The following is a 280664-nucleotide window of genomic DNA, read 5'->3' as shown; positions in this document are numbered from 1 at the left end:
TTCTATATGTCATATCCAAAATTCAAAAAAAAGTTACAAGAGAAAACAAATCATGAGATAAAATAATTAACAAAACCAGGCACACAATATCAGACAGGAAATTTAAAATAACTATGAAAAGAAATTCAGATACTGTCAGTCACCAAAACAAAAAACTGGCCATCAATGAATAGCTCTGACAGAATGCTAATTCAGCGATTCAAGCATGGATGGAAGTTGGAAAAAAATAATGAATTAGTGTAACAAAGTTTTAGGACACAGAGTCAATACAGAAAAATCAGATTTATTTCTATATAATAATAGTAAACAATTAGAAGTAGAATTTTTTAAATGTACCATGCATAGTAGTATTAAAAACATGAAATACTTAGCCATAAATCTAATAAAATATATGGAATATTTGCATACTGAAAACTAAAAATCATTGGTGAAAGTAACCAAAGAAGACTTAAGTAAATGGAGAGATGTGCTGTGCTCATAGATTCAAAGACTCAATGTTGCTACTAATTCTCCACAAATTAATCTAATGATTCAACTTAAATCAAAATCACAACAGGATATTTTACAGAAACAGACAAGTTGATTCTAAAATGTATATGGAAAAGCCAAGAAAGTAGAATAGCCAAAACAATTTTGAAAAAGGACAAAGTTGTAAGGTCTTACATTACTTGATTTTTAAGACTTCCTATAAAACAACATTAATCTAAACTATGTTATATTAGTAAAAGGAGAGAATATTGGAACAGAAGAGAGAGTCCAGAAATAGAGCCACATACACATGGTCAATTGATTGTAATTGACCATAGTAATTTCATAAAGAAAGAATGAGGCATGGACTGGGAAAAATTGCTATAAAATACATGTCTGATGAAATGTTTATACCTAGAATTTACAAAAAATCTTCAAACCTCAATAATAAGAAAACAAAGCACCCAATTTATTTTAATACTTAAGTATTTATTTTAAATACTTCACCAGAGATATATGGGTGGCATATAAGCACATGAAAAGATATGCAACACTATTAGTCAGTAGGGTAAAGCAATTTAAAGGCAAATGAAAACCTCAATGAGATATCACTATGTATTCTTGTTTTATATGTGTGTGTCTATGTGTGTATATACATATATATGTGTGTACGATTTATATATATATAGAGAGAGAGAGATATATATATATAGAGAGAGAGAGAGGTTCTTGTTATGTTTGTTTCCCAGGCTGGTCTCAAACTCCTGGCCTCAAGCAATCCTCCTGCCTCAGCCTAAAAATGCTGGGATTATAGGTGTGAGCCACCATGGCCAGCCCCTACTACACAGTCTTTAGAATTGCTTTTTAAAAACCCGACAGTGTCAAATACTGATGAGGATGTGGATCAACTGAAAATTTCATACCTGATTGGTGGGAATGCAATGTGGTATCGCCACTTTAAAAATCATTTGTCAGTTTCTTATAAAGTTAAACATACACTTACCTCATATTTCCGCAATTTCATTCCTAGTTATTTACCCAAGAGAAATGAAGACTTACGTTCACACAAAAATTAGTATGCATATGTTTATAGTGGTTGTACTCATAAATACCAAAAATAAAAAACAGCTCAAGTGTCTTTGAACTAGCATATGGATTTTTTAAAAACAACTGTGGTATAGTCCTACAATAAAATACTATTCAGCAATAAGAATGAACAAACCAGCGGCTGGGCGTGGTGGCTCATGCCTGTAATCCCAGCACTTTGGGAGGCTGAGGCAGGTGGATCACAAGGTCAGGAGATTGAGACCATCCTGGCTAACACGGTGAAACCCCATCTCTACTAAAAAAATACAAAAAATTAGCCGGGCGTGGTGGCGGGCGCCTACGGTCCCAGCTGCTCGGGAGGCTGAGGCAGGAGAATGGCGTGAACCCGGGAGGCGGAGCTTGCAGTGAGTCGAGATCACACCACTGCACTCCAGCCTGGGCCACAGAGCAAGACTCTGTCTCAAAGAAAAAAAAAAAGAAAAAGAATGAACAAACCACCAATGCGGGCAACACAACAGGAGTCTCAAATTCATTATGCTTAGGAAATAAAGCTATGTAATATATGATTCCTTGTTAACTCCTTCTTTATGAGTTAAAAATAATGTTTTTATTAAATTCTCAAAAGGGCAAATAGTAGGGATGGAAAACAGATCGGGGTGGCCAAGGGCTGAGGATAAGATAAGGGCTGCTAGGAAGGAGCACAAGAGAATTTGAGGGGGGTGGCAGGAACGGTGACAGAAATATTCTATGTCTTGATTGCAGTGATGGTTATTCAAATGGAGCATTTGTCAAAATTCATAAAGCTGCTGTACACTAAAAAGTGAATTTTAACCATATATAAATTACTCTTCAATATACCTGACTTTAAAAAGAAAGAGTGGGAGAGGGACAGAGAGAGAGAGAGAGGAAGAGACAGAGAGAGAGAGGAAGAAAAAGAAGAGGAGGAAGAGGACAATGATGACACAGGTAATCCGGGACTTTGAGGAGATTAGATGTTCTCCATAAAGAAATGACTAAGAAATTTTAAGACAATAATGACTAAATTTCATTTCCATCCCTGGTTACCCTAATCCTTTAAAAAAAAAAAAAAATTAGAAAGTGGCTTTTACCCCAGAGATCATAGTGGAAAATCCAGGATCTGAATGAATTTCTTTTTTTTTTTTTTTTTTTGTTTGAGACAGAGTCTTGCTCTGTTGCCCAGGCTGGAGTGCAATGGTGCGATCTCAGCTCACTGCAACCTGTACCTCCTGGGTTCAAGCAATTCTCCTGCCTCAGCCTCCTGAGTACCTGGGACCACAGGCACCCACCACCTCGCCTGGCTAATTTTTTTGTATTTTTAGTAGAGACGGGGTTTTGCCATGTTGGTCAGGCTGCTCTTCAACTCCTGACCTCAGTTGATCTGCCCGCCTCGGCCTCCCAAAGCGTTGGGATTACAGGCGTGAGCCATCACGCCTGGCCTAAGGATCTGAATGAAATTGAACATGGCAGCCTTTCCTGTATTGCCACTCTGCTGAGGATGGCAATAATAGCTGCATGCTATTCAGGAAGGATACCGGAATCTACGGGGGTCCCAGGACTCAGGTGAGTGGGGGTATGAGTAAGAGGCAAACCCAGGCGACACCAGAGAAGTGGGCAGGTTTGGACTGACCCTGGGGTAGAAATGGGACAAGCTCCCCTTCTTTTCAAAGCTACCAGAGATGATAATCCTTTGATAGACATAGGCAAACACTTGGATTATCATTCCCAAAAAACAATCCAGAAACTCAGATGTTCCTCTACTGCATACTATCAAGTTGTAATTAATCAACCTTTCATGATAGAATATAGAAGCATAAACATAGCCCTAATTCAAGAATTATCTCATTGTTTTACAGCTTTGCGAATTATCAGCACTACAGCAGGTACATTAAGCATTTGTCCTACTTAGTTACAAGAATATAAAAATCCATCTTTGCATAGATTGCTAATTGCATAGATTGCTAACAAATACGTCACTGCTCTTAGCTCATTTTATGTAAAATGAATGACGTCTTTGATTGTATTTTTTTAAATGATGTAAGATTCAACTCAGACAAGAGTTCTAACGCTGCTCTTTAGAAATGCTTTCTTATAAATTAGTTAGGTTCAGGATTTTATTTGATTTAGGTCAACTTTTCATAAACAGATACCCTAAGAATAACTTGTTCTACTTGTAAGCTTGAAAAAAGAGAGAAGCAGCTTGACAAATAAATCAGTTTGGAAAATGTGGCACAGCATTTCCCCTTGGTATTTACAATTCACATCAGTATATTAGATACTCTCAGGAATCTTGCAGTAAGGAAGCTTGTTTAGCTGTGTTCTAGTAGACTGTGAGCCTCATGTGGACTGGGACTAGCTATATTTTGTTCAGTGCCCTGCAAAGCTCCTGAGACAAGGGGGCACTCTGTAACACTTTCTCAAACAAAGCCAGTATTTCCCACACTTTATTTGACCAGAGAATTTTTTCTTGCTATAACATCTGTTTAACAGCCTGCATGTCATATCAGGGTTCTTGGGAATTGCTGACTTCGCTATTCAAAAACATAAAAATCAATGCACAATTTAAAAGGAAAATTTGCATTGCCCAAAAAGAAGGAAAGAGGGAAATTTTTATTTAAAAAGCAAAAAGTGATGTTCCAACTGTCAGATGTAGTTGTATCCTTCCTCAACCATTTAGAGTTCAGCCGAATCTGGGGGCTTTTTTCCCTTGGGCATTGGGAAGTTCATTCAAATGATATTCTAACTTTTTACCACTGTCAGTTCATGTTTTTAAATGATGTGTGTGGGGGTGTGGGGTGGAAAATAATGTGAGAAGCTACAAATCATATATTTTATAGGGGTTAAAAAAGTTCAGTTAATCATAATCCTTTCAAGATTGATTTTCACAACTAATCTGGTCCCAGAAGGGACTGGAAATAGGAACCGTCAAAATAGATTAAGGAAGCCAGTCTTCAGCTCTGCAGATCAATTAGACAAAAAGGTGCCAAAAATCTTATGGTACAGTTCAGTTCTTTTGTGGGAGGTGAGGAGTGGGAGAGGACTTCGGATGGAAGGCCATTGCAAAGGCTTAGGAAAGGTTTGGGATGACAGAAGCATTGTCCTGGTGGGCAGGCCCGCTAGAATACACCGCTCTCAGGTTTTCCCCAGCCCTTTTGCTGTCAGAGTCGGAAACATTCTTTGTTCACCTGAGGAATCTTGCAGGGAGGTGCTGACAACACATATTGCCTGCACATAGAGAGAAGACTTCCTCGTTCCTCCTTTGACACATCGGTTTCGTATGAATTGCCAAATTCAGGGAGAGGCAAGTGAATTGGGCTGCCCCGGGCTCGCTATTCCTGGAGATCCAGCATGAATCATCAGGGGTCACTTAGGGGAGCAGAGTCACTACACCAAAGTGCTGTAGGATAAAGGACTTCTTAAAGGAATTAGGCCTTTCACACCTGTGAGAGGAACTGAGCAAGTACCGGTGTGTAAGGGCGAGTTGGAGAATGAGGGAGTCACGAACCAGTCACAAGGAGGAGTTAGTCACATTCCAGTGACTAAAGTAGGACGGTGAAGCGGGGATTCATGGTGAGGTCTAAAATCACTGTATCAGCAGCTCCCAGTCTGCCACTAGATGCTGGCTTACAGTATCTAGTGGTACAGCCCAGTATCTAGTGGCAGGCTTGGAGCTGCTATTGTTCAGCAGGGCCAGGAGTCTGGAAGAACTGGACGCAGAGCGGAATTTGGACAAGTTTTGTCTGTCACCACATATGACCCTGAAAAGATTTTCAGAAAGTAATAGCCACTGGCTCTCTTCTGCCTTTCAAATCTCATGCAAATTCCATTCTGACCATCTCTAACCTGACTCCCTCAAGGAAGAGGACTTTGGAAAACAGTCCCCAGCTTAGATACTTTGACAGCACAATCTTCCACACAGAGTACTTGGCAGACTGAAAACATGAAATATGTGTGGAGCCCCTCTGGCCAGCATGACCAGTCAAGCCTAAGCTCTGTACAGCTCCGCAGGCTCCTCAGCTCACTGATCTTTGATCTCCTGTTTTTATCCAAAATGCCATGAAGACATTGTCTTTCCCAATAGCTATGGTTATCAGAATGCGGCAAACCTCAAAAGGAGTGTGAATACAGTGTCATTCACAAAAGAATATTCTGTCCTCTCCAATTACTCTACTTCAGACTACCAGAAGGCCCATGGAGACACCCTTATGGCTTCCATGGCAAAAACGCTGGACTCAGAAACACAGTCCAGGCCTTAATTGGCAAATTATGTAAAATCAGGTGTTACCTGGTCTCTCTGCCTCAGTTTCCCTATGTACAAGTTGAGAAGATGGAGGAGATGATTTCTAGGGAACTTTCTAGTTTGAACATTACATAATTCTACATCTGTGGCAACTTTATGTCTGGGGAGGCGAGTCTGCCATTTCATGCAGAAAATGAAACTCCACCAAAGAAAACCTCTGGTATGTGGAAAAGAAAAGGCATAGTCATCTTTTCTCATTAGCAGCACCAGATTCTGCTACCTCAGCTGGATGCTGTTCAGTCATCTGCAGTAATAACCTCCATTCCCAGCTCCAAGCTGCTGCCTGGGCCTAGACTGAATTCTTTGTGGTTATGAGTCACAAGCCCATTAAAGCCAGGAATTGACACGAGACCTTGAAAGGCAATTTGCCTTCCATACCTGGCTTCCTAGGAACTGGTTTCTTCCCAAAGAGAAAGTAGTATATGTGGTTTATGAAATATCAAATAATATTTCCTCATAAGCTCATGGCTCTAGAAATGAATTCCTAATTCTCCAATTGGAAACGCCTAGATTTTTGATTTTAGCTATTATTATCAGTTGTTGGATCCACAGCTCCTCATGGGATGTTAAGTCTAGTGAATGCAGTGCTGAACAGAATACAGTCATTGATACAATCTGCTTTTATCTGGGAAGTCTGCTGAAGCTACTCGTCCTTTTGGCATTTTCCCTTTGCTAAATGTTAAGGTATGGGTTCAAAGCAAGGCTTTGCAATATCAGCAAACCTCTAAGGGCAGTCCTTCATCCCCACAGGTATGCTCACCTTAGCTCCTTGCTGGACTACTAGATGTCTAATAGATATTCACTGATAGTCCCCTCCCTGCTGCTACCACATGATAAATCAGGAAGGCGGTGGTGCCAGCCCTACTTTCAAAGTACTACAACCAGGTCAGCCTACACTCCCTAATTTCAAAGCCTGAGAAGAAGCAACACAATTTGCAGACTATAAAAAGAGCTTTGGGGATTGGATAGAAATGGAAACCCAAGTGGTATCTTCTGCGGAGCAAGCACAATGGGCCCCGGGGAATGGAGGGAAGTGGCTGCATGGACAGTGTTATTACTAAAATTTGGCCAAGGGAGATAAAGGGCAAGGCTGAGGGTGGGAGCATGATCCTGGGAATCCAAAATTAGTGCCTGAGAGGATAGAAGCACCAAAAAGAATGAGAGTGAGGGCGAAAGAGAAGTGAGGAAGCCCACAAGGATGCTGTATGGAATTTAAATACACAGCAAGATGTTAAAGATGTCTTCATCTAAGACGTCCCAAGGGAAATGGAGAGGAGTGGGAAGGTTTTCTCAGAGTATCCATTTTCCTTCCAATTTCCCAGGAGAGGTGACCTTTGTGCTGGTGTTAAGGACTGAGTTGGTGTGAGTTAGTGATACTACACAGGCTATGAAGCCAGAGTCTGGGACCAAGCAGGGCCCTACTCTTTACTAGTTGCATCATTTTAGGCCAACTGTGCCTCAGTTTCTTTATCTGTAAAGTTCATTCATTTGAAAAATCTTTGCTGACCATTACAATATACCACACAGCATTATGGTGAATAAAACAGATAAAAATTCCTTTTTCCTGTAGCTTGCTTTCTAATGGATGAGAATACTACTATTACTACTAGTAATACCCATCTCATAATGTTGTCATGAAGATTAATCAGTGCATACACATCAAGCACAGAAAACTGTGACAGCCCATAATTAATGCTCAATAAATGCTAGCTATTATTATCACTACAAGGTGGGCAAGCAAGCTGAGGCCATTTCAATAAGAGATGCAAAAGGATGTAGTAAGTGTGGAAATAGCAAGAGGTTAATTATGGTCATGTGGTGGGCACTTGAGGTAAAGATAAATTTGGACAGTTGATTTGGGGGCAACTGTTCCCTGGCCCTTGAGCCATTTCTTTTTTATCTTGAGGGCAGAAGGATTCAGGCTCTGGGGAGTGAATCTTAGCTCAATTACTCACTAACTTACATCACAGGTGACTCTAGATAAGTAACTGGAGCTTTTTTTGCCTGTTTCCTTATTGGTAAAATGTTGAGATCTACTTCACAAAATCAAAGGGAAGATTAAGTGAGTTAATATTTGTGAAGCTCTTAGAACCCTGATGTCATAATTCAGGAAACATTTGATAAATCTAAGCTGCAATTAATTACCCTCATTAGTAGTATTTCTATCATCTTCCTCCACTCTCTAGTTTGGCAACATGTACTATCATAATGTGTTATTCTTGTTCTTTGCCTTTCCTGCTATTCCCAAAATAAGTTGCCAGGAAGTTCTGCTTCTTCCTTGCACTGAGTCTTTCCAATACTTCCTTTCTCTCCTAGGGCTCCTTTGCTAATCTAGGCCCTTACTCTTTGTTCTAAGGATACAGCAACAGTTTCCCAGTTGGCCTTTTTTCATAAGCCATCCTTAACCCAGTCTGTTTTTCACAAAGCTGCCAGAATAATCTTTCTCAAAGAGTGTTGTCCACATGTGCATCAATCTGTCTTACCTATTGTACATCTTAGTCTTATTCTGGCATTCAAAATCATTTTATTAGCTCTACCATCCCCAACCATCACCACCACTATTCTACAACCTCCCTCTACCACTCCCAGGATGGCTAGTTCAAGTGCGAAGCAGAAAAAGGCACCTTGTCCTCAAGATATTTGACTGCCATCTGCAGCAGAATTGTTGCTACCAGCCAGGGTCTCATCAGGAAACAGATGGTGTGTTCAAATTGGGTAACTTAAGGACTGTTTAATAAAAGAACTACTTACAAAGCTATGGGCAGGATTTAGAGAAAGAAATAATGGGGAGTATAGTACCTCAGGACTTGTAACAGTTGGAAACCATTATCACCCACTAGGGATTAAGGTTCAAGGTCAGGGCACAGTCACCACAATCCAGAGAAAGGTAACTCTAAGAAAAGGACTATTTGACAAGAACTATGACGTTAAGTAGAGGGATGTGGCCAAACCATGGTGACCCAGCAAGGAGAAAATTAGGGGGAGAAATACTCCCACTTCAAATTTTTTTTGCCCTCTGATCTTCTCTGAATCCAACCAGAAGTCAGAGAGCAAGACAGCCCATGGAGACAGTTCATACAAGGGCAACTTCTTGAGAAACAAAGAAGGGCAGAAAAGTGTAGAAGCGGATCAGGAGGAGTAAACAGGAGACATTCAGCATAATTGTAATAATAAATATAAATCTATGATGACCCTATAGTTTCACAACTGCACAACCAAACATAGCAGCCCTACCACTGACCTACGGCCATGCCTACCTCCACCTCCAACCAGTGTTACATTCCCATCCCCCTAACCTTCACCACAAGGTCCAAGACTTGACCCAAGGGAGGTTTTGTGCAATAGAAAAAGACAGGCCTTTCCTCAAGATACCTGACTTTCATTTGATGGAAAATTATTGGAACATACTTTGTTTGTTAGAATAAGCCATCTTACAGCCATCTACCATAAAGCATTTATAATTATCAACATACAAATCTACTTTGCCTACAATGTGAATGTGGCCCATGACTTCAGTATGGCAGCATGAGGAGTGCCATAGACTCAGTCCCCAAAGAAACAAGCAAAATTGGAAGGACCTATTTAAAAACAACAACATTTAAAGTCTCTGGAAGTTGTCCTATAAGCATATAGCAAATGAAGAAATATTTAGGAAAACCTACCACAATTTAAATTCAAGAACATAGAGATGCTATGACGTTTTGTAGTAGCTTTGCTAATGCCCCACAATGTTTCAGTTTTGTTGTTTGAAGTAGGAACCAGAGTTCTTTGTCTCATGACCAAGAAAATTAAGGAGTGAGGACGCAAGGGTGAGATTGGAGCTAAAGTTTAATAAAGCAAAAGGAGAAAACTCTCCACAGCGAAGAGGGGGCCAAAACGAGAGTTGCTGTTCTACAGTCAAATACAAGGGCTTTTATAAATAGGATTATAGGGCAAGATATTTCATTTACATAAGGTGCAAAAACCTGGTTAGGACTAGTGTTTCATTTACATCAGGCACAAATTCCTGAAAGCTCCTCCGTGTCCTTTTAGTGCACATGTGGACTCTTATTAGGTTACTCCATTACTGCACATGTGTAAGGGGGTAGAATTCTCCATTGCAGACATGCCTGGTTCTGTGTTACTCCTCTTAGTCATGTTTCAAGCAAACCTCCCTGCACGCCTGTGCAAACTCCCTTATCTAAGTATATCCAAAAAAGGAAAGGAATGGGCTCACTGAAGCCTACCATATATACGTGACCCTTGCTGGTTACACAGAAGGCATCTTTATGGTAGACCTTGCCTCCATATCTATGCTTGCAACCTGATCTTTCAGGCTGTTCCTATCTTAGAAAAAAATGAGTTCTACCACGGACTTGTCCTAGCTATCTGCCTAACTGGTTCCTTTCTCTCTTTTCCCTCAATTTGAAGCATAGCTAACTCCCTCTCACAACCAGCATTATACTCCCTCTCCCCATCTTTCCCCTTGTAGCTCAGTTGATGAAAGCTTTCCTCTGGAAGGTGTGGCCAAGAAGATGGAGCTCCCTCTCCCCTCAGTTCCCCATCAGAGCTGCCATATATCACCAGAAGAGGAAGGTCACCTGCATTTCTTATCTCTTCTTACCCTGGATTAAAGAAACTAAATTCCTGATGAGTGCAGCTGAGACACTGGGGACTGTTTTCTGTCAGTCACAGGACAGAGGCTCTATCTCAAGCATGGAAGGCCAGGAATACTGAGACCTGATTACTCTCAATTCAGCTCACTCATAGGGAACATGGGTGTTCTATCCTGGAACATGCAAGCCAGGAAGATCAGAGGCTGTTGCCCCACTCAGCACCCAGAATATTTGCTTAGAGATTTTGACCAGGGGAAGAGGAAGTCCATAAAAAAAATGGGGTCTATCACTCTTCCCAAAGAACTGGACTTTAAATTAAACAAAATGTAACAAGTTTAAGTCTAAGGGTTCTCTTGAAAACAATAGCTCTTTTCAATATAGAGCAACAAGCTAAACAATAGACCACCTAGCTCACCAAGGAAAGAGACAGCTAAGGAGAGCCTTCTTGGGATCATTTAAAAAAACTTAAAACTATTCCTGCCAAAGAGCCTGAATTTAATTGAATCAGACTGCTGAGCAATTTATGCTCCAAAGGACTGTCATAAAAAAATAACACAATCAGCCAGTAATTAATGTAACCTAACAGTTGAATGTGACACCAATTAAGGCAGACAGGTTAACAGAAAGATCAGGAAAAGAGACAAAGAAGGTCCTGCTAGAACCACTGTCATCCCAAGGTGATTGTGTACACATCCAAGCCTGCACCATCTGAGGAACATCACCAAAGGCTTCACACTCTGGGGGAAATAGACTACCCTAAAACAATCTAGCCAAGTCACTAAACAAATAAACAAGCAAACAACAAAAGCAAGCTCCAGAGATGAGTGAGGGGAATCAACACCCAGAGTTGTTACAGTTTATTACCTAAAATAATTTTCAACAAAAAATTACAAGATAGGCAAAGAAAGAGGAAAGAGTGACTCATACAAAGGAAAAAAAAAAAAAAAAAGCAGGCAATAGGAACTTCCTGTGATAGGGCCCAGATGTTGGACTTAACAGATGAAGACTTCAAAGCAACCACTATAAAGACATTCAAAGAACTAAAGGAAGCCATGCTTAAAGAAGTGAAGGAAGATACGATGACAATGTCTCATCAAATCGAGACTATCAAAAAGTGATATAAATCATTTAAAAAGAACTAAACGAAAATTCTGGAGTTGAAAAGTACAATAAGTAAAGCAAAACATTGACGAGAGACGGTTAGCAGTAGATTTGAGCTAGTAGAAGAAATAATCATCACACTAGATGGATAGCAACTGTATAATATGAAGAACAGAGATTGAATAAAGAGAAATGAACAGAGCACCGACATATGTATAATGGGTGTGCCAGAAATAGAAGAGAAAGAAAAGAGCAGAAAATTATATTCTAAGAAATAATGAGGCTGGGCACAGTGGCTCATGCTTGTAATCTCAACACTTTAGGAGGTTGAGGTGGAGAATCACTTGAGGCAATGAGTTCAAGATCAGCCTGGGCAACATAGCAAGGTCCCATCTCTTCAAAACATACCAAAATTAGCCAGGCATAGAGGTACATGACTGTAGTCCCAGCTACTCAGGAGGCCGAGACAGGAGGATTGCGTGATCCCAGGAGTTAGAGGCTGCAGCGAGCTATGATTACCACTGCATTCCAGCCTGGGTGACAGAGTGAGATCCTGTCTCATTAAAAAGGAAGAAAAAGAAACAATGGCTGAAGACTTTCCAATGTCAATGACACCACTTTCTATGTTAAGCTTTTTGTGTAGCAAGAAGCATCAACACACAACGTATACAGCTGTACATGGCAGTCTTGAGTTCACCAAAACAACCACCACCATCACCATCCATGAATCTTTTTTCTTTTTCAAAAGAGCAGTTGTGCTCTAGCCAGGTCAGTCTTCATACTGTCACCTAAACTTGCCTTAGTCATTCTAGTCTACATGTCTTTCCTTTGACATATTTTACTTCTGGATTACCCTTTTGGTTTCTTTTTATCAGCACAAACCCATCATTTTCCCCAAGCCTCCCTAGTCCCTGTATTTTTATCTAATTGCTCATATTGCTCATATGTTTTTTGGTGGTTGTTCTGTCATTTTCTTTAAATATCCAAACAATACTTATTGAATGTGTATTACATTTCAGGCATTGTACTGGGAATTAGCACAGAACAAGACAGAGACTCTGCCCTAATTATTCTACACACAAGCAAATGAATAAGTAGCATAATTTTAGATAGCAATGGGTGCTCTGTAGAATGTAAAGCAGGATGACCGAAATTACATGGAAGAAGAGCGCTACTTTAGATAGTGACCAGCGCAGGCTGTACTGATACGAAAGCAGAGACTGTATGAGAACAAGGAGCCAGCCAGGTGAGAATATGGAGAAAGGACTTCGCAGGCAGAGAAGGGACTTTCCAGGCAGAGGAAACAGCACAGGTGAAGGCCTTGAGGCAGGAACATTCACAGAGGGTCTAGAGAAGAGCAAATAGGACAATGTGATTGCAGAGTAGTAAGCCAGTAGGAAAAGGGTGGGAGAGTTTGAGAGGTGGTGGGGGCCTCTATCATGTAAGGCCATATTGATGTCCCTTGTTTCTCCCTGAGATGTCAGTCTGGGAGTGCCAGGCACTGGTCATTTCCTGAAATACCCAAATCCTACCTTCTTCCCTACCCAGGGTCTATCTGCCCAGGGAAAGAAAGGCAATTTCCATACCCAGGGCTCAGAGTCCTTGTTCTTAACACTGAGCACTCGTAGAGTCAAGATTGAGTATCAGATTCACCAGGGGAGCAGGGAGAATGTTAGCTACGGGATAGAGACCAGCAATGGATAATGGAGAATGACAGGACCCCAGTAAGACAACAGCATACATTTATTGTAATATTATTTACTACACCCTTAATCTGTGTCAAGTCCTTTCTATACACAATGCCATTTAAATTTGACCACGTTCCTGTGAAGGCAAGGCAGGGGAAAGCAAGGGAGGGGATGAAATGGGAAGTCCCCTCAGGGTGCTGAGAATTCCCCAAACTGCAGAATCTTAACTGAAGTGCATCTGACAGGAAAGCCCAAACATGTCTAGAGTCTTGAACCCCCTGATCAGAGGCGTTTCTGAAAACTGCCCCTCCCTCTGGCTGCCCAACGTGTGGCGAGTTGAGAAGCCTTATTAAAGGCCTTTCTAAAAGGCTCCAGTTGAAGAGCATCTGCTCCTGGTGTGTGAAAGATTACACAATGAGTGATCTTGGCCAGGGAGAACTAGCCAGCTCCAGGCTCCGCTGGGAAGACAAGACTTCAAAAGGCAGCCGCTCAATTAGGGAAACAGCCTTTCCTGGCTGTGCCTCTGAATTTCATTTCCAGCACAGGCTCCTCTGGTTAATGATAAGAAGCCCGAGATAAGAGCCTGCCTGTCGCCTGAATGGCTTCCTTCCTGAGGGAGGGGAAAAAAGGAAAGAAAAAGATTAGCACAAGCATCAGAGTCCTGATTTAGCTTTCCTTCTGAAATAATAAGTAAACAACAAAGAGCTTTTTACCATCAGAGGCTGTGTGGATTTCTCTTCTTGCACTGCCCCATTCAGGTTGTGTTTTATTTTCTAAGGTTGACCCTCTGCATTGTGGGGCATTGTGTTCTCTTTCTATAGGAGGCACTTAATGGATTAAATTTGCAAAGAGTCAATGGCAATCAGCCATCCATTAGAGAGGTCTATTTACATGCAGTCACTCCTGTAGTTTTTGAAGAGCGCAGAATTAAAAGAAAAAAATTGCTGGAAAATACAATTACTAGAATCTTTTGTCCCTCTTGGCTCCACCTGTTTATAACCTTCCATCTGCTAAGGGGGAAGGGAAGGCGCTGTGTAATGATGTAGGGACAGATGCTTGAAGGCTGGGCGTGGCTTCTGGGGTAAAAAGGAGAATCAGTATCGGTGCAGGTGCAGCGTATGAGCCTCCTGGTTCTTAGAGTTTTCTGTTCAGCTGCCGGTGTTATCCTTGTGAGTGCATGGAAACTGTTTCACGTGTCTGTGTGAAGAGACCCCCCCCCCCCAACAGGCTTTGTGTGAGCATCATGGCTGTTTATTTCACCTGGGTGCAGGCGGGCTGAGTCCGAAAAGAGAGTCAGCAAAGGGTGGTGGGATTATCATTAGTTCCTATAGGTTTTGGGATAGGTGGTGGAGTTAAAAGCAATGTTTTGGAGGGAGGGGGTGGATCTCACAAAGTACATTCTCAAGGGTGGGGGAGATTATAAAGAACCTTCTTAAGGGTGGGGGAGATTACAAAGTACATTGATCAGTTAGGGTGGGGAAGAAACAAATGTCATCAGTTAAGGCTATTTTCACTTTTGTGGATCTTCAGTTGCTTCAGGCCATCTGGATGTATACCTGCAGGTCACTGGGGATATGATGGCTTAGCTTGAGCTCAGAGGCCTGACAGAAACCACCCTGAACAATCCAATTTAGAACAGCTTTTAGAATTCTTCACAAAAACCAAGATGGTCTCAATTAAAATTTGAGATTCAAGCCTGTCAGCGTGGTCACACTTTCCGAGTGGTTCAGGGAATTTTACATCTCCTATTCCATGTAGGATTTGCACTGGTGAAACTTTCAATGAAATGACCATGTTATTATTTGTAATGTTTGAAAATCTGCACATTGAAGATTCTGTTTTTTGCTTTTAGTGTGCTTTGTGACCTTTATATTTAACACTGTTATTAGCAGGACATAACTTATTAATGGAGAAAGCTGGTGGCAAACCTCAGGTCAATGCCTTTTCTAGGTCACATTCCTTATGGTACAGAAATAGGATACTTGATTTGTGGAAATCACACAGCTGAGAGGGAATGCTGAATCAAGGTTCTTAAACCACTTTTTAGAGTAGAAAGATTTAAGTATTATAAAATATTAAATTAATACAAATTCAGAAAGCTTTTCTAAAGTTGTATTGACAGCCCAAAGCAAAATGAAAATCTATTCAATTCAACAAATATTTATTGACTATGCTAGATACTTCTGAGAATATTAAGATAAATTTTACACGAACAAGTATCAGGTCTTTCATTTAGGTTCAATCAATTGCATAAACTTACAATGAAGCGGCTATGTTGTCTGGGGTATATACCTTGGGCTTTGTCTTTGCGTGCCAGGAAAATTTAGGACACGGACACACACAAGGAGTGGGTTTAGAAGCAGGAAGTTTAATAGATAAAGAAGAAGAGAGAGAGAAAGAAAGCTTACACATGCTGAGAAAGCAAGTTGCCCCAGAGAGGTCTCCAAGTGGAAAGGGCCTGCTGATGGCGAATGTCCCGAGTTTTATAGTCCAGTTTGAGCAGGCAGTGTCTGATTTTCATAGGGCTCGTAGATTAGTTTGATTAGGTATGACGTTTACACAGCACGGGGGGAAGGCTAGTTGCTCCACCCTAATCTTCCTATGCAAGTTGATCAGTGCCATCTTGTCTGCTCCTTACAGCATACCGGACTGGCAGAGAAGGGAAGGTGGAGCCGCCATCTTGAAAATGTCTGCTCCTGGCCGAGCACGGTGGTTCACGCCTGTATCCCAGCACTTTGGGAGGCCGAGGCAGGCGCATCAGGAGACCAGGAGATCGAGACCGGCCTGGCTAACATGATGAAACCCCGTCTCAACTAAAAATACAAAAAAAAAAAAAAAAAAAAAAAAATTAGCCGGGCATGGTGGCAGGCACCTGTAGTCCCAGCTACTCAGGAGACTGAGGCAGGAGAATGGTGTGAACTCGGGAGGGGGAGCTTGCAGTGAGCGGAGATCACGCCACTGCACTCCAGCCTGGGTGACAGAGCAAGACTCCATCTCAAAAAAAAAAAAAAAAAAAGAGGAGAAAAAGAAAGAAAATGTCTAGTCCTTAGTTGCTGCCAGCATTCGTCCATGCAAGCTCCAGCTTGCAGGCTGTTCTTTGTTAAAAATGATTTGGGGCTGCATTTCATTAAAAAGAAAAGACTTACTGAGGACTCACATGCCCTTGCAACCTGCCTAAGTAATTCCTTCTTAGATCCTATGTATAAACAATACATAGGATAGATTAATTAACAATACATGGATAGATTAATTAAGAGTTCATGCAAACAAGGCCTTGAACCTATGGTGTGACTGGAAAACAACTCATGAAGCCTTGTGCTGCACCAATTGAAGTACAATATCTAGGTAAAGGATATTGCCTCAGAGTCTCCCCTCTGGTGGGAGCATGTCTGGAGCATTACATTCATTCTGGGTATCACAGTGCTCTATGCTATGTTTTGAAGTGCACGTTGACAAAGTAGAATCCACGCAACGGAAGGCACATGGGTGGTACATAATCTTGGAAAACATCGTATGAGGAATAGTTGAGGGAGTGGAGACTAACCTTCAGAGGATCACATTTAGGGAAGACCTAGCATTACAGAATTGAAGAGTGAGAATAACCTACTCTACATCTCTTACTTAACCTCTGTCTTTTACAGATGAGAAAACAGGCCCAGAAAAGGGCAATGCCATGCTGGTCTCCATCTACAGTCTTGCTTAAGCCTGGTGGTTTTATTCCTGTAGTACCAGTATTCACTACACAGCTCAGTTTATGCTCTGGTCAGCTGTTGATTCCAGTTATCAGAAGGATGGACCTTTTCTGCCCTCAAAACGATCTGAGTGTTGGAAAGAAGAGCAGGCCAAGAGTCTAGTTCTTTTTTCTTTATCTATTGCCTGGCAAATCCCTGCTTATCCTTCAAGGCAGCTCAAATGTCACCTCATCCCTGAGCCCTCTGTAAAAAGTGAAGTAGAGGTTTCTCTTCAAAGAGACTTTCCTCCCCATCTAATTAAGAACAAATGTGCCGGGCGCGGTGGCTCAAGCCTGTAATCCCAGCACTTTGGGAGGCCGAGACGGGCGGATCACAAGGTCAGGAGTTCGAGACCATCCTGGCTAACACAGTGAAACCCCGTCTCTACTAAAAAATACAAAAAACTAGCCGGGCGAGGTGGCGGGCGCCTGTAGTCCCGGCTACTCGGGAGGCTGAGGCAGGAGAATGGCGTAAAAACCCGGGAGGCAGAGCTTGCAGTGAGCTGAGATCCGGCCACTGCACTCCAGCCTGGGCGACACAGCGAGACTCCGTCTCAAAAAAAAAAAAAACAAAAAAAAACAAATGTAACTTCTCTTAGAAGCAAAATTTATTCAAAGACCTGTGCTAACATTCTTAAATATCTGCTAGCCGTAATAAAGAAATCAATATACTTTGCGTTCTCAGCTCCCACAATTTAGCCTAAATATTTGCCCTGGCATGCTTATACTGGTCCAAGCAAGCCTTAGGTCATAGCCTGTTCCTCTTCCTTATTTGGAGGTGTTTTTACCTTCTACACCTCACAGTCCTCTTTGAAAATTAATTACATTCTCCCATCATTTCCCACAACTTTCTGGAAACATCTCATTGTAGCATCTATCACTTGAATTGTAATTGTTTACTTATACATCCATCTTTCCACTAGATTTTGAGCACGTGGTCCAGCATGGCTAAAGACTAGGCCTGGCTGATACTATGACTGGGCATCCACATATGACCTCTCCATTTGACAACGGCTTCCTCACAGCATGGCTGCCTCAGGGTAGTCAGGACCTATGAACAAGTGTTTCTGTGCACAAGGCAGATGCTGCATGGCCCCTTATGGCATTTCTTTGGAAGTCACATATTGTCATTCCTACCACGCTGCCAAGATTCAAGCAAAGGGGCCATAGAAGCTACCTCTCCACGAAAGAATTGTCGAAGGATCTGCAGTCATGCTTTAAAACTGCCACCAGTTGACTGAAAACAAACTAACAAATACATAAAATACTACATGTAATATGTTTAGTGGTGATTCACGTTATAAAGAAGAATAAAGTAATACTGGAAATAGAAAGGACTGTGACTTGGGTAACTAGGGTTGTGATTCTAAATAGGATAGTCAGAGAAGGCTTTATTGACAAACTGGTGTTTGGGCAAAAGTTGAAGGAAGTGAATGGACTATGCTGATCCCTGGGCATGACCACACCAGTGAGAAGGAACAGCAGTGCAGTGGCTCTGGAGCAGCCCTGAGCCTGGCATGTTCACAAAATACCAAGAGGGCCAGTGGGGTAGGGGCAGAAGAAAGCAGCAGTTGAGGGATGGAAGGTGATAAAGCGGGAGACTCAGATCCTGTCGGGCCTTATAGGCCACTAAAAGGACTCTGGGCTTGACCTTGGGTGACATGGAAGCCACTGGAAGGTTCTGAGCAGAGGATTGAGTGTATGCCAGCTGTTAACAACATCACCAGATCAGATATAGCTGAAGGGTAAAGCGAGGAGACTTTAGAAGGCCAGTGTGATGTTCACAAGAGAGTTCATGGTGGCTAGGGGGATGTTGTAGAGGGAGTGAGGGAAAAAAGGCCAGATTCTGCATGTATTTTAAAAATAGAGCCTGTAGGATTATACTGCTGGAATGGATATAGGTTTAAGAGAAAAATACAACTCAAAGATAACTCCAAAGCTTTTGGTCTGAGCAACTGTTTGAAGTTATGTTAACTGAGCTGAGGAAAGTTTTAGGGAAAAGATGAGGAATGTAGTTTAGGATATACAGTCAGTTCTGCTATAATATGTGCTCCTAAATATTACCACAAAATTACACAATAAAAATCACCAGGCTGATGAAGCAAAAAAATGGTATTGAGGGCATAATACTCAAAAATGTCCTCAGTGATGCATTTAAAAAAGAAAGAAACCTAATGCAAATAGAAATACAGTTTTACACATACTAAATGGTTAAGATATGCATAAATACTACAATCAGTGAGTAAGGTACATCACCTTATAAAGATCTGAAGTTTGTGTGTGGAAGTAGGCTGCAGGGATGTTATTGTGAAGTGGTGAAATAGGGTTATCTGAAAAATAATAGGAAGTTTTTTTCAGTAACACCACATGTGGATGGGTGTGGCCTCTTAGTCCTTTGTTCAAATTGGCATTGAACATCACAGTTAAGTGAGCTCTCTCAGGCTGGAATCCTGGTACAAGTTGTTCTTCCTTTGAGATGTAGGTCCTCAAATGTATGCATTTATAATAGTTACCTGTTTCATCAAAATTGCAAATTTGGTCCAACTTATAACTATCTACTTTAACTTCTGCGTTGCTGGAAATTTTTCTGCAAATTCCTCATATGCCTGATAGCTGGAGGCTTTGGAAACGGCAGCAATGTCTGAAATCTTACAACCAGGCATCAATAGCGTGAAAAGACGTCACTTCTGCAGGATTTGAGGATTGGAGATTTCCTTTCGAGTCTTTTGTGTATAGACAGTGCCTTGTCATGAGAAATATTTTTCCTGTACTTTTAACTATTTGGTCTTTATACATTCAATTATCTTTCCATTTATTTTGTATTTCTAGTCTTTGTTCTTACTGTCAAAGTTGTCCTAAGCATGGATTTTTTTAAATTTCATTTTTGTGGCATTGTCTGTCATTGTCTACAATGTGAATTCCCTTATGCCTATTGCTCAGGAGATATCACATAGAGCCAGTCCTGCATGACGCTGTTCTGCATGATGCTGTGTTAACAGAAACATGTATCAGAACTTTGTTCATACTGATTTGTCAGCTACAAAGGGAGCACATCATTCCTTCCAATCTGCATGGGTTTCAATGAACGTGGTGCTGTGCAAAACCAAGATTGCTTATATCCTCCCAATTTTTTTTTAAACCCCACATTGCTTTTTCAAGCATCTCCTTGATACTTTATTTCTCCAGGCTGGGTGTGGTGGCTCACGCCTGTAATCTCAGCACTTTGGGAGGCTGAGGTGGGCGGATCACTCGAGGTCAGGAATTTGAGACCAGCCTGGCCAACATGGTGAAACCCTATGTCTACTAAAAATACAAAAATTCACCAGGCATGGTGGCGCATGCCTGTAATCCCGGCTACTCAGGAGGCTGAGGCAGGAGAATCACTTGAACCCGGGAGGTTGGGAGAAAGAGTCTGCAGTGAGCTGAGATCGTGCCATTGCATTCCAGCCTGGGTGACAGAGTAAGACACCACCTCAAAAAAAAAAAAAATTCTCCTTTTGTATGCACTGCTTGGTGTTTTTGAGCCAGGACACTTAGATCTATGTTTGGGATATTGAATGAGAGTTTTGTTTTTGTTTTTGTTTTTACATAGAAAAGTTCATGAAGGCGAAAGAATAGCCAGACATAACTTAGTGGGATAACACAATTTGAGGTGAGGTGGCTGATGGGTGGTGCATGCGTGTGTGCATTTGGTGTATTCCTATGTGGCTCAGCTGGATGTAGTTTTCTGCATTCACCTAGCATTTCTGACAGACAAAATTGCACATAAGCAAAGGTGAAATTGGTGTTACGCTCAAATTATACCCTAGTGTATCAATCACGTTGGAAGAAATTAACAATTTTAAAATGTTAGAGCAGAACTAGCTGTGTTGAGCTTGAGATGCTTATTGTCATGCAAATGGAGATAATGAATAGACTTTTGTCTAGAATTCAAGGAAGGAATCAAAACTGGAGATATAAATGAAGGCACCATCAGTTTAAATATATATTTAAATCTATGAAATCATCCAGTGATTGAGTATGGATAGAGAAGTGATGCAGACTGAGGTCTTCTAACTTCTAAGGATTAGAGAGAGAAGGAGTAACTGGCAAAGGAACCTAAGAAAGAACAGATGGTGATGAAGGAGCAAAACTGAAGATGGTTCTAGACACAAAGAGATCAATGTGTTTTAAGGAGGAAGGAATGACTAGCATTGTTAAATGCCGCTGGTAAGTCAAACAAGACGAGGACAGAGAATTGACAGCTGGATTTAGTCATGCAAAGTTTATTGGCTACCTTGAAAATAAAGGTTATGGTGGAGTAATGGGAGAGAAAGCCCAGTTACAGAGGGTTTGAGAGAGAAAGGAAGGAAAGGAAAGAAACTGAAGGGTATGAATGACTCCATCAAGAAGAGCCAAGAATTGGGAAAAAAATTGGTATGGGATATGGGCTCCAAAAAAATTTTTTTTAGGGTTTTAAAAACATTTTGATATAGTAAAATGTATAGCAGATGTGTATGCTGATGGAAATGGTAAGAAGAAAGGGGAAAAAATGATGATGCTCTGAGGAGAGGAAATAATTGTAGGAGGTCAGTCTTTCAGCATGTGGCAGGGAAGGATGGGATCCAGAACCCAAGTAGAGGAGCTGGCCACAGACAGGGGTGCAGGCAGTTGGTTCACGGAAGCAAGAGGGAAGTCAGAGAACAGAGGTACAGGTACGGGTAGGTATGTACACCAGGTGACAGGAGCTCTTCTCATAGCTGTGTTTTCCTCAGTGAAACAGGAAGCAAGTTCATCAGCATAAGGACTTGGGGGGTAGGGAGATTGAGGAGAGGTATAAAGTTACGAAACAGTTTTCCAGGAAATAGGAATAAACTAGGAAACTGTAGTAAGGTGGCTGGGCGGCGGTAAGGGGCCCAGCGGAAACTAGTGTTCATGAGAGGATAATGGAGGGGTAATCCTGTAAAGGACTTGGAACAGTGCCTGGCACATCATAATAGCTCGATCATTGATAGCCATATATTATTATCATTATACCACACTCTTCACTCTTAAGGAATTTTTTTTTTTTTTTTTTTTTTTTTTTTAGACGGAGTCTAGCTGGAGTGCAGTGGTGCCATCTCGGCTCACTGCAAGCTCCGCCTCCCAGGTTCACACCATTCTCCTGCCTCAGTCTCCCCAGTAGCTGGGACTGCAGGCGCTGGCCCCCACGCCCGGCTAATTTTTTGTATTTTTTTAGTAGAGATGGGGTTTCACCGTGTTAGCCAGGATGGTCTCAATCTCTTGACCTTGTGATCCACCCGCCTTGGCCTCCCAAAGTGCTCGGATTACAGGCATAAGCCACCGCGCCTGGCCACTCTTAAGAAATTTTAAGCAATCTTGAAAGGGGGGAAGGAAATTTAATACTGAACGAATGTAGCATGTTACAAGAATTTTTCATTACCATTTCCCACTACAAGCCCCTGCTTTTAACTAGATCAGAGCGTGTATACTGCTTGAAAGACATACTCTAGGGCTACTATGCAGACTGAACAAGCTGTGTTGTGTACAACTCTGGGGGTGCCATTCACAGTGTGGCCCACGTTGAGCTTCCATAGCACCCTGTATCCCTGGTAACAGGGGTCAATCTTATGATAGACATATGGGCCAATCAGATTATTTTGGTTCATTGGTGTAAAGAGCTGGGAGAGAGAGTTTTCTTTCTCTTTGGTTGCTGAAGCTGGGAGATGCTGTATACCATTGTCCCGCAGATGGTTTCAACTGAGTTTCGACACACGTCCAACTGATGCTCTCCATTCCTTCTTTAGAACATACTACATGATGCTAACAGTACCTGGAATATTTGCTCACTGCTTCTAGTCTACTCTCTTGTTTTGCTACGTCTGCTCTTAGTGGTTATGTCCTACGGAGAATTAGTTGCATTTATTCCCAAACCTGTTTATGATTCTGTTCTTTACTATAATTTTATAGTATAATGTATGCTGTATAAATCAATAAAAGTTACATGAATATGTAACTAACTTTTATTTTCCGGGTAGCCAATAACCTCTTCATGGCTAAATCCAATTATAATTGCTCTGTCCTTGTCTTGTTCGACTTATCCTCAGAGTTGTACCTGTGAAAATTAAGTCAAATGCTTTGGAAATACTTGATGAAGGCAAAGTATTGCACAAAATAAAGTTGTGATCAATTTAAGTATGGACAAGAAAACTTTACAAGATTGAAAAAATCATAAAAATTCAGATTTAAAAGCATCTGTAAGTTCTCCCTCCACTGTAAAGAAACCAAAACTAAAAATTATAGACAATGCACTATGGAGTGGTTTATGCAAGAAAGATAACTCAGAACTATAATCAGAGAGAACTTGGTCTTTCATCAAACAATTGGTGAATAAATGTACATTAAAATGTTTTTAAGTAAAATAAAATGTTTAAGATATGTACATATCATTTTTATAATTTTGTGCTTTAATCAACTTTTTTTTCTTCTTTGAGACAGAGTCTTGCTCTGTTGCCCAGGCTGGAGTGCAGTAGTGCAATCTTGGCTCACTGCAACCTCCACCTCCTGGATTCAAGCAATTCTCTTGCCTTACCCTTCTGCGTAGCTGGGATTACATGCATACACCACCATGCCCTGCTAACTCTTTGTATTTTTAGTAAAGGCAGGGTTTCACCATGTTGGTCAGGCTGGTCTTGAACTCCAGACCTCAGGTGATCTGCCCACCTTGTGGTGGGATTACAGTCATGAGCCACCATGCCCGACCTAACTTTATAATTTATCTACCAACTCCCAGTCCTGACCTCATAGGATAAGAATGATTTTACAGCAGCTCTTAATAGTTGTATGTTCCAAATTCACTAGGAGGCAAGATATGGACAGTAGAAGGTCCCATAAATGTCACACCAGGGCAGGCATTGAATGGGAAGGTGAGGCTTAAGTCAAGGTCTGACCAGGAGTGTAGTTTATATTGTTGATGGAGAGTGTTCCTTGATGCTTCTGTAGATCTAAAGTGGAAAGAAAAATATTGAGGACTTTTAACTAAAACAGGAGGGTTGGTGTTTCCAGGCACAGTATGTAGATATGGGAGGTAAGACAGGCAAATAATTCTAAAGTTAGAATTCACTAGTCACACAGACAAACAGCCACAGGTGACCACTGATCCTGGGGGAAAGACTTTCTGCTGTCTGCCTCATTTCATGCTGCTAATAAGGCCTGAGTAGCCTCAGGCTCTAAGCTGCTACCCAGAGGCAGAAGTATATAAAAAGGCCTCAAGGTGAATCTTGACCCAATTCCAGAAAGCACGAGAGATGCTGAGATTAGTTCACATTGTGAAAGATTATAACATTAATTTTTAGCGTGTAGCTTAGTCTTGTTGAACAAAATTATTTGAAAGTAGGAAAGCAAAATACTCTCTATTTTAGAAAAATTATTTCAGGCCTGATTCATGACCTAGATTTTTCTGTATTCAAAACGAAGTCCATGTATACTCAACGCCAGCAGGCCTAGGAAAGGGTTTTCATTCCTATTCAAGTGCCACATGAAAAAAGCAAACCTTACACACCCACCTTGCACTTAATCATTGTATGACCATAGTCTTTAAAGTCCTCATCAGTTTTACTAAATATCAGAGGCCTATTTTATGTATTTTGAGAATTATGCCATAAAGCTAGTTTGATCACTGATACAATAGAAGTCTAACTTGAATTCTTTGCTATATTCAGGATTAACTCTCCAGAGTTTTATGAGTTTTCTCAGGCAATTTGACTACTACTTAGGTATAATTATACTTGGCAATCAACTGTTACTTTTCTAAAGACATCCACTTGCTATGCAGCAGAATTAAATAGTACCCATGGAATCTGAATATCTTTTATTTCAACAAGAAATTTTGCAATCACATATGTTCCATTTGCTTGGACAGATACTAACCTGCTAGGCATCCCATGTTATTAACACCTATTTAGAGCAATGGCTAATATTTGTTTAAGGCTCTATGAAATCATTGCTCCATTTACAGAAGAAAGTGATTGTAATAAATATATAGAAGGAACTGGAGGTGTAACAGACTAAGTTCCTCCAAACATTTGGGGGATTTGCTCCTCAGTGGGAATCTGACTACACAGCTCCAAGGACAAGCAAGAAGTTCAATCAAGGAAGCTTCCTAATGATTTTAAAATTGCAAGTGAACATTTTCAGAACAGTTAAGTTATAACCTTTCATTTGTTTATTAGTTTTCTTTCTTCAACATCAAACATATTTGAAGGTTTTCTGAGGCAAGTGTAAAGATAAGATAGGACATGCTTATATGGAACTTAGAACGAGAGTTCAATTACACTTAAAAAGAAGCAGGCCGGCAGCCGGGTGTGGTGGCTCACGCCTGTAATCCCAGCACTTTGGGAGGCTGAGGCGGGTGGATCACGAGGTCAAGAGATTGAGACCATCCTACCATCCTGGCCAACATGGTGAAACCCGGTCTCCAGTAAAAATACAAAAATTAGCTGGGTGTGGTGGCGCACACCTGTATTCCCAGCTACTCGGGAGGCTGAGACAGAATTGCTTGAACCCAGGAGGTGGAGTTTGCAGTGAGCCAAGATCATGTCACTGCACTCCAGCCTGGTGACAGAACAAGACTCCGTCTCAAAAAAAAAAAAAAAAAAAAAAAAACACAAAAAAAACCCAGCAGGCTGGGCCCAGTGGCTCATGCCTATAATCCCAGCACTTTGGGAGGCCGAGGCAAGAGGATCACAAGGTCAGGAGTTCAAGACCAGCCTGCCCAACATGGTGAAACCCCGTCTCTAGTAAAAATACAAAAATTAGCTGGGTGTGGTGGCGCGCGCCTGTGTTCCCAGCTACTCGGGAGGCTGAGACAGGAAAATCGCTCGAACCCATGAGGTGGAAGTTGTGGTGAACCAAGATTGTGCCACTGCACTGCAGCCTGGGCAACAGAGTGAGACTCTGTCTCAAAAAAAAAAACTAACTAAATAAATAAATAAAATAAAAAAATTAAAAAGCAACAAGGCAGTCCAATTCTAATTGCTGGTTGAGAGGTGCCCGACAGTAAGTGTCATGAATTACAGGGAGGAATGAATCTTCCTAAGTTACTGTGCAGGACGGCATCCAGGAAAAGCTAGGACTTCAGCGGGGTCCTGAAGGGAACACTAGAATAACCTAGGTAAAATGCATAGGATGAATGAGGAAAAGGAGAGAACAAGACAAGGGGATGGAAATGACGATGCTTGTTTAGAGAGCATTGACTCATCCAGGCTGCCTGTGACAGAGGGCTTGAGAAAGGAAGTTAATGACTAAATTGGTTTGCATGTGGTTGGTACTTAATATGTTTTTGTTTAATTTAACTGAAGGCACGCACACTGGAGGAGAGTCTTGAATACTAGCCTTCAGGTGATGGAAAGTCTTTGAAGTCTATGGAGCAGGGGCCTGGCAAAATGAAATGACATCAGGAATTCCTGCTGTAGTTCAGGAATAACATAACAAAGGCCTAGATTGGGCCAGTCAGTGCATTAGCCACAGAGATTGGTTCAGGAAAGTAGAAATATGTATCAAATGTACCCATGCAGAGTAAATCCCTAGATTTTTGTGAGATGTTTAGGAGGAAAAAGATTGGCCTCCGTGTGACAAAATTCTGGGCAATGAGATATTAATTTGAAGTTTTAGAGTGGGACTTCCAGGAAAACTCCTTTAAAAAGTTAAGCTCCACAGGTATGCACCATTTTTGCTCTTTTTGCTTTTTCCCTCATTCCTGAAAAGTGGAAGTGCTGACTGGAGCCATGAAAGAAGGGCCAGGAGACTTACCAAGACCTTGGTCTTGATGCTGAGCCACCCAACCAATACTAGCAAATATCTTCCCGCCTCTTACTTACTACATGAGAAAAACTAATGCCTATCTTATTAAAGCCACTGTTATTTGGATTTTCAGTTACAGATAGCAAATCAGCTTCTGCTCACTTCTTGACCTTAATTTTCCAGTCTCTTCTCCCTCATTCCATTCCCTTATCCTTCATTTACACTTTCTGCTGTAGCAACAGCAAACTACTTTCAGTCCCACCAAGAGCCATGTCTTCTTGCTTAGAGGCCTTTTATTAACTATATGCTATTCCCTGAGCTCCCCTCTCAATTCACACATTCTCCTGGCTAATTGCTATTCAACCTCTAGGTCTCACTCAAGATGGCACTTCTTCCTTAGAGATGTCACCTGTCCCATTTGTGGGGAGAAAAAGCAGAATGTGAGACAGAGAGGTGGAAACAGAGTTGAGGTCTGAGAGGGTGAGAACCAGGAGCAGAGGGCACCAGTGCAGCCCTTTCCAGAAGGCCAAGGGAAAATAGCTGCATAGTGCATCTGGGGAAGGGACTACATGCTTCTGAGCAAACATTTCACGTGCGCACATGAGGCATGGAAACAGCAGAGAGGCGGTCTTTACACAGACAAGCAAGATGGATGTCACCATGGTGACGTGTATGAACAAGCAGAAGTTGTTCTTCTGCTCTCCCACCACCCCGTCTTGAGGTCTGGGAACTTCTGGAACAGAGTTCAATGTCCAAGAACTCTGGCACCTACACTGGGAGGAAGGGGGAGAAGCCCAGGGAAGATCAGCGTTGTCAGGGTGACTGACATCACCCTGTGTTGTGTTGTTTGTGTCCTACACAAAAGTGCCTGGCCAAGGGATGGGGGTAGAGGGTGGGTAAAATCCAGTGTACTCTGCAGCCCAAGCACTGCACCTAGAGGAAGAGGCTTTGTAATTTGCCCGCCCAAGGTGTGTTTTGTGATTCTACTATCTGGAAGAGGTGCTTTCTGGAAAGTATGTGCTTGTGGAGCCCTGAAAGTTAACTACTCCCACCCACCCAGAGTCAGAAATTAATGTAAGTTATAGAGAAGTTCCATTTTCCACTCTTGAATTGTGAGTTCCATATTTACCATATAATGTTTGCCAGGCCTACATAATGAATTGCTGAGAAAATCAAATGAGATAACATATGTGAAGAAATTGTTTTAAAACTGATGAAATGGGCCGGGCGCGGTGGCTCAAGCCTGTAATCCCAGCACTTTGGGAGGCCGAGGCGGGCGGATCACAAGGTCAGGAGATCGAGACCACAGTGAAACCCCGTCTCTACTAAAAATACAAAAAATTAGCCGGGCGCGGTGGCGGGCGCCTGTAGTCCCAGCTACTCAGGAGGCTGAGGCAGGAGAATGGCGGGAACCCGGGAGGCGGAGCTTGCAGTGAGCCGAGATCGCGCCACTGCACTCCAGCCTGGGCAACAGCGTGAGACTCCGTCTCAAAAAAAAAAAAAAAAAAAAAAAAAAAAACAAAAAAAACTGATGAAATGCACACAAATTTAAAGCATTATCATCAACAGCTTTGAGCTTTGGGGCCAGAACACTTCCTTTTGGTTCATGTTATCAATATAAAACATTAAATTTTTATTTGTACTTTACTTGGAAGTGGGAAGGACTCTGCCTACAAAATTGCACATGCACTTTATTTATGTCATTGCAATTTGCTATGGAATTGTCATTCTAGGCCCTTAGATCATTTATTTATTTAACAAGCACAACACATGTTCTATGTACTATTAAATGAACACTGATGACACTAAAATTAAAAAATATAAAGTGCCATGAAACTATTATATTGTTCTCAAAGGAATCAGAAAAGCAAACTGTCACAATGCCAAAATAATTTCCTCTTTTGGAACATCAGAACAAGTTTAAAAGGAAAATATTGTTTGTACATAAAACTAACTGGTTTTGCCCTACATTGCCACAATAAGTTGAATCATATCCATAGAGCTGTACACAGGAACTCTATTTTTGGAATGGAATCCAATAAAACTTCTATTTTGGCTTTATAAAGGTCTTTCTCTCTTTTCCATTCCTAGCTCATTTTATTTTTTAAGCTCTAACTAAAATGACTTAGTAAATTATTTTTCGAGATGTGAATTCATTTAAAAAGTTGGTCTGCTGTAAAATATCTTTTTGCCATCAAAGTCGAATGAGCTTCCTCATATTCTTTTGTTTAAAGATGATGGAAACTGGTAGGAGAGAGAACTTGGTGGGGGGAATGTTCAGAGCCTTCAGTACAGCCTGTGACAGGAAGTCCCAATGGAGCAATCCACAGTTACAGGAAGTGAGGAGCCTTTCTTCCCAGAGTCTTCTGCAGCTGTGTGGATCGAGGAGGCCACATTCTTGATTTGACCTCCACTTAATTACTCTGACTAACAAGGCCTCAAACTTTGTCCCAAAGTTGTAAGACTATTAAGTAATTAATTAATTGATTTTTTTTTTTCCAGACAGTCTAGCTCTATCACCCAGGCTGGAGTGCCGTGGCACAATCTCAGCTCACTGCAACCTCCGCCTCATGGATTCAAGCAATTCCTCTGCTTTGGCCTCCCAAGATACTGGGATTACAGGCACATGCCACCACACCCAGCTAAGTTTTTTGTATTTTTGGTAGAGACAGGGTTTCACCGTGTTGGCCAGGCTGGTCTGGAACTCCTGACCTCAAGTGATCTGCCTGTGTGGGCCTTCCAAAGTGCTGGGATTCCAGGCCTATTTTTTGATTTAAAGAAAAGTTTTAACCTGGGCATGGTGGCTCATGCCTGTAATAAAATATCATATAATACATGTTAATATCATATATGTTATATATTATAATATCATATATGTTGTATATTATATAATTTTTATTTATAATTTTATAAATGTAAAATTTTATGAATTTTATAAATAATTTAAATGTAATAAATATTATAATTTAAAATTTTATAAAATCATATATAGTTATATATTTTATATATATAATGACTTTTCTAATACCCAGGGTGGGATAAAATGTCCCAACAAGATACATTTACTTTTGACCTTCAGAGGAAAAAAAAAGGGATTTCAAGCCTTTTAAAATAGAGGTACCTTTAAACAAAAGGAAACATATTAAAGTTGAGAGAAAAATTTTCAGTGATAGAAATGAGATGTTCTGAAATGATTGCCTTTGTTTCCAACATCACAGTGCTCAACTGCCAAATAAATTAGGACCTTTGGGGAAACCATAAAAGCTCATAATTTAAATGTACATTAATTCTTCTAGATCCCTGGGTGTCATTAAGTAAATTACCATCCCAAGACACCTTAGGGTGTCTTTGGGGCCTGAAAATATATATGCTTATATGCTTTTCTCAAAGAAGGACCAGACCCCAGGATGGTTGGCCTGCCTGCCCTTCTCCCTGGGAATGTCAAACTCAATCTATTTTAAACTCACGTTTAATTCTAGGAGGCTGCTGTATATCAGTGCCAGGAACCAGCTTTTGCTGAATTGTAATTGTGTGCTTTATAAAGGTTTGATACGATTGACTCTTCACCCTGAAAGTTTCCTAACACTAGACCAGTGTTTCTCAACATTATAAATTATTGTTCTGATAAGGAGTCCCTGTAGACATTTATTTTTCCAATTGCCACTGATAAGGACAGAAGGCAGGGAAATATGGGTAGAAGAGGGTGGTTCCCTGGGAAAGGCCCCACCCACAGCCCTAAATGAAAACTTCATATCCCTGTTTTCCTGCCTGAATGTTGCTTTTTTCAAAACCACCCTGGCCTGCCACACCCCCCATCCTGTACCCATAAAAACCCTAAACTCCTCTGGCAGAGGAACAGAGTGGGATGGCAGAGAGAGACAGAAGAGAAGAAGTATCTGAATGTAGAAGAGGGAGCAGGATGGTCAGAGCAGAGTTTGACTGGGGACAGCCGAATTCCAGGGGAAGATTATCTTCCCATTCCATCCCCTTTTCAGCTCTGCATTCCACTGAGAGCCACCATCATCACTCAGTAAAACCTCCGCATTCACCCTCCTTCAAGTCCGTGTGTCCTGATTCTTCCTGGATGCTGGACAAGGACCCAGGTACCAAGAGGGCAGGGTGTAAAAGGCTGTCACCTTAACTCTCCACTGAGCTGTTAATACTTAGCTGTCCGTGGACAGCAATTGCTAAAATAGCATTAATTGTAACACACCCCTAGACACTACCGTGGGGCTGGAGCCCCAAAGCACTCACCCTGGCCTCAGCACCCATTCACTTGTGTGCTCCCCTTCTCATAAGTGCTGCGGCCGAGTAGGTGAGCCACACACCTGTCACAAGTCCCATAAGGGGTCCAGGGAACTCTCCCATCTCACCACCCATCTCCAGAAAATAAATACTGGAAAATAAGACTGTGTCAGGTAGGTGGAGCCATATTTAAGTTACTATCCCTGTTGAGAATATATGCATGAGAGCAGGATTTCTCAATCTTGTCACTTATCGACATCTGGGGCCAGATAATTCTTTGTTGTAGGGGCTGACCCACGTATAGTAAGATGTTCATAGTAGGATGCTTAGAGCATCCTTGGCCTTTGCCCACTAGATGCCAGTAGTACCCTCTCCCTACAAGTTGTGACAAACAAAAATATCTCCAGACATTGCCAAATGTCCCCTAAGAGACAAAGCTACTCCCACACTGTATCATATATGTAAAAAGAAGAAGGTACATAAAAGTATAAGAAAAGTCAGAACTGCATTTTTTGGCAAAGTGCAGACAAAACTATTTTTTAAATGTGAACTAAGGAAAAGGCTAGGTAAGAGAAGGTGAAAGGCACAAGACAATACTATAGCAAGAAAAGTGAAGTGGGAAAGGCAAGGCTGTGTGGGGACAGGGGTGAGAGAATGGTTGGGAAACCAGATCATTTATTATTTGTCCTGGAGGGCAGGCAGCTGACCTCACTCTGCTCACCTATCCTGCCCGCTCTGTCCTCAGGGCTCCCAACACATTAAGGGCCTGATGGCAGTTTGTTTGCTTATGTTTTATTTATAACTCTGTGGATTGGTTTCTTGACTTTTAATCATTAGCTCTGCCTTTTTTTACTGAAAGATTCTTAGGGAAATATTGGCAGGGTTTGTCCTGACTGGGTTGAGTTGCCAGGCAACCAGGCCTCAGGTATAGCTGGAGTTATCCAAGTGAATGAGAACTTTGACTTCCTTGCCAATCCCTTTTCGTAATCAGTAGCACTCATCCCTTCCTAACTGATTCTCAACAAGTTAAGAGATGATCTAGACCAGTCTTTTGCAAAGAGCTCCACCTCCACAACACACAGAGTAAAATTTTGCTTTAATCTGTTTGGTGCATATCTGTAAGATTTTATTTGAAAAAAGAATTCCTCCATTTAAAATAAAAACATTGATCTTTTAGGGACTGTTAATGACATCCTAGGCCCTCACTTTGCATGCAGTGCTGATAAAAGGGCTAAAAGTATTACAGCAAACACACATAAAATAAGCTACACGTACCTTACTACATCTTATCGCAAGGAATCCTGTGAATCTGAGGGGCCTCATTTGAAACCAGCAATCAAAATTGTTTCGTTAGGAAATCCCTATGCTGATGACAGGCCCACCCAAGAATGGACATCAGTAGCTTAGCATCATCAGTAACAGCCCTACTTAGATTGGTATGAGCAGATTTAATCTCTACCTGTAAGAGTTGGATAATACTAAGGACATTTAGGAAAAGTATAGCAGAAATGTGTAAAAGGTAGGAACCAGAAGAAAAGGATTAAATGATGTTAGTTTGTTTTCTTGAAAGGGAAAGGCCAAGAGATAATTTAATACACAAAAGGGAGAAAGATGGTTATTAGTTTACATGTTTTTAGATGTCATGAATCTTACATTTAATCTTTACAGTAAACTAGAGTGGAAGGTTACCATTTGGCCCCTAATAGTCATTCTTCCCTTTCTTGCATGGTAATAAAATTTTCAGCTGCCCTGATGGCCATGCAAAACAAACACTAACTTTTCCAGCCACCATGTATGTGGCTGTTTATCTAAGTTCTGGTTGTTAGATGTATGTATTGTGATAGACTTTGAGACCCTTTATTCTGTTTCTTTCCTCCTGGCTGCTGGCTGGAGAGTAAGCATAGTAGCTCAACCAGAAGCAACCATATTGGACTTTGGGGGACTTTGGAATTGAGGGCCACTAAGGGCAGAATCACAAGATGAAAGGAGCCACAGTCCCTAAAGGCATGGAGTGCTATACTGACTCTGGACCAGCCTCCAGACATACAGATAAGTGTCTATCTTGTTTGAACCACTGTTATTTGGGATTTTTCTGTCACTCCTAACTTAACCTAATCTTTTTTTTTTTTTTTTAAGACGGACTCTGGCTCTGTTGCCCAGGCTGGAGTGCAGTGGCCGGATCTCAGCTCACTGCAAGCTCCGCCTCCCGGGTTTACGCCATTCTCCTGCCTCAGCCTCCCGAGTAGCTGGGACTACAGACGCCTGCCACCTCGCCGGCTAGTTTTTTGTATTTTTTAGTAGAGACGGGGTTTCACCATGTTAGCCAGGATGGTCTCGATCTCCTGACCTAGTGATCCACCCGTGTCGGCCTCCCAAAGTGCTGGGATTACAGGCTTGAGCCACTGCGCCCGGCCAACTTAACCTAATCTTAACTCATAAACCTGGATAATGGCCATTAACCTCCTCTCCAGATAAGGAAATAGAGGCTCAGAGTTGTTAAATAACTCAAAGCCATGCAGCTAATAAAGTTCAGAGTGCTTTGTACTACACTGTGTTTAAATTATTGTATAAATTTAGAGCTAGATGGTAGAATGAAGCTTATTATTGCTGTTCGCTATATCTGGGACAAACAGGACATAGGTTTATCTTACAGTAAGAATTTGGTAAACCTGTCTTATCACCCAGTCCCCAATTAGGAGAAATCAATCTCCATTAGTAAATTTGTATCTATGGTTTAAATGTAGACCTGCCTAACAAAGAGGGGTGATCCAAATTTAGTAAATTTTCTTTGCACAAATGTTCAATGAGTATCTTCTAACTGCAAGGCACTGTTCTGGAACTGGAGATACAAAAATGAACAAAATAGAAATAACTCTTGCCCTTACACAGCTCTTTTTTTTTTCAGTAAAAGTAAACATATGATACATAAAATAATAGTCAACTGATAATATTTTAGGCGGTGATAAGTGTTGTGAAAAAAACTAAAGCATGGAAGGGAGATAAGGAATGTCATTTTTAGTAGTGATGGTAGTGGGGTGTGTTTGTGGAGGGATGGGGGAATGCATTTTAAAAAGAATATTTAGGGAAGGCCTCACTGAGGTGACGTTTGAACCAAGACACAATTTTGGTAAAAGAGTGAACAAGGTGACTATCTGTAGAAAGAGCATTTTAGGCAGGTGAAACAGTCAGGACTAACGCTCTGAGGTAGGAGCATGTGTTATGTGTTAGCATCGCAAGGAAGCAGAGTATGAAATATGAGATATGGTCAGAGAGATGATTGCAAAGAGCCTTGCGGGTCGTTGCAAATAATTTGACTTTTACTCTGAATGGGGTGAGAAATAAATAGAGGGATCTGATCAGAAGAGTTAATGATTGTGCTTGAATATTAAAAGGAGACTGCCATGTAGAAAATTGACTAAAGAGGCAAGAGAGGCAGCAGGAAGAACAACAGGAGGCTACAAGAGTACTCTAGGTGAGAAATGATGGCAGATTCTGGTTCCAGGAATGGCAGAATAACAAGTATCAGATTAAACCTCTCACAGATAACAAGTATAAACTCTGAAAAATTTTTTAATTTTAAGGCATATAAAATGACTCGACCAGGCAGAAATGGCAGTGAAGTCAACCCTTAAAAGAAGGGAACCATGCTAAGTGAAATTGTGGATTTTCACTGGGCAGCAGGGTGTAATCTATATGACACCCAGCACTCACTCAGAAAGCATAGTCTTACTGACTTAGGGAGACAGAAGACAGAGTTTAGGGGTTGTAAAAGCAACTGAAACATGAGCAGATAAATGTCAGAAAAAAAAAGACAATACAGAGTAGAGGACCTAAAAATCTGCATATAAATTCCATGCAAGTCTTTGGATGATCTCTGAACTGCAGCAGGTGGACCCCATGGAAAACAATAGATTTAAAAACATAAAAACTGACTAGAGATTTTAACTAATTTGAAGTTTAAGTTCAGGTAAGTTAATTGCCTACTAAAATAACTGTATAACAGAATCCAAGAATCTCTGTAACATATCATTCACAATGTCTAGCACACAATCCAAATTACTAGACATGTAAAGAAACAGAAAAATGTGATTCAGTTTAGAAAAAAGTAATCCATAGAAACTAATCCTAAGATGACCAGATATTAAAATTAACAGACAAGAACTTTAAAGCAGCTATTAGAAATATGCTCAGGGACTTAAAGGAAAATGTAGTCATAATTATTGTGAATCTCAGCAGTGAAATGGAAATGATAAAAAAGTGAAAGTTTTAGAATTGAAAAGTATCTCTCAAATGAAAAATTCACTAAGATGGGGTTAACAGTAAACTGGAGACAAAAGCAGAAAATTCAGTGACATTCAAGATAGATCAATAGAAATAATCTAATCCATGGAACAGATAGAAAAAAAAAACATGAAAAAAGTTTTGCTTTTTTTTTAATTACTAGAGTTTAAGTGACATATGGGAACAATATCAAACAGTGCAATATCTATGTAGTTAAAGCTACAGAAGAAGAGAGTACGGACCTGCACTACTGAAATAACAAGAGAAGACTTTCTTTCAAACTGAAGGGAAGTAACACCAGATAAAACCATAGATTTTCAGGAAAGAATGAAAAGCACTAAAATGGTAAACATGTGAGTAAAAGCATTTTAAAAATCTTTTTTATTTATTTAAAAATTTTCTCACTTTTTAAAGCAAATATTATTGTATTATTAAATTATGGAGTTTATAACATACATAAATAGAAAATACATGTGATGGATGACACAAAGATAGCAGAAGGTAAATATTGGAAGGCTCTTACATTTTACCTAAAGTTGAATAATATATACATATTTCTAAATTAACCAATAAGTTAAGGATACATATTGTAATCACCAGAGTAACCTCTAAAAAACAATTGCAAAGACGTGTAACCAAAGAGCCAATAGGAGTATTAAATGGGAATACTAAAATACATCTGATTAACCACTCTCCTCCCTCCAAAAATGACAGGAATACTAGAAATGGGGGGTGGGGGTGAATAAGAGACATAGATTACAAAAAAAAAACAACTAGCAAAAATGGTAGTCCTAAATTCAACTGTATCAATAAATACATTAAATGTAAAAAGGTATAAACACTCCAATAAAAGGGCAGATATAATCAGACTGGAAAAAAAGTAAAGACTGCACTATATGTTGTCTACGAGAGATACATATTAACTATAAAGACACAGATAAGTTGAAAGTAGAAGGGTAGGCGGGGCACAGTGGCTCACGCTTGTAATCCCAGAACTTTGGGAGGCCGAGGCGGGTGAATCACGAGGTCAGGACATCGAGATCATCCTAGCTAACACAGTGAAACCCCGTGTCTACTAAAAATACAGAAAAATTAGCTGGGTGTGGTAGCAGGCGCCTGTAGTCCCAGCTAGTTGGGAGGCTGAGGCAGGAGAATGGCCTGAACCCGGGAGGTGGAGCTTGCAGTGAGCCGAGATCGCGCCACTGCACTCCAGCCTGAGAGACAGAGCAAGACTGCTTCTCAAAAAAAAAAGAAAAGAAAAGAAAAGAAAAGAAAAAAAACCCCCAGAAAGTAGAAGGGTAGAAAAAGGCATACTATGCAAGCTGCAAGGCTAAGAAAATCGGAGTGGCTGTATTAATATAACACATTGTGGTCTTCTAGACAAGAACTATTACCAGAGATGAAGACTTTTCATAAAGACAAAACAAAGTCATCAGGATGACATAATCATAAATGAGGATGAGTATGCACTTAATAATGGAGCTCCAAAATGCATGAAGCAAAAACGTACAGAACTAAAGGAAGAAATAGAAAAATCTTCAGAGTTGGGAATTTTTAACACTCCCTTTCCAGTAATTGCAGAGCAGATAAACTAAAAGAAAATTAATAAGGGTATAGAAGACCTGAACAACCCTATCAACCACCTAAGCTCATTGATATTTATAGAACACTACATCTAACAATTCTAGAATACACATTTTTCTCAAATCTACATGGAACACTCAACAAGACAGACCTTATGCTGGGCCATAAGATAAATCTCAGTATACTTCACAGCACTTAGATCTTATAAAGTATATTTTCTGATCACATGTAGCTAAATTAGAAATCAATAACAATAAGATACTTAGAAAAATTCCAAATATTTGGAATATTTAATATTACATATAATAATATTCAACATAAATTCCATATAATAAACATGAGTCTTACAAGATATTACAAGGGAAATTAGAACATTTCAAACTGAGTGATAAGAAAATACATCATATTTATGACATACAGCTAAGTCAGTTCTTAAAGGGAAATTTATCACTACAAATGCTTATATTTAAAAAAAATAAAAGATGGCCAGGGGCGGTGGCTGCCACCTGTAATTCCAGCACTTTGGGAGGCTGAGGCAGGTGGATAATGAGGTCAGGGGTTCGAGACCAGCCTGACCAACATGGTGAAACCCTATCTCTACTAAAAATACAAAAATTAGCCAGGTGTGGTGACGCGTGCCTATAATCCCAGCTACTCAGGAGGCTGAGGCAGGAGAATGGCTTAAACCTGAAGCGGAGGTTGCAGTGAGCTGAGATTGCGCCAGTGCATTCCAGCCTGGGTGACAGAGTGAGACTCCATCTCAAAAAAAAAAAAAAAAAAAAAAGATAAAGGATTTAAAAATCAATGATCTAGGCCGGGCGCAGTGGCTCACGCCTGTAATCCCAGCACTTTGGGAGGCCGAGGCGGGCGGATCACAAGGTCAGGAGATCGAGACCACGGTGAAACCCCGTCTCTACTAAAAATACAAAAAATTAGCCGGGCGCGGTGGCAGGCGCCTGTAGTCCCAGCTACTCAGGAGGCTGAGGCAGGAGAATGGCGTGAACCCGGGAGGCGGAGCTTGCAGTGAGCCGAGATCACACCACTGCCTGGGCCACAGTGCAAGACTCCGTCTCAAAAAAAAAAAAAAAAAATCAATGATCTAAGTTCTACATTAAGAAGATGGGGGGGTAGGGGGAGCAAATTAAACCCAAAGTAAGGTAAAGGAAATAATGAAGAGTAAAACTAACCTAATACAAGATAGATTAAGAATAAAGAAAATCCACAAAGCCAAAAGGTGATTCTTTGAAAGAATTGAGGAGGTTTTTGAAATGCTTTGCAAAAATTATTAAGAAAAGAAAGGGAGCAAACAGGAATTACCAGTATCCATACTGAAATATACCTTTCAGGCATTAAGGGATAAGGGCATGTTATGAACAACTATATGCCAATAATCTCAACAATTTGAATGACGTGAAAATGACACAAGTAAAATGGAACATAGCCTATATATGTTGAAGAAAATATGTTCATGCATTATCAAAAGAATTCCCACAACAGAGACTGCATGCCTAGGTGGTTTTACAAGCAAAGTCAACTAAACATTTAAGGAATAAATAATACCGGTCCAACACAAGCTCCTACAGAAACTAGAGGAAGAGAGAAGACTCATTTTATGAGGCCAGTATCACCCTGATAACAAAGCATCAAAAGAAGAGAAAATTGCTGGGCGCAGTGGCTCATTCCCGTAATCCCAGAACTCTGGGAGGCGAAGGCGGGTGGATCACAAGGTCAAGAGATTGAGACCATCTTGGCCAACATGGTGAAATCCTGTCTCTACTAAAAATACAAAAATTAGCTGGACGTGGTGGTGTATGCCTGTAATCCCAGCTACTTGGGAGGCAGAGGTTGCAGTGAGCTGAGATTGCGCCCCTACACTCTGGCCTGGCAACAGAGCGAGACTTCGTCTTAAAAAAAAAAAAAAAAATTACAGAACAATATCCTTCATGAACACATTTTTACAAAATCGTAGAAAACCAAATCCAGTAATATGTAAAAAGAATAATATTTCATGACCGAGCAGGATCTATCTCAAGAATAAGAAGTTGGTTTAACATTCAAAAATCACGTGATACAATTACCAGGATTAATAATTAGAATTAAGGAGAAAAAATATATTATCTTAATCAATACAGAAAAAGCCTCAATAATTTCAAAACCAACTCATGATTTTAAACAAACTAGGAATATAAGGAATTTTCTCAATTTGATAAAGGGCATCTATGACAAACCTACAGGTATTAATACCATCATGCCTTAATGATGACATATTACACTTTTTGCCCTAAGGAGCAAGAACAAGGCAAAGATACTCACTCTTGCTTCTAGTTAACATTGACTAGAGGGGTTAGCCAGTGCAATCAGGGAAATAAATGACATAAATGTTGAAAATTCAGAAGTAAAACTCTATTCACAGACAATATGATTATTTATGTAGAAAATCCTAAGGAAAATGTGGCAGACACACCCTAAGGCAGGGGTCTCCAAGTCCCAGACCAGGAACCAGTACCAGTCAGCAGGAGGTGAATGGCTGGCGGGCAAACATTACCACTTGAACCTCCTATCAGATCATCAGCAGCATTAGATTCTCAGAGGAGCATGAACCCTATTGTGAATTGTGCATGTGAGAGGTCTAGGTGGCGTGCTTCTTACAAGTATCTAATGCCCGATGATCTGAGGTGGAACAGTTTCATCCTGAAATTATTCCCCACCTCCATCTGTGAAAAAATTGTCTTCCATGAAACCAGTCCCTGGTGCCAAAAACACTGGGGACAGCTGTGCTAAGGGACCCCAGTGAGTTATACCTTTATATAATCCCCTCTTCTTCAGTGTGTAGAACCTGTGACTTGCTTCTAGTCAATAGCATATGACTAAGGTGATGAATTGTTTCCATGATTATGTTACCTTAGGTAAGACTCTGTCTCAGCACACTGGAGGGACAGATTCTCCGGCTGGCCTTGAAATAAACCACTGTGTTGTGAGAGGTCTATAAGGTTCCACGGAAGTATTATTGGGCCAAGGTCATTCTGTCTGTGCACAGCAAGCCAATTGTTGTGATGACGGGTTTTGCACAAAAGTAAGAGTTTATTCACAAAGTAGCCAAGTGAGGAAGCAGGAGAACAAGTCACAAGTCAGCCTCCCTGAAGATGGGGTTTTAGGAATATTTATGGAATGGAGGAACCAGGTGATCCAAGGTGTGGGAAAGGTGATTGGTGGACAGGAAATGTGAGATAATTGGGGTTTCTGCGCAAGTGTAATTAAGGTACATGACTCTTCATGTGATGCATGTTCATAAAATGGTGGTGTCAGCATGATCTGAGGGTGGGGTTTTGGCTCTCTGACGTCAAAAGGTCACTCTTCGGTCACCCATACAGACCTGGAGTGGAAGGGTGGGTGGTCTCAACCAGCTTGAGTCGGAAAGAGCTGCTGCCTAGTTTCTGAAAAACAGCTTTAAGCACCTGTTGCTATAGTGACCCACCGTCAGAGATGTTATCAATGAGGAAGCTAGTGGGAGTTATGTATTGTTTGGCTTGCTAGTGGGAGTTTTAAGATCATCTAGAAGTAAGTGATTAAAAGCAAGCAAGGCCAGTATCCTTGACTGCATCCTGTAACCTTGCAAATTTTACATATTAATTATCATAGCTGCTGTGTGAATTTTCTACTGTTGCAAAACAACCACAAAATTAGTAGCTTATAATTGTATTTTAGCTTACGGTTTCCATGGTTCAGCCTCTGGGCATGGCTTACCTGAGCCCTCGGCTCAGGGTCTCACAGGTTGCACTCCAGGTGTCAGTTGAGCTGCGTTTCTCTCTGGAGATCAGGGTCCTCTTCTGAACTTATGCTGGTGTTGAGAGAATTCAGTCCCTGTGGTTGTAGGGCTGGGGCCTCTTGTTTTCCTGCTCAGCTGACATTTTGAATGCAACCTGAGAGACCATGCCCAGAGGGCTCAGGTAAGCCATGCCCAGAAGGCTGAACCATGGAAACCATGAGCTAAAACACAGTTATAAGCTACTAATTTTGTGGTTATTTGTTTTACAACAGTAGAAAATTCACATAGTAACTATGATAATTAAATATATAAATTTTGCAAGGTTACAGGATACAGTAAATATACAAAAATTGTATTTCTGTATACTAGTTGCAAATAACCAAAAAAAATAGAATTTTAAGAATTTCACTTAAAATATCTTCAAAAACTATACAATTATTAGGAAATATATATATATGTGTGTGTGTGTATATATATATATATATATTTTTTTTTTTAGATGGAGTCTCACTCTGTCACCCAGGCTGCAGTGCAGTGGCATGATCTCAACCCACTGCAAACTCTGCCTCCCTGGCTCAAGCGATTCTCCTGCCTCAGCCTCCCGAGTAGCTGGAACTACAAGCACATGCCACCATGCCTGGCTAATTTTTGTATTTTTAGTAGAGTCGAGGTTTCACCATGTTGGCCAGGCAGGTCTTGAACTCCTGACCTCCAGTGATTCGCCCACCTTGGCCTCCCAAAATGCTGGGATTACAGGCATGATCCACCATGTCCAGGCATAAGTAATTTTTTAAAAAAGAAACATGCAAGATTTCTACACCAAAAATGACAAAACATGCCAGGGAGAATCTGAAGACCTAAATAAATGGAGAAATATACCATGCTGACAGCTTGGAAAACTCAAAACTAAAATGTGATTCATCTTGCCCATCATTCTCTTGCAGTGTAAAATGTGCTGCACATCCTGGATTCCCTCTTCAGAACTGAGGCATTTCCTCAGCTGCTTGGAGTGTTGGCCACTGATGGTCCTCAGCTGAATTCCTTTCTTAGAATTGCTCTTGGCTGAAGAGAGCCCTTTGGGACAGGCTTCTTTCAACGATTGGTTGAAAGAAAATAAAGTCATAGCCCCCTTCCTTTAAGGTGGAACAATTCTGAAGGGTCATCTCAGCTTCAGAGCTCTCTATAGAATGGATGGAGGCCCTTGTTGCAACTGTGTTGCAGTTCAACTTCCCCCTCTGCCTAATCCTTCTTTCCTCAGGCCTCACAGGTATTGTTCATAAAAGCACTAGGTTATAAACTGCCTGGTTGTAAATAACAGAGTCTTAGAGTCTGTTTCCTGGGAACCTCATATAATAAAATACCTAAATTGATCCACAGATTTAAATGCAATTCCAATCAAAATCCCTCTAGATTGTTTTCTAGAAATAGGTAAGTTGATTATTAAGTGTATAGGAAATGTGAAAGACCTAGAAAAGCCAAAATAATCTTTAAAAATAAAAGCAAAAATAGAGGACACACACAATCTAATTTCTAATCTAACTCTAAAACAAAAGAATCAAGCAAGTATGATATTGGCTTAAGATAAATATGGAATGGAACAGAATAGAGAATCCAGAAATAAACCCAATTTGGCAAATTGATTTTTAACAAGGGACCAATATGCCAATTTAATGGAAAAAGGAAAGTCTTTTCAACACATAGTTCTGGTACAACTGAATAAATACATAGAAAAAAATTAATTTCAACTTCTACTTTATATCATACACAATAATTAATTTGGGATGAATTATGGACCTACATGTAAGGGTTAACACTGGAAAGTTTTTAGAAAAAAAAAATAGAATATCTTTGCAAACTTAGAGTAGGTAAAGATATCTTATAGAGGATATAAAATGCAATAAACATAAAAAGAAAAACTGATAAATTGAATTTCATTAAAGTTAAAAACTTCTCACCAAAAAAATAGCATTAAGAAAAAAAAAAGGCAAGCCATCAAAGAGAAAATATTTGCAATACATACATCCAACGAAGGACTTGTATCCAGAATATACAGAAGCTTCTACAGATCAATAATAAAAACACACACAACTCAGTAAAAATAGTGGGCAAAATATCTGAACAGACCATTATAAAAATATACCAATGGCCAACAGGCACATGAAAAGATGATCAACAGCATTTGTCATCAGAGCCATACTCATTTAAACCACAATGAGACATGCATCCTACTAAAGTTAAAACACTCAAGTGGCTTAAGGGCCAGGCATGGTGACTTATGCCTGTAATCCCAGCACTTTGGGAGGCCGAGGTGGGCGGATTGCCTAAGGTCACGGGTTCAAGACCAGCCTGGCCAAAATGGCAAAACCCCCATTTCTACTATAAATACAAAAATATTAGCCAGGCAGGTGCCTATAATCCCAGCTACTCTGGAGGCTGAAGCAGGAGAATCGCTTGAACCTGGGAGGTGGAGGTTGCAGTGAGCCGAGATTGTGCCATTGTACACCAGCCTGGGCGAAAGAGTGAGACTCTGTCTCAAAAAAAAAAAAAAAAAATGCTTAAGGTAAGTGCTGGTAAGGAAGAACAATTGGAATTCACATACATGACTATGGGAATGAAAAATGGTACAAAAACTTGGGGAAAACTGACAGCTTATTAAAAGTTAAACCTACCTCTACCCTATACTTTCCTAGTTATAGAGTAACTTTCTAAAATAAACTACTTATACATGCAACAACATGGATGCACCACAAAAACATGGTGCTGAACAACAATAAAACAGACACAGAAGAATACATACTTCATGATTCCATTTTTTTTATGTTCAAGAACAGGTAAACTAACTTATGATGATAGACATCAGCACAGTTGCTTATGGAAAAGGTGAGCATTGACTAAAAATTATTAGTTACTAGTTCATTTTCATACTGCTATGAAGAAGTACCTGAGACTGGGTAATTAATAAAGAAAAAGAGGTTTAATGGACTCACAGTTCCACATGGCTAGGGAGCCCTCACAATCACAATGGAAGGTGAAGGAGCAGCAAAGGCACATTTTACATGGCGGCAGGTAAGAGAGCATGTGTTGCAGAATTGCCCTTTATAAAACCATCAGATCTTGTGAGACTTATTCACTATCACGAGAACAGCACAGGAAAAAACCCACCCCCATGATTCAATTACCTCCCGCTGGGTCCCTCCCATGACATGTGGGGATTATGGGAGCTACAACTCAAGATGAGATTTGGGTGGGGACACAGCCAAATCATATCAGGGTCATTGGGAACCTTCTGGGGTGATAAAAATATTCTGTATCTTGAGTTGGTTGATAATATATACATTTATCAGAACTCATTAAATTATAGAATTAAGACCACTTAATCTCACTGTATATAAAGTGAGATTACCTTTAAAAAATCCATAAAAAATGCAGAATCCAGCAAGCACATATGCTTTTTACAGCAAGTATGAGTTAGCAATTCTGAAATTATTTTATGTGTGAGCAAATGAACATTTTATGTGTAAGCAAATGAATGAAATGAATGAGCAAATATGCGAGCAAATGAATTATTTTATGTGTGAGCAAATTAGCATATGAGTTAATTCTGAAATTATTTTATATGTGAGCAAATGAACATGAATATATATATATACACACATATATATATATTCACTTATGTATATAGAGGATGGTGGGAGCCAGGTTTCTCACTGCTGGAGAAGGCAGTTTCAAATCTGGACAATGGAAAGACTTGAATGGATCCTGCAGCATTGAATTAGAATTGGGAGTATCTGTATGAACTTACGTTTTTAAAGATAGGTAGATAAGTACATGATAAAGGTAGGTAGATAGATGATAGATTACATGATAGATAGATAGATAGATAGATAGATAGATAGATAGATAGATAGATACAAGATAGATGTTTTCTAATTTATGCCTATTGAGAAGGCCTGGAAGTAATAGCTCCTGTAACAATGAGCACACAAAGAGCCCATAGCTTTGTTTTTCTAAATACTTTTCCCTACTTGAAGGAACCAAGGCTCTTTGCAGAAGTAGCTGATTCCAAGACTGCGGCAGGAAAAAGACAAAATGAGCCTGGAACATCATGCCAGAAAGTAAGGAAGAGCTTCAAGATAAATAGGAACATAGCAAAAGGACATAGGAGCCAGTTTAAAAAGGCTATCACTAGCCAAATCTGGCTCAAGAGAGAATCAAAATGTATTGGAAAATGTAAGGAATATAATGTGCTGAATAAGATGAGTCATTAAGTATACATGGATATAAATAAATATGCGATACATAAATAAATGGGAGAGAAAGGAAAGCTCTTCTGTACAGAATAATGGCAACGGATAAGTGTAGAAGAAATACTGGAATTTGAAAGTCACCAATGGAAGCTAAAATTAGTGATTGAGAATTTCATGAGGAACAGCATATTTATATAGTCTTTAAGAATCTTCTCACAAAGTATTTGTTAATTATAAAGGGATGGTGGCTCACGCCTATAATCCGAGCACTTTGGGAGGCTGAAGCGGGTGGATCACCTGAGGTCAGTAGTTTGAGACTAGCCTGGCCAACATGATGAAACCCGGTCTCTACCAAAAATACAAAAAAAAATTAGCTGGGTGTGGTGGTGCATGTTTATAATCCCAGCTACTCGGGAGGCTGAGGGAGGAGAATCCCTTGAACCTGGGAGGCAGAGGTTGTAGTGAACCGAGATCATGCAACTGAACTCCAGCCTGAGCGACAGAACAAGACTATCTCCAAAAAAACTAAAAAAACAAAAAAATTATAAAGGGAGAAAAAAATAACAACACGGGCCGGGCGCGGTGGCTCAAGCCTGTAATCCCAGCACTTTGGGAGGCCGAGGCGGGCGGATCACAAGGTCAGGAGATGGAGACCATCCTGGCTAACATCGTGAAACCCCATCTCTACTAAAAAAAAAAATACAAAAAACTAGCCGGGCGCGGTTGTGGGCGCCTGTAGTCCCAGGTACTCGGGAGGCTGAGGCAGGAGAATGGCGTGAACCCGGGGGGCGGAGCTTGCAGCGAGCCGAGATCGCGCCACTGCACTCCAGCCCGGGGCACAGAGCAAGGCTCCGTCTCAAAAAAAAAAAAAAAAAAAACGACACTGAAGAACCAGGCAGATACCACTTTAATCAAGTAATCAAGGTTCAGAATTAAGTATATATATGTGTGTTTATGTGTATACCTGTGTGTATGTGAGGGGATAAGTATATGAGAGAAGGAAGAAAAAAGAGGTGAGAGGGAATGATGAAGCAACTAAAGCAAAATATAAAACATTGGTACATCTAGGCAATGGGTATATGGAAATTCTTTGTACTATTTTGGCAACTTTTTAATACATTTACAATTATATTGAAATAAAAGAAAATGATGGCTGCTTGAACCGCAGTGGTAGGGGTGCATGTCATAAGAAACAGTCAGATTTCTGAACATATTTCAAAAATAGAGCCCAAAGGAATTGCCGACAGCTTGGCTTTGTGGTGTGAAAAACAGAGAGGCATCAAAGAGGACTCCAAGGTTTGGAACTAAAGCAAATGGAAGGAAGAAGTAAACATTTATTTAGATGGGAAAACAGCCGGTAGAGAAAGTGTGCGGAGGTGGGAATCAGGATGATCTAGGACCTAGGATGTTTGAGCCCTCTATCAGCCATCCAAGTAGAACTGTTCAGTAAACCGTTGAAATACGTATCTGGAGTTTGGGGGAGAAGTCTGAGCTGCAAATATAAAGTTGGTAGTCATCAGTTTATTTAAGGCCATGAGATGATTTAGGAAATTAACATAGAATACTGGATTGAGACATTCTTGATAAAGACCTGCCTACTCTCAATCTATAAATAGTATGTAAACCCACAGTCTGTATTTAGCTATTTGCATCCTCATAGAGGAGTTCAATATCTTCCCCTAATTTATTCAGTTACATTTTCTAAAACAAGTATTTATTATTTTCAGTACGCAAGGCACCATCTCCATATGCTTATTATGCAAGCGCCAGCATGTCTATAAGATTCCACCTAGGTGATATGAATAGGTAGGTAGCAAGAACAAACAATCTAGAGTCATATATCTTATTCTGCCTATGCTGCCTAACTGTCTCATAAAAATTTATTGCCCTGATAAACTCCAAATATGTTTTAGGTAATATTGTGCAATGCCTTTGCAAGAGAAAGCACATAACTCTATTTTCTCACCACTTCTGGGAGAGCAAGGGACAAAGCTTATCACTATTTTGTTCACTTGTTTTTTAAAAATAAATCTACTGCTCATGAAAGGTTACAATAAATTGGAGAAAACTTAACCCAAAGTCCCCTAGAAGTGAGTTTTCTATGTCAAATCAACCCATGACCTCTGTGAGGCATTGCCTTCTCAAACTAAACAGTTATAGAAAAATTTATTCAACCCTTTGGTTGTTTTGGCTTCTTTTTTTTTTCCCTCACCTTTCCTTTTAAATGTTATTGTAAAATTAAACACTAATACAGAAAACCACACTTTTCAAATGTGTAGCTAACTGAATTATTATGAGACAAACACCTCCAAGGTCATGAAACAGAACTTCACCACTTGGCTTGGAAACCCCTTCAGTGTGCCCAGCCCAATCACAGTCTCTCCGTTCCCCATAAATAACCACTATCCTGACTTGTTCCTCTGGTCTCTGTATTTCCTGCCAATAGGAAGCTGAATCCAGAGACAGGGTCCGACTCAGGTTCTATTCGCTTGACAAATTTATAGGCAGTGTTTTTGAAGACTATAGAGGCACATTGTATCTGGTTGTCTCTGTGATTTTAGAAACTGTTGATACTTAAAGCCTATAGCCACTCATTAGAGGTTGCAAAATGGTGATATTCCAGTTCTATCATTTCTTTTTCATTTATTAGTTAGAATACTTTCATAAAGTGACACTTCCTTTTATCCACTATTTGTTTATAGAGTAAAACGTTTCATATAGGAAATGAAGGATGAATGTTTGGTTTTTTGGCTCTATTTACCAAGATAATGATTTCATTTCTTATCATCTTCCAAAACTAATAATTGCTTTTTTATATTATCATGAAATCATAGATTTAAACTTCTCTGATGAATTTTAATCCATTTCAAATATCATTACTAACTCAAAATTTTCCATCTTTGGCAATGGTAGCCTCTTCAAGTTGACTCCTGAGTCCTTTAGACGTGACCCTTGTTGTCTTTGACAGCTCCCTCATCATCTGGTATGACAAGATGTTCCAGGGTCTTCTTGTTCATCTCCTGAATTACACCTGGAATCAGCAATGTCTCCAAAGAGACCTGGTCCCTTGCAGTGATGAATGGTATTGCAAAACCACAATATAGATGCTAGAGATGTTCACTGCTGCTGTGTAGTTGTTGTCTCTAGGTCTTTTCCTTTTCTTTTTCTTTTTTTTTTTTTTCTGAGACGGAGTTTTGGTCTTATTACCCAGGCTGGAGTGCAATGGTGCAATCTTGCCTCACAGCAACCTCCACCTCCCTAGTTCAAGCGATTCTCCTGCCTCAGCCTCCCGAGTAGCTGGGATTACAGGCATGCGACACTATGCCCGGCTAATTTTGCATTTTTAGTAGAGACGGGATTTTTCCATGTTGATCAGGTTGGTCTCGAACTCCCAACCTCAGGTGATCTGCCTGCCTCAGCCTCCCAAAGTGCTGGGATTACCTGCATGAGCCACCACGCCCAGCCTCTAGGTCTTTTCAGTGGACATATCTGGGAATAAAATAAGACAAAGAATCTCATAGGTTTATATTGATACCTTCACTGAGGTTTTATTTAATCTCTTCTCTACTTTAGTATCACTTTTCTTCCATATCAAGGAAGAATCTTGGTTCTCAAGGACAAAGGAGATGATAGATTTAATATCTCAGAATTATTCATTTGTTTTATTCCATCTTATACACAGTCTCATAATGGCAATAGTAAGACTAATACCAATATAACCAATGAAATTATTCCCCCTCTCCATTTTGAACAGTTGATTAGCATTCTTTCTTAGCCCTCAGTTAGTCTTCATTCTGGGGACCCATGTCCTCAATGCTCACCAACAGTCCGTATAGTAGTCAATATTTGTCTAGTTATTTTATCTGAACCTCATTTTTGAAAAGATTTTTCAGGAAGGGCTCATGAGAATAATATTCCCAGAGTTCTGTTGGTGCCTATTATACTTAAAAGCCATGCTAGATATAGAATTCACACTTGTTTCCATGAGGATCTTAAATATCTTAATCCATATATTTTTGCATACAGCATTAGTGTTAAAAAGTATAATAATCTAATTTCTTTTCCTTATAAACAATGTGCTAATCTTTTCTTTTTTCTTTTTTTTTGAGACAGAGTCTCGCTCTGTCGCTCAGGCTGGAGTGCAGTGGTGCTATCTCAGCTCACTGCAACCTCCACCTTCCGGGTTCAAGCGATTTTCCTGCCTCAGCCTCCCGAGCAGCTGGGACTACAGGCGGTTGCCACCACACCCGGCTAATTTTTTGTGTTTTTTGTGTTTAGACACGGGGTTTTACCGTGTTAGCCAGGACGGTCTCGATCTCCTGGCCTCGTGATCCACCTGTCTCGGCCTCCCAAAGTGCTGGGATTACAGGCGTGAGCCACCGCGCCCGGCCAGCAATGTGTTCATTTTTTCTAGATACTCAAAGGATATCTTTTTTTTTTTTTTTTTTTTTTTTTTTTTGCAGAATCTCACTCTGTAGCCCAGGCTGGAGTGCAGTGGTGCAATCTCGGCTCACTGCAACCTCCACCTGCCGGGTTCAAGAGATTCTCCTGCCTCAGCCTCCCGAGCAGCTGGGATTACAGGTTCACTTCACCACGCCCAGCTAATTTTTGTATTTTTAGTAGAGACAAGGTTTTGCCATGTTGGCCAGGCTGCTCTCGAACTCCTGACCTCAGGTGATCTGCATGCCTCGGCCTCCCAAAGTGCTAGGATTACAGGCATGAGCCACTGCACCCAGCTACTCGTTTTTTGCTTTTAATTTTTAAATAGTTTGTATTTAAAAATTTTTTTCGTTTGAAAGTAATTTCATATTGGCAGAGAAAGTTGTAAAATATAGGACAAAAATTTCTATCTACTGTTTACCTATTCCTCAAATGTTAATATCTTACATGCTTATAGTACAATTATCAAAATCAGGAAATTAACACTAATATAACTAACTCTATTGTGTAATGTACAGACCTTACTCAAATTTTATCAATTGTTCCACGATGGTCCTTTTCTTCATCAGGATTCAGTCCAGCATCACACATGGCATTTAGTTACCTCTCACCTTATTTTCTTTTAACTTTGAACAGTTGCTCCATCTTTGCTTGTCTATATTTTTGAAAAGTGTGAGCCAGTTCTTTTGTAGACTGTCCCCAACTTTGGGTTTATCTGACATTTCCTCATGATTAAATATCAGTCGGGATTTTTCAGCTTTGGCGCTATTGATATTTTGGGCCAGATAATTCTCTGTTGTAGGAGGCTGTGCTCTGCATTGTGTTTATTGTATGTTTAACAGCATCCTTGGCCTTTACTCACTCAATACCAGTAGTATTTTTCCAGTCTTGACAATCAAAAAGTCTCCAAACATTTTCAGATGTCTCCTGAGTGTGAGAGGAAATGAATCCCAGCTGAGAACCACTGATTTAAGTTATGTATTTTTGGCAGTCAATATATTCGACTGATTGGATGAGGTCCACTCACATTATGGAGGGGAATGTGCTTTATTCAAAGTTCACTGATGGAAATGTTAATCTCATTCAAAAATGCCCCTACAGAAACATCCAGAATAATGTTTGACCAAATACCTGGGAACCATGGTCCAGCCACGTTGACATATAAACTTCACCATATTTCAGGTTTATGTGATTTACAGCCAAAATCATTCCTGATACATAGTGCTATTTGAAATTTATGAAATTACTTTGATATTCCAAATATTTCTTATCCTAGTTCACCTTAGCCACAACCGCACAAAGTACTTCCCTGATCTGTTTTTACTTATTCTTCATCACCTACGTTCTCAACCAAGATCAATGATTCTGAAAATCTTACCTCTCTATTGTATATCAAAGGCACTAGGAAACACTCATAAATATTTACCTATCTCTAGACAGAGGATTCCTTTCCTCACTTTTATTCAATAGTTTGCTGTGGTATAGACCTGTGATATCTGATATGATACCTGCTAGCCACCGGTGGCAACTGAGCATTTTAAATGTGACTAGTTTGAATTGAGGTGTGCTGTAAATGTAAAATACGCAAAGAATTTTGAGCGATTAATGCAAGAAAAAATGTAAACATTTCAGTATGTTTTTACATTGATTTCATGTTGAAATGATAATATTTTGGATATATAGGATCAAATATTATAAAACATATTAAATATTAAAATTAATTTCACTTGATTCTTTTTACTTTTTTAATGTGGCTGTTAGAAAATTTAAAATTACAGGCCGGTGCTGTGGCTCACGCCTGTAATCCCAGCACTTTGGGAGGCCGAGGCGGGTGGATCACGAGGTCAGGAGATCGAGACCGTCCTGGCTAACATGGTGAAACCCGTCTCTACTAAAAATACAAAAAAAAAAAAAAAAAAAAAAAAAAAAAAAACTTAGCCGGGCGTGGTGGCGGGCGCCATGCAGGAGGCTGAGGCAGGAGAATGGCGAGAACCTGGGAGGCGGAGCTTGCAGTGAGCCGAGATTGTGCCACTGCACTCCAGCCTGGGCGACAGAGCGAGACTCCGTCTCAAAAAAAAAGAAAGAAAATTTGAAATTACATGTGTGGATTGCATTTGTGGCACACATATTTCTATTGGACAGTGTTAGTATATACATAGAAATAATTTTTTTGTAATTAATCTGTCAATATTTTATGTACATTTTATTGGCTTTTACGAATTCATTCAAAAATTTAAGTTGATTTGTTTTATTTTTAGTCTTTTAAAAGGGCTATCTGGAGCATTGTTAGCAGTTCAGAAAAACAAAAATTACAATGAAAAATCAAATGGGTAAGGAAAGGGTTATACGAACAGGGACTCGACTCAGCACTACGTGTTCAAGAAGCTTAGCAATTTTCCCAGCTCACTGAATTGTGGGAACTCAGCTTTTCCAGGGAGTAAATACGCTATTTTTAACAATTTTATTATACAATTTGTCACAGGCTGTCTCATGAGAGTATCAACAATCAGTTTCAAATAGAATCCAACCACAAACACTTCTCCACATGGGACTCGGAACATCTGGCCTGCTGGAGTGCCCTCTGCCTCAGGCGGTGCCGGCGGCCTGACTTTGATTCTCACTCTCCTGGAAGGCTTTGTCATACTTCCCACACTGGAAATAAAAAGGGAGGAACCGGTCTTTCAGAGGCCAGTCTTCAGCAGGTCTGAGTGCTAGGCTTCTATTCCCCCCGACTTAGGACGGCAGGCCCTTCCAAAGGAGGCACGTGCTGCATTCCACAGATATCACTGACTGGACGATTTATGTGGCATTTTCCCTAATGGTCGAGATGACAGCTTTGGTCTAGGAAAAGAATCAGCCAGCTTCTCCAAGCTGAAGAGATTTTTATATCTGCCCTGAGCAGAACGCTTCATGTAGGAGGCTCAATTTGTAACAGGCATAGGGCTGCTGTGTGACCTACACCTTCACATGAGTCCGAAAAGGCTCATGACTGGAAAAACGAAGCAAGTAAATGTACTCATTCAGCCAGGGGCACCAAAGCAGTGAAAGACACTGAAAGAGGGAGATCTAGGGAAACATGGGAATTACGTGAAGAGACCCCAGGTGTCTTACCTCCCCTTCAGCAATATCACCCTGAAAAGTTAGAAACTGAACATTAAAAGCTCACTGATGATGTTGGCTACGTGGAAAAGCCCCACAGAACCAGGCTGGGTGTTTTAGGCCTCACGGAAGGGTGTGGTAATCTCAGCATTTTGGGAGGCTGAGGCAGGAGGAGGATTGCTTAGCCCGGAAAGTTGAGGCTGCAGTGAGCGAAGATGGTGCCACTGCACTTCAACCTGGGCAACAGAGACCCTGTCTCAAAAAAAAAAAAAAAAAAAACCAGAAAGGAAAAGAGAAAGAAAAGGGCCAGGCGCAGTGGCTCATGCCTGTAATCCCAGCACTTTGGGGGCCAAGGTGGGTGGATCACTTGAGGTCAGGAGTTCGAGACTAGCCTAGCCAACACAGCGAAACCCTGTCTCTACCAAAAAAAAAAATTTTTTTTCTGGGCATGATGGCACACACCTATAATCCCAGCTACTCCAGAGGCTGAGGCAGGAGAATCACTTGAACCCAGGAGGCCAAGGTTGCAGTGAGCTGAGATTGTGCTACTGCACTCCAGCCTGGGTGACAGAGCAAGACTGTCTCAAAAGAAAAAGAAAAAAAAAAGAAAGAAAGAAAAGAAAAAAAAAAAGGAAATGACCCATGATACGTTTCTTCCTAATGGGAAGAAATCTTTAAGGAAGCAAAAACTGTCCGGAAATCATATTTTCCAAGTACAGGTCTCAATACAAGCGTACCTTTAAATGAGACATGTAGAAGAGTCTGGCATGACGCTTTGGCTCACCTGTATTCAGTAGTTCGGCACGCTCTCACTATCCTGTGATTCACATGGGTATACACAGACTTAGGTGTTCTCAGCAACGATAACAAGACTCACAAGAAAGCATTTGCCTCAGCGGAAAACAGATTTCGTCTTTCATGGAAAGAGTCATTATCAAAGTATTTGAAAATATTTAAGCAGAATTGATGTGAATAAAAATTTACTAGAAGATTAAATACATTTGAATGAATATATGCCATTCCATCTTAAATATTAATGCACCTTTTGCTTTCTGCCACACTTATAATTATATAAAATAAGTGACAGAGAAGATAGTGAGAGTTTCAACTTGTTAGGTTCAATTTAGAGTCACTGCTACCATAACTAAAGTCTTTTAACTGCAATGACAATGTAACATGCAGCATATGTACATATTCCATATACAAGGCACAATTTTGCTTTCCAGGCTTTCAGCGGGGAGTATTATACACTTTTATGTTGTTATATAGTTTTCACAATATTCCTTTCTATGAATATTTGATGGATAAATTAATGAATGAAAGGGAAGCAATAATACAGAAAGATAAAGAAAATAAATGCAATTTTGCAAAAGCAAAATAGCGGCCGGGCACAGTGGCTCACACCTGTAATCCCAGCACTCTGGGAAGCAGAGGCGGGTGGATCACCCGAGGTCAGGAGTTCGAGACCATCCAGCCTGATCAACATGGTGAAACCCCTTCTCTACTAAAAACACAAAAATTAGCTGGGCATATGGTGGTGCATGCCTGTAATTCCAGCTACTTGGGAGGCTGACGCAGGAGAATTGCTTGAACCTCGGAGACAGAGGTTGCAGTGAGCTGAGATCAGAGATCACGCCATTGCACTCCAGCCTGGGCAACAAAAGCGAAACTCTGGCTTAAAAAAAAAAAAAAAAAAAAAAAAGCAAAATAGTATTTATATTGGAAGGAAGTTCTCACAATATGCCTTTTAACTTTAATACCTCACAAGAATTCATGTGATTTGCTGAAAAGTTTTGCCTACCTTTCCTAGTTGGCAAATAGTCTTCCCACATCAATAGAGGTGACAGCTATTTTGTTTGTTTTATTCCCTTTGAAATGGGAGAAGTGTGTGCGATGGGCCCTCAGCTGGGAAGGAGATAGCACTAACACATTGCAGGACCATGATTGAGTTCTCTCTCTTGATAATGATGTTGGGCGAAATGAGTAGATGAAGTATTTACATCTTTTATTTTTTAGGAGCCAAGTTATTAACACTCCATGGTTCCTCTTTCAACAGTTCACGGTGTTTTGCCTGTGCTGAAATTCCCTCTCACCTTAGATAGACTATATTTCAAAAGTTAACTTAGTGCATTGTTAGAGACCATGAATATCTTTTGCCATAAAAGCTGTTCTAAAAGATGGTTGGGTTCCCTTGCTCATCTCAAATTTATCCATATACTGTGGCTGAAACATCTTATGTTTGCAATGACATGTAGTTGAAAATAATAATATTAGTAATTGAAAGAGAAAAATAATGAAGTAAAATAAGAAATATTTCCAATTGAAAGCTTAGGGAGAGGCTTTTTTTTTTTTTTTTTTTTTTTTTTTTTTTTTTGAGACGGAGTTTTGCTCTTGTTGCCCAGGCTAGAGTGTAATGGTGCAATCTCGGCTCACTGCAACCTCTGCCTCCCAGGTTCAAGTGAGTCTCCTGCCTTGGCCTCTTGAGTTGCTGGGATTACAGGTGTGTGCCACCACATCCAACTAATTCTGTATTTTTAGTAGAGATGGGGTTTCATCATGTTGGTCAGGCTGGTCTTGAACTCCTGACCTCAGGTGACCCCGTCCATCTTAGCCTCCCAAAGTGCTGGGATTACAGGTGTGAGCCACTGCGCCTGGCTGGGAGAAGCTTTAACTAGAAAAATTTGAGGAGATAGAATTTTATATGTATTTTCAAGTATTTTAGAGGTTGATCATACTGGTTTTATTATGTTTATTTTCAGTTAAAATGCTTTTTCTTTTATTTAGAGGAGGATAATTTGATCTATTCATCGATTAGAATGTAAGCTTCAGGAGCAGCCCAGGGACTTGTCAATTTTATTTGCCATATGTCCCCGGCACTCAGAACAGTATCTTACATAGAGAGGAGTTCAATAAATATTAGGTTGGTGCAAAAGTAATTGTGGTTTTTGCCATTACTTTTAATATTTATTGCATTCATTCATTAATTCAGCAAATATTTATTGAGCGTCTGCCATGTACCTGCCACTATAAAGAAGCTGGGAAATAGCAAAAAGGAAGCTGAGCGAAACTGAAGATATCTCCACCTTCATGGAGTTACCTTCTTGTAGGGGAGAGAGAAACTCATAGAAGAATCACATGAATGAACGTAAACTTGATTTAAAGTTAACTAAGTGCTCAAAAAGAGAGTTACTTCACCATGATTGGCGCATATTTTTGGTTCAAAGATTTTAATGAAATTGAGGAAGAAATATCATTCTTTCGAGGAAACCGACAGGCTAAGGAGCAAGAAGGAAGGAGATCATAAGAATGTGTGCATGCAGAAGAGAATGAACTCTCCAGACAGGCAGTGAACCGAGCTAAAAGCAGAGATGGAGTGTGGAGCACAGCCGCATACAACACCCCTAGGAGGGATGGGGAGAAAGGAAGTAGAGAGGACATGTCCTCCCCGGGCATGCAGCAATGCTGTCCAGAGGGGGTCAGTGGGAATGGAATGGGGGCGGGGTGTGGGGAGACAGCACACAACTTCATCCAAATATAAAGGCTGTTTCATGATTTAGAAAGTTCCCATGCTGATATTAAAAAAAAGCAAAACAAAACCCAAAATCATGTCCTTTGCAGCAACATGGACTGAGCTGGAAGCCATTATCCTAAGAGAACTAATGCAGAAACTGAAAACCAAATACCATATGTTCTCACTTTTAAGTAGGAGCTAAATATTGAGTACACATGGACCTAAAGATGGGAACAATAGACACCGGGGCGTACTTGAGGTGGGAAAGTGGGAGGAAGAGGAGGACTGAAAAACTACCTATCAGGTACTGAGGCAGGATAATGGAAACACTTCAGCTATAACAGAAAGTATCCTCTCCATTTACATAGGGCATACAACAGTAAATGACTTTGTAACTTTACTTCATCCTCTTCATTTACATAGAGCATACACCGAGTAACCAGTGGAAACCTCTAGAGGGTATTTAAACCACAGAAAATTCTGTAACAGTGCGCTTGAGCCCCTGTGCTCGGGCCCACTCCTACCATGTGGAGCGTCCTCTCATTTTCAATAAATCTCTCTTTTTGTTGCTTCATTCTTTCCTTGCTTTGTGCGTTTTGTCCAATTCTTTGTTCAAGACACTAAGAACCTGGACACACTCCACTGGTAACAGTACTATGCTCATTACCTGGGTGACAAAAAAATCTGTACACCAAACCTCTGTGACACAATACCCATGTAACAAACCTGCACATTTGCCCTCAGAACCTAAAATAAAAGTTGGAAGGAAAAGAAAAGTTCCTATGTTGAATCTTTCTGAAAAGTTAATTGTATGATTTAGATAAGTAACTTTACATTTAATAATAAAATAATCATTTTTCATAATTGTTCTAGCAGACTAATGGGAAGGATAAATTTAAGGATGTAATTGAACACTTTATTAATTAGATAGTATGTTAAGGCATCCAATTTGAATAACACTTTTGCCATTGCAGAATATTTCCTCCCACTTGTAATCTCCAGTCCTTTAAATCCCCATGTTGAAAAAGTGCCAGAATAGAAGGAGTAAGACTCTATATAGTAGGCAGCTGAACCCCAAGAGTTTAGTTCTGCCTTGCCTGCTGCTCTTTCACACAGCTTGGGCGTGTCCCTCTCTCCATGATATCATCATCAGTTCTGCTATCTCTCTCACCCTACTTCACCATGAATCTGTCATAATGGTCTACAGCCACAAGGCTAATGCTAGTCCATGCCGCAGAAGAGAAATGGAGAATTTTCCCCACGGCATGAAAGGAAGTTAAATTTTTCCAGTAGTGGGGAAGGAATTAACAGTGACCTCTCGGGGCCTGACATCTGGGACTTTGGATGAGTAGGGTGGATACAGTCCAAATTGGCATCATGGAATTGTGTTTTGCTTTTTTCAAATTTTAACCCAAGTGTCATGGTATTTGAGGGACAGGACATATTTTTAAGGAAGGCAGAAAGACACAGCCTTATGTTGCAAAAGAGTTACAAAAATAACTTTAGTACTTCCTGATTAGACACATCACAGATGAGATCTGCCTGTTTGCAAGTGAAGTTAAAGTTCAAGGAAACCAGCACATAGCGCGATTTTCTGTTTTCCTTCTTTGTAAATATATACCCATGTGCATATGCACACAGGCATGCACACACACACACCATGTTTGGAGCTAAGGATTTTGGACACTTTTTATTTTTTTATTTTTTTATTTTTTATTTTTATTTATTTATTTATTTATTTTTGAGACAGAGTCTCACTCTGTAGCCCAGGCTGGAGTGCAGTGGCCGGATCTCAGCTCACTGCAAGCTCCGCCTCCCGTGTTCACGCCATTCTCCGGCCTCAGCCTCCCAAGTAGCTGGGACTACAGGCGCCCGCCACCTCGCCCGGCTAGTTTTTTTTTTTGTATTTCTTAGTAGAGACGGGGTTTCACCGTGTTAGCCAGGATGGTCTCGATCTCCTGACCTCGTGATCCACCCGTCTCGGCCTCCCAAAGTGCTGGGATTACAGGCTTGAGCCACCGCGCCCGGCCGACACTTTTTATTTTAAGTAACACGTTAGCCTCAAGAGACTATAATATAGTTTTACAGAATAAAATATATTTGATTGTTTTAAATATCCACCCGTCAGTCATAAGCACATGGAAATCTTAGAAACAGTACTGCTAAGTCAAGAAAGGTCCCCCCCACCCCCACCCGGATATAACATTTAAATGCAAATAAGGCTTCCCATGTTGAAAAAATGCCAGAATAGAAGGAGAAAGACTCTATATAGTAGGCAGCTGAACCCCAAGAGTTTAAAAGGGAACAGTAAATTGTTCTTACAAATCTTAAATGAAACACATGTAAAACTCTGCAGATGCAATTATTTCTCTTTATGGTCCAAAGCACCAGCTGTGTAGGTTCAAAGCCATCTGGGGCTCAGACAGCAGTTTGCCAGTCTACCTCACCTCTACCAGCTGTCATTTACCCCAAGTGCTGAAGGACAAGCTTAAGATGCTCACACCACTGCTCTCCTAGTTGAAACTCCAGTCGCTGAAAAAATATTTTCAACTTGTGGCCATTTTTGTTTGTAAAAAACATATCTGATCATATTATTCTAATTTTCCTCTGTAACATAATTTTATCAGAGAGTCTAGAAAACAAGAGGAAAGCAACAGAGAAAGTAATAGCCTCCTTAAAGAACGAACAAACCACGTGTTATACAGAATACATTTCTCAGCAACCAAATCTATCCCCAGTGGCATAATACAGACATGCCTTTCTTAGGCATGTTCTGAAAGTGTATCATTTTTGTAGATTTTATTGCTTATCATTTTACTTCCCTGCAATAGCTTGTGTTTTTGTTTTTCTTTAACTGGAAATGGCTTCAAACATGTCGGCTCTTTCAGAAGTGAGGAACTTCAGGTTGTCACCCTGATGAGCATTGTTTAGTTCTGGAGGCTGCATTTTAGAAGGGACACCAGTTGCCTTGCATGCAGGCCAGCTGGGGCCGGGATTCATACCATAAAAGAGCAGAGAATTGGAAGGTATTAAGCTGATGCTTCTTGTGGGAGGAAACGATGCTGCTGTCACGTGGAAGAAAGCAGAACTCCAGAGTTGCTTCGGAAGACAAGGTGGAAGGTATAGTTGTAGTTTTCATATGGTCATTCTTCAATCAAATTTTCATCTGTGATACATTTTGCTGTGTCATTTTAATTTTTATCAATTTAATTTTGAATTACTAATTTTTCATGAGAAAATTGTGAGCAACTCACCTCACATGTCTGACTGCTTCTGGGCCAAATACCAAGGCCAATCATTTGAGTTCCTGCTTTGCATCTGTCCTGAGAAGGTTTGGGGGTGGAGAGAGAAGAGAGATTAAAGAGGTTGAGACCACCGAGAAGAACGGGGCAAAGTGAGCATTAAGAATTGTTATTGAAAAATAAGCTTCTACAGAAGTGCATGCTACAAAAGCTCTGGGGTGTGTGTGTGTGTGTGTGTTTATAAACCAGGATTAAGATCTAATGAAGCCAGCTCTAGACGGAACTACCAATCTACTCTAAAATGTTCTCCCTCCAAAATTAAAGATGTTAGGGTTCTCGAGTCTCAGCAGCATACATCTGTGCAAAATCCCACCACGATTTTGCCTATCAGAAGTAGCTAATATTGGCTCACGTTAGCCTCATGATAATCAATTTCACTTAACCTTCCTATGAAGTAAATGATATGGGTTGCAAGCAGCCACAATTTTTCTAGAAACAAATGTAAGGACCTCATTCTCATACAGACTTAAAATTTATTTCTTTATACATGAACACTATCAACTTAAAAATAACCATTAGGAAACTAAGAGCAGAAGTATCTAAATGCCCAATGTCTCTTTAGGCAGCCAGAGGTCTCTGTTCTTTCCCCTTTCCTTTGGGAAAAATCAGGAGTATCACTTTGACTTGTCTGAAAGAGTGCTGACTCCAGGAAGGAGCCATCTGAAATGCAGTTGGCCTAACACACCTACTCTTCAGGTGTTTAAATAAGCATGAGGCCATTAGCCTGAAGTTGTGTCCATACTTGGAGATCCTACCCAACAAACTGCAACCTCTCTTAGGAGTATAACAAACAGCTGTTTCAGCCAATCACAGGCGGTCAGCTCATCAAACCATGCTCAGATAAGGCAGACGCCTAGCTGTAGTCAATCAGGTGATTCCTCTACTTTGCTTCTGTATCCAGCCTATAAAATCTCACTGCTCGCACTCCTGGGTGTAGCTCTCAGAACCTCTTCTGGTTCTGAGTACTGCCCTATTCATCAATCATTCTTTGCTCAAATAAACTCTGTTAAATTTGTCTGAAGTTATTCTTTTAACACATGCAACAGGTTTCATTTTTCCTCAGACATTTACGTTGGCTCTGCCACAAAAGTGAGTTCTATGGGACTCAAGTAATAATTTCATGGAGGTGGGGAAGATGCAAATGTGTTTGTGAAATGGGTGTTCGTACTGCAGGTTAGTTTACACTTATGATATAGATACAATTTTGTTTTGGAATATGTACCATCTTAATTAGCTTAGAGATAACTCCTGTTATACAAGGGAAAAAAAAGACCAAGGAAAAATTTATGTAGTTGTTACTATCAATATTACTTTACTTAGGACAGACTGGTAAAGAGGACATCTACTTGTGCCCACTTCCTGCCAGACGGATGGTCCACAGGAACCGAAGATCAGCCCCTTAAACAGGTATTACAGAAAGCTATAGGGGTAGGGAGGGTAGAGGGGAGTGGGAATTGAATTACCATAAATACTTATCTTTGGGAAAAGCAGGCTTGAACATTCAATTGGACAACTTGAGTGAACAAGGACAACGAGAGCTTCATGTTTAAAAAAAACCAGAATGATTAGGATAGTAGAAGGTTAGATACGGGAAAGAAGTTATGCTTCTGTCTGCTCTATTTATTGAACAATATGTGCCAGGCACTGCCAGTTTTGGCTTCCACATTGGGGTCCCATTTTTCCTGTACTTAAAGAAAAGTCAGCATCTTCCATTGATATCCATCACCTATAATTTCCTAATTGAAACAAGTGTTTGGGCATCTTTTCCTAATCCTCCTTGGGGAGCCTGTAGGAGTGGAAACCCGGAAGACATGAATTGTAGTCTAGTTCTTCCAGTAACCACAAAACCTTGGACCAATCACTGCATCTTTCTGGACTCTGATTTTTATTTTTTTTGTTTTATTCGAGACAGAGTTTCGCTCTTTCGCCCAGGCAGGAGTACAGTGGCGCGATCTCCGCTCACTGCAAGCTCCGCCTCCCGGGTTCACGCCATTCTCCTGCCTCAGCCACCTGAGAAGCTGGGACTATAGGCACCTGCCGCCGTGCCCGGCTAATTTTTTGTATTTTTAGTAGAGACAGGGTTTCACCGTGTTAGCCAGGATGGTCTCGATCTCCTGACTTTGTGATCCACCACCTCCCAAAGTGCTGAGATTACAGGCGTGCGCCTGGCCTGGACCCTGATTTTTCTTCTCTGCAAAGTGAAGGGATTGGTGGTTACAGTTCAGCAACTTCCAGCCTTTGGAGTGTTGGTAAAGGATCTGTAAGTTCACATGAACCAAGTATTGTTTGTTGACTATATTAAATAAGACCTGTAAACACATGTAATGACATTTTCCAAACATAATTAAGTGTGCTATAATTAAGAAAATGCAAATTTACTTGTCTCGAACTTACACAAATTATATATTTGGCCCAATCAAAAGATGCTAAAAGCATGACTACCATTATGCAGGTGTTTGTGAAGACATTAAAAAATGGTCTTCGTAGTAGAAAATGTTGGGAAACATCTAACTGGATGACATAATTTCTTAATATTTTGTTTTTAATATTTATTGATATTCTTGAAACCCAATGTATACAGGGAACATATTCTTTTTAGAACAAAGTGCTTTCCTTCACTATCACAATCCTCAGCATCCATATTCTAAATCAAGATGGCTACCTTCGAGACATTAATGTACTTTCATTTGAACAGCAGTGTAGGGTTTCTGCCAAGACCATCAACTGGCATTTCTGGCTAATGACACAGATTTGGCAAGACTGGTTGAGGTGAACTCTAAGAGCAAAATTGCTCATTTCAGGGATCTAATTTCAGTCTAAATGCATTTTATTAGATCCATGGGAAGAACAAATAGTGATGCAGTTATTGGAAAGTGACTGACTTGCTCAACCAAAGTAAGACTTAATGGCATGATGTAAGAATGTAAATTTCTACACTCAATACAAAGCAGTTCCTATTACTAGAATGTACGTCTCAGCAGAAAATATAATAAAATCCCAGTGTTGCCCCAAAGATGGTACAAAGATGGGTTTGTTTTGGGAGGCAAATGGCAACCATGTGACCAATGCTGACTTACTGCAGTCCAGGAGAGTAGAGAAGAACCATACCAATCTCCCTGATTAGCCACATGTGCTCTTCAGAGATGACAAGGATATGAATAGTGTGTCTGCATCTACATTATCAAATCACACTTCTGAAATAGACTTTTTCAAACAAAATTTGCCTATGTGCCTGGTGTGGTTTGAGGACAGTTCAAGACACAACACAGGGCATCTTCTTCTGTGGGGCTTTTTTTTCTAGTGGAAAGAACAAATTGGTGGGTGAATTTCCTTCCCTTTTAGTAGTGTTTCCGTAACAGCTCCCAAGTACTTTCCATTTAATGCTACCAGTTCCCATTTCTTTTTGAGAGCCAAGTCCGATTTGTGCTAGGAAGTTAAGAGTTACCAAATAGTCTCCAAGATGAGCAGAGAGACTAGATTCCAACTACTGCCGTTTCCTGGATCTTCACACTCATTCATTCATATTAATACTGAGACACAAACATTTCTGCCCCGTTTAAATTCAAAGCCACGGTAAAGTGAAGGTATTTTCCAACAAAAACACGTAGATATCTATAAATATCTTCCTATTTTTGTTTATAGTCATCTACATGCTACAAAATAATGCTCAAGGTGGGAGTAAGTTTTCTCCCCTTCTCTGTAAATGGTATGGCCATCTGAATAGAAACTTATTTCTCCCTATCAGAAAGTATTAGGTAGTTTATTTGACAGTGTTGAGTCCAATCTAGTAGGATACAATCCTAACCTCTAAGAGCAGCTGTCCCCAACCTTTTTGGCACTAAGGTCCAGTTTCGTGGAAGACAATTTTTCCATGGACACTTGGAGGGGGGGCATTTCTTAGAGATGAAACTGTTTTACCTCAGATCATCAGGCAATAGATTCTCACAAGGAATGTGCAACCTACATCCCTAGCATGCACAGCTCACAATGGGATTCGCCCTTCTGTGAGAATCGAATGCTGCAGCTGATCTGAGAGGAGGCGGAGCTCAGGCAGTAATGCTGGTGCTCCTCACCTCTTGCTGTGTGGCTGGGTTCCTAACAGGTCATAGACCGGTACCGATTCAGGGCCTGGGGATTGAGTACCTTAAGAGCTTCTATTCTAAAAGCTGCTGTTTTCAAACTTCAGGAAATGCATTTCAGGTCATTTTGGAGATGATATCACGGATAATTAGTCCTGATGGCTGCTCTGCTTAAATACAGCATTATTCCATTCTAGAAGTTAGGATTTAAGAGACAACAGAATGGAAATATTACCATATCAGCTACATTGCTGAATAAAGAAAGAGGGTGAATTTGTAGTATACTGCAGCTAAAAGACTACTTTCAGGTTTCTGAAGGATGGAGGAAAATGTTTGTTTTCTGCTATGCAATGCCTCAACAACCTTCCACTTGCTTTCAGTATATGAATTTAGACAGATACAAAACTTATTCATTTCCTATTTGACTTTCTCAAGCAATTGATTCTTATTGGTACACATAAAACGACTAAGTTAAATATGTTTTCCTTTGACTATAATTTGCTTCTCATGAAAAAATAAATGATGCATATGTCTTTACTGCTACTAACAACAGTTACTCTGCCTTTTTGGTACTGCTCCTCTCTGTCAATTAAAATCCCAATTTCAGGAAAGCTGAGCTGGCAGAGATTATTTTTAAAAAGGCAATTCTGAATTTAACTAGCTCAGAATTGCACAGAAGAGATGGATTACTGGGAAATGAGTTAGAAAAATCTCTTTAAAAAAAAGGGTGGGAGTATTAAAAAAGCCAAACAAAGATACGAACTCCACTTCTGGAACCGTCTGGCCTCATCTATACACTATTATCATTGCACAAGATAACTGACTATAATATTTAAAGAATTAGAAAAACCCTCAGAGGTCTCTCATTACCCAATACTGAAGGAAGAGGGAAACAGGCAGCCTCACCTAAAAACAAGAGAAAACATTCACAAGCATTTATATAAGACAGTAATTTTAGGAAGACTTTATGGAAAACTTTAAATGAAGATGACTAGTAATATGGCTAGAAACCACTGAGTCAATGGAAATCCAAAATATCGCATAAAATTAGAAACTGTTAATTTACTTCAAGGAAACATCTCATATTTTCCCCATACAATTCCATTAGGAACTCCCATGCTCAAATCCCTGTGGCAAAAGGAAAGGGCTTTATGTTCATATTTTTAAAACTCTGATGAACTATCATTACTTCCTATACCTGAAAAAGTAAATTTATTAGTTTTAATGCATTTTTCCCCTGCCTAGCACCCAGAGCTTAGGACCTGTCACTAAGAATTACGAATTTCACTTTTCAAGGACTATGCCAACATATTTCAAAGCTGTAATAATGAACACAGTGTAATGTTGATACAAATAAACAATGTAATAGAAAAGAAAATTTAGAAACAATGCAGTGAAAAGGCAGGCCTTTTCAATAAAAGGTGTTGGGTCCACTAGATGTCTATATGGGGAAAAAATGAATCTTGACCCCCTACATCGTTAAAAAAACTTTAAAAAAACCAATTAGGTTTAGGGCTAGAGTTGGCTCAAGGTGGTCAAGTTATAATTAAATCTTTCAGGTGTAAGCCGGATGCTTTCAGGTGGACTGAAAATCTAAATGCGATGGGTAAAACAATAGAGATTCTAGAAGAAAACATAGACAAATATCTTCATAATATTGGGTAAGCAAATATTTCATAAACAGAAAAGAAAAAATACTCTCTATAAAGGAAAGAATTGATAAACTTGACTACATACACTACAACAGAGTTTCTGTTAATCAAAAGACACTGGTAGAAGAAAAAGGTAACCACACACCATGAGAAAATACATGTCACATACATAAAGAGCTCATATTCAAAATATATATACAATTGCAAATTAAAAAAAAAACTAGACAGAAAAATTGGCAAAATACTTCAACAGGCACTTTGCAAATGGTGATATCCAAATGGCCAATATTGAAAAGGTAATTGAGCTCATTAGTCATAAGGAAATGAAAATTAAGGCTAAGATCCATAAGAAGAATCTTTTTTTTTTTTTTGAGACGGAGTCTCGCTCTGTCGCCCAGGCTGGAGTGCAGTGGCCGGATCTCAGCTCACTGCAAGCTCCGCCTCCCGGGTTCACTCCATTCTCCTGCCTCAGCCTCCCGAGTAGCTGGGACTACAGGCGCCCGCCACCTCGCCCGGCTAGTTTTTTGTAGTTTTAGTAGAGACGGGGTTTCACTGTGTTCACCAGGATGGTCTCGATCTCCTGACCTCGTGATCCACCCGTCTCGGCCTCCCAAAGTGCTGGGATTACCGGCTTGAGCCACCGCGCCCGGCCAATGAATGTACTATAAAATAAGATGAGTTACTTTTGTGGAAGGATGATGACTAGAATGCAGAAGGGGGCCTCTGGGTGCTATCTTTGGGGTGCTTGTTTTGGGTGCTAGTCACATGGATGCGTTTCTGATGTATATATTATTAAAATGTATATTTTTAAAGGGAATATGACAATTCTGTTACTCGGTGAGCCCCCTCCCCCACCAGAAAAAGAAAAAACAAAGTTGGGGTGAATATAAAATAACTGAAATAAGATAGCTAGTGATCTTTCCCTTAGTACTGCCAGGCCTTTGGGTGAATATGGAATTAAATTCTGTTCCCTATTCCTCCTTGAAATACTGAGAAGCTGAGACTACTTTCCTTGGTTATAAAGTTAGAGATTTTTGTTGAATTTCATGGAACTGACCAGAGGTGATCTAGCAACCACGCCAGAAAAAAAGTTAATGAGGAAGAGATTGTGGCTTATGCTGTACTGTGATTAACTCCAGATTTTGAAAATGATCTTCAAACCAAAGAAAATGAGGCAAACATTCCATGATTTGGAGGAAACCAACTCAAAACAATTAATTTTCTCCTGTGTGACAAATGAAATAAAAGCTGATGAGATCAGAAAGCATGTGCCACCTCATCAAGGTCACGGCTTCCTAGGGTTTAGCTAACAAAAACCTAAGAATCAAAGAGCACATAACAGAATTATTAAAGTAAGACTCAAAGAAAGTGCTCCTCCAATAATAACCCAACAGAAACTCTTCAAATGTATGATGAAAACTTACAGCTGTTTTTCTCAACAGGAGGAAAGAAAACCAAAACTACTGCCCTTCTTTCTCTTCCATTCTACTGTTTTAGTGAATTTGAGTACCACAGTATTCATGGAAAAACAATGCCCAGCTTAAAAACAAAAGCTCTTAATATGATGCATTCTGGTTAAAAGTCATTGTGAGAACAGACACATTAACGAATTTACTAAATTCTTCCCCAGCAACTTACACCATTTTAGAGTACTTGCTATTTCAAGATTTCAATGAGTCTAAGAAATATCTTACCTATTATATATGAAAAATAACAGATAAGAAGTTTTGCTTTTTATATTTGGCCTAAAAGAATTTTGAAGCATGCTCTAATTATCATAATTATACTCAATTACATGAACTTGAGAGTTCTCAGCATATTGACATGGCATAATAATCAAACAGTTCATTCTCTTAGATTTCTGCCAAATCCATAATACTGAAGATATCCCTATGATTCTCAGAACTCTTGGCCTGCTTCTTTGCCATTACAGACATACCCCCATCACCCCTGGGTATGAGCAAAGGTTTTCAAACTTGAGCTGAAGGCCTTATATTTGAGTTCTGGGTCCAAGTTATTATTGCAAGAGTGTGCAATACAAAACCGTAATCAAGTTATAGAGAATAACTATTCCCATACTCCCTTCTTGTCCTGTGGCAGATGGAAATCAAAGTCAAGAGTAGCTGCATCAACTACACTGCATACCTTGGCAACTACCATGGTCTATTTGGTACCCATTACTTATTTACTTTTTTGAAGCCCATCAGTTAGTCACCCCAGGGTCTGGGCACTCCTAGTCACAATTGGACTAGATCTAAGAGTCTAGGTCCTAGGTGACTAGGTCTAGTCACTCCACTCACTCCTAGAAGTCACCACAGAGGCCAGGCAACCTTCTAAGTTATGGGCGGGCACAAGTTAGGGCTGTGAGGCCAGGCCAGAATACACAGGAATTCTGGAGTGTCACCAATGCTTTAACTTTCCATTGCAGGACAGTGACAGAAACCGAGATAAAGGAGTATCAGTTTCTTGCTCACTGTAATACGGCGATGCCACAGTTATTGGTAACTTCTAGTCAGGCACTAGGGTTGGCAGATGTGGCAGGTACGGCTCACTGGGCCACATGCAGCCAGAGGGAAGCTTTAGACTAGTGGTTCTCATATTTGGGTGGCAATCAGGGTCACCAAAGGAGGACTTTTAAAGGCATAGACGGCTGTGTGTAGCTATAGAGAAGCTCTAGTATTTCCCTTGGTGGTTCTCAAACTTCAATGTGTGTGAGTCATCTGGAGATTTTTCTTTATTGAGACAGGGTCTCACTGTCGCCCGGGCTGGAATGCATCTGGAGATTTTCTTTAAAATGTCTGTTTTCAAACTCTATTCCAGAGATCCTGATTCGGTTAGTATAGGGTATGGCCCAGGAACTGGCATGGGTTTTTGTTTTTTGTAATTTTTAAAAAACAAGCTTTCTAGCCGGGTGCAGCGGCTCACGCCTGTAATCCCAGCACTTTGGGAGGCCGAGGCAGGTGGTTCACTTGAGGTCAGGAGTTTGAGACCAGCCTGGCCAACATGGTGAAACCCTGTCTCTTCTAAAAATACAAAAAGTAGCTGGGCATAGTGGTGTGCGCCTGTGGTCCCAGCTACTCAGGAGGCTGAGGTAGGGAAATCGCTTGAACCCAGTAAGTGGAGGTAGCAGTCAAGAACATGCCACTGCACTCCAGCCTGGGTGTCGCAGCGAGATTCTTGTCTCAAAAAAAAAAAAAAAACTTTCCTTGTGGTGTTGACCCAGATTGACGCGCAGTGCCATTTTGGGAAACACTGCTCTATGGTGGGTTACCTGGGCCGTAGTGGCACTCTCATTTGTAGTGTGGTCAAGTTATTATTGCTCTTCCCAATGGGGAATGTGAAGGGCTTTCGCCTTGGTACATAAGGAAGCTTTCTGGCTGCAGTTCAGCAAATCTTTCCCAACATGTCAAATCACAACCCATGCAGAATGGGTTCCATGACCAAAAATTATTGAATACTTCAGTGACAAGACTGATTGAATAATCTGCAAATAAGGTATTTGGAACAATCTAACAAGTAGACCCATGGGGTATTTCTCCTTTCCATCCTAGTCTTCCATCCTCAAGTTCCATTTAGGAAGCAACCCCATGATAATGAGTAAGAAATCCACCACAGCACATCCATACAACAGAAGAAAGAGCAGCTCTTCATGATATTTTGCTAGGTGAACAAGGCAAGATAAAGAACAATGGCTACAATATAATATGCTAGCTTTTGTCCACTAACGCAGAAGAATGTAAGAATCTATTTTGATTTCCTCTTGCAAACATATGGACAAAGTAATACAAAAGCAACTAACAACAATGGTTAATGTTTCAGGGAGGGTGGGAACTAAGCAGATAGGTGGTTGACAGGATGGAGAATTTGTAATGTCTATCTTTTAACACTTACTTATATGCTGAGCAATGTGAACATATTGCATATTATTTAAAACAACACACCCTCTCATTTCCAAATTTCTACTCACCAGTATCAGGAACTACTAATCTACCACTTTAGGCACACAGCAAGAAGAATCTAAGTAATTACATCCTCTACCTGCACCAATAAACACAAAGACTTCTGAGAATTTCTTTATGTGAGCATTTTAAAAATACAAAAGTCGAGAGAAAATCCCCAGAAAATATTTTCAATTAATGTTTCTGGTTTATAAAAGATCAGTGAAATTCAGTTACACAGAGAACACATAATGTTTGGATTGTAAAGCCTTTCGGAGAGATGATACATTGACACACAACATATGAAAATAGCTTGAGATACAAAAATACAGTTGTGATTCAGCAAATGGCACCAAATTAGAACAATTTTATTATTTAACATAATACCAATGTATATACATTATCCTCCCAAATAAGAAACAATTTGATTCCAAAGTTTAAAATGTAGTTTCCAAAATGAACCTTTGTAAATTTGAAGGAATAGACAGAAAGCCCTGCAAATTACATAAATTTAATTTTGATCCATGACTAAAATAGGCACCCTGTACCAATCACCTTTCTCATACAAAAATGTATATTATAAATAAAACTTTCAAAAAAGATCTTGGATGTTTTATTGCACATCATACAGAATGTTTACTGCTATCCGAATGGCTTTTAGCCCTTTGTTAGGTGTTTAAAATATCTACTCAAATTTGGGTGAAAACAATATTCTGGAGATATTATCATTTTGAGGATCATATATGACATTTACCAGAAACAGAAACATATAATCTTACGGGACTGCTTCTGTCACTTTTTCTAAAATAAGAATGACTTCTATTTTATACTGTTACAAGTAATTACCAGAGGTTTAAACAAATTAAAAGTCTGTTCAAATGTCAGTTTTCTTTTTTTCAAACAGAAACCACATGTAGAGGGATTTAACCCGGTTGTTCATCTCTGCCCCCTCTTAGGACCAGCCCTTCTTGAAGCCTAAATTGTTATATATCATACTACAGGGTTCCTAATAATGCTATCCATCATTAACAGTTATTGTTTTGGTCTCAACATTTCTAAACCTTCTTAGATGTCGTTAAACCAGCACAAACCAGCCAGAATGCAATGGTCTCAAAAACAAAAAGGTTCCTAATAAGTTTTCATACCATCTAGCACAGGGCCTAGCATAGAGTAGGCATGGAATAAATATTTGATGAATGAATGCAGTATCTTTTAAGACCATTTCCTATACTTACATGAATTAATGATTTATGAGTAATATGCTGATTTAGGGTACACAGATTTAACATGATGACTAAACGAAGAACACATCAGACATGAAAATAGACACTGTTAGTTTCTACAATCCTGCTCCAGGACAGAACATGTATTTGAAAGGTTAAAACTATTCCGATAATAAAAATTGATTAGTCAAATATTTTTATTTTGCCAAAGAACTCTAAAAGCCTTTGGTGATTCCCAAACATACAATGAACCCCAAATAAAACAAAACCAAATTGCACTATTACAAAGAAACAAGTCCATGAAAGTAGAGAGGAGGTGCCAGTTAAGGGACAGCAACTTCAAGGAGACGATTGTTTTTTCGTTTACATGTTGGGACACTCCCATTTTTCTGGTTTCCCTGAATAAACTTCACACATACTTTGTCTTGTCTGAACTGTACCAGGAACCTAGGAGAAAAGAATAAAACAAATTAACGTATACACAAAATAGCTCATGATTATAGTAACACTTGCTTTTGTATTTTAATGGATACTGATCTTGGCGAGTACAGGCTGCGCATCCCTAACCTAATCCAAAAATCTGAAATGCTCCAAACTCTGAAATTTTTAAAACACTGACATGATGCTCAAAGGAAATGCTTGTTGGAACATTTCAGATTTAGATTTTCAGATTAAGACTGAAACGTTAAGTATAATGCAAATACAGTCTATGTGCTACCTAACAATGTTTCAGTGAACAATGAACCACATATGTGATGGTGGTCCCGTAAGAGCGGAAAAATTCCTATGGCTTAGTGACGTCATAGCTCTCCTAATGTAGGGCAATACAATACTCACGTTTGTGGTGACTGATGTAAACATACCTAATTCACTGTCAGTCATATACGATGGGGGTCCCATAAGATTATGATGGAGCTGGCCTATACAGTCGTACCATTTTTTGTTTTTTATACTGTAGTTTTACTGTACTTTTTCTGTTTAGATAGACAACTATTTACCATTGTGTTATAATTGCCTACAGTATTCCGTACAGTAACATGCTATGAGCAGTTGGCTATACTATAATATATAGCCTAGGTGTATAGTAGGCTATACCATCTACGTTTGTGTAAGTACACACTCTGACGTTTGCACAAAATCACCTAGTGACGCACTTCTTAGTACATATCCCTATGTTAAACACATGACTGCATTCCAAAACCAGAAACTGGAAACACTTCTTGTCCCAAACATTTTGAATAAGGGAGAATCAACCTGTATCACTTCTTCCCATGAGCACTTCTTACACAGAATTGTATCAATGCAATTTACCTCCAGTACTCATTTAGCCCTAAGAAAACTAAAGTTCATTAACTCATCATATTCTAGTAAGGTAGAAAGGCTAAGAATTATTTCTGTGTTTCAAATGGAAAGACTAACATGTTATATTTCCATTTTTCCACGGCAAAAATATGGGAGGGGGCTCCTATTATCAACAAATTGGCTGGGCGCAGTGGCTCACGCCTGTAATCCCAGCACTTTGGGAGGCCGAGGCAGGTAAATCATGAGGTCAGGAGACTGAAACCATCCTGGCTAACATGGTGAAACCCCATCTCTAATAAAAATACAAAAATTAGCTGGGCGTGGTGGCAGGTGCCTGTAGTCCCAGCTACTTGGGAGGCTGAGGCAGGAGAATGGTGTGAACCCGGGAGGCGGATCTTGTGTTGAGCCGAGATCGTGCCACTGCACTCCAGCCTGGGTGACAGAGCGAAACTCCATCTCAAAAAAAAAAAAAAAAAAATCAACAAATTGAGAAAATGAGGTAAAGAATTTCACAAAAGGAAGAGGCCTGGCAACCCTCTAGTCTATGGCTTCTAAACACTGGTTACTCACATATGTCCTACATAGTTTTTGTCATATCTTCATAGTATGCTAATAGCTATTGCTAGCTTAAATGTATTTCAAAATAATAGTGGCCTACAGAATATGGATAAAATCACGTGTTTGATCTACCACATATATCTTTAATACCCATTAAAATATTTATATACAAATTATAAACATTTAAAATATCTATTAGTGTTTAGAAATTAATTAATGGATTAAAAAATCCATGAGTGTACTTTTCCCTCAGTGTATCATGTGGGCCACTGCTGGGATAAGAGACGACTTTAGTGTGTACAACTGAGCATCCACGGAGTGTTCTTCACACCGTCCCTGTGCTGGTGCTTTGAAGGACCCCCAACTGTATATGATGAGATCCCTGAACTGGGGACAGCGTCACTGGGGGACATGAGAGCTGCATCACTGGGCCAGAAACCAGGTCTTCCAGTGGCAAAACCAGTCATCTCTTCTCTCCACCATCATCATTAGCATAGCATTATGACATTTTCCATATTCTCAGGGATGGTTTTCTCAGTCAATGGCACATTATTAAAGTGAGTCAACCTAATAACCACTGACCACTTACTGACATCGCCCAGCGATGTGAGGATCCACAGCTCTACTCTGTACACATTAGTTTCAGTGTCAAGGTCTAAAGAGGCCACATTTTGCAAACACTATCTGCTAGAGTGAAACAAGGCAAATGTGCTTCTAATTCATCAGTTGTTTTATAAGAATAGTGCTTCTGATCTTTTAAATGGGTTCTTTCTTTTCAACTTGAAAGCAATGAGGGAAGGACAGCTATAGCTCCAGATTCAACTATCTGAGATATATCTCTGGCATATATACTTATATGTATGTGTCTCAAAAAAGAATCTTTCAGGTTTATTGAAAATTCATACATTTAAAAAAAATCAAACACCTTTACATTTTTATTTTCAAAGACCACTTGTGGCCGAGCACAGTGGCTCATGCCTGTAATCCCAGCACTTTGGGAGGCCAAGGCAGGCAGGCAACTTGAGGCCAGGAGTTCGAGACCAGCCTGGCCAACTTGGCAAACCCACGTCTTTACTAAAAATACAAAAATTAGCCAGGCATGGTGGTGCATGCCTGTAATTCCAGCTACTTGGGAAGCTGAGGCAGGGGAATCGTTTGCAGCTGGGAGGCGGAGGAGGCTGCACTGAGCCGGAATCATACCACTGCACTCTGACCTGGGTGACAATGGGAGACTGTCTCAAAATAAATAAAAAAGACCACTTGTAAGTGTAATAAATGTATAGGAACTTATTTCCCCAATAATCTTGGCATACATTAACTGTTTCCATGTCTATAATTCATGATTAAGATTCACACTAGAGGCCAGGCACGGTGGCTCATGACAGTAATCCCAGCACTTTGGGAAGCTGAGGTGGTCGGATCACTTGAGGTCAGGAGTTTGAGACCAGCCTGGCCAACATGGTGAAACCCCATCTCTACTAAAAATACAAAAATTAGCAGGGCATGGTGGTGTACGCCTGTAACCTCAACTACTCGGGGGACTGAGGCAGGAGAATCCCTTGAACCCAGGAGGCAGAGGTTGCAATGAGTTGATATCTCACCACTGCACTCCAGCCTGGGTGACAGAGCGAGACTCTGTCTCAAAAAAAAAAAAAAAAAAAAAAAAAAGAGATTCACACTAGAAATAACAATAGAAAAGAAAGATATACTGAGGATTTGCTACATACCACACTGTTCTTGGCCATTTACTATGTTATTAGATCAGGCTTTAGGACAATCCTAGGAGGTAAGCACCATTATTTATCTTCACCTCATAGAAAAGAGAAAATCATCCTCCAACAAACAATAGCATGGAATATATTATTTCATGGCATTCATACCAGTTAGAATTTCAAGGTAAAAGGAACACAGATTAGTTGTTTGGATTTCAAATATTCAGAAAACCAATTGTATAACTTAAATGATATATGTGTGTGTATCTATTGTATGCACGTGTATACATATATGTATATACACACACATATATTTAAAATGTTTAATGAAACAAATTCACTTGAGTTTTTACTCTATTTGGGAACTTAATTTTAGAAATATAGTCATGGATCATCTAATAAAAGGGATACGTTCTGAGAAATGCATCACGAGGTGATTTTGTCATTGTGCAAACATCATAGAGTGAGTGCACTTACCTAAACCTAGATGCTACAGTGTGTTATTGTACTGTAGGTAACTGTAGGTAACTGTAACACAATGGTATTTGTATATGTAAACTTAGTAAACATAGAAAAGGTACAGTAAGAAGATAGTATAAAAGATAAGAAATAGTGTTCTTGTCTAGGGCCCTTACCATGAATGGGGCTTGCAGGCCTGGAAGTAGCTCTGGATGAGTCAGTGAGTGAGTTGTTAGTGAATGTGAAGGCCTAGGACATTACATTACTGTATACTTTATGAGTAATTTTTTCTTTCTTCAGTAATAAATTAACCTTTGCTTAATGTAACTTTCTGCCTTGTAAACTTTACAATTTTAAAAACATTTTTGACTCTTTTGTTTTGTTTTTGAGACAGGGTCTTGATCTGCCTCCCAGGCTGGAGTTCACTGGAGCAATCATGGCTCCGGGCAGCCTTGATCTTCCCAGGCTCACACGATTCTCGATTCTCCCACCTCAGCCTCCTGAGAAGCTGGGACTACAGGTGCATGCCACCATGCACGACTGGCTGATTTTTAAATTTTCTGTTGAGAAGGGGTTTCGTCATGTCGCCCAGCCTGGTCTTGGACTCCTAAGCTCAAGCAATCCACTGCCCTTGGCCTCCCAAAGTGCCAAGATCACAGGCGTGAGCCACTGGGCCCGGCTGTTTTGGGCTCTTTTGTAGTAACACTTAGCTTAAAACACAACACTTTGGACAGCTGTACAAAAATATTTTCCTTCTTTATAACCTTATTCTATAAGCTTTTCTCTATTTTTAAAATTTTAATGTTTTTATTTTTACTTTTTAAACTTCTTGTTAAAAACTAAGATACAAACACATGAGCCTAGGCCTACACAGGGTCAGGAGCATCAGTTTCACTGTCTTCTATCTCCCAGGTCTTGTCCCACTGGAAAGTCTTCAGGGGTAATAATGTGCATGGAGCTGTCATCTCCTAAGATAACAATGCCTTCTGAAATACCCCCTGAAGGACCTGCCCGAGGTTGTTTTACAATTAACTTTTTTTTTTTCTTTTTTTTGAGATGGAGTCTCACTCAGTAGCCCAGGCTGGAGTACAGTGGCGCCAGCTCGGCTCACCGCAAGCTCCGCCTCCCGGGTTCACACCATTCTCCTGCATCAGCCTCCCAAGTAGCTGGGACTACAGGTGCCCACCACCTCGCCCGGCTAATTTTTTGTTTTTTCAGTAGAGATGGGGTTTCACCATGTTAGCCAGGATGGTCTTGATCTCCTGACCTCGTGATACACCCGCCTCAGCCTCCCAAAGTGCTGGGATTACAGGCGTGAGTCACCGCGCCTGGCCTACAATTAACTTTTTAAATATGTAAGCATACACTCTAAAATAAAGATAAAAAGTATAGTATAGGCTGGGCACGGTGGCTCACACCTGTAATCCCAGCACTTTGGGAGGTCAAGGCAGGCGGATCATGAGGTCAGGAGATCGAGACCATCCTGGCTAACACGGTGAAACCCCATCTCTACTGAAAATATAAAAAAAGTAGCAGGGCGTGGTGGCGGGCACCAGTAGTCCCAGCTACTCGGGAGGCTGAGGCAGGAGAGTGGTGTGAACCTGGGAGGTGGAGCGTGCAGTGAGCCAAGATCACACCACTGCACTCCAGCCTGAGCAACAGTGCAAGACTCCATCTCAAAAAAAAAAAAAAAGTATAGTATGGTAAATACATAAACCAGTAACAACATCATTTATTATCATTTTCAAGAGTTACATATTGTACATAATTATATGTGCTTTTACTCATATACAACTGGTGGTGAAGTATGTTTGTTTACACCAGCAGCACCACAAAGATGTGAGTAGTACCTTGCACTATAACATTACAACAGCTGTGACATCAATAGAGAGAAGAATTTTTCAGCTCCATTACAATCTCAGGGGGCCACCGTCACCTGTGTGATCCACTGCTGACCAAAATGTCATTATGCGGTGCATGACTGTATTACACACCTTGCAGGTTATCCTAAAAATGCAATCTATTGACACAATGAACAGCTTGGAAGTTCAAGGACTAGAAATTATAAGGCAGTTGAATCTCTCAATGAATTCAATTCTCACTTCTATATGTGCATGTTTAAATTCCACTGGAGGCTGGGTGCGGTGGCTCATGCCTGTAATCCCAGCACTTTGGGAGGTCAAGGCGGGTGGATCACCTGAGGTCAGGAGTTCGAGACCAGCCCGACCAACAGGGAGAAACCCCGTCTCTACCAAAAATACAAAATTAGCCAGGCGTGGTGGTGCATGCCTGTAATCCCAGCTGCTCAAGAGGCTGAGGCAGGAGAATTGCTTGAACCCAGGAGGCGGAGGTTGCTGTGAGCGAAGATCACGCCATTGCACTCCAGCCTGGGCAACAAGCGTGAAACTCCGTCTCAAAAAAAAAACCAATAATAATAATCCACTAAAGAGTTAACAGGACTTTGATTCTCTTTCCATAAACTGACATCCACTTATCCATAACGATTACAGAATCTGGGTTTGTTAGAGTAACTACTTCTACTTTTGGGAAGGATGAAGGAAGGAAGGGCTTAGTCACTAAGCTGCATATGGTTTTCAACACTGGTTCTATAGAGCTGGTGAAGCCACTTAGGGCTATAAAGGAATAGGAGCCCCTGACTATGACTTTGAACATTTTTGTTTAAATTTAAAATGCTCCCTAAGGAGATTTACGATCCTTACCTACAAACTTCCTCTCCAGGCTTCCTGTGCCACCTGGGGAAGGGACCCATGGGTGCTATGTAGAGTCCTATGAACTGTTCTATTTATTTTTATGAGACCAATCAATAGCGAGGCATTGGACAAGGAAAGGCATTATAATGCTACCCAACGTTTTTCTTCTTCTTGTGGCCACACTATAAATCTTGGCTCAGACAACTATGTTTACTGAAAGCTTATGGCATCCAGAACATCACACGCCCTCTGTGACAGGGCAGGACCCTTGCTGCCCAGAAGCGAACTGTCCCCCTTTCCCAGATGGCACACCTTCGCACACAAGCTGTGAGAGCTGCTGAAGGGGCTCTGTGGTTGGCTATGTTTAGGAATCACACCACACGCTATCCCCGCAAAGCTCCTCAGGAGAATTACAACAGGATTTCAGGGGCTCTGAGAAGTGATGTAGTGAAGAAAGATTTTAAATTTCCATCAGAGAACCATTTCTTCACAGTACATCATTATTAGTGTTCTGTATGAGCAATGTTCCTAGAATCCTGGTTTGGGAAATGCTTAAAAGTAGCAGTCCTTTGTGGTCTGGATGTTGGTGTGATTTCGCTTCTGTGTAAAGATGAGTTTATTCACGTCGTGGGACAACTATGAGACTGCTTCGTCTGTACACTGAGGAGCTTCTATGTCTGGGATACATACGATCTTCCCATGATAAGTGGGAATTAGCAGCCCTACGAAGCCCATTCTCACAGATTATGAGAAACTTCAACTATTAAAAAGGGATTTTAAAGCTGTAATAGGCCCTAACATGTTAAATCCTTAACTGAAACACATCAACTATTATCTTTTTTCCTAATATTCTTTGTTTTATGAGAAAGGTCTCATTAACAAGAAAAGTTATTTAGTCCAAACAACAACTTCCAATATAGAGTATGAAGCCCAACCTCCCACCCAAATCTAAACACTTCAATGAGAACTTAAGAAAAGCCCACAGCATGCAAAATCCTAACATATCAAAGAGAGTCTGATGTAATACAAAGGGGCAGAAATGGGTGTAAATTTATTTTAGAAAGACTTTTAGGAAGAGTTGAAACAGAATAGACTAGAAATTCTTAATTAGAAAAGAATACAATTTCCTGAGCAATCTAGACATGCAAAGAAGTATATAAGCAGGTAAACAATCTATTGAAAGGTAATCAATTAAGTATAATCAACATAGTAACTCAGATTTGTCCAAAACACTTACAGACAGATTACATAGACAGATTGAGTAAATGAGGGGGTGCCCCAACGTGTATGCAAATAACCGGCTTCTATAATCAGAACCGTAACGAGAAACTGAAGAAGCAAATTTCAAATTGATACCAGTCTCAGACGTCACCACATCAAAGAGACCTCCCTGACCTCCCTAACAAAAATACTCTCTGATGCTTTTTTTTTTTTTTTTTTTTTTTGAGATGGAGTCTCACACTGTCACCTGTGCTAGAGTACAGTGGCATGATCTTGGCTCATTGCAATCTCCGCCTCCCGGGTTCAAGAGATTCTCCTGCCTCAGCCTCCTGAGTAGCTGGGATTACAGGCACCCGCCACCATGCCCAGCTAATCCTTTGTATTTTAAGTACAGACAGGGTTTCACCATGTTGGCCAGGCTGGTCTCGAACTCCTGATCTCGTGATTCGCCTGCCTCGGCCTCCCAACGTGCTGGGATTACAGGTGTGAGCCACTGTGCCTGGCCTAGTCTCTGACTCTTACCCCCTTTTTTTCCTCCATAAACATTTGTTGTTAGCTGAAATCTTATCAACTATTTCACCATTTTATTTGTACATAGTGGTCTCTTCCACTAGGATGTCAGGTACATGAGGTTGAAGACTTGGTCCAGTGTCATTCACTGCCCATTTATCATGTGGAACTACTACTAGACACATACCTGGTACTTAGTAAGTAGTTGTGTTAATGAATGAGATCAGAGAGCAGAACTAAAACAAGAAAGCTGAAAGAGAAAAAGTGTTTTTCAAACAATACATGAACGTACTCATCAGAAATCTCAATATTGAGCTTCTGTTTGGTTTGGCTGAGAGTCGTGCGATAGAGCTTGGTGGCCATTTCAATCAGGTGATCACTGCTGAAGAGAAAATCTCCTTTACTAGCTGCTTCTGAGCCCTGCAAGGACAAACCAAGAGTCGGTCATAATTAAAGATACCTTAGGAGATCAATATTTACAGGCTTGGCTAAAACCATATTTACAGTCTCTTTAAAACATCAGATCCTGGAATCCATTCTCCCAAGGTAAACAATAATGACAAAAGTAGTGTTTCTTCCAACTTGCTCAGAGCACTTTAGTACGGTTACCTAACCCCCTCCTACCCAAAGTTGGTGGATGCAGCAGAAGCACCATCTGCATCACTTGGAGCTTGCTAGAAAAGCAGAATCTCAGGCCCTACCACAGCCCCAGTGAATATGAAACCACAACACAACCTCCAGGTATGGGTTTACACATTCAGGTTTGAGGAGCATGGACCTAACCTGCAACTCTTCTGAAGGACTTGATTAAAACACTTTTGAGTGATTTGGCTAAATCCCTAATGACAACACTTCCAACAAATATCCCAGGGCGGTGGCTCTCAGCCTTAGCTGTGCAAGGGAATCATCTGGGTTTATTTAAAAAAAAAAAAAAGAAAAAAGAAAAAAAAAAAAGATGCTTGTGCCCCCTTCTGAGAAATTCTAATTTGATTGCATGGGGGTATGGCCTGGGCATCAGCATTTTTAAAGTTCCCAAGCTGTTTAAATGTGTCACTGAGGTTGAGAATCACTGTCCTAGCATTTGATATGCCCCCTTTAAGTTAAGATCCAAAGCAGGGTAAACAGGCTAAGGGAAGCTTTGGGGAGTTTTCTAAGCTTAGGGTCGGCCAGAGAGTGACATTATCAGCTAGGCACATGCTTCTACATATGATCAATATTTGGTAGCTTTTGTTTACTCAGTGACTATGTGTTATGTGACAGGCCCTGTTCCTCCAGTGTCTCAATTAATCCTTACAACAATGCTATATGAAGTAGGCACTCTTACTATCCCCATTTTAAAGATGACAAAAAGTAGGTAGGCATACACAAGTTAAATGCCTTGGCCAAAATCATCATAAAGTGAGTGAGACCAACTCCAGAGCCTACACGTAACCACTGCATCCAAGCCAGGAGTCCTGGTTAAGCTAAAGGCACAGAACACTAAAAATTATTTAGGTTAAAATTAACTGGCAACTATTTTATTTTAGTTGTATCCTTTAATATAAACCCCCAGATTAGAGATGAACATTAAGACATTTACTAAGTTCATACATAGAAGAAAAAACAGGAGAAAACAAAATTTAAAACATCTTGATATTCCTATGTATTAGTCTCAAAAAGTGAAGTAAATTGGTCAATAAAAGTGATTAACTTTATTCAGTTACTGAAAAACCGAGCCCGAGATTTTACATAGGGGCGAATATCCAAAATTTGCAAATGAGCAAGGCAGGAGATATACAAAGATTAGTCAGGTATGGAAATTTTTAAAATCAATGGCTGAGAGATGAAGCGCAGAAATCTTTTGCTGAACCTTTACCTCTTTGAGGTGGACGGCGAAGAAGCCGTCATTTTGTGAGCTCATCGATACCTTGGTCACATCCACCAAGGGAACCTCTGACTTGATTTGTCCAGACTTTTGGTCAGCAAGAAGGAGATTATTATTTGTTAAGAGGAAAATCCGAGATGTACTCTAAAACAAAATAGAAAATAGTATAAAACCAATGATCAAAAATACTCAAAAATGGTCTATGAGTTTAAGGCACTTGCAAAAATGCATGTTTTATTCCAATATCCTTCAACAAACATACTTATGTAAACCAAGAACACAGTAAGGAACATAAATAATATGTTTTATTTCATAAAAATGTCAGAGAACAAGCAAAATTCCATCTAAGCTTAAAGGTAAGGGGAAATAGCTCCCTTCACAGTTAACTCTACTGAGAACATGAAATGCAAATTTTTACATTCAGAAAACAGGGTGACTATCCCAAGTAATAGGTACTTATCAGTCTTCAAGGTTAGCAATTTTACCTTCCCATTAGCACGGTTAATTTTGTTCACGACTTCAGCAATGATGATCTTTTCTTCAATAGCATCTTTCAGTTTCTTATACTTGGGGTTCTTGTTGATTTCCAGGTAAGCCCCTTGGAATGGCTGCCCAACACTAAAGGAAAAAAATTCCTGCACATTAGAAATAGTTTCAAATGAAAGTTCTACTAAAAAAAAGGAAACAGATCACTTGATTCTAAGGAATAGCTGATAACTTCATAAAAGTTGATTTCAATTTATTTTATATATTACACTTGCATCTGTCCTAAATATAAGTTGGAAATGAAACTTTAAACCTATTTCAAATATATTTTTGAGGTGATCATGGCATTTGGTAGGCAGGACTTTGATAATAATCTTATCACATGGAACAACCAAGACAGAAATCACTCATAAGAATAATAGCTAAGACTCAAGTACATGGTCTCATGTGAAGGAAAAGGCAATTTCTTCTAATCTGTTAATACAAAGTTAACAGCTGCTCACAAAGGATTTACTAACGCCTTCAAACAATATGTGGCAGTGAAAAAAGAGCTGAAATCATTACCGTCACCTGTTCTAGAAAAATTTCATTTCTTGCAGAGAATAAGAAAATCAATAGGCCTTCTGGGAAAGAATAGATCCAGGGCAATCACTTTAGAAGAAAACTATAGAACACTTAATATTAACATGTAACTGTGGTTCTAAGTAGGCAATACAGATGGTCCCTGACTTGGTTTGACTTAGGGTTTTTCAACTTTACAATGGTGCTCATACAACCATTCTGTTTTTCACTTTCAGTACAGTGGTCAATAAACCATATGAGATATCCAACACTTTATTATAAAACAGGCTTTGTGTTAGATGATTTTGTAGGCTGCAGATGATTTTGTAGCCAACTGTAGGCTAATGTAAGTGTGCTGAGCACGGTTAAGGTAGGTTAGGCTAAGTGATTGTGTTCAGTAGGTTACGTGTATTAAATGTATTTTCAACTTATATTTTCAACTTCATATGACATATGACAACTTCATAAAAATTGGTTTCAATTTATTTTGTATATTACACTTGCATCTGTCCTAAATATAAGTTGGAAATGAAACCTTAAACCTAGTTCAAATATATTTTTGAGGTGATCATGGCATTTGGTGGGCAGGAATTTGATAATAATCTTATCACATGGAACAATCAACATAGAAATCACTCATAACCCATATGAGGTGTGTAACTGCATCATAAGTTAAGCAGCATCTGTATATGAAAGGAGAATCAAGCCTCTTCTCCTAGAATATGCATTTAAATGGACAGACGTAACCAAAGCAAACATTCAGAATAAGGGCAATTTTTTTTTTCCCCAAATAAATTTTTGTAAGAGGTTAACAGCACACTTAGAACTAAGATGTCAATTTCCCTAAAGACTTGCCGGGGGACTCTTTCAGGACAGCTTCATCAAAGGCACTAAGGAAAAACTGCTGCTTCAAGGGATCTACAAGCTTCACTTTGAGCTACAAAGTTCTGGCAATCTGCAAATACAACTTTAAATGCTTATGTTGTGGGTGGAGGATCAGGGAAGAAAAATCCACGTAGGTGGTCAGCGTTTCACAGCTCTCAGGATATAAAAGGCCAACTCCCATAAGAGCTGCCACTTGGCAGGGTGGTGGGAGGCTAAGTTATTTATTCCACCTCTCTCACTGCTGTGGGGTGAGTGTGCCACTATCCCTGAAAACTGATAAGACTACCCAAAAAGGACTTGGCTTGAAGTTAACTTTTTTTGGTTCCTATTCCAATGTGTTTTAAATTATAAAAATGCTAACAGGCTTTTAAACTGTTTCCTCAAAGATGTATTTTCCAGCCTGTAGTTTCTGAACAGTCATCCACAGGAAACGCTCATTAAGAAGGTTAGTCTCTAATTTAAAAATGTATAAATTAAAGCTGAATAAAATTAGTTGCTGAAGTAAGCATACAGACAAATTCTCCTGTTTGAAAATGCTGTATATAACAGGCACTTTGGACAACTTTGGATTCAGACACTATGTTTGACTTAAGGGAGTATATATCACCTCAAGCAGCCACATCAGCTAACCAAGGAAGTTGTACAATTTAAAATATTTAAACCCAGTGAGTCTGGCAATGTACGTTCATTTAATCCTTTAAAAGGAAGATATTTGAAATGTGTGTAACGTCACAGAGAATATAAACATAATTTATGTAATAAACATGAATATACTCAGCATATAATACATTCTTTCGAGGCCATTCTTTGGGAGAAGCTTAACGTTGTTATAGATTCGGCTTGAAATCGTACAATCTACTTTTTTTATAAACACCAGATGAAAATGGGGTAAGAACGCTGGGAGGAAATGATGAATGCGGGAGATATAAGACTATTTGGATAAATAGTCTTTATCAAGGACTTCATTTGCTGAACTTGGGATTGGTGTTCCTTCTTTTTCTGAGTCCACAGTGTCTAAAATAAAGGAACTGAACGTGCTGTACAGGCCACAGAAGTCATATCCGTTGAGTTAGCAGACCAAAGGGCACCACGGACCAGTGCTCAAGCAACACTCGAAAAGTACTATTCTGGCTCGCTCTTTCATTTACCTTACAAATGAGTTTCTGACCTTGCTTGTTACGGCAGGAAGACTGGAATGGTGATTAAAGTATATTGCCAACAGAAATTTGGCTAGTCTTTGAAAACTATGGAAAAGGAGCAGGGATTTACAATGCAAACGTATCTTAACAGCCTATATAATTTTTATGTTAAATGACTTCTAATTATTTAGTAAAGTATTTGAGCTAATGCTAATGGAGTGAAACCAACAATCGTAACCTCATTTCATTAAACTGCACTATAGAAGCCATGGCTCAAATAAATGTGTTTACATCAAGCTGATTATAAAATGATTCACAGAACTAAAAATTGCACATCTAAGACTGAAATCAAACACCACGCAAAATGGCGTACAAATATACTTGAGAAACTTTGAAAATCCTGAATTTTATGGGTAAAGCAAAGCCATAATACCTAGATGGGTATAAAGCCTTCTTGTCTTTGAAGAGTTCACTGGCTTCTAGTTTCTCTTCATAAATAAGTTTCTGCTGGTCTGTGAATTGGTCCCTGTATTTTTTACACTGTGAGATATGAGAAGAAACAAACAAAACATCATTTATATAAACAAATCATTATTCATTCTTAAATATGCTAAGACAATTTACCAGCAAGAAGAGTAAGGGAGAAAGTGTACAAAACATTCACTAAAAAGGCCAAAAACATTTTTCCCTTGTGGGTTTTAAAAAGTTTGTCTTGGAAAATGTCACAGTATTATTTGTACTGCAGAACCTGGGATGCTTCTTCAAAACACACCAGGGTCTAGCGGGCATGGGCTTTGCAAGTACTATTTCCTCCCACTATGTCAGTCCTTGGAAATCCTCTTGTCCTGCGGCTGTCACTCTTCTAGAGAGACTCACAGTAAAAATATTGTGCATCAAAATCCACTAAGCACATTTCCACACACATACACACACAAAATATTGACATAAAAGCATCACAAAACAATACTCAATCTTTTCTATATATTATACACTCTGCTATTTTCTATTCTATTGCATTTCATTGAAAAACGCTGGTAGTAATCTACTAAATTGATTTCATGACCCACAAATATGCTATGACCTACAGTTTGAAAACCACTGCTCCAAATCCCCCCACTACCATTTTACAACAGGGACGAGGGACCTGAGATATCCCCTTTCACTCTGTCCCTGAAGCTGCAATGAGAGGAGACAGTGGCCAGAGGAGCAGGGCCAGGTTTTTTGGATGAGCATTCCTAGAAATTCAGTTACAGGGGGGTCAAGTGCTACTGAAATAACTGCATGAAGAAATGTTAGCACTGCTGCTGACCCTTTTCCATGGAAAGGCTCCCTTCAGGAATAAACAGCCCTCATCTCCCACCTCCAATCCAATGGAGGAATGGGTGAGATCGCGAAGCCAGGGGAGAGCAGAGGTGGTGCAGATCCCCAGCACTGGGAGCTCTCTGTCATTATTTCTGAAAACAGTTTCTGGGTTAGACTCAAAAAAGGAGACAAGCCATTAGGAGGTTCATGAATCTCGCCAAATTGGCTGTTAGAGAACAGAAGTCAGAATCCAGTTCCTTATGTTGTACGGTACCACTTATCAAGCTAATCAGTGATAATGTCACTCTATACATATATGACTCTGATAAAAAACAAGCCCACCCTGCTGGGCAGGAAAGTTTCCTGGAGGACGTACGCACTGAGCTTTCATCTACTAAATACATGCCCTTCCATCTAATGATTTTATTACATCTGATAACTGCATATATTTAACATTTCACATATCAACTGACGAGGTTATCGAAATAAGGTCAACATCTATCCAAGTGCCCCACGTGCTCCATGCTGGGAAACATCTAAATTACATGCCATATTCTCATATAAAATGAGAGCTAAAAAAAAAAAAGGCAATATAAAACAGATTTCCAGCTTCCCTGTAATTTAGATAGAGGACGTGTTACTATCTTTAGGGATAGGGAAAAGCCTTTTTTCCCACCCATCAAAGTGTGTGTGTTCACATGCATTATCTGATTATGTGTTCTGTACATCTGATAAAGTAAACTCTTCAATCTGCAGGATTTAACTATGTTGCCTGAAGGTGTCCGAATTTTATGATTTCTCTGTCCTACCGTATTCCTTTAGACAAAGAGAAAAACACATGAACAAAACACTGAACTACTTGAGAGCAGCTGGAACCTGGAATGGAAAGATAAACTCAGCCCTGTGCTCTCCGTTCCAGCCAGGGCCGAGAGGCGACCGCACAGGGAACGCCTGGGCCGGTGCGGTGGCTCTCATAGAAACTCAATATGGTGCACGGGGGAAAATCACCAAAGTCCTCAAGTAAAATCCTCTTTGAGGCAAAGGAAGAATGTGTTACAGTTTTGATTTTACGTAAGTTTTCAAACATTCAAAATAAACAAGAAAGTCTCTGAAAAGATGTAACATGACATTTTTTACCCTCCACAAGTGGAAAATCCTTTTTAGCTCCTTGTGAGTAGAATCCAAGAATAAGTAAGGTCTTGAGGGCCAATTCTTGTCTATTGGAGATAAGGAAGGCATCTTATTTTTCATTTCCAAGAAGTATTTTTGCACCTGTGTTGGGTTTGACAGAGAATACTACGTGAGGAAAATATACCACAAAAGACATTGTTTTACATACATCATGATCAAATAAACCAGACGATCGTGGAATTTATTTAACTTTGGAATTTATAAAACGGTAACTCATCTGGGAAGTCTCTATTCCACTCTTTCATACTGGTTGGGGAAATATGAGTTCCACCAAATGGTTAAGAGAAAAGAGGAATACTAATGCTAACACTCATATTAACACTAATACTAATGCCAGCTGGCTCTATAGAGCTGTATTGTCTAACATGCAGCCACTAGTCACACAGGTTATTTATATTTACATTTTAAGTAATTAAAATTAAATTTAAAAATCCAGTTTCTCAGTCACACTAGTTACACTTCAAGTACTTAATAACCACATGAGGCTAGTGGCCAGCTACTCTATTGTACCTCAAAGTTACAGGGCATTTTCCTCACTGCAGAAAGCTCTACTGGACAGTGTTGTTCTAGAGTATATGATATGGGCCCAGCCCTGCACTCTATCATTACTTCATTTTAATCCTTACAACAACTCTACAAGGCTAGTGCCACTATTATCCCCATTTTACAGATGAGAAAATGAGGTTCACTGAAGTTAGAATTTGCTCAAGTTGGCCGGGCGCAGTGGCTCACGCCTGTAATCCCTGCACTTTGGGAGGCCGAGGCGGGCGGATCACGAGGTCAGTAGATCGAGACCATCCTGGCTAACACGGTGAAACCCCGTCTCTACTAAAATACAAAAAATTAGCCGGGCACGGTGGCGGGCGCCTGTAGTCCCAGCTACTCGGGAGGCTGAGGCAGGAGAATGGCGCGAACCCGGGAGGCGGAGCTTGCAGTGAGCCGAGATGGTGCCACTGCACTCCAGCCTGGGCGACAGAGTGAAGACTCTGCCTCAAAAAAAAAAAAAAAAAAAAAAAAAAGAATTTGCTCAAGTCACAAATCTCTAAGCGGCAGTGGAGGCCGACTCCAGAGTCTGCGGTCTGTTCAGCACTACATATACCTCTCTGAAAGACGGAGAACTCCAGAGTCCCTGCGGGTGGGGCTGCACAGTCTGGCTCCCGGTCACCCCTTTCCCCACTAATTTGCTTGCCAGCCTTGCCCTGCCACAGCTCATGGCAGTTTCACAGGATAAGGCCCTGGCTTTCTTGGGTCTACTTTCCCCCAAAAGTTCTCTCTGTCAAATAAGACAAACATTGTATTAATAATATACGGGCCACTAACAACTCTTTCTGATACAATTCTACCTGAATTTGGGAGACGATTTCAAAAGATTACTCACTCTCAGTGTCACAGCTATGATTTAATTATTATTTAAAAAGTCATGTCTGTCATTTAAGAAAAGGCACATTTTATGGAGTTGGTGATATTAAGTGGGTAATTCCATAATGCTAATTAGCCACACACATAAAGTGTCAACTTACAATTCTCTGAAGCGTGAACTCATAGATTTTCTTTCCGGCATTGGCTCTGAAGAATTTCCTGTATTCTCTACGTACCTTTAAAAAGAAGACGCAGGTTGCAGTGGTTAATGTGTGGCTGGTACAGATGCATAATGATACACCTCTATTAAAAATGAAAAAGTGTCAAACAAGTCAACTTATAAGTGTCCTTTCTGAATTTAGTACAATAATTGAAGCACATTCACATAGTGGATCTTAAGTCAGAGAGAAAGAAATTGAGAGATGTAAAATGATGAAACCAGAATGAACTGATGTTTTAAATCCTCTTAGTAGTTTCTGAAGAATCTGATGATTTGACAAGAAATATTTTACAGGCACAGCTGCAAACTCATCCCAAATTAAAATACATTTAAAAACTATATAAAATAATGTTCTATTCAGATTGTTTTGTAAAAGGCAAAAAGAAAAAAAAAATGTCTGAAGAACTGTATCAGTTTCCAAAAGCCTTGCATAAAAGATAAGGCTTTAGTACTACACACTGAGAACTGAATATGGCTAAAAATAAGAATTTAAAAAGAAGCTTTGAAACTACCATTACTTTCCATTTCATTGCATTAATTTTTCTCTATCATCTCTACTCTCACCAAACTTTATACTTAATGCTATCAGAGCACTTAAAACATCATATTATAGTTTTAGTTCACACATTTTTTCCTTGCTACATTGTCATATTTACTTCATATACTAATGTCTAACAAATAAGAGTAACTAAGTGGAGTGTTTGCGTAACAAAGGAATAAATTATATAGTTAAATTTTGAAACTGAGGGAAAAATATCTTTATTTATTACCATCCAGATATAAATGGGAGAGTTAGAATTTAGCAAAATATTAGCCTATCTGAATAATTCAGACATTACATATCTTTTTTCTTTTCTCTCTAGTTTTCTAGGTTGAACTGCACATGTTCAAAATATTTCTACATTAGGGGATGTAAGCCAGTAATCTTCTAACCAAATTCAGTTTATAGATAAATGTTTTGTATGCATATTTATAAGTTAAGAACTTAATATAATAATTCAGACTGCAGATTTCTCTTAAAGTTGTCTAAGATCTAGCAACACTAAGGCCTAGTCCTATAAAACAAGGGCCAGGGAGGCTAAAGTAGCTGCTGTTGCCTTTAGATGAGACATGCATGCTCCAAACTACACAAGTCCCCCTTGCTCCTGATCCACCTCCCATCTGCTGCTTTCTTCATCTGTGTGACCAACCCGGTCCCTCAGCATTTGCGCACCAGACCCATTCTCTACATCTAAAGATTATTAAGGTTTAAAAACTGTAACATATACCATATGGGTAGTTTTTCCTTTTACAGGCATACCTCATTTTAATGCACTTTGCAGACATTGAGGTTTTACAAATTGAAGGTTTGTGGCAACCCTGCATCAAACAAGCCTACTGGCACCATTTTTCCAACAGCATGTGTTCATTCTGTGTCTCTGTGTCACAATTTGGTAATTCTCACAATATTTCAAACTTTTTCATTATTATTCTATCTGTAAGATGGTGAACTTAAGAGACAGTGTGTGTATTCTGACTGCTCCACCCACTGGCCGTTCTCCTATCTCTCCCCCTCTCCTTGGGCCTCCCTTATTACCCAAGACACAGCAATATAGAAATTAATTAATATTGAATTAATAACCCTATAATGGCTTCTCAGTGTTCAAGTGAAAGGAAGGGTCACAAACTTCTCACTTTAAATTGAAAGCTAGAAATGGTTAAGCTTAGTGAGGAAGGCATGTCAACAGCTGAGGCAGTCCAAAAGCTAGGACCCTTGTGCCAAACAGCCAAGTTATAAATGCAAAGGAAACATTCTTGAAGGAAATTGAAAGTGTTATTCCAGTGAACACACAAATGATAAGAAGGTGAAACAGCCTCACTGCTGATAAGGCGAAAATTTTAGTGGTCTAGATATAAGATCAAACCAGCCACAACATTCCTCTAAGCCAAGACCTAATCCAGAGCAATGTCCTAACTCTCTTCAATTCTAAGAAGGCTGAGAGAGGTGAGGAAGCTGCAGAAGAAAAGCTTATTAACTCTTCATGAGGGTTAAGGAAAGAAGCAGCAAGTGCTGATATAGAAGCTGCAGAAAGTTATCCAGGAGATCTAGCTAGATCACTGATGAATGCGGCTACATTCAACAACAGATTTCCAATGTAGACAAAACAGCCTTCTATTGGAAGAAGATGCCATCTAGACTTTGATAGCTAGAGAGGAGATGCTAATGTCTGGCTTCAAAGGACAGGCTGATTATCTTGTTAGAGGATAACACAGCTACTAACTTTAAGCTGGAGCTAATGCTCATTTACCATTATAAAAATCCTACAGCTTAAGAATTATGCTAAATCTACTCTGCCTGTGTGCTCCATAAATGGAACAACAAAGCCTAGATGATAGCACATCTGCTTACAGCATGGTTTACTGACTATAGATGATAGCACATCTGCTTACAGCATGGTTTACTGACTATCTTAAGCCCCATATTGAGACCTACTGCTCAGAAAACAGGTAACTTTCAAAATACTAATTCACACTGACAAGGCACCTGGTCACCCAAGAGCTCTGATGGATATATACAAGGAGATTAATGTTTTCACGCCTGCTAACACAACATCCATTCTGCAGCTCATGGATCAAGGAGTAATTCCCAGTCTTATGATTTAAGAAATACATTTGGTAAGTCTATACCTGCCACAGATAGTGATTCCTCTGGTGGATCTGGGCAAAGTATATTAAAAACTTTCCAGAAAAGAAGCATCATTCTGGGTGCCATTAAGAACATTTGAGATTCATGGGAGGAGGTCAAAACAGCCACATTAACAAAAGTTTGGAAGAAGTTGATTCCAACTCTCATGGATGACTTGGAGGGGGCTCAAAACTTCAGTGGAGGAAGTAACTGCAGATGTGGCGATATATCAAGAGAACTAGAATTAGAAGTGAAGCCTGAAAATGGGACTGAATTGCTGCAATCTCAAGATAAGATGTAAATGAACAAGGAGTTGCTTCTTACGGATGGCCAAAGAAAGTAGTTTCCCGAGATGGAATCTACTCCTGATGAAGATGCTGTGAACACTGTTGAAATGACAACAAAGGATCTGGAATATTCCATAAGCTTAGTTGACAAAGCCAGTGACAAGGTTTGAGAGGATTAATTCCAATTTTGAAAGAAGTTCTACACTGGGTAAAATGCTATCAAATGCCAACATATGCTATACAGAAATCTTTCAGGAAAGGAAATCAATCTATGTGGCAAACTTCATTGTTGTCTTGCTTTAAGAAACTGCCACAGCCACCATGATCTTCAGCAGCCACATCAGTCAGCAGCCATCGACATCAAGACAAGACAAGACTCTCCACCAGGAAAAATATTACAACTTGCTGAAGGCTCAGATGATGGTTAGCATTTTTTAGCAATAAAGTATTTGTAAAGTATGTACTTTGGCATTTTAGACATAATGCTATTAGACACTTAAGAGACTATAGTAGAGACAGCGTAAACATAACTTTTATTTGCACTGGAAAACAAAACATTTGTGTGATTCACTTTATTGTGATATTTACTTTATTGCAGAGATCTAGAACTGAGCCTGCAATGTCTCTGAGGTATGCCTGTATTCATATTCTAGTTACTGATTACCATTTGCCTTTCAGCCACGGAGTTGTCAGATCCACAAACATTTCTAATCTCAAACTAAGGTGAGAAGGGACAAGGAGAAGAAAAATGTTACCTAACAATTGGGTCATGAAATTATAATAGCATATGAAGGCAGACAAATGAAGTTACGTAAGAATATATCCTTAAAAATATACCTGAAGTCCTACTATATTTAGTTGAGCTTCATTATAACTGAGCTCATTGCTACATGCATTTTGATATTCCACAGGGCAGGTTATTTCTCCCAAAATACAACTACAGACCTTTAAAGCCCAGTGACAACATGCTGGCATATATGATGGTGCCCCCTGGGGGAAATGGGAGTCTTAAAAAGGCTCACTGCACTTTGTAATTATTTCCACAAGAAAAGTCAATCATTTGAGAGGGCAAAACTATCATTCATATTACCATGATTCTCTTTTAGAAAAAAAAAATACAAAATTATTATATTCTTGGACTTCAAATAAGTTTGATCTTATTTCATACAGCAATACTGGTAATATAGTAAAGTACTTCTGTTTTGTTGGAGACTGAGAGGAAAAAAGTTATGTCTAGAGTAAGCCCAGTTAGCTTCTGCTAAAATAATATTCCCCTACAAACTGAATGTGCTTTGTAAGTTGCTAGTGCACACCCCTAATGCAAAAATGTTCTGAAATCATATGCAGTTAAACCCAGAAAACTGAAGATAAACGTATTACTGATGGAAATCATTTTATAGAGTAAAAATCCTGATTCAATGTTAATTTTCCTTCCTGTTATGAAAATTAGAACGCAAGTTAGAAGATGTGAATTAAATGGGAAAATGTTTACTTTTGTTTGACTTTAAAGAAACCGGTTATAGAGCTTGTTTGGACTTCTTCGAACAGAACATCTGTTAAAATTCATATTTAAGTTACTTCTTCATTACTTCAAATATTACTTGGTGAATACTCAGTATAATCAAAAGGGATAATTTACTAAAATTTATAGGCTGAAGTTGCAGAAAAAAATGCAGATTATTCAAAGCAGGATTCAGGGATATTTCTAATGGTTGTTCAGATTTAGAGTCAATGATCTCTCAGATAATATTCAAATATTTAGAGTAAGATTAAATATCGTAGGATTAAAGTAAAAACAATGATAAGAAATACTGTCAAAAAGGGGCCTAATTATCCCAAAAAGGCAATATGGATGGCTTCCTATGGTGATTAATTATTGAATTTGGAAGACCAGATCCTTACATGGCGTAAAGAATATTCTAAAGCCTTTTCAGAGCTTGGAGTTATTTACTTATGTGTAGTTCTGGACACATAAGTGTACCCTACTATAGTAAGCACACTTTGAAATAAACCCTGCCATAATCACAAGGTATTTGAATTTGAGGTTCTCTTTAACATGAATGATCCACTGGTCTCTGAATCTCTGATCTCATTAATCAAAATCTGTAAACTTAGTGATGCAAGACCCTTTGGTTCCTACACTGAACAATTAGAACAATGGTTGCTCTGAAGAAAGCTCTACTCCAGGCAGCCATTACTGGGGCAGAATTGGCATAAAAAGGGAAACAAAAGCCTGGCATCCCTAGGCTGCTCAATGTGGATGTAGGGCAGCTTTTAGCTCAACTCTTGCAACCGTGTCTCATAGATTTTTAAGAAACAACTTTACACTCATAAAGATAACAAACTAGAACTTTGATAACATAGTATCTTGAATAAAACATGCCATATTGCTATTACATTAAACCTATTATTTAAAGAAATAGAAATCACAAAATCAGAAAAAACATTAGTGTATAGGTTTCTTCTGAAAAAGGTAAAACATTAAGCAAGATGACATTCTACAAGACTGTGCAGACCATCAGCAAGCATAATCAATCGTTTTCTCAGGGTTAGTAGGTGCTAGGCTTTATGAAGTTCACCCTGGACAGAAACAAGTGGTTGAGGAAGTACCTTCAGTCCAAGCCAGTAAGCCCAAATGACAGCAACTGCATGCTTACGCCTAGCCTCCTCCTTCAAGCGTTTCAATTCCCTTCGAGCCTAGAATGTTTTAGATAGTAAATAAAAGAGACAGCCCAATGCAGACAGCACAAATGACCAGAAAAAGATACCCCACCAAACAGAAGAGTCAATTTATGAATAAGGATTTCAGAATGACAGAGAAACAGTGCATAATAATTTAAACCCAAAGAATTGGTGCCAGGCTGGTGCAGCGCTTGTATTTTCAGTGCACTGAGATTCTGTTCCAGAGGAGGGCAATCTGTGTGGTTCCCAAGGTAATCATTTCTCACCCCTTACTTCCATTCTTTTTCTTTTTTCTTCCTTGTTCTCTCTCCCTGTTTGCTGCCTTCTCTACACCCTTTCACTCCCATATGAAAGCCTTCAAACTCTGAGTAAGAGCCCTAATGACGTCATTAGACTCCCCCTTGCTGACAGCATATTGGGCTGAAGAAGCTATGCACTCCTGTCTGAGTTCATCCCTTTGGATGGATAAAAAGATAACTCTTGTGAACAATCATTTAGAAAACTGGGAGGAAAAAAGGTTATTTCTCTGAAGTGCAAACAAAAACCAAAACTAACAAAACTCAAAAATTACTTCTAGTCAAAAAATCAAAAGTGGCATGTATAAAAATTCAATTTTAGCTAAGGTCCCCAAAGTGAAATATACTGAAGACTGAAGCAATTATAGGTTAAACTTATAGGTTTAAAAATTACTGTTAGGGAAAAAATAATCTTAGACAAGCTATTCTAAAGGATATAAATAGGCACTAATTGTTCAAGATATTATAGTACTGAGACTGGGAAATGAACTCACTGGATGGAGAAATCCTAGCAAGACCCATCTAAGAGTCCATTTGCTTCTGCTACAACATTTCCCTCAGTTGACTAGAGGAACAAGTTTGTTCTTCACAGATTTTTCAGGAAAAGCACAAATGAACAACTCTGGTTAGTTTTTGGCAAATTAAGCTCTTTATGCAGGCAGATGGTGACTTTCCTCATTTTCTCACAAGATAGGCTTATAATGTTGACAAGGTGGACTTCAAAACACAGGACTCTGTTGATGTTTGTGTTTCTAACTGGAATACACATTTTTAGCAAAGATGACCTTTGATTTTCTAAGTAACAAAAACATCTAAAAATCTTGTCCCTTGGGGTATGTGAAATGTTCACAGAGCCCACGACTATGCCTGGGGATTAGTGAGAGTATTTCAGGAGGCCTTTGTTTCTGAAAACAAACAGCTGATGCTGAAATTCCTGGGATTCTTCAGTGGCAATTATAGCTAGCTGTGCATGAACATAGTTTTCTGTTAAATCACAGATGATAATTCTTTGCACATGTAATATTTTGCTTATAATAATCAATAGCTGCCACAGTGAGCCTAAAAAAAATTTCATTCATAAATTAATTTTTTAAAGACATACGTTAGAGGCATTTCCATTGTTAACATGTTGCAGAGACCGATTGAAGCCCAAACTTGAACATTCCCAACATGCGCAACCCCTCCAGAAAACCTCTAAAAAACTGCTAGCATTCATCAGTGGGGAGGGGGGAACCTAAACATGCATGTTATTTAAGAGTTGTTTTGTTTTGTTTTAAAGAGCAATGGTACTAGTGCCTTTTTAGTAAGCAATTAGTTTTATTGGCCTACGCATGCCTAAGCTTCCTATGCATACTACTGAACTAATGTTTCCAGGTGTGTTAAATCTGGTGGCTAGGACATGCACCAGTGTGAGCCACTATTAATTGCAGTCATTCATCCCCTAATAGTCTAGAGATAAGGACTGATTATTGCAGAATTCCCGGATGGAGTGTTGGGATATGTGCATCAAGTACCTTAGATCCAAGCCAGTAAGCCCAAATAACTGCAATAGCATGTTTATTCCTAGCCTCCTCCTTCAGCCGTCTCAGTTCCCTTCGCGCCTGTGATGCATTTGAAAAGGAGTTACAGAAAAGTTTAAGGCAGGAAAGGTTACTGCTGGTTTTCAATGAAGAAAGAAAAAGAGAGACACTAGTCACCACCAAATGGTAAATGCAAAAGCATGTGCCACCACCCCACAACAAAATGTTGGAAAGAGCAAGAGGCAAACACGTGCTCAGTAGCTCAAGCCAGTGAAACATTTTCTGCCCCTGAAGCCGAGGGTTCATGGTTCCACATGACATTACTGCTGACCCACCACCTTCCTTGGGGTCTCTGGCCTACCTGGGTCCCATGCCAATATGCAGCAATGGTCGTGACTGCTTCCTTACAGCGCTTTTGATGCTTCAGTTCCCGCAGAATTTTTCGAGCCTAAAGGGCAGAATCACCCAAAAGAGAGAACGTTTAAAAAAATGGAATTGACAGTGACTTGAAAAAAAAAACCTGAAGAGATCATTGTCCTAACACCCACGATATTGTGAAAAATCACAGGTTAAAGAAGGCGAAGGTGACTAGCCCCAAACTGACTACGAGAAGGTGGACAATGAAGACATCATCAAGCATGACAGTGTGGTTTCCACTTGATTGGAACAGCAGCCTCCCATACCCTGATACACAATAGGAGAAATCTGACTACAGCACCATAAGCTGGCACACATCTGTGGGATGAAATACTTCTCAGAAGGTGGCCAGAGGATTCCAATGATCCTCTGAAGGCCACTGTATCTCTTTCCTTATTATTGCCTGGAATGTAACTGTAGCTGTCCTTCTTATTCAAGAGATTTTTAAAACTGCAAAACCAAAATAATCTAATTGATCCCAAACCAGCGGTTTCTTTCCATTAGTTGCTGGAAACTGATTGTATGGGGGCCAGGAGGACACCTGGTTTGAAGGTGGACTTTGGGTCCTTCCTCTAAGGTCCCTAGCCTACAAACGGGGCCCCAGGATCCAGTCATGAGGCCAAGGAAGAAGCTGCAGGCAGCAATTTCACTTACTCTGCATGTTCAGATTTGTGTTTTGTCATTTGCCGTGGGACAACTACTAAGCCCTTAAGTTGTCGAGGGCCTTGGCAAGGTCAGTCAGTGTTGCTGGACTCGGCACCCAGGGGCTACCCTCTGAAAGGGCTCCAGGCCTGGGCACTACCCCTCTGGATTCAGACCATGCCACAAAAACTCCTCACAGGAAGAGGGTCAGAACATGCTCTGAAGTATCGTTGACCTAGATGAGGGATCCGTAAACTTTTTCTGTAAAGTGCTTTTGGCTCTGAAGGTCACACAGTCTATTGCTACGACTTGACTCTACCACTGTAGTGCTAGAGCAGCCAGCCAATCTGTGAAATAAATGAATGTGGCTGTGTTCCAATAAAACTTTATTTATGTACACTGAAATCTGTATTCCATAGACTTTTCGTATGTCATGAAATCATCATCTTTTCCTTTTTTAAAAACAACGGTTTAAAAATATAAAAACCATTCTCAGCTTGCAGCTTGTATGACAGGCAGCAGGCTAGATTTGGCCTGTGGCCCGTAGTTCATTGACCCTTGAACCAAGCCTTGGCAGGAAGGACCTGGAACCAGGCTGTCCACTGTGACAGCTCCCCCATGTCCCCACCGCTAGTCCCAGCCAGATCTCAGGATCTTTCAGTCGTGATGGCAAGCCTGCAAGATGGTTACTGGACAGTTATGGAAGTCACTGGGGTAGGGGTTCTGAGTATGAAAGCAATGGCTGTGAGACAGCCTTCTGTACTACAGCTTTTCTCAAAAACATGGGGCAAAGGGATATTGAAATCATGTACGGGTATTACTTCAAGGACTTCCTGTTTAGAGAACAAAGCGCTTAAAAAGAAAGCTGGTTAGAAGGAAGTGGCCAAGACATGGTCACCAGGGTCCCTGTTTGGCCCATAATATTTATTCTTTCCATCTGACTGTTTATAGGCAAGGCAGGAGACAGAGGAGCCCTCCCCTGCAGGGTGAGCCTAAAGACATTATCCTTTGTGAAAAACCAGAAAACCCCAAATAAATAAAGCATACTTCTTTTAAACTCACCTTCCAACCCCGGATATAAGACTGAATTACTAAGGCGGAACTCTTTGTCTGCTGGTACCTCTTTTGTTGCTGTAGGATAAAAGGGGAAGATATTGGCAGTTGTAGTTACCTATCTGTAACGCACACAAGGACTGAGAAAGGGTATTTGCTCACTTCGTCTAACTGACTCTTAATTATCCATACTCCTTCTGGAAACCAATACATAAAGAAACCAAAATATTAAACAATCCAATATTATTACAGTTAATCCAAAGTATGCCTTAAGGATGCTGAATAAAATAATTCCTAAATGACTCAGGACACCACCGCATTATTATCATTACTTTCTTCGTCTCATGCTGTTATAATACAGGGTTCCACACATGGCAGATCCTCAGTAAATGCATATTGAATGAAAACTCACTGAGTTCTGCATCTGCTTTTGAGTGTTCTCTCTTCTTGGTATCATTTCTCACCATGCTACTTACTGGACTCACCTCTAAACCTCCCTAGTTTCTTTTAGGTTTGCTACTTTTACTCTGCCTCAAGCTGGAAAATCAGCTAAAAATTTAAGTAAACTGCTATCAATCAACTAAATATTTCTATATTGAGCCGCCACTACGCATAAAGCCTTTTAATAGAACCATGAGGATATAAATGTGCATCTGACTCCATCCCTGCCCTCAAGGACTTGAAGTGGACACAAGTCAACAGTATAAAGGATAAACAGTACCCTGGGAGAGACGCAGCACAGACAGCACAAGAGGCAGGCTCAGAGGCAGCAGAGCTTACTTCCAGGTGGGGAAGGTCAAAGAAGACCTAGTGAGGCTCCCAGATCTGGCTCAACAAGCTCAATGCCCAGAGGCCTTTCTTACTTCCAGGGCTGATGCCTTGGAGTGGAGGCTGCTGGAATACTCCCTAGAAAAGTGAGCTTTTACAGTATTCACTTTGGAATATACACGGAAACATGGACATCCCTGATGAAAATTCACAGCATTTCAAAGTACTATCGTCATATTATGAATCCTTCATGTTAGAAGTGCTAGATGGCTCAGCCCCCATTCTCTGAGGTGGGAGATGCCTTCCCAGGCTTCCAGGCTTTGTCTTGGAAAATCAGAGGTAATGGGTGATGGTATCAATAGATGGGCAGAGGAACAAAAAAAGGATGCCAGGGAGAAAATCCAAGAGGATCCTGGGACCTCAGACAAGGCACTCACCTTCTCTGAGCCTCAGTTTCCCCAGCTGTTAAATGAGGAGATGGAAAATCTCTAGGATTTGTCCCAGAGTAATATTCCACAGATGTATGAACAACCTACAGCTATGGTATCTGACCATCACTCTGACATCCATTTGGTAACCTCTGTGGTTTTTTTTTTTTAATTCATAAATGTCTTGAAAATAACTACATCTCACTTGAAAATTCATCTCTAGGAAACATGAAATATCACAAAATATGGAATAACTTAAAAGTAACCAGCAACTAAAAAGAAGCATTCAAGAAATCTTTTGAGTTATCTGGTTGACGGAAAATAATGAGTTTAATCACTGGCTTGAGTAACATGCAGTGAACTGGTTGAGGTATGTAGTTCAAATTTTGAAAGAGATGTAACACTAGAGCAAAGTTAATGCATTTTCTAAAACTGGGGCTATTCTTAGTTTTCATTCTACAAACTAATATTGCTTATAACTCCTGACATCATGAACTAATGATACATAGTGACATTTTAAAATCTGGTGATATTAAAGATTTATACTGGGAGAAAAGGTACAAATAATACTTGATCTTCCTAGTTCTTGGTATTGCCTGTTCTTTCTCATCCTTCTGATCAAATGGCCCCTCCCAGAAGTTTCTCCTTGACCACTCTTAGGTCACATCCCGCCTCCCCATTATTCTTTATCTCAGTTCTCTGTTTCCTTCCTAGCACTTACAACAGTCTATAATTGTTCTGATTATTTGTTTGCTTAAATGCATATTGTCTTTCACTAGATATAAGCTTTAGGAAGTCAGGAATTAGGTTGTTTTGTCCACCTTGCTAACATGTTTTAAAAATATTTGTAGAATTCAAGACAGATGAATCCAGCACACTTGTGAACTTTTCTTAATGACCTCAAAATAAGAAATTATAAAAAGGGCTCCTTGAGGACTGCTTACTTGTTGGTCCTCCCTTTCTCAGCCAAACAGAAAACAGAGCATTATGAATCTGCAGCAGAGTTAAGGATGCTACTATGTGTACAGAGGAGACTCCACGGCCACCAGGCTGGGTGATAACAGTCCAAAGTGCCTTTGCAGAATGCATATGAATGACTCTATCATTCACATAGCTGGGCAGATTCATATTTTAAGACTTATACTGCTGGTTATAATCTTAACTAGCATGAGCCATTGTAAAGATACTCTCAAGCTGATTTTCTTTAGCTTAATCACTTAAGTACCTCATTAATTTGTAAAACTTGGAAATAATAAACCAAAATGTATTATGTGAGAACAGGTCAGCGTAAATTATATCTCGATTATATACAGTCCTATAGCAAAGTCTCTTTATGGCTGAAAAAGAGGAAGAATATGAGAAAGGAGATGTGAGTGCAAATCTAATTCATTTTGTGAGAACACAGCCCAAGTTTCAATTAACCTTGAGGCAAACCTTCAGGCTTCTCTCAAACCTGCGGTATGCCTTCAACAAAACCTCTACAATCAAGTGAGGAAGGAAATGCCAAAAAGAAACTTCATATTAATTAGGTAAACACTATTTATTATTGAATCTTTCCCCTATAGTTAACAGAGCCAGATACCTAAGGACTAAAGAGAACGCAATCCTTTAACCAACACCAGAAATCTACAAAAACATGACATTAGCTTTCAGGAATTAAAGCCACTTTCAAAGCTGCTACAATAAAGAATAGCCAATTACTTTGAAAAACTAGCCCAACCAAATCAAAAGTTTAAAGGACATTGTCTCTTCCAATCTGATGACCAAATTTAAAATGTATTTCCAACCAAATACAGCTAGATCAGTGAAAGGCAGTGTGGTACAATGAACTTGAGCTCTAATACTGTCTTGGATTAAAATCCCAGCTCTATCACTTACAGCTATGTGGCTGTGGGCAAATTACTTAACAGCTTAGTGTCTTAGTTTTCTCATCTTTAAAAAAAAGAACCATTAAGAACATCCATTATCTCATGAGGTTGTCGGGAGAATTAAGTGTGTAAAAATCACATACATAGTAAGTGCATAATAAATGTTGGCAAATGAGCATTGTTATTACTGATTTAAAATGATTGAGACTCTTACCGCATATCTCCTATACCAGGCGGCAATCACAATTTGGCTTTTTTTCATTAGCAGGAAGTGTGTGCGGCATTTCCACCCCCGGTAGATCTTCTGAATGAGAGTGGCCAAGTCCTCCAGGCGTTGCTTCCTCAGGTCTTCTAATTTGAATAACTAATAAGAAATGATAGATGGTCTTATTAAAAATCCTCTGAAACCTCACAGCACACACCGAAAGGAATTTTCAAGAGACAAAAATGCCATCATGTTGGAGTCAATTACATTGAAAAAAAGAATTGAATAACCATATTCATTATACGTGATATGGATAATGGTCCGTGAGAAAATTATTTTGATGAATTCATGAAAGACTTACAATTTTTATTCCAGTGATTCAGAATTTCTGACAAATCAGAGAGGGGCTGAATTGAGCTTAAGTTTACCTTCACACAGTCTATGAGGATGCAAATTACTAATGGAAGGCAGATGCTGGAAAATTCTCTCTTAAATGAATTAAACACTTTCCAAAATCTCAACGTTTCCAAATTACCAGTCACCTGCTATACTCATTATACTTCACACTCATCTATTCATTGACAAAAAGATTTCCTTGGGGTTCTATGAGGTAGAATGTGAAAAGTATTTTTTTACTTAAAACATTTTTTTTCATTTTAGTGCTTTCCTGTGTCACTAAATAATAGGGCTGTAGTTCTTAAAATTAACGTATAATTCAGGTATTACAAATACAGACTGAATTTACCTGCAGTTGCTATGAACGTTGTACTGCTGTCCTAACAGTTTCTTTGTGATTTCTTAAGTGTTGTAAACTCTGTCAGAGCAAAGACTTTGATGGTTCATAAAAAGTACACATTCTTCCACTACCCCTTATCTGTCCATGCCTCTTGGTTATTTGTAGATAAACACACAAGTGTTTTGTGACATTCATGGTAGCCTCTCATATAATGTTATAAAGTTAAACATATTTTAAGAACTTTCCTATATGATTCCAACTTAAGTTTAGAATGCAAAGGTTTTGGTTACATACTGTTCTTGGGTTTCGGATGAAAATCTTTGATCTACCAAAGGAGTATTCTTCCACGGGAATCTCTAATTCATTAAATAGGACCTCCACACCAGACCTAAAAAAATAAAAATAAAAACAATGAGTTTTCTGAGTTACAAAAAGTTTTATCTTCTACCACGGTTATCAGGTTCTCAGTGGTATAAAACATAGCTTCATTTCCAAGTGTGACTGCTCTTTCAGTAATCATCCTTCTATCAAAGAATTTTCCACAAATTAAACCAAGTCCAGTAAACACCGAAAAAGTAAATTTGGGTTCAGAACTATATATTCTAAGAAAATGTGGTATTAAAGCCAATTTCTTGATTTCATTAGTAGAGGCAATACTTGTATCAAACATACGTATAACGATGTACCAACCTGGGCCAGGAGGGTGTGCAAGAAACTCAGATCTATTTTAAACTCACTCAGTTAATTCCTGAAAATATTTTAAACATTGTTTCTGCCCCTGAGAATACAAGCAGAGTCCAAGAGACAGTCCCAGACCAATGGGACACTAAGAAACGTGGGCTTTACCCCATGGGAGCAAGAACTGGACTTGGCCCTGACCTCTCCATCCTTGACCCTGGTTTCAACATCAGTCTTTAGAACTAAACCTCACTCCACCCACCTGAGGACTAGATGCCAGGCAGCGAGTGAATACATGTTCTGTATTATGGTACCTGTTTACCATAATACTCTGGAAATTAGCAATGGGAACTGAAACAGTACCCAGATCCTACATTAAACTAGGGTATTAAATTAGGCATCAGAGACCACACCATACATCTGTAGTTTCTAGATCTTCTTATAATACAAGGTAAGTGTCCTAAGAGTGTTGATGTTCCTGTGAAAGGCCAGGTGCACTGAGAATGTGTAGGCAATATCAATATCGTTAAATGAAAATCGCCCATATCCTGCCCATGCCCATGGAACAGGCATGTTAGCCGTCCAGCAGTATTCAGGGGCAAGCTTCTTCAGCCTGCGGAGGAGCAGCCTCTCTGATTGGTGAGAGCAGAAGGAAGGTCACTGAACAAGCAAGGCTCCATTTCTCTCCTGCAGCAGCTGCCCGTCAGTACACAGTTCTCTCTGCCCAGGGAGAGCTTGCAGGACATGGGGATGCACCACTGGGCCTGCGGTGTCCAGCACTCTGTCTGGGACTGGATGAGTAAATGCAATTCAGGTCAGACCAGCTGAAAGCTGTATGGCACCAGGTCCAAGCTAAATTCTCTAATCTAGCTCTCCCAGCAGTAACACTGACACTGTGAATCCTACCTGCTTGTATTGTCTATCGATTAACTGGTACAGATCTAGGCAAAGAGAGGGACCTTCACCCACCCATTGACTCTCTCTGCAGCCAAATTTTTCATGGGAAAAGTGACAAGTGGTAATCCAACCTGTCTCTAATTCTACCCTTCTATGATTCTACACAAATATAAATGTATCAAATTACAAATCACCTCCTACGAACCTACCTTGGAAATATTCTAAAAATTAATGTTATTGCCACACAAGTCCCAAATGTGGATTTGATAAGTCTTGTTTTGACCTTAGCACAAAATGGTATCCTAATGGAAGAAGGTCCAAAACAGAGGTTACACTCAGTTTTTCATAAAATTCTGTTTTATGAATATTATGTGGAAAAAAACCCCATATTATTTGACTACTTAAAACATTCATTATTAAATATGGTCACTGAATTTCTTACCTGGCTGGTCCTTTCCAATGAGGCCATGTCTGTTTACAAAGCATTTTGTATCTTTCTAGGCAAGGTTCATAGGCCTGCCTGAAGGCGTAGCCTGCCCTCCGCACTCGGACGTTCTCCAAAAGCCCCAGGTACCTGATCTGATGACACACTAGAGCCTCGGTGAAGATGTGTGCTGCTTTTTTATCATTCGGTTTGATACACCTTAAAGATTACAAAGATTTTAGGTTACAAACTGCCTCTTATGGATACAATTGTGTATGTTTTAATAAAGTATTATGTATAACTGTTTCACAGCAAAACAATTGTTATTCTTAAGAAACCCAGTCATTACTTTTGAAATTATTTCAAATCATTTTACAACAACCTAAAAATAAATACAATACTGCAGGCACAGTAATTTTAAAAAGAACACACTAATAAATGCAATAATGTGGATGAGTATCACTGACATTTCATTGAGTGAAAGTCCAACACAAGAGTACATGCTGTAGTTATGATTCCATTTATATCAAGTTCAAGCAAAACTAACTCATGGTTAAAAATCAGTATTGCTGTTACCCCTGGGGAGAGGTAGTAGTGGGGGATCGACATGCAAGGGACACAAGGGAACCTTCTGGACTGATGGGAATGTTTTACCACTTGGTCTGGATGGGGTAACACAAGCACATACATCTGTAAAACTTCAAGAAGCTGTACAGTTAAGATCCATGCACTTTAATGTATATGTATTATACCTCAATAAAAAGATTAAAAACACTGTTTGCTCCCTATATCTGCTCTCGTTTCTTAACAGGGCACTTTGCTGTCCAGGGAAAAGCTTTATTTTCCAACCTCCTTTGCAAGTAGGTGTGGCCAGGTGAGCAACTTCTGGCCGCTAGGATCAGAGGGGAAGTAATATCTGCAGCCTCCAGTCAGTGTTCTTAAAAGAAGGGATGGGCTCTCCCCTTGGTCTCCTCCAGCTTACTGCTGGCTGCAAATGTTGACGTGGTGGACAGCCATCTTTGACCATGCAGACGAGGAACACATCCAGGAAACGGCAGAGCCACCAAACAGAAGGAGCTGCCCTGTCAGCTCTGGAGTCCTCATACTTAGAAGTTACTCAAGAAATAAACATCAGTCTTGCTTAAATCATTGTTAGCTTTGGATCATACTGTAGCAATCCCTGTGTCCTAACTAATACTTAAACATTCATGATTATGGCTGCCTAACTACAACTGTGAAATTACACACTTACGTGGACAACTACATCTTAGGTTGTTGGGCATCAGTGTTACTATGCTTTCTCTTTTACCATTTATAAAAATAACGTCTACTCTCTGGCTTAAAGAAAGACGGACAAATAGATAAATGGAACAGCCTAGTAAGTTCAGACCCCTATATATACATTCAACTGATTATCAATAAAGGCCACAAAGCAAATCAATGGGAAAAGGAGACTGTTTTCTTTTCAACATGGTGTTAGTGCAACAGGATATCTACACTGGGGGGAAACATACCTAAATATGAAATCTGAAACTACAAAGCTTCTAGAAGGAAATATACAATAATATATTTACAACCTTGGGGTTTATTAATTAAGATTTCTTAGAAAAATTGTAAAAATTTAAAAAAGGAGGGGAATGAAGAAGCTTTCTGAGGTAATGGAAATGTTTTACGTCTTAGCCTGGGTGGTGGTCACTAAAGTATATAGAATGGTTAAAAAAAAAAATTGAACTGTTCACTTCAGAACTGTGCATATCACTTCACATAAATGATACCTCAATAAAATATACTTAAGATGCAAAAAAAATTCATTCAATTGAGAATAACAAAAGCAATTCATCACAGAAAGTTTCTTGGATTTTTTTTGAAACTAGGATCCTCTCCAACATATGTTCTAATCCGACGGCAATCAAACCAGAGGGTTTTGTCTACTTACATTTCTGTGAATATAAATATCAGGCACACAAACTAAACACAAAAATATTCTTCACTCTAGTTGCCTCATAACTGCATTTTCAAAGACAACTATAGAAGGTATTTGTGGGTATGGGTGTGCTCTGTGAAATCTGACCCACCAGACACATTCCTATTATCTAGCTCACCAAATACACACATAGCAAACTCTAATCCTAGCTGGTCTTCACTAAATCTAGAGAGTTTTGTCTAAGATGCCCTAGAAGCAGAAAAAGAGAGCTCTAGAATTTTTTTTTTTTTTTTTTTTGAGACGTAGTCTTGCTCTGTCGCCCAGGCTGGAGTGCAGTGGCGCAACCTCGGCTCACGGCAAACTCTGCCTCCTGGGTCCAAGCGATTCTTCTGCCTCAGCCTCCCAAGAAGCTGGGATTATAGGTTCCCGCCACCATGCCCGGCTAATTTTTTATATTTTTAGTAGAGACAGGGTTTTGCCATGCTGGCCAGGCTAGTCTCGAACTCCTGACCTAAGGTGATCCACCCGACTCCGCCTCCCAAAGTGTTGGGATTAGAGGTGTGAGCCACCACGCCCGGCCCCTTTTAAGAAGTTCTTTCTACTGCCTTGAAAAAAATTCAGATTGCTTTAGGAATCATTACTTTCTCTAGGCCTACACCTCTCACAGGGAAGAAAACAGTGCATGTCTCCTAAGAAGTGCCAGAGTTGTAACTAAAGCCTTGCTTCAATGCTGTGCTCTCAGCTAAAATAACAAGAAGCCCAAATGAAGCCAACAAGTTTTCTGCAAAACACTGACCAGAAAAAACACTTACATTTTGTTAACTTGCCATTAAAAAAAAAATAAACATAAAGAAAGTTGAAAACACCTAGGTGTCAACCACTGAGCTTCATTAAGTATCTACTATCTTCTCCACCACACTTTAGTTTTTTACTTTCTTATTTTAGGGGAAAGGATAGTGGAGCATTTTTTAAGCCAATCCCAGATAAGGTATTATTTAATCTGTAAGTACTTTAGTTACTCTCTGCTTGGGCTACACTCAGATTGAAACAAAGGGAAAAATGATATTCCTTCGGGGTGCTCTCACATTTGAACTGTGGAAGTTTTATGTGCCGGAAATACCTAATATAGTTTGGGTTCTTGGTCTGTAGGTTCTTCATCAGAGTGGCCACGGACGCCTTGAACTGTGAGCCTGCTGTAGGAGGCCTTTTCAGGTTGATCTTGGCGGGATTCCCTTCGGGGAACAAAGACTTGATGAGGGCATGGCTGGCCTTCCACATGGCTTGGGACAGGTCTCGATAGAGAAGGTCGTTGTTTTTGTCAACAAATCCTTCCACCTGGTACAGCACCTATAAGCAGCACATGGAACTCAATGACAGGCACACTGCATGCTATAATGTCAAACAACTATTAAAAATACTCCAAGACTATCTACACTGCAGCCTCTTCCTTCACCATCAAAAAATCCCTGACACGTCAGTCACACTCTCATACTGAGTTCGCCTCCAAGTTTAAATTCCATCTGTCTAAATCACAGACAAGATCAAAATAAATTCTATTACCATTCAGGATTTGCAAGAATAAACTCCAAAAATGTTATCATAACATTTTCAAAGGATTTTGCATTTTTTTTAGGAGTCTGAAAATATTCTGGGGTTTTACTTTTATTTTTTAGTTCTCATATGCCAATTCTAGTCTGTTTAAAAGTAGATGGGGCAAAACAGAAACAATACTAACATTTTCATAAATACCCTGAAGCAGAAGAAAAACTGATCAGAAATTATCTTTTAATAATATAGGCTAATAAAAACATAAGGTACCAAGTTCTAACATTCTGAAATTAAAGATAATTCAGGTACTATAAACTGAATTTTTACAAATGTATAATCAAGCATTTTTTTCCCCTTTGAAGTTTGCAATTTTATGAAAAAGGAAGTATTAGCTCTAATCAATAATCTTTCAGGATTCTAAAGATTAATCAGTTAAGATTGTTTTCAGGGTTGTCTATATATTACATGGCATAAAATTAATTCCCCCAAATATTAACCAAATAAATAAGTACTTTTTTAAAAAAGTAAATATTTTCCCAAATGTCATTTCAAAATCTCAAAGAATTCATTATTTTTGTTAAATGGCTTGTGTTTTTAAAGCCTTAAGTCTTTACTGACTCCTAATTTGTACTGGCAAGTCTCCTTCAATAGTGTTAATAGATATGTTACATAGGATAGCTTAAGAGTTTGATTCAAAAAATACATTTAGACTCTTCATTAAGTCCATTAGCTTTGCTTTCGGTTTTCTATATCAATAAGATTTTAGTCATCATGGTCCAGATTCTATTTCTATTGAATATTTATTGATTCAACCACTTTAGCGCAGCTCAATTTGTCCTCACAAGTTAATGGGGTTTCGAACGCCCGTCTCTGAGGCACAGCCTCCTTGCAGGGGTAACTTGGCAGGCCTGACTGGGTGCTCACAGCTCCCCCATACCTTTCCAGCATAATGCTGGATCCTGAAGCAGCTGTGAGGCAGAGACGTGTCGTTGAGGAACCGAGAGCACTTGCTCATCCTGCTCTCAAAGTGCTGGTGGGTGGCACATACTTGGTTCAGCTTTTCTAAGAAGGTCTCATCAGTGACTGTGCCAGGTCTGAGGCACTCCTCATCCAGCATGGCCAGGATCCCATTTGTGTTCTGGGAAAAAGGAAATAAAAAAGTTTCCTTCCTTCCTCACTGTATTGTTTTAATAATTATTCCTAATGACACCATCAAACACAATCAACATAGTCACAAGAAAAGTCTGTTCAGTTATAACAAAAAGCAGAGAATCAAAACAGTAACAAAAGCCTCAGGAATCAGCTCTTTCCTGAAGGATCCCAGGTGTGTTTATGGTGGTGTGGTTGGGAAGAGTGTGTCTTCTTGGTCTCTCTCTCCCCGCACAACAGTACCTGGGAGTTGCCTCAGACACCTTAGCCTGATGATGACTGAAATGTATACTCTTAGAAGAAGACAAGTTGGATCTCAAAGATTCAAAAACAAACCTAAAAGCAGAAATGAATGTGACAATACAGCCTCTATAACATGTCTCAAATCACAAAGCACAGTCTTCTAAGGCCATTATTTGATTCACTCCTAAGAAGGCAACTCGTTTTCTGTGTTTCCAAATTGTTCATGTGTTCAAAATAAAGTTAATTTTCTAGAAAAAAATGCTGTGATTTGAGATGCTGCTTTTAACAATCACTGCAATCAAGCTGATTTCAAGAATATCTGTTTCATATAGATTTAGATTTTAGAAATTCATGTGGAATTTCTAAATGGATGTTAAACATAGGTGAAAATTTGTTTGTTGCATATCTAGACCCTGTGGTCATTTTTATTCCAAGAGTAGTCAGCCCTAAACTGAACCAGAAGTCAGGAAGCTTCTACTTTGCTAAATAAAGACTGCTGCTCCATGGACTGCCCCTATGGGGTCATAAGTCTTAATTCCAAAAACAATCCACTCCACTGACCATCAACCCCACCTACTTCCACCCAGGCAAAGTCCTCTGGTTCCTCTCCCCTTCTGCTCACAAGGCCACGACATCCTCTGACCAGCATTTATTCATTCCACACAAAACCCTGGGGAAGTGTGGACTCTCAGGAATCAAGTGTGTTCATAACATCCCCCCAGAACAAACATTATTGTTTAATGATGCTGGAAGGAAACATTTCCTTTATATACCCAGGTTCCTATGTGAACATGAGCTTCTTCAATCATATTGCAAGGGAATTTTTGGCTGAGATAATCTACTTAAATTAAGTGTATTACCACTGTTCTTTTTCTCCCCTTCTTAAAAGAGAATAATTAAATGCAAGGTTATATTTATCAAGGAAAACATACTAACCAGAAATCTGAAACTTAAGATTCCCATAGCAAATTACCTCCTTCACAAAATGTACCAGGAACATTTTTAGGAAATTCACTTTTCAGAGCCAAAATCAGAGATCTGAACTGCTTACATGGAATATTAGTGTTCCCATTCAACATTGTTCAGATTTTCTGAAACACAGTTTATTTCTTATTGAAAAACAGTGACGCCTTAGAATATTGTTTTTATGTTCAATTTAATCAGAGAAACAACTTTTAGGAATGTGCTGAATACTGAGGAAAAAAATACTGGCTAATTACATATTTCCCAAAAAGCTTTGTAAAAGATGAGTAGAAAATGATTTGATATTCATTCAGAGCACGTGATCGTATTCCTTAAACACAGCACTCACCTCACTAAACTGGTCTTGCTTACTGCAGGACAATAAAGCTTATACACTGTTTCAAATTACTTATTCAAAATCAGGTATTAGTAATCCCAAGCATAAATTAGTTTCCTGTTTTCCACACACCAAACCAGTCTTCCTACATTTAATTCATTTATAATAAACTACAGAATATGATCTAAAAACAAAAATCTTGGACGCAGAAAGCTTACTCGAAATTATCCAATAATTTTTCACACTTTAAGCCTTTTCGCATACGCACATACTTGGGTCACCTGAAAAATTCCAGGTCCCTGGCCACCTGCAGTCACACATGCAATGCCCTCTGCATGTATGATCTGAATCAATGCTACAGCTGTACTAGAGCCACTTCTGGGGTCCCACTTAACGCAGCTCCAGGGGTCGTCCCTTTATGTCTCTTAAACTTAATATAATACCTGCTGAATAGTATGTTAAGAGGTCATCAGAGCTTTGGGAATGAAATGAATATTATGATTTGGCAAAAAACTGATGGCTGCTCAGAGCCTACTCTGATCAGTACTCACACGTCCAGGAGCCATGGAATAGACCTGGAATCCAACCATACAAGAAAGGCTGGTACCTTTAAGGCCTGGTGTCTGAAGGTCATAAACGGGTGTTGTGATATGGCCACAGGGGATCCTGGCTAAGTATCAAAACACCCAGCTGTCTATGTATGTGTTCAAGAACTGTGTATGATCTCTTAGGGCTACAATAAAATCTCTAGAACTCTGCAGTTCCTTAACATATATGTGTGTGTGTGTGTGTGTGTGTGTATGTGTGTGTGTATAACAGTGAAAATACTAATGCTTAACACTGAGGCACTGAGAACATTTGTAAGGGTGAATTATAGTACTAAAATATTCTTTAGAAAACTGTACCTAAGTACTCACATTTTCTATTAGGTCACAAATGATAGCATTATTGAAGTAGTCAATGTGAGTCCATTCTATATCCTAAAAGACAAAACAGAACAAAATCCAATGACACAAGATGAAGCCACGACACTACCATCCATAAAGCAGACTTTGCCCATCTTATCATATTTCCCTTCCTCTCGGAATTTATTTTCTTTACAGAATGGGTACTGCAAATGTCACAGGCAGTTCCCAAAACTTTCTCAATGCAGCTGCCTACCACTGACATAATCTGATTGAAGCAAACACCCTTGACCTGTTCTGAGACTGCCTTCCATTCCACTCTCCCATCTGCAGCAATTTCCCATGCACTTCACTGGCCCTGGGCCAAATATTTACTCAACAGGCCCTTGGGTCAATATTACTTTGTGTATGTTTACAATGTTTATAAGGAAATAAGTTAGAACTTGATCCCAAGAATTTAAGGCCTAGATTCTTCTGTTCTGAATCTGTAATCATAAGGAAAAAAATTAATTTTAGAGTCAGTCTTGTGTTTTAGGGAAGTTAACTCTTTCAAGTGCTAAAAAAAGGCCAGCGCTACCACAAAGTATTTTCAACATAAGGAAAGACATGAAAACCTATCCACTGGTTCTAACACTGGCTACAAAGCCAAATCCGTAAAGCCAAATGTAATCTTTCTGTGTCTACTTACATTCTGTCTATAAATGTAAACATTTATTTGTCTTCTATTCATAAAGCAAGCTAGGAATCTTTCTATATATTCTTAGAAGTGTTTTAAACGATCTGCACAAACTGTTTTAAGTTACCCATCAAAGTTTGGGCATTCTCTTCATGATGAGAAGACAGGAAAAGAATGAATCGTGCTTTTAGAATATTTATGTTACCAAAAGGTGCCAGACAAGTATAAAACATTTCTGAAGCATAATGAGTACTCTAAAAAATAAAGATGAAATATTTATGATTTAGCTTTCGAGTAAATGGGTTGTTTTACTAAGTCACTGGGGATAACAATCACATTAGAAAAATCTATATGGAAAGAAAGATAAAAGAGAATTCAGTGTCCTTAATGGCTTTAAATGATACTAAGAAAATAAAGGAAAACAGGTAATATCATTACTAAAATATTAAGGCAAATAAACAAAAAAGGAAATAAAAATATAAACATAACAATTCCTCCCTTTTATTTTTTGAAATAACTAATTTTATACCTGGAAAAAGACTGGCTATTTTTAAAAATAATAGGATGAAAAGCAAATATATATTTTTAAATTAATGATGAAAAGACTCTGCAAACACTACTTCTGGTTATTTTAAGATTACATTAAATGAGACAATCCATACATAGCACTTAATACCTGCTATGTAGTAAGCGCTCAATAACTATCACCTATTTTTACTATAAATTTGAATACTCAATACTTTTTGATATTGAAAAAAGTCTCAAAATATTTTCAAATCTACTTACAGTGATACTGACTTTTTTTGGTATACAGTTCTCTAAGTTTTGGCAAATGTGTAATGTCAAGTAACCACCACCATAATCCGTCCCCAAAATTCCCTCGTGCTGTCTCTTTGCAGCCACAACCCTCTCACGACTCCTATCTCCTGGCAACCCCTGACTCTATAGCTTTTTATAGGCAATCAGTCTCTATAGCTTTGCCTCTTCTAGAGTGACAGATGGAATCATACAGTTTGTAGCCTTTTGAATATGGCTTCTTGTTTAGGCTATTTTCTGAATTAGAATTTATATTATGAGTAAAAAAGGACCAACACTTTAAAAAAGCATTTCAACATTACCTCCCGTATATACTCCTCCTGCTCTTCTTTAAGTGTAAGTTCAATGAAGATTTGTTGCAGCTTTTCATTACAATAATTAATAATGAACTGCTCAAAGCTGTTGTCCTGTATGGAGAAAATGAAAAAAAGCCTTATAAACCATGCCACTAGCTCTCCCAAAACAATGACACTCAGACATCTCAATCCATGAGAAATGCCACGCATGATCTCTCAGATTTAACTGCAGCCCAGCACACGGCTCCTAGGACAGACGCTTGCCCACTGCAGGTACTTGAGGAGTGGGTCATGAGTAAGTGATGAATGAAGTACACACAAATGATGCAATATTTGAAGGATGAAGATTTTTAGTTGACAGAGAAGCACCCCAAACAGAGAAGCTAGAAACAATCTCACTTCCTTTGCTGAAAGATCAGCAAAGACACAGTGAGCTCCACAATCTCTGTCACCAAGTTCTGAATCTTCCATTCTCAGGTGAAACTTCAGAGCTTAAGGAAGTCCTCCTGAACTGACCTCTTACTGTCCCCATCCAGAGACAGATCCCTCACTCTGACTCTTACATCCTAACCCTTTTTATAGATCATGTTATATGAACGTGTGTGTATGTGTAACTGTACACATGTACAGATAACTTCACATACATCTGCCTCACTAGCCTGTACACTCTTACGGGCAAGGGCTGACCATGCTCTCTTGTTCACTGTATTCCTACTCCTTACATAGCACCTCACACCTAGCAAGTTCTCAATATGTACTGGCTGAGTGAATGAACAAATGAAGTTCCTTCCAAATGGAGACCCAAAGATTAAAACATCTCCCTGACAAGAAACAATCCCTCTCTCTGTAGAAGGCCCACACCCCTGATCACTCTTACAAGTCTCAGCAGCCTCTCCTTCATATTAATCTCTTATGAATTCACTGACAGAAGCTTTATGTCTAAATCATTTCTGAATAAACTGCAGGGCTTAATGTATTGCTGTACATCCCGAGGGCACCAAATGAATAAATTTATCAAGAACCACATCATCCAGGAAGAAGTAGATCTGACACTAAAACTTGTTGTTTTCACCTCTATTTTTCTTTACTGCCCAAAGATGGTGGCAGTGGGAGCAAGTGATAGTATGTCTCCACCATTGGTAAAATGGACTCTTCTCCCACAATGGTGGCCAGTCCTGGTCTAACGAGCAAGGAGAGCCCACATGTAATGGTGTGGCCAAAGCTCACTGCTCCTTGTGAACAGGCACAGCCACCGGCCTTCAAATCCCTCCACATATGATAGAAGTGAAAAAGTCACAGAGTCTTCTGAAAGTTGATCTTTAAAAATCAATTTTGGTCCTACTTAGGAAAACTTAAAAATGATACTTATGCTACAGCATCTAACTACATTCTTTCCTGGAAGTCAGCTAGGAATTTCTAATCACCAGTGATGCAGTGATCAGAGGAAATTTTAAACTCAAAGTCATAAATAACACATGTGAATATACTATCAGTGACTTATCTTGTTAATGCTAAACTTAGTCAAGGATGAAAGTTTGTTTGTTTTATGTCTTGAAGGGTCTTACTAAAGGGCAAACATTTATTTTCAACACTTTTGACAAATATAGTCAGATACAAAGGGTACTTCTCAGTCCTCATTTTCACACAATTTTTTAAAAACCCTGTGCTCAAATTCACAGAGTTAACAATTTCAATTAGAAACTGAAGTTGGTCTAGTATAGATGCCTTATTATTATTTACTCAGCATAAAGGCATTCCATATATCATAAAGTCTCAATTGCTTTGCTAAAGTATGTCCCTATATGATGCAACTATAAATAAAACCTATAAGTAAAAGTAAAATATTAATAACATAATAAGTAAAAAATTAATAAGAGCAGATCTTTGATTTTTTTTTAGACAACAGTCTCATGGAGCAAATCTGTTATTTGGCAAGTCTGTGCCCATGGAGCTATTTCAACCCAATTATGCTAAATCAATCAAACAGCAAATAATGAGAAGGAAAGGAAAGCACTAGTGTCCTCAGACACATTGTGTGGCTATGAACAGCTCAAAGTACACTTCTAAAACAGGACTATGAAACACACACAAGCAGATTAGAAACCAGAGGCAAAGCTTCACAATTACAAAACAATTTAAGGATTAAATTACAACTAAATTAAATTTGCCCATAACCTTTAAAAACTCCTGTATGGATTCTGTATTTTATATCCACACGGTTATTCAACAACCACTTACTGCAAAACTCACACAGCTAGAGAAGCTATTAACACAGGAGCATGCAACAGACCAGCACTGCAAACAGGTCATACTTACTGCATTCTGGTGCAAAAAGGGACAAATTACACAAAATGCAGTCAGTTCTCAATTAGCAATAAACTTCTAAAAGTGAGCACGTATTGACAGTTATTCATGGTTACAAATGATGGCTTTTACCATTCAGGCTGTATTTTTGATGGGTGTAAAACTTTGGATCATGACCCATATCCAGTCAATTCAAAAGACAGGACCCACAATACCTTCCTGTGGTGTCTGAACTGTGGTTTGCTAGGGGAGAGTTCTTCAGGATAAAAATGGTTTGACCGAAATAATGATAAATCACGTAACTTGCCTGAAGCTTTAAGCCTTCAAAATCCAATGCTTCTAATTATAAATTATCAGGAAAAAGAAAACATGTATGACATGTATCCAAGGTCCACATCCACCCAAAGAGTCAGGGGCAGCGGTGGTTGGTGGATCGCCGAACAGGGAAGAGACCCATCAAGATCCAAAAGTAACTCCCCTTTCCCACCCCAGTGACACATCCCTGTGTAGTACTGTGCTGAGGCTCCTTTTCAAAAACCAACAAGGAGAGAGTATTCTCCTGGAGATGCCCTAATAACAAAAACTTGCCTGTCTGACCTTACCCTAGAGTTAAAAAAACACCCCCCGCCCCCGCGAAAAAAAAACCCGAACAAAAATAGAATAGCACAATCACCGATGTAGAAATTAACTTACTTCCTCACAGAAATCAGCATCTATTGCAAACACACCTCCAAAGTCTCCAAAACACATCACATCATGGGTCACCCAGATGACCATTACTGTTCAAAGTGAAGGCTAAAGACACACACCTCTCTTGTGATCTAAGCTGAAGTTGATGGCACTGTTCAAATGTGGAGGAAAATGGGACTTCACATATGATTAAAAACTTGCAAAAATTTAAGGAATAATCAATAATCTGCAGAAAATTAACGAATAGCCTGGTAGCAGTTCATAGAACTCCAACCTGTATATGTCTAACACATTTCTCCATTAATACGAGTATTAAATTAATACCTGGTTTTCAACCTGGGCCCCCTCTCCTTCATAAAATAGCGAAACTGACACTAGAAACCACCAGATGAATATGAAGGCCCCAAAGCAACTTTATATTCACAGACTTTTTTGGTTTGTCAAGAACTGTGTGAATAGCCAGCAATCCCTGAGCCAGGCCCTCTCCCATGTGTCAGGCTCATGAATCAAAGCCTCCAGAAGAGGAAGTGGGCAGGAACTTGCCCCAGGAATGACTCATCTCCTCTCTCCAGTTTTCCACCCATGCTCCAAGCATGCAATTTTTCTCTACTGTCTTACCCACATTTATCTCTGAAGACTAAGGAATAAAACTAAAACTTAGAAACATCTTCAAACAAGTACCTTCTGGGCTTTCCATTACATAACCTCCCTAAATGAAGCTGAGGCTGCTTCAGAGAACAAAGGCAAAACAGCAAGGTGTCTGTTCTCTGCTATTTCACGCTATAGTTACCAACTATAGATTGGGATAGTGAGCACTTACTTTGTTTAGAAGTATATAATATAACCAAATTTTAAACGCTGGGGCTTCTTTTAAGAATTCTAGACTTTGAGTTCATCCTTTCAACATCAAAACAAACAAACAACAACAACAAAAAAACAAAACCCAGGAAATCATATTCCCAGTTGGTTCATAACTCGTTTATACTCACAAGTATCAATCATAAACTCTCCAATATAAATTATTTAAGATGTATCAAAAATACTAGCCACTTTGTATATTCTCCTTAGCAACACAGGAGGCTGATGATATTTTATACTCTTTAAGGAAGACAGATATTTTTAAAACTCTTAGGCTCTTTAAAAACAATAAATATTGAAAGGAAGACAGTAAATAGAAGGGGCAGCTCTGTCCCTCTGTATTTGGGACACAGAAATGGGAAGGAGTCTGCAGGTGAATATAACGTATTAGAAACAGTGAGTAGTCCAAACACAAAGACCATGATTTATCTGAGCAAAAAAAATACTGTTAATTACATATTAATGTTTCTTATAGTTCAGCACTTTCATTTGAGGTCAGATTTTGAATATAACATGCTGGCTTGGGGGTTTCTATATTTTTACATCCGGTAAGTCTCCTGCATAATAAATGAGTCAATACCTTTAATAAAAGTTACAGGATTTTGAGTGTATATCACTATTTTAGGGAAGTTGAGCTATATTATTGTTACAAAATATGCTGCTGGTCCTTGCAAAGATTTATTTGGTGTTAAAGCCTTTGACAGCTTATGATTATAATGCTGTTCCTACAGGAAAATATAATGCACTTAACCACAGTCCATTTTTAAATATCTCAGTGTCAAGAAATAGGCTCCAAAACAAGAACTGCTTTTCTTAGAATGTATTAAAAAATCCTCAAAATATATGAGAAAACCATTTAATATGAAATAGTCTCCTTTTTAGACATTTACAAAATTGAATGACTAGCTAAAGGTTTAGAAAATTTCCCTTAACATTTTTTCTTCCAGGTATATACTAAAAAACAACAAATTTTAAGAAAAACGACGTTATAGTGCTCTTCTTAAATATCTTAAAATTTCATCTAACAACTTTTTATACCTGGAAGAAATACACACATATTATTAGATAGAACAGAAGTCCTACTTCACAAAGGAAGAAAATTATAATCCAAATATTCCAATTATTCCACACATTTAAGTTTGAATTTTTTTTTTTTTTTTGATAGAGTCTCGCTGTTGCCCAGGCTGGAGTGCAGTGGCATGATCTTGGCTCACTGCAACCTCCGTCTCCCAGGTTCAAGTGATTCTCCTGCCTCAGCCTCCCAAGTAGCTGGGACTACAGGAGCGTGCCACCATGCCCGGCTAATTGTATTTTTAGTAAAGATGGGGTTTCTCCATGTTGGTCAGGCTAGTCTTGAACTCCTGACCTTGTGATCTGCCTGCCTTGGCCTCCCAAAGTGCTGGGATTATGAGTGAGCCACCATGCCAAGTTTGGGCTTTTTTTTTTTTTTTTTTTTTTTCTGAGACGGAGTCTAGCTCTGTCGCCCAGGCTGGAGTGCAGTGGCCGGATCTCAGCTCACTGCAAGCTCCGCCTCCCGGGTTTACGCCATTCTCCTGCCTCAGCCTCCCGAGTAGCTGGGACTACAGGCGCCTGCCACCTCGCCCGGCTAGTTTTTTGTATTTTTCAGTAGAGACGGGGTTTCACCGTGTTAGCCAGGATGGTCTCGATCTCCTGACCTCGTGATCCGCCCGTCTCGGCCTCCCAAAATGCTGGGATTACAGGCTTGAGCCACCGCACCCGGCCAGTTTGGGCATTCTTATAACTGAAAAGATGGTCTGTGATTTCTGAGAAATATTTACAGCATATCTATAAAAGATACACTATAAGACTTTGATTCACGAGACTGACACATGGGGATGGGTGCCCAGCTCTGGAATTCAGGGATTGCTGGCTATTCACACAGTTTGATCTATCGATCCATCCATCCATCTTTCTTTCTTTCTTTTACAAATCACAGCAGTTGTCATCACTTTCCTTTCTAAATCTACTTTAAATTGTTTCCTTCCTCTTCAATTATAAGCTTTCTAGCGTAAGAAGGACCAAATGAAGGCAAGAAACTAGAGTAGAAGGTGCTGACCACAGTCAGAATTTCTTTCAAAAACAATTTAGAAAACAAATCTTATAATCATGAGGTGAACCTACCAGGCAACAATGACTGCTGCCCATGTATTAGATTTTTTTATTTGAAATAATCATTGCATCTAGCCTATCATACTCTTACCATATATGGGTCCCTTTCAGTGAGGTTTATGAGGGCAAGATAAATAAGGAGTCCATAATTGAAAGTAATTAGCACTTTGCCTGTGTTAAACTAGCTCCACTGAATGAAAGGTGAAATAATCAGCTACTACTGCCTGCTTTGGTCTACAGAACACTAATGACCAATCAGATTTTCCTAGTAAAATATCTGCCAGTTTTAATACCTGTCAGATAAGTATGTAGAAAACGAGCTGAAATCAATGTAGATTGCTCAACTTACTTTTTAACTTAGCATCTTTTTTTTTAAAAAAAAGAATAGCAGTTCTTTTATGGATATGCTATAAATATTGCTCAGAAATCACAGACGGTCTTTTCAGTTATAAGAATGTCCAAACATAAATGTGTGGAATTGGAGTATTTGCATTATAATTTTCTTCCTTTGGGAAGTTGGTCTTCTGTTCTACCAGGGTGTACAGCTAGATTTTTTTTCCTCTATGAATTTTAATTCACTTCACCTTATTGTTGGTATCATTGTTCCACTGATCTGTTTTCCAGATTGACATCGGATCACATGTGGCCAGCCAGGCAGCACTTCCAGCTGGTACTGGAATGTTTTGCAGTCAAATCCATGTGTCATCAACCCATGGTTTAATGCATCAGTTTCCCTCTTCCGTTTAGAGACAGACCACAGGGAATGAAAGGTTTCCACCAGCTCAGCTAAAAAAGGCATTTTCATGGGAACTGTGGGGCCATGGGACAATTAGATGCATTTTTTTTTAAAAAGTCTCTCTCTTTACTGTCCAGTTTTTAAAGAGATGCCCAGGGTATTCTAAAAGGCAGAACTCTTAATTCCTACAGTCAACTGAAGAACAACAGAACAAAGAAAAAAATAAATGTTATTTATACTCCAGCAGTTTCTTTTCACGTGGGTGGAAAATATCACAGAAATTTTCATTTTTGCCTTGATGTGGATCTGAGTCTTCTTCCATACTCTGTCTGACCCCTCGTACTTCAACTTGCGGTACTTTTAAGTTCTTAATTTTCTTGGTTTCCTAATACTCTGAGCTTCCTGATGTCTCCATGTGTTCTAACATCACTGAGAATCCAGGAAAATATAGACTGTCATCTGGGAATGTATGTGAATAATTTATTAAATGAAGAAAAAAAACTTCTGTAACTCTGTATTAAAAAGCAGGTGAAAGTACCTAAAAATCACCAACCAAACCTCTAATCTAACCTCCCCACAAATAAATTTATTTTAAAAAAGTTATTAAAAATCAAAACTGAAGATTAATCTGAGAGGCCTTAGAAAGGAAAATGGAGGGAACAATTAAATATAATGAAAAACGAATCTTGATTCTCTCAAGGAACTGGGGGGAAAAAAAGAAAAAGTATTTACTGCATGGAGAAGGAAAGTTAACTTTTTATAATTTGATGGCTATTAAAAGATTTGCTATAGACATATAACTGATTGGATTTGGCCTTGGCTGAAAGTTCTGTTTAAATGGAGTGAAAACCGCCTCCCAGGTTCAAGCGATTTTCCTGCCTCAGCCTCCCAAGTAGCTGGGACTACAGGCACAAGCCACCACGCCCAGCTAATTTTGTATTTTTAGTAGAGACAGGGTTTCACTGCGCTGGCGTCCCAAAGTGCTGGGATTCCAGGTGTGAGCCACCGCGCCCAGATGAACAGTAGGTGAGGCCCATTGTTTTACAAGGGTGTTCCATACAGTGGCCAAGCAGCATGAACACCACATGCTTGGAATTTGCAGTTTACTCCAGAGATTTCTGTCTAATAGAGCATTTGATCTCAACCTTGAGTGCACACTGGAATCACCTCAGAGCTTTAAAAATATTGCTGCTGCGGCCCCATCTCCAGAGATTGATATAATTGCTCTGGGTACAGCCTAGACATCTGAATTTGCAAAAGTTCACCAGGTGATGCCAATGCACAGCTCTCTGAGAATCACTGAAATAGAGTAATCCTCTGAAGAAAGGAAGAATATTTAGAAATATAACGCAGGCAGCCAGGCGGGCGCGGTGGCTCATGCCTGTGATCCCTGCACTTTGGGAGGCTGAGGCGGGTGGATCACAAGGTCAAAAGACCGAGACCAGCCTGGCCAACATGGTGAAACCCTGTCTCTACTGAAAATACAAAAATTAGCTGGGCGGTGGTGTTGCAGGAAAATCACTTGAACCCGGGAGGCAGAGGTTGTAGTGAGCTGAGATTGCGCCACTGCACTCTAGCCTGGCGACAGAGCAAGACTCCATCACACACACACACACACACACACACACAAAAGGAAATATAACGTAGGCATTTTCATAAACTGAAGTTAAGTCTAGTTGAAACAGTGTTGAGAAAAATGATGGTATAACTTGCAGAAGGAGGACACATTCAGCAAGACAGGTACGGAGAGAAACTTGAATTAACCAGAAGTGAAAAATATTCTTGGACTACTGAAGGGTATAGGGTATTTCACCCAGCATCAAGTTAAAGGATGTTTAGACAGGAACATCTGACTTCTGTTCTGATTAGGTCTGTAGCAAACAAACTTTTAAAACATAATATAGTTTCCTGATTAGCCTTTTCTCCCTGATAGGATGTGTCCTCTGGCAACAAGAGACTCTCAATGTTAGGGCCAAGACTCTAAAAGCCATGCAGACAAAGAATACCTTAGTTATGTTTACTACTTATCTGGTAACTCAATAAATACTTGAGAAATGACTCAAATTGTTTATGAGTTATAACTCAGTTTCCTTTGAGTGTTATAAGCATTTCTTTTCCCAGGGCTAATTAGATCTTAGGACCTACCTGAAGACAAAGTTAACTAGATATCCCATCATAATCTCATTAACCTATTTTTTTAAAGTTTCCATGTGTTGTGACATGATACTAAGCCCTTGCCCATTAGCTTAAGATCAATAATCTTTTTCTAGCAAAATTAAAACAAAATCAGTTTCTTTGACTTTAGAAATGTCATTGAATGTATCTTCTTAATCTAACTTTCCAGTGAAATCTCTGCTTACCATCTCCCCTGCTCGTGAAACCATTTAAATCTGTATCAGCACAGCAATGTGTTAGGTAGTAAGTCCTTTTCCCTGCCAACTGTAAAGAATGACTTTGGCACTCTGCCCATTTAGTGACAGTAACCTGAGGTTTCACTAGAAAGAAATTAATTTTGGCAGTCATTTCTGAGTGTACTCAAGCATTTCTCTTAACTCAGAAACCTCAAATTCTTCCCTTTCTACCAAGGAATTGTTAGCTTTCCTTTGTAGATTCTGCTAAATGGGCAACAATACAAGCAGACGCTGTGTTGCAGAACTCTGTTCTGGGGACCCCATGGTGTCGGACAGCCACCAGCACACACACTTCCATCTAGGAAGGCACCCAATGCTGGCCAGGAGCTTGGAGTGATGATGAGGGTGGAGAAATAGGGAAGTCAAGAGACTTACCATATTTATTTCTTTTTTACTTCCAGATACTGGGGAACCTGTTACTTTGGGAAGAAAGGTGAGGAAGTGCCCCTGGTCTCAATCTTAGTAAGAAAGAAAAGCAATAAATGAAAATATTGAAAGGGCCTGGAGTTTAGGTGCTGAGTCTGCCACTAAGTAGCTGTATAACCCTGGGGAGTTACTTGACCTGGGGAGCTTTACTTTCTCATCTGTAAAATGGGATCCGTAATAATAACAGCTACATCATGAGGCTGTTTTGAAAAGTAAATCAGACAATACACACACCACTTGCCACAATGCTTACAAAGAGTGGGCCCTCAATTAGTACTTACCATTAACTATTAAATATAGAATACGACTGAGGGAGAACATACTAAGAAAAAGGCATTCGCTAGCAAGGTCTGGTTTAGGTGAAAGGAATGATCTGATGTTTTTTTCTGTGATTCTGTGACCCTAATTTTCTAGAACATGTAAATTCTTTGGGAACATTCTGGGCAGAGCCTGGTTCCTTAAAGAAATTCACAAATCTTACTTGTGGGGGAGAATTAAGAAATGAGGAGCCTGATCTACTTCTTATTTCCCTGAACCAAACTAAAATGCCACTCCTAAAAGTGAGAATAAATGTTTTAATAGATCCTTAAAACTCCTTCTAAATGTCAAAGTTAGCAAGGGGGCAAAAAGGAAATTCTAACACAAGTACATAATGATTATTTTATTTTCCAAACCACTTTTTTCAGGGGCCATGCTCATCTTCCCTATATCATTCTAATTTTAGGTATATATGTTGCTCAACCAACACAAATGGTTTAAATACTTAATCTGTAACAAGCATAGAATCATTTTAAAAATTCACTATGAGCTTCAGCAGAAATTATTTCAACCTCTGCAGCAGAGTTCATTATCATAAGATCACAGTGATGAGACTCAACAAGTCACCTAATCCAAACCCTCTTTCCCCGAGTCTCACAGATGAAATGACCAGCCCTGGCCAGGCCAGAACCTGTGTCCAGCCCTCCTGTGGCTTTCTTTATGGCACCAACCTACCACACTTTCTAAACAACACACAAACGGCCACAGCCATACTCATGTAGCTTGCTGGAAGCCTCACAGTTAGAAATCTAAATACGCAATTTCAAGTCGGGTACTAATACAAGTTCTTTTTAAGCAGCACTGTCTCAAAAATGCTGGCTCTCAGCATACACACAACACAAACACACATACACACACACTCACACACACTCTCTCTCTCTCTGGCACACATGCAGGAATACACAACCAAATGTTGTTACATCTACACAAAGATTACTTGGTAGATTCAAAGTGATAGTGTGTTGCATCTACACAAAGATTATTTGTAGATTCAAAGTTACAGTTACTTATAATGTCTATAAAGACAGGATTTAATTTCCAACCATTCCACTTTACTAAAGACATCACAAAAAAATTTTTAAATCTTACCTCGAAAATCTCAAAGCCATAAATGTCCAAAACACCCATGACCTTCTTTCTCACTTTTGTTTGTGCCTTAAGAAAGTTTCAAATTAAAGGGTTAATTAAGGCATGAAATATAACACTACAAGCATCCAAGGAACATAGATATATATTACAAGTTAATCATGTTTCTCAAGTAAGAAAATAACTGTAATTTAGCTGTTTTTTAAAAAAACTTATGAGATGGGGCATTGCTATAGAACTTTTAGAAATTTTAATAATAGGTGATATATTTAAAGAAGGCATTAGTGGTGCCTTTCGAAATCACCTAGTCCAACACCTTCATTTTAATAATGAATAGATTAAGATCTAGTGAAGTAAAGTGACCTTTTCAGTGAAGTATGTACAACTAGTTAGCAGGTGAGCCAGGCCAGAACCTGTGGCGCCGACCTCCAGAGCAACTCCACAAAGACCATCCGACTATTCACCAGTCAGAAGCAACACACATGGCAAAACAAAATAAACGAAATCCCTGACAAATTTCAATCTTATACATGGTAAACTCTTTTTAAGGAATAATCTTTATAAGTGGTAATCAATTATTTGATTATAAATTTAAACTTTATTCAACTTAATGTTTATACTGTGAATAACATTACAACTGATTTTGCTCATAGACATTCAGTACCTTAATGCTTTCATTGATTCGATTTACCAACCACGAAAACAACCTGCTGTAGAGGTTTTTAGCCAGAGCATCACGGGCATAATAAGCCTATTAAAAAACAAATAAACAAAACTTAACACTCACAATTCCACAATGCTTACTTTCAATAAAATCATAAAGATATTTTTTAAAAAAATTCAAAGCGCTTTTATTTCACATTTCTTTGCAGAACCAGTTTTACTGTGCCATAAACAATCAAGTTGTTAAGAGAATGAGGCAAATTGTTTATACACAGTTACACTTTTTCACAAACCAGGAAACTAATTTTAAATACTGCAAAAAACTTTCACCATAAAGATATTTATTTCAATGTCATGGAACAGAGAAGAATCAGACGCAATTTAGAAGTCCAACAATAGGGGGTAGTAAGAGAAATATGCACTGAGAGTAATGTTACATAGTCATCAGAGAGCGATGGTTGTGAAAATCAGGTAATGAAATGGAAATGCTCATGTAATGTGAAAATTAAATAACTGTATACTTAATATGATAACATTTTTTAAAACCCTTATACACAGAAATGGAAATTCAAAGGAGATATATTAAAATGTCTTTGACTGATGGAATCTGTAAATTTTTTTTCTTCACTCAATCTTTTTTTTATTTTTAAATGTTTTTGGAGACAGAGTCTCACTCTGTTGCCCAGGCTGGAGTGCAGTAGCACAATCTCAGCTCACTGCAACCTCCGCCTCCTGGGTTCAAGGGATTTTCATGCCTCAGCCTCCTGAATAGCTGGGACTACAGGCATGTGCCACCACGCCCGGTTAATTTTTGTATTTTTAGTACAGGGTTTCGCCTTGTTAGCCAGACTGGTCTTGAACTCCTGGCCTCAGGTGATCCACCCACCTCAGCCTCCCAAAGTGCTGGGATTAGAGAGGCATGAGCCACCACGCCTGGCCACACTAATCGTTTGAGTATTAAAAAAAAAAACTTCCACAATGCGTTCTTTTAAGTTATAGAATGAACATAACCCCCTTCTTATGTGCTTATCTACTTTTAAAGCTATTCAGAACTACTTGACAAAGAGGCAGAAGACATATGCATCTCTATGACTCTTGGAATCCAAAGGCTGGAGAAGTCAGGTTTGGACAGCAGAATCTAAACACGCTTAAATGTACCAAGCGCCCAGAGCATACAGTAGGTAAGTACTAATGAGATGTTTAATACCAGCATCCTGGGGAGGCCTAGAGGTTGGGTGTCAGTAGCCTAACAAGGAACTGGCCTTGGGAGAGAAAAGGCTTGAGATTTTGTTTCTATTTTCAACATGCTGGCCATATATGTGTATTTTGCTGCTTGTAAGTAAAAAGTTGGGTATTACTGTTCAAATTAATCAGTACATTTTTATTTTAGGAAGAGCACAACTTGTTATATTATGTGGCAATACTTTCTCTACATTTCTTCCTAAATAAAATGTAACAACTTTAATTAACACATTAACTTCCCTGGCAACATAACACAGCTGAAGATAACACCTTTTCCCTTCATCTGACATTTCCATGCAAATTCCAAACCTCCCTCCCTACTCCAATTAGGGTGAGAGAATATACCTAGGAGTTGGCAACAAACAAACAAACAAGGGAGGGAATGCTTCCATAGTAGAAAATGCATGTCAAATGCTCAAACAGAGAAATCAGAATATAATTTAGATGCATCCTTCCCCAGTATCCTTTCTTCTAGTTTTTACTTTCTTAAAATAGGTCATTTAAGTGCTTGGAATAATGCCTAGTACACAGTCTACAGATGTACTTATATTGCTTTCTATCCTTTTCGTCTATTACTACCTCACGAGCCTAGATAATTTCCAAATCCTTTCCTTTTTCTTCTTATGAATTGAAGTTATCTCAAAACACCATGTATTTGTTGATGAGCCCTTTTTTATGTTAATGCCATCCAGCTTTTTTAGTTATATGCTGTCTACTTTCAACAAGCCACTATTTCAATAAGCAACTGAACAGTGACAACTTCTTCCGGTAAACTGCTTTATATTTTTTAAAGTGTATTAACAGCCAATATTAATCTTCTTTGGTTCCTTCAACAATATTTATTCCAGGGGTCTCAAACTCAAATGCTTCCAGGGACTGTGTGATAGAAATGAACAGGAAATGATGGCTCTCTCTGTCGGGGTTAGAGGATGCATTCCAGGCTAAAGGCACTCAAATTCAAAATTTAAAGAGCAAACAAAACCAAAGAAAATACTATCCTTTAGTCAACTAAAAATATTGCGCTTTACCTGGCCTTAGGGGCTGCCAATTTGCCACCTAGCTGCCAATGTGCCGCCCCTGACTTCCTGAGCCTGATTCATGCCACCGAATCTCCACAACAATATCCTATAAAGCAGTAAGGGAAGGAATGCCTATTCCCACTTAAGGACCACTAATATGGTGTGTAGAAATGAGGAAGACTCAAAGTGCACTAATTCACCATCTCAGTTTCAGAGCACACTATGAAAAGACCATGCACTTCTGCAGCTGCATGAAACTCACAGAGGAAAAGTCCAGGTGGAATGTGCTGCAGACATGGACAGTAACAACAGGCATGGTCCAGGACGGCAAGTGACAAGCAAGGTGGAGACTCAGAGATGCACAGACATGGAGCCCACCCTCCAGGAGTTTAGAGGTGAGCTAAGGAGATCAAACTAACACAGAGGAAACAAGCAGAGGGCAGGTGCCAAACTGCAAAGAAAAGGGGGTTCTGATGGGATGGGGGGTATCTCAGGAGGCCTATTTGATCAAAGAAGTCTCCTTGGATGGGGCACAATCAGGTAGAGCATTTAGATGGGCAGAAGGAATGAGCATGGCATGGGGGGCAATGGGTAGGCAGGAGCAGAGGCACCAGGTAACAGAGAACTAGCAAGGAATAAATTGAGGTAAGCTGTGTGGGATCAGATTTCAGAGGACATCAGAAGCCAAGGAAAGAGTGTTTAGGAGAAGCTGAAAAACTCTTGTCTTGAGTTTCTATTATTTCAGTATTAGTCCTCCTATCTAGAGAAAGGTCTAAACGTCTTGGGAAAAGGAGGCATGGGGCAATAAAGGTGATGCTGGGGCCCAGGAATTGAAACTATGAGGAAAGGCTAGTAAAATGAATCACTTTCCAGAGGAATCAAAACCTCCCAGGCAATAGATCAGTGGAACCAGATACTCTGAATACTACATAAAAAACAAAACAAAACAAAACAAAAAACCCAGTTGACTAACGAGCCGAATAGCTGAGGATCTCTAGCCAAATTCTTTTATGCCAAAGGTTAAGAAAATGTGGAAAGTCTTCTTCAGTGATGTAAGGTGCCTAAAATAAGCTTAGAAAGTCAGGGTACCTGGGCCTGGTTCCCATAAAGGATGATTAAAAAAGCAAGAGTAAAACACACAATTTTAAAACACACAATTTTAAAAAGACCCAAAATATACATATTCCTAAAGGGCCTTCTTAAACAATACAGGCTTTTTCATGGCTTCCTTACAGACTTAACAATTCCCACTCTGGCTACTGAAAATGTCCAAACTCAGTGGCTCTCAAAATGTGATCCTGGACCAGCAGCAGCAGCAGAAGCAGCAGCAGCAGAAGCAGCAGCAGCAGAAGCAGCAGCAGCAGAAGCAGCAGCAGCAGTAGCAGCAGTGTCACCTCTCAATTTATAAGAAATGCAAATTCCTCAGTCCTACCCCAGACCCACTGAATCAAACATCGGGGGTGAGGTCTGCAAAACCACCAGGTGATTTTGATGCATGTTCAAGTTTAAGAATTACTGTTGCAGATTTGATTTGCCACTCTGACTGCAGACTTCACCTTTCCAGCCACATTGCTCTGAATCCCTTCACATAGCTACAGCTGTAGCCAAGCCTGATCAATCCAGGTTCTCAAACCTGGCTTTTCTCAATGTTTTCTTTTTGATATGCCCTTTCAGCCATACTTCACACATCTAAATCCTTTGATTGTCTCCATGAGGTCTTCCCTAATCCCTTACTTCCCTACTCATGGCCTATGTGTGGGCTTGTGCTGTACAGGCTCTCAGCAGCATTTTCTTAATTAAGTAAGCTACTCCGTATCTGACTGTGAATTAGTGAGGATGACTTAGACAGATATGACAGCAAAAGCAGTAATTTAGGAGGAAGGACAGGCAATGGCTATAGCTAGGAAAGGATTGCTACAAACCAAATTTCCATATATATAAAGTTATGGTATTTGCCAGAGCCAAAATAACTCACCTAAAATAAGATATCAACGTTGAAAGCTAAGGACACAAAGGCATTCTTGCATTATAGTAGGAAAGGCTGGTTCAGCAACAGAGAGCAAGCCTGGCTCCACCCTACTATTTATGGAGGCTTTATGGATAGTTATAAGGAGGATGAGACAACAAGAATACAGTTGGACAAAGTGGGCCTGAGTGGAAGTCCTAAGTTAGTAATTTAATTCCAGTCTGAGTCATTGACTGGTGGGAAAATGTGTAAGCCATAGCACAAAGGGTTTTAATGAAAGGGCTGCAGAAGCTGCCTGGGTATACACGTATGTACACAGGCATGCAACCATCCAAACATCCACCCACTTAACCTGAAGCAAACGGAGAGAAGGCAGCAGCTCAGATTTGTGTCTTAGAAAGACTAACGACTTCACTGGCCCCAATATCAAGGGTAGAGGGGGTTTAAGAAGTAAGGCAGGGAGGCCAGTTTGGCCACTTGACCACAAAACTGTCTTCTCCCGCTGTCTTCTCCAAATCAGTAAATGACAACTCCATGTTTGCAGTTGCTTGGGCCAAAACATTAAATCACCCTTGATTGTTCTCTTTCTCTTAAACCAGCTAGCACCAGCAAGTCCTGTTGCCTCTACCCTCAAATAATATCCACAATGTGACCACTTCTCACTGACTCCACTGCAACTACCTGGTTCAAGCCACCATCTTCTCTGGGTTAGTGCACATCTCCTTGAAGGTCCCTCGCTTTCACTCCTTTTTCCCCGACCCTCTGCTCTCCACATCACAGCCAGAGTGACCCTTTGAAATACAAGGCAGTCGTGCCACTGTTCTGCTCAAAACCCTCCAGTCATCTCCCACCTCACTTTGAGTCTCCTTCCCTGGCCCAGGGAGCTCACTGATCTTACCATGGGCTAGTCTGCTACAGCACTTATTTCTTATGTCTACTGATTATTATCTAATTCCCTCTACCAGAATTTTAAGCTCCATGAGGGCAGGGATCCTTATCTGTTTAGTTTACTGCTCTGCTGCCAATGCCTAGAACATAGTACAATGATTGAGATAACAGCCTGTAAACTAAAATCTTTGTTTATACTTATATGAAAATAGCACAGACTTTTAAGAAACTTTCTTCTGTACATTATGTTTCACCCACCTGAGCCACATTCAGTGTAGTTGAAACTTTCTCCTGTTTGGCTTCAACTGTTCGGAAACTGAATGCTCGTTCTAGAACTGATTGATCAATGCCGGTCAATTCACAAATTTCTTTTAACTCTGTGGGAAGGTGGGGGATGGACACAAAAAGTGACTGTACACGTGCTGCTAATAATAATTTTGAAGGCTTAGGATGTTCTTTCTAAATCATAATCAAACATATCAGTATAAAATGTATACATCAAAAAACAAAGCTTAGCCATAGTTCTATTTCTGCTCAGTTTCATTAGAAAGCTTTCTCACACCAATGCAAAGCAGAAGTTTTACTTTCTACATTAAAAACTGGGCAGAAGTTCAAAGCAAGTTTCCTAAACAAAGTTGATTCTCCGCGGATGTACCATTTTTATCTTTGATTTTGCTTTCATCTAGACCATTCACTCGAGATTCAGGCTTGAACTCAATGTTCCCCAGTTTCAACACCGCTGCCACCACTGCCAAGACGGACTCAGCTTCATGATCCATAAAGCCCACAATCTGCATGGCATTCTGGGGAGAGAAAAAAAAAAGCAACTATTTTTTTCCCGTAGTTCTTTTCTGTTCTGTTCTGTTCTTTTTTTTTTTTTAAATGAATCATATTACAGATTTATTTCTGGGGGAAAAACCCCATAAAAGACAAAGCTATATCGAGTTCAGTGGTTTCCAACTGTGATTCGAGGGACCCTGGGGGACCTCTGGTGCTGTGGCGGGGGTTGGGGGGGCATGTAAAGAGGAAGACAGAAGAAACAGGGGGATGAGAGCAGAGCCTTGGGTGTCCACCTCCACTTCAACCACAGCAGCTCAGTTTGTATATATGTTGTTTTTTTTACACTGAGGTTTTGCTACTAGCAACAAAACCAACTTGCACAACTCCATACAAAGAAAAGCTCCTCATTCATTTTACATATCAGAAAAACTGTGGTTTGCAAAGGTGAAGTGCCCAGCCCAAGATACTGTGGGTAACAGGAGGCATCTGTTCATTCATAAATTTTTATGGAGTGCTAATTATGTGCCAAGTAAAGTGGTTCTAAAATCGGTCTTGGACTCAAGGTTTAAACAAAATCATGTCCAGGGATCAACAGACTATTGCTTCCATATGAAGATGTTTATATAGTTTTCTAAAATGACATACTCTAAGAGATACTTTCTTTTTGAGAACAGCTGGCTTTTTAAAAATGGCTAGGCTACATAGCAATGGGAGTAATGCAAGGTTTTGTTATTGTTGTCAAACATATACAAAAGTAGACAGAGCAGGGAAAGAACCCACATGTCCTTTCACTAACCCTCAACAATTAACGGATGCCAATTTTGTTTTATCTATAATTCATCCTACTCTCCCCTTTCCCCATCACCACAGCTGTCTCATTTGCAAGTAAATCCCAGTTACCACATCATGTCTAGTGTATCACACATTAAGACAGAAAACAGAGTATAGTGTTATTTAAAATCATCTTTTCTAATGAATGTGGAATGCTAATCGCTCTGGTTTATATATGAGTTTCTAAAACTGTATAAAAATGAGATTTTTTTCTGTCTCAAAAATAGTTTTGATTTAACATGATCCAAAGGCAGTTGGAAATTAACTTTTGCCATAAAAAACATTTGGAATTTAAAAATAACCTTAAAGGAGTCAAACCCCAGGATAATATAATAAGAAAGCTCCTTATGATAAATGGTAAAATCACACGCTCTAATAAAAGCATGGCCTTCACAATCTCATGTGATTTTTGAGCTAGTAAAAAAATCAAAGTAACAAAAATAGAATTCTTGTATAATTCTAAAACCTTAGGGAGAATGAGCTACACTTTAAAGAAAACTCAGAATTGTTACCAGTTCCTGCTGAGCAATGCAGTGCCATGCAATTTAAAGCTTGATGAAAGTACTACATCTTACCCGCACGGTTCTAAAATTTGCTGCATCATCCACTCCATTCACTTTGGCCGAATCCAGACTCAGGTAGTTATATCTGCTGAAATCCCTCTCAAGCTTAAGTTTATCTATTGAATCAAAGACACAAGTTGTTAAGTTGCTTCAATAAATCCAATCTTTAATATCTCATTCCCTTTGATATCTTGTTCACATCGGTAAAATGGCTTTGGGATTAAGTACTGAATCAAAAGAACAAAAGTTATACCCAAATATCAGTAACAGCATATTCTTAAAATGACTTTTATCACTGTGATAGCACACTTTGTTTTACACTTATCTAGATAAGTCTCTTTCGAGTTTTTACAATAAAAAATATCTTCAATGTATTACTTCATTATAACATATGATGTCTGCCTGGTGATTCCTTCACCATTGGATATTTGGGTTCTCTCTAGTTTATAATAATAAATATAGGGCAGTGATAAATGTCTTCATACCAATTGTTTTTTGGATTCATTTGAATTATTTTGTTGGAATATAGTCCAAAAAGTGGTGTGACTGGATGGCAGCCTCTAATTGTAAGAGGTCCTCGCTTTGAAGTAACACCCACAAGCTCCAAGCAGATCAGTGACAACTCTGCTAGCTTGATCCTTATAATACATGCACAGTAGATACTTCAGGGCTGTTTTAATTTGCATTTGTTGATTATTAGTGAAGATGACTTTTCCTAAGTGGTATTGACTTTTCACAGCTCTTCTTGTTTGAGCTATTTGTTCACTACTTTTCATCATTTAGCTATTGGCTATTAGATAGTATCTTTGTGGAATTATGCTAATTCTCTAAAATTCCAAAGGCCATATTTTTATCTCTTGTATCAACTGCAAAATGTCTTCTCCACTATTTTTAAATATTCGCCTAACAATTTGTTTTTATGTAATTGTACTCATGTAATTAGAACGCTGATAATTTTCTCTCCCCAAAGAGAAAAAACATATTCTTCCATTTTATATTTTAAATGTATGATCAGTCCCTGCCCTACTAATTGGCTTTGGCCAAGTCCAGATTGAGGTAGTTCTAGCTGCTGAAATCCCACTTGTGTCGACTGAATCATCTGCATAGTCCTCAACACATCGGAGATGTATGGCACAGTATCTGGTGAGGTACAGGAACATTACACATACCCTGGGGTGTGGTAGAAGCAAACACACCATGTTCTTCACTTCAACTAGAATCATGGAAAATTCTTGAGAAGGAAGGGGCAAAGCATAGGGAGTATGTTTTAAAGAGAATGCGTCAGAAAGTGCTGTGACACTGAAAATTAAAACACAGAAACAATTCAGGCACGAGGCCTGTAATCCTAGCACTCCGGGAGGCCAAGGCAGGAGGATCACTTGAGCTCAGGAATTAGAGATCTGCCTGGGCAACACAGTGAGACTCCCAGCTCCAACAACAACAACAACAACAACACAGAAACAGAGACTTACTGAGGAGCTCTTCAGAGGCACCAGAGAGCAGTTGATAGAACACATGGAAGTTTCTTTCACCTCTTGGCTGTTTAACAACCCGAGATTTCTCTAAAAGATCTAAAGAGAAGAGTTAAATCATAGTATGGCATTTGTTTCACCTTCAAATCCACCATGCTTTTTTTCCTTCTCACTTTCTTTTTTACTTTCTATTTTGCGTTAATAAAATGAAATAATAAAGGAAGCTATATTTTCAGTTCTACCTTCAGGAAGAAGCACAACTCTAATGAAAATCACATTGAGTTTCATTTTCACCTAATGAAAATCCTACACAGGTCACATTCTTTTTAAATAATGAATATATAAATAAGTTACATTCAACACACTGATTAAAGATAATATCATTTTTATTTTAATAATGCTCTTGATTTTTTATGATGACATTAAATTCCTGAAAATGTAACATTACAAATGTAAGCAATGAAATACAGCCATTCAATTATGAGTCTACCTAGTAATTATAATAAAAAATCAGTTAACACTTTGAGATCTTTATTATGTGCTAACTGCTTTACAGATAGTATCCCACTGAATCCTCCCAACCATTTTATAAGGTATCATTCTACAGCTGAAAACACTGATAGTTCAGGAGTTTACATAACTCAGCTGGCAACCTGTGGAACTAGGATTTGAAATCAGGACTCTTGCACTCACATGGCCCATTACCTGGGAGATGCAAAGTAGAGTTTGTGGATATGTTGAAGTCTTAGAGAAAGATGGTTCTCATTGATTTGGTGTCATTTGATATTATATTTTCACTGACCCCAGATAATTTTCAACCCATAAATCTGAGGTTTTACCAAATTTTCAAATGGGGAAGGAGGAAGGAAGGGAGGGACGAGAAAGGAATCACTATGGCAGTATACAGCACAAGGCAAAGTACAATGGAAGAGGATATTCTTGCCTGGAGCCCTGCTTATCACTGACTAGTGATACAAAAGGCTGTGGGCAAAGGCAAACTTCAACTACAAAATTCCAAATTAGTAACGTCATCACTGAGCACTAATTCTAGAGAACACACAAATTTGACGTCCCCCCAATCAGGCTGCAATCTAAAACATCACGAAAAATGCTTGGTAAGGGAGAGAATGATGTGCCATTTAATCTAGGAATGATCATTCAACTTTTTAATTCGTATTTCTGGAACCTACACCAGCATTTATGGAGGAGTTTAGGTAGAGTGAAAGGGTATATATTTGATGAATGAGAAGTCCTAGGGTGCTCCAAATACGTAAGATTGTAAGAATAAAGAGATGCAGCGTAAGAAAGCATAAAAAATTAAGCCAACTGAAAAAGAACAAAAATATGTAAGTACAAAAATTATTAGGCGCAGGATGCTGCAGATTTTTCATGTTCTCCGGCTCTCATATGACTCGGAAGACTGCCAGTGTCCTTAAATCATAGATGGAAAATAATGAAGCCTTCATATTTAGAAAACATGAAAACAAAACAAAAAAACCCCAAAGGTTGAAAAGTACAAGTGGGATATAACTTAGGGAAAAAAAGGATTGTGTAATAATTACCATTTCTAAAAAATGGAATGTTTCAATTAATACGTAAAAACTGACACGCAAAGCAGAAGATAGACTAAATACACAATGTTAAAGATGTAGTACGATTTTACTTATCGTGTGACTGAGCTTCTGTGGGATCCTGTAACAGTTTCAGAAGAAAAAACCCACAGGGCATGGGCACATTCTTCATTGAAAAGCTAATTTTTATAGGAAATTCCTCCAGTTTAGAAGAAAGTGGCTTGATTACATAAAAAATATAAACGCTACATTTGACTTCATCCATTCATGCACAAATTCCTTCAAACAGGTCATCTACTGCTAACGCACTATGTGCCAGCGATTTGGGAAGAAGCCTGGCACCAGATGGACACGTGCTGACCCTCCACTTGGCCTACAAAAGTCACACGTGTTCCTGGCTGCTCTTGCCACCCAAACCAACAGCAGCAGCTCTCTTCACAGTGAGATGCCAAGGCCTTTGTGAGTGAGGACAAGGTGAGCTGCTGTCCTCTCACCTTACAGTGGCACCTTATAATGATGACAAGCGATTGTTTAGCAGCACTTCTACAATCACATTACAGGGCGGCTGGGCGCGGTGCCTCAAGCCTGTAATCCCAGCACTTTGGGAGGCCGAGGCAGGCGGATCACAAGGTCAGGAGATCGAGACCATCCTGGCTAACACAGTGATACCCCGTCTCTACTAAAAATACAAAAAACTAGCTGGGTGCAGTGGCGGGCGCCTGTAGTCCCAGCTACTTGGGAGGCTGAGGCAGGAGAATGGCATGAACCCAGGAGGCAGAGCTTTCAATGAGCCAAGATTGTGCCACTGCACTCCAGCCTGGGCAACAGAGCCAGACTCTGTCTCAAACAAACAAACGAACAAACAAACAAACAAACAAACAAACAAAAAACCACAATCACATTACAAATGCAAACTGTAGTAGGTCAAGACATGAAACAACACCTTCAAAAAGCCCATGACAACACTACACTGTGCAACAGCAACACACTGTTTGACACCTTTTGAATAAATGCTCATAGACATTGCAGAGTGCAGAAATGGCAATGGCTGTAAGATTCAGCAGATAACAACTACCAAGTTAAAGAATAATATTAACTTGTGTGCGATGTGAAAAGAAATGCTGGCCAAATGTACTTTGTGAACTGCGCACACTGAAATCACCAGTGATTACTCTCATATTCAAATGTGAAACATGATACTATCATATTCAACCCTGAACACCTTCCCTGAGGTTGGTTTTATAATCCCTATTTTACAGATAAGAAAATGAGGCTCGCATCCCACTCTTGGTAAAAGCAATAGAGCCAGAATTCAAAGCTCTGGGTGACTAGGGATCATGCTTACAGTCTTTACAATTTTCCAGCCAAAAAAAAAAAAGCTATGTCCTTAAACACTTGGAAATGCTGTACTTTGTATAAATACATGAATTCACCTAAGCAACTCAATCACAAGATGAGGAATCTTTTATTACAAAGCAGCTGAAGGTTTTACCACCTAAAATGCTTACTCTATTACCCTAGAGCCTCCAATTTCAGTTTCTTTATGACTTTTCTCGTAAGTCACAAGCTTCCAGGTAGAAAAGTAATCAGGGAAAATGTTTGCCCCCAAATAATTTACTCGTGCTTAAGACCATTCCTTATTGGTTTTCTTCCCCTAAATGTGCATGCACCAACATAATCTAACAGCTTGAAGCCATATCAAATAATTACTCAAAGTAGAGAACATAAATTCAATTCACTATAGGGACTCACCACCTGACCGTTTTAATTTACTTAAATGTGCCCCTGAATTAAGTCAAAGCAGAACTTTTGCACAGCCTTCTCTTCTGCCTTAGGTGTACTTCTACCACCACCAGTTGAGCCTCTGCTAGCAAGATTTAGTAAAGAAGAGTTATTATTAGACACTGGATATTCAGTACAGAAGAGATATTCTACATATTCTAATGCAGCTACAGCCTCCTCACAAGATACGAGTTTAAGTTTATATTAAATTTAGCATAAATTTCCATTTTAAGGAAAGAGATAAACATATTAAGCTACTCTAATGGGGAAGTTAAGGGGGCAGGGACAAAGAAACAACGAATCAGAACCTGCCCCCCTGCCCTACTGCACTGCCGCTGCCTGACTATCAACATGGGGCCTGGCCGTCATGTAGGGGCTTTCCTAGTTCCACTCATTACCAGCTGGGCCACAACACGTATAGTGCCTGTGCATGTCAGAGACAGCCTCCCCAAGGCACAAGGTGTGAAATAAATAGTCTAAGACTGTACCTGCTGGAGGATGAAGTTTTTTTTAACAGACAAATAAATAAAAAGACATGTATTGGTTGAGAAGAAAAAAAAATCACATCACATACTTTGGGATGTAACAGAGAAAGGGTTAGATAGTATGATAAAAGCTTCATTATTTTATGTATACTGTCCTCTCCTGGAAAAAGAAGTGGTCCAAATTCTTGATTAAGGCTAATTATGAAAAAAATCAGTTTTGTCTTGTGAAGTGAGAAAGACAATGAAAGCCTGATTGAAAGACTATCACTCAAACTGATGGCCTACAGAGACCCCGTGCCTCCTCTCCAGTTGCTCCAAGACGAATATTATGAAAAAAGCATCTCAGCGGCATTTAGGTTCTTTCAGTGAATTTATGCCTCCTCAGTAAGGCAAAAGGATACATTAAACAACAAGCATGTGCCTGTGATCTAAGCAACTATAATTTATCTACCTTTTTCCTCTTGTCTTAATCACTCCCGAAGAAAAAGTACCAAACAACCAGTGAAGGAATGGGCATAACGGATGGTAGTTTCAGCGGAAAATTCTGATTATGAACTTATGTTTACTTATTTATTGGGATATATATTCTAAAATCTATTCTATACTTTTTCTGAAAACAGACTACATAACCCTCAAGATTGACAACCCTCAAGATTGACAAGGTTCACTCATGACAAATTTTAAAGATTAAAAAAATGGGGCAAATGTCTTCTTACAAATCATTCATTCACTTTGTATGTATACTATAGTAAACGAAAAAAGGTATGAACATCAACCTCAGGGCTCCGACAGCCATGGTCTCACATGATTCTCTATCTATTTGCAGGTTTGCTTTGAGGGATCTAAACCATCTAGCATGCCATGACATTACAATTCTTCCCCCACTTCCACCACACTTTGCAGCATTTTAAGAAATCAACTTCAAAGTTTTCACTCAAAAGTCAGTATCCTGAAGTTATAAAATCAGCATTAAAGATAGCTAGACATATTGCATTAAAGTTCTGAAAGGGTTTCCAGTGTTTGTACAGGAAAAATTAACTTGGGCTCTAAAGCACTAAGAAAAACATAGCTTATTATATACCTAATTACTGTTTTTTATTAGGATTTTGTTATATACATATAGAATATATGTATTTTCACAACAGATTTTCTGATGCAAATTCAATGTTTATCTAATAATTGAAAATTTGTTCATGAACATATCTGAATCTAAAATTCTAGACCCAATCGTGAAATAAAAGTAATGAAATATCTGGTCCTTACTATCTTGATTTACTCCCCTAATAAACACAGATTAATGAATTAATTCATTAATCTGAGGTTAATTTAGTTATATTTCAACATCTGGCTTCTTCAATATTTGTATATAGTCTCATTTCATGATAAATAGTCTTTTTTCATGAAAAACGTATTTTGTAAAAAGAAAAACAAAGTAAAACTGAGATAAAGGGAAAGCATCTACTTTCATACAAAGGCACCCATTACGAAGTCACAGCACTGTTCTTTTGAAATGTCAGTATTTCAGTTGTATTGCTACAGATACTTCACAAACAATGACTGACTATTTCTGTCTTCTTCAGGAGCTTTAAAACTCAAAACTCAAAAAACAAAACAAAACAAAACAAAAAAACAAAAAAAGCTCAGCCTTGTATGTATTAGAAATTAGGCAATGTATTGACTTAGTTTTTGATTTGTGACCCTAAAAAGGCAGATTAAAAACAGACACTTTATTAAGGAATATCCACTCGCTACTGAGAACTGACCCATAGACAGGGAGTCTTCTATTTCACCTCAGTACATATATTCCCAGAAAACTGATCAGAGTTTCCTTTAGGAAGCGTTCTAACAGGCAGTTTCATGCCTTTTATTGATGACTTTCCATCAATAAAATCAAATATATGATATAAAAGGAAGAACAAAGCTGTAAATCTCAAACAATTTAAAAGAGTAAAACCACGTTCCATACAAAACGGCATGAATGCAGCACACACACAGATTAAACAATGTGCCATGAGATAGACGGCACATAAAGGTATAAGCCAATTGTGTCATAAATTCAAAAGAAATGTGAAAAAACAAAGCAATCCAGAGTAATCTGTTCCATCCTCCATCTCCATTGTGAGGAGAGTGGCCATTTCCTTTTGCTTTACGTTTCCATGTGGAAGGATCTCCTTAGAGTAACTTCCCAGCCTGCTGGCCCCTTACTCACTCCTCCCCAGGACAAGAAAAAAGACTTTGCTGAGCAGTGAGGTTTGCAGAAGAAAGGGCCATGCACAGAGGGCTTAGCTCTCTGGGTTCCCTATACTATGCACACATCTGGCTCTACTCCTTAGTGCTAAAAGACAGATGGGGCAATGCACACAAGGAGAGGCCAGCAGTTGCTTAATATTGTCAATCACTGCCTTACTACCAAAGTGCCAAAGGACTACTAACACACCTACTTGGGTGATAAACCAAAAGACACTTTCCTCAACCTTTCCTTTAACAGTAATAAAGCCACTTCTTCTCCAGCTTGATTCTTGTGCCTATTTGACAAGTGCTTCCAAACTGGGTGAGGGAAAGGATATATTATCAATCACACCCCTGTATCGATTAGTTTTTGCTGCATAACAAATCACCCAAAACTCAGCAGCTTAAAACAATACCATTTATTAGCTCATGATCATGAATGTCAGCTGGATATTTCTGGCCTGAGCCAACTTGGCTCATCTCTGCTGGGCTTGCTCACGGGTTGGTTGTCTGCTGGCAGACTGGCTGGCAGCCATCTGGGCTAAGACGTCCTCACTCTTATGTCTAGCAGTTCATTCCATGTGTCTCTCCTCGTCCAGCAGACTAACCCAGGCTCATTCACATGATGGTGATAGTAAATTCCCAAGATCAGCAAGAGAGGACAAACTCCAATACATCAACAATCCTCAAGTATCTGGTTGTGCTGTATTTGCTAACTGTTCCATTGATCGAAATACATCTCCCAGCCAAGCCTTGAGTAAATGAGAGAGGGGACTCATCAAGGATGTGGACACAGGGTGAGAAATTATTGTGCTATTTCTGAAAACGATCTATCAGACAGTGGCTGTCTAAAATAAAATGATTACAAATTGTTTGACACTCTTTCTGTTGAGAGGTATGATCTGTGTCTCTGCCCCTGAAACTGTGCAAGCTAGTGCCCACTGTGACTACACAGAGTACAGCAGAAGTGGCATGCCATATGCTTTCCCAGACTACTTCAGGCTTCCTCCTCACCCTCTTAGAACACGGGTTGCCAGGATGTTACTTTCCTCTCCAAACCTAGCTGTAATACTGTGAAACACCCAAACTTATTGTACTCTAAGTTTGAGGTTGTAGGGGGCAGGGGTTGTCAGGCAGTACAGCAAGAATAACTGGAACATAGACCAATCACAGCATTTGCCTCCCTTCATAATTAGCCGAATTTTTTTTTTTTCAAGCTGAACAAAGTCAGTACCAGGAGAAGTCTGACAACCAATAATTTTGTTTGCCTTTCTGGGATTTAGGAAAAGTATTTATTTAGAAGTATTTTTAAATGATTAGTACAGAATATTCAGACAAAATTTTCTTTTTTTTTGAGACGGAGTCTGGCTCTGTCACCTGGGCTGAAGTGCAGTGGCCGGATCTCAGCTCACTGCAAGCTCCGCCTCCCGGGTTTATGCCATTCTCCTGACTCAGCCTCCCAAGTAGCTGGGACTACAGGCGCCCGCCACCTCGCCCGGCTAGTTTTTTTTTTTTTTTTTTGTATTTTTTAGTAGAGATGGGGTTTCACAGTGTTAAGCCAGGATGGTCTCGATCTCCTGACCTCGTGATCCGCCCGTCTCGGCCTCCCAAAGTGCTGGGATTACAGGCTTGAGCCACCGCGCCCAGCTCAGACAAAATTTTCTAATAAAGCAGAAGCTTTATTTCTCAAAAAAACCTCTCAACTGTACATAATTACTTCTGTGATCATTAATTCATCCAACAAATATATATAAGGTGTTCAACACTATTTTTTTTTTTTTTTTTGAGACAGAGTCTTGCTCTGTCACCCAGGCTGGAGTGCAGTGGTGCAATCTCGGCTCACTGCAACCTCCACCTCCCAAGTTCAAGTGATTCTCCTGCCTCAGCCTCTTGAGTGGCTGGGATTACAGGCACGTGCCGCCATGTACAGCTAATTTTTGTATTTTTAGTAGAGTCGGGTTTCACCATGTTGGTCAGGCTGGTCTCGAACTCCTGACCTCGTGATCTGCCCGCCTTGGCCTCCCAAAGTGCTGGGATTACAGGCGTTGAGCCATGGTACCCAGCCTATGTTCGACGCTATTTTAGTTGCTGGTCATTTAGTGATGAACCAGGCTAAGGCTCTGTCCTTACAGAGCATGTATTTGATGAAAGGCTAAAGACAACAAACAAATAACTATACTGAAAAAAGCAAATATTTATTGAGTGTTCACTATGTACCAGGCACTACTACAAGTGCTTTAGATACTAATACATAATCTACACCTCAAGACAACCTATGCAATTGGTCCTATAGTTATTCTCATTTCAAAATGAAGAAATGGAGGCACAGAGAATGAAGTAATTTGCTGTCTTTTGTTTAGACACTGGAAATCACATGATAAACCAACAAGAGTTGCAAAAGTAGGCTCATGGCTATGCCCCAAATAATGGACAAGGAAAAAAGAGCCTGCCTTTATATGCACTTACACACCTACTGTGTCAGGTATTACACTAGGCTCTTGACATGGTAATGTGAACAAGACAACCTCTCTCGTCCATAGTTCGCTCAGGTATATGCACATCTGAAATAACAGTTTCTTCATAGCGTATATTTCTCTGTGCTATTCTTCTTTTAGAAGATAGAATCCCTGCAACTTGTACCATATGTTCTCCACTGTCTAAACTGCCACCAAATGCCTGTGATATTAATTTTAAAAATTGGTTTCCAAAAGCTTCCAGTTCACAACACCAGATGTAAAATCCCCAAATACAAAAACATAAATATTATCAGACCAACAAACCTTAACAAAGTAGGAGAAGTATCATTTTACATTACCTAAACATTTGTATGTGTTTCTATATTTTATCTTCTCTATTGAAGCAAATGTTTTACCATCTTCTGTTTTAATACCTCTCTTAAAGACACTAACCTTAGGGATACGTAGTTTTCAAGTGAGTTCCAGACTTAATTTGTCTCTTTTACAAAAAGAGAGAGAAGTTACTGGGCTTTCTTTTCCTTTCCACTTCCTGGGTACACAATTGGCTCAAGGGATACTGTGCCTTTTTCAAGGTAAGAGTTTTTGCCAATGACAATCTATGCTTTCACTAGGCAGCTGCTAGAAAAGGAGGCAAAATATACTTCCTACAAAATGGCAAATTTTGTCTTCTTTTCTACGCTACAAGAAGCCAACTTTTAGCTTCTTTAGTTTGGAGAGAACACAAGATGGTGTATCCATTGCTTTAAACTCCCTTCTGCCAGAAGGCAGCAGCTCCCAATGACCACCTATGAGTCAGTTCTCTACACAAGATGAAATTTCCTGCTCTTACCACTAATGTATTCCTTTTCTCTCCAAAGCAAAGGATACTCTTAAATACCAGGGTGTTCCCACTACCACAAATTTCAATATAATTTCACTGTGGGAACGAATGGTAACAAACACCATATGAAATCCATTCATGAAGATATATTAATCTTAATTGGAAAAGAACTGAGTGTTTAATATTTATTCTCCACGGATACTGCAAGAATCAGGGGACAAGACATTTGTGCTTAGAACTTAAACTTCAAAATTTAAAACCAAAGTTGTTTTCTTATCCTTATAATAAAGTTATCCTGAATTATTTTCCTAAAATCCTCAAGAGTAATATTGATTAAATCATTCCAAAATGTTCAGCTGTAAGTTCTGTAATGAAAACAATATTAAACCTACTCTCATTTTTAAAAAGTGTTTTATTAACTTTATAGCTAGAGTGAATTTGTCTTGTAAAAAGAAAGCACTAAAGACTCATGAGTTATCATTCAGACTAAATACTAATCATTCCTTAAAATGGTGATCTTAAAACTGAGGCACACCACTAGCTGGATAGCTCTGATCAGCTGCCATATACTGTAAAAGGAGTTTTCCTAACAACTTTGGCAGGGGTTATAATCATTTACCTTTGGTTATATCATACATAGTTTGCATGAGTACTTTTATTCCCATATTTTGTGTATGAAATCATTTAACTTAAGTAGCACTATCCCATTCAACTTCAATTCATATTAAAACTTTCTCTTCAAGGCATTTCTCTAATAATTAAACATTCTTATAAAAACGGACAATCCCAACACATGGCATACAAAACTGTGTAGTTGGGCAAACTAAAATGGAAACTTTATTTATTTATTTTTCAGATGGGATCTCACTCTGTCACCTGAGGCTGGAGCACAGTGGCTCAACCTCGGCTCACCGTAACCTCCGGCTCCCAGGCTCAAGTGATTTTCCTACCTCAACCTCCTGTGCTGGGACCACAGGCATGCGCCATCACATCTGGCTAATTTTTCGTATTTTTGGTAGAGATGGGGTTTCACATGTTGACCAGGCTGGTCTCAAACTGATGAGCTCAGGTGATCCCCCCCGCCTCAGCCTCCCAAAGTGCTGGGATTACAGGCGTGAGCCATTGCGCCCAGCCAGAAATTAAATTATTTAAGAACTACAGAATGCTGGAAATGGGAAGAACCATGGAATTCATCCAATTCAATCCTATCATTTTAAAGGTGAGAAACCTCGAGCCCTAGATGGTTACTCTCTGAATCATGATTTTAATTTTTTTTTTTTTTACATCAGCTGCATAGTTTGACCAAATTAACTAAATAATAATTTTCAAAGGGCATTCTTCTGCTAGGGCTAGTCAGGAAGATCTCAGTGGCATCTGAGAGTGCCAGGATTCTGGGCTACCCATCTCCTCTTCAACCAGATCAGGTCTCATTTCACCGGTACCATCTTTGGGGTTCAGCATAACATTTCCTTTGAAGACGAAATGCCACTGTTATAAGAAAAATAAATGTGCACACTTTGGATACTTCAGTCAACTCTTTTTTTCTTTCTTTTTTTAGGTCTAAACATAATTTTTTTCATTCTAACAATCCCAATAGCACCATGGGATGGTGAGGCAGGCAGGGGTAGGAAGAGGTTCAGATCTATGGTCCTCAAAAAACCTAGAGGACTCAAGAGGATAACCAGACTGTGGCTGGGGTGCACAAAGCCCTGAGTCATCATCTTACATTTTCCAAACTAATCAACCATGAGTCAAGAGGAGCAGGGACATCAGGGTTGTGCCGTGGGCGCCACAGCTCCCAAGCACTGACAGCACTGTCATTTTTATAAGAGACACTGAAAACCCCGTGTGGCGCTCATATACCCACTTTAGAAAACTCTGCACCTAGGCTAGTATGAGCAGACCTCATCTGACTGTGTTTTTCTTGTTGTTGTTGTTTTGTTTTTTTTACCTTTCACATAGAATATTTCACTTCCACAGTCAAAAATCATGTCTAAAGAAAGTTAAAAAAAACCTGTTTTACCTAACAAGTGTATCACATTCCAATCACTTAAATACACTGGAAGAGAAGCAACATTTCTCAAAGTAAGACTGAAGTACAGGTCTACTCCTTGTATTGAATAAATATTACTCCAAAAGTTATTAATTTAAAACCAATTATTTATATTTTGCTTTTTTATCATAAACATTTTGTTAAAGAAAATAACCCTTAGAGGATCTTTTTTCATACAGGATTCCCTTAAAGACCTACAGGACTTTAAAAAGACCTATAGAATATAGTAAGGCAAATATTTATTTAGCAAACTCCTAAAAAGTTTTTCCAAGGTAAAGATGTTAAGTGATCTTTAAAAATATTTATAAATTACATTATATTATAAAACAATCTGAAATGCAAAGCTTAAAGTTTAAAAATAAAGCAAGGAAACATATTCTTATGCCTCAAGACACAAGTATCTAAACTATTCTACTATAAATACATGTTTTAGTATTCTGAACTTCTTTACAAGGACTCAAGAAAAATACTCACAGTTACTTATTACTCCTCCTAGCGGATCGCCTTTAAAGTCAAATTCAATATCCATATATTTGCCCTGCCAAAGAAAGATTCTGTGAATTTTCTAGTTCATCTCAAAATACTCACTCAGTGTACTTCTTAGAGAATAGCAGACTAAGCCTTTATTTTTCTACATTTGTTTAAATGTAACTAAGAAAGACACAGTTTATATAACCAAGATGCAAAACAACATGCCTCCATAAATAATTCATACTAAATACCCCGTTAGTTCAAAGCTAATATAACCCACTGCTAATTTAGGAACAAATCTTCTCAGCCACCATGTGACTTTTCCATTTCAGATTATCTTTCAAACTACTGGAGGATATGTACTCAATTCAAAAATAAAAGCAGAAGAAAAAGAAGTCGTCTGTGTATATAGACTGGTTGGGAAGATAGTCTTTTTTTATTTGCAGAATATGTTTTAAGCCATTGCTAGGAACTTGAAACATATCAATAAATGAAACGTTCAGAGATCTGTTTTTATAACGACTCAAATCAAATACAAGATTATGTGTTATGAACAGGTCAGAAGCACACTGATCATTATTCCTTTTTTTGGCTTTTCACCCAGATTATAATAGCAATATATAACACAGGGTTCATTTTACACTTTATAGACAGTATCTTAAACACACAGACACACACACGGAGTTTAATATTCTGATTGTTAATACAAGATTATGTGTTATGAACAGGTCAGAAGCACACTGATCATTATTCCTTTTTTTGGCTTTTCACCCAGATTATAATAGCAATATATAACACAGGGTTCATTTTACACTTTATAGACAGTATCTTAAACACACAGACACACACACGGAGTTTAATATTCTGATTGTTAAAGAACTGGTCTATAATTGCCTAAAGAGTAACAAGTATAACAGAGTAACTGTGACAGATGTTTCTTGTTTGGAAAAGTGTGTGTGGTTCTAATAAGTAAAGTCTTTAGTTTTGTTTCATATCCTAAGAATTACTTTAACTCATTAATTTTCAAATGAGGGTAAGGGAGAAGAAATACAATCACATGGAACTCAGTCAACAATGCAATTTGTGCCTTTGTATCAGCTTACCCATGCTCCTGCACCTTCTCTTTTTTCATCATCATGGGTCATCTACCCTTTTAGGTCTGCACTTATTCATAAGGATATGTCTGTCAACCACTTCTTTAAAGCTGAAGTAGGCACAAGCGAAAGCACAGCATGGCTCCTGCCTTCAAGGAGCTTACTGTCTAGTGGGGGAATTGAGACAGGTCAACCGGACACTCCAGTCTAGGAGGATATGTCCTACAGTGGGTCCTGGTGCTATGCCAAAGAAGCAGGAACAAAGGGAGAGCAGGAAATCTGCCCCACCTTAACTGCAAAGTATCAGCAGAAGTGAGGTGGGCAAGGAGGTGGGAGACCAGGAAGGAGTAGGCATTAAGAATTGGCAACCATGAGGATGAGTGGGAAACAAGGCTGGAGAGGGAAGTTGGAGCACATGATTACTTTGAGATATTCTCATCACAAAAAAGCCCTGTCCTTAAAGGCTCCTAAACAAGGATGTCATGATCAAACCTGCCTATTTACAAGATTTCCCTGGCTAGTATGGAATGAACAGGAAAGAAGCAAGAGTACATGTAGCTGACAGGAGGTGGCTACAGTGATTAGTGGAGAAATGTTGGTGGCTTTAAGTAGAAGTAGTCAAAGAGAAAAAGTAAACAGAATTGAGAGCTACCCGGAGAGTCACAGTAACAGGCCCAGGTTGGATGCAGGAGATGAGAGAGGATAACAAAAAAAATTCAGTCCTGTGGCCCAGGCCACTGAGTGGACAGGGAGGACCTCCAAGAAGGTGGGAGACCAAGGAGGCAAAGCAGCTACAAAGGAGGGGAAGAATGGTTACTCTGTCAAAGGAGTCAGAGGTTGACCACGTAAGAGGGGATCCTTTTGATAGAAGGTGGTCCCTGGCCACATGAGGCGACAGAATCTAGAGCCTAGGTAAAAGGAGCGTACATAGACATACGTATAGGCCAGGCACCAGGAAGCAGGATTAACTCAGTTTGAAGACCTGTATGATGACGATGGTGATTTCTGAGAAGTAGGCGTAACATCAAGAGCTGAGAGTAAAAAAATAGGAGGTTTGAGGAGAGTAGAATAAACACTGGAGAGAATGGAAAAGGATGCCAACCAGGGATAAACCAACTAGTGGCCAGCCCTGAGAATTCGGTTGATAGTGGAATGACATTCTTCCCACTAAGCCACTTCCTGATTACTCGCCAAAAGCTGGGTTCTGATCACGTTACTAGTCCACTCAGAAATAACTCATAGCTCAATTTGTCAAACTACAGCTGCTGTGGTGGGGAGGGGACCCTGTGAGGCATCTCCATGGGAACACTGGTTCAAAATGTGAGCTACGATGAGCAAGCATTAACTAGAACACGGCAGGGTCTAACAGACTACTCTGTGAAGAGGTCAAGGATTTCATTCCAGGTTAACTAGACCAACAAAGACTGGTTTGCAAGTCAAAGAAATTGCAATTTCCCCGGAGCACAAGTACATAAACCACTGTTATGTACAGTAGTAACTTTAAATACAGCAGAGTCCTGCTATAAAATTAAAACATAGGTATATTACTAGTCAAGTCACAGACCACAAAGCAGAGAAACTGCTAAAAACTGGGCATGAAATGATTTAGCCTATAATCAGGTATTAATCTCATATCCTAATACCCAAGTTATAATAGGATTTCTCTGAAGTTACTTAATAAACCAAATCACCTGCCAAGCCTTTCACTAGATTTCAAATATCACTAAGAAGTAACAGCCTTTTAAGTAATACGGGTTTCTACATTTTTATGGTCTATAGACTAAATATATTTGCAAATATTAAATACTGTGTGTGCATATAATTTGCAAACAGCAAAAATAAAATCTGTATCACATAAAGGAGCTTGATCATTAGAATTACTTCTATCACCCACACTTCACTTCTAATTCTATTTATGTAATGAGATTAGCCATGTTACCACAACAGGAAAAGGCATGGATCAAATCAGTTATAACAACTTAAGGGGCTAATCTGACGGAAAAAATTCACAGCCTTGGAATTAGGAACCTTACTTAGCCTGCTGTTTTCTAAACCATCAAAACTATCTCCACCTGAGGTCACTGTCCTGCCTTAAGCACAAAATAACCTTGAGGAGGAAAGAGCTAAATGGGATCTAAAAGAAGGTGGAGAAAGGTCAGGAAGGGTCTCAAGTAAGAAGGCATAAAAGATCATCAAAATTGTCCCTGATGGCAATCAGTAATGTATGTGAGAAGACGGTTCATAAAACAAACGATCTTTTATTATAAAAATGTATACATCAATTTCAAAACACCACCATCAGACTCAACATTTCCTGCAGCTGCATTCAGGCAGCTGTGTCTCTGTAAAGGGCAGAGGCACCAAAGAGCATGGCCCGGCTGGAGGAGCCCACTGCGTCAACATGCAAGGCACAGGCCAGGGAGTAGTGGGGGATGAAGCTGGGAAGATGGACCCTGTCTAGCATTTTCCAACTCAATCAAGCTCAAAACACCAAACAGATTTGGTTTTTATTATTCAGTTCTACTCTACAGCCCCACACTCACCCCACACGCTTGCATTTGTTGCCAAGCCTACAGACTTCACCTCTATTTAATTTTAAAATACATCCCATCCTTTCTGGACCCACTAAATAAGGGACAAGGGCTACGGTGCACCCTAACCCTAAACTTGAGACCCAGTTTACCTTTCTCTTAATTTCTGATTCTTGATTTCTAAATACCAAACTCAGATAAGTAAAGTGTTACTCTAAATAGCCTCATTTAAATTGCTTATGGGATTTTATGATAGAAGACGTCAAGAAAACATGATAAAAATAGCTTGTTACTCCAAAAAGAATTCAAAAGGAAAATTCCAGAAACCAAGAGTCCTTATAGAACTTTGAGTCTTAATAGAGATGATGTTCCTCTTATTTTAAAAATGTGTGTATTAAGAAATATTAAACATCTACTGGTTGTTTAAACATACATGAGCTAAATATTAGTGTTAACACTTATGCTTATACAAATACTTACAAATCTAGAGGAGTTGTCATTCCTTACAGTTTTGGCATTTCCAAAAGCTAGTAGGAAAGAAACAGACGTATGGTTAAAAAAATAATAATAATCTCAAGCAGAAAGATAAAGCAAATACAGCATTTGAAATCTATGATTTCTGGAAAACACAACTTGTGGCAATGATATTTCTGTCCAAAACTTCCACAGAAATATACTTAACAGAAGTCTTAGTAAGTTGCTAAAGCTTCCATGTCTTACAAGTTCATAGAAAAAAAAAAATCATTCCTATGATTCATGGAATTCAAGTATTACTGTAAACTTAACCTTATCTAATTCAACACCTTTTAACACTTTTACAGAGTAGTCAATTGAGTGACCAGGAAGCAAGGCTTCATGCTCTTCTAGGATTATCATCACTGAGCAAGGTTATTTCAGAGATTACTTATCATTATCAAAGGCTTTATGGAACTTGAAGTTTCCAGATCATGGGGAAAGGCATGTGAACCTTTAAATTGTTTAATTAATTTTAAAATAAAGCTATTTAAATATTATTAATTATATAGCTCTGGAATATAGGAAGAGTAAGATATTTGGAAACAATAGTCATTTCTAATAGGCTAAAAGTGCTTTCATCAGTTTATGTATATCAGACCTAGGTGAAACTTTCCAAACAACGAAGAGAAACAATTTGGCCCATAATGCAAAATAACAAATGTTCCAATCTTAGCTGTTTCCTGGAGACAAATCCCTCACAAGACTCCCTTTTAAATGAGGGCATTTAAGAACCCCAAGCTGACGCTGCCCCAGGCACAGTGCTCCTGTTTAACACAGGGAACAGCACGGAGTCCTAGAGTAAAAGGATTGTTTCACCAAGCCTGTGCACAAGATAGGAGCAAATTAACCTGGGCCATGGTAGTAGAAGATTAAGCAGCCTAAACGTAAGTCGTATAAGTAGAGGAGCTCCCTGTTTGATGCTCTGGAAGCCCCGCCCTGCCCATCTTTACCATTTCAAACTTGAATGTGCAAACTAATGACATGAGGCTAAAGTGCAGACTCAGGTTCAATGGGTCTGGGAAGGGGCATGAGATCCTCCATTTCTACCAAGTCTCCCACCTGCCCGGTCTATTACTGGGATCCAGGGCCCACACGGCAGCTAGCATGATAATGTGGTGAACAGAAATAAACTTTTGGGGTCAGAGGCTACGCATCAAATCTCTGGAGGTCTCCATAACTTCTTCAAATTAAACAGGGAGCAGATTAGACTACTGAGTGTTCAAATGAGACCTGTGGGCTAAAATCTGGGCTGACTTTTGAAAGCAGTCACCTGATCAAGGAGAGAGGGTGTATGTTTACATATGTTAACTCTGGTAATTTAGCAGCCACACCTGATGCACTGTATTTTATATGGGGTGGCTTTTTTGTGTTTTTGGTTTTTTTTGTTTGTTTGTTTGTTTGTTTTTTTTGAGACGGAGTCTCGCGCTGTGTCACCCAGGCTGGAGTGCAGTGGCGCGATCTCGGCTCACTGCAAGCTCCGCCTCCCAGGTTCACGCCATTCTCCTGCCTCAGCCTCCGAGTAGCTGGGACTACAGGCGCCCGCCACCACGCCCGGCTAGTTTTTTTTTTGTATTTTTAGTAGAGACGGAGTTTCACCATGTTAGCCAGGATGGTCTCGATCTCCTGACCTCGTGATCCACCCTCCTCGGCCTCCCAAAGTGCTGGGATTACAGGCTTGAGCCACCGCGCCCGGCTTTGTGTTTTTGATTCTTAAAAAAATAGTTGCTCAAGCTCGGTTAAGACAACATTTACAAAGTCAACACAGGCAAAGTTCTTTGCCTTAGAGATGCTGCTTGGGCTGAGTATGGTTTGGTAGGTCCCCGGCAGCAAATTCTGTCTTCAATAGAAAATGAGCTGAGATGCTATACAGAGTGAAGAAATCTGCACACTAAAAATATTCAAAAAAGGATGCTTGCTGGAGAGGTTCCCGTGCTCATCCCATGTCCACCACCAGTTAAAAGGCTTTCATGAATGCAACCTTGATAATGGTGTGTATTGACCTAGTTATCATGAAGACTATGACATTTCTTGTGTTTTCACAGGCTAGTCTTTTGTGGTGGGTGTGAACATGCAGGGCTGCCAAGTTAGCTAACTTGCACAGCCCCAAGTCCAACTAGAGATGTTGATGCATAAAGGACAGTTTATTGTGGCTTGAAGGTCAGGGGCAAGTGAAGGAATTGCTTCAAAGAAACTTTATTCAGGGTGCTATTTGCAAGCCATAAACCATCTTTTCATCAAACAAATCTGAGTTGCACATTACTAAACACAACCCTAAACACTAAAGTCTTTTATTGTGAGCCACAGAATAAAAAGCAAGTGTTCCATTATAGAACACTTGAGACACATTCCTCAATTGGCTTTTTTTAAGTTCATTGTTCTAAATGTTCATTTACAGTAGCAGCTCCAGCTAAAAAGTAAAGCATTCCCATAAAAGATAATGCATGCCCACAGTAGACATTTCTTCCATTTCCTGCACTGGAGCCTAGTTCCAAATACCACTGAATAAAGAGCCAGATTCTGGTCACAGATGCAGGCTACAGCAATCTTCAGCATTTCTCCTTTACATCACAGCATTCTTAAAATAAGCATATACAGAAATACAGCAAATGTATAGCACCCTAACTTAAAAGCAAAAGGCAATAAACAAAAAGCCAAATATTGGAACAATAAAGTTGAGAGATACCGCTTTCCATAATAGCTTTGTTATTAAGATATTGAAATGGAGGAAAGATCAAAAACAGCATAATAGATGATTTGCCTTATTTCTCTCTTATGCTACTAACTGGGGATACAGATGCATGGTGTGTCCTTGTAATGGTGAAACTGAAGCATGGGAAGTGTGTCTCGGGGTCACAGTGAATACTCACTGTTCGGGAGCCTCTCTGAAAGGGCAGGAGAGGCTGAGCCTGAGTACAAACGACAACAGGGCAGGGTTTTAACCCTTCATACTGGGAAAAAGCAGTTCTGCTTTAATCCATGTTGAATCTCATCCTTCCATGACTTGGACCAAAAGATTCCACCAAACTACTTATCTGGGCTAGAGATTCTAATCGGGGTGGTTCTGACTCCCCAGGGGACATCTGACAATCTCTGGAGATACTTTCAACTGTAACAACTAGGGGCAGGGGTGCAACTGGCAGCTAACAGAGGTCAGAGGTGCACAGGACAGGCCATCCTACAATGCACAGGACATCCTCCCACAGCAACATGTAAGCAGTCCAACAGTGCTGAGGCTGAGAAACCTTACTCCACCACAACAAATATGTGAAGTGACAGTAGACATGCTTACAAGATAAAGCATTTTTTTTGAGACAGTCTCCCTTTGTCGCTTACAATATAAAACAAGTTTGCTTGTTTTTTTTCTTTCTTTCTTTGAGACACAGTCTTCCTCTGTTGCCCAGGCTGGAATGCAGTGGCGTGATCTTGGCTCACTGCAACCTCCGCCTCCCAGGCTCAAGCGATTCTCACATTTCAACCTCCCAAAGAGGTGGGATTACAGGCGTGTGCCACCACGCCCGGCTAAGTTTTATATTTTTAGTAGAGAAGGGGTTTCATCATGTTAGCAAGGCTAGTCTCAAACTCCTGGCCTCAAGTGATCCACCCACCTTGGCCTCCCAAAGAGCTGGGATTACAGGTACGAGCCACTGTGCCCAGCCATAAAGCAAGTTTAATGGCTTGCCATCAATAGGAAAGACTTTGATGTACTGTTTCTAATGCCAAGGTAGTTCACACTGATGTTGTATGCCATTCTCTCTGGCATTAAGGAAACTCGTTTCTGGTTTTGTTTTCTGATGATGTTATGGGCTGAATGCTTATCTCCCCGCAAAATTCATATGCTGAAGCCCTAACCCTCAAAAAGCTAGCACTGGGACGGGGGGCTTGTGGGAAGGAATCAAGGTGAGCTGTGGTCCTGACGGGTGAGGCCCTCAGGATGGAACTGGTGGTCTTACGAGAAGAGATTCGAGAGAGCTTGCTCTCATCTCTCCCGACTCAAGCACAATGAAAAGGGCACGTGAGCATACAGCAAGATGGCAGCCACATATAAGCCAAGAAAAGAGGCCTCAGAATAAAACCTTCCTGGACAGCAACTTGATCTTGAACTTCTAGCTTCTAGAGGTTTGAGAAAATAAGTTTCTGTTGTTTAAGCCACCCCGTCTGTGCACGTTGTTATGGCAGCCCAAGCTGACTAAGACAGAGAACTAAATAGAGAATTTGTGCACTCTCCAGTCAGGTTTAGACTTTCTATGGCCCTGGAAAAAATGGGTCCTTAAGTGTTTCTCTGGGTGAGCCCTCATTTCTCTAACAACAAAAACAATCAGCCACAGGTGTTATCCTGAATAATAAAAGAGCACTGCACCATCACATGCAAATAATTGGTTGATTATTTTTAATCAAAATCTAAGTAATTCAAATAAAAATTGAGTGGGGAAGTGATTGTTAAGTGAGGAAGCTCATTTTACATTAGTAAACTATTCTGCTAAACACTTAGGCCAAGAGGTTCTAGAACACGGCTTATTTGCTCCTCAGGTCTTGGCCTGAATCTCTTCTTCCTTCCTCTTCCCTCCCAGAACACCTCCCAGCAGACCAGGTACTCAAAGCACCCGTATAACTGAATCTACTGTTCAAGTCACACCGACTGCATGTACATAACACATCCTACCTTCCAGGACAGGGTTGGACTGTAAAAGCTGTTCTTTAACTTGATTAACTTCTGCTCCTTTTCCACAAACAGCTGCCACATAGGACATGACAAGCTTGCTGGCCTCTGTGGATGAAAATAAGCCATATTAATCAATAACACAGAAATTTAAAAAATCTTTTTGGGGAGGAGGAAATGTGGGGGAGAAGACCCAATAATGGCATTTTCAAATGTCTTTATTCCTAGAGAAGTAAATAATGTTTTGGAAACCTTTTAAATATTTGTGCTTTCTATTTAGTGACATGTCATTAATTCAGACATAATAAACACTGTGTTTAAAGTTTATCACTGGGCTGTTAAAAAACTGCTTAGTAACATGACCAACAAAATATCAGAATTATCTTCTTAAAGCAGTCATTTATATGCAATTACTATATTATATACTGATAAGCCAAAAATAACTTGGTAACCTGGGTATCTTTACCAAACGTATTTTTAAAGTTTAGAAGACTGCTCTTCTTCAAAGATATGTTCCAATTCATATGTTCCAAGTCATTTGCTCGGCCAGGTGCAGCGGCTCCCACCTGTAATCCCAGCAACTTTGGGAGGCTGAGGCAGGTGGATCATGAGGTCAGGAGTTTGAGACCAGTCTGACCAGTATGTTAAAACCCCATCTCTTCTAAAATACAAAAATAAGCCGGGCATGGTGGTGCGCACCTGTAGTCCCAGCTATTTGGGAGGCTGAGGCAGAAAGAGAGCTTGAACCCGAGAGGCGGAGGTTTCAGTGAGCCGAGATCGTGCCACTGCACTCCAGCCTTGGTGACGGAGACTCTGTCTCAAAAAAAAAAAAAAAAACACCAAAAACCAAAAAACTGGTTTGCTCATAATTAGACCAAATTCATAATTCTTCAACTTAATTCAAAAACTAAGCAGCCAATGTAAGGATTTGATAAGAAAAAAACACAGCCTTTTACAGGCATGGTAGTCTTAATAGGCTTCACTAGCAATCCTATTACAAAAGCTGCTAAAGAATAGGCCACAGGAGGCAAAGGATAAAACCACCTAAAATTTTTTTAGCTCAAACTGGGGAGGTGGACAAATCATGTCTTTGGTGGTTTTATCCTTTCCCTACCAGTCCGTGTCCCTCTCTCAGCATCTGCCTACTAGCTTCTGATTCTTTTAACACTGAATTCTAAGGAATGTTAATAGATATTTAAGGAAAATGAGGTCCACAGTGGATGTGGAGCCACAGCGAGTCAGATGCAGTGAAACCACTTTCTTTATCAAAAGGCTTCTCAGAGCTTTTAATATGATCGTGTACACTGGTGAACTCTAAAAAAGGATCTAGAATGCTCTGTTTCCCTAATTTATTTGCTATGGAATCTGTTTTCCATAGGGCTGTCCTAATTAGTTGTTCCATAACCAGGACCCAGAAAATGCTTGACTATTTTATGTTGGCAGAAGAAAACATATTCCCTGGTCTGGGTAGTTGAGGTAAGGAAACCAGTCTCTCCAAATCCTGCTTTGTCTCAAGTCTTTGCTTTACTGCCACTGTCAGTGGGCAGGTGAGCCTCCTCCAAGTTGGAGGAAGGGTCTCTCTGCCTACAGGTGTAATGAGGCAATCTTAACTGTCTCACAGGAGACTTGCAGATGGATTCCGGTCCCATCTCCCACCATTGGGAAAATAATACATGAACAACTGGAACGCCACTTTAAGCACATTGCCCGACGTGTTCCTTAGGGCTTTTGCGCAACCTAAAACCATCAACCAATAGGAGCCACTGAAGACCAAGAATCTATGCAGGTCACATAAAGCTCTCAAGTCCTAAGGTGTCTGTTTCTGGAGTACTGGCAAATACAGTTCCGTTTTTCAAGGGGGAAGGAAACAATCTCATGGAGCACAGAACTATGGTGGGACATTAGGTACGTCTTCAATGGTTGGAGGTAACTCTCTTCAATTTGCTTCCTGGGTAATGAAAAGGAATCCAAATAGGTTATCTGGTCATCCGTGTGGTTGATTTCTGCTGTCTCCCTTTAAAGACTGTAACTGAGAAACAACCATCTTTCCATCTCTGCAGTACCCTTCTTTCACAGGGCACTCACTGTCCACATAACACAACCTCCAACGCTTAAAGTTCCTCAACTACATTTTCCATTATTCTCATGGTTTAACTAGAAAAAAGTGGGTGCATTATACATAGATAATCCTATTAAACCATTCAGGCTGTCCTGAGCCATCACTTACAGACAAAGACTTTATATACTACCATATTTCATTTCACTCCTGGGGGCCACATTGCCCTCTCCCCTCCAGTCCGAAGTATAGCTCTTCTCTGCTCACTTCAGGATACTTTCTAGGCTCTCTTTCAATTCAGGTGAGGCTGTCCTCCTAGCAGATTCCTAACATCCGTTGCTATCTAGTCTCCAGCCCTGGGGCAGCTCTCTTCAATCACCCACGCATCCAACTCTGCAGTCTGGCCCTGGAAGCAATCCCCTCCAGGCCTGCTTTCTCATCTTTCTGCTTTCTCAGCTGCATTCTCTGTTCCCCATCCCCACCTGAACTCTCACATATATTATGTATATGCTTCTTTCTTGACATAAATTTCTGGCCTGTCTATCCATTGTAATACCAGGAGACTGAAAACATTTATCAGCAAAGTAACTGCCTTAGACAGTGGCAAATATACAAACATACTAACGCGCACACACACAAATACACAATCACACATTTTAAATGAAAAGTTTTCTTTTAGGTAAACTGACAAAAAATATATAAAGTTTAGGTCAGGCTCTTTTGTTTATTCTAGTAATTATAGACCTTACTGTGGCCAAACCTCAAAACCTCAAAATTCACATTCATGGCTACAACGAGTCCTCTGAAAACCTGTTCTGGTCCAGGATGAACTTAGAAGACAACTGCTTTAGCAGGGTGGTGGTGGTGGGGTAGGGGGTGGCGATCAGCCAACCAAGAATGAGAATCTTTTGGTGGCTACTAGAATTGATTTGACCTCTCAGAGACCTTTTTAATGGCCAGAACAAGATGGGATCAAGTTCTCTCAGGGTCAAATGTGTTTGAAAATGGCACCAGGAGCAGATCTCCTGGAATTTGGGTCAGGCTTACATCATTTGGCTGTTAAAGTATATATAAACCCATAATATCTCCTGGCATATAAAGATGGATTAATTTAAACTGAAATTAAGAATCACTTTATGAACTTTAAAACCTATTTAAGCAATTCAAATAAAATTTTTAAATATAGTTTGAGGATAAAGTTCAAGTTGTTTAATAATTTATTTCCAAGTTGTTAAAAATATCTTCAGATTCTTAACCATTTTCAGGAATTGTACGACTGGGCTCATCTTAATAAGTCATTTTTGGAAGCTGGTATTAACAGTATTTTCTCCAGAAAAATCACACTATTTAAAAGAGACAACTCTTATAATTTTTTTTTCCTGACATAATACTTGACCTTTAACTCAAGTAGTTCATTACACAGGCACTACTTTAGAGAAATTAATAAACCAGTAAGAATGAATTACAAGGTCCAACATAGTTTAAGGAACTGTTTTCATAATATTTTACCACGCTGGAAACCGGAAATAACAGTTATCTCATGAGACTTTGTACTTCATTTCCCTTTGACTCTTTGGTGCTAAAGTTCAAATGAATTTGAATCTGTATTCAAATATTATATACTTACACAAATCAAATCTTTACATGATAAGCTCTATAACGAAAAACTATTTCTGAGAAGAATAAAAAATTGAGTATCATCCACCATATTTCAAAGTCTGGTTTTTGAATTATGTTGACTGTTAAATATAAGAATATTGTCATTTAAAATAGACAAAATGTAACAGTATTGTTTAGAATCAATTCTTGGTTCATCATTTTCTCTAACTCATAGATACTTTACATATGTAAACTTACGTACGTATATATATTTTATATGTATATGTTTGAATGTAACTTGAATCTTAAAATTCATCAACGACTGGACTAACAAAATATATGAAGTCTTTGGGGTCAAAATCTCTTCTCATCAGAAAATGGCAGAACATTTAGGGTTTAACACATATTCCTCACTAATGGACAAAGTGCCTGTTACAAAATACTTCTGGATCAGAGAGTATCTAGATCAGAATTAATTTCTACAAACAATGGAAGGATGACAGTTTAAATCTGTGAGGATTTTAAAGTCCTGTAAGGGTAAGAATAACTAATTGAATTCTGTATTCTCTGACACCTTGCACTGTACTGTGAATAATATGTATTATCATGTAATTATCACATAACATAGAATCAGATACATTCATACATAATAATCTTTTTAATGAAAAAAAGCACTGTGAAGTAGTGGAAGGTGAATGAGAAAGGGAAAAGAATTCAAGGAAAGACAATTGTGATGATGATAAAAGGATGGGAATCTCACGCCTAAGATACCTAAACCTATGTATGTTAACGGAGCAGGCTCCACATGGATTCAATCACTGTGTCAGGGGAAAAAAGGCATGATAACAGGCAAGGCTTATTCTGCACTTTTTTCACAGAGCTTCTAATAAATTCATCTAGGAGTAACAGGTCTCTATGGATAAATTCATAGATACAGGCAATATCACATATGTCGCATATTGATCTACAGGTCATATGGCATAGCAGTCCGGAGTCTGCTGTGCTGCAAAATAACCCAGCTCCTGCACATCCAAATGGATCTAACAGCAGTGAACTGTTCCAGAGTACTAAACGCATGGGCCCTGCAATGAGAGATGCAGTCTTTGCTATAAGGGAAGTCACAACTGGTGATGTTTTTACTGAAACAAGCCTGTATGTCATCCTCTTCTGAAAGAGGGCCACAAAATCTCTGATAATTTATATAAAACACACAGATAGAAAGGGGTCTTTCTCACACAGGGGAGAAACAAAACAAAAGCTCACTACATTTTGGCCTTGACGTCACGTATCTATTCTGCTTCAATGTGGGCATTTTCAACACTGTGAAATGCTCACCAATGTTTAGGCTACAGTAAGTCAGTGGCATCTCTGTCACTGTCTAGTTGGAGAACCACTGCAGATATGTAAGGTCATTTGGGGTTTAGAACCAAAGGTCTTAATGAGCAAGGCAGGCTTCATAACTCTTCTAGCAGATGGCTGAAGAGTTCCTAGAAACTGAAGTAACTGTAAAATTAGAAACCAAATAATTATGTTTCCTAATGTTGGGATCATCTTCTCAGGCTCAGAGATTTACTCTGACGTCCCTGGAAAAATGTAGTTTTGATAGTTCCCTCATATTCTGCCTCCCTGCCCCCATCAGTGCTTGAAAAGTTCTCCACAAACCATTTGTATCCATGGGAGTGAATTGTGAGTTCAACGCCTAAAAATACTTGGGCACTTTTATGAGGTCTGATGAATTTTTTATTTAGCACAGCAGTAATGAATTAAATAGCACCCCAAAGCACTCAAAAGAGTTCATGCCTCTCCCTAAGTGGCCACGTTATATAACTCTGCAGCTTAAGAGTGTCTCCAATGTTTAAGACCAATAACATCATCATCTGCCAAGAAGGGTTTACGACCCAGTTAAGTTAATTACTTCTTATAAAATAAGCCCTCTAATACTACATGGTGGTTCTTTTTTTTTTTTTTTTTTTTTTTGAGACGGAGTCTCGCTGTGTCTCCCAGGCTGGAGTGCAGTGGCGTGATCTCGGCTCACTGCAAGCTCCGCCTCCCGGGTTCACGCCATTTTCCCGCCTCAGCCTTCCCAAGTAGCTGAGACTACAGGCGCCCGCCACCACGCCCGGCTAGTTTTTTTGTATTTTTAGTAGGGACGGGGTTTCACCATGTTAGCCAGGATAGTCTCGATCTCCTGACCTCGTGATCCACCCGCCTCGGCCTCCCAAAGTGCTGGGATTACAGGCTTGAGCCACCGCGCCCGGCCTACATGGTGGTTCTATACAAACTATTAAGTAAAGACTTTTATTGAAAGGAGATATTATATCTCAAGCACATAGCACATTCCAGGCCTTCAATAAATGTTAATTGTCATCTTTATTTACTAAAACAAAATTTTCAATAAACACATGTACACAAAAACAATTTTAGTGCATAAGATGATATGACATTTCAAAATGGCCTGGCATCCCTCTTCTGCTCAAAACTGAGATGAAACCCCCACTCCAAATTCCTTGTACAACTGTATACTGAAATGTATATATTATCTTCTATCATTTTATTTTCCTGTAAGTAATCTCCACAAAACAGAGACTTTAAACACACACATTCTTGGCTTTACTCAATTGATAGACTAAAGACAATTAAAACCATCAGAAAATATTAAGCAGTTTTTGTATCACTGCTTTAAAAAAGAAAGAAAATAGAGTAAGTCAGCAAACCACTGTTATGTCTACAGTGGACTGAGAGGTGAAGAAGCTGTTGGGCTCTATAAGTGAAAAGGACTCAAGGGCTAGGTGCTACCAAGCATGTAGCTAAGTGGGTATTCAAAAGGAACCACTGCCAGGAGCAGTATCCACCTCCTGGCACCAGGCGTCTTAGTGATAACAGACAGCTGAAGCACCCAAGACGGGTTCATCACGGGGTCCAAGAAGCACAGAGGCTCAAAAACAACACAAATGCTTTGAGTGACTTCTAGGCAGTGTTACTCAAAGTATGGTCCAAGGACCAGCACGATTCAATGTTGGTCAATCCACAGACTATTACTGATCTACACATGCAAGTAGGCTTTTAAAAGTTTCTGTAGTAATTTAGTTGGTTGTTTTGCCTGTTGAAACTAAAAGAAAAAATTAAGGTTTAAATGCTCTATTTTGTCTATTATTTCATTTTTCTAGTAATGATGAACATGAGATTTGGAACTGGTGCTTCACTGCAGATTTGGGAAGCAATGCTCTAGGGTCTCTGTTGTACCCTCCTCCAGCCTCCTCCCTGAAGCAGCACCTAATTCTATGTGCTGGAAACACAATGGCCCTACCAGAGGAAAGGATGACAAGCCCTGGGAAGCACTGTCCATTTTCCAGCTTATGACAAAGGGCAACGGGATCCCCAGAAGGACTAAGTCCAGGGAAGATGACAAGGAGAAGAGGATTTCATGTGGTGATTTGGGCACTGAAACTAATAGGACAAATTGTCAAGCAGAAAAATATCAAGAGACGATTACAAAAAAGAAGAATGAACTCCATTCTACTACTAGAGTTCTACCAGAGAAATAGGGTAGTGTTTATTTTTTTCCTAAGAAAAATGGATGCCAATCCTCTGAAACAGCACTAGCAACCTCCACTCAGTTTTTCAGTAAGCAAGATACATGAGCCCACCAGGAGATGGAATCTGGCTCCAGGAGGAAGTAGTAGTGTTAACAACTCTCTGAGAAGGCGGATGTCACATACTGACATAGCTAATTAGTGGATGTGCTGTCTTCTCAGAACACATGTTCCAGAGGAGACGAAGAATTGGCCAAGACCCATCAAACCAATGACCGCAACCCACTTCTGATGACTCATTTAGGAACGAACTGATACAATTAGAATATCCTAAAAAAATCATTAGTCACAAAGAAGGCTGACTAAAAAGCTAAAGAATATAAGGATGAAAGAGGCTTAGGAATATTTTCTTTTCTTCTTCCAAGTGAAAATAAAAATGAAGCAATATGAAGTGAATATGTGTGCTTGTAAATAGAGTCAAACAGGACGGGGGGAGGGTTGAGCATGAGATACAGCATCAGTACAAATGCCTTCAGCAAGGAACAGAGTTTCTAACTTGCCTTGCCACCATTTTCATTGGTCAACCTGGAGACAAACAAAAAGCTGTACTGCTTCTAAGAATTAAACTGTTTCACCTGAAAGAACTGGTTAGTGACATGGAAGGGGTAAAAGCATTTTCTCAAGATGCTCATGTCCTGTAAAGTTTCCCACAGGTTCAGAGACAGAGAGAGAGAGAAAGAGAGAGAGAGAGAGAGAGAGATCTGAACAAGCAAAGACTGGGGTCTGTAAAATGGAATTAGGGGTAATCAAGAGAGAAAGGAGAGAAACCCATTAGACATTGCTACAAATAATCCTCACGAGAGAGAACGGTAGGTGGCTTGTGAGTGTCCATGTGGACAAAAAGAAAAGGAAGAGAGAGCCTGGTATGAGATATATTCCAGAGCCAGAATTGACAAAATTGAGAAATGGATTTGATGTGGGAAATACAGGAAATGAAGAAATCATGGATAACAAACATTTCTAGTGTGATAACTAGGTTGACTAGTGGTCTCATTTACTGAGATCAGAAAGGTTGGTTACAGGAGGGTAAAGACAGAAATCAAGAGTTCCATTTTGTACATGCTTAGTCTGAGATGCATGTGAGACCCCAAGTGGAGATGTGAGACAGGCAGTAAATACATTAGATGGGAGATCAGCCAAGAGGTATTTTAATTAGAAGTATAAATGTAGAACACATTAACATTATTGAATAGTTGAGAATGCCTAAGGAAATAAGTAGAGAAAGATAAAGATACCCAGAACTAAGCAAATCAACTAATTTTTAGTAAGATAGACTTGTATTTTAAATGAGACCTGGCAATTTTCATACACATCAGTCTTTGGCCCGGTCTGTTTAGTGTTTTTGTCAATTACTTAAATAAAGACAGGAGGCTGGCTCCTTGGATTAGTGCATGGTGTTCATTCAATTATTCAAATATGTACTGATTGCCTACTGTATGGCAGGCATTAAATTAGCTAGTAGAAATACAATACAAAATCCATCCCTTAAGAAGTCATGGGAAGCTAGCTGAAGGAGACTTACCAACACGGGCAAAGTAGTATGGCACTCAGAAAGAACCATGTTCAAGAACTACTCTGTACCATGTTCAAGGTACAGAGATGCAGCTTAGTACAGTGGATAAAAGCAGGGACTCTAGGACTACACTACCTGCATTCAAAATCCCAGCTTTGCCACTTATTCATTGTATAAGTTTTGGCAAATTGCTTAACGTTTCTGTGTTCCTATTTTCCCATCATAAAAATTGAAATAACAAAAATACTTATCTCATACATGTAAATAAGCACACTGCCCAGCACGTGGTAAGTGCTGAATGTGGGTTAGCTAGTATCATTATTACTCAGCAAAATGACAGCAATCCTAAGAGAAGGGAAAGAATCAGCATTTGTCAGCTTCTCAAGAGGTTATAACAATGGACCAAAACTAATAAAAATAAATACAATATTCTACATGTAAGTTTAAAATAATTTTGTTCATCAATACTAGATTGAGCAGATCTGACCTAATGGAAGTTACTATGGGAAAAAAAAAAAAAAATCCTGTAATATCTTACTTGGTTTAAAGACCTGTATGAGTCAATACATGCTTTATATTAATAGAAGCCCAGGGTCCACATTAAGAGGGATAACAGGCCAGGCACGGTAGCTCATGCCTGCAATCCCAGCACTTTGGGAGGCCAAGGTGGGCGGATCATCTGAGGTCAGGAGCTCGAGACCAGCCTGGCCAACATGGTGAAACCCCGTCTCTACTAAAAATACAAAAATTAGCTGGGCGTGTGGTGGGCACCTGTAATCCCAGCTGCTTGGGAGGCTGAGGTAGGAGAATCACTTGAACCCAGGAAGTGGAGGCTGCAGTGAGCCAAGATTGTGCCATTGCACTCCAGCCAGGGCTACAAGAGTGAGACTCTGTCTCAAAAAGAAAAAGAAGGATAAGAGTTCCACCACAACCAGGACCAAATCTCAAGTATTCTGTTTACTTTTTGGTATGCAATTCCATGAAGCGTATTGACAAATTAGGATGTTTCCAGAACAGGACCAAGACAATGAGATATGTGTAAGATCCAATTCTTCTTGTAATGTGCTCTCATAAGCACCATGTGATTTTCCTTTACTCCACTTATGTTTTGCATGTAATTTGTACGTACAGGTGCATACATATATGTCTATGCAAAGAGCTATTGTTTATCTCCCCTACTAAACTAAATGTGATAAGGGCAAGGTCAGTGTCTACGTCCCTAGTACAGTACCTTTCACCAAGTTGGTACTCAGTAATTTTTTTCTGGATGAATGAATAAGTCAATGTGTAGAAAATGAGAAAATTTGAAGAAAAGGGATTTTTAGCCCTAGGAAGATAAAATGGTTGATTTCAAATAACTGAGTGATTGTCCTGTAGAGGATAAGGCAGACTAATATGGTAAAGTTCCAGATAGCAGACTGAAGACCAATGGGTAGAGGCAGAATTGAACTCTAGGTAAGGAAGAATTTTTGTTAGCTGAACCTGTACGACAATTCCAGGTCGGCGCCATTCAAAGCGGTGAGACTTCATCACTACAAAAGGAGTCTGGCTATCCCATGTGGAGGAGCCTAAACCAGATGGTTTACAACTAAAATCCCTTCAACAATATGACACCATGTTTTCTGTTACCTAAGGCTCTTACATGCCAATCCTTTTCCCTTCATTTCTGACCACCTAGAGCCTAGAACCTGCCTAGCCCTGCAAAACAATGGTGCTCAGTGTCTCCAAAGGGCTCAAGAAAGGAGGCTGGACACACTCATCTAACCACTCTTTCTTCAGCTGCATAGGGTAGAGGGAGGAGTTACTCCTAAGGAAAGTGGAGGAAAGAGTAGGTGTAGAAGGAAAACCACTTCCATGCAGATAGTGAGCCTTTCAAGGCACAAATCTTTCTAAGAGCTTGTGAATAAAATGGATTCAGTCAGCTGACTCAACACCTATGGCAGATTTTCTTCTCTTGATCACTGGGAACTCAAAATGTGTAAATGTGACAACTAAACAGCCACGCAGAATAGAAACGTTTAAAATCCCACCTTTGAATACTAAAAATAATTGACCAATTATCAGATCTTATCTATAAAACAAAAGCATTTTACAGATGAAACCTTATGAAAATACCATCTCCCTCACCATCCTCCTCCTCCACAGACTCATCAGTTCCATCAAAAAAAAAAAAAAAAACCATGGACAACAGCAGCTTTAACCTTTCTAAGGTTGGATTCTGAGAATGTGGCTCTTCTGAATCTTTTCCAGGTAGCTGGGCACCATCTGTAAAGTCATTTTTCTCACTTAAGACCACCAATCATATGAATTGCATTTATTAAAAGCGCAAGGGGTAAAAAGCATAACCCTCCCATTTGGAGGGTTGTTTTATGCAAAGCTTGCCAGGTCTAAAAAATACATATAAAAATCTCAATTCTTCAGGCTTCAGAGGAAAACTCTTGAGTAAAATGTAAGCATTTTCCTGGTACCTTCCCTCACTTTTTAGCAAAGGTAGAGTGTGTTTGTACTCTCTTAAAACCTAAATAAATTGGCATTCTTGGGGAAGCAGTTTGAATCTGCAAGAGCACATAGGTTTAATGTCTTGGGAGAAAAGTAAAAAGATCTTGCACCATCCAGCATTAGACTTCATATTGGCTGGAATCCCCTTGGATAGGCACCTTGTTTCTCTGGGGAGTCCAGAGAACATTCTGTGATCCTAACCAGTATCCTCCTGCAGAAGCACCCTCACAGTGGCCTCGTGACAGATCTTGCTAAGGAGGCCCCACTTCTCCTCTTTGCTGTTGTCATTCTTTGTTTGCTGTTGTCATTCTGTCATTTACCTTCTGCAGAGCTGCTTGGTAGGAGCCTTACCTGTTTTTCCTGCTCCGCTTTCCCCAGTAATGAGAATACATTGGTCCTTATCTTGATCTCGTAGGGATCTGTATGCTTCATCCGAAAGGGCAAAGCTGCAGGGGATAATGGGAAAAAAGTCCTTAGAATTCAGATCATTATTATGTGTTTATCAGATGGAACTACAAGCTTCTTAAAGGGCTACTGTGATATGCTTATGGAAAGCAAGCTATCACCTTTTATTTCCCTTTAATTCTTAAAATCCATAAACAAATAAACCCATCCTTTGTGGCCCATGTTACCTTCCTCCATGTATTCTCTATTAACCAAAATAGTACTGTTTTATTGTACTCCAATGATATGATTTATTATTTAAATAAATAAATAAATAAATAATTTATTTATTTATAAACCCAGCAAGCTACATTTATGGGTTGTTAAACTAAAATCCAGGTAACTCAGACAAACAAGGAGAAAACATTACACCACATGTCTAAAATGGGATGATATTGAGATTTTTCAGGACAATACACTGAAGTTTCAATATAGTGGAGGGAAAAAATCTTTTCAAACATTAGAAAGATACTATCAAATATCAAATAGCTGTGTTTAACTACAATAAGTTAAATACAGAACTACTGCCTTTACAAACAAATGACTGAAACTCTAAGATCCATCAGAGGCAAAATTGGGTTTGCCAGGGTTTTTGTCCGGCCCAAGCCTCCCAAACTTCGAACCCTGCCTTAGGATGGCAAAGGGCCTCTATCAAGTAAGGCCAGGGCAGTGCTCCTGTTGATCTTGATTGAAAAAATGATTCTGACGATAAGTTAATTTAAAATAGGTAAAGTCCTCACTTCATTTATTAACAAGTATTTGTTGAGAGTCTACTATGTGTCAAGAACAAGCTGGGAATGTAGACAAGTAATGCTCGACCCCTTCTTTCAGGAGTTCTCCGTCAAAAGCAGGAAAGAAAGAGACAGAGAAAATGGAGCCAATACATTAAGCCCAATGATAAAGGTATGTGCAAAGCATTGCAGAGCAAGACAGAAACCTCAAAGGGGTGGAAATTGGACTCAGAGAAACTCAAGAGGTAGAAAACTCAGTCCTAAAGAATGAGCAAGACAAATGCCTTTTAGGTAAAAATAAAGGCCAAAACATCAGGTGGGGTGAAGGATAATGGGCAGTTCCATGTAGCTGGAAGGCAAAGCAAAGCATAATGAAGAGAGGATAAGAGATGAGCTGGGGAGAGAGATAGGCAGGTTCCAAATGAAAAACAAAAGAGCTGATAGGAAGCTTCAGCGCAGGATGATAAACAGCCGGTAGCAAAGTCAGACGGTAATTAGAATTAATAATATCCACATTTACCATGTACCAGAACTGCCTCCAAGCTCTTTACATTTAGTCATTTTAAATCTCGCAATAAGACCAGCACAAAGCAAAGGCATAATTTGCTGAGGTCCACTGCCAGTGTGACACAGCAGGGCCAGAGTTAATGCCTGAGACTGACCACTGGGATATAGCACCTCTGCATTTTGCACAGACCACAGGGTGATAAGGGTGCATGTGAGAGCAACCAGTCTGCAGGAGACTGGTGAAGGACTGGGATACAGGAATAGTGTACATTTGGCCAACCAGATCACAGAGAGCTGTTCATACCAGTCAAGGACTTTGGCTTTTCTTCCAAAGGCATACGGAACCATAAATAATGACAATTTACTGAACACCTTCGATGTGCCAGGAGCCCAGTAAAGTGTCCTAGGATTCACAATTGGACTTACTCTTCAACACAGATCTGCAAAATTAAATGCTAGCCTCTTTAAAGAAACATGGTCTTAAGAGATGACATGAGAAGCCCATGATCCCATTCTCAGAAGAGTCATAACTTAAACCCAGAAATACTGTGAATCACGTTCTTCCCTCTCTCATCATGTTCTCTTACAGTTATTTGCCAGCGTATCTTACCTTCCAACTGACCTACTGTGAGAATCTCAAGGATAGCCACCCCTAGTCTTACTTTGTAACCCTCATATCAGTGAGTCTGCTGCCCTGCATATAATAAGTACTGTATACTCTAAGTACATTTGTTGCATGATGTATGAATAAAAAAACGACAGACAGAAAAAAAGTAATAAAAAGATCTTGACACCAGGGTCTTTTTTGAGTAACAGGTTGTTCTAGCTTGTTCCTTTGAACAATGTACACTGATCTCTTTCTGTCTCTCAAAGCCCTTTCAACCATTCTCTACACAACCAAAGCCTTGCTCAAGCTCCACAGCAGCTTGCGGCCTTAACCTTCTCTCATATTCTCTTATTCCCCAGTCTGTGCACCACTGCATAATGGGGATCATGGAAAATAATGAACACAGAGGCAGAAAACATCTCAGATGCAATTCCCTGGGTCCTATAGATGTATCTCAACACCTACTTGACTTCAAGCAAGTCATCACCATGACTGAACTTCAGTGTCTTCATCTCCAACATGGAGAATGTAGTCATATACTTTAGAAGATCAAATAAAAGTGCATACAAGCACTTTGAAAGTTATAAAGCTCTGAATAAATGTCAGAAAATCTTTCAGTGTTATAATTAGTTATGTACACACCTTCTTATTCCCTACCAGAATATAAACTCCTCTAGGGCAGAGCCATTCTAATTAATCTTTATGCCATGTTTATGCCACAGAGACATAAACATGAAATGTAACCGACACCAAGTCATAAATGAAGGGATGGATGAATGAGTGGATTCTCTCGAAGCAGTGGCAAAGTCTCTACTGGAGTGAGCTCCACGAAGAAGGATAAACATTGGGAAATTCATTTCTTCTATGACCTTCATGCAGGGAAGGAAAGCACTGTTTAGATTTTTTGATGAGCCTTCCTCCCCTGCTGCTCCTCCAATGTCCAGACAATATTTCGAGATGCCACTTTCATTATCATCATTGGCAAGAAATGTAGGAAAACACATTACAGCAAACACAAAAGATGTTTTCCAATATATAATATGTATTCACTGAATTCTTTATGTATTGTTGAATACAGACCTTTTTCCCATGCTCCCAGGACTACAACTTTGCATTATATTTACCACTGGTTCCAAAATAATGCAAAATTACTTAAAAAATGAGTAACATATATGGCACATACATACACACACATACACACACACAAAAAAAAAAAAAAAAAAAAAACAACACGAGGCTTTGGAAGATCACCAAATGACCCTGTAGTGAGTTCATTTTAAGTCAAAGAACCTAAGTTGAATACTTATTTTTATTTTTATTTTTTTTTTTTGAGACGGAGTTTTGTTCTGTCACCCAGGCTGGAGTGCAGTGGTTGGATCTCAGCTCACTGCAAGCTCCGCCTCCTGGGTTTACGCCATTCTCCTGCCTCAGCCTCCCGAGTAGCTGGGACTACAGGCACCTGCCACCACGCCCAGCTAGTTTTTTGTATTTTTTTAGTAGAGACGGGGTTTCACCGTGTTAGCCAGGATGGTCTTGATCTCCTAACCTCGTGATCCACCCGTCTTGGCCTCCCAAAGTGCTGGGATGACAGGTTTGAGTCACCGCACCCGGCCTAGAGAGTATAATTTTAATAGCAGACAAAAGCTAAAAGGGATTTATTTTTTCAGGATTCTAGAGAGCCACTGAGTTCAAAGTGACATGAAAATTTACCAATTAAAGTACTGGAAAAATTGGCTTGTAACTACTGGCATACTCATCTCAAGGACAGTATAAATGTCATCACACTTATTTCTTATAAACACAGATCTTCACTTTCTTTTAAAAAAAAAAAAAAAAAAGGCAAGAGGGAGGCTCCCAAAGAACACGAATCCCCCTCCCAATCTTGTTCCTCTCCCTTTCTGGCAATATGAGCACGTACCCATCATCAGCTCCAACATTTATAACTATAAACTGAAACCACATGCCAGTCTTCCAAGCCACTCTGTAATTAAGGAACCTAAATAAATCTTTAGAGAAGTCTTTAGTTAAAAACAGTTGTGACCCATATGCTTCACATTATTTTGTGACCGTGTCAGCATTGTTATTTACCACACAGAGAAATGAATGGTTAATTATAATATAATGACGATAGCGTAAGGGGGTAAACATGGTTTTAGTCCTACCACATTAAGGGCATGGTTTTATCCTCTTCTTCTGTCCTCTAGTTGAGCTCTAAGAATAGGGTCAGCCTGATGTTTAAAGGCCATCTCTCCTTCATTTCCAGATCAGCTACACGGCTGTTCTTTGAGAGCCAAACTCTTCCCAGTGCTAAGTATGTTTCCCAACAGCTGTATCTATCACTTTTAGGTTTTAGAAGTTTGGTTTGGGGCTCATCTGCTATTTTCTGTCAGGGTGGAATGCTGGGTTGCATGTTCTCAATTGTCTAGCTGGTATTTATCTTCCTCTCCCATCTTATTTCTGTTCAGAGTGTTCATCAGAGTGGTTCTGCTTTCATGGCCATCAGACGCAATGGCAGGGCTTCTATTCCCAAAACTCCATGTTCTCCACCCTGCCATTTCCTTCCTAGGTTTGTTTCAAGTGCAAAGCAGAAAAGATGTCTGTGACACCAAATAGATCCAAAGCTTATGCTCTTTCAAACATGGCCCCATGTTTCAGCCTCTCTGGCTCTTCCCTATAGAGTTGCTTCAGAAATCATTCTCCAAAGCAAATCTAATCCATTCTGAGGACTGGTAGTTGGACCTCTCCATTAGCCAAAGTGTTTAACAGAACTAAATTTGTCTCAGGAAACTTACCTGAACTTAGATAACTGTTTCCACCTTCTTATTTCAAGTCATTTTCTTCAAAAGCTCTCAAAATGGTATTCCTTTTCATTAGAGTACTTTCAAATAACACCAGGAAATTCTCCTTTTGAATTCAACCCTCTCAAAATAGCTCAGTCTCAGAATTCCCACCTACAATTGAGATATACAAGTCTCAACTATTTCTTTTCCTTTCTAGCTCTGGTTTAGTCCTAAAACTGGGTGTTTCTAAACTAACCCCCGAAAAAGTGTTTTTTAAAAATGCCCAGCCTCCATGTGCTTCCTCAATTCTAACTTCACGTTAAGCCCAATCAGGATTGAGGTGGTCCACAAGAACATAGAAGAGAAGGAAAAGGAGAAAGGGAATTATGTGTGGTGTGTTTTGCATAGAAACCTTGAGTTTTCTTAAGGAGAGGCATTACGTTGGCCCTCCTTATATCTTTACATCTGTAATTGTCTCATATTCTTAATTCAGAAATATTTGCCCGCTTGGAAAATATCCCCAAGTTGATATTTTGATGTCATTGTCAAGTTAGTGTTACGCCCTTCCACCAGACATTCATCTTATCACATCTTAAGGTCAAACTTTAGGGAAAATAAGTCTTTATAGTTATTTGTACCTTTATCCTGGAAAGCTTCGCTGCAGTCTTGTCCTATGCCAGTATAAGCATGGTAAATTAATTTATGTACACATTACAGTTACCCCTGCTAGCCACAACACTGGTAAACATTCCTAAATAGTCCAAGCTTCAGGGCAAGAAAAGGTAGAGAAGCCTTTCTTCAAAATAAATGACAATGGGCAAAGTGTGCACTATGCAGTAAAAAGAAAACAATGTGAAAACAAACATAACAGATGCGACTGGGGGGAGATGGATGGTAAAAATACCTAAATGGTTGGAAGGTTTCTACATTTCATATAAAGCAGGACAATGTTAACTCTATATGGATTCTAAAAAGTTAAGGTGTATTATAATCCCTAGAACAATCCATGAAGAACTACAGCCAAAATAACTAAAAAGTAAATGGAATTATAAGAATAAAAAATTCAAAGGCCGGGCGCGGTGGCTCACGCCTGTAATCCCTGCACTTTGGGAGGCTGAGGTGGGCGGATCACGAGGTCAGGAGATCGAGACCATCCTGGCTAACACGGTGAAACCCCGTCTCTACTAAAATACAAAAAATTAGCCGGGCGCGGTGGCGGGCGCCTGTAGTCCCAGCTACTCGGGAGGCTGAGGCAGGAGAATGGCGCGAACCCAGGAGGCGGAGCTTGCAGTGAGCCGAGATGGTGCCACTGCACTCCAGCCTGGGCGACAGAGTGAAGACTCTGCCTCAAAAAAAAAAAAAAAAAAAAAAAAAAAAAAGAATAAAAAATTCAAATAATCCAAAAGAAGCCAAGAATAGGGGAACAAAAAACAAACAAACAAAAAACAAAAAACAAAAAAAAAAAGAGGGAAGAAACAGAAACAAATAATTGAATGACAAATTAAATCTAACCATGTCAATAATTACATTAAATGTCAGTGGACAAAATACTACAGTTAAAAGGCAGAGAATGTAAGAATGAATATAAAAACAAGACTCAACTATATGTGCCTACAGGAATGACATTTAAAATATAAAATCACAGGTTGAAAGGAAATAAAATAGAAAAAGACATACCATGCAACAACAACTTTTTTTTTTTAGGCATTGCACTTTGATTTTTATACATCTAATCTCAAAGAAGTCCCTAGTTGCCATCCCAATATAACAAAGATATATGCCATAGCATGACAGATGGCAGAATGCAGGTGAAAATTATCTTAGAAAATGAGCTACAGTCATTTTTTCTAAGAATTTTAATAAACATGTAATTTTCTAATTTCACTTACATTCTTATAGGTGGCCATGTTGCTTTCCTTTGGCTACATAACTGGAAAAGGATTGTTTTTACTGGCTACAAAACTAAAATAATATCATCAAGATAAATCACTTTAAGATGACATCTGTTTTAGAATGACAACAGTAAAGCATCGAATAAAGCTCGAAAGTAAGGCTTTAAAATAGGATATGATGAATATGCATTTTAGTTTCTTCTTCCTTTAGAATCACACTTGTTTTCAAAACACAGATCTCACAATATTTTTCTGAAATTTCATAGATTACCTAGGTGAGCCTCAACATGTACCATATTTCACATTTTTTTAAACGGGTCACTCAAAAATATACTTTAATCTTGGCAGTCAAATGTAACCACTAAGAAGGAAAATCATAGTATCTGAATGTTACGTGTATGTAAAATGGTTCACATGTGTTACGATGTTTTAAAAACTAGAAATCCCTGTGTAAGACACCTTCAAAACAGAGCAATTCCACCTTGAATAGGGACTGGGTAAAATAAAGCTGAGATCTACTGGGCTGCATTCCCAAGAGGTTAGGCATTCTTAGTCACAGGATGAGGTAAGAGGTTAGCACAAGATACAAGTCATAAAGACCCTGTTGATAAAATAGTATGTGGCAAAAAAAAAAAAAAAAAAAAAAAAAAAGCCGGCCAAAACTCACCAAAACCAAGATGGCAACGAAAGAGACCTCTGGTCCTCCTCACTGCTCATTACACACTAATTATAATGCATTAGCATGCTAAAAGATACTCCCACCAGCACCATGACAATCTACAAATGCTATGGCAACATCTGGAATTTACCTAACATGGTCCAAAATGGGGAGGAACTCTCAATTCCAGGACTTGCCCACCCCTTTCCCAGAAAACTCATGAATACTCCACCCCTTGTTTAGCATATGATCAAGAAATAACCACAAAAGAAAAAAGAGCCAACCAGCAGCCCTTGGGGCTTCTCTTTCTATAGAGTAGCCATTCTTTTGTTTCTCTGATTCTCTAATAAACTTGTTTGTCACTTTACTCTGTGGTCTTACCCCAAATTCTTTCTTGCACAAGATCTAAGAACCCTCTCTCTTGGGGTCTGGATTGGGACCCCTTTCCCATAACACCTGCATAATTAGACAAGAAACTCTTCTACTTCAGCATTAGAATAAGCAAAGCTCGTTATTTCAGGAGTTCACATCCTAGTTACAAAAAATAATCTAAAACACAAGGGGTAGTTTTCTTTCAAGATTTTAGAACTTGTATTTGTAATCCTCGTGACAAAGAAGTTTAGGGACACCCCAAAAGTTTTTCTAGCCTGGAGGCCTGACCATTATCAAATCATAATGGAGACCCTCAAGTCTGCCCCAGCCAGCTTGCTAAGAGTTACTCAACAAAATAAGCACCTTTCCTTCTACTGGACTTGTAAGAATGTGAACTGGGCCAAAGAGTGACTCTTTTGCAAAGGTGGATTGCAAAAGCCAGGTACTGGAGACACACATTAGGAAGTAGATAAGGGATTTAGAGAGACTAAATTATCCCAGGAAGGAAAAGGACTGAACTTAAGGTATAAAAGCAGAGAGAAGGAAACATCTGTCTTGAGGGCCTGGAAGCCACTCTTTGGAATTTAGCAGCAATTCCTTGTGCTGCTGAGGACTTCCTTCTGAAACTTGCTTCAAAGAAAACAGTACCTAGAAATGCCCTAGGCACAAAACCACCACAGGGGGGAAAGTTCCCCACAGCGGAGCATCCTGTTGGGGTTTGGCAAGAGGTCAAAAGCAAAAAGGCTAATTCCACTTCTTTATCTGCCCTTGCTACTGCAGGCTGTTATCTCACAAATTAATGAAGCATGAATGGCTTCCACTGCTTTGATTTAATCCCTTAATAACTAAAATGGAAGAGTGTGTGGAAGCAGGGGTGAGGTCATCCAGAAGAGCAGGGCTCCCAAAGGAGTTCATGGATACTCATGAGGTAAGAGGCGTTGTACTCACTGTGAGGGCTCTAAGGATGATGATGAAGAGAATCTGTCGTCTAGAAGCTTAAAACCCAACAAGAAAGACATCTAAGTTCCCCCACAAAAAGGGGGTAGAAGGTAATAAACATACCTGCAAACTCCTAAAGGTATTCAGAAAAGGAAAGATGACTTTTACTGAAAGCAGCATGTCATGGAAAGCTGCAAAATCTGAACCCCAACGCACATGCAAGGAAAGAGGCTGGGAGGAAGCAGACAGCCGGGAGGAAATTATGCTATATCCCCAATCCAGAAATTAACAAAACACATCGACTTGGGGAAAAGAACAAATATGCAGTTGGGGCTCTTAATTCAAATTCAATAAGCTCTTAAAGCATTTTTACTATCTCTTTTAACAAAAGAATTCTAACTATCACCTTTTAATACCCAACTCTTTTTAAAAGAATTGCACACTTATGGTCTACAAGAATAGCCTTTCTGGTTCAAGGTAAGTACACTTTAAACAAATTCCCAACACAAATGTTTCCAAACTTTTTGGCAAAAATGGCTTATTTCAATTAATTTCATAATCGATTTTTATGACTGTTACAGGCAACTAAATCATGGAAACACTTATCCCAAGAGAAGTCACTCTACAGACCTTGCTAATCACCTTTAGAACTTAATGCTAAATTTAATGTTGCACTTATTAAAAAGAATGGTTTCTGCTTATTTTTTACAGACAGATGCTCCCTACTGATTTAAAGCCTTAAAATGCACCACCTCATATGCCACTTTTTCTTTGTCTAACTTAGAAATACATTCTGATCTAAAGTACGTCATATCCACATCCCAAAGAGTTAGACTGCTTAGCTAAGTGAAGCTTTCATGTTTACAAGAGTCAAATGTAAAACACTCTCCTCTAACTCTGACAGCCCCCAGTGCCCTATCTGCCCTAGAAAGCACTGTGCTGGGGACCTGAACAGCACCATATACTGTGGAAGTGCAGAGGGATCTGGCTGAGGTTATCACAGAAGGCAATGGGTAGAGATGCCATTTGAACTGGAACTCCAAGTACATATTGTCCAATTTTTTTTTAATGCATAAAGGAGAGAAAATGGGCAGTAGTAAAAGGTTATCAACTTCTTCAAGCTTTGGTTCATGCTTGAAGCCTCACAGGGCTGTGCAGAGGATGTCTGTAAAGTGCTCTGGGTCTGAAATGCAGCAGGTACTCAACAAAAGATTAAAAGGTATGCGGGGGCTGAATCTGTGGGTATGCCTTACAGAATCAAGGTCGCCAATCCATCCATGTTTAGGAAAATCGAATCTGTGGCCATTTCATGGAGTGGCTGCAAAATTCAATTAAATCTACCAATATTGGCCGGGCGCGGTGGCTCAAGCCTGTAATCCCAGCACTTTGGGAGGCCGAGGCGGGCGGATCACAAGGTCAGGAGATCGAGACCACAGTGAAACCCCGTCTCTACTAAAAATACAAAAAATTAGCCGGGCGCGGTGGCGGGCGCCTGTAGTCCCAGCTACTCAGGAGGCTGAGGCAGGAGAATGGCGGGAACCCGGGAGGCGGAGCTTGCAGTGAGCCGAGATCGCGCCACTGCACTCCAGCCTGGGCAACAGCGTGAGACTCCGTCTCAAAAAAATAAATAAATAAATAAATCTACCAATATTAATGAGATGCCTGAATATAGATATTTGCACATACATACACACAGACCACTGTGTATGTACCATGAAATGTCTGAGCTTGCATATACTATTGTACAGAAAGAAAAGTGAATTGGCAAAATAATAAAAATAAGAATAATAAGAGTCTTCCTTGTTAATAGCTAAATTCATATCATGATACTGTAAAGAAGGAAGTATTCTGGGAATAATTTTAAGATAATTCAGTACTCATTAATTCCATAAACATTTTATGTGTCAGGAGAGTGTCAGGCAGAGGCATACAAAGGACACTGTCCCTACCCTCAGGAGCTCAGTTTAGAGAAATCATGTACTATCTAACTAGAAAATAATTTAGTTATGTGAGGACAAGTCATTTGGTCCATGTTGCCTGTTGAAAACAACAACAAAACCTTTCCCAGGAGAGGAATACTAGAGAAGAATACTAGAACCAGAAAAAAGTTTTTTTGAGTTAAAATTTTGCTTTTCTTCTTTCATCCAGCCACCCAATACCTTCCAAAGCCACCCTTTCTTTACCATCACCAGCTTGCCACTGTCTTAGAGGAGTTTCTCACTTTTGGCCTTCAGGAACCTCTTAATGGGGATTTCTATATCTAAGCAAGACATTTTCACAAGCCATCTTGATACAATGCTGTCAAAATACGTTGCTTTTTTCATTACCATCACTCCTCCTCCATTCCTAATCTTGTCCTCCTTGTAGCCAGATTTAACTTCATACTTCTAAACATTTCTGTAAGAAATCTGTTAGAACTCAAAGCAAAATTGTATCAGTTCTGTCCCCCAAAACGATGGTTCAAAGGTGTACTCTGATGATAAGCATAATGCATTTATTTTGCTTAGGCACCACAGAGATGTCTTAGCAGCAGGTCCAAGGATTTTGGGAGCAGTCTTGACTGAGATGATCCTAATGTGGTCCGGAGGCTCAATATCCCATCATACCCAGGGTTTATGATGTATCTGTTCAAACAAGGTTTGCAAATCTGGAACAGAGACAAAATGTAGAAACCCTTCCTCTAGTCTTTCAAATAGAAAACAAGTAAGTTCCATCAAGACTTAACCAAATCCATGTCTTAATTTTAAAAAGAATATCAGTGACTCAAAGGACCTCAGAGGATGATGATTCAGACCATGGAGAGAGAAGTCCCCTCAGAGACTGAGCAGGCTCCAGGCCTAGAGTGACTGACAGCTTTCTCTGAGAGGACTGTGTATGGTCAACATAGTAGGGCTTATATGAGTGTATCTTCCAGAGGGTTTCCACTTCCATTCCCTCCCTTACCCCAGTCCTGGTTGCCATTCTAAAGAAAGGGTTTCAACAATAAGGAAGCTCAAGATGCCAAGTCTGTTCTACATATTATTTGTGATTGCTTATGTTTATGGTATTTTCAATGCTAAAATGTCTGCATAACAAAATGACTCCAAAGTGGTCACATAAGAATGGGTAAAGCAAAAATAACACATACCACTCTGCCTGCAGGCTCTCTTCCCTGCAGCCCCCCTCCTCCCTACTGGAGTTAGCCTAAAATGCAAAGAGGCCACTCCCTCCCTCATCGGTTTACAAGCTTCCTATGCTCTCCACCAATCTAGGCAGAGCCTGGCCCTGGACTTTAGGCAGGGAGTGACTAAACAGCCATGCTTTAAACTATGTGACTGCTAGAGGGAGATTTAACATCGGTACACAGAAAGTGCCCTGATACAAAGGGCTTCAAACAACTCTTACACGCTTCCATCAGAGACAGCGCTGCTTCAGAACACATCCAAATGCACAGCACTCAAATATCTGCTTGAAAGTGTTTTAGGTCACGTCAATACGTCTCAAAAGTGGCTACAAGAAAATGACTGTTGAAATATCACACACAGATTACATATATATTTTTTGAGAGAAGCAAACACTTGAATCTGCAAGCAGAAGTTGGTATTTATTACTACATATCTGCAGGGGCTTAAAGTTATCTGATAAAAGACTAGAGACAATCCTCCCAAAATAGCTGGGTAGAAGTGAGAGACCTTGGATCAGAACAGAGACTGCTTCAGGGTAATCTGGAGACAGGCATCAGGTCCTTGGGAGCTCTACATAATACATATATTTTTATTATAAAATATAAGCTTGATACAAGCTTGTATCTTCAATATGAAAGCTCCATTTCTATATACCCAGACTGATTTCTGGTTACCCAGAAAGGTCAAAACCAGGCAAGATACACTCATACAGAACCAAATCCTAAAAGCTTGATTTCTCACTGATGTGCTACATATTACAAAGCAAGCAACGCCCTTCTCTAGAGCTGGCCCTGCTACTTTTCCTGGCTCATTTCCTTGGAACTCCCTGCCTCTCAGTTCGCTCTAGGAGTCCCTTACCTGTACACCTATAAAATCCTATTTCTACATCTATTACAGCCTTGTAATATGGTGTGTAATATGTTGTGTTTTAAGTTTGGGAGACCTTTTTGTTTACAGTTTCTCTCTCTTGAGAGAATTAAGACGGTGAGTCTTAATTCCCTAGCACAGTGCAACACATGGCATATGCTCAGAAAAAAACTGGTGTAATTAATCCTAACATCACCTTTTCTCCTATTCATGCAAAAAAAGAGATAAAATTAATGTATGGCATTTTCAAAGTCTATGTTTGCTTGCCAGCTATTTGCAAATAACAAAGAGGAAATGAAATAAAGTGTTATTTCAGTAGGCATATATAAGTGCACATTCATATGCTTACAAAGAAAGAGCTCTGTGGATTTAAAATACTCAAAGAATTAAGTTAAAGAGGAGTGAGGCTCTATTTTATACTCTAGTTAAAATTCTTCATTTGGGTTATTTGGACTCAGCAATGCGCTCTAATGCTAGTCTGTATAAATTCAATGCGAAGACATAGGCACCTAACTCTCCTTTTAAAAGTCAAAGTGTGATTACATTTGCACTAGTAACATTGCAGGCCCTTGCTAGTTCTCCAACTAAGGAGCAAAGGCAATTAGAGTCATCTTCAGAGCTGGCTAATGAGAATATGCTGCTCCTATCCTTCCTACCTTGCTTCCAGTTCCCAGCTGATATGCCCACCCATCTCTAAAAACTGTGTGGTCAGTTCTCTAGGTCCCCCTTGAACAAGTATCACTTTTATCCTCATTTCCCTCTTGAGTTCTATAGCCGATGTATCCAGCGCCTACAATCTGCCAACAACTGTGCCCAGCATTGGACAGGATGCAAAAATAAAAATGAGGCTGCCCCTGCTCTCCAGATCCTCAAGTCCAAGGCTCTCCCTCCATCATGGCTTGCTAAAGCTACCAAGAGCTACCTATCACAGTCCCCTTCTGCCTCCGCACATCAAAATACGTCCTCCAAAGAAGGATTACTTTCGGTGTTCCAAATTAACATTATGTTGAGAACAGGTTTTCTGCACCAATAAAATCACTGAACCCTGCAGAGGTGCGGTGCTCAAAATTTTCTTGGATGAATGAACCAATACATCTTCAAAGACTCCACACGTTAAATCTTTCTAACTTAAATTGCTAGGAGACTGCCTAGAAAAGCTACAGTGACAAACCTCTGCTCCTCACCTGCATGCCGTTCTTCCCCCTGAGATGTGACATGCTGTTACATCCAATCAACTCAGTGACAAGTCCTAGGATGATGCCAGAGGACCCTCACTGGAGCTTTCTATATGCCAATGGCAGGCTTGCTGACAGAGAAGAAAATCTACAGAGATTTGGAATGAAGCCACATGTCTCCAGAGATTTTAGAACTGAACACCTGCTAAAGGAAGACATCCCTGACATTTTTATAAACTGTCAAATAGGAAATGCCAATTTCTAAAACCATTCCAGACTAGTAGTTCTAGCCTTATTGCTTAAAGGTTAAAACACACATACACACACACACTCACACTCACACTCACATATGACGGTTCTCTTCAAATATGTGCACTTCAAATACCTACTGATTGAGAAAACAGCAATCTCTACCATAACTCCAGAGGCCCAAAGACTGGGAATCATCATCGTAAATAAGTTCCAGTCTGGAGAGCTTTCTATTTGTCATATGACTTATGGTCCCTAATCTCTGTAGAAATCTCTGTACAGATGAGGGGCCATCTATTCAAACGAGTCTAGGTTTGCTTCCTAAATTTTCGTAAAATGAAGGCAGACCAATCTATTAATGAATTTTAAAATTAAGGATCTTTTATTGGCAGTGGAAATTGTGTACTCTAGGCCTTTACCAGAGAATAAAACCTCCAATTATCTGAAGACCACTTTTAATTCAAAGCCCATTTACGAGAAAACAGAAAAGAAATAAGTAACACAAAAAACTGTCACAGAACTACCAGGCACCTGAAGGAAACATTGCAATCTATCTGTTCCTTGCACTCTTTAATTGAATCAAACCATCAATAAGCTCAGCACTTGTACCCATGGTTCCCATCCCTGGATGTATACTATGCACCTAGGTAGCTGAAACCTTGTTCCCCCTCCACAACCCTATACATTCTAAGGGAATTCTGAACTGGTTCTAACAAACAGCCCAAGGATGACAGCCACTTACTTAAACATCTTATAGATTTGCTTCTCCTAAACTGTGCTTTGGTGTTATGTCCGCTGCTTCCACTTAGTGACATGAGAAGCAGCTATCTAAAATGCATTACTAATGATGACACCCTTCACACAGTCAGTCTCATAGGAGATATCTCTTTGAAATCTAACTGGCAAGGAAAACTTTGCTTCTTTTGAGCAAATGCACTTTGATCTTATATGCAAAAATAATGTGACTGATCACATTTCCCTTTTTTGCTTTGACTACCAGGAAATGAAAAGTTCAAGTTCAGTAAGCTTAGAAGATGTCATGGTAACTTTCACTGGGGTCTCATCTATTTTCTATGTTTCCTTTGCTCTGAGTTTTAGAAAGTTATTTATTTTACTACATTGACTATAAAATACTAAACTGCCTTTGGTCAGCTTACTATGCAGCCTACTATTTTGAATAGTAGGAAAGATAATTTTGAAAGTGGGGAATATAATAATTAGTTCACACTGATCTTCTTCATATGTATCTGAACTATAAAATCTAAAAAAGGCAATTGGTATGACTAAAATATATGCATACAAGAAAAGCTTTGCTTTGAGGGAGCAGGGGAAGATGGATGGATGGATGGATGGATGGATGGACGGATGGACGGACAGTGGGAGGATAAGGGGTGGGAGCATGGATGAATATGCCTCACAATATACAAACCCCCCTTATAAGAAGAGCTATACATTTTCCCAGATAATTTTTGTTTATTCACTTACATCTGTAACATTTGCAACTCTTACCAAATCTAGAAAAATCTTCAGTATGCAAACAGACACACACGGGTTTAGCAGAATAAAAAATCTACAATTTAAAAACATAGCACCACTGAGACAAGAGAAATTTTGAAAGCCTATGGCCCTGACTCATATTATGGAAATAGAACTCTTAGTGCATTATCCAATAACCTGAAACTTCCCCATCTCACCTGCGAAAACCCATTATTCTCCTTTCTTAACAAAAATATTCTTCTGCAATCTTTTCTAAAATTTTCATATTTCTTTACCTTCTTTGACTATAGTCATATGTGGAAAAAGAACTTAATTAAAGTTGTCCTTAAACACAACTTTAAGTTCTTGAATATAAGGGAAACTGACTTTTATTTATTCATCACCCATCTGGGAAGGGTTGAATCCAAAAACATTAACATTGCATTGGCTTAAGTTTCAAAGCTGGTTAGAACCATTTTACCAAAATTCCCAATGGATGAATATGCGAATGAATATAGAAAAGACCAACATCTAATTTTCTAGTAATTCCAATAGACACATTGGTTCCAAGAAAATCAGTAATATGAGAATTGGAACAAAGATGGATCTACTCCAATAAATTACCACAGCACTAAAACATCTTCAAATAATCACCAATAATCACATAGTATCAACTATTTCTGTAAGCAATAGCAACCAAATGTAACACTACTAAAAAAGTCTTTGTTCATAATAAACCAAAAAGCTACTAAAGTCTGCTAAACAATAGTGTGAAAGAAAAAAAGTAACAACAGAAACATGAAAAATGGATGAACAGTTTTACTTCTGTAGAAATGCATTCAAATAAAATTAAACTGGAAATGTGGAAATTCACCATGATTACAATTATTATTTTTTAAAAAACTGAAAATATTTTAAGAGGGCTTTCATTCTAAATTATACTACTGAACTCAAGTTTAAATTCACACAGAAGCTTGCTTTACATGATATCCACAAGTTAAATTATCAAACAGCAACAACCTTACTGAAATAATCCTAGCAGACAGGAGACCATGTGATATATTAACTAAATCCCATTACATTTTCCCTTCCTGGGCACAAGGGGAGAATGTATCTCCCAGTTTCCTTTGCAGTTAGGCTGGGCCCATATGACTATGCACTGGTCACTGAAGAAGACCTTATCATGCTCTCTCTTCACCTTCCACAGCAATCTTAAAAGCCGTGTGGGCCGGGCGCAGTAGATCACACCTGTAATCTCAGCACTTTGGGAGGCTGAGGTGGGTGGATCACCTGAAGTCAGGAGTTCAAGACCAGGAGTTCACGACCAAAATGATGAAACCCCGTCTCTACTAAAAATACAAAAAATTGCCAGGTGCAGTGGCTCACGCCTGTAATCCCAGCACTTTGGGAGGCCGAGGCGGATGGATCACAAGGTCAGGAGATCAAGACCACCCTGACTAACACGGTAAAACTCCGTCTCTACTAAAAATAGAAAAAATTAGCTGGGCGTGGTGGCAGGTACCTGTGGTCCCACCTACTCGGGAGGCTGAGGCAGGACAATGGTCTGAACCCGGGAGGTGGGGCTTGCAGTGAGCCGCGATCGCACCACTGCACTCCAGCCTGGGCAACAGTGTGAGACTCCATCTCAAAAACAAACAAACAAACAAATACAAAAAATTAGCTGGGCATGGTGGCAGGCACCTGTAATCCCAGCTACTTGGGAGGCTGAGGCAGAATTCCTGGAACCTGGGAGGCAGACATTGCAGTGAGCGGAGGTCGTGCCACTGCACTCCAGCCTGGGCAACAAGAGTGAAACTCTGTCTCAAAAAAAGAAAAAAGAAAAAAAAAAAAAGCCATGTGTTCCAGATATTGTAACTACAATATAGAAGCAGCTTGGATATCTGAGCAACCATTTTTAGTAGAGCCTCTGAGAAAACCCAACTGACCTCCATCAAACTGTGTTTCATGAGAAACAAACCTTTGTTGTGTTATGCCTTGAGCTAGGAAGGCCTGTCGCCCAAAAATAACCTACCTTATTCTGACTAATCATTCCTTATACCCCCTTACAAGGTCTCAAATGTGCTTAGACTGTAAACTCAAGTTTCATTTCCAACAGGTGGGAATTATGTTAGTAAGCAGTACAGAATAGCTGAAGGCTAAAAATAACTATTTCCTGAATACCTACTATGTACCTAATGCCAGGCTTCTGAAGTGAGGTGTGGGCATCCTAGCATGCCCAAGATGAGCCACTAGAGTACAAATATAAACATCAGAACTTCTGTTTATATTTCTGTATTCATCACTTTTTAAAAATTCCCCGTCTTGTGTATGTTTTATAATACACACAATACATTAAGATGGTGCTGCCTGACAAGTTAACTGTAGATAACCAAACACAGGCAGATTTTAAGGTCAACGATCTTGAAGCAACAAAGTATAATGTGTAGTCCCTCTTCCAAAAATGCCCACTATTGTAGAAGTCCAATACTCAAATAGGAGACAATGAGATATATAAGATAAATAAAAGTCATATGATTAATAAAAATCATATATAAAAAGTCATGGTTGTGACAGAATGCATAATATGGACTACATGTTTTAGGACCACCGAGTGGCCTTTAGAGAAGAGGCTTCAAAAAGGAGGTGGTTTCCCATATACCACAAAAGATGAGTAGGATTTCAATATGTGGAGTGAGTAAAACAGAATATAGACCAGAGTGCGTGTGAAAGAGGAGAAATGAAGCAAACAGTGGGATTTCACAAACGGTAGGCCACCAGAGGCCAAGTGAAAAAAAAATGTACAATTGATCACTAGCTACAAATCTACCAAACTCAATTTCTCTCTTTTCACAGCCAGAATTTTTAATTAGCTCTGGTTTTAAAAGAGTCCTATTCAAGATCAATGCAATATATAGGTAAACATCAAAGAAAGTTAAAGTCTCTAACTATAGAAAATGACAAAAGATTTTCAAAATTTAAAATGTGTCTTTGCTACCTAAACTATGCCTATAAGACAAAGTATGACATTAACAATCATAGATATAATATTCTTATAATAAAAGTTAAGTTATAGAAAGGACGCAAATGTTCAAAGTGTTATATATCGTTTTCTATTTGTTTTAGGAACAATGCCCAACACCCATGCACACGTTTCCACACTTCCTCCTTCCCTGTACCCACATTCCAGGTAATGAGTAACCAGATAGCCATGACTCACTCTATCATGTAATCTTAAATAGCTACATGTGTTCATTTTATAATTTATGCCTTTAACACCTTTATACTTCGGTAACACTTTTCTTTAATACATTTCCCTGACCTTAGATGAGATCCTGCCATTTTGAATGTCCCTTTTTTTAATCCATAATGCTATTCACTTGAGAAAAATATGCATAAGCCTCTGCTATTAATAACGGCCAAACTAATTATAAATACAGATAAAAGCAGGAGCAACACTGCATGGCCAAATGTGAGGTAGGGTGTATGAGTGTGAAAATATGCCTTCTGAAAACAAAGCAATGGCTTAAAAACTAGCAATTTCTAAAAAAACATCCAAGGCCCTTAGCAACCCTTCATGAAAATAGAGAGGATAAAAGTAGAAATGAAACCCTCCAGTCTTAAGCCAGTAACCCAAGCTCTTCCGCAGATAACCTATGATTATGCCTGCATGTGTTTTCCCAAGGTAGAGGTCTGTGGTGCAAACCACCCAAATCATCTCTCCCTCCAGGTGCTAAAACAGCCTAAGTTTTGGCTGTTGATGTGGACTGATGGAAAAACATTAGTAGAAAATGTATATACTCTAACTTATTCCTCTGTTATTAAATTTATGTGAAAGTAGGCTAAGTCATCTATAAGGCTTAGGAAGTTCCTACGGTAACTGAGGATACAAGGATATTCTTTTTGGATCTCAAGCTGACCATCTATGCATCCAATGAACACTAATAACCTAAGGGGATGGCTTCAAAGGGCTTTGTAAGAGTTAATTAAGGTTAAACTCAGTGTTCTTCATATCAAATGCTGCCCCTTCCTAAATAACATTATGACTCAACACCAATAGCAACTAGAAATTCTGTTGCAAAACAAATGAATTAACATCTGTTTACACTTATATCATTTCAACATTAAATCATTCACCACTCATTCATTAAACCATCGCATTTACACACGTATACATTTAGGCATATTTAACAAGTTTGAAAATTTTTTCCAGTTGATGACTGAAATGTAAGATGGCAATTTTTCCAGACACATAGCTTGTAATTTTAAGTAATTTCCTTATCCCAAACTCTCCTCCTATTACTTTGGAATAACCTTCATAATCCTTCAAACTTCCCAATGATTCAAGCAGATTGGTATTTGAATGTTGTATTAAAATTAAAAAATAGCTCTACATTCTCAACTCTAATACCATTTCCCTTTCCTAACATCCAGGGTCATTATGCCATACCCAAAACTGTTTTTTGCCTTATCTTCTATGACCTACAAAAGCCACCTACTTCAAGAATTCCTTCTTCAGGTCGGGCACAGTGGTTCATGCCTGTAATCCCAGCAATTTGGGAGGCTGAGGCAGGCAGATCACTTGATGTCAAGAGTTCGAGACCAGCCTGGTCAACATAGTGAAACCTCACCTCTACTAAAAATACAAAAATTAGCCAGACATGGTGGCACACGCCTGTAATCCCAGCTACTCAGGTGGCTGAGGCACGAGAATCACTTGAACCCAGGAGGTGGAGGCTACAGCAAGCCAAGATTGTGCCACTGCACTCCAGCCTTGGCGAGAGAGCAAGATTCTGTCTTAAAAAAAAATTCTTCTTCAAGACTCAACACAAGTGGCACCTTCACAATTTCTGAACCCACCAATTTTTCTGCACTTCTAACTTGTTCCTTGTAAGTATATCGCTACATTAAAATGTGGCTTATGTAGCTACCCCCAACCCACAACTAGAATGGATGATCCTTAAAGACAAAACCACATCTTCTATAGTTTCTAACAAACAGCAGCCCTCCCACCCCCCACCAATCTATTCATTCATTCACTCACTCCACCAATATTTATGGAGTGGCTGCTCTGCACCAGGTATTGTTCTAATTACTATGGATACAGGGATGGTAAAATAAACAAAGCACAAGTGCTCATGGAGATGACATTCTAATGCAGAAGACAATAAATAACAAAAAATGAGTCCATGGTGAGATGTCAGGTAAGTACAAATGCTCTGAAGAAAAATAAAGTAGTCTAAGAGAATAATAGGTGATGGGGGAAGGAACTGCTATTTCAGGGATTGCTATTCCTGACTGCAGTGAGAGAATAAGTCAGCCCCTCTATGGTACAAGAATGATGCTGAGAGTGGCATGTTCAAGAAGCAGCAAGGAGGACAGTGTGGCTGGGGAGGGAGGGTGAGAAGTAACAAATGCAGTCAGGGAGGTGGCCACAGCCCAGATCAAGTGGAGCCATGCAGGCCACGAGGGAGTTGCTGTAGGTTTTTTGAGCAGCAAAGAAAAACAATCTGATGGAGATCTTCAAAAAAGATCACTCTAGGCAGTGGCCATAACATTCATAGAGATAAGACAGTTGGCGGTTGAGGGGATGGAGGCAGAGGCAACAGGAAAGTTAAAGCAGGGACGCAGTGAGGAGGTCACCACCATAATCCAAGCAAAGGAGGGTGGTAGCCTGGGGCACACACAAGTGGTCATGGAGGTGGTTAAGATGATCAGGCTGGGATGCATAAGACCTGATGACGGACTGAGTGTGCAGCAGGAGAAAAGGAAAAAAACAGTTTTGCATGGAGTAACCAAAGGATGATGCTGCCACTGACCAAGTTGAGAAAGAGAAGAGGGAGTGGGGCAATCCTAAGTCTGGTTTGAAGCATGCTAAGGTTTGAGATGCCCCTTATCCAAAGAGATGCTGCAGAGCTGAACATAGCTGGATTGCCTGCAGGTCAGGCGAGAAATCCAGATGGAAATCTAAATCCAGGAGGCATTGTCAGCACATAGAGGGTATTTGAAGCCCACGTGGGCTCATCTAAATAATGACTACAGAGGAGAAAAGCAAAAATCCCAGAGTGGAGCCCCTGGACTTGCCACAGGAATGCGGAGGATGGATATGGAGCAGCCCAAGGCGGGCGGAAAGACAGGAAAATGTGGAGGTCAGTAAGCCACATTTTAAAAGGGTTCCAGGAAGGAGTCGGTCATGTTGTCAATTGTTGCTGATGTAGGAAGAGGAAGATTCAAAATTGACCATTGGATTTGATAACATGGAGGTCAAAAATGATCTTGAAAAGAAGTTTTAGCGGAGTGGGAGATGAAAGCCCAATTAGAGTGATTTACAAAAGAAAATGAGATGAACTAGAGACAATAAGCATATCCAACTTTTCAAACAGTTTGGTAATAAAGGAAACAAATGGTATGGTAGCTAGGAGATGCGGAATCAAGAGAAATATTGCAGCATGTTATGTTGGTGGGAATGGAAGAAGAAAGAAAAAAGATAAGGCAGTAGAGAGGGGAAATGACTTGGAGGGGTCGGATGCGATCCTGCGCACACAACACTCAAATGTTTATTGAGTTGAACTGTTATTACCCTTAGACATGTCTTGGAAAAAGATGGCCCACTAATTCAGGTTTCTAAAATTCTATACAGAAACTCCAACGATAACCTGGCTTCAGGAAGCCAGCATTCGAGTATTTCAGGACAAGCTTTCTATGGCTTCTTAAGAACAATGTATACACATGTCCCCATCTGTGGTATAAAAAGAAATGTATCCGGTCAGGCTCCTGGCACAGGGCTCCTTAAAGCCTTTGGAATTTCCTGGGTGATAGGAGTATCTTGTATTATTCACAACAAGTCCCTTTCGCCCATACCTGAGGCTATGCAAATGAGGGGACTCAGGTGGGGCCCCTCAGTAGCATCAGCATAGGGATGTTTACCAGAAAGACCAAGTCTGTGATTAGAGGGGAGGATCTTTCAACCCCACCTCCCCACCTCCAGGGAGGGGAGGGGAGCTGGAGACTGGGTCATAAAAACTTGAACGCAATTCTTTTTTTTCTGGGGGAGTGGGGGGATCTAGGCTGGTGAAGAGACTGACATGCTGGGAAGGTGGCATTCCCAGAGTGCACAGAGGCTCTGCATACACACCCCCACCGTGCCCTCTGCAGCTGTTCCATTGGACTGTTCCTGCGTTGTATCCTTTATAATAAACCAGAAAACGTTAAAAAAGTATCTTCCTAAGTTCTGTGAGTTGTTCTAGCAAATTCTTGAACCTGAGGATCATGGAAATCCACAAATGTATGGGGTTGGCTGAGCAGAAGTGTGAGTAGCCAGGGTACCCCACTCGTGGCTGGTGTCTGAAGTGGGGCACTCTTGTAGGACTAAGCCTTTGACCTGTGTGGTCTGTGCTAACTGTGTAGTGTCAGAACTGAATATGTCGGAGGTGTTCGAACCAGAGCAATTCCATCTTGAATAAGGGCTCAATAAAATAAGGCTGAGATCTACTAGGCTGCATTCCTAGAAGGTTAGGCATTCTTATTCACAGGGTGAGACAGAAGGTTAGCACAAGATACAGGTTATAAAGACCTTGCTGATAAAACAGGTTGCGGTAAAGAACCCGGCTAAAACCCACTAAAACCAAGATGGCGAGGAAACTGCCCTCTGGTCGTCTTCACTGCTCATTATACACTAACTATAATGCGTTGGCATGCTAGAAGACACTACCAGCAGTGCCAGGACAGTTTACAAATGCCATGGCAATGTTGGGAAGTTACCCTATGTGGTCTAAAAAAAAAACCAAAAAACGGGAGGAACCCTCAGTTCCAGGAATTGCCCACCCCTTTCCCGAAAATGCATGAATAATCCACACCTTGTTAGCATATAGTCAAGAAATAACCATAAAAATGGGCAACCAGCAGCCCGCAGGGCTGTTCATGGGATGAAATAGCCATTCTTTATTCCTTTACTTTCTTAATAAACTTGCTTTCACTTTACTCTGTGGATTCACCTCAAATTATTTCTTGCACAAGATCCAAGAACCCTCTCTTGAGGGACCCCCTTCCAGTAAACAAACTGAATTGTTGGACACCCAGTCAGTGTCAGATAACTGGTTGGTGTTGGGGGGAAAATGTCACACACCTGGTAGCAGAAATGATATTAGAAACATACAATTATCTGCTGTCGATTACCTGGAGCCATGCTCTTCTAGGTACCAACTGCTGCTTCACAAGACTATCTCCAGGCCATTGAAATTCCAGGGGTTGCTTGGGACTCTGAACGTCTCCATCCCAGCCAGGAATTGTGACTGGGCTCTGATCCCCCTTTCTCCCTCTCCGCTTTTTCTGGTCAACTACTGCATCCTATGGATTTGCCTCTAAAGTGTCCCTCCCATCCCCAGATGAGCCTTCTGTCCTTGTCCCTTACTGCAAACGTCTACCAGGTCCCTAAACCTAAACCTCTCATTGAGTTTCTCTTTCCCTGTACACCCACAGCAGTTCAAATCCCAATGCTCATATTCTCTCTCCTCCTACCTGCTTAAAAATCCTTAGCACAAACATTCTTTGTGTCCTGGGTCTACTCTTCCTCTTCCACCTCATCTGCCCATCCTCAGCTTGCACCCTAGGTTCCAACCTTAGGAAACCACACGAACTTAGATCACTGACGTGCCACGCTGTTCTAGCTCTGTCTGTCTCCCCTTCAGACCTTTGTATCTGCTGTTGCCTCTGCCTAGAACATTCTTCTCCCAACACATCACATGTCACTACCTCTTACCCCTAGAGGATGATACTGAAATACAACATCTCAATAAAGCACTCCCTGGCTACCCTATCTAAAACAGTAAACCACCCGCGACTCCCCCACAGCCCTAATGCCCCTTCCCTGTGTTGTTTCTCCACAGCACTTGTCACCATCTAAAATGCCATTTGTTTTATTAACTTCTCTTGTGTTTCGCCTCTCTCTGTGCTAGAATGTAAGCACAAAAAAGCCGAGATTTTTGTCCACTGTGTCCCCAGTATGTGCACTAGTACATGGCTCACAGTAGGCACTCAAATAACGTACGACGAATGACTGAGTCAACACTGTTCCCTCTGACTAGAAAATTCTCTCCTGAGCCTAGAGTCCTATTCTTTATCCATGCGGCAAACTTATCACCCAAGGGTCCTCCATCCCATCTCCCAGCTCCTCAGGCAGGGCTGTACCCCATTTCCCAGGGGACCACACCACTTACTGCTCATTCTCAGACTCTTCTGTTAATTCCAAGAGCACTATTAATAACTACACTGCTACAACAGGAATCACCGGGGCTGTCTAGGGCAAACCAGGACATGCCCCACCTTTTTTTATGGCCGCTTTCTCCCTTTGGTATTTATTTATCAGTCTGTCTCCCACACCAGACTATGAATCCTTAAAGGTAAATTCATCTTTGTATTCCCAGCACCTCAACATGTTGTGGATGCTTAATCATGTTTATCAGATGAATGAACAATCACTTGCACTTGGGAATCTGGGATCCCTGGGACAGGCTGAAACGGGAACGCGGGGCTGGTACGCCTGGGCCTGTTCCCCTCTATGTGAGTTTCTGCCCCTGTGGTGGCCCCATCCCCACCCTCAGTTCTGCAGTCTCACGAGTGGGGCCTCATATTTGCTCTGCTGAACTCTTTCATTATCCCTGGCTTTGCTAACTCCCTGGGCTGGCTGGATGGGGACCAGCTTTTGTCAGCCCCTGTTCAGACGAACCCCCACACGGCTCCTTTGGTCCTACCTACCTTGCCACACCAGTCCCAGCAACAGACTGTGGGAAAGATTCCAATTTCAAGAACAAAGGGTGGGGCCAGCACCCCTCCCACCTCCCTAGACAGGGGTTCCCAGGTGGGTTCCAACTGTAGCTGTCTCTGTCAGGGATGAAGTAATTATACTAACCCTTCTCAGGGCTGAGGCCTCGGTGCTGCTTCTCCAGATGAAATGGATCTTTTCCAGGACATTGCAGAACTTCGCAGAGTCTGTCAAAGGCCAGCCACATTTTGGCAGGAAGCAGCTGCTTTGCTGAGAACCAAACTTTTCCCTTTAAGATTATATCACTGAAACGATCATGTATGCCGGTGTGAACACAGGCTTGGCTTCACAAACAGCATTTTTACAATCAACTCTTTCGAGTCTGAGGTGTGCATTTGGTGAGAAGGGATATAAACTCTAATTGGGGGTCTAGAAATTAGGATTCTGAAACTGCCCAGATGTACCAGAAACACTTTTCAATTAATAAACGTATTCTTCCATCATAACAGTTTTCATGATAAAAACATTAGGCTGGCATCAAACCAACCTTCCTACTTGAGTTTTAAAAGCTTCATGATCTGGAAGAAAAATTAGCTGAGGTCTCTTTCTGCTAAGAGTATATATCCTGAAAGAAACTTGTTTTTTTTTTTTTTTTTGAGATGGAGTTTTGCTTTTGTCGCCCAGGCTGGAGTGCAAGGGCGCAATCTCGGATCACTGCAACCTCTGCCTCCCAGGTTCAAGCAATTCTCCTGCCTCAGCCTCCCAAGTAGCTGGGATTACAGACATGCGCCACCACGACCAGATAATTTCGTATTTTTATTAGACAGGGTTTCTCCATATTGGTCAGACTGGTCTCGAACTCCCAACCTCAGGTGATCTACCCACCTCGGCCTCCCTAAGTGCTGGGATTACAGGTGCGAGCCACCACGCCCAGCTGAAAGAAATTATTTTGAAAATAGCCCCAAAAAACAATATACTGGGAAGAAAACTTTGAGAGTCAAAGGCAGCAAGTTCATGGAGCATTTACAGAAGCTGATTAGGTGCAAGGCCCAGAGATGTTTCCCACTGCAGACCCAGCCTCAGGAAGCCTCAAGTCAACAGCGGAGCTTGACCACCACATGGACTGCTGATATGAAACTCGCCTAAATCAAGAAGTTTTCTAATCTTTGTTGTCTGGAATCAAACAAATATCCCCCAAGACTGACGGCAAACACAGTGTCTGCCTTCTGCTTATTTTGACCCATGACAGTCATGCATAAAAGGAAAAGGGTAATTTTAGCTGTTTTCAAAATGGTGTCATTACACACAAGATGTTTACTTAAGGCATCTAAACTGGAGAGCAAACAAAGCTCTGATCCCCTGCTCTACAAGCTACTTGCATAGATCTGAGGCCTGGAGAGATACAAAGCCTTGCAGACCACAACCCGTCATCTACTGACTTAAACTGCCTTAGATATGGCTCAAAGGGGGCTTTATAAGAATATCCTTTAAGATTCAATTTTCTTTTTCATGAAAGCTTCCCTTCCTCTGCTCTTCCCTTTCTCCCTTCTAACCAATGCTGTGAACAATCTTGACTTCTAAATACTTAAGCTGGAGTTTAGCCTCTCTCATGAAGACAGGAATTTTATCTGTTTTGTTCACCGCTGTATCCCAGTGCCTGAAAGACTGCCTGGCACATGGTAAGTTCTCAATAAATATTTGCTCAGTAAATGAATATCTCCTCTACAGCAATAAATAAAAAGAATGCTAGACGGGAAAGCATAAAACCCTTTTCTGCAACTTATTTTTGGAGATGTACTGGATCAATTTAAAGGCTCAACTATTCCAAAAGTAAAATGAAAGAAATAACACAACAGCCTCAGCAACATCACATCAACACACACATGCACACCCTTGAGAAAGCGTTTTCACATCCAGTTGCACAAGCAATCTCTACAGGAGAATTCAGAATCTAGTTGCAATAAAAGCTCTCAAAATAAACACAGCTTTAATTCACAGAATTTTAACTCTGTTGCAGAGAAAAATATACATAAAAGCAATAATGTGTGAGCCTTCTGCCCTGGAATCTTAACCTAAGCTCTGTATACTCAACCACAGCATTGGCACATTTTGAAATATAGTCAGAAATGTTCTTTATAACATTATTCTGGTTCACCTTGAATAGAGTAAAATGGCAACAGGATCCACAAGGACTCAAAACACACAAGCATTATAGCAACATCCTTCATGGGCAATGGCATGTGGTCCGGAAAAATTAGTCTGGCCCAAAAGTAGGAGTCAAAGAGTCCACAGACAGACGGCTCAGGTCTGGACGACTAACATTAGCACCATACCAGGTGCTCCCACTAATTACTTACCCATTTTTAAGGGAGGGTAACCAGAAATTATTCAAAGCTGTAAGCCACTTTTCTAAGTTTTAACATTTGTTGCTGAGTCTTTCATTTAATAACATGGAAGGACCGCTTCACATTATGATTACAATGCCTAAGGTAATATGGCCACCACATTATATCCTAACTTAAGAAGGACACATTTCAGCTCACTCCTGGGCTATGACCACCAGAGGGCTTGTTGCCAGGTGCCACAATACACTCTTCTTCTGGTGGCAAGTTCCTTCCAATAGACAGACAACATGAACAAATCGAAGCTGAAAAAATACTTAAGAGTTGAAGAGCATCACAAAAATATTTTTGCTTCTTTTTTAAGAAATGAAAAAAAAATTGTCATTATGCTGCATGAAATTTTGAATAAACTCTACAAGTATCTTATCAAGTACATTTTGATTTCATTGAACTCTCAGCCATAACACTGGTAAAATGTAACGAAAAATCACTAAAAACCCCTTTTGTTTTATAGCTGTTGAGCTCTTACGAGAAAAGCACTGGAGACCGCCACAGAGATGTGCAGGATAAAGTTTCTAACCTACAGAAGCTTCTATCTCATTCAGGAGGGTGACACCAAAACCTAATCAACCATAGTAAGAAGAGGTGCTGTGTAAGAGCACACGAGTGGTCTGATAACTCAGGGCCAGTGCAAGTCCTGGTGGATTATGCTGGGGTTGACCAAGTCTTTCAGACAGACCATAGGAGACTGGCAGGATTTTAACTGCGGAGACAAGGTACAGGGTAGGAGACATAGAAAGGAAAAGACATGAATGGCTCTGACTCAAGAGGAGATTCCACAAAGGAGAGTAGTGGGGTTTGGAGGAGAGCAGGGAGGAGAGCTAAAGCTGGACTATAAAGGGCCTTGAACACTGCATCACAGGAAATGGGAGTAAGAGGGAGCCCATGAAGGTTTCTAGGAAGGTAAGTAACATGATCTGATTTTAGAAGATCCATCTGTTGGTGATAAACTGAATCAACTGCTGCAAGGTTAAAAGGCAATCACCCAATAAAAAAGGCCAGTGGATTTGGTAACTAAAACATCTGAAGGTGCACTGTCACAGTGCTATTCCAACTAAGTGGAAGGAGATTAAGTATTGACTGAGTATCCCTTAACCAAGATGTTTGGGACTAGAAGTGTTTTAGATTTCAAATTGTTTCGGATTTTGGAATATTTGCAGATACAAAATTATCTTGGGTATAGGCTCCACGTCTAAACAGGAAATTCATTTATATTTAATATGCACCTTATACACATAGCCTGGAGGAAATTGTATCTTTCTCTTAGGGACACGGAATCAATTGTATGTCGCGTGGCTGCATTTTTACTGCATTTGGAGGTCAGGAGTGGTGTTTTCCACCTGTGATGTCATGTCATGATCAAAAAGTTTGTGATTTTGGATCATTTGAGATTTCAGATTTTCAGATGAGGGATGCTCAACCTGTGGTTTGATTATTTCCCTCGTCTCTCCCTTCTCAGTCTTTCCTTATCACTGCTGTTTGGGAATCTGAGGCAGTTTTCAATGAATCCAGTTACTGAGTTTTCTGAAATGTACTAAGTCCTCCCTGGAATACATTTTTTACATTCCTTATTTTCAAAGAAGTTAAAAATCATACTGGAGAGACATCACTTACCTAACTAGAAAAGCAAATGGTGGTACAGACTCTGCCACGCAGCATGGCCACATTTCCTTGGGGATGCCACCCAACAATAACCTGCTCAAAGATGTGGCTTACCACCTAATGGGGACAGGAGTTCAGAGAAGGAAAGGAGCTGCAGAGGAGGAGCCCAGCTGAGAAGTTACCTTTTGGGGGACTAACAGACCCACAAATGATAACAGAAAGCTATTTTTGAAAGGAAAATAGGTAAGAAACCAGTCTATACATTTCCATGATCTGAAAGTCATAGATTTACACAAAATGGAATTATTTTTTAATTATCTAAAATTTAAAGAAAGATAAATTGTAGACACCTTCAAAACTATGAATTACAAAATTATCTGGGTGCTTTTGCAGACTAACAGTGAACACAGCTCAAATTAAATTCCAAATGTAAGCCAGGTACAGTGGCCTGTGCCTATGGTCCCACCTACTCAGGAGGCAGGAGGATCTCTTGAGCGCAGAAGTTGAAACCAGCCTGGACAACATAGCAAGACCTCATCTCTTTTAAAAAAAAAAAAAAAAAAAAAAAAAAAAAAAGGGCCGGGCACGGTGGCTCATGCCTGTAATCCCAGCACTTTGGGAGGCCAAGACAGGCAGATCACAAGGTCAGGAGATCGAGACCATCCTGGCTAACATGGTGAAACCCCGTCTCTACTAAAACAATACAAAAAACTAGTCAGGCTCGGTGGCGGGCGCCTGTAGTCCCAGCTACTCGGGAGGCTGAGGCAGGAGAATGATGTGAACCCAGGAGGCAGAGCTTGTAGTGAGCTGATATCGTGCCACTGCACTCCAGCCTGGGTAACAGAGTGAGACTGTCTCAAAAAAAAAAAAAAAAAAAAAGGCTGAGCACAGTGGCTCACGCCTGTAATCCCAGCACATTAGGAGACCGAGGTGGTCAGATCACAAGGTCAGGAGTTTGAGACCAGCCTGGCCAATATGGTGAAACCCTGAAACCCTGTCTCTACTAAAAACATAAATTAGGGAACCAAGTTAGCATTCACCCTGTTTTAAAATACTGTCAAAGATGAACATTTGCAAAGAAAAATGCAGGAAAATACATTAAAGGAAGTGGAAAATGTCCCACCATGCAGAAAGTGGTGAGACAGAGCACGTGAGAATGTTGGAAATGTGTCCCACATACATTATTATTACAACAATTGCTATAATTCTCATTGTTAATAGAAGCAGCTCTGCTTTCCCACAGAATTATGTAGATTCCATGCTAAGCACTTTATACATATTAGATCGTTATATTATCTAAATATCAACTACATATTTGGCCCTCACAAAAATCCCAGGAGTTAATTGATAATTCTTTTCCCACTGAATAAACTAATTACTTAATTTCTCTGAGTTGAAGTTTTTTCAAGTAATTTGCTCAAGATTAATACAGCTTGTAAATAGAAGACCTGGGACTTGAACCCAAGTTCTGTTCAATATGTTTTTACTAAACCCTTATTAAATTCTTATACAAATCATCCCTTAAACAAACATGAAATAGTAAATGTGGCAAAAGCAACAGATCTAGCCCCAGCAGGGAGCAAGTGAGGAAGGTTCCTCCCTGAAGAGGTCTTCTGCAATTTGACGTTTGAAGGAAGAACACGAGTTGCTTTGGAGAAGGAGGGAAAAGCATTCCAGGAAGAGGCACAGAATTCTATGCAAGGATGCTCTCATAGGAGGGAATGTGGTGAGGACTGAGAGAACAAGCAAGATGGGAGGGAGGGAATGAGAGGGATCTGGCAACTTCAGATGCTTTAGTAAAACTGTACCTTGCTCACCACATAGTGCTTTATAGGCCATGGTAAAAAGTCTTTTTCTTTATCCTAAGCACATTAAGAATGTATTTTATTTTAGTGCTGGTGGTGGTTCTTTTCCTTGGGATTGAGGGGTGTGAATTAGAGTAGCAGTGCCATGCTGCCTCCTATAGGAATCTTCCAGGTGCTGGGATAAAAATGTATATTCTGGACCATGAACTTCTATGATCTAGAATAGACTTCTAAACATTCTCTATCTACCCAAACATTATATCTAAACATTCCTAGAGTGGAGATTTAAGCTGAAAATGCAAAAAGAGCATGTGGACAATTGCTGGAGGTAAACTGAGGCACAGTCAAGATTATCCTGGAGGGTTTGTGGTGCAGGAACACGGGCGAACCAAGGGTAGCAGGGTGGAAGTGCACAGGAAGAGGCCCTGTCAAGAAAATGGCAAGCCCATTTCCAGCTAAGAGGGGCAACTGATGTTAATACCCCAGCTCCACTCCCACCAGCTGTGTGGCTTTGGAGAAGTTACCTGATCTTTCTGTGACAATTTCCCCCTTTGTAATAGTGCCTACCTCACAAGATTATTTTGAGAATGAAATGAGTTATAAAACATATAAAGTATTTAGAGCAGTACCTGCACATAGTAAGTACTTAATAAATATTAGCCATAAATATTTTTATTAGTATTATTGTTAAAGATCATAAATTGCAGGAAAGAAAAGAAAAACATCTCAAATATAGATCTAAAGCAACACGTTCTCAGACTTACATGCGCCTAAGAATCACCCAGAAAGCTTATGAAAAATGTAGATTCCCGGCTTATGAGAAGTAAGACCTAGGAATCCAAATTTTTTCAAAAGCCCCTGTGGAGATTCCGATACAATTGGTCCAAGCACCATACTTTGAGAAGTGGGGCTTCAAGGACTAGAATTTAAAATATTCAGGTATCAAATAAAGTATTTCATCACAGGGGTTTAACTATCAGGATAACTTTATAAAACAAATTTCAGATATTATTTGTCTTAAGGCAAAATGAAACAAGATCACTTGCAATATCTACTTCTAGAAGAAAACGAAATGATCAGAATTTGCTTGACTGATAAAATATACCAGCAGATTTATTCATTAATAACCATTTTCATGCATTTAAATAATAAATAATCTTTAGTTCCAAACAGTCCAAATATATCACTGCATGCTGCATTATCAAGAGAAACTAAAATAAGCAACTGGACACTGGTATATATATGTTCCTTAATTATTAGATTTTATGTTCTATCAAAATTAATAAAGACAATCTTTAATCATACAGAGAAAATCCTTTCTGCTAGGACATAATGAAGACTTTCTGCAGGTTCTTTCACTTCAATTCAGCGTTTCTCAACCTTGGCACTGTGGACGCGGTTAACAGATAATGCTTTACTGTGAAGGGCTGCATATGCTTTGAAAGATGCTTAGCAGCATCCCTGACCCACTAGCAGCAAGCACCCTCCCACCCCTAGTTTCACAACCGAAAATGTCTCCAGACATTGTCAACTGTCCCCTGGGGGATAAAACTGCCCCATTTTGAGTACTACTGCTTTCGGTAAAAAGACTGAAAATGTCTCAACTCTAGAAGCGACCCAAGTTGGCAGCTTAACCATTTTCAAATGCCCCGCTACCAACATGCCAATGACCAATTAATCTTTTCCACGGCCAAGACATTTTCTGAACATTTCCTCATCAATATCTACATGCGCATGTATTGATGTGCATTTCATGACAATTTGCGGTTGTTTTCAGCGTATCAACTGTTTTGAGAGAAAGAGAACGACGCTACTGCGAAAAAGTAATAGCAATGGTGGTAATAATAAACGACATAGCTTTGTAGAATGCTTGACACCCTCCAAGGCACTTCTGCATACATTAGTCCCAGCCCACGTTCAGCAGCAGTTCACAAATATTCTAAATCTGCATTCAACAGTTTATTGCATAAAAGGTGTTATGCTGCATCAACCAACTCCCATCTGCAAGACACCATGGGCCACTTGTAGCAACTGACAATCATAAGTACATGAATTCTGGTAAAATGCTTGCATGCCCACAAGAGAGGAGGCAGGAAATGTTTCTGCCTAAGCAACAAGCAGAGAAGTCTGAGGTTCTCAACTCATTACACGACTTGGCCCAACTCAGCATATTTCTCTTTCCTCTTCTTTAAACTCAGTAGTGGGCATGAGAATGTAAATAGTGAACATATCCGTCTTGAATCAGTAAATGTAACATAACTTGAGAAACAAAAAGTTTAAGGTATTGTTTGCGATAACTTCTGGGCATTCTCCCTCCAACTTTCTTTTTCAGATATTTTTATTTGGAGGAATAAAAGTTCGTTCTAGGGTTGAATAACCCGGTTCTACCACTGATCTACCAAATCTAGGAAAACTTTTCCAGTGTTATGTTTCAGTCATTCAGACCAGAAAACAAAATTCTAGTGGTAAGAAGTGGCCGAATCATTTTGGCATCTCTTAAGCATGCCAACGAAGAACTCTGAAGGAGCAGACAAACAGAATCTACAGGTACTGTGAAGGAATTATTTACACTAACAAGTGACGTTCTTCAGAAAAATCAAACAAGTGACTTTCCAGAGTAAGTGAAATCACTGGTCTATCCCACGCATCTGGTGAACAATGTCCGCAAAAATTATAAACTGAAGGTATTGTTTGGTCCTTTTGCCCAAACACCATCACACAACCCAACACTTGGGATTTTTCTTGGCCCAACAAGACTATGAAAACGCTGCTTAGGCTCTTTATAATAATAAACAATGCACATTCCTGTTTTATTTGCAAAAATAATTAGCAGCAGCTGCTACTTGCACAGAATTTTGAACAGAAAATATTTTACATCCTGAATCCAAATATTTCAGAAGTGTCTGACGTCAAATGAAGTATTCTGCCTTTTTAAAATTTAAAACAAAGAATAACAATTAAAGTCTTCATACTTTTATTGAACTTTAAAAAAAAAAACTGACAAAAACATTTTCTGAAACTCAAAAGAGACAGCTGCACACACCTGTCAACTACACATCTCTGGAGTAAAAGAGACACTTAACGCTTTAGTACAGTACTTACATGTGAGGGCTCAGTTCATAAAAATTTCTGTTCCTGTACTCTTCCACTTTCTCTGGTGAATAAATGGGCAAAGACCGGTATGGGTTAACAGATATAACCACACTTCCAATGTATGTCTGCAAAAGAAAGAACAAAACATGCCCATTAGTTAGTACACAAAATGTATTTTAACGTCTTAAGCTTTAGTGTCGTATGGTTTTGACCTTTTAAAATCAACACTAGTTCTGCTTCACCATTCATTGTATACATTTTAAGAACACTTTGCACCTCTGAAGACAGATGGTCAATAATGTCTATTCATTTTGCTGATAAATGGAAAGCATACATTTATATATTTAAAATCCTTTCAAAATATATCTCTGAAGTAATTTATGGTTCTAGGTAAGAGTTCTCCAAAGCCCTGTCATATTTTCCACAGATTTTGTTACCAACTACTGCTAACTGTAAGCAAGAGCCATGCTCTCCCTGATTCTGGATAGAGTGATAGTCCCCTTCTTCTCTCATCTTTTTCCACCTTTTCAGTCAACAGTAACCCAGGGTTCCCTTCCTCCCTACCCACACCTCATAGGGCCTTCCCTTTGGCACTGGCCCTCTGCAAGTCTGTCAATCTTTCCACAATGGGCTCAGATCACATTCAATTCAGTATCAGAGCTACAAGTATCTCTGGGACATTTAAACCACATAATCTCATTATATCTAATATAATATAATATCAGAATTTTAGTGTCAAATTTAAATGTACTTTCCAGAAAATACATTTAACATCAACATTTAAATTTAATGTCAAATTTACATTTAATGTAAAATTTAAATGTACTTTCTAAGGGATCAATGCTATATTTTAGCATGCACTAACTTTCTCTCACTGAACTTTAAACCAGAACACAATTTCTCTTCCTTTCTACTTCGACCCTAAATTCCTGGCAGCATCAGTGGTGCTGGTTTAGTTCCTTTTGTGCAATGCTGAGGACAATGCCACAAGCAAAAGTCACTTAACTGTAAATTATCTTGGCAGCTCCATTTTTCCCTTCAGTTTCAACATCATAAAAACAGAAGGGGGAGAAAAAGATGCCAACAAAAGTGGTAAAGTGATAAACTAAGTGATAAAGTGATGAGCGATAAAACTTTTTTTAAAAAGAAAATGGTTCATAAAGGAAAGAAAGAAACAAGGGGAAAAAAGACCTCCAACTTCCCACCTTTCCAATGTCATCCCACAAAAGGTTGCATTTTTAGAGCAATAAGTTTTTCCAGCATTACCACCACTGGGATTCAAACAGACTGTCAGATTTTTCTAGAAAATTAAACAGAATAGAAAATGAAGGAGTATAGAAAAAAGTCAGAAATGCTGACTTTTTTTTTTTAACAGGGGTCACAATGATATTAATTATGAAGGACTTTCTCCTATCTAGGAAAGCTGAACAGGTTATATATATATATATAAACACACTTTCATCCTGTAAGAATATAAATCTTGTCAAGGGTGGACAAACTTGCTGTTGTAAAAGGAGACTCTCAGTTCCCACGTAATTTTTCACATTTATTTCTAACATTCTATCACCAGGACCCAATTAATCTGGCCTGACAAACAATGACAAGACTTTCTCAAGGTTTTCTGGTTGTCCTCACACTGCAACCCACTTGGGAGATGGGAGATGTCTCCCAAGGACAATGTCACAAGCAAACATCAGAAGGGAGGTGCCTGACACTGAATACTTGTCTGAATAGCTTCTAGCTAATTCATTAGAATTAGTAGCCTTGGTAAATATGAAAATATAGCCACTAGTTATTTCTTGAACATCTGTTGGTTAACAAAATCAGCCTTCTTTAAGTAGAAAAGTACTGTTTGAATCCTTCTCCCTTTTTAGGTAATTTCTTGAATATAATAGTTTCTAAAATACATTGATTTGCTATTAGCAGAGAAACCACTTACTGAGTTGCTCTTTAAAACCAAACTTCACAGTGGCTAAATTCTTGATGAAAATCTTCCTCTGTGGCATTCTTGCATAGAGAACAAACTCTTGCCTCAAATTCAAAATCAAAAACCATAGTAGTAAGTTTCTCTTTGTTCCGTGTGACTGTTATACATACTGAATTACGTGTATTTGTTTTCCCCCAGCTGCATCTCCATCACCTAGAACAGTGTCTGGTCCACCATGATGTAAAATAAATATTTGTTAACTAAATGACCGATCACATGGGGTATGTTCATCACTAATTGGAGGGTACAAGCCACTGAAACACATATAATTACTCCTGCATTGAAATATAACACCAAATATACTATACTCAGTGCTTAGTATTTTAATCAGCCTGTATGCCATGTGTTACTGTCAGAGGTGTTTGAACCAGAGCAACCCCATCTTGAATAGGGGCTGGGTAAAATAGGGCTGGGACCTACTGAGCTGCATTCCCAGATGACTATGCATTCTAAGTCACAGGATGAAGGAGGAGGTCAGCATGAGATACAGGTCATAAAGACGATGCTGATAAAACAGGTTGCAGTCAAGAAATCAGCTCAAACCCACCAAAACCAAGATGGTGATCAGAACGACCTCTGGCCATCCTCAGTGCTACACTCCCACCAGTGCCATGACAGTTTGCAAATGCCATGGCAACGTCAGGAAGGTACCCTATATGATCTGAAAAGGAGAAGCATGAATAATTCGCCCCTTGTTGAGCATATAATCAAGAAATAACCATAAAAATGGGTCTGCATATGGAGTAGCCATTCTTTATTCTTTTACTTTTTAAATAAACTTGCTTTCATTTTACTGTATGAACTCACCCCAAATTCTTTCCTGCATGAGATCCAAGAACCCTCTCTTGTGGTCTGGATTGGGACTCCTTTCCGGTAACATTACCATTGAACAAATCCCTAAATGTCGTTTGACTCTGGTAGACTGTAAAAACAGCCAGAACAATGCTTTCCATCCCTGCGTGCACTTCCCATTTGAAATGTGACTTTGTTACTTTAAAGATAGTTTATTTCTCCACTCCTTGAATTTGAATTTGTCCCCGTGACTTGATTTAACCAAAGGGACGTTAGCAAATGAGACACAAGTAGAGGCCTGAGAAACACTTGTGTATTAGGATGTGTCTCCTTTTTTATGATTGTGGCTGGAAGCCATGATGTGAATGAGCTTCAGCTAGCCTGTCAGAGAGGTCCCGTGGAGAGCTAAGGTATCCTGACCTACAGACTGCTAACTATTAGACATGAGTGAGGCCATCTTAAACCATCCAGCCCCAGTAAGGACACCAGATGCCTAAAGCCACATGAGTGATTCCAGGTGAGATTAGAAGAAAATATACAAAGATAAATTCAGGCTAACTTGCTATCTTGAGAGAATCATGAGCAAATAAATGACTATTGGTGTAAGCCTTAAATTTCTGAGAGGTAGTTTGCTACATGGCAACAGTAACTGATACACCTATGTAAACCAAAAATAAAATTCTAAGGCCCCCCAACCATCAGAATGGACTTCCTCCTAAGCCAGGGTATTCTAAAATTTAACCTGAAAGATTGGTTCAGGTCATGATGGGAAGTGGGGGTCGAACATGCCTCATTATACCTCTCCAGCATTAACATCCACACAGACCTTAAGTCTGATAAGAAATGTTTACAATCCATTGTCTCTGAAGTCAGGTACCTGGAGGTTTCATCTGTGTGATAAAACTTCGGCCTTCACAACCTCTTATAGTAACCCACACATTCCTTTCTATTGATAACTCTTTTAACCAATTGCCAATTAGAAAAAATTTACATCTACCTATAACCTGGAAGCTTCCCTGCTTCGAGCTGTTCCACCTTCCTAGGCTGAAGTCTCATGTCTGCCTAAAATGTCCCAATCATCTTGGGCGTATGTTCTCAGGATCTCCCAAGGAGAGCTGTGTTATGGGCCATGCTCACTCAAATTTGGCATAGAATAAATCTCTTTAAATATTTTAGAGTTTGACTCTTTTCATCAATACCTACATGACTCAACAAACTAAAAATGGTGTCAAGCAGGACAAATTTTATTCACCTAAATAAGCAAACACTAAAAGAAACTATGTTTTCTCTCTCCATTCCACTTTATACAGTTCTGATATTCTCTTTATCCTCTAACCTTGAACTCCTAACAGGTTCGTCCTATATATGACCTTTCTGTTTATGGATTTCTTCCTTGAAGTTCTATGTGCATTAGCCAAAAGTTTAAATATTCCTACACGGCCCAGTAGAATAACTCAAATGTTCACAGTCACAACTCTCCTTCCTCTGAGACGCAGAAAGGCATTCCTGATGGCAGCTCATTGCTGGGTGGGGTTTAAAATTCTACTCTAGTTTTAGGTAGCTACCAATTCTACATTCAGGTGACTACAGCACCAGATTAAATCTCCTTTTCACGGATCAGAACAATAGTGACCAGACAGTTCATTTTTACATCAATTAACATTTGGACTTGTGAATCAGATGCTTGTTTTTTTAACAAACAATTGCATACTATTTACAGTTGGTATTTTCTTATTGCATCGCGCTCTAAAGAGGATGGTAAACCAACTCATTATGAAGTAACCAGCCCAGCCATTTCTGGGCTCACCCCTCCACGTTTCTGAACCTCAGCTCCCCTAAGCCCTCAGGTCCACGCCACCACCAACATGACAATGGAAAGCTCCCTCCATGCCACTGCTCAGGGGGCCAGCCTCTGACACCCAGGAAGGGAAAAGAAAGGAAAGAGACATGGGAGGGAAGAGAAGCAAACAAGAATGAAAGAGAAAAGGGAAAAGGGAGAAGAAAAAAGCTCTACCTTTCTATAATTGGCACATACAGATAGCAAGGCTATACTTCATTTCTCAAGGGCAGACACTGAATCAAGAATGCACAAACATTCTTAAGTCAAAACCATCTCGACCTTCCTATTTCAAGTATCTCTAGCATTCCAAAACAGATGTCTTATAAATAATCAAATAATACTTGAGTGTTCCTAGCATAATCACCATGAAAACAGAGGTCTTTTCTGGAGGACATTCGATCTAGCCACCTCCACTCTCCAGACCACAGTTCAGAAGCCAAAAGAAAAGCCTTTGAGTGGTCAAAATATAACCTAAAGGCCACGTGTTTTATTCTATAAGAAAGTTCTTTCAGAATTCCAATCCTCAGAGATTCTACTTCAATGATGTAGGGAAGGGCCAGGGGTCAGTACTTTTTTAAAAGAGACCCAACATAAACTAATGTGGAACCAGGGTTGAAAACGAATGTCTGTAGCCCTTCCCTTCCAGACTCACAGGACCAGGTTTTACTCTCAATTGCAATAACCTGCTAGTGCTGCTGCTGGCTCATCTTCTACCTCACCTTCCCCTTTAAATACTCCTATGGAATTAATTCTGAAACAAAAGAAAATTCCTTCTAGTCTCACTCTCATTTTAGCCACGTTTCTAATAAACTTGGCATAGTCTCAATAGATTACAGAAAAACTGCAGCAACATCAGAAAATTGGAAGAGGCAAAAAGGGCCGTACTATAGCTGTGTATATTTGAAATGTTTGATTACAACTCATTATAAGAAATAAAATTTTTGTCACAACCAGGTATGTGTATGTATGTCTATGTGCACACACATAAACAAGATAAAAACCTCACAAAACCAAAAGTACCCTTTACTGTATGTGATACATTCATATTTTTTGTTCGATTCTAATATTTCTTACAAAATTTTAAAAAAACCGGTGGCTCAAGCCTGTAATCCCAGCACTTCGGGAGGCCGAGACGGGTGGATCACGAGGTCAGGAGATCGAGACCATCCTGGCTAACCCGGTGAAACCCCGTCTCTACTAAAAAATACAAAAAACTAGCCGGGCGCAGTGGCGAGCGCCTGTAGTCCCAGCTACTCGGGAGGCTGAGGCAGGAGAATGGTGTAAACCCGGGAGGCGGAGCTTGCAGTGAGCTGAGATCCGGCCACTGCACTCCAGCCTGGGCGACAGAGCGAGACTCCGCCTCAAAAAAGAGATAAAAAATAAATAAAAAATAAAAAAACTGTTGGCCCTAACCCACTAAATGATTTTCATGAGCAATTAATGATATGAAACTTAGAGTTTAAAAACCTGTGCTACACAGCACTCCTTAACCTTTCTTTAGTTGTTGATCCCCTTTGAGATACCAACAGAAGCAATGACTCTTCTCTTTGGAAAAACACACATGCACATCAAAGTCTGCATACATGTGATATACCAGGTTAAGACTCCCTCTGCAAGCAGAGAAACAATGGCCACTAATAGAAAAGGTAGAGTAGTGAGGGACAAAGAAAGAAGAAAATAAGTGAAGTGATGAAGATAATTCAAAAGTATAAAAATATTTGGAGTAAGACCCAACAGCCCCATGGCTTAGCTGGCCCTGACTGCTTTATTATGGCACTAATTGGGAATGCAGGGTAATAATCAATAGCCAAAATGAGTGTACTGTGTTTTTGATGACAAGGATACATGCAATATACTTTAGAACGATATCTAACCCAAAAGTTAAATATTTTAGCACAGCTTTAATATTCTGTGAGTCTCAATAATGTGTAACATTTCTTCACAAAGGCAGATAAATGAAACATTAGCACACACACACAGAACAGTCAGAATATTTCCAAGTCTGTATATAAAACTTTTTTAAAAGTCAGAATAGTTTTCATATTTCTTCTATCATAATTCTTCCCAGAGTAAGATAGAGATCTTTAGAAGCCCTAAATCCTGAAAGTTTACGTTTCTGTTTCTCATATATTAAAATTTATAATTAACCATAAAGTACATGTAAGAAAATCCCATAATGACCTATTTTTGCCATTGTGTACTTTGATGCTTTTTTTGAAATATGAAATTCTCCCAAAACCTATTTTTAAACCTTCTGTTCGCTGGGCTCTAACTAGGCACCCAATCTGTCTACCTACCTGCTTCCTTATTTTCTTCAAGATGAATTTCAGTTATTTGTTTACATGTCTCTGGAGTTCCTGAAAAACTCATCCTCAACCTATTGAACAGCTGGCACAGAATATACACTTACACACCTTTCTACTAAACTACTCCCAAATCCCCAAGAGATAGATACAAATTCTCTATCTTAATGTCCATAACAAAAGAGCACAAAGAAGTTAAGTGATACCACCACATTAGCTAGCAGAAGTGAAATCAAGACAAGGAGACAAGAATCTGTTCTCTTTTCATCAGAGCATACAATCCATGCCGTCTGTTAGGCCTGGGAAGCTTTGGTAAAAAGCACACAAGAATGGAGGAAACTTGCATTGCACAATGCCATACAAAGCATCATCAACCTTTGTGTAATAAAGCACTCTTCTGTTAGGCAAAAGCCTCCCATTTTACCACCTAAGAAATCCTTCTACCACCAGAAATAAACAAAACAGGAATGGAAAAGATCTTCTAGTTACAGGGAAAATGTTTGATCTCACCAGAAAAGATTCAATCATAATCATTCTTTAGCTTCAGGGAAATAAATCAGGAACGTGGCGATGTAAAGGCAATATTTATTTAAATATCTTAATATGAATTAGTCTAAAATAACATCAAAGAAATATTAAAGAAGGTATAGGAATCTTCTGCATCTCCAAGAGTCTCCAAGTCATGTTACTTTTGCCTCTAAAGCATTGGGCTAGCGCAAAAGTAATTGCAGTTTTTGCCAAGACTTTCAACGCAAAAATCACAATTGCTTTTGCACCAACCTATAGTTCAAATCCAGGATGGGCCAGGATTCAGGTAAGAATAACCCATCACAAGGCTGCACAATCGCACTGACTGATAGAGTGAGTTTAGGCTACAAACCATTTTACACGCAAGCAACACATTTATTAAGGGCTAACTTTATGCAAAACATCCTGTTGGGCATGGCAGGAAAGATACTGAAGTTCCCACCGTCTGTGTGCCTGGGGAGTTTATAATACAGCTTAGGAAGTGAGTCTTTTAGATATAAAAACATAAAATTTAAGAGTTAACTATTCTAGACATTAAAACAGATGAAACAGAATGTGATTCCTGGCTAAATGAGCCATTAGTCTGATTATCTTACTGTCTAACGAGCACTCCAGGGTTAGATAAAGAAAGGTCACTATGAACTGTAGAGGTCCAAGAGAGCTCCAGAGAAGACAGAGAGCTTGAGCGGTCTAAAAGGATGGGCATGATTTGGGCAAAGTAAAGTTCCCCCAAAGAGTGACATAAGATGTTAGGTTTCAGGTGATAACTGAATGCCACCCAGCCACCACCTTTCTTTCTTCTTCTTCTTTTTTAAGCTAAGCTATCTTCTTCAAAATATATATATTTTTAAGTATAATTTGCCAGGGACTCAAACAAGTATCTGCACACCCATGTCTGTAGCAGCATTATTCACCATACCCAAGAGGGGGAAGTAACCCAAGTGTCCAGCAACAGATGAATAGATAAAGAAAATGTAGATACATACAATGGAACATTGTTCAGCCTTAAAAAGGAAGGGAAGTCTGACACGTGCTACAATACAGATTAAAACACGGGAGAGGCACAAAGGCCTACCCAAACACATACCAAAGACAGAGAATGGAACAGCTTCCCTAAAACAAAGACATCCCCTGAGTAATTACGACTGAAATAAAAAATTCTTACTAAAGACAAGCCAGGAAAAAAAAAGACTGTAGAGGGCTTTGAACTTCACATTAGGATTCTGAGTCCAAAAGCAGTTTTGAAGTGAAAAGTCAGTAGGGGTGAGGGGCTTAGATGATGAAACTGATGGGATTTTGAACGCAGATTATTCTGACCTAAGTATGGTGTTTAAGCTCTTTACTCAGATTCCACCTTGGTCGTATCATAATAATAATTCTTCAATGTATTTGAAATACTGTGTAAGCCTTGGCTCCAAATCAGCTGGCAAAATTCTTCAGTTTTGTGTGAACATGGGCACATTATTTAACTTTTCCACGTCCCCAGTTTCCTCATCTCTTTTTTTTTTTTGAGACAGAGTTTCACTCTTATTGCCAAGGCTTGAGTGCAATGGTGCGATCTCAGCTCACTGCAACCTCTGCCTCCCTGGTTCAAGCAATTCTCCTACCTCAGCCACCCGAGTAGCTGGGATTACAGGTGCCCGCCACCACGCCCAGCTAATTTTTTTGTATTTTCAGTAGAGAGGGGGTTTCACCATGTTGGCCAGGCTAGTCTTGAACTCCTGACCTCAGGTGATCATCCTGCCGCGGCCTCTCAGATTGCTGGGATTGCAGGCGTGAGCCACCGCACCTGGCCTGCGTTTCCTCATCTTTACAAGAAGCAGCATTCTAGCTCCTCCCTCATCTAATTCTGAGGATTAAATGAGGTTGTGTGTCAAAACACCAAACACAGAACCTGACACACAGCAAGCATTCCATAAATATTACCTATTATAATTATATAAATTTAGCTGGGCTCTGTTGGAATCTATTGGCTACTGTAAAGAGCCAAATCAGGACTTGAAAGTCTATATAAAATATGTTAATATCATGGCTAAATTCATTAATGAGTCCTACCATACCAGCATCTTGAAAACTTTTATAAAATGGTCTGTTTTGTTTTGCTTTGTGTTTTGAGACAGGATCTAGCTCTGTCACCCAGGTTGGAGTGCAGTGATGTGATCCTGGCTCACTGCAGCCCCGATTCCCAGGCTCAAGCCATCCTCCCACCTCAGCCTCCTGAATACCTGGGAACACAGGTACACGCCACCATTCCTGGCTAAGTTTTGTATTTTTGATAGAGACGAGGTTTCATCATGTTGCCCAGGCTGGTCTCAAACTCCTCGACTAAAGCAACTGGCCCGCTTCAGACTCACAAAGTGCTGGGATTACAGGCGTTAGTCACAGCGCCCAACCCAAAATGGTCTTTGTATACAGGAAATTGATGAGTTTTCAGATGAGCACATAAGGCATGTCTTAATAGAACTAATATTAAAAGTCTAAGATACTAAGAAAATGACTATACAAGACAAACCAGTGGGAATCCTCAAAAATGACAACATGCTATTCACTCCAATATGAGGAATCTACTTCCTCCTTGGGTCTCAGACCCTGGGAATTTGATCACAAGACATTAAGATGTCATATGCCATGGTGTTTTTAATTAGACATCTGTAAGATTTCCCAAGTTTACTTGCAGATGGCTTCGGTCTTTTTTTTTTTTTAAAGACACAGTATGGTCTACAAAACGCTTTGGTTGTTTTTTAGACATAGTTCAAAACTGTGCAAAATGCCTAAGTAAAAATTACAAGTATAAGGTGAAAAACAGACTTAGGTGTCTATCTGGGCCTTATATTTTTTAAAAAATGTAATTCAGTATATGCATCTCATGTCTCCAGCCTCAGAAACGTATTTGTGATGCATATGTAATAGATATACAAAATTGATGCTAATAGCCTAATTTTACAGGGGGAAAGAACTGGAAACATTAGAAGGTTTTAAATAACTTGCCCAAGGTTTCTAAATCAGTGGCAGAAGCAGAGTTTCATCCCAAAGCTCTGCATCAAAGACTATGACAACAGGACAGGGAACAGTGACTTGGTCAGGCTCTTTCAGCTGCTTGGCATCTAGGTCCATTTCCTGTGTTAATGAACTCACGTAGGAACCACTGACAACTATTCCAAGCTATAACAAACCTGGGACCCGAGGGTGATTATGGGTCCAGGACAGCTCTATGAACCAACACAACCCAAGTTTGTGAAGATTTCCTCTCCAGTTCTGGCATCAACGAGCCTCGCCCCTGCCCATGTCTCTGCTTCCCTCCTTGTTTCTTTCATGCCTGCTGCGAGCTGCCTCCCTCACTTTCTACTCCATCAGCTGTCCACTTCAAAGCCTCTTATTAATACGTTCTGTTTTGCCTGTGGCCTATCACGTCCTCCTCTCGACTTCGTCACCCCCAGCATCTAGATCCCATTGATTTTTTTTTTTTTTTTTCAGTATTTCTCAATTCAAAGTTTGAGGAAAGAATCTAGCCTTGCTCATCTTTTTGTCTAAGTTGTGCCTTAAATCACTGGCCTTGGGTCAGGAACTCATTCAGAGGCCAGGACGTCCCATAAACCGTGGCTGCCGACGGTGGCCGCAAGTTTGTCAGGCACAGTCTCTGCTGCCTAGTCCAAGACGTGCCTACACTACCATCATATTATACTCTTGTTCCTGGGCTGCAGCCAGTCATTTCAGACTATGAATTAAAGAACTATATATGAGTTCAATGCCACGCTGAAATACTGGCTAAAAATATCACCTCAGGCAGTCTTTATTTTAGAGCAGGATAATACAATACTGCCATATCTTCGTTGAGACAAACTGTATCACGAGACAAGTATTTTCCAAATATATACCATTCTCCAGACTTTATAAAACTCTCTTAACTAAGATACAGCATGGTCCTGTGTTAAAGGGATAATACTTGCAATACATCTTTAAAATAATATTTCTATGGTTAACTGAAAGTAGTAATGTAACAAAAATGAAATCTGCTATGAAACACAGGAACTGCTATGAAAGGAATACAGAAAGAGGGAAACAAGTAGGCAGGGAAGGGGAGAAGAGAAAGAATCTAACTAATGAAAATATCAGGGTCTTGGCTAGGCTTGGTGGCTCACGCCTACAATCCCAGCACTTTGGGAGGCCGAGGCTGGCGGATCACTTGAGGCCAGGAGTACAAGACCAGGCTGGCCAAAATGGTGAAACACTGTTTGTACTAGAAGTACAAAAAAATCAACCAGGTGTGGTGGCATGTGCCTGTAATCCCAGCTACTCAGAAGGCTGAGGCAGAAGAATTGTTTGAACCCAGGAGGCGGAGGTTGTAATGAGCCAAGCGGAGATTGTAATGAGCCAAGATTGTGCCACTGCACTCCAGCCTGGGGGACAGAGCAAGACTCTGTCTCAAAAAAAAAAAAAAAAAAAGAATATATCAATGTCTGAAACCCTGAAGAAAAGTGATTCTGATTTCCAAGTTTTTCAGACAGTCGGGGCACCTATCATGCACTCCACTTCCATCACATGATAGGCACTGGACTAAGATGTCCCTTAATCCCTACCACAACTCAACAAGATAAGTACCATGATGACCATTTATGGGTGAGAGAACCTCTATTCCTTACAGTGGTCACAGTGACTGTAAGTCACCAAGGTTCAAACAGCTCTGTCAGCCAAAAGCTCACACCTTTCCCAGTATGCCATGTCATTTCACCTTCCACTCCTTCCAAAGCAGAATTTGAACAACAAAATAGCCTCTCTTTAGAAATTAGGATTATTAAAATTTTTCTGCACTATGGATATACAACAGACACAGATGCATGTGTAGAGGGGACAGTTGAACTGGCCACAGAATTAACTGGCCATGTGTCCTCTCTGCTGAACTGCTTTCTCTTCCTCCTCTCTCTTGTGCTCATAAAGGCGAAGGACCATGTGCAGCTGTCAGTTACTTGCCATCCTGTGAACATGATGAAATATAATCTCCTCCCCGTATCTTCTCCCACCCTCCACAGTGGGGGAAAAATCATTGTCACGGCTGCTATCACTTTTCCTTTGACTTGAGAGCACCATGTAATGATCACCTTTGACTTTAGAAATGAATGTCCTTGCTCCATGTCACGCTGGTTCATGTCACTGCACTGTTGAGCAGCTCAACACATGGCAGGAATACTGATTATCATTTCAATTATTTGTCCAGGTCATTTTCAGATTGCCTTGTTCCAAACCTACACATTCTTCAATATCATACCCAATTATTTTGAAAATTGAAAGGGCTTCTGTATCAGTAGTATCCTTTGATGCTCACAGCAACCATGGAAAGTTAGCAGGACTACCATTAAGAGCATGGACTCTGCAGCTGGACTTCCTGGGTGTGAATTTCAGCTCCATCACCTACTCACTATGTGACCTTGGACAGTTACTTAGCCTTTATGAGCCTCAGTTTCCTCATATGTAAAATGAAGATAATTTAAAAACCTACAGTACATAGGACTCTAGTGAAAATTAAATAATACATGTAAAGTGCTTAGAACAGCAGCTGGTATCAATAAGGAAATAAAAAATGTCCTTTGTTATCATTTATCATTTTACCCACCAATAAGAAAACAGTCTCCAAGGAGTTAACTTGTCCCAGGTCTCACTAAGTGGCAGGGCCAGGACTAGACATTAAGTTTTTGCTTCTTAGTGCCACCATACTGCTTCCAAAAGATCTGACGTCAGGTTTTAATTTCTTACAAATCAAACCTTAGGTTTAGCTTCAACCAGAATATTTAAGTTAATGCACTGTAAGTATTATACAAATATTTCAAGTCCTATACAGTGCCTCCATGATGAAAAAACTCTCTAAGTTTGGTAAACAACAACTATGTGTCAACTTTGAAAATTCTAAGAGGACCATTTGACCCAGCCATCCCATTACTGGGTATATACCCAAAGGATTATAAATCATGCTGCTATAAAGACACATGCACACGTACGTTTATTGAGGCACTAATCACAACAGCAAAGACTTGGAATCAACTCAAATGCCCATCAATGATAGACCGGATTAAGAAAATGTGGCACATATACACCATGGAATACTATGCAGCCATAAAAAAGGATGAGTTCATGTCCTTTGTAGGGACATGGATGAAGCCGGAAACCATCATTCTCAGCAAACTATCGCAAGAACAGAAAACCAAACACCGCATGTTCTCACTCATAGGTGGAAATTGAACAATGAGATCACTTGGACACAGGAAGGGGAACATCACACACCAGGGCCTGTTGTGGTGGAGGGGAGGGACAGCATTAGGAGATATACCTAATGTAGAACATCACACACCAGGGCCTGTTGTGGTGGAGGGGAGGGACAGCATTAGGAGATATACCTAATGTAAATGATGAGTTAATGGGTGCAGCATGCCAACATGGCACATGTATACATGTGTAACAAACCTGCAGGTGGTACACATGTACCCTAGAACATAAAGTATAATAATAAAAAAAAAAAAAAAAAAAAATTCTAAGAGGAAGAAATTTTCCGATCACCAAAGGTTGTAGGAAAGTTTGCATGAGTTAAAGCTGGCAAGTTATTAGCAAAAATGACTGTCCAAGAGATAGACTGTGCTCAGAAATTAGACACATTTCCCTTCACCCTCATGATTTGCTGTTTTTCAACAGCTTTATCTAGGCTTCTAAAGCTGTGCCTCCATTTCCAACACCAAAGCTACACTCTGGAAGGCACACACAATTTGTTCTCAATGTTTACCTTAATGGTCTACCCTGGCAGCAATAAGAGTAAGCTGAGCACTACTGATGGTAAACCACTCACATACAACCAAGTCTAGGCATTCCATGTTAACAGGGCTGGGATCCCTCCTCCTTCCTTCCCTACCTCATCCAGGTGGGATTAAAGGTGGCATTAAAGATTGCTCTTGTTCCACGTAAACTCTGTCGGGTCTGGATTACCTGGGTAAAGGTCTGCCCGTCTAGATAAAAGAGAACCTCCTCCTACTTCCAACCCTAGAACAAGAAAATTAGTTTTTAATCACCCAACATAATCTTGAAGATTACACATCATTCTATTAATTACTGTTCACTCTGGGAATGGGCCTGTGGTACTGAAGGAAGAAAACTACATTTTTATGACATGTCTGGCTGTACTATTTGACACTTTTTTTTCCAAAAGCATTTGTTATTTTGTAATTTAAAAAACCTTTAAAGGAAAATTTTATAAGGAATAAAACTTGGAGAACAGGGCTGAGCAGCAGGAATAACACTCAGGTGGTTGTCTGAACTCCAGTCCTGCTCTCCGCCACCACCACCATGAGCCTGCAAAAGGTTCAAGCCTCAGATAAGATTGCAGCCCTTCTGAAACCTTGACTACAGCTGGGAAAATCCTGAATAGAGGACTCAGCTAAGCCAGACCCCAACTCCTGACCCCGGGAATAGCAAGATAATGTACGTATGTTATTCTAAGTTGGTAAGTCTGCACTCTTTGTTTTGTAGCAAGAGAAAACTACTACTCCATCTATGCCAGATTCCCAGGAATAGAGATTATACCCATAGGGTGGAATTTTCATGTGTATAAATGAAAAGTGGGTTTGAAATTTCAAATAAATGTGTTAATCTGTATTGTTTTCATTAACTTTACAATATTTTAAATCAAATATATGGCACTTATATCTTGAGTATCTTTCATAAAAGTATCTAATCTCATCCTTCTGGGAATCCTAATTCTATTATTAACTTCTAAAACTTAAGACAACTTTTCCTATACTTTTAAAGTAGTCACTCTTAAACTACAATTAGTTTAACACAAGATCCAAAAATTAGACTAACTCAGGTCCCTATATCTAATGATTCCCCAACCTTGCAATTCAGATAGAAAACAAACTAAATTTACAGGTCAGCACCAAATATACTTCTCGTCAGAGAACAGACACCTTGGTTCTCTGGTTTCCAAATTTGTACTGGGCCTTGTTCTTGCCTAAATTGTAGCTTTCCTGTTCCTGAATAGAACCACAGTCCTGACCAGTCACCCTAAAAACAGAACATGTCTGGCCGGATCTCAGCTCTGCCATCTCCTACATCACAATAAAAGTCCACATGAAATCCTGCTACCATCCATCTGGCCTGGGGGCAGCGGAGGGGAGCCCAGAAGAAGGTCTGACAAAGGACAGAAAGCAAACAGAAAAGCAGTGCTCAGGAATGTCACGACCAGCATTTCCCAGCCATTGACCCCACAGAGCCTGCCAGACCAAATGGCACGTCCTGCTGCTGGGCCCAGCTTGAACCTCACTCCGCCAAGATGGAGGAATAAAAAGCAACTAGAGTCTCTGACCCTGTGTGCTGCACCATCACTTCAGCATTTCCCCCATCTCGTCTCACCTGATCCTCCTCCATCTCCAACTGAATAGCCCAAAGCCCTAACTGCGAAGACCGCGTCACTATCTGCCACTGTCCCAGATTTAGAGACTCAACCAGGCCACAAATGGCTATGAACCAATCCAGTGCTATTTAAGCAAGTGTGTCAACCCACCTCAAAGTGAAGAACAGATATTTCTGGAGCATGCAACTTACTCAAAGAAGGGTTACAAGGGGTATATTAGTTCAAAACAACCCATCTGCACTAGAGAGCAGGATAAAGCTTTGAATTACATTTGAAAGTAAAGATTTCAGCAAAACTTCCCTAAAGCAGACAGACTTAAACCATGCTCCAGAGTCCCTGGGGGAAGCTGTTTACTCTTCTCTGCCATTAGAAGTTTACCAGTAGAAAAGTCTGAGAAGCAAGCCATTGGGTGCACTTGAAACCTAGAACTCAAGTGACCAACGCTTCCCATGGACACATCCTTTAACATGACAGCAACATCAAAAAAGCCACTTCATTACAGAATTCCCTACCAAACCGGTGAGGAGTTCACAGTGAGTGGACTCCTCGGCATCCATTGCCCCTTTTCTCTTCTTCTTTTTTTTTTTTTTTTTTTGAGACGGAGTCTCGCTCGGTAGCCCAAGCTGGAGTGCAGTGGCGCGATCCTGGCTCACTGCAAGCTCCGCCTCCTGGGTTCACGCCATTCTCCTGCCTCAGCCTCCCGAGTAGCTGGGACTACAGGCGCCCGCCACCGCGCCCGGCTCATTTTTTGTATTTTTAGTAGAGACGGGGTTTCACCGTGGTCTCGATCTCCTGACCTTGTGATCCGCCCGCCTCGGCCTGCCAAAGTGCTGGGATTACAGGCGTGAGCCACTGCACCCGGCCTCCCTTTTCTCTTCTTAGTGTGTGTATAGATACATTTGGATGGGAACCCACTCCCTCACATACAGCCTATCTACTTTGGAAAAACCTGGTTCAACTCCAATCTTAAACACCATTTTCTTAAGTCGCTCAGGTCATGCCATTGCCAGGCCACAGTCAATGGTTTGAGGAGGGAGTGTGACTCCGGCAGCTTAACCAGGGTAAATCTCAGGACTCTGACTTGGAATGCCAGAAGAGAAGCCCTGCCTCTTCTAGCCAGCACCGTGCGGGAATGCAAAGCCTGGAACGCTGCAGCTAGTTGCTACTATGAAGCCTCAGAACGAAGAAACAGCCAAGGAAGGCAAAGCAGACAGTAAGTCACAAAGTCCTTAGTGATACCAATGAGTCACTAAATCAAACCAATTCTGAAAGCAAAATGACTTCTGGACTTTCAGGTGAATAGATATGGGTGTGATGGCCACTTGCAAAAAGCACATTCTAACACAACCTGACATTTCCGACTAACTCCAGAATGCCTCGTTCTACCCAGAGCTTCAGGTTTATTACGACAGGATGACAATAGTCTGCTTCCAGGGTCAGCTGCTGCAGATCCAGAGGATCACTAGGGGTTGTGGATGTTTTAGAGAGTCGATAACTCATTCCCAGGGGCAAAGCAATCCCTCATGAGAGCTCTGGGAAGGTACAGACTATTTTTCATTTCTAGATATGTTGGGGGAGGGAGGGGAAGAGGAAATGGATGGCAGGATGTTAGAACTGAACCCCCCGATTTAGAGCTGGTTCACATAGGAGATTGCTGAGGCTATGGGTGTACTCAGAGTTCAAAAGTCTGGGGCAAGGGTCTTTCTGTTCACTGGCCCCCTTATTAGACATAGCTCTGAATATACAACACTGTTTAATATGCTCACATGATGGATTATCCCTAGACAGTCACCCACTTTTATAATATAAAATGAAGCTATAAGACCGTAAAAGACTTTTTTTTTTTAAACTGCATCTTCATTTTCTTGGAAAGAACTGAAAAACAGAGAGAAGTACAAGAGAGTAAAATGTTACATGTCATATTAACTTAGCCTTGGGCACCAAGCTAGACAATTTTGCAGCAACCCATGAACAAAAGCAAAGCAGGAGTATTATCAGAATAAGAGCCAGAAAGAGATTTCCCCAGGGAAGGATACATGGCATGTGGGGCTGGACAGCGTGGTAATCAAATTTATCATGCAGCTTTTTTTTTTAATTACAAAAGCAATATATGCTTGACTTAAGTCCTACAATACAGAGGTCTAAAAGAATAACTTTCCCTGTCCCCATGCCCTATCCCAACCCACCCCACTATGGTACCCAAAGGTAACACGCCTGTCTCTCTGTACATACAAATACACACAAACATATGTATATATTCATAAACCCCCACACACATCTTTTACAAAAGGATCATACTATACATATTACAAAGGCACACATCTCATAGAAACAGTAGCCCTGAATTATCACAAAAAACATTAATTGATATGACTATCTGGAAGCGGAAATCAATTTTCTGCTTTTGTTTTATAACCAGAAAGGGCGTTTAGAAAATAAAATTACATAGAGCTGAAATCCAGACATTTCGTCTGCTAAAGACTCATGAATGTTAACACTTGGCATTCTGTTAAAAAGGTGATTGTTTTATTTTTAGTGGCCACAACAAATCAGGTATTTGAATGCACGTAATGTTCTACTCTCCATTTAAAAGTGAATTGTGCTTCTCAGAGCCAAAAAGAAAAATGATCGGTAACATTAGTTACAATATAATTGATTCTGCCTATCTCCATCTCAAAGACCAATGTTTAAAGTCTGTCTTTTATTTGATATCAGACCACACTTTCAATTAAAGCTGCAGAACCCCCAGCTTTCCCACCTGAAAGCAGAACTGCTACACTTGGAGGGAAGGTGACACCAGGCGGCACTGCCAAGCCAAACAATGCCATCCCCTGCTCTGCAGCAGCGTTTTATACCTTTTCCATTTGGATCAGCACTTTAAATAATCGCATCTCTGAACTGTAAACACACTTCAGTATAGTATCCAGTTATCAAATTAAGACTCCAAAAGCAGTATTCACATGCCTCATATTACCATCAACCTTCCCCCACCTCCACCAATACAAATTGAGAAGAACGAAAAGGTCAATTCCTAGATGACGACTACTCTCTCATAAATAACTTACTCAAAATCATCCTTGAAACATGGTTGGTGCTGTGGTCTCAATGTTTCCATCTCCCTAAAGTTTTTATACTGAAAGCTAGTCACCAATGTCATGTTCTAGGAGGTGGGGCTTTGAGAGGTGACTAGGTCATAAGGAAGAGCTCTCGTGAATGGGATTAGTGCCCTCGTGAAGGAGTATTCCTCTTCCGACACGTGAGGACACAGTGTGAAAGCACCATCTATGAACCGGAAAGCAGACCCTCACCAGACACTGAATGTGCCAGCCCCTTCATCGTGGACTTCCCAGACTCTAGAACTGTTGAGAAACACATTTCTGTTGTTTATAAGCCACCCACCTTATGGTATTTTGGTATCGCAGCTCCAACATATGAATAGAGTTGGCTATCTAGAAAAGAGAGCTATCTATGACGTGAAATAATATAGCTGATAATTTGCATATAATTTTACAAAACATATTAGTTCCACAAAAGTTATAACTGATCCTACTTATATCACTGTATTATCTCTTTTATTTATTTATACTTCCTCCCTAGAATGATAGGAAAATGTTAAGCATGCCCAATAACCCAGTTCCTCTCCATGCACAGATGCACATTTTAAAAAGGAGGAAAGGAACTCAGGAAGTGAGGCAGAGTCCACTAAAACTCCTCCCATCCAATACATTCTGTTTCCTTCTCAGCTGCAGGTACAGGGAATCAATGCCTCATTTCTTTGGTTAATTAACAGCACATCTTTACTTCTACAGATGCTTTATGTAAACTCCAGAAAAGCTGCAAATAAATGTATTTTTTATTCATGTTTTAAAAATATTTTAGAGAACCTGGGCCGGGCGCGGTGGCTCAAGCCTGTAATCCCAGCATTTTGGGAGGCTGAGACGGGCGGATCACGAGGTCAGGAGATCGAGACCATCCTGGCTAACACAGTGAAACCCCGTCTCTACTAAAAATACAAAAAAAACTAGCCAGGCGAGGTGGCGGGCGCCTGTAGTCCCAGCTACTCGGGAGGCTGAGGCAGGAGAATGGCGTAAACCTGGGAGGCAGAGCTTGCAATGAGCTGAGATCCGGCCACTGCACTCCAGCCTGGGTGACAGAGCGAGACTCCGTCTCAAAAAAAAAAAAAAAAAAAAAGAGAGAACCTGACCCTGTGAAATCCTTTATAAAGACTTTTTACAACAGGAAATTTTCTCCTATTATTGCATATACATATTTATGCTTCTGTTTTTGTATATGGCAATAGACTTTTGTATAGCAGGACATGACTATAGCCAAATCTTCAGGGACCAAGCACATATTATTATCTGATAACCTGCTCCTGTCCCTACTAACTACAGATGTCGAGAAAGTTTATGTCTTTTTTGACAGTTTACTGCCTTGCATTTCAATGAGTAGCTTCTCCCTGATTAGACTTTGTTAATCTTATGAAGGTATCCAAGAAGATGCCTATGGATTTCAAAATTCCTTCTAAATTCCTCAGAGGGCAGTATTCTACTTGCTTTAGAATGCCCCCAACATCCACTACAATAATTGCACACAGTTGATCATAGAAAGCAGACTGACTTGTCTAATCCACATTAATCATGTGCCAAATCAGAAAAAACTCAACTCTTTATGAGGGTAGAAGCAAGTATCACTGGACTCAAACAGAGAGAAAAAAGAAAGAAGAGTCTGAGGAAGAAAAGACAGCTCTCTGGCACAAAATACAAAGTCTAAACACTACAGATGACCTTCATGTGTACTTACGTATATTTCACTGTGGTCAAAGCGCTTCTTGAGGTTGTTGATGAAGGTCTCCTCATTGAGAGGTTCTAAAAGAACCATATCCCCAACTCCAATCATATTGTCCAGAAGTGATGTTTTCACCTCCATTTTGGCCATGGTCTCCAGCTGTAAGAGAGAGGAAAAGGGGTCAATTTAAATGAGCAAAATAATTTCAAATAGGTTCTTGGCACTACTGCAGAAATCCAACACTGGTAGTTCCAAATGACTCTCACCAGCCTTAAAAAATGTCATAACTTCTCCTACCTATGAACTACTTCAGGAGCCTCGGACTTGGCGGCAGCTGCTGCCCCATTTGCCAGCCTGCTGCCACAAATGAACCTCCTTCCCAGTCCATCCTCCCTAGTAAAGTCCACCTACAGAAAAAGCCACTAGAAAGCCATGGTCTTCTCCCCAGCAGAGAGTCGCAAAACTCCAGGGGGGGGGAAAAAAAACATCCCAACTCCACTTTCCCTCAGCCCTTGTGTACCAATGTCAGACTATATGAACCTGCTTCCTCGAAGATGATAAAAAATGATGTTGCTAACATTTGTTATCTATTTGCCACATATCAGACACTATACCAAGAACTTTACATTAATTTAACCCTCACAATAACTCTATGAGGTAGGTAGTGTTATTCCCACTTTAACATAAGAAAATTGAAGCTCAGAGATTATGAAACTTGCTATGGTTACTTAAAAATGTTTTGCATTTGATGTGAAAGAACTCAATCACCACGTCTAACAAGGCATCTACGGGAGGAAATTTCATTCCAGACATTCAATACTGACATATAAAGAAAAGAACACAACCCACTTGTAAATCACAGGCTGCCAGTATAACATAACCTGCTAAAAGTGGCCTCCACGTTCTTAATTCTCGTTCCAACAGACATGCTGCTATAACAGCAGGATCAAATTAATGTGCAGGAAACAGACAAGAAATACTACAGTTTCCCTTTGGCTCAATGTGAAAATCTACCAAGCGGAAACAGAGGCACCCTACAGAGGCAGCATTCTACCCTGCTACTAATGTGCATGGTGCCACCCAACAGCAGAATGCTAATCCCCATGGCTTCCAATCTGATCACTATTACGAGTACTAAAAATCTTTCAAATTTCTGAGCATAGGAGTGTGTGGGATATGTGTGTGTGCACACATGTGTATTAGTTTTCCTAATATTACCAGAACTAAATGGTAAAATGGTAAAACTAAATTCATCTGGGCCTAAGTGTTTCCAATGTAGAAGTCAGTTTTATATAACTTCAGTGTGCTGATACTCAATCACACTTCAGAATACTAATAAATGCTTACATATATGCCTGCCCCGATAATGAGTGGAAAGGACATTTGATTCTTCCTATTAAGGAATCACTCCAGCACACTATGTCTTATAAAAGTTGGTGTCCTTACTGAAATCTCACCAACTTAAACAAATGTCCTCCAATTCTAGTCTAGAACATCCAGTAGGTCTTGTAGAGGCAACAGAAACTACATTTAGTCGGTCTGGTTTAAAGAGAACTGGGGGGAGAAAAAAAAAAGAGAACTGGGAAGGGCTAGTAATTAAGAAATTCATTATTACTAATTACTAGCAATTTATATGAACCCACAAACATATCCTTTTTTACTGATCCTATTAAAACAAGTTTTTGGCTACGAAAAGCCAAAAAAAGAGAGACTAAGATGAATTTATGAGAGGTTCTCCCATAAATAACAAAATAAGGAAGTATTTAACATTAAAAAGAAAAACAATAGAGTAACTTTTTTGTTGCTGTATGTTTTTTATAATTTTATGCCAAATACACCTGGAACGAAAAATCCCAGATAGGCCAGGTGTGGTGGCTCACGCCTGTAATCCCAGCACTTTGGGAGGCTGAGGCAGGTGGATCATGAGATCAGGAGTTCAAGACCAGCCTGGCCAAGTTGGTGAAACCCCATCTCTACTAAAAATGCAAAAATTAGTTGGGCATGATGACAGTGCCTGTAATCCCAGCTACTAGGGAGGCTGAGGCAGAGAACTGCTTGAACCCGGAAGGCGGAGCCTGCAGTGAGCCAAGATTGCTCCACTGCAATCCAGCCTAGGCAACAGAGTGAGACTCTGTCTCAAAAAAAAAAAAAAAGAAGAAAAAAGAAAGAGAAAGAAAGAGAAAGGAAGGAAGGAAGGAAGGAAGGAAGGAAGGAAGGAAGGAAGGAAGGAAGGAAGGAAGGAGGGAAGGAGGAAAGGAGGGAAGGAGGAAAGGAGGGAAGGAGGGAAGGAGAAGGGGAAGGGGAAGGGGAGGCGGAGGCAGCAGCGGAAGTGGAAGGAGAAGGGGAAGGGTAGAAAGGAAAGAAAGAAAGGAAAGAAAGTTAAGAAAGAAAGGAAAGAAAGAAAGGAAGGAAGAAAGGAAGAAAGAAAGAAAAGTCCCAGATATCACTAAAACCCAACAACGTCGGCCCAAAGAATTGCTCTGTATATTTTGAAGTTGGCCGGGTTCTGCTCAGAACAAAACTAGTGGGGGTGGGAGGCATGTGGCATACTATGGAAATGCAGCAGGAGCCACAGAGACGGTGGAGCCAGAGCCAGAGTCCACAGAAGGACTTACACAGGGAGAGGACCATTTGTCACAATAAATTTGTCCACAATAAATTAACATTTGAATCAAAGTTCAAGTTCTCAGGCTCATGTAATGCCAAAAGCACTCTAGCTGCCATGCATTACATATAATTTGGCAGATGAGGGAAGAAGGCATAGGGATTAAGGGGGAAATCAACCTGAGAAGGGTTTCAAAAATAACTACCTCAAACCAGCAATTTAAATTAAGCAAAGAGGAACTCTGCCCTGGGGTGGATTCCTGTATATAGTCTATTTATAGGAACAGCTGCAGAAAGACAACACAGGTTCCCTGCAGGTAACAATAATTAAGCAGCCAATCTTTCTCTGTAATTACCCGCTTCACCATCCATTGGAAAGATGGTGAAGCGGGTAATTACAAATTTATATCTTTACACCTCATCCCAACTTTCTAATCCAAAGAAGAATAGAGGGCAAAATAAATGCTGAGTTATGGGTACCTGGTAAAAAGTGAAGACCTCTGAAAATTGTGTTTTGCAAACCAAAGCCACACTGAAAAGGTGACACCAAGAGTCATTGAGTCATGCAAACAGTTTTGCTTTGTTTTGCTTATATTTTTAGCATTTAGGGACGTTGGGAGAAGATCCAGTGACAGCCTACCTCATTCTCAAGGTAAAAATAGGACACTAAGGAAACGGTGTGGGGTCCTTCCATATCTTCCTACGGTGGTTTCTGGTATTGTGACCACCATCTCTAGTCTTGGTTTGGCTCACTTTGACATCTCAATGAAATTAGTTGGTATATTTGCTCCACCAAAAGGATTCATTTGTTTTTTTCTCTGAAGGAGCTATGTGCTTACCACAGGCACAAGTTTTAGAATCACTTGCTAACTCCACATTTCCATAAACCATCAGAAGAATTCACATGGGGCTCTAGGGAGAATTAATGGGAATGTATGTAGAGCACTGGGGATACTTTTTGTTGGACACATACTGTTATAGATCTACCTCCTCCCTTCCAAGAGCCCCCACAGGAATCCATGCTGTTCTGGGGAAACCAATTCTACCCAAGTACCAAAAATGAGCCTGTGATCCAAGCTAAGTCAATGAACATATTCTCATCTTCTAGCCACTGTAACTGATTCAAGGCTGGACATGTGAATGAGCTTGAGACCGTGGCTTGGAATACTAGGACAAAGGTTCTCTGTCTCTGGATGGCGTGACTTGCAAACATGACACTTGGAATTACGGCAGCCATCTCTACTTTCACGAGGAGAGTTGGTAGGAAGAGGAAGACGACACATGGAGGAGGACAGGGCAAGAAAATTAGCTAGAATTGGCCAGGCACGGTGGCTCACGCCTGTAATCCCAACACTTTGGGAGGCTGAGGCGAGTGGATCGTTTGAGGTCAGGAGTTTGAGATCAGCCTGGCCAACATGGTGAAACCCTGTCTCTACTAAAAATACAAAAATTAGCTGGGCGGTAGTGGCGCACCCCTGTAATCCCAGCTACTCAGGAGGAGGCTGAGGCGGGAGACCTGCTTGAACCCGGGAGGGGGAGGTCGCAGTGAGGTGAGATCGCACCACTGCACTCCAGTCTGGTCAACAGAGTGAGACCCTGTCTCAAAAGAAAAAAAGAGAAAGAGAAAATTACCTAGAATTATTAGTGCCGGAGCCCTGATGACATCCCAAACTTCTGGATCAAACTGCACTTGAAGCTTGCCCCCATCTCTCAAGTTTTCAGTGATGTAAGCCAATTAGTTCTTTTTATTGTCTAAGCTGTTTGAGTTGGATTTTCTATTATTTGCAACAAAAAAGCATTTTACCTAGTAAAAGACTGGTACCAGTAAGTGAAGTGTTCTAAATAACACACCAAAAAGCAAAAACTGGCTGATCTAAGGCACAGGCTGGAGGGCACGAGGACCTGCTGTCTTGGACTGACAAGATAATCATCTTTGCTATTTAATAGTGAAAGAGTGGACTAAACCATGGTCCATTGTATCTTGAGACTTGGACCTTTGTGCCTGTGGCATTAGAGAATTTGAGAAAAATTCAAGATGCCAAAGTATGGGTTGGCTATTTCTTAAGGATTTATAAGAAAAAGACAAGCTTGTTGTGAAACTGGACTGTCTGAAAGGCCAGAGAGGAAAACATATGGCACTGCTTAGAGGGCTCACTCTGCCTGGAGGTGGCAGACATAGAGATGTAACCTATCCCAAGCGCTACCTCTGCCTCTGTGGCCTGAGAAGGAAATAAGCACTCCCGCCATGCAGATGTAGCCCAGGAGCAGTGTCACCTCACTCTACTGCTTCTTAATGCTTCCTACTAGCCCCAGGTGGATTCTACTACTAAGAACTATGGCAAACTGCAAAGCACCAAGGCCAGGAAACAAATTATCAGACCACGTTCTAGTTTCAAAACTTTGGGACTTGGCAGTATATTCCGTTTGGGTTACTAGCCCAGAAAAGCAGTCTCTCTATCTAAGGGTACCAATTTAGGCCAGCCACAAGCCCACCAACTGGTGCCAGGCAACTCCACAGGCTGTGCCAGTTCTTTTCAGTTGTTTGTTCATCCAAGAACAAAATATATTATTGCAATTGTTCCTTCCCCTATCTACTCTCATCTCAAGAACTTCCAAAACAACTACCTATATTTCAACATGCACTAATTCATTTACTGGTATCTTTTGTAAAGTTAAAACACCATTTAAAATACTGACAGCAGCATTTCAAAAGTTCCTCAAAATCCAAGAGAATGCAGCATAAACATCCTATAGCATCTGAAAATGGCCATCTGTGACCTACCACGTAAACTTAATGAGTCTACCCAATCACTAACCTTAAATTGCAAGCCACTTACCATATGTCAACATCATCTGCACTTGGGAATGTCAAGACCAACATAGCCCCCCAAACACACAGAGATGGCTACACTAAACAGCACATCCATGTGAGGTGCATGGTAATTCCACTATTCAATATAAAAATGATACTACACAGGAGTTATTCCAAATTAATAATTAAATAATAACTAAGAGGAGATGGAGGATAAGCTAAAATAAAATGCATCTTATCTCATGGTCCTCCATTGAATTTGAAGTTCTCAGAGTACCACAGATAAGAACAATGTATATGTTGAAACACTTTTATTGTAGAATTTGAAAGAATACTCACAAATCAGAGCTGTGGTTGCAATGATTAATAAGAATATTAAATCACTAACATGGTTTTAAATTTGAAGGAACTTCTTTTTTTTTTTTTAGATTTAAATAGAAAGAGGATCTTACTATGTTACCCAGGCTGGTCTTGAACTCCAGGTTTCAAATGATCCTTCTGCCTTGAACTCCCAAAGTGCTGGGATTGCAGGCATGAGCCACTGCACCCAGCCTAAAGGAACTTTTAAAACAAAGCCAAAAGAGCCATTTGCAGGAAAACTTAGTGAAAGCAGTTATCTATTGCTTTGGTATATGTAAATGAGGACATTTGAAACACATATATTATAACATCATTAGCAGTATAACATCATTAGCAATATACACCAGAGGCAGCACCTACAGGGATTCTTTTTCGCATAGTAACATGTGTGTTTTATCTGACTCTAGTTCCACTCATTAACCTCCCTGTATAGTGGTCATGTATGCATGACAGCACCTTTTCTAGAAAATCAGCTCTTTGGTGTCAAGAATCACGCCTTATTCAACTTTATTTCCCGAAAGCACAGTGCACAGCCTCTTCCACATGGTAGCCATTCAGTGATACACAAAGGGAAAACAAGTATGCAAATTTCCGATTGACAACTGAGTCATACAGCAATGCACATCCTCACAGCTGCCATCCTTTGGTTTGGTCACAGCAGACCAGAAGGCAAAACAATGACAGTGACTTCAAGCCACTTTGATCCATTCCTCCAAAAACATATTATCAACAAAGCGCAGGAAACAGAATTGAGCCACTTCGCTCCCAACACGATCCTAATGCTTTTAAGAATAACATGAGAAACATATTTAGGTAAGAAAATGGAGCCAATGTGGCAAGATTTCATGAACACAGTAACTCTCAGCAAATTCTGATGGCAAAACAAAGGCAAAAGAGGGGCCAAGTCTGTAGGATGTGGTTCAGCACCTAATATAATGAGCTAAGGGAGTGAGAAAAACTGGAATTTCCTTCCTAGATCTTTTAAAATAGCACCAAATCTCATCTCTCTGAGACGGGTTAGATTAAATTTCTATTCAATTCAGTTCAACCAGCTTTTACAGTATTGAGGCCTGTTGTGTTGCTGGCATGGTGTGAAGTGTTAAGAACACAGTGAACATCGTGGTACCTCCCCCTCCCTGCATCACCCTCTAGGAACTCACAGTCCAATAGAAAAGACAAGAAAATAGGCTACTTATGAAATTTTCAAGAAACTTTTTAATAATTAAAAGTAATACATGTTCACTATACAAAAAAAAAACTAGAAAACATAGATAAGCAAAAAGACTGTAAACCATATTCAACATCCTTATGCTTTGATCTAAATCCTTTTGAATTTATTAGAATCCTTTTGAAAACTGATTTTTACAACCAATGAACTGATCACCTTCCCTTGTTTTGTAAATTTTGATATGTTGTCTCAAGGTAGGAATGTGACATCTTTTCGCAGGAGCTGAAATTGTAGTGCTGCATCAATCATGCCCCCACCACTTTTAAATTCAGCCAAATTGCATGGCCATCTGCTCCTTTATTCTTACCTTTTCCTTTACCCCAAACTAGCAACCCATATTATCAACAGCCTGCCTACCAATCATCTCAACCACTTGGCTGTGTCTAACATCTCAACACACTTCCAAAATTTGTAACAATCATCCCACAACAAAATATAAAAAACAAACAAGAAAAACCTTATTCCCTCTAAATTCCACAAAATAACAACTGACCCATGCAGGTTCTCATCCTTGGCTTCTCCCTGTCTCTTACTTCCTCCCCCATATCCAATCTGTCTCACTGATTGCATCACTTTGATTACTCTCACTTCCATATCCCTTCCCCTCAAGAGCCCTCTAAGGGGTCTCTCTGCCTTGTCTCGCCACCACAGCCCTGCCAGCCCTTTCCTTTCCCCCATCCCATACCACCCAAGTTACTTTTTCAAATCACAATCTGATTAGGCACATCCTGCTTCAAACCCTTCAATAACTCTCTAGTGCCTTTCCGCCAGCATTATGATTCTTTAGCAGAGCCTCCAACAAATTAAACATAGAGTCCCTATGTGACTGAGAAATTCCACTTCTGGGTATATATCTAAAAGAAGTGAAAGACGGATCTCAAACAGATATTGGTATACCCATGTTCAAGGCAGCATCATTCACAACAGCCAAAGGGTGTAAGTAACCCAACTGTCCATCAATGGATGAACGGATAAGCAAAATATGATACATACACAAAATGGAACATTACTCAGCCTTAAAAAGGAAGGAAATCCTGATACATGCTACAACATCAATGAACCGCGAAGGCACCATGTTATGGGAAATAAGCCAGCCCCAAGAGTCCAAATATACGATCCCACTTATATAAGGTACACAGAAAAGTCAAATTCACACAGACAAAGAAGAATGGTGGTTACCAGGAGCTGGGAGGAGAGGGTAATGAGGAGGTGCTACTTAACAGGTAGAATTTTAGTTCGGGATAATGAAAAATCTCTAGAGATAGTGGTGATGGCGGCACAATAGTGTGAATGTACTTAATGTGACTAAACTGTACACTTAAAAAAGGTTAAAATGGCAAATTTTATGTTATGTATATTTTACCAAATTTTTTTAAAAAGTCCTTAGCAGAGAACCCATGATTCCACAGTCTTTCTCCTTAGTCTAATCTCTCCCCTGCAAAGTCCCCTCTTACACACACACAAAGATGCCAAGGCCTGCCGCAGCACCTTCAACCAGCCCACAGCTAACTGAGTGGTGGGTATAAACCAGCCCAAACAAAGCTTCCAAAGATCTGCCATCAGGACACAGACACCTCAGTCAGTTGGCTGTGGGCAGCAGAATAGGGAGCTCATAGAGATCCAAGGAACAGGATATCATGCAGAGGAACCTTCCCAGACTCCTCCAGAGGAAGCCTGTCTGAGGAGAAGAATGAAGCATGGTGACAGACCATGAGGGGCAGACAGAACAGCTGCCTTTGCTGCCCAGAGTGGTTCTAGCTGTAGACCCTCAAGAGGTTCCACTGAGCCTCCTGTCAGACATAAATACCCTTCGACTTAAACCAGTGTCAATAACCATTCCTCACAGGAGACATGCTGTGCGCATGCCAAGTCTTACGGACTGAATGCTTGTGTCCTCCCAAAATCCATTATGTCGAAGCCCTAGCCCCCAGTATGATGAGAGTTGGAGGTAGGTCCTTTGGAAAGTAATTCGGTTTAGATGCAGTCAGGAGGGTGAGGCCTCCATGAAGAGACTGGTGTCCTTATAAGAAGAAAAGAAACCAGGGCTCACTCTTTCCTGCAGTTTGAAGACACATCAAAAACGCAGCCATCTACAAGCCAGGAAGAGGACTCTCACCAGAAATTGAATCTACCAGCAACTTGATCTCCCACTCCCCAGCCTCCAGAACTGTGAGAAATAAATGTCTGTTCTTTAAGCCACCCAGTCCACGGTATCTTGTTACAGCAGCTTGATCAGACCAATATGCCAAAATACTTCCCTTCCCTCACAATTGTGAGTTTGTCTGTCTGCTCTTCTCCTGGAGAAGGGAGACTTAAGTTCTCAATGTGCAGAGGCCCCATGCCTGGCAGCGTGGCTGACACACAGGGCTCTGGTGTATAGAGAAAACGAATAAATAAATGCACATTAGAGAGGCACGGCCCATTCTTCTGTCCAGGTCGGTTTCCATCATCACTACCCTTCTGCTTCAGGTCACAACTGGCAAAGGACCATTAGAGAGCCTCGATGGCACACCATGAATGTTCTCACAAAGGATTAAAGTTAGAAACCAAAGGACAAGACACTTCCTTAGTATTCACCAACCAAAAAGGCAAACTGGGTGAAAACTGGATTCTATAGGACAATTTACTCAAGCAGCATTATTCTCAAAGGTAATAGGGCTGGTGGGCCACACAGAACCACATGGGGTGCCCTGCAGGGCTCCCTAAAGCATTGGAGAAAGTGGGTACCCTGACATGCATTTGTGAAAAGAGTTAGGTGATGGCTGATTTTCATTCCCACCTACATGCTTGCTTAGAGATATTTATATAAGGTGTGTCTATTCACGGCATTTACCTCACCAGTTATAGTTCTCTCATTTTCCAATCCTTAATTTCACTGTGAAAGCCAACTATATATTGAGAAACCCCTCACCCCATTTTCTCTAAAGTTTTCTGCTGAAAATGTCTAATGGAATGCTAGTAGGAGGGCTTTTGTTAGAATCTTGGATTATGGAAGAAATAGGCACAACTACTGGGCAATTTCCATATAATATGTTGTTGCCTTGTGTTCAAATTCTGGCTAATACAAAGGACATGAAATTACCAGGCAATGAGGAAATCCAATAGATTTAAACACGAAGAGAAAACAAACAAATGGATAATAGCAAATGGAAGCCTATATGCCACACCTGACTCCAACCTTAAAAAGCTGTGAGTGGGAGGGGCCATTAATTCAACATTCTGGTTATCTAAGGGTTAACACCCTAGGTTGTGTCTCTGCATAGACAGAGAGGGGTCAGTACCACCAAGATCAAGGTCTGTTTCTGTCTGAGTGTAGAAAAGCTGGCCTTATCAACAAAAGCCACCAACAAGGAGATACTCTCAATCCACCATCCTCAATCCCAGGCACAGGCCAGTTATTAAGGACTGAAAGACAGCATCTAGAACTTTATAATTCGCAAAGTGACAAGGGGGGAAAAAGTTTTTTTCCCAACTGTGTAAAGTGAGAATGACAAACTACACCATCCAGACTAATTAGAAGAAATTCTGAGTCAAAAATAACAGCGGCTGCTATAACAACATGGAAGGTTTTGGATTACCAGTTACCAACTCTCACTTGTGACGTAAGGGCAAAATTTCTAAGTGCCTTTGTTTATAATTAAAGAGCAAGGAGAGAGACCTTAGAATCCCAGGCAAAACCTTCTTTTAAAAAAGAAAGCAGTGGAGCCAGCTGGTTCCTAGAAGAGCCAGGGCGAGGATGAAGCTTTTCTGACGGGTCTGAAAATGGTCTTTCACACCTATTCTATTACATACACCCTTCAGTCTAATTCCTAAACACCAAGCTCTTCACAACAGTGCACAGTTTTTCAAAGACAGTTTTTGCTTCCATATTACAGAAGGCTTGCAGCAATCGTTTACCACAAAGGATCCTTTCGATCCACCCCAATGTGGTATGGCACAGGCTGTGGAGCCACAGACCCAGGCTCGAATCCAAAAGAATTCATCTCTGGAATTCAAATTTCTAATCTAAAAAATCAGGGATGACAACATCTATTCCACAGGGCTGTTATGTAGCCTGACCGAGAGAGCAGACTCAGTAGATGAATTTCTCCCTCTCCAATGCCCCTTTCTTCTTCTCACCCTGAAGCGCTGACCTACTCTTCTGTCCTGTCTCCTAGCAGGTATGTCCAGGTAACTAACCTAGTGAGTGGCCTCATTTGCAGTTGATCTTGCATGAGGTTTAACACCCCGAGGAGGAAATGCAGCCAACATGACTGTCCCTACAGTCATTTCCCGGAGGAAGCTCTGCAGAGTCATGGCAGGAATGGCTGCCAAAGGGCAGGTCAACTTCAGAGAGCACACCCCCCACTCCAAGGCTGGGTCTGAAAGTCGTGCCCTGCCTCCCTCTCCACCCCCTCCACATGGACCCCTCACCTGCCACAACCCTAGAAGGTCCAGGATGGGCAGCATGCAGCCCGGCTGTAGGGGAACCTGTCGTCATACTACACGGCTCACAATGACTGGAGAATTAATGAGCTAATGTCTGAAAAAAGGCTACAAGTTCCCGAGGGACAAGGTAGCCCAAAACTATAAACCGCTGTTATATCCAGAAACACAAACTCAGCTGTACAGAGGAACGTGCTAATTATAATGCACGGACTTTTCAATGTGTTCCTTCGAGGCAGATTTTAAAAATTCCAAGAAGTCAATGTGTTTAGATTGGCAAATCTGAGACCCTGGAACCCCCAGGTGAATGTAAAACTGTTCAAACGTAACTGGCACACCCGACTCTGATTTGTTCCTGGTGGGTGCACAGACGACAAGAAAGACTGGTGATTACTGAATTGAATACAGCCACCAGGAGAAAACCAACTTCCCTTCCAAATGAATCAGCTTATTAATCAGAGGGTCCCAATCTGGTTCCATATGCTAAGATCCTCACCAAAGTCTTGCACCACTTGTAGATTCATTTCTCTGTTCTCTTTATGCTTGATCAGATCATGCAATCACTCAAGGTGCTCCCTCATTATAATTAAAAGTACAGTGATTTGCACCTGGTAGGCACTCACATAGGGTTTCCTCTACCCATTAGTTTTGGAGGCCACTCCATATTGGTTCTGAACAAAGACACTCACATAAAACAGCCTGGGATACACTACGGCAGAACGACCTTCTCTTAAAAAAAAGAAAAAGAAAAAAAAAAAACCAGGGGCCTTCCCATCGTTCAGGCTCTTTTCAGTGATAATAGAGAGAAATGTACTGGATTTCGTGCACTATTCTTGCTTGTAGGCTAAGGAAGCAAATTATCCCTCCAGAAAACAACAGCTTTGGCATTCTGCAAAGATCATAGGTTACAATGACTACTGCAGTGGTTCTGGAAAAAACATCCACAAGATCCAAGTTGCAGACCCAGCTCTGCAAGCTAGCTCACAGTGAGACACTGGGCACAGTGCTACCTTCAAGCCTCAGTTTCCTCACAAAGCATATAACACATCATCTCCTAAGATCTTGTCCTGACTTCCAATGCTGTTGATTCAACAAAAAAAAGGTTCAACTCTGGAAAGACTGAGTTCACTCATTTTGGGGTTAGCATGCATCCTGAATCTGGTTATAGAGAATGTTAAAAACCAAAAAGCCAGCAAATGCCAGACCACAAGAATCTCTCTCAATGACATTACTCAGAAGCAAAGGAAAGCAGCTCTGTTTATTCTGACCTCATAATCAAAATAAAATTAAGAGTGTAACCATACACAGCACAGAAAGATGCACAGAATAACCAGATAAGTTAGGCCATCAAGGCACATTTGAACATGGTTCCTGTGTGTTTACAATACATGGTTAGCTACAAAATGGAACTGGTTACTTTAAAAAATTCATCTAGTTAGGAAAGCAAAAAAAAAAGTCTAACGATTACAAATTAAGAAATCTACATGTAAAGGAGGGAAAAAATATGCATCACTCAACAGTGAAGCTTTGGTAATGCCTTCATAATCAAGGTTTAAAAAAGTTTTTTAGAATAATAAAAATTCAGAAGCTTCCTCAAGCAGTTACCCACTAAAATAAAGTCTAATAAACCATGTAAACAAAGGGAGAGATATTTACACATTTACATTAGGATTTCATGAATGTTTATTAGTTGAGAATTGATCAAACAAAAACAGCTAAGATGTTCCAAAAAAGACACTGATAATGTAAATTGAGAAATATTTTTTAAAGAAAATAGCTAAACTGCTGCAATGGGTTACTTCACCTACACTGATTAAAATCAACAATCATATTAGAATTTGGAAACATTTTCTAGGTAAATTTCTAGTTTTTCTAATGTTGGGGGCATTAAAAATCAAAGGCACCATAATTCCTTACATATCCTTAAATACATTCTGAAGTATTTACGAAGAACAAAAGACAATCCAAACAAATCAACCTATAAGACATGCCATAACTAATCATTTTTAAGTCACAAATAAAATGCTTACTGAATTCACATTTGTAAATGTTAACTAAATTTGAATAACAGTTCTGCTAATTTCCAAATATTCCACAGGATACAGCAGTTATTTCATATATTTATATAAGGAGACATACCTACAAATAACACCCCCCACACAGTTTTTTCTCCTTGAATACAGCACACGTTACTAACCTGTAAAGCTATAGGATAACTCATTTTTAAAGTTAATTACCTTGACCATGTGTGGAGCAATACAACAAATTTTCCCAAGGAAAGTTTTGGTAAGAAATAAAATATACAATAGTGAACCACTTTGTAAAAACCTGATTAAGAAAAGGTAACTTCCTTCTACAAGTAGTTTATCAAAAAAGGGGCTTTCGAAATACATTATTATATTACAAATCATCAAAACTTAAAATTTAAAGTTCTACCCTTACATTTGTCTCTCAATAGGTGGGTAGAAAAGCTAGGGTTCTTTTTAAATGACAAAATTATAAGGCCCCTCTAGTTTAGAAATTAAAACTGCTTACCAACTTTTCTTCTCCATTGTTTTTTCCACTGATTTAACTAGCACTTTAGCCTTCAGTTCATATGAAAGAGAGAGACAAACATTCGTTGTGACAGGGAGAACACACTAAGTACAACAAATATTTTGCAAACAGATAAGAAGAGGAAAGTAGGTCAATATCCTGTGGCTAGGAAGAGGCGGCCCCAGCTTCAATCCAGGGCTGTTTTATATGAGTTAATCATATAAAATTGATCGAGAGTCCATCATGGTTACATGCTGGACTCTTCTATTGACAGCCTCTCACTCGGACCCATGCTCCTGGTATTCAGAAAGCACTAGGCAGGCAATGAAAGAAGAAAGAATGAGAGACACAACTACTGCTTCTCATGCATGTGCAATCTAATTGAGGAAAGAATACTTAAGAGTAAGCTAACTAATATAATAATATGCTCACATAGGGCAGGCGATTCACCTCAAAAGGAGGAATATAGAGATGAACATTTCTGTTTAGAGGTGGAGCTACTATCATGGAGCAGGAGAATCACAGAAGGATAGATAAAGAGGTGAAACTTGACCTTGAAAGGTGAGTTGGATGTGATTAAGCAGAAAAGAAGTTTAAAGCAAGAAATAAAAAACATATTCAGAAGACGGTGACCTGGCAAAATGGTAGCAGAGGACGGCCAGTACAGGATCCCGACGAACAGTGAAGCTGGGATGAAAGGTAAGCCAAGGCTAGACTGGGAGTCAGACCTAACAAGCCCACAGTTGCTAGAGTGGTGGGAATGGGTGGGTGGGGAGAGAGAAGCATTACACAGCCCAACCAGCTTACTTATGGCACACATCAAGATGGCAACAACTGAGGCTCAGAGTCACTGGTGATGGTCCCATGGAAGATAAAACTGAGGACAGCCACTACATACAGAGGACAGGGAGCCACCAAAATGATTTTGAGCACAACAGAGACAACAAATTTAATGGAAGCTTAAGCAGAGGATGGGCGGTCTGAATTTGTTGGGAAAGTGACTAAATGCAGGGAGGACTGCTCCGTGCAGTTGTTCAGTTTGTGTACCGCATAAAAGTGGGCCAGCCAGGGTGGGAAATTAGGTGACTAAAATAAAGCTGAGCTCCTGTGGGACTGTGTCTGCCCCAAAGAGTGCCTTTTTCTCACTGCATACAGGCCCTATACAAGATAGTATACCAAGGAGTTCATTTGAGGTACCAATCTAGTAGTTGAGGAACGAGAATTAGGATAATGCTAATGCAAATGAAACAGGAGATGTGCCAAGGGAAATCACAGATGAGTCTATCATAAAAGGTGGCAAACTAATTTGATAGAGGGTGTGAAAGAAACAGGAGGGTTTAAGACTAAAGTAGAGGTTCTCTTACCCAAATGCATTAGGATTGACAATTTGGTTGATTTTTTTTTTAAGTCAGTTAAATTTGGAAGTCATAAAAAATGATACATACCTAAACATGTCATTTTAAATGAAGCTCTATAAATACACATTTATTGTCAATCTTTTGTTATCGAGCTGGAGCCTTTTCTTTGAGTGTATGTCCACCATTGCACTCAATGGTCTTTCTTTTATAAACCATCCTCAAGGCATCATCCTCCAAGTCCAATTTCTTTAAAGAATGGTAATGGTAAGGCTCTAACGAGCCCTGGAAAGTGATGTGTGGTAGACCTCGTTACCCTTTACAAATGCCCCGTACCCCTCTCTATATCCCGCCTTGCTGAATTCAGGCACACAGCCAGTGAGAGCTTCACAGCAGGCGTCCCCTCTGCCACAGGGACCAGCAATGTTCCAGAAGGTACTGCCCCATCAGACTGTGCTCTGGAGTAAGGTTAAGGACAAATGGAGCAGAGTCCCCATCTGATCCACAATGGACACACAGTGTGAACATGGGTTACTGCTTTGAGCCAGTATGATTGTCAAGTTTTACATAATCACGACTTAATCCACCACTCATGAATAACTGATAATATCAATGAGAATACTTTTATTTTATGGTCCCCCCAATCTTTACTTATCTCAGCCGCTCTGAAATTAGCTGCAGTCATTTATGGTAATTCATTCTTACCAGGTGATTTCCAAAGCATTCAAATGAATTTTCATAGAAACAACAATTCTTTTGGCACACACGTTTAAAATCATTATATTAAACTATAATAAGTACGCCTGGCACACACAGGTCTGGGAATTAACACAGTCAGGTCTGGAGAAGCATTCATCTCAACTGGTGGGAAAAGAAACTCAAGAGCACACTACAGGGTAGCCCTCTAGCTTGGAGTATTAGTGTATACCTGGCATTGGCTGATCCATTTTACAGAGGAAAAGAGAGCACCAACTAATCCAGCAAGTCTGGGAGTCAATAAAAGCTCATACTGTTTTCTAAAGCCGTGAGTCTGGACAATTACAAGAATAAATAGTACCATCATATCGCCAGGTTAAAAATCTGGTTGGCTTTTCAAAAGTATATCCAACTACCATATTTATTCTGACCCAAATACATGGTCATAAGTGCTTAAGTTATTTAGGAAAGCACAAAAATAACACTTCAAATCCACAACCAGACATAGAGTCAAGAGTACAAGTCACATGTCATTCTATAACTTGGCTCTTAAAGATAGAATAAACACAGAAATTACTATTAAAAACTAAATTTGAGTTTCATAATTTAAAATCACATACTTCTTTAAAATTGTCAACACAGACAAATGTTTCTCTGAAAAGGAAATACATTCTCTTGAAAAAAGCAAAGGCTCCCAGAAAAATCTGGGTGCTTCTATTATAGGTAGCTAAATGGTATATTCATTCATGATTGACATACTTTTAGAAATCTGACATTCACTCTCTTCAATAAAAATATGTTCTTTTATGTAAAAATGATATTGATGTATTTCAATAGACTACTAAAACACTGTGTGAAGACATATACACCAGAAACCCCAAAACAACCAATATTATGTAAACATACACACACCAGAAGCCCAAAACAGCCAAACAGTTTAACACATACATACAAGTCAATCCTGACCCTAGCACCAGGCATGTAAGGCTCCCCACTCAGCACCAAATAGAATAACCTTAACTTCTATATAGCTTTAATTCAAACAAAAACAAAAACAAAAACAAAAACAAAAAGCCTATCTGGAAAAAAAGTAATATTATACCCTCCAAAATAAATCTGCCCCCAGGCTCTACAGGGATAGCTACCCACTCAGTCTTATTTTAACCAAAGTAAGCTCTTGAAAAGAAAGGAAACCCTGGCTGTCCACATCCCACCCCCGGACACTCCTTATTTTCCTTAGTGATTCTCCATCCTCTACTTGTCACAGAAAGATGTTCCCAGAGTTCTATCCTCCACCTTCCTCTCTTCTCACTCCACCCTCTAAGCAATCCTAACATTATCCACATCTTCCACCACTCGTAGCTGCCCATGATCCCCTCATCTGAACCCCAGGTCCTGGCTTTTCCCTAGGCTCCAGACCTTGTATTTCAACAGTCCCTGAAGCTCCCTCACTGCTGGATGCTCCACATCCAAAATGAACCCCTCACCTGCAGCCCTGTCTATGCAAACCATTCCCAACATCACACAAACCAGAAACTAGAGAGTTAAACCAGATTCCAACTCAGCCTGCCCCACCAACCAAGTCACTCCATCCATTGCCTGATTACACCAAAGAGTTCAGAGCAATCTTTGACCCAATCATCTCATTCTCAATATCTACCGTTAGAAAATCACTCAAAATATAGAAAAGGTTATAGGTACAAAAAGGCTCATCACAGTATTACTCACAACAGCAAAGAGGCAGAAGGAACCCAAATGCCCAAAAATAAAGGGATGTTGCAGAAAATGATGGTACTCAATGGAATAATACACAACTAGAAAATTTATTTCAAATACTATGCTGCAATATAGAAAATGTATGTACTCTATGATTACGATCACATTTTAAAACATTCACATAAAGAGCCTGGAAAAGAATATTCAGAAATGACCACAGTTGATACTTTTAGAGTGGTAGGCTCATAAATGTCTTTTTAAACTCTATTTTCCTGCATCCCTTCAGCTGCTGTTCCACCTCCCGCTACATCTGTTGCAATACCAACTCAAACTCCCATAAAATAAAGTTCCCCCTAAATCCTATTATGCTCGTAGCCCTCAGCATGAGATCCTCAAAATTGATTAATTCTTTCAAGAAATCCAACTGGACATATCAACAGCTGCACAACTGGGCTCCCAACATCTGCGGGGGTTATTAACTGTTCTAGTCAGAAAAGTTCACCATGCACAAGCTGCTGCCAAGACAGCAACTGTAAAGCTGGAAGCTAAATCACAGAGTCGGTGAAGTCGACTATGTATCAAGTGTTCAGCCTGGCTCACTGCCTGCCAGGTAACAAAGGGGCATTTTCTCCATGCGAGTTGCAGAGGATAGTCAGGTATTACAGCCCAGAGTCCATGAGACACAAAACAGGTCACTTCGAAGGATGTAAATTAGTACAAGTTTCCTTTAACATTTTACCTATACTTCTGTGCTATTTTTTAAACTGGCAACAAGTACCAAGTATTAAGACTGGGCTGGCGGTTCTAGCATTATGTCTTCCATGCCCATGCCATACCCTTGGCATGCCTAAGCTAAACCCAACAACTTGATTCTCCTCCACAGTATTAGTATGTATGAAATGAAGATACAAGGTCCTGCCAACATCATGTAGCTCTGTGACAAAAGCAAACAAGCAGCTATAACTGCTGCCCTGTTCAAAAAGGGTATATAGTCATGCACCACGTCCGTTTCTGTCAACAACAGACCACACATATAATGGTGGTCCCATAAGATCAAAATGCCGTTGAAAAATTCCTATCGCCTAATGACATCATGATGCAATTACTTTGTGGTTTTATAAATTTAGGGTAGCCTAAGTGTACAGTGTTTATAAAGTCTACACTGGTGTACAGTAATGTCCTAGACCCTCACATTCACCCATCACTCACTGACTCTCCCAGAGCAACTTCTAGTCTTGCAAGCTCTATTCATAAGTGCCCTAGAGAGGTACAACATTTTTTATCTTTTATATCACATCTTTACTATTGCTTCTCTTTGTTTAGATACACAAATACTACTGTGTTATAATTGCCTATAATATTCAGTACGGTAACACACCGTACAGGTTTGTAGACTAGGAGCAATTGGCTATACTTGTGTTGGCTGTACCTGTATACGTGTGTTGGCTATACCTGCATATGGCTATCTGTCCCATCTAAGTTCGTGTAAGTCCACTTTGTGGTGTTTGCACAATGACAAAATCGCCTGACGACACACTTCACAGAATGTATACCCATCATTAAGCGATACATATATTGTTTCTAATTTTAAAATTTCCTATGATGTCTTTTTTTGAAAAACCAATGCTAAAAGTCTAGCTACACACATTCTATAAAACTAGATTTTACTGTAATTGTCCCAGACTTCCTTAAAGCAGAAAAAGAACTATCATAAATATTTATGATATATTCAAATTAGGCATTTGTCACTGGAGATAAAAAACCTAAATTGTGGAATAAGGTACAGAAAGGCATCACCTTACTTCCGTTTATTTAAATGCCCTCAACTAGATTTTATACTCAACTATGCAGCATCATTAAATTAGCAATATTCCTCATGTAAACAGCTCTGCAGCTGATACCAGGTAACATTACTGTAACCCACTACCTTCTTTCAAATCTATGTCAGCATTATTTTTAAGATACTTATAAAACACCACTGCTAAGAACAAATTCCTGTAGATAAACACACTTTGCAGGAAAGTCCATTTCTCCACCCACAATTACATCAAAAGAGCAGCATGAAAGAAAAGCTGGAAAGTTTGCTGAACTTTTCAGTGATTAAAATCAATGGGGTTTTGAAGAAATTTGTCAGATTTGGCATGGTTTCTTTGTAAAAATGTATTTTGGTAATTTTCCAGAATTCTGCTGGAAAACTTCAAAAATTCTGACACATACCAAAATGGGAGCAACACAGATAACCCTAGGCAAAATAGGCAAAGAGGAAAAATTTAACTTCAACATCCCCTCAATCTTCCCTTCCTTGCAGCCACCCAATCTTCCAAGATTCCTAGTGCTTTTAGGAGGCCACAGCCCCCCAGAGTTCATTAATTTGTCAGCAAATAAATTAACTATAAATTAATTCTAGGTGTAAGTAAGTAAAGGGCAACTTCATTTAGATTTCTGAGAGTGAAAAGTTATATTTACCTATTTTGACAATAAAAATAAAACTGATGCTTTATTTTGAATGGAATAAATGGGTGCATCCAAGAACAGAAAACCAAACACCGCATGTTCTCACTCATCGGTGGGAACTGAACAATGAGATCACTTGGACTTGGGAAGGGGAACGTCACACACCGGGACCTATCATGGGGAGGGGGGAGGGGAGGGAGGGGTGAGGGGGGAGGGATTGCATTGGGAGTTATACCTGATATAAAGGACGGGTTGATGGGTGCTGACGAGTTGATGGGTGCAGCACAGCAACATGGCACAAGTATACATATGTAACAAACCTGCACATTATGCACATGTACCCTAGAACTTAAAGTATAATAATAATAAGAAATAAAAATAAATAAAAATAAATAAATGGGTGCATCATTTCTGCACGACGGCCAGTAAAGAAGATGGATTAAAAGGAGAGACTTTCAAGGGGATGGGGGAGGAAGAGGGGACCGGATGAAAGAGAGACAGATGGCAAGAGGCCCACTAAGGGAGCACGGAAGAAACAAAAAGGGAAAATAATGACAGACAAAAAAAAAAAAATTCACAGAAAAGGGGGATTCACAAGGAATAGCCCCATCTTCTAACTTTTGGGGATACTTCTGCTAAAGACTTTTCAATACCGTGACTTAGTTTCTGCAACTATAAGCACAAATGGGAAGGTCCTTCACCTGTGAATGCCACTAGAGCAGGCCCACCCCTGGCTTCTCACTCTCTCCTGTCCCTTTTTAGCAAACCACTTGAAGACTGCCAGCCTGACTTTTCTTTCTTCAAATAATTTTATTATATTATTAGTACAGAGGTAACATAACCAGATTACAGAAGATTTGGAAAATAGAGAGTTAAAAGTAAAAGTCACCCCAATCTACTATCCTAACACAATCACTGTTAACGTTTTGGTTTCTTTTTTTTGCCATGTTTCTCCCTATATTTTCCAAAGGAGTCCCCCGTACGAAATCCTAAATTATATGCACTGCTAGGATTCAAACAGGTTTAAATATCTGGTGTGGGAGAGGAGGAACCCCAGGAATGCATTGCAGGAAAGGCTGAACAGTAGTAACTAACATCTACACCAAGTGCTTGCTCTGTGCCTGACACTGTTCTAGGGACTGCATATGAGTTGATTCATTTAATCCTTACTATAACCCAAAGAAGGCAGTTCTGCAAAATTATCCACATTGTGCAGACGAGAAAAAGGAGGCAGACAGTTTAAGCTAAAAGGCCAAGGTCCGGGGGCTACCAGGCAGAAGAGTCAAGTTTCAAAAACCAGTACTGTCTCCAGAGACCAGCCCGTAAGCACTGCACCACATAGCTTTTCACTATAGAGAGGACTCATCTCAATGTAAGCTCAGTCATGCTTGCCCCAGAGTAAAGCCTCAATGACCAAACAGAGCACGGATTCTAGGTAGAATAAGGTGTGTGTAACTCAGCTTGGATCCCATCCCATTGTCATGTCTGAGCCCTCAGTGTGTGTTTAAGAGACGGTGAAGGAGGGAGAGTGAAGGCTGAGACGCTGGACAAAACACAGAAGGCCCTGTTCACCACCCCTCCCAGAAAGGGCAGAGCAGTCTTCTTCCGACCTGACCTGACCTAAAAGGACCCAGCCTATTAGTGCAGAGCTCGGGAGGAAACTGCTGAGCAGGACACTTGTGTCCAGCAGACGCCAGGACCCAAAGGCTGCAGCAGTGGCAATACTCAAAATGCAGAGGGGGTTGGGGCATGGGCAGTGGCCCCTTTCAAGCCTCATCATGGAAGTAGCTCTCTGAATCTAGGCAGCTTCATTTGGCAGGATGAGGAAATACTGACCAAAAATAAATATCTTCACTTTGTCGTAATAGTGTATAAAACACTGTTAAATACCACTATTATGATAATTTACTAAGAATTAATAACTTGATTTAAGTCATCAGTCACTAAAATTCCCATCCTTGTATCATTCAGAGTCGAGTCCCACCTTGGGGCTTCTGAGCCTCTTTTTATTGCCTAGAAAGTTTTCCATCCTCCTCATTCTCTAACACCAACTCATCCTTCAGGCAGCTGTGTGAATGTTTATTTCCTAAGCCAGGCTTGTACCACAATCTAATTTTCCCTCTCTCCGCCTTTCTCACAGCCCCCTGTCCTTTTCCTTCACAGTATCGATGCCAATTCATGAATATATATTTATCTGTGTCCATTTCCACAATGTCTCTTTCCCTCCACATTCATGAGAGCAGAAACCACATTGTTTTGTTCAACATTAAAGACTCAGTACAGGACAGGTGTGGTGGCTCATACCTGTAATCCTAACACTTCAAGAGGCTGAGGAGGGAGGATCACTTGAGGCCAGATCAAGATCAGCCTGGGTAACAAAGCAAGACCCTGTCTCCACAAAAAAATGTAAAAATTAGTGGGGCGTGGAGATGCTGCCTGTAGTCCTAGCTGCTTGGGAGGTGGAGACAGCAGGATCACTTGTGCCCAGGAGTTTGGTCCTGCAGTGAGCTATGATCACACCACTATACTCCGGCCTAAGCAACAGAGAGACCCCGTCTCTAAAACAGAAACAAAAACGCAGTACATAGTACAGTGCCTGAAACATACTAGGCACCTAAACATTTGATGAGTTAATAAATGAACACATTAAATAACTAAAAGTCACCCTTCCTCACTTCTAAAAGTATTACATATGATTTTTAAATTAGGCCAGGTGTGGTGGCTCACACCTGTAATCCCAGAACTTGGAAGACCAAGGCAAGAGAACTGATTGAGGCCAGGAGCCTGGGACCAATGAGACATTATCTCTACAAAAAATTTTAAAATTAGTTGGGCATGGAGGCGCATACCAATAGTCCTAGATACTTGGGAGGCTGAGGTGGGAGGCTCACTTGAATCCAGGAGTTTGAGGACACACTGAGCTATGATCACACCACTGCATTCCAGCCTATGCAACAGAGCCAGACCCTGTCTCTAAAATAAATAAATAAATAAATAAATAAATAAAGTGAATTATGACATTTTCAATAAAGGCTAAGTTATTTTGTGCTCTATTAGAAAAGCCACCCAACTGCAGGCTCCCATAGCAAACACAGGTTTAGACGTGAACTTGATCAATCAAGAACTATTTACAAACAAATACAAAACCAATCCCTTTCTTGTACACCAGCAACACTAACGAGAAATGTACTAAATAATTCATTCACAATGACCACAGAAACCTTCATGGTGCTTCATGCACCTTGGCAGGAATCTAACAAAAGGTATGAAAGAGTTTTACACATAAAACGATAAAATTTCACTGAAGGACATAAAAGACCTATTAAAGAGGCTTATGAGGTTTGTGGATGGGAAACCATGAAACCATAAAGATGTCAATTCTTCCTGAATTTCTATTCAAATGCAACACAATTTGAATAACACAAAATTAAAGAAAAAAGCCCCACAAGTGACAAGCTTGTTGAACATATGTGCAAGCTACCCTGTGGGGGAAACAGAGGAGAACGTGATGTGCATGTGATGCGCCAACTGACGCAAATATGGAAGATGGAATTTTGTGGGAATTCCAACAATTTAACTGTATGAATGTGTAAGTTACTTTCAACATTTCATTGTGCTTCAAGTATTTTCTTCTTTTTTTTTTTTTTTTTTAGTTGTGAAACAGTAAGTGTTGTAAGTTCAGAAGAACAAGGGCATCCTGGTCTAGGAAAACTGACAGAGAAGATGGGCACAAAGCTGGGCACAGAAAGATGTGTCAATGTGATAGGGGAGAGGAGCTTCTGGGGGGAAGGAATGACCCAGAACAACAAGGTAAAAGCACAAGACACACAGTTGAGAGTGAACCAAGTACGGCTCACATGGAATGCACTTTCCCACAGTAGGCCAGGCAGTGACAGAACCTAAAAAGTTACAGTGAAGTGACCACGGCAGTGTTATCTACAAAATGATCCCCCCAAAACATGGTACAATGGTGACATAAGTTGGGACATGTGAATATTATATCTTTCTCTTGGGAATTCATAGTACACAGTCACGAATGAAGGCCATGAGAAGTCTTTCTACAAAGAAACTTAACCAACTATTCTAACGTGTACCTGGCCAAGGATCCCCTTTTACAGGAACATCTATCAACTTTATGGGTGGATTTTTTTTTTTTCCGACTTACTAATTTTTTACTGAACAACTCACTTTGGGTAACACTATACCCTAGTAACTCAGCCTTTTAAAGGTCTGAACCAGAATGAGGGCTTGAGGATTTGCAAAGGGCCAAGATAGCAGGGAACAATAAATCAGACATAGTGACTGACAGGAGGAATGTAAGGGTCACAGAAAATGGGGAAGTAGGTGATGTTCTAGAATCCAAAGTCAAGATGGTGATGAAAAGGCTATTAGCACAAACAGTGAAGTCCACAGGGGACCAAGTATTATGTAAGAGGTAATAAATTTGGATTTCGACAGGTTTGGAGAGACAGATATCTCCCTAGAAAGAAAACTAAGCAAGAGGTTAAGACTTGGAGTCAGTTTCTCAGATCTGTCCCCTGTGAACTTTCGGAGCTGAGCAAGTCTCAAGTACAATGAAGGAGTTACAGTGGTGACCTTTAAGACACTTTTCAATAGCAACTTTCTGCCATTCCAAAAATTGAAAATTTGAAATAAAAATACCAATATAATCAAGTTCTATCTTTAAAGTGTGAAATGTGTGAACGTAGGATAAAAATAAACAATTCAAGATGAATTTCAGTAAATAGATGAGAGGTTTTTAAGAGATCATGCAATTACAGCCACTCAAGAGACATCTATGAACCTTTATAAAGCTGACATCAGGCGTCTAACTCTATTTTCCTCCCTGAATGTCACAGAATACCTGCAGAATACTACAGCAAATAAGCCCTGAACCTGACCAATGTGGCAGTTCATATATTTTTATGAATAGCTCTCAACACTTTGAAAATTTCAGGCAAGTGAGAACTTTTTCATAAATAGCTCACTATATCAGGGGTAGCTCAAAACTGTGATCTACCTATTATGACTATTAGCAGATTATATGAGGACCACAAAAATAACAAGCCACGCAAATTGGCATAGGCCCAATGTCTATGAAAATTAAGCCTTTCCTTAAAGCATTTAGACTATGGGTCTAAAATGAATAAAACAGAGACCAATCACTCTGAAGTACTTTGAAGGGAAAAAAATGATCAGTTAGGAAGCTAGTATATTTGCAATCCGAACATCACAAATAGCACTCAGGATCTAACATAAAATTTAAAGCAAAGCAGCAACGATGGAGGAGAGAGAAGGTGTACACTGGAAAATGTAAGTGGCACCAGCAGGAATCTTGCAATTAAGGTTCTTTGTGTATTTTGGGGGAGCTTTGTTGTTGTAGTTGCAGTGTGAAAATGCTTTCATGTAACCAGTGAAAATTAAGTAGGCAAATGACGTGTATACGTACTATAATGTCAATAACTAATAATCTGTTCCACTGTCCTTTCAATTCAATTTTCTAAAAAATCTTTAAAGACATTGCATTCTTTTTTAAAACAAATTTAAAAACCTGTAATGTACAATTCTGAACTACATTACTACATTTTCATTTTAACACAAGAAAATTAAGCCATCTGTGCAATCTTAAAGCATCTTGAGTCCAGGAAGAATTGGACTGAAAGTCCCCGGAAGGCAGAGATTTGGTTTTCTCTTAAGCCTCTCTTAAGTTATCAAGGAAAGACAGGCCCCTCGCGTTTTCAGAAACTTATCAGGTGCTTATCTGATAAGCAAAAGAAGAATGTCCATTTTTACTTTTCTGCTATTTCTAAAACTGCCTATCTTGGGAGAATACAAATTCCACACCAACTCTCCTCCCGAAACCCAGCTCTGCAACGGCATCCACACCGCTTCATTCTCACACATCAAAGATCTGAGCTCTGAGACTGGATGCCCTGTGGCATGCTGCTCGCAGGCAGACTGGAGACCAGAGATCAGTCAAACTCCCTGAAACTTCCAGATGACAATCTATTCCTGAAGATAAAGGCATGGCCAGCGAGGGGGTAAGAAAAGGGACTGGCTATTCAGTCTCTCACTAGCAGGCTGAATCTTGTCTCCCTCAGTTGAGGAAGGAGAATGACACAGGACTGAGAAGCCAAAGCACTCAGAAAAGGACAAACTGAGAAGCAGTTCAATCAGTTCTCCTAGCTTTGGACCAGCCAAGGACACCTGCAGGAACCCTGACTCCAAGTGACAAAGGAAACAAGCCAGGAAGGAGAGGGACAATAGGTGGGCTCTCCCTGTAACTCCTTAAAACGAACTCCTTACAAGTGACCAAAGCATCAACGTACTCACCCAAAGAACCAAAGTATTTGCCCAAAGCTTCACAGTACTCATTCAAAGCTTCACAGTACTCATTCAAAGCTTCACAGTACTCATTCAAAGCTTCACAGTACACCCTACCTGGTGGCACTTCGTTGTTCTGGGAAGCAAGTGGTCTCTGAGGCTTGATCTCTGGGCTAGTGACTCAATTCCCTCATCTACAAATATCTCCTACTAAAGGACAGTGATGAGAAGGAAATCAACCTACAGAAAGTACCCAGCATAAGGCCTAGCACAAAGCAAGCACCCAATACTTAAAAAACAGTAGCATGAGTTATATCATATAACTCATTATGAATGATTCATTCTTTGGAGACTTGGCATGTCTGGTCCACAAGAGCCTTTTAAAATGCAAATATGACTGAAGTCTATTAACAGCCTTAGTTGACAGCCACGTTGAACACAGGATGAGGAAGGGATGCTGGCAGGTGTGCAGAGAAGAGGGTTGGCAGAGGTACCAGGGACCTGCCATGCACCAGGGAAGACACTGTTATTCAAACCTTCTCCCATTGAATGGTAGTTTATATATCATTTTTTTGGACCTCAGTCAGGGTTCTGAACCTGAACCCTTTCACATCATTGGAGGCTGGAGGAAATAAAACCTAAGTCGGAGAAGAAGCTGGCACCTGTGTTCAGTTTTGTTCCACTCTCTTGCTTCTGTTTGTTCCCAGCTTTTGTCTCAAAAGCAAGTGTTCCCCTGGCCTTGGTCACTACAGCTGTCATAGCCATTTTCATTTCACCAACATCCACTCTTGGAATGCATCCCCCTGCCCTGCTAAAACGTCCCTGAAGGCACAATGGATTTCCTTTCTTCCTTTTAAAATGTGTCTAATGCATTGCCTTGCATGACCTGTGTGCTTAATAAAATATGAACTGATGAAGAAGAGGCTGAGAACTGCAAAGACCTACCAAAGGCTGTAAGAGTGTAATGCTGGGAAACATCCTTTTTCCTCCTCTATGCTGCTTATGGGAAGTTGGAAGGTGGTCACCTGCTAGAGTTTAGCAAACCATGTGTCTGCCTCTCCTCCAGAGGCAAACGTCTAAAACAGCCAGTGGAGGAGAATTTCATTGCCCGAGGAGACTAAAGTTACTGTCACCTATACCACAAAACCTGAGAAGACCCCAAATGGTGTCCTAGCTTGAAATAAACAAGGCAGAACTTCCAGTCTTCAAATTCTTATCTTAGAAACAAAACAAAACAAAACACCCAATATTGACTTTTCCATTTGCCCAGGAGCATTCTGAGGAATCCACAAACAATCCATGATGCCAAGTGTTAAACTCCATTCTGCTCCTGTACTTGGTGTCAAGGTCTGGTACCTCCTGCCCAGTGCCACTGTCAGTGCCACCCTAAGGACAGACACCACTGCTATTCCCTTTTCATGCAGATGCCTAAACTAGTTTACTTCCCCTGTGGGGAAGGGATGAGCACAAAAATCATGCAGAATATGTGTTCCCACAGAGCTCAGAAAGTTGATGATCTCAGAGGATATTGTACAGAAAGACCCTTGACACTTCCCTAAGGAAGAATGTCTTCTGTAAAAGGCTACTGCCAACACAAAAAGCATGTGCTGAGAAAAATCTAAGGCCTGCTGCTGCGAGTGTTTCCAATTCTGATGTCCCACTTCCTCTTTATAAGCACATTCCTTCCCTCCTTATTTCTCTTCTTAAAAAGACACTCTGGCATTGGGTCTCAGTTAAGAAGCAAAGTGCAATGTTCTATTAAAGGCTGTAAGATAAAAAGGGCTTAAAATGGATTTCAATAAACATAAAAGCCTAGAATGCAATATAAGATCTACTGTGTTCTATCACTTTTAATGTTTGGAAAAAAGAACTTATTTTTAAATGTTGGCAGCCTAACTTTTTAAAAATAAAGTTTCATTCACTTACAGCTTATTCACACAGGCCATAACATACAGCTCTTTAGCAATACAGTTCTAAGAGTTGTAATGTCCTAACCTGGCCTTCCAAACCTATCTCACAGTGGTTTTTGGAAGAATCAATAATAGATGTGAAAGTAATTTGAAATCTGCCAAGGGCTAATCAACTAGATAATCAAACTGTTGTTATTCCTATTATTAACATGTATCATAGCATACAGTATATACCTAAAGAGTATGGACTCTGGAATTCCAAATCACACTTCCACCACTTACTAGTTAGCTACACAAGCACAGATGGTCCTCAATTTAAAATGGTTCAACTTAGGATTTTTTGACTCTACAATGGTGCAAAAATGATAGGCATTCAGTGGAAATCGTACTTAGAATTTTGAATTGTGATGTTTTCTGGGGCTAGCCATATGCAGTATGATACCCTATCGCCATGCTGGGCAGTGGCAGTGAGCCGCAGCTCCCAGTCAGCCACACAATCACAAGGATGAACAACCAATACTTTACAGTGGACCGTGTTACCAGATGACTTTGCCCAACTGTAGGCTAATGTAACTGTTCCGGACACATTAAAGGTTCGGTACATTAGGTGTATTAAATGAATTTTCAACTTACAATATTTTCAACTTATGATGGGTTTATCAGGACATAACCCCATTGTAAATCTAGGAGCTTCTGTACGGTGTAAGGGGCAAGTTACATAACTCCTCCAGGCCTCAGTTTCCACTGGAAAATGGAGATAACACCCACTTTATCAAGTTGTTGTGATGATGAATATAGTAAATGTATGTAAAATTCTTGGCACGTAATGAACACATATTAAATGATAGCTCTAATTATTGTTAGGCTAATTAAAATTCAAACGTTCGGCCAGGTGCAGTGGCTCACGCCCATAATCCCAGCACTTTGGGAGGCCGAGGAGGGCAGATCACGAGGTCAGGAGATCAAGACCATCCTGGCTAACACAGTGAAACCCGGTCTCTACTAAAAATACAAAAAATTAGCCGGGCGTGGTGGCGGGCGCCTGTAGTCCCAGCTACTTGGAAGGCTGAGGCAGGAGAATGGCATGAACCCGGGAGGCGGAGCTTGCAGTGGGCTGAGATTGCGCCACTGCACTCCAGCCTGGGCGACAGAGCGCGACTCCGTCTCAAAACAAAACAAAACAAAAAATCCAAATGTTCAGCTATTGAAAACAGTAGAAGGGAGATAGATGAGACGACAATCTTACCCAAAGGAGTACAAATGCTAAAAACATGGATGCTACATGCTGGAGATCCCTTCTTAGCCAAACACCACCCACCCACCTCACTCCCTCTTCTTCCCCATGATGTCAGACGTTCCTCCTTGCTTTGCATAACTGCAGCGATCAGGGAAAGTTAGTCTTTAACTCCAGGCTTGACAAAGTGATGATTCATCCTGGGAAGGGGGTACAGCCTGTTGCCAGCCTTATCACACAATCAGGCATCCACCAGAATGGCCAGAGGCCAGAGACCAGAGACCAGCCACTTAGGATTCTGCTGTCTGTCCGCATCTCCAGTAGTGGCAGTGTTCAGATGCTTTACATTTTGTTAATTTATAGAACAATGAGTACTTGAGAGGAATTCAATTGTGTTGTATTTTATAAAACAATTCACAGCGTAAGTGAAAAGTCCAAAATGGTAAGACAACAACAAAACAAGTCTCCCTCTGTTAGCTGCCCCAGCACAACGTTTTGCCAGGCAGTGTGTTAGTTCTAATGACAAACAGCTTGACGGTTGGACACCATCCCACTTCAACTTCACATCATAACGGCTCCTGAGGACAAGTCCCAGTGCTTTTCAGCCTGGCCTGAAAATCTGACCACATCCCCCACGAAAAAGACAAACCCTCAGCAGTAGCTTACACAGCTCTTTTCCATTACCATTTAGTGGGCAGGAGACATTTTTTTCCCCCACAGCAAGCTCCTAATTCGCCTTCTCAGGTTAAGAGGCTTTCAAACTTGGTTCATCTCAAAATAAATGGCCAAAGGGGTGATTTAATGGCGGACTCTCAGCTTGTCAAAGAGGCAGCTCTGGGCCACTTCCCAATCCTGTCTGCAGCCAGACTACTACAACAGAATGTCTCCTAAATTATCACCACAGTAATTCTAACCTTCAGTCCGACTTTGGGAATCCTTCCACCAGTGTCCCATAGGTACAAACCATGAATGCCTGGAAATGTCAGCCTCCTCCCAAAACAGTTTTGCTTGGAATACCCCATTCAAAAAACACACATCATTCAATCCCCCATAGCTTCCTCCCCACGTCAGCCAATCCTTTGGGGATTCTCGATTCCAATCTAGGAAAGGGTCGCTTAACAAATGTCTGACATATTACGTTTAATTCTACCACCTCTAAATGATCCTCACACAGAGAGTGAAAGCACAGAACACTTGAATGCCAGGGCTCCTCAGTTCAAACCCCAAACGCTGGTGTGTGTGGTGTGTTTTCTGGGACAAACTGTAAAAGTGTTTTTCAATTGTGTTACATAGTCTGATTCATTTATAGCAATGTCTAATTTTCTGGTGGTTTCTGCCCTCAAACAGTCCTGCAAAACTGTTGTACTATATTATACTATTAAAAAAATTATGTCAAAATTGATTCTATAAAATTTGTCTCCTACCCATTCCAGCCAATATCCACTAGCTACACACACAGACCCAGAGGCACACACATACACACCATAACAGTTCATAGCAAAATTTTTTCAATTCTCAAAAAAAAAAAAAAGGGGGGGGGGAGGAGGGCTTCTTTCACTGTAATTAACAAGAGTTGCTTTGAGCAATCTAACATTGGGAGCGCCTAGAAACTCAAGGAGCACACAACTTGTTGCAGCAACAAACGTTGGGCCGAAGCCTGAACAAAGCGCTACAAATAAGCTCCAGAAACTCACAGGGCCCTTGAACAAAATGTTGTGTGTTTGCAATTACCTCTCCAGCGCGCTCTCATCACCCTCTCCCAACCCTCTCCCCAAGTCTCTTCCCGGTCCCAGCACCCTTCGTGGCTCCCGTCTCTAATCTGCTTTCCATTCCAGCCCCGCCCCCTTCTCCTTCCCTCTCTGGGACCGTGAATCAATCCCATCCCGGGCAGGAAACGAGACCCAGGGCAACCCCCTCCGCTGCGGCGGAACAAAGGAGGCGAGCGCAGCTGCACGCGCAGGGAGGCCCACAGCGTCCCGGGCCCCTCCTCCCCCGCCGCCGCCGGGGCACACAGCACCTGAACCCCACTCCCCAGGACGCCCCATTGTTCTCCCTCCGCTTTCCTGCCCGGAGGAAGCCACGCCGTGTCTTTCCAGGGAGCCAGGAAACAGCTGTGGGCCACAGGGATGGAGGGGCTGTGGGTGAACACGAGGACAGCCGAGATTCGACTCTCCCCACAGGTACGAGAGGCATGTGGCAAAGAGCGAGCAACTTAGTTTACAAGCCCTTCTTCCCTCCCGCCACCCCCGAAGCCACTGCGGAGTCACGACCACCCTCCGCCACCTACAGCGTGCGCGGTTCCCGCCGCAGCGCCGCCTCCCCCGAGACAGCGGCAGAACCCGCTGACCCCCGCCCGCAGGGGGCGACCGGGCCAGGGACCGCGGGCACAAAGGCGCGGGGCGTGCGCCTCGGGGGCCGCGGCCGGACGCAGAGAGAAGGGCAGGGGAGAGAGAAAGCGCTCGCGCTACCTTGCTTGGCGCTACCTCGCCGGGCGCCACTCCGCCTCCACGTCGTCCTCGCTCTCCGGTGGCGCTCCGGGACGCGGGCCCTGCCTTGGGCTGCGGGGCTCCCGACGCGGCTGTTTGGCCAAGGCTGTCCCGCGGCTGCTGGCCGACTGCGCGCCCCGCGCTCAGGCACTGCCTCCACGCGCCGCGGTTGAGACTCCCGTGCGCACCCGGCTGCGGAGTGCTCAGCGGCGGCGGGAGGAGCCCGGCCACTCCCCTCTAGCCCGCTGGCGGAGGGGCCGGCCGAGGGGCGGGGGCGACGACCTCGCTGCCTGGGATTCGCCCCTCGGCGCGCGGGCAGGAACAGGAGCCACCGCCTCCGAGCCGACTCACCTCCGGCCGCCCGGTGCCGGCTTCACAGCGCCCCCCGGTGAGCGTCGTGGCGGCCTCCGCGCCTTGCGGGTTTGCGGCCCGACCCTCTGCACCGGGGGTGAGCCTGGATGGGATGAGGCTTGAGGGAAGGAAGGGCGACCGTCGCGGCCCCCACGGAAGGCAGTCTTTCTACCTTTTTTCTTCCAGACTTATTGACATAAAATGAGAAATACAACGTTTGACAACTCGAAGCCAGCCTGGGGGCACATTCCGGCAAAGAGTGGAAGTAAGTCTCAATTTTTCCTCCTCCCCAAGATGAAAATGTTTGGATGCCAAGAATATCAGAAAATATTAATTTCACAGAAAAAGAAAAAAGAATACTGAGTGGTGTGGTGTTTCTTCATTTACAAGGCTTTTAGTATCTTTTAAATTACTTGATCTCACATTGTGGGTAATAGCTACTGGCCAATTCTTTATGTTATAGATAAATGAGAGATAGTTTAAAAGAAATTTGAAATATCCATACATATTTGAATAGAGTGTATTAACTGGCCCTGAGTAATGATCAGTGATGGGGTATATTATACAGGCATGTAGGGGCCACAGAATCGGGACACCCCACACACACACACCTTCTCACTCAAGCCCTATTGCCTCATTGGAGAATTTAGAACAATCCTCTTGACCCAGGTCCTGGTTTCTTCATCTCCGCACAGGGAAGGGTGCGCATTCAAACTTACTCACTGGGTGAGGTGAGGATTACTTGAGTGAGGTGTTAAAAGCACCGTAGACACAGTAATTATTACTCATGGTTCTAACTACTTTATCCTGTAATGAAATAAATTGCCATAAATGGGACAGTTTTAAATGGACTGACCTGTATCTGGAAACTGTCACTAAAGTGAGGTGAACTAAAGAATTCAGACCATATATAGTAACTGTTCCCACTGGCATGAGAACCACAGGCGCTGGGATTTGTTAAATGCCACTAGTAGAGTTTGGAAAGGTGGGACCTTCACAGACTGTATCTGCTGGGAACTGCCCCGTCATTAGATGTCACCATCAGCATCACTTCAGATGTACAGGTGGTGCGATAATGTCCTAAACTAACACATACTGGGTACCAGGGACTGTTCTTTGTTTAATCCTCGCAAAAACTTTGTGAGGCAAGTTTCTCTCATTATCCTTGTTTTACAGACCAGCAAAGCCAAAGACAGAGAGGTCTTCAGGGAATACATGGCTATGTGGTTTGAAGACTCCCATTAGAGAGTGGATATTAATTGCCCTCCTTTTGAATATGGTCTGGACTTAGTGATTTGATTGTAACAAATAGAATACAGCAGATGTGATGCTATGTGACTTCCAAACCTAGGTCATAAAAGGAGACAAAGTTTTCACCTGGCTCTCCCTTGGGACACTCACCTTTGGAACCCAGCTGCCATATTGTGAGGAAGCTGAAGCCACAGGGAAGCCCATGTGTAGGTGTTTGGGCTGATGGTGCCAGCCGAGGACCCAGTCTACTGCCAATACAACTTATACCAGGCATGTGAGTTGGCGAGCTTTTGAAAGAACTCTGACTGACCACGCTGCCTGAGAGACCTAGAGAGAAAACCTAGCTGAGCCAAGTCAGGCCCCGGGAACGTAAGTGATAATAATAAAAGATTGTCATCTGGGTGGTGGTTGCATAGCGATAGACACCTAGAACAGTGACAGAGCTGGAATTTGAACCTAGAAAATCTGACTCTATAGTCTTCACCACAAACTATCAAGCACACTACCTCAGACCTTGATAACCTAGCATGATGAAAACCCTGGAGATCCCAGCCTTCACAACAGACAACATATGAACCTGCCACCTGGTGATGTGTGTTAGACTCACTTCTCCATTTTGCTTGTCTGAGTTTAGGTTCTGAAGTGACTGCTTATAGCAGTTTGACAGTTCATGGAACTTCTGACCTCTACTGTCCAGTTCAGCTTTTCAAAAATAGCGGAAATGCAGATGGCAGGTTCATGAATATAAAATGTAAACAAATTGAAGAGTGGGGAAATTCTATAAACTTTTGATCTTGGGATGTGGCCAGATTTTAGAAAAAGTAGGTTTGAGACAACTATGTGCTGAGTAGGTCTATTGAAAGAGCTAGCTGCCAGAACGAAAGTTTTGAAACTCCTGACTCAAGAAAGGGATAGGACAGAATTATGTCAGAACAGTTCTGCCTCTAGAGGGACCTAGCATAGTGGGGACAATTAAGACTTTCTCTCTGTTTTTAGCAAGTTCTAAAAAGAAAATAATAGAAACTGTAGAACACATCCTAATAAACACTAAGAAAATGAACCAAGTTATTAGCTAAAAATATTTCTAGAGAAAAACCATGCCTCTCTTTTAAAAATACTGTTTACCTAGTTTTCATAAATCTCAAAACCCAAGCTTATGAAGACATACCATGAGGTTTTAAAACACTTTTACCTTCCTGGCCATTTTTTTCAAAAACCAATCAATCAGCAACTTTTGAAATCATAAAAAGCAGATTAAAGTTATTCTCACAATTGTCAAGAATAGGTAACAGGCTGGGCTCAGTGGCTCACACCTGTAATCCCAGCATTTTGGGAGGCCGTGGCAGGTGGATCACAAGGTCAGGAGTTCGAGACCAGCCTGGCCAATATGGTGAAACCCCATCTCTACTAAACATACACAAATTAGCCAGGCGTGGTGGCATGCTCCTGTAGTCCCAGCTACTCGGGAGGCTGAGGCAGAAGAATCACTTGAACCCGGGAGGCAGAGGTTGCAGTGAGCCAAGGTCGCGCCACTGTACTCTAGCCTGGGTGACAAAGCGAGACTCCACCTCAAAAAAAAAAAAAAAAAAAAACAAGGAATAGATAAAAAATCCATCAATTACAAAGGCATTTTTTACTTTCTCCTCAATCTATTTGGAGGAAACAGAAAGAAAGAAAAAGTAGAAAACTTATTGAGATTTAGGGTGAAAAACATAAATTATCAAATTATATGAATGCAGTAAAAGAATACAAGAAGTGTGCTTTGCCTCAATGGAAACATGCAACAATTTAAATTCATTCAATTGAAATCTTGCCATTCTTGTGGAAAATGTAGAATTAAAAGCATATCTCAGTGTGTCCCAGGAAGAGAATTACCACTAGGCATGTAAGACTTATTTTTTCTTAGTTGCTTTTACTTGAGCCCTTTCAAGAAAATTAAAAGGAGTTCAACATTGAGAAGAAGACTGACGAAAGAACCGTATGACCTGCCTCTGCCTCATTTTGATGAAGCAAACATAAAAGTGGACTGGAAGTCATACTTTTAGATTTTCTCACTGGCTCTGTCTTTGTTCTACTAAGTTTACAGTTTTGGCCAGAGATTCATACTGTTTGTCCTTAGTTATTTTACATCATGTGTTAAAGACTCTCTGTCTTTAAAATTCTCGGTCTTTGTTTTTGCCGTATTTTCTCTCTCACATACCCACCCAAACAGTTTTCACCTGCTTTACATATATTTTTTTAAAAAAATAAAATAAAATAAAGACAGGATCTCGTTCTGTCACCCAGGCTGGAGTGCAGTGGCACAATCATAGCTCACTGTAACCCTGAACTCAAACAATCCTCTCCACAATCCTCCTGCCTCAGCCTCCCCAGCAGCCAGGACTACAGGTGCATGTTACCATACCCGACTAATTTATTTGTATTTTTTGTAGAGATGGGAGTCCCACTATTGTTGCCCAGGCTGGCCTTGAGCCCCTGGCCTCAAGTGATCCTCCTGCCTCGCCCTCCCAAAGCACTAGGATCACAGGTGTGGGTCACTATTCCCAGCCATTACTTATCCTTTCAAACTAAATTCAGTTTTCGCCTATTCCTAACCATCATCTTGAATTAGATTCTGCTTTCTTTACTATGGTAGCATCTGAATGCCACATCCTCTCAGTACCTATTAATTTGCCCCAGGTCGTGAAATCTTTTTATGTATCCTCTTCTGGATGTTTGACTTCTCCAGCTAGATAGTAGGCCTCTAGATAAAACTAGTCAATCAGTTTGAAAACACCAGGACTGAGGTAAGATCAGTCTTAGAGAGCTGACTGTCCTAGGAAATATTCTAAATGCTCTACATATGTGTTAACTCTTTGAAGCCGCACAGCAGCCCAACGAGGTAGGTTATATCATAATCCCATTTTAGAGATGATGAAGCTGAGGCAGGCAACTTACACTGAGTGTGGCTTCCTCTTCTGCCTCCTTTCCACCTCTTCCAGCTCTTCCTCTTCTGCCACCCCTGAGACAACAAGACCCACTCTTCCTTTTCCTCCTCCTCAGCCTACTCAACGTGAAGAGGATGAGGATGAAGACTTTCCACTTAATGAATAGCAAATCTATTTTCTCTTTCTTATGATTTTCTTAATAACATTTCCTTTTTCTCTAACTTACTTTTTTTGGTAAGAATACAATATATGATACAATATAAAATATGTGTTAATAGACCATTTACGTTATCAATAAGGCTAATATGTCAACAGTAGGCTATTAGTAGTTAAGTTTAAGTTATACGTGAATTTTTGACTGCATGGAGGGTCAGCATCCCTAATTACCAAGTTGTTCAAGGGTCAAGTGTACTGTATTATTTCTTTAGTATATGTCTCTTAGTTTAGGATAGTCCTCTAAATGCAGTAAGCACTGAGTTAGCTATTTCTTAAATAGCTTCATACAAAAGAAAATCTTTTAAAATATATTTAAAGAGTGCTTTAAAAATAAGAGCTTCATGTTTAAAGTATTATTTGAAATTAAGATTAACTATTACCAAAAAAAAAAAAAAAAGTTTCTATAGCATTGTCAGCCTCCAAGACTCAGCGGTAAAATCACAACTCTTATTCTAAGTATTTAACAAACTATAAATAAATGACATCAAGAATATTTGAAGGTAAAAAGACCGATGGAACTTATCCCAGGCAGGGAGAAAATTTACTAAAGCTATTTGAGGATAAAGGGAGGAATTTGAAAAGCTCACAAATAGGCTCCCTTGTAGGTACTGTACTAGACTATTTGAAAATCAAGAACAATTCTTTATTTTTTTTTAAAAAAAATGTAATTTGAGCACTAAAATCAGGCAGTGAAAAAGTATAATTTTTTTCTCCACAAAATGCATTTCTCCACAGCTCAGAGTACTCTGAGCCTCAAATAAATTATAGACCCATTGCCAGGAAATTTAAATTGCCTAAATTTTTTCCCCTGACATTTTATAATTTAGCATTCTGTCATTTCAACTAGTAAAATAATTGTCTCTCTTATTTCTTCTCATGCTACAGCCAGTTAGGACTATGATGGCAAAACCTAGCTGTGAAACAATAAATCAATCTGAAAAATGGCTATACTTTTTCCCAATCTTTTTAAAAAATCATTTTCATTTTTCTAATGATAACTCGGGAGCTGTCATCTCGTTGCTGGGGAAACCCTAGGAGTACTGCAAGGAAAAGCAAATATTATGGCAAAGGAAAAAAAATACTGGCCGCCTATACCAAATGAAAAGTAATTTAGCAAATATATGATGTAATAGTCTGTTTCTGCTTCAGTCCCTAAAACTAAATCCATATATTTGATCTGGCACATACATTCATCACAGGTGTTAGCATATGAAAATGCTGATAGAGAAAGGTAATTTTGTATAACTCAAAAATATCCTATTGTATTAACAACCAAAATGGCATAACTCTAGGTTTAGGGGCCATTGACGGAATAAACCAAAATTTAAATTAGAAATATAAGCAAAAGGTTAATTGCCCATTATTTCAGCTGCATTGACATCTGTACAATATGAGAAGCTCCATGAGGGTGGAGTTTGGTTCACTATTGTGTCCTCAGAGCCTCGGAACATAGAAAGTGCTCAATAGTGTTAGACTGATGAACTAATTTCATGAGTTATTATGTTACGTAAATCCAGTTAGCCTATAATCTCAGCCAAGAATTTCAGATTCTCGTTAAAGACTTTCCAGAGCACAAGGTAGGACAAAAGCAGTTCTTGCTGATGGATTCGTAGGAATGCTCTTCTTAAGCTTTGAATAAAACTGGAAAAACTTTATAGAGAGTAGCACCAAAAGCACAGCCCATCTCATGCAGAGGAAGAATCAGACCATGGAGGTCAGGGTGTTGACAAGCAACCCACCTCCCCAGGACAAGCATGGCCTTTACTAAATAAAGATACCTGCATAATCCTTCCCATTAGACACATGCTACACTATGGGTATTTTTCCTGAAACCCATTCGTGCCAATATGAGTAAGAGCAGGGAGCAGAAGCTTGTCTTACACTCTTAGGGGCCCTCTTGCCAGGCCCCAACCTCATCTGCCCCCAAAACCCCTCTCAGTGACTGGGAATGCTACAAAGTTCCCATAGATCTTGAGTCTGGACCTGAGATAATCTTGACACAGCTCATGGGCCCCAAACATTTTCCCCTCAGGGGTGTTGGGTCTATAAATTGCTTCAAAAAGTCCTTCGTTCCTAGTCTCCTCAGAACTCTTGTCTACTCTCTGAGGGGTTCCTTCAGAGACCTGCATGTTTCTTCAAGTCCACAGTTGTATTAAATTGAAAATCATGTTTTATAATTTTATAGTTTGCTTTATAAATCTTTATCAGTCAAAAGCAGCTATCACCCTGAAGGTTTACCCTGGGCAGGGGAAGAAGCTGCTCTTTATTTTTGGTACATAAGCTCCTTGGTACTTTTAGTCCCACTGGGTAACTTTGATGGGTGTTGTAATCGTTCTAGATTATCAGACATATAACAGTCTCAACCCTGAGGACTCCTTCCATTCTAGTGACTTGTGATCAGGCACCACTACCCCAGGGCCACAGAATGAAGTAGATGAAATTTGTCCTACATCAAGAAGTATTTACTGAGTATCTATTTAATCCTGTGCTAGCCCTGTCACAACAGGATGGTAAACATGATGGTGAGGGTCTTTGACCTCCTAGAAGATAGGGTCTAGCTTCAGGTCTTTGTCTCCTCGGATATACTGCCTCTTCCTTTTTAACGTCCCTCCAGTCCCAAGGCAGCAAGGGCCCTGATGCTGTTTTCAGGCTCCCCCAGGCCTCACCAGCCCCCTTGACCCTTCTGTGTTGTTCCAAGTGTTTTTAAATCAGTAATGTGCAACCTGGGGCTCAAGGGCTACAGCACAATCCAGGATTTCAGTTCTGAGTAAAAGATTAGAAAACGGCTTTTATGTTCCTCTTTTCCAGACATTTAAATATCGAATTTCAAATATTCAAAAATTTAGTGGCTAAAAGTCACTCATCAACATTTTTCTAGCCAGTCAAGTAAAATATTAAAGAAACAACTTGAATTGCCTTTTAAACTGTGGCCCACTATGGACTTTCAGATTTCAAGCTATATTTACTTCTTTTCATACAAATAACTTTCAAGTTTTGTAATAATAAATATGTATTATTTTTATAATCAGGAAAAAATAATAAAGCTATTTTCATCTTGGACAAAATATGTGGCCTGCAAATTTTTGTTGTTTTTCTGAATTGGCCCAACTGAAAACATAAATAGATAAATATTGCTTGAGTGGTTTTTCCAATACTCTTCCATCAGAACATTTCAGTACTTGATCTTTCTCATTAGGTCATGTTAGAGACTGGCAAATCTGATAAGCAAATCATGCTGAATGAGGGTTTATACTAATCACCCATGGAGAACATTTGCTTTGAGTACAGGGTCCTTGGGTTTCTTTATTGCACTCTTTTCCAGAAGAGATTCTTCTTTCCATATCGTAATGTCATGTGTCCAAGGTAGTATACAGGGTGGGAGGCGTGGGTAGGAGTGCTGGGGGGAAATCTCCCCATTGCAGGCTTGGTGGTTGGCAATGAGGGCCACTTTAAAGAAGAATTTCAAAGAAGAAACACAATCTGCCAAGGGTGATGCATCCAAGATCCTTGGGCCAGTTTGATGAGCTTACCTTAATGCAAAAGAAAGAATAAAGTCAAGATTTTAGGTAGAGCTGATAGAGATGGGGGAGGGGGTGGTACATGTATCTGCTAGAGCCTTCAAAAATGGCTGGCCCAATACATATATGTGATGACTTATATATGGTATTACGGACTGCATGTTTATGTCCTCTCAAAATTCATATGTTGAAACACTAACCCCCAATGGGATGGTATTAGAAGGTAGGATTTTGGGAGGTGATTAGGTAGAACCCCCATTATGGGAGTAGTTTCCTTATAAGAAGAGAAAGACCAGTGTTCATTCTCTCAGCCATGTGAGGATACAGCAAGAAGGTGGCTGCCTACCAACCAGGAGGCAAGCCCTCACTGGTCACCAGATCTGTCAATGACTTAATCTTGGACTTCCCAGTCTCCAAAACCATGAGAAATAAACATTGTCTAAGTCACCCCACCTATGGTATTTTCATTATAGCAGCCCAAACTAATACATATGAAATCTTCAAACTCCAAACTAGCTGTTTCCTAACCTAGTTGCTATTGCAACCAACATAGTTCTACCTGGTTTCTGTTCAATAGTTTATCCATAACTTTTTGCTTTTGAAATAAATTCTGGAACTTAAAGATTATACCCCCTCCTACCCCTATCACTAAGATGTCCAGGTGAACTCTATCTTCATTAGTAACCTTAGTGTGTGGAGGGCATATCAAAGTCTCAGGTACTGGATGATGTTTTATAATATACTATATGGTAAATATATTTTTGAAAAAAGATTGCTTTTATAATATAAATAAGCAGAGTTTTAAGAAATCAGTTTGGTAGGTGGAAGTATCTAGAAATTTAAGCTGTGATCTTCTGGGAGAATGGGGCTCTATCTGATAAGAATTTAGAGGTGACAAAGTGAAATTTGTATGTTTATTGAAAAAGAAGCCTGGATCTTAACAGCTCTCTACCCACCAGTCAAATTTTTTAAAGTTTAGTATATGGTTTCTGTCTACTTTCTCACTTCCCTTTCACACTCCAGTCCTTTGCTCTTATGAGTACATTAAAACTGATCTTGCCAAGGTCTGCAGTGCCCTGTCAATTGCCACATCTTTTTCTTTTTTCTTTTTTCTTTTTTTCTTGATGAGGTCTCACTCTGTCACCAAGGATGGAGGGCAGTGGTGCAACCCCAGAATCAAGTTATCCTCCTGCCTCAGCTTCCCAAGTAGCTGGGACCACAGGCGCATGCCACCATACCTGGTGGCTAATTTTATTTTTTTAGGGAGGGGGTCTCCCTATGCCCAGCCTGGTCTCAAACTCCTGGGCTCAAGTGATCCTCCCACCTCAGCCTCCCAAACTGCTGGGATTACAGGTGTGAGCCACTGTGCCCCACCAGTTGCCACATCTTAAAGGGAGTTTTGGGTCCTCGTAGCATTTGACTCCTCTGACACATGGCATCCTACTGCCTTCTTTTTCTTTTTCTTTTTCTTTTTCTTTTGAGACGGAGTCTCGCTCTGTCACCCAGGCTGGAATGCAGTGGCATGATCTCGGCTCACTGCAACCTCCGCCTCTGGGGTTCATGCGATTCTCCTGTCTCAGCCTCCTGAGTAACTGGGATTACAGGAGTGTACCGCCATGCCCAGCTAATTTGTGTGTGTGTGTGTGTGTATTTTTAGTTGAGACGGAAAACGTTACCTCCTCTGAAAAGGTCTCCTGATCCCCCAAACAAGAAAAGAGCACTTATTCAGTGCTCCAATAAAATTCTGTTGCCTCTATCATGGAGTATATAACACCATGATCAAACTGCCTATTCAATTATCAGTCTCTTTCACTACACTGAGACAAACTTGAGGGCAGAATCATGTCTATTTATTTTCCAATGCTGTGTTTAACATAAGTCCTGGAATATAGTGGGAACTCAATAATGCTTGTATGCATGCCTGTATGCATGTGTGCACGAATGAATGAATACCAAGTGTTTCCAGTATCTTCTTTCATGGCTCCTTCATAGCTGTTATCACGCACTTTGAAAGATTACCCCATCTTCTTATAGCAAACCCCAACAATTTTTGTGTAATAGTTGCAAAAAGCAAAAATATAATAAATCGCTATGATGTTTAAATAAAGCAGATATTTTATTTCTAGACAGTGATTGAATTGATATCTCCTGTACTTCTGCTATACACTCTCATACCTTGATGCTAAAGAATTCCCACTTCTGCAGAAACAGATGCACTAGGCTGACCCCACTCAACTTATCACTAATATTTCATAATAACTTCTATCTCTATTTCAGAGCCAATACATATGTTTTTCCTAATCTTCCTTCACAAGTCAATCTATAAGTATTCTACATTTCTAAATGCTTAAGCTCAAAGAGAAGATTTATTGGGACACTTTAAATACTTATTTCTTGCTTACATAGGATTGAATGATCACAATGACTCAGGATCAATTGCTTTTCATCTTTTCAGTACTTATTTCACAGCTGAGCACTTCTCAGAGTTATGAACATGAGTCCAGTTTTTGACAAGCCACAGCAAAGGCCAAAAGAATGAGCAAAATTATCCACCCTGGAACCCACATGGGACAGCAGGAAGTAAATCGACAGCATCTGCCGTGACTTATTACAGCGTACGTGTTACACTAGGCCCCAAATCAATCCCAAAATGGAAGTCTTGGGTTACGGGTCTTTCACCACAGGAAAGCAACATACACATATATTCAACAATAACACTTCATAAATCTCTGCCCCAGTCACCGAACTTTATCTCATGTGGTGCCAATAAGAAAGAGGAATATCTTAAAACAGCAGGAGGAAATTACAGTTTCACATACAGAATCCTTTAATGTCACTAGAGAGACATCTTTTTACACAAGTGAAACATGGAACTATCTTCCTTAGGGTGAGTCCAAAGTATCTGACACAAAAATAGTGTCTGACAGACTCCATGTTTTGAAGTTTAATTCATCTCTTAAAAGGAGGTAAACTGGAAGAAATTAAGTTATTTATAAAACTATAGTTACATAATAGGCACTACCTAGGGCATCCTGAATGTGGATAGAAGAAGAATATATGGCCAAGGACCATACATGGTAGGGGTAGGGTTCTGAATCTGGGATTGACAAGCTTTATGGGAAAGTGTGTGTCGTTGCATGTGTATGCACCTCATGAACACACATAGATGTACACAGGCTCACTCACAATCATGGTATGTGTGCATTTTTCTCTGCGGAAAGGATTTTGACCATCCCTTAGATTCTCCCAAAAGGTCTTTGACTCACAAAGTGCTACAAATCACTCCTCCATAGCAAATATTTCCCACACTTATAAGCCAGGGGATGCTGCTATCAGGTGAGATTCAAAATTATTGGACATGTGATGATGAAAAACACATTACTGGAGTACAGAGGCAGTAGTGCGAAGCAGACAGGATGTGCCCACTCAGATGGGAATGAAAGGGAAAGTGACTTGCAAATCTCAGGAAACATCTTGCTGTAAAGCCCATATCAGCAAGGCAAAGTCAGAAAATCCTCTGTTCCATGTCTGGGAGAGTGAAAACCACAGATGCCCCAGGTGCACAGAGGAAACGATGCTCCATCTGCTTCCTTAGTCTTTCTCACCTTACCTCACCCCAAACTTACCTTGGGCATTGAATTTTAATAGCTGTTTGTTTTTGTGGCTTATCATGTGTATAAGAACTCCAAGGAACATAGAATAAAGTAATGCTGTCCAACATTCTGCTCTAGAGAACTGTTATCTGAGATGTTGTAATCTTGAACCCCCTATTTTGGTCAGGGCCCAATTAAAACAGAAACCACTGTAGGTGTCTCAAACACGAGGAATTTAATACCGGAACTTGTTTTTTGGCGTTTTTGGTTTGTTTGGTTTGGTTTGGTTTTGAAACAGGGTCTCGCTGTGTTGCCTAGGCTGGAGTGCAATGGCACAATCACAGCCCACTGCAGCCTCAACCTCCTTGGCCCAAGCAATCCTTCCATCTCAGCCTCCCAAGTAGCTGGGACTACAGATGTGTGCCACTGCACCTGGATAATATTTTATATTTTTTTAGAGATAGGTCTCACTTTGTTGAGTAGGTTGGTCTCAAACTCTTGGGCTTGAGCAATCCTCCCGCCTTGGCTTCCCAGTTTGCTGGGGTTACAGGCATGAACCACCATGCCTGGCCAGGAAATTGTCATACCTGTGATGGAAGAAGCAGAACCCAGGAATTAAGCAGTGGGGTAACCGAAAGAATAACAGCAGTCAGAAGCCACTAACTCCCCTGGGGCTGGAGAAACTCAGGGAGAAGATGGTGTTACCAAAGCCTGGAAGATAGGAGAAGTCAGAAGCACAGTGGGGAGCATTCCTGACAGATACTGAGACTGAAGGGAGGGGCTGTTGGCCAGCAGCTAAAATCATAGAGAAGCAGCCACTGCCAGAGACAGCATCAAAACAGACAAGAGAGGAGGTGAAATTCCCTGGCTTCCTCCGTCTTCCCACCCTCCACTCTTCTGTTTATGCCTTCCTTCGGTTCAGCCTATGTGGAAGCCAGAGGGCAAGGGAACTGGAAAATGCAGTCCCCTGTGATAGACAGCAGAGCAGGGGAAAGGCCAGAGCATCCAGGGACATCACCAGCACATTCCCTTTTTTTTTTTTTTTGAGACGGAGTCTCGCTCTGCCGCCCAGGCTGGAGTGCAGTGGCCGGATCTCAGCTCACTGCAAGCTCCGCCTCCCGGGTTCCCGCCATTCTCCTGCCTCAGCCTCCCCAGTAGCTGGGACTACAGGCGCCCGCCACCTCGCCCGGCTAGTTTTTTGTTTCCTTTTTTGAAGATAATGTTGGGATGGGTTTGAAGAGGAAAGCCAAATCGCTATGGAATTCTTCATTGATATGGAGTGGGAAATGGAGATGAAACAAAGGTACGGAGGAAAAAGGGGGTTGGCAAAGATTGGAAACGAAGAAAATGAAGAGAGAAGTAGTGGAGGAAGAGGTGCGAGGGAATCTCTCTCCAAGGTTGCTGGGACAGCTGCTCTGATTAGAGGCTCCATTCATCCTCCCGGAACAGCAGTAGGCTACAGTAGGCCAATAAAAGAATTAGAGAGCTGCGAGCAACCTTTTTAACCAGTAGAGAACTAAAATCCATACTTTGATGTTACTGAAGTTTGTTTAGATTGAATTCATTATTGATGAAAATTAATGTGAATTTAATTCTCTCCTGTCAAAATGGAATTTAAATATCTTTCAAGAAACTTATGAAGGGATTTCAGAAAGCCAAATCACTGCAGGCCCTTCTGTTGAGCACAAAGGGAAAAAGAACTGAGAACAAACAAAGCAGCAGAAAACATGTGTGGGGGGATAGGGTGTGGGAGAAAAGAGCCCAAGGGATTTCTTTAGTAATGTTTGTTTATGGCTGTTTCAAATTAAGGAACTAATTTTGGATTGGGGAATAAATAAAGTTCGTTGAGAAAAAGACTATTGCTAAGAACACAACGCCGCCTAGAGTTAAGAAAAAAAACCTCTAATCATACTTATAGTTGGCTCGTTTATTTTTTGATGTTAATGTGTTTGTGAAAAGAACCCAACTCTTGCTATATTTCTTAATGTTTCCTGTTTGTCTGCTCATCCAGATAAATAACCCGCACCTCTGCCTACTTTCCTTACTCAAGTCTTTGATGATATCATCTTTTCAGAAGAGGCAGGTGCGGCACCTCTGGAACCTACATTAACTCTCCCAGCAGGTCAGTAGTAATTCAAAGCCCAGTGCTACACTTCCTGGATTCCATGGACTCTACTTCATGGGCTGGTACGTGGGATTTTTTCAGATGAGTAAAGATGTCTTGGCCCAGCAATATGCTTTGGTTAAGAGCTTAGTAAAAGAAAGTCCTTATGAGAACAGTCAACTTTTAAAAGGCCAGTTATCTGGTTTGAAATAGAATCTTCAAAGTGGGATTGCTAGAGCGCCCACCCTGGCACACCTGAGCTGTGGCTGAGGAGTTTGTATAAACGCCAGAGGATTGTTGCTGGCTTTTACTGAGTCATGCTCAGCTGCGTAAGAAAGGAAGCAGAGGCCTGTCTGAAGCTATAAAGTGTTTCATGAAGTCATTTTGCCAGTATGAAGGCCTCATCCAGGAATAGTTTTTGTTTTTGTTGTTTGAGCCAACCAAAGAGAATACTGCTATGAGAAATTTCCCATTTAATATTCAGTCTCAACCGAGTTATTAATAGAAAGTAGTTCATGGCAACCATTTCTAATGTGCTGATAAATGCCTAGTATTACAACAACCAATGAAATACTGATCTTCTTATGTAGATTTTCTTAAAATCCATATTTGGTCCTACCTTTTAGAATGCTGAAAACGTGCCATTTCTGAAATACATCTTCTTAGCCATTCTTGTTGTAGCTTACAGGCCATGTTTTTCAAACTCCTGAATGCAGGAATCCATGCTAAGTCAAAGAGATGTTGGTACTGCAGAAAGCGTAAGGTGCTATTCCCACTTTAAGGAGTTTATGATAATCCACTAAATCACCAATCCTAGTTATCAGTTCAGTCCTTTTTTCTTCTCTACCACTAAAGCTCCTTAAAGGTAATCATTATAATATTGACAAGTTATCAAATGCCTACAATAATAAGCCAGGCCAATACTGACTTGCTTTAATGCTCACAAGAATCCGAAGTGATAGGTAAATTAATCATACCCCTTTTAGAGAAATGGAAGTTGAATTTCAGCTGGATTAATTTCCCCAAGAGTTACATAATCTGTATGCAGTGGGACTCAAATTTGTATGCTGGGACTCAAACTCGTAATTTCAAAGCTCATGCGCTTAACCACTGTAGCTAGAGCTGGCTTCATGGGGTGGGACCTGGGCCATAGCACAGGGCCCAATGCCTCAGAGGACCCACACTTGGATTAATGCTCTGTTATCGCTGTCTGGAAACTCTTAAAGAGGGGTCCTGCGTTTTCATTTTGCTCTGGGTATCATAATTCTTGTACCCAGTCTTGACTACACCACATTTCCTGACGTTCTAGATGAATACTATATGTGGAGATTTAAAAAGGTGTCCACAAATTCTTCAACAGTTCTTCCTCCGAAAGATAGAACCTAATTCCCACCCACCACTTAAGTGTGGGCTAGCCTAATGATTCACTTCTAAAATATGACAGAAGTGGTGGTGTGTGTGTGTGTCTTCATGATTAGTGATAAAACACATGGTGGCTTTTGGCTCTTTAGATCACTTGTTCTGGGAAAAACCAGATGTCATGTTGTGAGGACACTAAAGCAACCCTTGGAGACGTTCATGTGGTACAAATTGAGGCCTCCTGCCAGCAGCCATTTTAAGTGAGCCATCTCAGAAGCGTTCAGACAGATGTTCAAATGACTGCATCCCGAGTTCAGGGCTCAAATGCAGGCTCATGAGTGACCCTGAGACAGAACCATCCAGACAAGCATTAGATAACTACTATATCACAGAACCCTGGAATTTAAAAAAAAAAAAAAAAGAGAGGAATATGCAGTTAAAAGGTGAATATGGCCAGGCATGGTGTAATCCCAGCACTTTGGGAGGCTGAGGTGGGCAGATCGCTTGAGCTTAGGAGCTCGAGACCAGCCTGGGGAACATGATGAAACCCCATCTCTACAAAATATACAAACATTAGCCAGGCATGATGGTGAGCATCTTTGGTCTTAGCTACTTGCGGGGCTGAGGTGGAAGGATAACTTGAGCCGGGGTAGCAGAGGTTGCAGTGAGCTGAGATCGTGCCACTGCACCCCAGCCTGGGCAAACAAGTGAGACCCTGTCTCAAAAAAAATTTTTAAAAAGGTGAATACGTCCTATGTCCTCCAATATTTGGTGCAATGTTAAAATTAATTTTAGATCTCTTCAGAGCGTATAGACATTTTATTCTTTTGTTGTGTTGTGTTTTGTTTTGTTTTGAGATAGAGTCTCACTCTCTCACCCGAGTCTGGAGTGCAGTGATGCCATCTCGGCTCACTGCAACCTCTGCTTCCCAGGTTCAAGCGATTCTCCTGCCTCAGCCTCCCGAGTAGATAGCATTTCAGGCGCCTGCCACCATGCCTGGCTAATTTTTTTGTACTTTTAGTAGAGATGGGGTTTCACCGTATTGGCCAGGCTGGTCTCGAAATCCTGACCTCAGGTGATCCACCTGCCTCGGCCTCCCAAAGTGCTGGGATTACAGGCATGAGCCACTGTGCTGGCAGAGGTATTTTATTCTAGGGCCCATGTTAACGATGCGTTTTAGTGAGTATCAAAGGTCTTCTTTCTACATTGTGTGAAGGCCTTTCTTTAATTTGAGACACAGCTTTTGATTATAACACCTGACATTCTGTCCTGATTATTAATTTACAGACAGACAGACACATTTCTTTCACAAGAGCCACCTCCCTTCTAATGGAGAAGTCTGTGGCTCTTGGTGTTCCCTGGCCTGCCACGCCTACGCTGTGTGGCCTGGAGTTGTACCCCAGTGTGCTCCAATAGCATTTCTTCCACCTGCCTGGCATGGAACTGGACCACCTGGCATTGCTCTCCTACAGCTACCTGGCTTTTCTGCTATCATCGACTGCATGATCCTGCCCAGGAGAGTAACAAGGAGTAATCCATCCCCAAGTGCTGCCAAATTGGCTCCATCCCATACCCATGTTCTTCAGAATCTGGTCACACTGGTTAATAGGAGCAGTAACAATGGTTCACACATGCAACAATGGATCCACTTGCAAAATATGTTCAACACAGGCTGTGCAATAACATCCAAACATCTGAATCCTAAGTGTGAATTCCAGTTCAACAGCACAGACATTTAAAATCTAATGCCTAAAGTCAGATTTTAGGCATCTGATTTTAATCATCTTGGGGTAGCAGAGGTTGCAGTGAGCTGAGATGGTGCCACTGCACTCCAGCCTGGATGAAAGAGTGAGATCCTCTTTCAAAAAAAAAAAAGTATGTCCTATGTCCTCCAATATGTGGTACAATGTTAAAATTAATTGTAAATCTCTTCAGAGTGTTTCAAGCAATCCCTTGGTCAGGGACTTCCCTCAACATACATATATAACACCCAAAGGGCATGCCTAACCAGGACCACAGGGAATAGATGAAGCCAAACTTAAGTTTCCTCCTTCTGCATGGTAGAGAAACCTTATATATCAAAAGCAAATTATTACACTTTAACATAGAAGATTAGAGGAACACGGCACCCTTTTAACAGAACTGCAAATGAAGTAGAATTTCTGAGAATAAGATTGGCTAAGCTTATTGAAAATGTAGACTCCAGACTTTGTTTTTTCACTAAACTATATAAGGCAAAACAAAGGAGGAGAGTGGTGATAAAGGGTGGGGAGAAGGGGAGAGGAAAGTCAGGAGAACTGTATGATCATCACTGTTCTACAGAACCAATCATAAATCCATTGTTCTCAAGGAAACCAATTCACTTAAGTTGCCTGATTATTCTGATAGCAGGTATAGCCAAGTATAACTAAAGCCTAATACACCTAAATGAGTGTTTTTCAACAGAAGCATAAAAAATGTGTTTATTATCCTGACAGGTTTTTCTTTCCCCCCCAGTGCAGTGGTCCTATTCTAAATCTCATTTTTTAATTGAGTGCTTCAGATGTTGAAGGTTGGGCCAGTCAGTCCCATAAGACAGGGAACGGGGTGGGCGGAGCTCCTAAGAGAAGCCTTCTTTGTTGCTTCTCACATTGTGCATGTCCTAATCTCAATGCAGACAGGACCAGAGCCAGGAAGATTTGTACTACCTGTACTACCTGTGGTTATTGACTAGCTTATGATTGTGCTTTTTGTTTTGTTTTGTTTCTCTCTATCTTTCTTTTTCTTTTTCTTTTTCTTTTCTTTTTTTTTTTTTTTGAGACGGAGTCTCATTCTGTTGTCTGGGGTGGAGTGCAGTGGCACCACCTCGGCTTACTGCAGCCTCTGTCCCTTGGGTTCAAGCAATTCTCCTGCCTCAGCTTTCTGAGTATCTGGGATTACAGGCACCCACCGCCATGCCCAGCTAATTTTTTATATTTTTGGTGGAGACAGGGTTTCACCACATAGTCCAGGCTGGTCTCAAACTCCTGATCTCAAGTGATCCACCCACCTCGGCCTCCCAAACTGCTGGGATTACAGGCATGAGCCACCACGCCTGACCTGTTTCTACCTTTTAACCTGTCAGCTCCATAAAATCCAGTGTCCGTGATGTTCATGGTGTATTCTCAGGTCCTAGGGATGGACCCTGGCACATGGTAAGCATCAGTAAATACTTATGGAATGAATGAAGGAAAGAAGTGATAAACTCACACCTAAGGGAATTAAATGATTCTTATTACTTCTGGAGTATCCCTAATGGCTCTAAACAATTCATCAGACATCTAACGACTGCCTATTATTTGCGTGTAATGAAGGCATTACCTGCCATTGTTAGTGCACTCCACTTCTCATTTCATCCATTCAGATATCATCTCCCTCCAAAAGTAGCAGCCGAAGCAATCCCGTTCTCAATTCCAGAACAAAGTTCCACAATGTTAGTATTTTTCAAAGTATTTTTTCAGGGAAGGGCTGCCTGTTTTACTACAGAAAGCACTCCTGAGCAGGCACCAACTACCTTTATGATTAATTGGCTTAAAAATTCACCATATAGTTCACATATGAATTCTTACTAGTACATCAAGATATTTTCCCTAGATGGAAGTAGTTTTTCTACTTAATGTGTTTTAAGTTATTATTGTTATGGGAATGTTAGTGAAAATCAGGCAGAATTCATATTTCAAGGACCTAGCCTTTCACCCCTTTCTTTTAATTAATTTACTTCCCCAGAGAAGAGTAGCAATTGATCTCAAGTCAGTGTAGTGGCCTCTGCTGTTTCTGTGTCTAATTCTGGAAGTAAACATTAAGAAAACATTTTGAAGAAGAAATAGGCTAGGTACCAGGCAGTTGTTCTCTTAAAGGGGACTTTTTTTGCATCTTTTATGATGTATGAAGAAGAAAAATGATATGATGCTCTTTAGAACCACATTTTTTCTATCATATGGCAACTGTCACTCTGAAAGAAGACAGTATGCATAGAATGTTTGAAAAAATTATTCTGAGACATTATCTTCTTGAATGGCCTCTCCCAACACATGGGTTAGCTGTCTCTTTCAGGCAAATGGGGGGACTCCTTTGGGATTCAGAAAGCGTTTCCCATCCTAATACAGGTCTTTGTAGGACATCTAGAACGGCGGAGGGAAATAAAAATATTTTCCCAAGGCAGAAGACTTCTGGTCAATAGGAACAAATGTGGAATCTGGAAGGATTCCAATCAGCTTACTTGAAGTAAAGTCATTCCGAGACTTTTCTTATTTTTAAAACGTGTATTTTACTCATGTAGGCAACATGGACACTAACTGATAAATGTCATGAACATAGAGTACGGATCATATGGGATAAAACTATTCTCTTTGAGAGCAAGTTCGTTTTTAAATTCTTAATGTCCTCTACTCTCAATTTTATTTAGCTTATTGATAATGTTATGGTTTCACAGCTGATTTCATTGTTTTCATGCACACAGACAAGATTTATTTGAATTATGTATTTTCAAAGTTGTATTAAAAGTCTATTTCAAAACCCTCTCAATAAAAATAGTCACTGCTTGGGATGGTTTTGACTCTCAGTGGAGTTCAGTAACCTTCATTTGCATCCTTGAACAGGGCTCTGCGTGAGAGAAATCCTTCCAGGGACCTCATTTGGAACTCTCAGCAGGGGTAAAATTATGAATGAAGCAGTAATTTCTTTTGTTTGCTTTTCCAGAGAAGAAAAGAGAGTTGCTCTGCAAAATAAAATGTTTCGCTAAAGAAAAAAAAAATATATGGTCACTTTTCTACCTCACCTCCTGTCTCGGTGGTTAAAGGAAAGGACAAAGAGCCAGGACTCTACTCTCTGGGGACCTTAACAAAATCTCAGGAATCACAGAGTTCACAGCACCCTCCCTGGGCCTCAGTTTCCCAATCTGTTAAAGAAGATACAATATCCACTTCATAAAGTAGTTTAAATAAAATGTAAAGACCTGGAACAAAACTTGGCACATATTAAGTGCTCAGTAAATATTAGTTTGCGTTAAAAGTAGAAATGACCTTCTATAATGTTGATTGTAAGAGTTAATATTTTGCTGTTAGGATTTGTTCTAGATAGCTCAGTCATTATACAAGACTCTGGGGGTAGGGGAAGCATTTGGTCTGGCACTTTCCATAGCTATTGTATCTTCCAGCAAACACCTGTGATTGCTTACTGTTTATGAGCTACTCTGCTAGGAAAGATGGAGGCCAGGATCCAGGGCCTGCTGTCTAGGTGTTCACAGTCCAAAGAGGTAGTCATTCCTAAACCAGTCATTGAAATGCAATATGGCAAGTTCTGTAATAATCATAATTACACTTATTGTTTATTGACTTTGTGTCTTGGGGTGGGTCAGCACTTTACAAATACTGTCCTACTTTGCTCTCACAGCAACTCTATAAAGTAGGTGGTGTTATTACTGTTTCACAGATGAGGAAATGGGTTCAGAAAGGCTAAATAAATTGTCCAAGGTCACATAGATAGCTGGTAGGGCTGGAATTAGACTTCAGCTGTTTAAATCCAAAATCTATGTTCTTAATCATAACACTACTCTTCTTCCCTTAAATATTACATAGAAATAATATTATATATTATTTTATTAAAATAATGAATATATTATTGTAGATAGATAGTATAAATATTTGGGAGCACTGAAGGACTAGCTGGCTAATTCTGCCTGAGGGACTATAGGAGATCGTCAGTGAGAATGTGACATTTGAGTTAATCAACAGAACTATTTTCATGGCTATGTCATGGATCAGATTCAAGTATATATTTTATTTGGTTTCCCTCCCTACCCAGCTGTCAGAAACCTGAATTTCAACCTTTTCTAATTGCAATACATTTTCTAGTTTATTTCATCTGTGTACCATATTTGGTCATGGAATACATTTGGTCAGTGAAACTCTAATAATAACATCTTCCCATTTTCAGAAGAAAACAAAAATCACACACACACACACGCACTCACACTCATTTACTGTAGTATATCAGGGATTTATTTAAATAACAAATTCCAATAGATCATGATATACTTTTACAAGGCATATATAATGATATACACCAAAATGTTAACATTGATTACCTCTAATTTTACAGGTTCTGAGTTTATGGGTACAATTTGTTTACTTCTATACTTTGCAAGTGTTCTCAACTAAACATTCATCACTTTTGCACTCAGATTATCCACATATTTAAAAACAGGCAACAAAACCTCGTAGGTGTTGTCCTAAACTCAATGCACGTTCAATGCAATCAGCTATAACTTGTCTATATCTCCAATAAGAAGTTCCTGAGGACAAGGACTACATCCCCCAGGAGAGGTAGAAGTAAGGCCTTGCCTGTGGTTGTGCTTGACAAATTTTTATTTCTTAGTGTGAAAAATGAATACTTGGGGAAAACTGTACAACTATAAATGAAAGCAGAGCTGAGAAACCCTTGAACTGATACTCTAGTTAATCACGTGTAAACAAAACAACTATTCACATCCTATTCCATAGGGTTTCTCTCAAAATGTGTCTTGTTATGTACAAAGTGCTTAGTAGAAGGAGAAGAGGGTAGGAATGGGCTACTCTGGAGCCTTGAATATCTTGCAGTCTAGCTCTGGAGACCAGACATGAATGCAGGAAGAAATAACTAGCAATATGTGTGTAGAATGTGAATCTCTCTCCACAAACTCAAGTGGGCAAGAAATATGAGTTCATTTCTAGTTTTAAAAAGGTGCATTTCTTTAATATAGAAAATAGTGAATGTCTACAATTCATATCAGATTTAGATTCATCTGAGTGGCAGAAATGTAATTCTAGGCAATTTAAAGACCTCCCTCTCTCTTTTTCCGTGGTGTCAGGCCTAAGTTTGAGGGATCAAGATGCTAGGAAAAATAGACAGGCATCCAAGTTGGCATCTACTGAGATCTGTTGTCCCACTGGCCTGCAGGGATTGAACTACTCAGACTGCTGCTTGGATGGGCCTTGCACCCATCCAAAGAGCTCCTTCTGGTCCAGTGACTGTCCCTGCTGACAAAGTTCTTCCTGAGACCCCTGCATGTTACTGGACCTGGGGTGGGGTTTGAGGGGCTATCCAAGGGCCTTCAGCAATTCTGTGTTCTTCATGAGCATATAGGAATCATTCATTAGATGCACATCAAGTTGGGCGGGGGGCACTCTGTGAGGCAGCCTCAGGCCCATGCATCTAGACAAACTCCATAGCCATACCCCATAGCCATTTCTATTCTGACATCTTGAAGCCTCTTCAATCTCTCTGTGCCACTAGGGGCAGCAATCTCTACTTCCCTGAGATTGCGGTTGTCTCCCAGCCAAAACAAACCAGCAGCTCATGTTTTTTATTTCCCCTCTGATAGTCAGGGACACTTGCTACTCTTGACCCATCAAATGGTCCTTTGCAGTGGGAAATCTTGTTCCTGCGTCACTGCGTATCCTCTCAAATCTACTAACTTCTCCTGAGAATGCCTTGTTCCCTGTAGGCTTTATATATTTGAATTCAGGTCAGAGAAACACTTCTTTTTTCTCTGAGCCAGTGGATGGCCCATCGTCTAGCTGCAAAATGGAAGAAAGGCCATAGGGTTACAAGAAAATACACACAAAATCCTCAGGTAATAGGTTAAGCCATCTTGACACCAATGAATGTTCAAGATACTCACGGAAGAGATGGGCAAGTCTAGACTTGAGATAGGCTCGGGCCTGCTGAGCAACTGACCTTTTCTTCACTTAGTCTGGCAGCCAATACTCAGAAAGTGCAGGGGTTGCTCTGCACCCACTGCTTGTGAACAGGCGTGCATGTAGTTAGAGTTTCCACAATGGTCAGGCAGAAGGAGAGACTGGAATAGGATAAGACCTCTTGTAATTGTGGAAGAGGCCATCTGGCTCTGGCACAACACTCATTCCATGGGAGAAACCCCAGGGGAGACTTCAGGGCATAGCAAACCTCCAAACCTCCAAGATATGTTCCCTCCTGTTTTCTATCACCATCTCTTTAAATTTTTGTCTTCTTCACTACCTGTTGTATCTGTTCATGTCCTTCACCCATTATGACATACACGAAAAATGTCACAGAAGCATAAAGCTTAATGAATATATTTTATAAATATTAATATAAATGTTAACATTGTTATTTTTGGTAGGTTCAATTGATGACTTTGGGCAAATTGCTTAACCCCTTTATTTGTCTATTCATTTAACAATTATTAAGCACCTACTATGTGCTAGGCACAGTGCTAGTTGTTGGAATATAATAAGTAGCAAAACCTACATAGTTGCTACTCTTCTGGGACTTACACATTTGTGGGAGAAACACAAAAATATTTTTTAAAAAATCACACAAATACAAATAACTTATAATGATTGCTATGAAGGAAAAGTTCATGGAGCCACTCTGAGGGAAAAGGAGGCTCTTTGAGGCAGTGACATTTAGCTGATACCTAAAGACAGAAGGTTGAGTAGGGATTAACTTGATAAAGCTTTTGTGCTAGATGAGGGCATTAGTATTTCAGGCCAAGAAAACAGCTCTTGAAAAGACCAGAGTGACTGGGAAGAAGCATCATGAGGTGAGACCAGAAGGAATGAGCAGGCCTTATAGACCATGTTAAGGATTTTAAAAATCTTTTTACTCAGAGCAACTGGAAAGTTTTATATATAAGCATGACACATCCAAATTTGCATTTTAAAAGGTAACTGGTTGTCGTGACATCATCTCTCCTTCATTTCAGCCACCCATTCTTAGAGCCACATCAACATTTCACATCAGGAACTCAGAAATCTTAATCTCTGCTCACAAGCTCCTATTCCATGGTTGTAGCAATTACTCCAGGAATTCCAGTTCTTTCATTTCATCGACACCTCCAGTAGCTTCCTCACTCTATTGTCATCCCTGATCCCTTCACTTTTCTCTCTATCTAGCTAAGATCCTGTGGCCATCATTTAAACCACTCTCATTAATATCCTAAATTATCTTGTCCTAATCTTGTTTGTATGACATCCACCCAGAAGAACTCTGTATTATCCATTTTCACACTGCTAAAAATATACTACCCAAGACTGGGTAATTTATAAAGAAAACAAGTTTAATTGACTCACAGTTCCACCTGGTTGGTGAAGCCTCAGGAAACTTACGGTGATGGCAGAAGGGGAAGCAGGCACCTTCTTCACAAGACGGCAGGAGAGAGTGGAGTGAAAAGTCCAGGGGAAATTGCCATTTATAAAACCATCAGGTCTCATGAGAACTCCCTCACTATCATGAGAACAGCATGGGAGAAACCACCCACGCAATGCAATCACCTCCCTCCAGGTCCTGGGGATTGCAATTTAAGATGAGATTTGGGTGGGGACACAAAGCCTAACCATATCAAACCCAGCATGTAGCAGAGCATCTGGCACAGAGCAGACACACAATAAAAATGTGTAAGTAAATGAATCTAACTATATTCAGCATTTATCGTCATCATTTTCTCACGTTACATTTAGCCTTTCAACTCATTGCAATCTGGCTTCTGCCTTTAGTGTTCCATAGAAACTGATCTTGCTAAGGTCACCAAGACCAAAAATATGTTTTAGTTTTCATCATCTTTGACTTTTCAGGAGCTTTCAATACCATTGACCGCTTCCTCTTTATTATTTTTGGGGGAAGGCACTTGAGCCTTCTGATTTTGCTCTTGCACCTCTGACTGTTCTTTCCATTTTCATTACTGAGTATTGATCCCTCATCTCTACTAATGTAGAAAATGGTGAGCTTCCCTAGGGTTGTGACCCAGGACATCTTCTTTTCTCACTCTTCACTTTCTCCCTAGAAGGTCTTATCATGCTTCAATTTATAGCTATGGTGACAATTCCTAAATCTACTTAAACAACCCCCATCTCCCTTCGAGCTCCATACACAGAAGTACTTTCTTAACAGTTTCTCTTGAATGTATCTTTGGCTTCAAACTCATCCTATCCTGAAATGAACATATTAACTTAAATTTCCAGAACTGCCACTTCTCCAATGTTCTCTGAATCTTGGGAAATGGTAATACCATCAACACTCTTGTTTAAGTCAGAAACCTAGACTCCTCCCTTCCACACATCTAATCAACAAATCTTGTCAAGTCCACATGCCTTAAGTATCTCTCAAAGCCATTACTTTCTGCCACACTGGTTCAGGCTACCATCATAATTAGGCTGAAATAATACAAAGGGTTTTGCCTTGGACACTCTCAATACAGTCTTACCCCATCAAACTAGCCTCTTTATCTCCTCATTTCAGTCATAATGATCTTTTATTTTAATTTAGTTTCTTTTTTTTTTTTTTTTTTTTGAGACAGAGTCTCGCTCTGTCACCCAGGCTGGAGTGCAGTGGCGCGATCTCGGCTCACGGCAAGCTCCGCCTCCCGGGTTCACGCCATTCTCCTGCCTCAGCCTCCCGAGTAGCTGGGACTACAGGCGACCGCCACCTTGCCCGGCTAGTTTTTTGTATTTTTTTTAGTAGAGACGGGGTTTCACTATGTTCGCCAGGATGGTCTTGATCTCCTGACCTCGTGATCCGCACGTCTCGGCCTCCCAAAGTGCTGGGATTACAGGCTTGAGCCACCGCGCCCGGAGGGTCTCACTCTGTCACCCAGGCTGAAATGCAGTGGCATGATGATAACTTACTGTAGCCTAAAACTTCTGGACTCAAACAATCCTCTCACTTGAGCCCCCTACCCCGAGTAGCTGGGACTACAGGCATGTGGCACCACACCCAGCTAATTAAAAAAAAAATTGTGGAGATAGGTTCTCACCATGTTGCCCAGGCTGGTCTTGAACTCCTGGCCTCAAGCTATACTCCCACCTCAGCCTCCCAAGCTGCATAATGACCTCTTAAAAAGTGCAGTTCTTAGAGTAACACCATCTGATGTCACTTTTCCGTTTAAAGCCCTTTAGTACTTCTTCCTGCCCAGTAAGTAACCTCTCCATCTGCCAGCCTCTCTGTCCCACTTTTTCTCCCCTTCAGCTACACTGGACTTCTCTCAGGTGTTTTAGTTTAGCAGGCTTTTTTTCCACTTTAAGGCCTGTGCAAATGCCAGTTCTTTTGTCTGGAATGCTTACCCACTTTCTTTTTGCTTCATTACCTGATTCTCTACAACCGCTTCCTCTTGGAAGCATTCCCTGACCCCCCATACTAGGTTAGGTCCATCTGTTTTACATTGCTTTGTACATTTGTAATTGTTTACTTTTATGTCATTATTTATCTTCCCTGCTACATTATATGCTTCATGGGAGTGGGGATAGGACCTGTCTTGCTCATCTTTGCAGCAATAGCACCTAGGGAAGTGACTGACTAGCTCACTGGAGATGCTCAGTCCATATTTCTTGCTCTAATGACTAATTTACACCTAGTAAATAGTCATAGCTTTACTTTGCCATTTAAAACTGAAACTTGGTAGGGTGTAGTGGTTCATGCCTATGATCCCAGCAATTTGGGAGGCTGAGGTGGGACGATCATTTGAGGCCAGGAGTTCACGACCAGCCTGGGCAACATGGCAAGACCCCATCTCTACAAAAAACAAAATAAACATTAGCCAGGTGTGGTGGTGCATGCTTATGGTTCCGGCTACTTGGGAGGCTGAGGTGGGAGGATCACTTGATCCCAGGAGTTCAAGGCTGCAGTGAGCTATGATTGTGCCACTGCACTCTAGCCCAGGAAACAGAGTGAGACTCTATCTCTAGAAAATAAACAATAACAACAAAAAAGCCTGAAACTCAAGTTCATCTCTTTGATGGTATATTCTGAGCCAAGTAAAATTTTAATTGCATTTTAATTCCCAACTACTAAAGGGTCACATAATGAATTCCATTTCATAGAACATTTATCTGGGCCCTCTGTGAGCAGAGGACTATTAAAACAGGCAATTGAAAATAAGGTAAGTATAATGATTGTCCCCATTTCACATATGAGCATCTTGGAGCATAGAACGGTTTAGTAACTTACCCAAGTCATACAACTAGTGACTGGTAGGCCTAGGATTTGAAGAAACCTGTATTTGAATTTGCATTTGAAACAGAACCCTACATCCATCAACTACACCATACTGCTATGCCTCTGAGAACTTCCTCTCCTTTATAGCAAAAAATAGGCAGGGCGCACTTGTGGGTGTCTGACAGTTCAATTCACCCTGGATAGAAAGCTGTAGGCCCAGGAAACTAAAGGTCAGCACTTGAATCTTTGCCAAGGGTGTGACAACACAATCAGAAGTGTTTCCGCCTCAACCTATGCCCTTCATCTAGAGAGATGAGTGCCACCTGGTGGACATAGTTTTGCGCTATCTTAACTCCTCCACAATACGTATTTAACCATGAATGTAGCTCCACATCCACGTAGGAATGAATTAAATAGACTGTTATGCATTGATAAACTTAGGCACTGTGATGGGCTTCTGAGGGATGAATTCCTCTTTTTTTCTCTTTCTGTTTACATTCAATTTTTGTTGAGTCTACAATGAAGTTTAATTAAAAACAGATAGAAGGAACTTTTTTTGTCATTGCCATTCAGCACCTTTGTCTTTTTTAATAGTAAGAGAGGAAATTTATAAGCAAGTAGACTTAAATTCTCTGACATGTTTTCTTTATTTGTCAAATGGGCTGGTAGTGCGAATTAAATCAATTAATCTGTATAAATGATGGGACAGTGCCCAGGACACAATAAACATTCAGTAAGTGTTGTCTATTATTTTTATTATCCTACAGAAAAATTGGATTCCTTTCTAGAGGTTAAGACAAAGATAAACATTTCAATTTCTGGGATGCTCCAGCATTATTCCTTTTGTAAACAAAGATAGCATAAGACAGAAGCTTAAATATTACAACTAGGCATCAAATTATGGATTAAAGTTTTCATTTATTCTATATATATTTCCTGATTCTCTACTGTATGCTAAGATGGGCTGGAAAGCAATGGTGAGGGACAAGGGTTCATCCCCCCAACTAACTGAGAGTCTAGAGACAGATTTTCTTTGCCACCAGAGGTTCCTAAGCAGTTTTATGGGGAAGGTTAGTGAGAGATGAGGTCACAGTTGTAATTGGAGAGGTGGAGCTTGTTCCTAGTAGTCCTGGTTAATGCTCCCCCTCCTCCAGAGGTAGGGTAGTAACTTCCTTTACCACCCTAAAATTCCTCTCCTTTTCAACAACTGCCAACTAATCCATGCCAAGATGTTAACTATTACCTCTAAAGCTATTACTTAGTTACATAATCCTTCAAAGGAGTGTCTGGATTTTAAGAGAGGACTCTAGAAAAGTTTCTCACAGTCTGGGCTCCCAACCAAAAGACCACCAAATGTCCTTTTTGACCTTAAAATTTTTAGTTAAAAAGTTAGTTCAACAAATATACAAACAAAACCCTCAGTTAATAGGTGAAGCATCTGTAACCTGGTCTACAGGATGGTAGCCAAATGTTCATTAGAAAAATGAAATTAACAATGAATTTTAGTAACTGACACAATTTCATGTACCAGTAGATGTGAAAGGGCTTTAAAAAGGAAAAAAAAAAAACCACTATGCAAATACATGATATTATTTTCCCCACTGCATGCATACTCATGCTTGCAATGCCAGGGATATTGAGAGGTTCAATTTGGGACCTTAGGTCCAGACAGCATGGTTATGATAAAATTCAAAACCAAACTAAGCTAAACAATCATATAAATGAGCAGTCATATAAATCATAGCAGTCATATAAATGAGTTCCAT

The 280664-nt window shown here is 40.1% G+C and overlaps 1 protein-coding gene, 1 long non-coding RNA gene and 1 other non-coding gene across 7 annotated transcripts; 1 reads left to right on the top strand and 2 right to left on the bottom strand.

Moving 5' to 3' along the window:
- Window positions 1–69218: 69218 nt before the first annotated feature.
- LOC105468200 (myosin IB) lies at window positions 69219–251725 on the bottom strand. 5 transcript variants are annotated; one of them, XM_011718241.3, is made up of 31 exons: window positions 251595–251725; window positions 219489–219632; window positions 198856–198971; window positions 164678–164772; window positions 153070–153174; window positions 148374–148420; window positions 144272–144335; window positions 132381–132479; window positions 130921–131024; window positions 129390–129537; window positions 128993–129111; window positions 123621–123707; window positions 122960–123025; window positions 112004–112108; window positions 110222–110284; window positions 107550–107750; window positions 106185–106411; window positions 103159–103359; window positions 101436–101529; window positions 100415–100564; window positions 97146–97214; window positions 95386–95472; window positions 95019–95105; window positions 93137–93223; window positions 87516–87590; window positions 85942–86076; window positions 83936–84042; window positions 80917–81049; window positions 80423–80575; window positions 78860–78987; window positions 69219–70541 (listed from the first exon to the last, which is right to left on the bottom strand). In XM_011718241.3, exons 2-31 carry the CDS (start codon window positions 219621–219623, stop codon window positions 70418–70420), a joined length of 3411 nt encoding a protein of 1136 aa, XP_011716543.1. In that variant the 5' UTR covers window positions 219624–219632; window positions 251595–251725; the 3' UTR covers window positions 69219–70417. The 5 variants fall into 5 exon arrangements, with proteins under 5 accessions (XP_011716543.1, XP_011716542.1, XP_024644389.1 ...); XM_011718240.2 differs by lacking the exon at window positions 251595–251725 and adding an exon at window positions 233438–233544; XM_024788621.2 differs by lacking the exon at window positions 93137–93223.
- LOC112424368 (U6 spliceosomal RNA) lies at window positions 122194–122300 on the bottom strand. The gene has a single exon (XR_003015114.1). It is a non-coding gene; the product is annotated as a U6 spliceosomal RNA (small nuclear RNA).
- Window positions 185320–187372, top strand: LOC139357175 (uncharacterized). Its single transcript, XR_011609930.1, has 3 exons — window positions 185320–185388; window positions 186126–186333; window positions 187239–187372. It is a non-coding gene; the product is annotated as an uncharacterized lncRNA (long non-coding RNA).
- Window positions 251726–280664: the final 28939 nt, after the last annotated feature.

The sequence above is a fragment of the Macaca nemestrina genome, chromosome 11 (genome assembly GCF_043159975.1).
Source record: "Macaca nemestrina isolate mMacNem1 chromosome 11, mMacNem.hap1, whole genome shotgun sequence".
In the NCBI taxonomy this organism is placed as follows: domain Eukaryota; kingdom Metazoa; phylum Chordata; class Mammalia; order Primates; family Cercopithecidae; genus Macaca; species Macaca nemestrina.
Note: the sequence above shows the minus strand (reverse complement) of the source record. Positions and strands in the feature narration are given on the sequence as shown.

Coding starts and splice junctions, on each gene's coding strand:
- LOC105468200 (XM_011718241.3), bottom strand. CDS start 219,623: ATGGCCAAAATGGAGGTGAAAACATCACTTCTGGACAATATGATTGGA. Junction 107,751..110,221: donor TTTGTGACCTAATAGAAAAT/GTGAGTACTTAG, acceptor CCTTTTTCCCAG/AACACAAATGGGATCCTGGC. Junction 93,224..95,018: donor CTTACTGGCTTGGATCTAAG/GTACTTGATGCA, acceptor AAAACATTCTAG/GCTCGAAGGGAATTGAAACG.